This window comes from Tyto alba, unplaced genomic scaffold, assembly GCF_018691265.1.
Source record: "Tyto alba isolate M040663 unplaced genomic scaffold, T.alba_DEE_v4.0 Super-Scaffold_14, whole genome shotgun sequence".
NCBI classification, from domain to species: Eukaryota; Metazoa; Chordata; class Aves; order Strigiformes; family Tytonidae; genus Tyto; species Tyto alba.
Window position 1 is genome coordinate 57543049 of NW_024881276.1, and position 285833 is coordinate 57828881.

The 285833-nt window shown below is 44.2% G+C and overlaps 8 protein-coding genes and 11 gene segments (V, D, J or C); 12 read left to right on the plus strand and 7 right to left on the minus strand.

Annotated features, from left to right (window-relative positions):
• Window positions 1–659: 659 nt before the first annotated feature.
• POLQ (DNA polymerase theta) lies at window positions 660–54219 on the minus strand. The gene is made up of 30 exons (XM_032997548.2): window positions 54019–54219; window positions 51099–51281; window positions 49868–49998; window positions 48288–48444; window positions 44406–44514; window positions 41556–41775; window positions 39490–39634; window positions 39252–39398; window positions 37949–38161; window positions 34601–34743; window positions 32919–33123; window positions 31872–32014; window positions 29300–29493; window positions 28857–28981; window positions 27147–27390; window positions 23209–26339; window positions 22018–22161; window positions 21199–21395; window positions 19491–19731; window positions 18185–18378; window positions 16354–16491; window positions 14798–14972; window positions 14144–14279; window positions 11633–11751; window positions 10794–10978; window positions 10334–10445; window positions 8605–8729; window positions 6969–7122; window positions 5013–5128; window positions 660–1106 (listed from the first exon to the last, which is right to left on the minus strand). The coding sequence occupies exons 1-30, from the start codon at window positions 54167–54169 to the stop codon at window positions 993–995; spliced, it is 7791 nt and encodes a 2596-aa protein (XP_032853439.2). The 5' UTR covers window positions 54170–54219; the 3' UTR covers window positions 660–992.
• A 1504-nt stretch (window positions 54220–55723) lies between these two features.
• On the minus strand, window positions 55724–70571 carry METTL16 (methyltransferase 16, N6-methyladenosine). The gene is made up of 9 exons (XM_042788911.1): window positions 70348–70571; window positions 69987–70186; window positions 67541–67681; window positions 64099–64214; window positions 63187–63329; window positions 59966–60035; window positions 58052–58141; window positions 56997–57170; window positions 55724–56903 (listed from the first exon to the last, which is right to left on the minus strand). The coding sequence occupies exons 1-9, from the start codon at window positions 70473–70475 to the stop codon at window positions 56286–56288; spliced, it is 1680 nt and encodes a 559-aa protein (XP_042644845.1). The 5' UTR covers window positions 70476–70571; the 3' UTR covers window positions 55724–56285.
• Window positions 70572–71944: 1373 nt separating this feature from the next.
• On the minus strand, window positions 71945–91544 carry LOC104355737 (tumor necrosis factor receptor superfamily member 1A). 2 transcript variants are annotated; one of them, XM_032997563.2, is made up of 10 exons: window positions 91254–91544; window positions 79654–79855; window positions 79219–79347; window positions 78767–78910; window positions 77139–77220; window positions 76744–76811; window positions 76408–76530; window positions 76022–76059; window positions 75097–75256; window positions 71945–73513 (listed from the first exon to the last, which is right to left on the minus strand). In XM_032997563.2, exons 2-10 carry the CDS (start codon window positions 79832–79834, stop codon window positions 73212–73214), a joined length of 1227 nt encoding a protein of 408 aa, XP_032853454.1. In that variant the 5' UTR covers window positions 79835–79855; window positions 91254–91544; the 3' UTR covers window positions 71945–73211. The 2 variants fall into 2 exon arrangements, with proteins under 2 accessions (XP_032853454.1, XP_032853453.2); XM_032997562.2 differs by lacking the exon at window positions 91254–91544 and adding an exon at window positions 90303–90523.
• Window positions 91545–92494: 950 nt separating this feature from the next.
• CTC1 (CST telomere replication complex component 1) lies at window positions 92495–114050 on the plus strand. Of its 7 annotated transcripts, none has more exons than XM_042788397.1 (24): window positions 92495–92596; window positions 92673–92824; window positions 95386–95632; window positions 96563–96759; window positions 98430–98574; window positions 98952–99251; window positions 99426–99554; window positions 99889–100115; window positions 101616–101790; window positions 101875–102075; window positions 102296–102422; window positions 102624–102738; window positions 103080–103554; window positions 103895–103984; window positions 104267–104410; window positions 104687–104757; window positions 105537–105646; window positions 105964–106129; window positions 106385–106471; window positions 106554–106713; window positions 107185–107249; window positions 107504–107666; window positions 107808–107934; window positions 113586–114050. In XM_042788397.1, the coding sequence occupies exons 1-24, from the start codon at window positions 92576–92578 to the stop codon at window positions 113702–113704; spliced, it is 3813 nt and encodes a 1270-aa protein (XP_042644331.1). In that variant the 5' UTR covers window positions 92495–92575; the 3' UTR covers window positions 113705–114050. The 7 variants fall into 7 exon arrangements, with proteins under 7 accessions (XP_042644331.1, XP_042644329.1, XP_042644330.1 ...); XM_042788395.1 differs by lacking the exon at window positions 113586–114050 and adding an exon at window positions 108862–109354; XM_042788396.1 differs by lacking the exon at window positions 113586–114050 and adding an exon at window positions 108862–109354 and having other exon boundaries at window positions 103080–103542.
• VTCN1 (V-set domain containing T cell activation inhibitor 1) lies at window positions 111070–122369 on the minus strand. Of its 4 annotated transcripts, none has more exons than XM_032997566.2 (6): window positions 122236–122369; window positions 117479–117543; window positions 115607–115954; window positions 112821–113099; window positions 111989–112151; window positions 111070–111313 (listed from the first exon to the last, which is right to left on the minus strand). In XM_032997566.2, exons 1-5 carry the CDS (start codon window positions 122265–122267, stop codon window positions 112030–112032), a joined length of 846 nt encoding a protein of 281 aa, XP_032853457.1. In that variant the 5' UTR covers window positions 122268–122369; the 3' UTR covers window positions 111070–111313; window positions 111989–112029. The 4 variants fall into 4 exon arrangements, with proteins under 4 accessions (XP_032853457.1, XP_032853458.2, XP_032853456.1 ...); XM_032997567.2 differs by adding an exon at window positions 121416–121581 and having other exon boundaries at window positions 111070–112151; XM_032997565.2 differs by having other exon boundaries at window positions 111070–112151.
• Window positions 122370–165125: 42756 nt separating this feature from the next.
• On the minus strand, window positions 165126–169385 carry LOC104356588 (trypsin I-P1). Its single transcript, XM_042788641.1, has 5 exons — window positions 169321–169385; window positions 168464–168632; window positions 167619–167872; window positions 166085–166221; window positions 165126–165333 (listed from the first exon to the last, which is right to left on the minus strand). The coding sequence occupies exons 1-5, from the start codon at window positions 169358–169360 to the stop codon at window positions 165184–165186; spliced, it is 750 nt and encodes a 249-aa protein (XP_042644575.1). The 5' UTR covers window positions 169361–169385; the 3' UTR covers window positions 165126–165183.
• A 12869-nt stretch (window positions 169386–182254) lies between these two features.
• LOC122152924 lies at window positions 182255–185371 on the plus strand. The segment is given in 3 exon segments: window positions 182255–182292; window positions 184478–184653; window positions 185058–185371. Coding segments are annotated over 3 exon segments (528 nt in total).
• Window positions 185372–186557: 1186 nt separating this feature from the next.
• On the plus strand, window positions 186558–187495 carry LOC122152925. The segment is given in 2 exon segments: window positions 186558–186642; window positions 187194–187495. Coding segments are annotated over 2 exon segments (345 nt in total).
• Window positions 187496–194189: 6694 nt separating this feature from the next.
• LOC116965770 lies at window positions 194190–194950 on the plus strand. The segment is given in 2 exon segments: window positions 194190–194232; window positions 194637–194950. Coding segments are annotated over 2 exon segments (357 nt in total).
• A 5454-nt stretch (window positions 194951–200404) lies between these two features.
• Window positions 200405–201286, plus strand: LOC122152926. The segment is given in 2 exon segments: window positions 200405–200447; window positions 200985–201286. Coding segments are annotated over 2 exon segments (345 nt in total).
• Window positions 201287–207193: 5907 nt separating this feature from the next.
• On the plus strand, window positions 207194–207993 carry LOC122152927. The segment is given in 2 exon segments: window positions 207194–207275; window positions 207680–207993. Coding segments are annotated over 2 exon segments (357 nt in total).
• Window positions 207994–211916: 3923 nt separating this feature from the next.
• LOC122152928 lies at window positions 211917–212825 on the plus strand. The segment is given in 2 exon segments: window positions 211917–211992; window positions 212524–212825. Coding segments are annotated over 2 exon segments (345 nt in total).
• Window positions 212826–217625: 4800 nt separating this feature from the next.
• On the plus strand, window positions 217626–218425 carry LOC122152929. The segment is given in 2 exon segments: window positions 217626–217707; window positions 218112–218425. Coding segments are annotated over 2 exon segments (357 nt in total).
• A 2573-nt stretch (window positions 218426–220998) lies between these two features.
• Window positions 220999–221912, plus strand: LOC122152930. The segment is given in 2 exon segments: window positions 220999–221041; window positions 221611–221912. Coding segments are annotated over 2 exon segments (345 nt in total).
• A 6661-nt stretch (window positions 221913–228573) lies between these two features.
• LOC122152931 lies at window positions 228574–229373 on the plus strand. The segment is given in 2 exon segments: window positions 228574–228655; window positions 229060–229373. Coding segments are annotated over 2 exon segments (357 nt in total).
• Window positions 229374–231834: 2461 nt separating this feature from the next.
• On the plus strand, window positions 231835–266104 carry LOC104369276 (T cell receptor beta constant 2). Its single transcript, XM_042788837.1, has 8 exons — window positions 231835–231923; window positions 232494–232791; window positions 237649–237657; window positions 257836–257873; window positions 261763–262098; window positions 262488–262505; window positions 263555–263661; window positions 265798–266104. Exons 1-8 carry the CDS (start codon window positions 231881–231883, stop codon window positions 265822–265824), a joined length of 876 nt encoding a protein of 291 aa, XP_042644771.1. The 5' UTR covers window positions 231835–231880; the 3' UTR covers window positions 265825–266104.
• On the minus strand, window positions 238288–242539 carry LOC116965769 (trypsin I-P1-like). Its single transcript, XM_042788836.1, has 5 exons — window positions 242475–242539; window positions 241618–241786; window positions 240776–241029; window positions 239247–239383; window positions 238288–238495 (listed from the first exon to the last, which is right to left on the minus strand). Exons 1-5 carry the CDS (start codon window positions 242512–242514, stop codon window positions 238346–238348), a joined length of 750 nt encoding a protein of 249 aa, XP_042644770.1. The 5' UTR covers window positions 242515–242539; the 3' UTR covers window positions 238288–238345.
• Window positions 266105–272207: 6103 nt separating the features above from the next.
• Window positions 272208–281410, plus strand: LOC104369274. The segment is given in 5 exon segments: window positions 272208–272214; window positions 273114–273194; window positions 279884–280213; window positions 281029–281054; window positions 281271–281410. Coding segments are annotated over 5 exon segments (584 nt in total).
• A 3479-nt stretch (window positions 281411–284889) lies between these two features.
• LOC104369273 lies at window positions 284890–285420 on the minus strand. The segment is given in 2 exon segments: window positions 284890–285278; window positions 285372–285420. Coding segments are annotated over 2 exon segments (438 nt in total).
• Between the last annotated feature and the right edge of the window lie 413 nt (window positions 285421–285833).

Below are 285833 nucleotides of genomic sequence, written 5' to 3' on the forward strand. Positions count from 1 at the left end.
AAAACCTTCTGCCTGATCACAGGGATAGAGTCAAAGATGATGAGACAAAGCATGGGGGGAAATATGAGCAGTTTTTAGCAACACTATGAATAGGCAGGGTATGAGGCTTCTCTAGGAGCCAGGTCTCTGGATGAAGAACCACAGGTCACCCACCACTGTTCAGCAACACCTCCCCAACGCACCAGCCCTCAAACACCAGCAAGGCTGTCACTTCAGTTGGCCAGGCTGAGATTTTTCTTTCTTCTTCACAAAAATATGAATTGCCGTTAAGTTTTTAGCCAATAAATTGAATTTCATTTCTTTAAAAACAAATGGTTTCTCTGGTGATTTTGTGTTAACTATAGGAGGGTCCAAACAATATCCTTCTCGAGGCTGGTTTGCAAGGTAGCAGTAGGATGGAGTACAGCAGTCAGTCACCAAAATGCCTTCCCAAAAGTCAGAGGCCAGCCAAGCACCAGCTCCACTCACACTGTGAACGCTGCACAGCTGCTCAGTGAGAAATCCAGCCAGCTGTAAAGCCATTTCAGCACCTGAATATCAGCAGCAGAATTCAGTACAAAATGATCCTACCAGAGGCCTGTAAAATTCAATGTTAAGTGCAAACACAGTGACTTTTTTCTTTTTTGTCCTATACACAATTACACACAAGAACTGCCAAATTATCTTTGTGCCTTGTTTTAATATAATAATCCAGCTCATTTCATATGTAATAAATTCATTAGGCTTTGGGGGTTTTGTTTTAAATTACAAGATCAAGCTTATTTTAACAGAATTCATTTAAATACTGTGCTTTTAGCAATTAACAATCTCACAGTTCTGTAAACAGGCTTCACTGCGCTGTCTGACCTTTGAAGGTTTCGGCTTGGTGAATTCATACCAGCTTCCACCACACATTTCAGAAGGCAGCTTGCAGGCAGACGACCCGGGAGAATGGCGCCACAGGCAGGTCTGCCCCGTCCGCCGCACCGCACACCAGAAAGTTGAACTTCGTATCAGAGCTCCAGGTCCTGCAGGTCTCCCCAGCTGGGTCCAATTTTCACCTTAACATTCAGTTTTACTGAGAGTTTGACAGCGGTTTCCATCTCATGCTTGACAATCTGAGCGACCTGCAAAAAAACCGCTAAACATCAGGTGTTACTTCACGTAACTACAGTGCTGTTTTTCTGTCCATAGGTGGGGTGGTGGACACCTGGAGTCCTCTCCTGCATTTATTTGCACTGATTTACCACCAATGGGAATGCAACCAAACATTTTAATCCCAATTAGGGTTTATGAATGGAGAAACTGTATAAAGCCAGTAACATTTTATGCAGCACAGAGTTGTAACTGGTTCCACACCGTTTAAGACTACTTATAAAAGAGGCAAGATTAAGTTTCCATTCAACACTAGAGTCCTGCAGAGTCTCCTCTTTCACTCAGCTGCACGACTCGAATGTTTCATGGAGTTTTCATGGAATGTTCCATGGAGTCTGTTCTGAAAACTTCAACATACTGAAAGCAAGACACAAAGCAAATACGCCAGACGCAAAGAACGGTGCTCCTCCTCGTTGTGTCGGCACGAGAGGCACTCTGTGAAACACAAACTAGAAACCTCTGGCAAAGCAGAACACGTTCAGTGCAGGTGCTAGAAACACCACCCAGGTTCCCCCTCACTATTTTCTTGAGGCAACGCCAACATTTTCTGTCCTCCAAAAGTATTCCTAACAAAACACTCGTTTCAGTACAAAGTTAGGGGACCAGAAGATATTTTCGCCTGAGATTTTTTGGATTGTAAGAGACTGGATTTTTTTTTTTCCTGACTGTAAATTCCTGCCTTGGATAAAAGGACTCTTCTTCTTACCCCAAGACCCATGCGGAGGCCAGCCTATTCTGGATTTCTTATGTGAATGAATCTTTCAGTCCACACCCATTCCATGAACCTTTCCCTCATCTCAGCTACAGGCTACTGTGTCAACATAGGAACTATTCAAGCTTTCTGACCCTTCCATGCATTTTCATAAGGCCCTCACAGGTATCCACGGGAGAAATTTCTCCACAGTTTTTACTGGGGAATGGAGGAGGGATTTGAGGAGATCAGAGCACAGGAGTTTACAACAGCATTAAGAACTAGGGGGAGATTTGTCTTCCAAAACCCTACACCCTTACATACAACATTTCAAAATGATCTTGATAACCTAGAAAAATGCTTTGAAATAGGATGTAATTCAGCACAGACAAGTACAGAGTAGAAAGAAGCAGGGTAGAGAATTAGGATAGAAATAATCTACTGTTCAAAACCAGAATGAAAAATAACTGCCTAGGCAGGAAAAAAAGGGGGTTATCAGAGATTAAATACTGAACAGGGCTTAAAACAAGGCACACTGTTGTGAGAAAGAAAGCAAATGCAATTCTGGGACACGGAAAATGTTGCTTGTGTGACACACAGATCAGTTTTCCACTCTATTCAAACCACTCCAGCCTTGAATCAGGTTTGGGGCCCGGTATTTCAAAAGCAACATGAACCGTACAGAGGGAGATTCTCTGAGAATGATCATAGGTCCAGCACACACCACCAGCGAGGAACATCAGGTCAGGGCTGCAGCACCTAGAACAAGGGACAGCAGCTACAGGGGAGACAGGAAAACCTGCATGAGGTTCCTGGAGAGGCTGATGGGATGAGACAGGACATGCGCCAACGCCCTGACCTGGGGTGGCTTTGGGCTCTGAATTTCTATTCCTTTATCAAACAGCACTGTTTCCAGGGTCCTCAATGGTCAGCTAAAACATGCTTGGAGGAGTACTGGCCACCTTAAAAACATAAATGCAATGATGTTGGGAACAAGCAAGCAGTTTCAGAATCAAAGGCTAGATGCTTTTAATTTAGTTTATACCCTTATGTTCCTATCTGACTCCTCATTGCCAAGGTGAGCTCAACAGGTAGATCAAGCCTCTTTCTACCATCTTTGGCAATATTATCACTGTCCTGCTGTTGTGATAAGCTCTGAAAGCTCTCCCTACCTTCACTTTGACATCCTGCGCAGACTAGGAAAGCCCTGATGCCCCTGACTTTTCACACTTTAGCACAAGAAAAAACAGTTATTACCCCAGTGTGGTCTTTTAAAAGAGGCAAACTAGCTCACTGATAGACTGGGGATGAAAACAGAAGGATCACTAGCGTTATTTTTCTTACAAGCCATTTGTAAAGATGCTCTGACTGGAACACAAATTCCTAGATATATGGAAAGATATTTTTAGTTTTCTTTTGTGCACTTCAGCAGCTGAAAATAAGCCAGAGCCAGCATCAAGCCTGTGACCAAACTAACTTGTCTGAATAAAAACTGCTGTTGCAGCAGAGCAATAGATGATTTACAGTATAATAAAGCTTTGGTGCCAGCAAGATGAAAAAAACCTCACCAATAGAAAAACCAAGAAATACTCACTTCTTTTTTAGTAAAAGGTATATTGTAGTTCAGAAGGACTACTTAATTCAGGTCCTACCTTGAGTTGGGGCTTAAGAGAGAGAACCCTCAAGAGATCCTTTCCAACCCAGACCTTTCCACTATAGGGTAATTCTAATGGTGCATCTGAAAGAATGGCATGCAATATTATCACACACAAAAAAAAAAAAAAAAAAAATCCTTTCTGTCCCTAATCACAATGAATCAAAGGGGTAAGAAGTACCCTGTTTGCCTCAGCTAGACAGAAATCCTTGAAAAACAAGCAAGTCTGGCACACACGTGGAAAGACAGAGATCAAGAAACACGTCTTATGTACATATGCTGTTTTAAGTAACTGCCCAGAAAAATCTATGGACAGAAATATATCTGAAGGAAGTTAGAAATGCTGATAATAATTTCCCTTGAAGTTGAGGCTGTTAATGAAAAAATATAATACAATAAATAATAAGAAAATCCACTCAGTTGGCCCCAGTTCTTCTGGGGACACTGTGATAACTTGGAGTCATTATCTAACGATGTAGAATGCTATACTCAGGGGACTTCAGTTTTAAAGAGAAAAGAAAATTAGGAGACTTTTCATCTCTAAAACAGCCTGCCTGAAATGAAGCAGCAGATGTCTGAACAGACCTGGCAAAACAAACAGAAGCTTCAGCTGAGATTCAAGAGAAAAATATTAAACCTTTTGTTCTCAATGAAATTAAAAAAAAAAAAAATTATGCTCAGGCCAGCCAGTACTGCTGAAGGCGCTCTCAGAGTAGGAGTTACTGCTTGCCATCAGGAAATGGCCTTTTGTCATTAAAGACGTGCAAGCACAGAACAGAAGTGGGAGAAAGACATCCCAAGCTATGGAAGCGTGCCCTGGGAGCCTTCCCGCATTTGTGCTCAGGACCTGGGAAAACCATGAGCTGCCAGCATACGGCTAAAACACTTGCTACTGAAAGCTGTCACACAGACAGCACTATGCCCAGGCACAGGGGCGCCTACACAGTGGAAGAGCACGCAGAGAGACACATATGCACATGAAAGGTACCTTAAGTCCACACAGCACATTTCCTATGCCTCCCACCCTGCTAACCAGCACTATAACTCTCTTACCAGAAAGACAGGTGGGTAAGCAATGAGGAAACAAGTGTCAAAGGTACAAAATCCTCCTTTCCCTACACAGAGTACAAACCACAGCTGAACAATATGCGCTCTGAGTTAGGCACCAGAAGACAGGAGCGTAAACAGGGAGGCAACAGTACCTCCCCAGAGGAGAAAAAGCCTCCCCCTTACACCTGCCAATAATATTAAGCTACTTCACTCATCAATCTTGCAGAGAAGTTGTACGAACTGCTGCTGAAAGCAGCAAAGCACATGCTGGAAAAATTAACTTCAGCCATGGGGATGGCTTGAGTCTGAAAATAAAGGACTCAAGAACACGAATATAATTTTTCATCCAACTCAGCTTTGTTTTCACAGATCTTTTAGCGCACAGCAAGAGGATTCAGGAAAGAGAAGCGGAGCCCCCAGAAGAAAGGCTTGTTTGAAACATCAGTGCAGTAGATTGCTGAAAAAGTAACTGCATGGCTGTACCTGGATGATATCATCCTCTGCAACTTCATAGAGGAGCTCGTCATGAAGCTGGAGGATAAAGAAAGCTCCGCTGATAGGATGTAACATCCCTCTGTTTCGCGTCCTCGCTAGCCTTCCTACAAAGGTGAAGAGCGGAGCGCGTTAGATACAGTTACGCAAATGCATGTTTCCTGTAATGAAAAAACACACATTCCTAATACTGAGAAAAAGAATATGAGAAACTTTAACATTAAAAAGCCCAGGCCTACAGATAAAACCACAAAACATTACTATTCTATCAATATTTGTACAGCGACTGAGGGAAAAATGTTAATGAAAAGCATTTTAGATATAAACATTTCAGCCCTACATTATAAAGATATGAATCAGAACATAAACAAGAGACAGTTGCGTCTCCTGAACCATCTGTTTTAAAAGTAAATTTTAAATAAAATCATGTCAAGTTTAATCAGAAGTTAGATTACAACATTCTCTCTGGCAACGAATTAGGATTCTGCTTTTCTTCCAAAATCATTTTAATGGCTAGTCTAAAAAGGCAGTAAGCCTCCCCTCAAATGCAGTTATCTGAAACTGTAGGTACAATTCTGGATTAAAAAAAGGAAAAAAAAAAAAAGAGCAGTTTTTAAATAAACAAGTAAGCAGCTGACAAAACCAGGATCTTGGTAGGCCTTGCCTGGCAAAAATAGAACAGAACAGACCATTCCATGGTAAAAGCTTTTTTTTAAAAAATAAGCACAACCTCACATGCACAGACTCTGAAGTTATTTCTTTCGCAGGGTAGCTGACAGGAGGACTCCAGTTCACAACTACAGGCAAGGTTTCACAGCATCATGAGTTCCTCACACAAGCCTCACACCGAAGCAGCAGTGTTGAAGAAGCCACATGATGCTTCTCTAATGGCATAGGCATTTATAACTTGCTGAAAGAGAATACTTTCCAGTTCTTGAAAAAGCTAGCATCAGAGGAGGAAAAACCATCACAAATGCATCTATGTGCATTCCTACGGTTACATTGGCCAAAGGGCAGTAGCTTCTGCTCCTGGAACAGGTGGGAAGTTCTGCCAAGCACATGTCTTCTGCTCACAGCAGAACTCTGAATCCTGTCTCTCCAAAATAAAACTCCCCGACATATTTTTAGAGGTTCAGCAATTAATTATTTAGTTTTCCTTCTCAGCCCTACAAATCAGACTCTTCATATTAAGACAGTTTCATGTTTCAGGTTGAAGCATATGAACTATCAAAGAAATATAGCACTCCATCCCTTAACTTGTCTTTCTAAAAATATGTTACGGATGAACAAAACACTGTCTATATTATGCTAAAAAAAAGTCTTTGTAGCACTCCTCTGGGAATGAGTGTCCCCCCAGCACAGCTTTGCTATCTGCAGCCAGAAGAAATTTATGCTGATAAGTGCTTCATGTAATACTCTTGGGGAGCCTCTGTACATCAAATTCCAGTTAACAAATTCCAGACTTAATTCTAACCAAAAATTGTGGTTTTGGACTAAAAGTCATTACACTCTATCTTTTTCACTGCCTGTGAAGCCAGAGTATTGGCTTAGTTTCTCCTTCTTACATTTGAACAATTCTGTGATGGCATCATGGACCATATCACATCCAAATTCCCACTGCCAACCTTTGCAAGATCTGCTTTAGGCAACTGGGGTTTCTGATCTGATCACACCATTTGCTTTAGTTTGTGTGTTGAGCAGACATTCTCCCTCCTTCCTTGTGACTTTTTTTGTCCATTAAACACAGACGTACCACTGTCAGGAAATAAAATGTCTCCTACCCCTAGCCCAAAGGCCCTAACTTTTTTTTTGTAGGCAGTGTTTTTTTTTTTGTTTGTTTGTTTGCTTGTTTGTTTTGTTTGTTTGTTTGTTTTGGTTTTGTTTTTGTTTTTTACATTAGTAACAATGAAAATTTTGCTCTAGTGTGCAAGGAAGAGGCAAGCATACCAGTCTTATCTCTCTGGAAGGAAGTCTCCAGATGTCCATGGGACTTGATCACAGAGGATAAAGCTTCCAGGCGTCGCTGAATGTTCACAGTGGCTGTTTTGACAATATCTGCAGCAGACCCCTGAACAGTTGTATTCACAGCCTGTCGCTCTGCCTAAACAGAGATAGCTGTTCTCAAAACTCACCCCAAATAATAAATCAAATACAGTATGACACATGTACTTCATTAAAAATAATAAATCCTTGGCCAAATACAGGCATAGTAAAACCTCCAGATAAAAGAGTTTGTTTTATCTGTCCGGAAGAGACATTACAGATTAGCTTCAGACACAAAATTTCCCCAGGTGACTGAGAAAAGCAGGATTTCCACAAATTTAAAATTAATATAAAGGGTAATAAATAACTTGCAAGAGTCACAAGCCACAAGGAGAAGAAGCATATACACATGGTAACAGCTTCATGAGGAACAGAAAAATTTCAGTTAATCCAAGTTCTGCCTATCTTCAAAACCCTCAGGAATGGATAACCGAAGGCAAGAAGCTGGACTTCATGAACTAATAATCTGGTATGTTGCACTGAATCCCAACTGCCAGAGCATTATAGCTGTGCAGAAACACACCAGACCACACTATAACACAATATTTTTTTCCACACAAGCAACCTCTCCACTGATCCCCTCCTCAGACAAGAAAGCTGTATTCAGAGGTTCTTCTCTCTTTGATTAGAGATGAAATGTGTGCAAAAAGTTATGAGGAAGCTGAAAGTGAAGATAATTCATTAATGGTCTTTAATGTGATTTTCAAAAATAAATCAAAGTTGAACAGAATGTGCACCTACAAAGCTTCATGCTGAAGTATCCTTCAGATTAGTCAGTCAAATCATCTCAAAAGTTTTTGGAAAGTCTCCTTGCTTCCCTTTCAACTGCTTGGAGTACAAACTCCCCCACTTCCTCCCTCTTCCACTCTAATCTTTAATTCCACATAACCTGATCGAGCTTCATACTGATAAATATAATGTTTCCACCCCACAGAAATGCACCAACATCTCTCTGGGGAGTCAATTCACTCTCACTGAAATAGAGTCTATTACAGATGTGTCCAAAATGACCTTGAAAAAAAAATAATGCCAGTGCAAAGGCGTATATTAAGTAAATGTTTATCTAACAAGTTAGAGCAATTTTCATTTGAGGGGAAATAAGAAAAGAAACAAATACCCAAAAATATAGGACTTAAATGCCCTTTCTTGTTCAAGTGCTGAAAGCATATAACACAAAGACTGCTGAGTGGGAGCAACTCTGCCTGAAGAGTTAAAGCACATCACTCTCTGGAAGCTTTTTAAAATCATGTCCACTTATTTCAATAAATTACTCACTCCAGTTCCAGCGTGGGAGTTCTGAAGTGAGGTTAGCACAGTGATGACAGCTGTACACCCAGTCACAGAAGACTTATGTCAAGCAGACCATGACAAAAGCTGTGTTATTCAGAGAACAACTGTAGGAACAATGAACTAAGTGAGAAGTGGAAGGTCATGACCAAGATGGCTCACAGACCCTGTAAAACTGCAGATACAGATACGCAAAGAAATCTAATACTTTAAAAATAAAGAAAAAAAAAAAAAGGTACTGCACTCAACATACGTGAGCTTTACTGTAGGGATTTGGATCTTTGATAGCTGGCAAGTATCTCCGTCTTCCCAGGATGGTCTGCACAAACCCATCTCTTCTGCAGTTCCTCACTGTCTCCTTCAAGAATTTCTGAATCCCTGTGAAAGGAAAGAGCAAGTTTTCCCTAATACAGCTGATGTTCCATGCTGACTTCTCACTGGGGTCACTGAAAGCGGTCTGGGACACCCAAGCAACACAAAGGTAATTCTTTAAATTTCCTAGACCCTGTCAGCGGACAAGGGCACACGATCACTCATTCAGCCCATCTGCAGCTCTGCTGGGAAACCTAGTAAGACTTCTGAGGTGGAAGAGAGTGCATAGTGTCAGAATATCTGACTGTGCACAAGTGGATAGGAAGTCCATTCTGCACAGCGCCCAGGCAGAGGATCAGACGTGTATCACTGATAATGGAGAGGTCAGGACCTGGGCCAGTACTGGAAAGACAAGTAGTAGGGAAGGGAGTCAGTTGAAAGCAGAAGTCAGAGGCCTTGATGCCTCTGGCTGCCTGACTTCAGACTGTGTCACTTCAGATTCTAGGATGAAAGAAACTCACCCACCCGGACTTTGCAAGGGAAGGAGTGAATTCACTGAGAGTGTTAAAAAGAAACTTAGGTCAAAGAAAGGTGAGATGGGGAAGAGTTCCCTTCACTGCAAGGTCAGGTAACAACTGCACTGAAGTGGAAAAAGTTAACTTCAGACAGTTTCTTTCCAAGGTTTACAAAATATAAAATGTAAAAGGAGCTATTCAAGATCAAGACTGACAGAATTAGTCCATTCATTAGGTATGTAATTTAGCATGTCAACCTGGCAATACATGTAAGTGAGAATTCCTAACAAGTGATGTTACAATATAAGGTACATTGCAGAGTTTGTATGTATGTACGTGTACCAAGAGGGAGGAAGCAGGAAGTAAATTCTAATGGTCATGAAGGAGAGACTATCCAAAAATTACTGGAGACTAAGCAGACTCTTAAGAGGACTCCATTGCTCAGCATCTGTCTCCTAAAGAAGCAAACCCTGAATCGTCAGAACTTAATTTTCTAGCTTATTTCCAAGTTTTATGATTAGAACTAGCTGCCTCTCATCCCATTTGCCCACCATTCATTTTCTGATTGCAGCTCTACTCTCTCTCTATAGCTTTCCTAAAAATTAACATGCTTCTTAGAAATGCAACAGTGTCCTTGTGTCCTTTTACAAAACATGGAAGAGCTGCTCTGAGCATCTGGAAAAAAAAAATGTAAGGGTTATATGCAAAACAGTTTAAAACTCAATGAAAGCAGGAGATAAGAGCAGAAGAGAGAAATGGTTATATTTTAAAATTATAAGAAGTGTGGTCTAAAGTTGTATTGCATATCCTTTGAAGCTGTGTGTTTTAATAAGGAAAAGAGTGTATCTTATTCATAAAGTTAAAAGCTTTAAAATGAATCCACAGGGCTTATGAATTAAAAACCAACAAAATAATTAATGTAATAAGCAAACAACAAGGTCCTAAAGACTAATAAAACCAGAGTATATAGTAAAACACTATGGAGTATCAAACTGCTGTGTTCATGTACTGGACTTTTTAAAAATGAAAAGCTTTTTCAAGAGAGACAGGAGTAGTAGAGGGCCAAGACAAATTTAGTATTTGGAGACATAGAGAGGAGGGATTAAAAACAACCACTACCACCACCGCCCAGCTCCCAAACAGCCATATCCAAACCTGTGTATCTTGATTTGAAGGATTCAATGTAATTGGCAGCTTCATGTTCATCAATCCCCATCTGCTCGCCTAAAGATTTTGCTCCTATTCCATAGATGATTCCATAGCAAATCTGTCAGAGGACAGTGTGAAGAGTCGCAACCATATGGTGAGCCATGCAGAGAAAGCAGAGCCAAAAGAAAATGTGATTCACGGGAAAACAAGTGTACGGGAACAAGGGCGAGCGTTCAAGAAGAGAGACTACCTCTGTGCCTGAGCCATTCATGCTGCTTTTCTCCATCCTCATCCCCCAAAACCCAGACAGCTCCAACTGAAAGTTACTGAGTGTGGCAGGACATACAAGGCAACTACTGAACAGTCATGGCCGAACCCAAACAGAAAACCATACTATTGTGACTCCCTGATATTTTGAACACTGAACCTTCCTACCCAAAAAGCTGCTGATTATGTTAAAGATTACCTGTTTAGCTTGTTGCCTGGTCCTATCTCCAACAGCTTCAGGATCAATCATTTTCCATTCAGCTGCAATGCTCTTAAAGACATCAGTACCCTCATTCAAGGCTTGAATGAGTCGACAGTCGCAAGACAAATGAGCAAGGATCCTCAGTTCAAGCTGAGAGTAATCAGCGGCCAAGATTAAGCCACCTGAAGTCAAGAAGTTAGCAGAAATTGTGATTTCAGAAATTACTCCAACTACATTCCAACAAACGTTCCAGTAAGAAGGACTGAAGCTGTCCTTGCACCTTCTGATCTGAAAGTTTTACACAGCCATTTCTAACAGACAAATTCTCGCCCAATTCCCCAACGCGCAGGTCTGCTTGCTTTGCATCTAGCCCCTATATCTAGAATCCATCAAAACCACACAGACAAGTATCTGTCCAGGTGAAAAAAAAAAAAAAGAAAAATCTGTCTATGTAAAATCCTAGCACCTGATGGTCAGCACAGAGATCAGACCAGCAGACTTGTACTGAGCCAGGGCAGGGAACATGGTAACTGACATACAAAGAACACCAGATAGAGTGCAATTTGTGTATTAAGAGATGCCTACACTACCTCTTCAAAAAACAGGTATTCTTAAAGAAGAAATGAAGGTACAAACATTTGAATACTTCCCCCCAAAAGAAACTCTCCTTACAGTCTTGTGAATCATTTTGAGGGCATGCTAACTACTGCATTATTTTCCAAGTAGGCTGCTGAGTTAGATATATACTGTCATCAGTTCTTAACTATTCATTAGATCCATGATTTTTTTTTATTAACTATATTCTTAACAATTACAGAGCAGGATCTGGGCATTACCTGGGAAGGGAACAAAAGCATGCCTCATGCTAACAGAAAATGGTATTCCTCTTTCTTCGGACTGGTCTTCAGTCTGAACCTTTAGGCCATTAGGCAAAATACTGGAATGGTTTCTATATCTGTGGAGGCAAAGAATGACTGTTCTTCACCAATTTCTAAAACATTTAAAGATGCATAATCGGTTTTGTCACAAAGAATTAGTGAAAATAAGTGAGACAGTAGCCTCTATTCCACTCTCCTGGACAATTCATGCCTAAACTTGACCATGTGGGAATTGGACAGTGCCAACACATATACCTGAAGGGATTTACTGAATCTGAACAGACTTAGGTATAAATCTTCACAGTACATTCAGGGTTTGACCCAGAAATTGGATAATTCCATTCCAAAACAGGTAAGATGAAAGGCCCCAGATCTGTGATGGGTGCATCCCAGAAAGATAGCAAAGGTGCCCTACAGCAATCCTAAAAATGCAACACCCCATCTTGAGTGCCAAGTCTTCTCTCAGCATCATTCTCATATGCAGAATGCCTACACCAGCCCATACCTAGTAGAGACAGAAGAATTTCCCCCACAACATCATCCTCATGACTGCACACACACAAACACACACGTAAGCCTGTAAAAGCAGAGCAGAAGTTGCAGAAGACATGCTCATAAAACACTGCACATTTCCTCTCTGAAGACTGAGCAAAAAAAATGCCCCGAAGCAACTTGATTTTCTTTTCCAGAAGGCTAGAAGTTTACAGTCACACCCAGGTGCTCAGCAACCCCCTGTCCCATCAGGTCACTTGTAGCTGCAGATGGAATTGTAACCATCAGTGCACCACTGTGACACCATTCATACCACCTACTCCCATCAGCACCTGTCTACCAGTCAAGCCCGTTGGGTTCTTCAGTGGAAGTCAAAGGGCCTTTATAAGTCCTTGACGTTTGGGTCAGGAATCTGAGAAATTTCTTTATCAGAATTAAAAGGTATCTCTGAGATCAAGGCTTGTTTCAGCAAAGCACAGAAAAGACATCATACTCTCCTCCCTTGTACACTCCCTTTTCTTTTTACACCTTGTAATTTCAGGGATGGTAGGGATCAAGGAGATGAAACACAGCATAAAAGTCACAGAAATAAATTTTCAAAATAAATAAAGGTGAGGGACAATGTCTGGAAACTGTAGAGAATCACACTGTACAGCACAGGTTCCCAATTTAGTTGAATCAGTAAGGGATTTCCACCACGCTCATTTGGTCAAAAGCTCCTTACAAACAAGAGGAAGGAGTAATAGTAATTACTAAGATAAAAGACAGTTTGGACCAAAGTCTGCAAGGCCTATCAGACTTAGGCTGCATGACAGTTTCTTTTGGGCTGTCAGTCATTTCTATACCTTTAGGATTGCCCATCTTCCTAACACAGTGGCTGCTTAGCTATGGAATGTAGTCCCAAAAGTCAGCCTGAGAAGCAGACCTCTCTCAAAGTTCTGTAAGCTCTCCGTTCCTTTCATGGACCGCTTCTCAACAGGGAAGACTAAGAACCCAGCCCACTCTCCAACTGCCCTGCAAAGGTGCTGCTGCAAGCCCGAGCACTGCCAGAGCTATTTCTCAGAACGGCATTTCTGCCTCCATAGCCAGGCCTGGTTCTTCTGAAGAGAGATGGACAAGATCCTGCTATTCCTGGGCTCTCTTCCCATGATCTACTTAAGGCACAAGGATGTCAGACACATGGTGGTGGGAAAAGACAGACAGAAGAGCCAAAAACTTCTCAAATTTCTCACATCTTGCTATGGGAAAAAAAGATTTTTAAAGTCACTTAGGTGACATATGGTACAAGAACCTGAGTGGAAAGAGAAACTGAAAGGTCAGAGAACCACCAGCAAGTATGAAGCCCTAAAGCTCACAAACTAGCTGCTAAAAGATCCATCTTGATATTTCACTAGATTTCCATGCAACTGTTTAGGCACTGGTATGTAATGATGTCAAAACAAGGCATTTAGTTAATAGAAATCAGATTTTGAAATCTTTTCCTGCTATCTGGTAGCTTTTGCAGGATCATTATCACAAATGAAATTATTATCATAGAATGAAAAATACATTCACCCGTGTTCCCTTACACAGGAAGCTGCAGAGCATAAAACAAATAAACTTTCTTCTGCTTCTTCCATAATATCCTATCCTCTTTCAGAATAGCTCTTAGAAAGTCAAACCAGATCCTAACTTCAGTTTAGTTACTTTTCATACTGAGGCTTTCCATCCAACAGTTGGGAGCATAATGCTAATCTCACTGTAGGGTTTCATAAAGAATTTCAAAAAACAAGTGGCTACCCAGAGCCACATGCTGTATTATTGGGTCTTTCACGTGTCACTGATTTTTAGGTCTTTATTCTCCCGAAACTGTAAGAGAAACACTGAGTAACAATTCACGCTGACATGACAGCAGCCACAGGTGAAGTCAAGAAATTTGACAACTCAACCACATTAAGATCAGAAGAGTAGGCAGAAGCTTTGCCAAGATCCTCCTACCTGCCCCCAGAAACAGCACAAGAATTAACATTTCCATGGGCTCGGAAGGGTGGGCTTTCTTCAACCACAGTTGGCATTTCAATCTCAAAATCTCTTGGCATGTTCTGGATATTTGGCTCTGAGAATGTTATGCGACCTGAGAAGGAAGACAAGGCAGAACTAAGTAAGGGCCCAAAAGGAGTCTCTCTAACTTGACACAGCTGAACATGTATCTGCATGTTCAAAAAACAAGGGTGGGACAGGACACAACCACTGAGAAAACTGAAGGAAAAATAATTTAGGTTTAATGAGCTTGAGATGGTTTCCCTGCAGCATTTCTGTATCACTAATAAAGAAACTCTCAAATCAAGAACCTGTTCTAGGTTCAGAGATTTACATGCGAGTATGTGTGAGAAATTAATAATACTGCTCAGTGAAGACAGAAGCTATTTTAACACATCTAGACTTTTAGGACAGATTCATGTGAAATAGGTATTTCAGTATTTTCATTTGGTTGAATTTGAGCACAGGCTTCATTTCCTATCTTTTCCCACAGAGAAGCAGTCCTGACCCCCCCGACCCTCCCCCCCACACACACAGAGAAAAAAAAAAAAAAAAAAAAAAAAAAAAAAAAAAAATCAGTAAGAAGCGAGGATTTTGCACGTCTTTCTTTACCTGTAGCTGTGTGAGTCTGTGACACTGGATATATCCTTTCCATTCCCAGTGCAGAATTGAATCTCTTTTCCCTCTGTAATGGAATCACCACTTTAGTAATGGCATTGTTGATCCTCCTCCATTCCAATATCAGCCCTGGCAATGGATGAAGTGTCTTTAATTTCTCCAAAACATCCTTGTGGGAAGAAAAGGGCACAATTATAATTAACTGCCTTTAAGTCTCTATAAATAAAGTTTTTGCAGTTCTGCAGGAAAAAGGGACTCCTTCACCCTCAATGAGCTTCCAGTATCACTGCCTTAAAATTAAATTAGTATCTCCTTCACCTAAAACATGTACACCTGAGCAATCCAAGCACCATGGGACACAGATGCAGTTTTATTACATACAAGAAGGCAATCACTTTCTGTGGACGTTTGCATCCTTACCTCACTACTCTTAGTCTGCACCAACCAATAATCACCTGAAATGATCAAATAAAGCACCACTTGACATGGGTCCCTTACATTGTCTCCTCGCCCAGCATTAATGCTCCTCCTCCATTTTCTTTCATGTTTTTTTTTTCCCAGCTCTCTCCTATGTGTACACTGGGAACACATAAAATGAAGCCTTTAACCATGCTCCTTGAAAGACAAAGCTGATCACTACTAATCAAATCCTTTCAGTTAAATCAGAAATATGAAGGGACTAACAAGAATTTCAAAAGGCAGTGGCATGCAAACATTTCTCAAAATAACATTTTTTTGTATGCAGCAGGCAGCTGCAGCCTCATCCCTCCACATCCACAAAAGTAAGAAATCCTCACTTCTTGCTGCCTGCTCTGCCACCACCATCACAGTCCTTCACTGCTACTTGAGTGTTGGAAATCAATATGTGTCTTCCAAGTGCTGACTACACTGAACAAGGAGAAACTAAGAAAACACCACAGATTAATGAGTCCTGAAAAGAAGGAACATATATATCTGCTAATATCACTTGTTTGGCAAGAGCATCCATTAACCTGCAGCAGTTGGTATTAATGCAGCTCCACAATATTTATCAACTGGAAAGCATGTCAATGGCCTTCACATATATACAAGCTTTTGATATACTAAATTTGATAAGCCATCAGATCAGACACTCCAAAGAGAAATTATCTGAAGCACAAAATACAGATATGATATTACCAGGCAGGGAAAATACTGTATTTAATCACTATGGTATTTAAGTATCTTTCAAGCTGACATTGAAAAATTCTTCTACTATTGGCTTTACAAAATTATTGTGCTATTTTGGTCTTACATGTGGTCTGGGAAATCAAATTCTGCATGATTTAGTTTATAGTCATGTCCTCACTACACTCAGGCTTTAGGAGAGTAGGAGGAGTAAATAACTCTGCTAACAGAGAAGGCAGATTCCAGTTTGAATTTCCAGTGCTAACTGGAGGAGCAAAAGGGCAGTTGAAATTCACTTTCATTTAAGTCAGCATACCTAATTCCAGTGTATTCAAGCAGCAGACATGTGAAGTAAAGAGTCATTTTTATGGTCGCTTTCAGACTAGAACCAGAATTTACTGTACCTTGGTTGTACTGAACTGCTTGCTTAATCTAACCCTCTTTCCTTTAGCAGTTGCTCTTCTGGTGTAACCCAGAGTTTTCTTGTTCCCTTGAACCCTCACATCTCCATTTTGTGGCAACTTGAGCTCCAGGAACAAAACCTAAAAAAGGCCAGCATTGCAAATCAGTTTCTACTCCCAGAAGAAAACAAAAAGCAATTGAGCACTTAAACAGCTTCTTCCAACCAAAGGATAGTAAGAATGCTTCAGGTAATTAAAAAGCTGATTAAAGATCTCTGCTATGAAAGTCATTCCTCCTCATTTTAATTAACTACAAAATGCAATCTAAAAATCTCATTTTCTGAACACTATAAGTTTGAGTTCAGAGGTGTGTTTTTAGAAAAGGTAATTAACTCTATCCAATAAGTGAGGTTACTGCTGACAGTCAACTGTAATAAAACGTGATTTTAAGATGACCGAAAGTGGGAAGAACGTTGATAAAAAAAAGAAGTGTGAGTAGGGAGCAGGTTTCAGAGCAACATGAATGTCATAGGAGGTGGTGATGAATACCTTTCATAGAATAGCCAGAATATTAGTTTTTCTAACAGATTTCCAAGAACTGGAAAATTAAGTATATCATCAGATATTGACAGAGAGAACACTGTTCTGCATTTTTCATTCTATGTTTTCATACAGCAATATACACTGTTTAGCAGCTATTGTGTTTCATTTCACAGCTGGCAGAAGGGAATAAAAGCTTTTCTATCACACATTTATGTAGCACAAAAGTTTTACTAACACAGAATTAGAAGGGTGAAGCTCTACTAACCAATAAAAGATACATGATTCCTATCAATATTTCTACCTAAGAAACAAGCTACTGTAGTTCAGACAGCAGGATTTCAGAAAAAAACTTTTGTTCCTCTTCCATGAAGCAGAATGAAATTGGAGCCAAGCATTATTTCAGGAGCTCCAACTCAGACTCCTGTTACTGAGAAAAACTTCTGTGTTTGCAACAAAGGAAGGATATTTCTGTGGAACTTTTTGGTGATGGTTGATTGTGAATTTTGACTACTTCCATATAAAGTATAGTCCCTCAACAAGAAATTAGTATATATATATATAAAAAAAAAGGGGGGGGGAAAAGCACGCGCAGCAATTGTTATCTATTCCTAGGATTCCATGTAACTTATATTTAAAAATATATAGTGAAGTTCTTCAGGAATAAAAGTATTGCTAGTTTATACAGAAATCTGTTTCTCAGGCTTTAAAAAAAATAAACCAGTTCTATAGAGGTTCTTAAAAAACAGACAGTTGTTGATTCAAAACTAATAAAGCAGTCTTTCCTCCTCTTTCATGCATACAGGGCAACAATGCAACTTGTTCAGTACAACTATTTTTAGACTCAAACTACATGATATCACATCACATCTCATATGCAGAATGCTGAGGTATTGCAACAAAGCTTCTCTAGTCCCACACCATTCATCCAAAATATTCCAAAAGCCATTTAACTGGCAGCTCATCTCATGTGCCATGAGAAGCCAAGGTCCTATGCAAACAACAAGCTTATTTCCAACATGCTTATTTCCATTTCTACCTTCTTTATTTCTGCCTAAATTAGAAGAAATCAGAATGATCAGTAACAAGCAGGAGATGCACAGCACCTTGCAAGCAGCAAGCTCATAATGAGTGTAAAGATAAATCAATTCTGAACAGAGTTCAATTTGCATTTTGTCTTTTCTTCATGCGCAGTCTGCCCAAGGGGATTTTTTTTTTTCTTATGTCTAAGCAAAAGCCTCTTGAGGGTAACTTCTGAGAAAGTTCTTGCCCTCCCACCCTATCCCTCACCTACCTCCGCAGTGTCATCAGGGCTGGTCAAGGAGAAGCTGTGGCCTGCCAGCTGATACGCCTTTGTCTCAATCTCACTCAGTTTAGCTTGCATCACCTGCTTCTGGGTTTCATAAGCTGCTGTGCTAAAACCAATGCCATTCAGCTCCAGCAGAGCCAAGCAATAATGGGTGGGCATCTCCACTTTAGAAAATACATCTGTAGTAAGTACAAATCCCAAGAAAAACTTTTAGAACATCAAAAACAGATCAACTGCAGATCATGTTGATTCATAAAAAAAATATCTGGGCAATCCTCAGTTTTTAAAATCTTGAATGTCCTCAGGCACTGAAATCTTTTAACATAGATCTAGTTTAAATACTTTTAATCTTTCATAGTAAGAAATATTTCATAATGAGAAATACTCCAGAATTTTTTATCACAAAAGAATTAAAGAGAATAACAACTTCTGTAAATTTTTTTTTCTCTGAAATATGCATCTCTGTATATCAACATTTTATAAACCACAGACATCCTTAATGTAAAGCTTTCTAACTTGATACACTTTCATTCCACCACCCACAACTTTTAAAAATGTTCTAAGGTTTAGTTGTCATGATCATAAATGATATAGCAAACTTGCAATAAAAGACTTCAGTGAGACTGCACCCTAATCTTAGGCATTGGATCCAATTTAGGGGAAATGATCATAAAGCCCACCAAGAGTTATGTCCTTTTGGGGGTGGGTTTTTTGCTTGTTTTTAAAGAGAGACAAGCACTCAGCAAATACTAGTGCAAACGTACTGGATCATTCACCATGGGATCACAGAAGTTTCAGGGACACAACACATACATGGCAAACAGTGTAAATGGGCAGGCCAAAGAGAAAGAAATCTCCTTCAGAAAACATCTGAGGATTTCAGAAATTGCTTCTGACAAGGAAATGCAAAAGCTTTTGAAAATGTTAATGAGAAACCACAGACAGACCTGCAAGTGCCCACACAATGACCAGGGTACTCACCTGGGAGGTGAAGATCTGCTTGATTCAGAGACTTAAAATAGACTGTGCTATTGCCTTAACCCATGGAACTGGTGGATATTTGGGATATGAAAATTAGATTTTAATTTAAAATTTAATTTCATTTTTTGACAAAATAGATAGACTTCAAGGGTAAGTTCCCACTTTCCTTTTAACAAATTAATATTTTGCCACAGAATATACTTGGACAAGAACTTCAAATCTGCTCTCTTCTCCACTGATCATTCAGCCTCTGGTAGCACAGCTACCTTTAGTCTCCACCTTTGTCCCCAAGTGGAGGAGCTCTCTTTACCTGTCAGATTTTCCTTCCGTAATTCGTTATGGAGTTGGTTCATGACATTGAAAATAAGCACAGACTCTACTGCTGCTCTGTACCGCCCAGAATGATCTCCGCTGGCACTAAGCCCCAGGCTCTGCACCCCTTGGCCAGTGCCTACCCCTTCCAGTAGAGGCAGCTCGCCGGGGAGAAAGTTAGTCACCATGTTGTGAAGCGTACGTTCCTTAGAGCCAGAATCGAGCAGCCAACACGCAACCTTAAAAAGGGAGATCTCTGTGAGATCCTTTTTCCATTTTAGCCATAAAGCAACATAAACATTTAAGTGGGGGTCAATGCAAGGCTATAATGCAGATTATTTTTCTTGATTTGGCAGGTAGACTGGACAAATTTGTGGAAAAGGTACATGATTTCAGATAAAACCTTCAAGAGGACACGAGTCGCTGAAAAGCTTCATTCTGACTCAAAGTTAAGTCTGCACATTTGAAAACCTTATCCTCTGTCAGCTAACCACTAAATGTTGTCCTCAGGTTTTTTCATTTATTAAAACCTAACACAAAGGGGCTTACATGTGAAAATCAGAATCAAAACATGTTTAATCTGAAAACTGACTTTGTAAGAATCAGAACTTGCTATTGATCTAGAATATTACTCAAGCTGAGCTCTCCTATTTTTTTTGCACATCAGCACTAGTACCAAGAATTCTGCAAGGCAGATTTTATTCTCTGTAAGGTTCATACATCCCACTGTCTTCAAAGCAATTTTGCTTATAGATATATTTCAATTTCTTGTGTCAAAATATGATGAAACACAGGTTTCTGCATTGTCTCTTCCATGCAAGCAGAAAATAAAAACCACATGTATATACACAGGTGGTGGGGGTGTTAATGTGTGTGCATGTGTATATAGTCATTGCATCACTAAAACAAACAGATATCCAGATGACTATTTGATGCATGGAACAGTGCAGGTAAAGGTGCTACTTTTATTGCTCTTTAATTTTATCCTAAAACTATGTATTGGTACAACAACCTAAGTTTGTCCTTGTGCTGAACACCTTCGCTACCTGCAGAGTTTAATACTGCCACGATGCTATTCAGCCCATGTGTGATGCAAGCTTTAGTAATCAACACCTGAAATTTCTACGCATCAAGAGCTTTTCCTAACAAGGACAAGAAAGTGGTTTTACCTCTTTCGAGTGTTTCGTTTGAGCTACAAATGGTACCCAAGCATTTTGAAATTACATATAAAATTTGTTTTGAGAAAATAGTGGTAGTAAGGTGGCCCATACCACATATAGTGGTAAATCTTTTGCTTACAAAGTCTTCTGCTCTCAGAATCAATAATCTGACCAGAAGCACTTCTGCCTTTTTAGTCCCAAGCTTCTTTTAACAACAAGAGTTCAGCCCTGTCCACTGGGACAGGGAAGAGATTTAAACTCATCCTCCCCACCCAAGAAATCAGGCATGAAAGATTATTGTGTTAATGTGTCACTGAACCTGCTCCATTTCTCTTGCAGGCACCACGATCACACATAGCAAAAGAAGTCTCCTCTAAATACTGTTCTAGATTTCCCACTGGAAGAAAATTTCACTAAACCCCACTGACAGGTGTGCATATTCAAATCTAAATAACAGAAGGAATGTTCCAGAAGGTAAACCTGTCTTTCCACTGGTGTGCTTAAACTAGTAGTTTTACCCAAGCTACATTTATTAGTCCTGCAAACCTTTGGGTCTTCAAAACTTCCTTCCAAGGAGATGCCACAAGCCATCACCAGAGTCTTGTAGTGCTGAATGAAGTTATACACGACAAGTGAGCGCTCCAGCCTGGGCTTTTTCTGCAGGTACAGCTGCAGATGATGCAGTCTCTCTGTTACAGATAGGTTTTTGTCCAAAGGTGGCGGTGCCAAACTCATACTGATTTCTAAGGCAGGAGATACAAGCAAAAAAATCATCTTTTTTTACCCACTGCATGGTAAGAATGGCAAAAGAAAAATCCTGATGCAATCACCTCAAGCACAAAAACTACATTTGGACTGTGAACAAATAACAATAAATCTATACTGAAATGATGTATTTTATCAAACCAGACAAGGCTTCCAAAAGTAATATGCTGTATCTGTAATACTAAACAAGGGAGAGCCAGGAATCAAACTCTAGCCACGAGCCCATGTAGCACAGATTGGGTTATATTTAGCATTCAAGAGTCAGATTTGTTCTGGAAAGCAAAAATTGGAAGAGGTTGAAAAACAAGTAAGCTAAAGAAAGCCTGGGAGTAAGCTAACATTTCAGCCATATGCATGCTCAGCGGTCCACTGCTTGAGCCAATTACCTGGCATTATTATATAGCAGCATAGGTGTTATCCACAGCAACATGTTCAAGGGTGTTCAGCACTGAAGATGGCTGAATAATATGGCTAAGTCACACCATCACACAGCTGAGCTGGGTTTGGGACACTCAAAACACTTCCAAGAACCTATGTGCTGAAGCTAGTTTCTTGAAACGCAGTGTCACGTAACACAGCACAGCTCGTCTGTTTGCTTACCCGTCTGGTCTTGTATCTGCTGCAAAGAGATATAGTAGGCATCTTTTCCACCCCAACATACTGCCAGTCCAACTACCAAGATGTCTTCACAGCCTTGGACAGGAAATCCATCATCTTTAACTTGCATCCACTGAGGAGAAGTTACTAAAGGAATAATTTTTAAATAACAATTATGAAATAGCATCCATAAATACAGAAGAGTTTGGATCCCAAAAATGTAAATGTGTACAGTTGAGCTTAAATTTCTTAAAAGTGGGTATATACCTTCATTTTTATCTGTAAGGAGATAAATCCGTTTCTTTGGGGGGGGGGATAAAAAAAAAAAAAAAACACACAACAAAACCCAACCCCACAACGATGTTTAGAATAGCAAAACTTTCTCTTAACAGAAACAACCACCCATATAGCAACCCTGCAAAACTCTGGCCTTCCCTAGCAATGTCTTCAAGAGTTGAGACAGAAATGTATTACCTTCTTGCACTCTGAAAAACATTTCACATTTGTTTTTCCAAAATATATTTTGATAGTTAAGAAATCTTGTTGTTATGGCAGCAAAGACTCTAACAGTGCTTAATCTTGGTATTTTAAAGAAAGAGTATGTTCACAGAGCAGCAGCAGCAAACTGCAGCATATGAATATTTCTGTGGAAAAAAATGAAGCAATATTGCAACAACTCAGAGATTGATTTAAATTTCACACATGCATATATTGAACCAAGTTTACTTTTTGCAAATTCAAAAATATTTAACCTTGGTTCAGAGGCAAGCCTGGAAGTAACACTGCTCAGTGGAGACCCTGAACAATCTGTATAATTTACTGTTAAATATATTATTTAAAATATACTAGAATTTGTTTATGACATGGAAAGATACACACGATAAAGGGATTGCACAACAAAGATCCATTTCAAAATTAGATACACAATGAAACGTTAAGAATATTCAGAGGCTCTCACATACAAACAAGCTGCTAACACTTCATTACTATCACCAAGGACCTACCAATGAAATGCTTGACACCAATTTGCCATCCTCTACTAACACTCACCTCCTCTGCTTTACTAAGCCTGACAATAATCAGTATCAGTAATTTTCCTCCTTTTTTGCAAACCCTTTCCTTCTCCACTCCTGCTTTAGGCCGAAGATGCCACCCTGCTGTTCATTAAATAATGTGCTGGAACATGGAACTGACCTTTTTTGAATTTACCACCAATCGTTGATTCGGGAGACAAAAGACGTTTTGTTCTTTCACATGCCACTGAGATGGAAAATCTGCTTTTCTCCTTCCATTCTGCAACAAAAGTCTGGAAAAGTACTTTGTCGCTTGCTACATCAATAATAGTGAAACCTTCAGCACTTGAGGGAATGAGTGGAAAAACATCCTGAGATAGCTGCAGTGAAAAGCTTTGGTCTATAGTGGTATCATCTTTTATCTCATCCTTCTCAGTTGGGTCGACACTCCCAATATTGACTTGGAGCGTTCCTACCTGCTGCTCTTCATTGCCCTCACTATTCTGCTGTGGCTGAATCAGCTGCCCTTCATTCATGCAGGTGACTTGTCTCTCCCTTGCAGATTTCAGAGAGACGCACACAGAACTCTTTGGAAAAAGCTCTTTGGGGGGTGTTGGAGGAATAAACCCATTATTACTATCTGGTGGATGACAGGATGTTCTATTGCTTCCCTTGAGTGGAAGTGTTATGCAGTCTGCTTTCTGAAGATCAGAGTTTTCCATTTTATTTTCTTTAACCTTGGAAGAGATTTTTAAATCCTGGCAAGTGGGCAAAGGCTCTGGCTGGCAGCAGTCATATTCAAAAACTGGATCTGGATCTTGATTAACAATAGGAGCAACTAACTTTCCTTTCAACCAGTTTACTGAAACTGGTTCAATGCTGGAGGGACTGGGCCATTTGTCTAATACATCCTGCAATCCTGGGCTTATTTCAAACGAGTGGTCAGTCCACACCACTGGATAGGTTTTCTTGTCTAAAGCTTGCTGGCTTCTCTGGAGCTTTTCACCTTGATCTCCTAGTAAATCCTTTGGTCTGAGCCCATTGTTACAAATCCCTGGGTTTCTTAATCCTGACTGACCATGAAATGTAGAAGGAAGATCTTCTAGAAAAGACGGGGAGTTTGCGTGATCTAAAACCTCAGCTACTAGATCAGAGAATGCTAGAGACCCATTGTTATGCTGCACGAGATCCTCATGCTCCTTCTGATTGCCACTGACATAAAATTTATTCTGAACAGGCCTTAGGTTCTGCAGAAGACCATCTGGAGGAAGCAAAGCCTCTTGCTTCTCCACAGGGTCCTTTCTGTCAGCTTCTGTGATGTGAGCAGCTGAAAGGTCACTGACATTACTGAAGCTATCATCAAACAGCAAGCTATCACTCATATTCAGGCTTGTTTCAGGGACAGGGTGGCATTCTACTTGTACAACGTCCTCCCTACCAAAAGGGAAAGTTGCTTTCTCAAGGTCTTTGGACACACTGTCCCCTTTCACTGAATTTTGGGTCTGGTAATCTTGTAGAAAACTGTGTAGCTGGGAGTCAGTCACTGAAAAATCACTTTCTTTAAGCCAAGGTGCAGATTCCATTTTCTTTGCTACGGGCTGTAGATTAAGGCCTCCAGACTCCAAAACTTTATTGCTGCAGTGATGAGCTGTGTTATTTGTTGTGATAAGACTCGATAAGCCCAGTTTCCTATCAGTAGCATTCTCAGTCCATGAAGTGCTTAGTTTCTTGGAGGTTGCCTGATGTGGTATTGCTGTCAGCTTTGAACCTTGTACTCCCTGCTGTCCTGTGATTCCAGCTGCTCCCTCCTGTTTTATTATCATCTCAGTTTGAGTATCCAACTGAAAGCTGTCTTCAAAGTCTCTAGAGTCAGAAAACACATCAGAGGATGGACCATTCTGAGCAGCATCTGCATTGCAAACACCTCTGGATTTTACTAGAGTGTCTTTCAGAAAATCCTTAGGATGACAGATGGCTTTCTGCAGTGCTCCAGTTTGTAACAACATTCCATTGGGCTTTCCACTCCCATTTTTGCCACCATTCTGAATCCGAATACGGCAGGATTTATCCGCATCAGGACAAAAATGCACAGGCTTCTGGATCCTGATGCCACAATGGACATTTTCACTTCCAGGGCAGCTAGCAGTTACATTACCAAGATCTGTGTCTAAAGCCATCTGCCTCTTACAAACCATCGCCTCAGCACAGCTTGCATCTGTTTGCATTTTATTAACTTCACTCTGCTTATCACCAGTATTTTCATTTCTCTGTGTCCCAGCACCACCAGGTATTACTAGACTTCCAACAATATTATGTGTCTCCACACTGATGTGTGGAGTTTCCTGCATTGTAACAGGTGCCTGAAAACATGCTCTCCCCTTAGACATGCCTTCATTAGTGGTGGAAGAATCAGTAAATAATCTTTCCATTTTATCTTTCCTCCCAAGATTAATTTCCCGCATCTGTACAGAATTTGAGACTTTATGAGTTACAGACCCTGTTTCCATAAATTCCTTATTATTTTGGTCTAAAAAAAAATTATCCGTAGAGACAGTAGGGTGAAAAGCATGCAGCTTTTGTATGTCTATGCTGACCATATTCGAATCTTCAATAAGTGACCTCTGCAGTTTTGAAGCAGTATTTTTGTTCCTAGTCCGGTTTAAATGCATGTCTGTACTTTTTACCAATCTAGAGACTGAAGACTTCGTTCTCAATGTTGGTGTTTTCCGTTGTTCAGTAGGGAGTTCTGGAATTGCTCTCCCGGAATCAGTCTTGGTTTTGACCTGAGAAATTCCTTCTATGTTTTCATCACCTCTGCACATATTTGGCCATTTTCTAGTACTGTACACATTATCATTGACTTCCCCTGCTTGAGCCTGTCTCCCGCCTATGACTTCACTCTCAAATCTGAAGTTTTCTGTACTACCACTTAGTCGCCTTTTATATCCCTTTTTAATATTTGGTAAGTTTCCAGTCTGAGAATCAAGGCCATTATGAGGTTGAACTCTGCACACTTTTTTGTTTAACACCCTCGAAGACTCAGAAGACTGCTCTCCATTTGATCTATGCCGTCTGTCTTCCAATTCTGACTCACTGCCAATCACAGAGGATGTATCAGTCTCGATAAAAGACTCCGGGTTCCACTGCACTCCCATCAGTGCCAAATCCTGCTGGAGAAGTACCCTGGCTTCCTCCACAATAAGAGAAGCTGCTTCTCTTTCAGTTAAGCCTTTCATTCCGGCCATCCAGATGCTGCGCACAGTCCGACGCTCTTCCACTGATTCTTCATCTTCATCCACAGCCCTACGAACACTATGGGAAAGGTAACAGATGGATGTAAACATTCATGTAGAAAATAACAAGCAGCACAAGGAGCTGGAACTATTCTGCTCTGATCCCATTCCAGTTAGCTTCACAGCTTCCTAGCTTCACAGAAGCACTATATCCAAAACATAATGTACTTAAAAGGAAATAACTATTTCAGTTTTCCATATGTGAATTGATGTCAATGAAAGATATTATGGGCTGCATACCCCAGAAGCAATCCCAGGTTTCTGTGTCCAAACATGTACCCCAGATGAGTCCCAACTCCCTACTAGGGCAAGATCCAGCTCTGAATCAATCCTCCTCTGGGCACTCTTTTCCAGAGAAAGAAAACTTCAGAGGCATGAACCAGACAGTTGTCATGGCACAGTCCAACAAGTACTTGATCAAAGAAGCTTGTCATTGCACTAACATGAAAATGGCAAGAGAATCTCAAATGATACACAATAATAAACCATCAACTCATTTGATCATATGGTGAAGCTGCCTTTTACAGGTAGCAAAATGTCTTCAGAAAGCATTAACAATTCACTGAGGACTAAACAGTGCATTGAAAAGCAGAATAATAAGAAATGTAGGTCTCAAACTTATGCTGCAAATAAAAGATGCTTCTATTAATTTAAAATTAATCATGGAATTACTGTGATCAGTCATAGAGACCTTCAAGGGATTTCTAAGTAACATTTGGCACCAAGTCCCAAAAGGTTGCCATATTTTATTACAGGTTTCACCCTGTAATCCTTCACCTTGCAAGCAAACTCCTTTACGTGACTTCTGGATTTACTGATTTCTCACCTTTTGAACGGTACTGAATTCTTCAGAGCAGTTGCCACATCATCAGGACTGGCTTTAGCAATATCAGCCACTGTGACAAAGCCAGCGTTGTAAAGTGTCCTGGCACGCTGTGCATTCAGCAGAGACACTCGTACCAAGTCACAAAGCTCCCTATGAACCCCAAAAGTGAGGCGGCTCTGGAACTGAGAGAGCAACAGCTCCATGTTGTGCCAGCCCAGCCGATTACAGAAAACCGTTATCATTCCTGGAACACAGAAGTTACATCAGTGTCTTAACTCCAGCTCCAGTTCTACTAAGCTCAATCCATTTTTCCCCCCCTCATCTCAAATGGCATTCACTTTACATTTCTCACCTTCCCATTACTTACAGAAACTAACTCATGTTTTTTCTAACTGTGACTAGGAGCTGGTCTCGCAGAACTCAACTTAATCTAGAAGCACCTAGTTTATCAGTGTGGTAGAAATTCTGAATGACACTGCTTTTTCCAAGATGCTAATCTTGAAAGTATGAAGTACAGGCATATCTTGTAACAGGTGTCTTATGAACCAAACACACTGAAGAAAAGACAACAGAAAAAGCAGTGATGAGAGACACTAAGAGAAGCCACAGATCTTTGAGGAAAGCCAGCAGTAATGTCCATAAGAGCAGAACTTGGCCTGCAGAACATCAGTTGCTGAGAGCATCATAGGAGGTAGCACAGCCTATGATAAAGGTTACAACTGCATTCCCCAGAACATGGGAGGAAAAGAGCAAGGAAAAGACAGTGTCTTACTCACAGATTGCAGCTACAGAATATGAAAATAACTGAAAGACATGGCATCCCTCACTATTTTTACAGTGACTACAGAATACAACCTTCATCATATCTCTTAACTGTATGTCATGTCAACAGCTTTTTTTACTTCCCAAATTATTTTTGTGAAAATTATTAACACTGGGATAAGGTAATTATGAAACTTCTACAACAAAAATTTATTTATACTACCAGAATTAAACTACTCTGCATCAGTTGGCGTGACCTTTTCATTTTGGGGCTTTGACTCATGATGCAACCCACACGTAGGGTTTTGCAAGTTGAGTGAAAACTGTCTTAAAAATTGAAGACCCACTTATGGAGTAATGGAAGATTTAGGCAGGAAAAAAAAATATCTCAGTCACATGCTGGGCTGTTACTTCTACTCCTACACGGCCCTCTTAAGGAAGTTAAGTTAAAGGTGACAGCTATCTGACCTCTTGTTATCTGGTGATAAATGACCCAGAAACTACTCATTCTGTTTTGAAAACAAAAAACTTGCTCTTTCTGGCCAGTTAACTTTGCCACCAGGAGAAAGCCATACTAAGTCTTAGAGACCCCATGCTTTACCTGTGCTGAAAGATACTTTTTCCTGATAGAGCAAAGCTTTGGAATGGACTTGTACTTATTTCTGTACTTAATACTGAACAGACTATATTCATGCATAGTACTACAGTGATGATTTCCACAGACCTCAGCATGCTACAGCACTGCTTGATTCCACTCAGCTGGCCCCCTTCCCACAGCACTCTCTGTGGTTCTATCTCAGCAACCACAGATTAAACTATAAAGCTGGAAGTGGTTTTACAAGACTGATTGTTGTCAGTACCGCACCTTGGCTAACTTATCCCCATATCTGGAAGGGAAGAAAACAGACTAGCCTAAGACTCCGGAGGTATTTTGCCCAGACAACACACCTGCATAGGTGGCAGCAGATTGCTGCAAGGATTGAAGCTGGCCACGACTACAGCCATATTTCTTGGTCATATCCTTTAAGGGAACCTCACTGATTAAATCCAGAAGGGCAAGACTGGTGAAAAACCTGTAGAAGAAGTACACATGGAAAGAAAAACATCATCCAGGGCACATTAGTGTACATGGCAAAATGCACTGTGATAGTATAGGACAGAATGGTACTATAGCATAGCACACAAAAGAAACAGAGAATGTGGCTTTCGAAAACATCCGCACAAACATCTCGTGCCAGCAGTGTTCTCAATCCAGAGCAGACCAGGTCCAGGTTCTCTGAGCTATCAGCTCACTCAGCAAGTGAGCCAGTTCCTGAAAACAGACACAGAGCCTGTCCACTCCACGTGTTCTAGCCTCTAGTCTTTGCACATTCACACCCGTTTGTGGCTACCTTTTGTGGATGGCCATTTGTCTGTGCTGTTTCTCTGTTTTAGCTATGATTTCGCCCTTTACAGAGCGAGCCAGAAAACCTTCTTCAATCCCCACCAGCTCAGCCACACGTTTCATTGAGGCAGGCAGCTTCTCCCATAAGCAGAAAAACTGGTACCAATCAATTGTGGTCCACTCCTCATACACTGGGGTGACCTAAAGAAAATACAACAGTGCAAAAAACTATTTCAGAGAAGAGAAACAAACAGAACAGAGCTCTGGGTAAACAAAAATACAGCCTAGGGAATGTGGTTAGAGAATCCTACGCACTACTCAGAGGCACTGAGTCATAACCATGTACACTGAAGAAAGTAAAAGCTCTTCTAACCTAGGTTTTTAAATATTTGTACTGATGAGATCTGACTCATATGGGTACTCTAATGATTAAATAATTTGGAATATTTGTCATATTGCTCCCTAAAGCCAAGCCACTAGAAGACTTTTAAGCTGCATTTTTATTCTCCTTTAACAAACAAAACTTTATTCTTTTTTTAACAAAACTGACAGATATCTATCAACCTCTTAAAACCACTAGCAACCACACGGAACACCACCATGGCATCTAGCAGAAATGAACACAGATTTTGCCAAAACTTGCTGAAGCTTTCATTTACCTGAAGAACAATAAATCTCAATTTTTATTAACACTACCAAAGAAAGCCATCCAGAGCATTCACACACTTTTCAACAGAAAACCAATTCTGTTATCATTCAGACAGCACAGAGTCAGTTTCAGTATAAGGAGACAAAATGTCTTCATGTCTGTATTGATACATTTCAAGATTAATTATTTTGAAATAACTAACAGTTGCTGGGGAGCACTGAACATAACATAGAATACCAGATGACTACGCACTTGTAAGTCATCCATGCTCCTTCATCTGCTGAGAAGAACAAGAGTTATTAAGGTGGGGGATTGTATTTTGTTGTTAGTTGGTTTGTTTTTGTTTGTTTTTTTTTTTTTTTTTCTTTAAAGAAAACTCTTTTCCTTGCCTTGCAAATAGTTATTTGTTTTAATCAAGTTTCCTAAAATACAAGGTCTTGGAATTCATTCTCATATTTGTACAAGATTCAAGCCTAAGAGAATTAAAAAGAATTGTAGTAGATAATTTCTCTGTAGCCCATAAGGAATACATGGAAAACAATTCTTTAAAATAAATTAAAAAAAAAAAAAAGCCAACAAAACTAAACAAACCTTCAGCCTTGAAAAGGAACAGATTTGCCAGAAGGTACTTTAGGCTAGCTTAATGGAACAGAATCTCAAGAACATTTTTTCCAACAGTATATTTGATTTAAAATAACATTAGACCAGCTGCTGCAATTAAGTAGTACAGGGTAAAAAAAAAAATGCATTGCCATCACTGTCTCTACCCCAGAACACTAACAAAATTCATCGGTTTTTTTTTTTTTCCCCTCCTCTTTTAGAGATGCAAACAGGGAAGAAATTCACTGGTGCATGACACAAAACAGTCCACTTTGCCTAGTAGAAATAGAACAAAATACAATGTGGTCCTCTGAAACAAATATGGGTACATATAGGACACCAGTTGATCCAAAAAAATCTTATCAGTATCAGCCAATAACTAGGTTAATGAACACAGCAGTCAGAGACAGACACTCTCAATCGCTTGCCTCTCCCAATCCCCTAGCTCAAAAACTCCAGTAACCTCAAGCATAGTCTTCTTGGAGTTAACTTTTTTTTTCAGGAAAGATGCCCAGATTTTGCCATTGATTGATCAGACTAGTAAAGAGAATACACTTTATACTTCAGGAGGTTAAAGATGACTGTCAAACTTGGGACGATGACTGCATGACGGGCCTCTGGCAGCCATGCATCCCATGATGTTGACTGCAACTCCATCTTGTTTCCTCACTAATCTGCAGTTTCCTCTCCAAAGGTCTTAAAAAGCATTGCTTAGCTTTTTAAGTGTATTTGCACATAAAAATTGACAAACCTCAGGACACTTTCCCCTCAAAAGATTTATAATGCTCTTTATTTTAGCCCTGGCAGCAACACCAGACAAGTAAACTAAATCGGAGGTGAACTTCACTGTTATTGAACAGAAGAAAGGCTCACCCATCGGAAGAAAGCCATGTAGTTCTCTGAGGCTTTCTGTAGGCAAAATAGATGCTAAAACCTCAGAAGTTTCCTGACCCTTCAAAAGTAATGTGAGATGCAGCCTGCTGATCCCAAACACACAACAAAACCAATTTGCTTCATCAACTTCAAGTGTCTCAGAAAAGTTACCATTATCCTACACCCCAAACTTACAAAGTTCTGACATCTTTTGACATTGGGAGTGACAACAATGGGTTAGATGGACATGCAGCACATGCCTACACAACAGACACTACGGGCACAGACTAGTTCTGAAGAACATTCAATCTAGAAACTTTTCTTCGTGAAGAATGAGCTAAGTAAGACATAAAGAAACCCCTACATTCACAGAATCCTCAAGAACTCTGCATTGTGCTTTTTTTCCTTTCCTTAGTTTTGACAACACAAAATACAAAACACAGAATGAGGAACCTACCAAATAGACAATATGCAGATCATTCTCCAGAACAAAGCTTTTCATAGCTCGCTGCAGGTCAGCAAAGATTTCCATGGCTTCAGTTGGTGAAAGAGAAGAGGAAAGAGTAGCTGAGCCAAGATGCGTTGGATGATAAACCTTTGCTGTTGTAAAAAACAAAACAAAAATACAAAAAACAACCACACAGAGAAACATTTAAGTGCAAGTTTATATCTCATTTTCAGGTTGCAAAGTATTTTACAGATACCAATTCTACTAACTTTTCCTAACTACTTTTTCAAGAAGAAATAGCATATTTCTCCATTCTGAAGACAGGAAAATTGAAAGAATAAAAGGTTTAGGCTTGTCTAAGTCTACACTAGCCTTTTTCAGAGGCCAGATCACAAGCTTGGATCCCACCACCTACTCAGACTAACAGTTGTAATAGCTATTTGAACAAAAAACACTGGAATCCCATCTGCCATCCTGCCTAGGAATTATCATTTTGAGTATTTCTTTCCTAGGAACATCAAATATCTCCTAGCATCTTTTCTTTAAAAAGAGATACAAATTAACCTGTAATGGGGATTCTTACTATTACCGTAAGAGTCTTATCCTTAGCTACTGTAAGAAAACAGCCAAAATCTGGAAAAAGTGCAACTATGTACACCAAGCAGTTCCAGAAGAAACTTGCACTCTCTTAGAATGTACTGGTTGTTCTTCGGAAAGATAAAAATCACAGTCTACAGTTAATGTGCATAAATCCTGTAGTAAAAGTGTACCTTGTTTGAAGGTATTTTGGAAATTTGTAGACTAGGATACATCAGTCTTTGAGGTGATGTGCAGAGATAGGCCTTCTAAGAACATGTGCATGCAAATAATGTTAGAGCAGGTATAAAGACACCCTCCAGAAAGCTAAAAAGTCTTGATACACACGAATATGTAAAATAAAAACAAAAATGCACAGAAGTCCTCATTATAAAGTTACACTGAACATCCACCCATCTGCAGAAGATTTGCCAATTCAAAACTGCTAACTGCAATCACAGGGAAGAACACAAATGTTACCTTTCGCATCATTGCCGGAGTCCAGAACCTGAATGAATTCGTTGTCCAGCAACCATGTCACACAAGACTCAATAGGTCCAGTCTGCACTTTGTCTTGTGCTTTCTCATCTCCCCATTTGCTTTCTTTCAAGCTGGATGCGAGAAGAGTGCAAGAAGCGTAGGTCTGCACATCATCTGGAGTGTTGGCCACTCCCCCCACTATGATCTGTTGAAGAAAACTACTTGTTCATATTGCCAGAGAAGCAGTAGGATAGAACATCAGATCAGAGGATCAAAGAGACTGATCCATCAGATATCTAAGTTTTAAAGAACCAATATGAGAGGGGAACATGAGGCAAAGCAACTGCCAACCTATAAGGACTTTCCTTGGCAAAAAGTTAGACACCTTAGGTAGAAGGAAGAGGACTAAGCTAAAGGAGAGAATGAATTATAAAATCTTATTTTGATAGCAGACATACACATTGCAGCAATTTAGATTTGAGACTAGCCCTAGGCATTTTGTTTAGCCAACACTGAAATACTTTTAAAAGGTTAGAACACAAACTTCAATTTTCTGAAGATAAAAAGCAAAACAGGAAGGAGGAGTTCTCCCGAGGCTCTTCAGAATACTGAAGTTTTCTCTTAATAATTATGAATGCTATATCCCCATCACTGTTTTCCTGATTGTATTGGTTTGGTTTTTTTCTCTTGGATTTGGTTTTTGTTTTGTTTTTTCACATAACTGCTTCTTCCTTGTGATTCATTTCCATGAGTGTCTCTCCCTTGAGATAGCAAGGTGTTTAACTAAAAACTTTCTTTCATGGTTTCAGTGGATTTACTTCATGTTATACCACCAGACATTTCATGTCAGCACAACCAGAAAGGAACCCCCATCTTTTACACACCTCTTATGCAGAAAAATGTATTTAGAAATTCCATTGATCTGTTAAAAATTAAATATCTATGGAATCACAAACACATTCTAACTACCGCAGCAGCTTTCAAAAGACAGTAGGAATAGTACAGCATATGAACTGTATTTAAAGCATCTATGCTCAGTTCAAGCCCAAAAGCAACTTTGGGAAATGAGATAAGCTCACCTATGTGGAATAACATCCTTTTGGTCCTTTTTACTCCTGTAGGAACCCTACAGAGGAGGGCAGTCTAGAGGGAGCAAATTGGGTACTACACCTGTTCACCAAAAATGTGCTTACCAAAATCTCAATCATTTCTGTGCAAAAGAGGTAAATAAGTTGAAGGGGGGAAAATAAGGGACCCTACAAGTTTCTATAAATGTCAATATGGCCCAATTCAGTTCACAAAGCCTCTGGGATCAATAATTCACAAGTATCTCCCAGTTAAGTCTGTCAGGTCACACATGAAGTTTAAGAATCACACTTATTTCTGCCTGTGGTTTAAGTATATCTAAATGCAAAAGCAAAGTTTAATAACCCTCGTTTGAGTATGCTCACATCCTATTCTGCAGCAAGCAGAGACTGAAACACACCAAACAAAATTCTGAATACTGAAGCAAGCTGGCAGACCCAAGTAATTTTCTTCTGCAGCTGCTTGGGTTGACAAGGGAGTAAACAGAAAAAGAAAGTGCACAGAAATAATCTGATGGTGTCACAAAAGAAACCATTACAAGAGTGCAATTACAAGAGTGCAAGCACAGTTCTAATCCCTCTCCACATGTACTGTACCTCAAGTATTGCTCTTTTCATGCTAGAAGTAACACCTCCCCCTTCTCTTCTAAGCAAACAACTGCAAACAGGCTTGAGAGATCCCTGAAGTAGAGCAAGACCTTTTGACCTTTCTGATGGCTTGCAAACTAAAATGCTCTCACCTACAGGAGAAAAAAAAACAAAACCAAAAACATTAATGACCTTAGGATTGCATCTTAGCACTGTAATAGTTCACCAAGGGCATACTATTGGAATGGAAAACTGTACATATTTTTGAAAAAGCTGAATAAAAAAAAGAGATAAAAACCTTTGCAACCTTGAACAGTGTATATCCATTGCTATGTAAGAAATTCACAGGAGCGTAATACTTAAGAACTAAAAGCAAACTTCAAAGTTACATTAGGCAGGTCAGGGTCTTGCCAAATCAGCTAAGGAGTTGCCATAGCCTCTCTGTGCATCTGCTTTGCTGCTGAAACACTCTCGCTTCTTGTTCTGGAATTGACTGGAGCTGTAGTATACAGTGGCATCATGTTTCTTCTGCACTACATTAATAAACTGAAAATATTCTCAAAAGCAAGAAGAAAACATAAAAGCTGCACAGCACTTTGACAGTTCAGTTTCTGTTAAGTCAACCAGCTTCCACTCCTGAAATGAAATAACACAAAGTAATTCAGAAATCCAAAGTTATTAATCTAAGTAGCTATGCATTCTCTGAACTTTCATATATACAGATAGATAGATAGGCACATACAAAAAATCTTGAGTATCCTGAACAGCTTCCACTGAAAATTCTCTATCAGACATTAAGTTGATAACTACTAAACTAATGAAATTCTAACTACTGAAATTCTGTGGCAGACAAAAAAGGTCCCAAAGCCATGAGGAAAAAATAAAAATAATAGGCCAATTTGTCTAATGAGATAATAGTACAGACACTACTCATGGAAAATGCAGTGGTCACATGAAGATATTTTTCAACAAAGCTATTACCGAGAAACTAGGTCCCTGGGAGACCTAGCTAGTAAGAAGCTTTCCCAGTTGGCACAGGATAAATGAATTATGGGTATGACAAGCTTGCCTTTGACTAAGAAGAGAGCATTACATTTGGATTAGCTGTACAGTAAATTACATGGTAGATTTATGATAACTTGTTAAGATTTAAGTGCACGCAGTCTGGACATCACAGTAATTTTGGTAGTGGGTGTCTTAGTAAAATCCTAGGAATGTTAAGTTATGATAAAACTGTAGCTATAGTAATGCTACAGTAATTAGCAAATCCATAGGTAACGAAAACACAACTGCACTTAATGAACAGAATAAATGCCACAAATGCAGTGTAGGTGAGTAACTGAATACAGCTTAAAGGTGATTACATAAATGAATTACAGGATGAAAGTCATGCTCAGGGGATTTGTCTCTGGGATTTTTTTTTTATCCTGCCAGGTGAAACTTTTGACATCTGTTAACCATGTACTTTTATTAGAGCTGAAAGTACAAAAGATAAACTGCCTATAAGCATCATTTCATGAAAGCAAAGCTTATTTTCATTTTAGCAATAAAGAACATTCTCACATTTCATATTTGGGTTCTGATCTGACCCCTCTGAAAACTCTGACTCTTCAGTGCGATAAATCTAACAGCAGATGGGTATCCACTTGGCTCTACATTATCTGACAGTCATTCAAGACTTGGGAGAAACCCTATCCCAAGATACCATTAAGAACTTAAAGCCAATAACTGCAACCTAGGAAACAGTAACACAAAAATAAATAAAAATACCTAAGATCGGTTACTGAACATTTCAGATGAGAGGAGAAGTCTAGGTTAGCGTCACACTAGACAAACACCAGAAGACTCTGGCTATCTAGGCATAAAACTCTATCAAAAACAAAAAAGGCCCTATTATATTTCTAGGTTTTGTTCAGCAATCTTGAACAGCTTTACCTATTTCACCTTGGGATACGTGACAGTTTTGATGAATGTAAAAATAACCTAATTTAATTTTCTAAAATTATGTTTTTAAATTTCCATCAAATCAGAAAAAAAAAAAATCAAAACCTGAGACAATTCAACACTACAATGTTGGGAGGGGAAAAAGAAATCAACCCAACAGCATTTAGCTTCTGTCTGTCAGCTGAATTTCATATCCACATTTTTTCCTGGAGAAGTTGCTCTCCTCCAGTCTCCCTACTCTGTGAAAGAGTAGCAGCTGGTAATGTAGCTTTATGTTCTTATCTAAAAGGCTCTGTGGAGTGGAAGAAAGATGGTACATTCATGAAGCTCATCAGCATAAAATCAACTGCTTACTGTGCAAAACACAGTCACATCAGAACTGTCAAAAAAGGGTACTAATTATTGTAACTTGGAGGGGGGAAAAAAAAGAAACTTCAAGGAATAATGTAATTTTACACCTGCTAGCTACACTCAAATTACAAAGTCTGGAAATTTTCAAAATACAGCATGCAGCTGCCCTTTTCTTTAACACACAAGGATAGCTCAGAGAGATATAGGTCGCAAAATGCTCTGTTGCTATGCTACTCCAGCAAAAATAGAAAGTTAAATGTAAGAACAGTCTGCTTACATAGGGTTCCAGCAAGCACCAATCAAAGCATCAGTAGGGCAAATCCCACTTCCTCCTTTTGTTGAACTTCTTATTTTCTACTGTGTTTATACTTGTATAATTTTTCCAAGTATCATCCATGAAGGTAAATTTCCATATTAAAATAATAATTATTTTTCAAATAATTATTTTCCAAATTAACAGGCAGTATTATTTTGTTGAACATCGGTGTCTCTGCATGCATGAAGACACCATATCATCTGTGAACTACTGCTCATATTCCCCTGTCTCTCTGTCACATCAGTACTTTCAAGATCCATAAAAGTTATGGTTAAGTTTAGTGGAAGTATAATAAATCCAAATCAGAACTTCTGTTTTCTGAAGTAGTTTGTCAAATTCTGGTTGCAGACTTTAAATGCATCTCTTACATTTCAGGCCTGTCCAATGAGAGTTTACTGTAAATTATCTCACTGCAACTGTAAGTGCTTTAGTAAACTGACCATGGATCACGGAATTAAGGCAAATGAACAACACAGCCTTAGAAGGTGACAAGAATTCAAAGGAGAAAATAGCACATTCCGAAGTAACTGACGTGTAAATACCAAAGTAAGCCTCATGCAGTGAAAAGAATCCCCTGGGAATTACAATTTTTACTCCATTAATACCAAACAAATTCATCTTGATTAACTTAATCATACCGAATACCAAAGGAATTCATCATGATTAGTCATTAATTGCAAAGCACTGCCCTGGATTTAATCAGGTTAGCACTGTTCTTAGAGAATGTTAATAAAGCCTCTGCTTACCCTCTGTATCTACGCCTTTCCTGCCAGCCCTTCCAGCCATCTGCTTGTAAGTGAGGATGTCCAGCAATCTGCCACCAAACATGGGAGTTCGTATAATTACTCTGCGTGCTGGCAAATTCACTCCAGATGAGAGCGTGGAGGTTGCTGCTAGGACTCTAATGAAGCCCTGACGAAAGGCTCCTTCAATGATGTCCCGTTCATCAAAAGTAAGACCTGAGGAGGGATCACTCTTAGCAAACCTAGCAATGGTGAGACTGCATTTAAGAGCTAATAATATTACTGTCAAGCAAGGGGAAGGAAAACCTAACTTAATAACCATTGGCCATTCAGTGTTAGGAACTAGACTAGCAACGCTACCTCAGTTAACTTCTTCTGAACCATAAGTGAAGCAAAATGTCACCAATAATTTTTTATTATTCAACTGACAGTAATAGTTATAAACTAGCTTTTCTAAAGTGCTTGTACACATTGGAGCAAGATGAACAACTACTTACTACATACACACAAGAACTGCAAATAAATAAATAAAAAAATAAATAAAATAAAAAGAAGAAAACTGGATGTAACAAACACAGTAGGGAGATAGGATTTAGTCATTTGTCATCCTGACCCTGGAATCCTCCTTCATTATTTTCATTCTAGATTACAGGTCTAATATGTATCTTTCTAGATTTCCTTGAGGGCTTCAGGCTAATTTAATTCTTGAGAAAGAAATTCACATTCTGTAAGCATTTAGAATTATTCCGCCTACATATTCCATGCCAAAGCTACTGTTCTGTCTTCCACAGTCAGTACTTTCTCTCAGTGGATCAATAGGTGACACACACTATTACCTACTTAAGAAAGAAATAAAAAGATCTAGCCAGAAGTGTTCATGGCACGCGCTCCCTTTATTTTTATTTTCATTGGTTTATTACTTCTACATACTCATCTACTTCAGTATTTTGTAGAGGAAAATAGCTCTAAAATATTCTGGCAGCTTTAGGGACAACTTGAAAATGCTTGGGCTGCAGATCAGCTAATTTTTCAGGCATTTCACAAAAAAAAATTGAGTTGTATTTAAAAAGTTGCTGTTACCCAACACAACAGAGAGAAGATCTATCATAGCAATTAGTGAATTAAAGTCTTCAGCCCCAATAAAAGAATTTCAAGTTTACCTCTGTGAGATTCTCAAAGCATTTTAATTCAGTCATAAGCTATAGAAGGCTCCAAAAAGCAATTGGTAAATTGCTGGTAAATACAGCAAAAAGAACCTGCATGACTTGACCATTACAGAATTCAAGACCAAGATTTTCAGGAATACCTGCATGATGAAATGCCACTCCCCAAGGCAAAGTACGCTGGAGAACAGAGTCCAGGCCTGCAACAGAACGCTTCAGCTGATCCAGAACCTCATCAATCCCTTCTCTGTCCACAACAACTGGAACAACGGTTGAGTTTTTTGCAGAACCTTCAGAGAGAAAATATTTTTATAGTTTCTATTAATTTTCATTAAAGGCATTGTGCCTACTACAGTCTTCTATTAACTACTTTTCTCTTACTCTCAGCCTGTTGCAAACTGTAGAATTCCCTGGCGATGATGTCTGCCAGCTTCTCACACCAGTTCTTGGATGGACAGAAAAGCAGGACTGAATGGCCATCACAAACAGTCTCATAACACAGGCTCACAACATGGTCTTCATCTCCCTGAATTGAGACAAGGTATTTTCAGTGCACTCTCACACTGAATGGGATTTGTAAATGCTGTCATTCCTCTGTGTCACGGTAGGAATCTTCTACTTCAAGTAAAGAGGAGCAAACAAAGAAGATGGAGCACTGTTATCTTAGTTTCCACCTTGCTTTAGGAAGTCCAAGCACTAGTATGACCACATTGTTGAGGACAGCCCTGGACCTACACACGAATAAATTTAAGGTTTTACCTCTTGCTTTCATAAATCTGTTTCAGAATGAAGGCCATACAGTGCAGAAAAAAACGACTGCAACCTCACATCGTGGCTAGCAGCAGTAGGGAAGAACTAGGAAAAGCCCCAAGGGAAAACATCTCTCTGCAGTAACTAAGGAAGACTTATCAACCAGGATGTCTTAACAAAAAGCATGAAATGTAGTAGTCTGAACATCCCCAGTAAGATGCACCCAGCAAGCACTGCTGACCAAAGACTGCAAGTGTGCAGAGCACAGTGGAAGGCTTTTCATGGATATTTATATGGATGTGCATGCAAAATGCTACTGTTTACAGCTTGCCTTTTTAGTTTTAAGGTCCTAAGAGAGCTCCTGCAACTGATCTGTTTTGCTTCGCTAAGACAGATTCTCTTCCAGCAAGCAGGCCAAAGGAGGAAGAGAAAAAAGGTAGGCGTACAGTAAGAAATAAAAAGCACTAAAATGCAAATGAAAATGGGAGCAATGGCAGGAACTGCATATACACATCAAAAGCTCAGTAAGGATTCCACCAAATTCAGCAGAAGTGGTGAGGTCATCAAGTTCCTTTTCCTGGTCCAGTTTGAAACACAAAACAGAAGCCTGAAGGTCCGGTGATAGATTTCAAGCCCAAGAGGATCACCTGGTCTTCTAAAATAAGCCAACTCCCTTAAACTGTTGAGTCATGAGCCTCTTGTAGTTCTTTCTCTCACTTTATTTAGTACCTATTCAAAGCAACTGCTTCAAAAAATATCCAGAAAATGAGATGCAACATCACCTTCTCAGTATGACGACATACAAGCAAGCTTCTAGATATTTTTGTCACCAACATTTCCTTTTGTTTCTACAATCTTTTTTCTTTGCTGTGCCACCATGCTACTGATAACAGAACATTTGCACACAAGGAGAACTGGGTGCTAACATGTTCCAAAATATTGCTGGCATTCTGCCCATATTGTCCAACTACTACATTAGCATCACACAGAGCAGTTGAAAGGACTGGGGAGAGAATTCACCTTTTAAAGACTCCACAGAAAAAGAACCTACAAGTAGGAAGTGCAAATTTCCCATTTCTACCCATTTGGTTCTTCCAAATCATTATAGTACGTTACCCTTAACTTTTCATATCCTTTTCAAGTGCTCAAAAGGACTAAATACTGAAAACAGATTCAGAAGAATCAGGATGGACATCTGCCTTCTAATCACTGACAAAATCAGATGATTTAACAGATTAACATAAGCAGGTTCGATAACAGATTTTAATGCAAATATGTTCCCACAATGATTAAAGCAGATTCCTTGGCCTAACTAGAAAATACTTACTTTCATTTATGAAAGTGAAGTACATTCCAGAACACAAGGTCGGGTGGTAACGGGAGAATCAAATTCTTTACACCTGTCAAGTGCTCAGAAACAAGGTAACTGCAAAGTCAACTTTGTCTTCAAGTCAGATTCAAGAAACTTCAAGAACTTTATGAGTGTAGCTGTGGTTTGTTTTGTTTTTTATTTAAAACAGTAAAAGACAAAAAAACCCCAATTTTGTTCTCAGTTTGAGCATACCATCTATGAAGTAAACAATGAAATCGGGAATGTCATCTATTAAAAAAATATTAAAAACATACCAGTAGTTGTCTTTATAACTTTAGCTGTACAAGAAGTGTTATCCCAAAGCCACTGCTTAGAGTTTTGTTACCTTTAGTTGAAGCTTGGGCTGGAATTCTTGCACTAAATTCATGGAGGAGTCATAAATGTTGCTGCCAATTTTCACCCGCTCCTTGAGGGGCACAGGGCGAAAATCCGTACAGTAGAGCTCTGCATCTAACCATGAAGCTAGGAGTCCCAAGTTAGGAAGGGTAGCACTCATGCCTACTACCTGTATCCCACCAAAACCGGGACTGGTTATCTTCGCCTGTCTGGAAGTGGTTAAAAGAAAGTTAAAGTTAGTGACAACATAGGCTACTGTTCTTGAAAACAGGATTCAGAAAAACCAACTCAAGCTACTTTCTTCCAGAGTCTAAAGTACAGAGGGTTTTTTTTTTCCAATTTCTTGAAAAAGAAACAAGCCATACTCTACTCTTAGCAAACACAAGGTCAGGTTATGCATTGATAACAAGATAATTCAACTTTTTATCATTTTGAACCTAAACTTTAAGCTTGTTTAGGTAAGAACAGTCATAAACTGACTGCATATTTGGAGAAACTGAAAACAAATAAATAAATCAAATGTTTCCATGCCATTAACAAAAAGATGGAAATAAAGGAGTGGTCCAGTCTCCACTGCAGTCTTTCTAAGCTTAAAAGACTTAATTAAAACACTTCCATTTGTTTCCATTTCAGGACAAATAAAACTAGGCTAAGGTCTTCCTAGAGCTGGGAAACAAATCCCTTAGTTCAGCAAAGAAGAAAGCAGCTTCAGTTCCCAAAGTGCAGAACAGCAGCTTCCACTAAAGGCAATGAGAAGTAACAGACTCTTAACAGACCTTAAAACACAAACCATTAATTTAGATACCCAAATATATATCTTAATTCAAGCTTTTACATCGACACTATTGGTTTTTTTTTGTACTCCTAAGCCTAGATTAAAAAACTATTGATTTGCATTGCACTGAGACACAAATCGAGACTTTGGAAAATAAAAGGTCTGACAAATTAATGTGAGCTCAGAAACAGCCTGAACCTGCTTAGAAGATCCTGGTAAACCTGGCAAAGACAAGATAGAGGAAACAAGACTACACAGAAGCTAGCGTAAAAAAAGGCCAGTCGCTGACGAGACAGAAGTTAGGAAGATGTGTAGAGGCAGACTCTCTCTTCTCCATGTTCTTCAAGGATTTGTTAGTACAGCTAACCTAGGTTGCAGATTTCTCCCCCTAAAGCAACTTTTGACCTTCAAGGATTAAAAACATTAGAGCTCCTCAACACACTCTTTCATTGGGGAACAGAAAAATCTGCTGCAGAATTTTGCTCAGATCTGAAAAAGCCTCAAGGGGAAGCAGGAGCACCCATGCTAGCAATGGTCATCAGAGAACATTCTCTTGGTGTGAAGACACAGCCTTATACTTCAGTGGGACATCCAGCTAACCTCCTAAAAAGCTCTTAAAAGCAGTGTTCCTTATGATAGTCAGTCCTGGACAGTGTTTTAAGAATTTGGATGATGGGGCTCCCATTAAATAACAGGGAAAAAAGCACCACAGACTTGGCAAGATATTTGAGAGAAACTGTGGTCTTCAACTCCAGGAACCTCAAGTGGATTCCAAAACAAAAACAGCAGCCACCTCCTTCATGGCAGTAAGTGGTATGGGGAACCACTGTCAACTTGACCATGATAGAGAGATGGAGAATCTGAGCCCTAGCGACAGTGAAAGTTGAAGTACTGTCTTCCCAGGAAAATTCCTTAAGGCATCTGCCCCTTTTTCCTTAACAAATGTGTTCTCCTTCCTGCTTCTTCAATGCAAGGGAGAGAAGCAAAGAGTGGACCTGCACCTGTGCTGCAGCTACACAGTAAGCCAAGGTAAAGGGAGTGGCAAAGCCACTCGTGCTGCTCTGAAGTACACTGGCTTCCAGGACTTATGGGGAGATTATGAGAAAAAAATCAGAGGTGATTAGATCCAAAAGACTGCAGGATCCTGGAAATCAGGAGGGGAAATACTGGTGAAAACATCCAGTGGAGAGCCACTATGGAAATGGCAGTTCCTCCAGAACTAAATAAGTACCCTGTGCTTAGCCCAGCACTGGTATAACTCACAAGACACAAAGCAGCACAGAAAACTGGCAAAATCTGGGGTTTGGTGCCAAGGGAACAGCTGATTTTGACTCTTCTCTCAATAAGGCATCAATAAAGATTAAGAAGATCGATGCCTTTGTCTGTGTTCGGGCACTATGGAGCTGCTGGACAGTCTGGTGCTGGGGATCCAGATAATGAATTCTTAAAAGCCTCTAAAGCTCTTCTTAAACATATAATCTGTTCCCCATTGTCCAATCAGTTGTGCTAAAGGCAAGAAACCATGCAACCACTAGGCTCTCACATGTTATAAGCAAAACCACACATCACCCTGAGCAGTGCTAAGCAGACTACTGGCACATCATCTTACATCTTCTGATCGATTCACCATTGACAAGTTAACAGCATGCCCAGTCTTCCACAGTACCTGAACATTTCAGTAGGATAAATACCCCATTCCATGAAACACTGAAAAATAAAGCAGGGCGAGTCCACTAGCAAAAGCATTACAAGAAATCCAAAGTGTTTAAAAAAGTTTAAATAGGCTAAAAAATAAATGAAAATTTCAGCCTTATTTCTTTTCCTGAGAGAATGAATCCCACGGTGGCTTTCAACACAAATTGAAAACCATGAGGAAAAGTGGCTTTGACTACAACAGCAGGCCCCTGAGAGGTAGTATGATGAGACCTTAATAACCAAAATAGTCTAGGTCATCACTGTCATAAAAACCCTGGAGGTAACCCAAATTTCCAATCACCCTGAGAACAAAATATTTAGAGCCATCCATACTTTAGCATTAAAAGACAAACATCCTGGTCTACCCACCGCTTTGCAACCTTCTCTGTAACATATCTAACTTTGGTCAGAAGCAGTTCCAGTAGATATCCTCGATGAGAGTCTCCCAGCATGTGCAACTCATCCACAACCACCACTCCTGATAAAGAGAAGCACTAGGGTTATATCCAGCAAAACTCCAAACTAAGAACAGATAGCCTTAATCCTTTTGTATTCTACGCGAATTGAAATTTATATTCACATTATATTTATCATATATTTATATTCTAAATCCTGCTGTGCATGCCAATACCACTATGGCTTCCTTCTGTCACTGATTCTTCCAAGTGAGACAAATCATGACCATGTCATAACATTTCACACCCCCCACAACCTCACAGACAGATTTAAAAAAGCTTTTAAAAAAATAAAAATAAATAGGTTGAGTTGTTAGTCTGGCCACCACACAAAACAGTATTACAGCATCGATACTGTAACCTCTCTGCAAGTAAAAGCCCCCAGGCTTCAGAGTATCTGTTAAGGAACATTCCAACACCCAAATGAGCTAGTCAAAGGGTTTGTTGACATCACTGTCCTAGTGAAAAACATCACTCCTTACTAATACAGTAATGTCAGAAAAAAAGCCTAGAGCAGATGTAATTATACTGGCATAGTCTGCTTCCTATTATATCTTTTTTCACTAACCAAACCTGAATGAGCTTTACTAGTTAGCTTTGAAAATTAAAAAATCTTATGAAAATCTTTTTTCTAATGAAAAAAAATCTTATATGACTGCTCTGTGCTCACTTGTAAAAAATGGTAATTCATTGGTCACCAAATACGTATTTATTCAGCTACCAGAAAAAGCTTCTTCCTGCTTCCCCATACAACAGTCTGTCTGAATTCTTCCAGCAGCTGAGACAGAACAGTGTGCTCAGATATCTACCAAAGTAAAATTCGTACAAGTTACCTTTTCAGTCTTTGTGCCCATTTTGCTTCCTGAAATGAAGCGTAGAACACTAGTGGTGCCTAGAGGCCAAAGCACAGGGAATGCCACTGTTTGTTGTACAGGTCACTTGTTCTATACCTCCTGCTGCTACTTACCTATAATACAAACTCAAACTGATGCTAAACCTGTGTACTGTATTGCCCTGGCAGCCTGCGAGCTGCTGAGACCTGAGCCTGTCACGCATGCACAGCGCTCTCCTCTATTCAGGCAGTACTCAGAACACACACACTGGGATAACACAGCAGGGGCAATCAGGCAACCAGTATTTTTCACAAAGCTGTCCTCAACTTAAAATGGAATTGCAGCCAAGGAGGACCAGCATGCAGTGGTACTTTCTACTCCACAACGAGCTCAAGAGTGCAAGCGGGGCCAGAATTTTGTCATACTGTATTGCCACTGAAAATGAGCCTAGCCTCAGTCTCCTATTTCTGTCTGCAAATTAGGTGTGTCCCTAGAAGACGGCTGGAAAAAAACTACTAAAAAGTACCTGAGAGCTGTCATACATGTTTACTGTAGAATAACTGGGCTGTTTTAAGTCCACATCCTGTCTAAAACTAAAAAGTTCTGGATGACAGGCAGGGAGGATTTTTTTTTTTTTTTTTTAATACAAATAAACTATTAACTTTGCAATTTAAAGTTTAAATTAAGAAAAGAAACAAGTTAAGTATCACAACAGCACATTACAAATACATTCCCAGCTGACATGTTGAGAAAGCTGCAGATTCTTCCCTAATCCACTTTGCTAAAAATTTCTCTAGCATCAGTGTCAAGAAGCTGAACAAGAACATGATCTCCTGTGTACCTGGATGTTCAAAACTGACAAGTTATATAATAATTAGCAACACAAAACTGCTTTTAACTGCTTCATACAGCAAAGAAGCCAGGCAAAGGATTTGAATTTCTCAACAAATTCCAAAGGTAATGTGAGCTATCAGCAGGGGGTTGACATCAACAAAAGGAACAGCTCAAGCTTGAGATGGAATCCAGCCAGAATTGCAGTCATCTCGCAATAACTCATCTCAAAAGATAAAACACTCTCATTACGAATGGGTCTAAATTTAGAACTAATTAGAAAACAAGGTACAATCCTGCCGTTTCAGACAAGCTTGCTTTAGGTGACAATTAAACTGGCACTTTCAGCTCATGCCCATGTTTTGCAGCTTTTATGAAAATTTATCTCGAAATAAATATTGGTCAATTTCTTACTTCAAAGATTATTTTTAAACTCAAATTTAATTTAAAACTTCATTTCAAATAAGCATATAAAGAAAAAAAAATTTACTGTTATTTCAGCTACATGGTTAGTCATATCAGGGCACAAGGGAAATGCAGGGTTGCAGCAGAGGTGTTTTCAAATGGTGAAAGAACTACATCATGCTTTAAGGGGGTATCAGTATTGGGGACACATACTCAAATCTTGGAATCACTTGGCTGGTTACATTTATATGACTCTTCTCAGGTATATTCATCTTAGCACAACAAAATGGGATGGAGTTACCAACCAAAGGAATTTGACATATCTCTAGCTTCCGAAAGATGTTATATTAAACAACACGTTTTGGTATCCAGAGTGTGCTTCCAAGGCACCCAACACAACATAAACCTGGGCATCATGACCCCACTCTGCCTTATGCTGGCAGTACAGCTTCTGTGGTGTAGGATCAAACTAAGCCTATTTAAAACAAACAAAAACCCCCTAAACTAAGTAGCCACATATGCAGATCCTAACTGCACGATCACCAGTTCTCATGCAAGGGCAAGGATGAAGATATACATTCAAGAATCAGGCTGGACTGCAGGACCCTCAGTTTGAATGTGCTTAAAATGCTGCGCAACCACAGTCATCCACTCATCCTCCAGCCTACTGGCAGTCTAAAGCATTCGTGGTGAATCTAAAGCATCCAGGTGTGAATCTGTTAGCCCATCTCACATTCTGAAAAAAACTGCAAGGCTTTATTTCCCTTATTCTCTCTTGTGTTTAAAAAACTGCTCTGGTATACAATGCTGCAGAATATTATGACACTAGATGCACATGGAGGAAATCTCAGAGCTGTTTGATACTCATCTAGTTTTCCAATTTTTATATTCTTAAAATAACAACCAGCTATGTTACAGGCCAGAGTGAAGAATGGAGGGATTATTGTATAAAATATAACTGGATATAGCTTTACTGAGCAGGGAAACAGAAAAGAACAAACTTCTGACTGGACTAGCAAAACTTAGCTCTCTCCAAGTGCACACTGGAAACATAGGGCTTCTACAGGTTTTATATCTCCTCCCAAACACTAAATAAATGTTACCATTATGTAGTGGCCATCAGGGCCACAGTGACCCAGAAGTCTATGTTACAAGGACAGAGGGCTTTTGAGTGAACTACAAGAGAGAAATAAATGTCACAGCTCTCCTAGTCACCATGCCTACCCGAAGGAGCTCTATGTATTTATTCCACTTATCAGGACCCAGATGAGCATCAAACACAATTCTTCCTCTCTCTGAAGCTAAGTAAGGATAAACCATGGATGCCACAATCTCTGTCCAAAACAAATGAACATACATACATTCTTGACCTCAAACATATCCCAGGCCTTTAAATCAATTTCATTAATTGAAAGACATTTTCTAGCTATGGGAATCACTGCTTATTGCAGCTAACCACTGTCCACGGATGGTCATCCATGTCAGACAAACAAAACCTACCAGCTTCTACCTACTCACCCCAGCTGCTGAGCTACATAGAATAGTCCTGACTGCCTTCCTAAAGCCAAATCAGAGGTGCTCTGGAGGAAGATAAATTGCTCAATTTTCCTATATGGCATGTCTGACACACACAGACCTGAGCAAATACAAAGTATGCAGTGATTTCACATGTACTCAGAGTATGTAATAAACCTCATCCCTACAACGGTCAAGCCTTAGTATTTTACCCAGTGAGTCCATTTTGTTTTCTTCTATTAGTCTGTTGATTAGACCATTGGCTTTCTCAATGGTGCAGACAGCAACATCCAAGGCAGAGAAACATCCAGCAGGAGACATACTTCCCATGTAGCCTTCAACTCTCACATCCGCCTCCTGAAACAGAGTCTGTTTTCCAAGGATACAGCGTCACGCCATTTGATCAATGCCTGCTGGAGTCACATAAAAGCCTGCATCCTACAACCACAGTTTCTAGTACTCGTAATGCCAACTAATCAGGTTAAAGCCATAGCTCAATCAGTTACTGATACTTTTTTTTTTTCACTGTCATTTTTTATTTTCAAAGCAGAAGCCTCACAGTACACATCATAGGATAAAGTGTAAATAAGTGAGTAAGACATGGGGATTACTGCTTTGTATAAAAACATTTACTATTAAAAAAGTAGAGAACACACCATGCAAGTTTATAATACCAGTGGGTTATGTACAAAGAAGTCTTGCTCCTGAGAAATCCCAGGCAAAAGCCAAATGTGGGACCCCAAACACAAAGATGTCACATCTCCCACCGAAAGTAAAGAAACAACAACTACTTTACTTCCACGGCTGATTACTGCAGTGCCAAAGCTTTGGCACATTATACACTACATTAACAAAAGGTACAAAGGTTTGAACCAGATGGGTAGGATACCATATGATTTCAAGTACGTGCAGCTACAGCCAAATCGTAGGCCAGGAGTAGTACAACACAGCACTGACAGCATTGATAACCCTTGTTTTACAAGATTAAAGCAAAAGCATGTCTCCATTATCAATCACTACAAAGTAGCTTTTGCACTCAGTTTGTAGCGTTTTCTAGCAAATTGCAAGGTTAAGATACCATCTCAGTTGATTAACACCCAAAACATGCTAAAATGTCAGAAAGTATAACAAAAATGCCTGCTGGTTTTGTATTTGCTTTTAGTAATTGCTGTTACTTTGACATATTAACTAATGGAAACAATGTTTGATATGAAAGTCTTTCAAGAAAAAATATTTTTGTTTTTAAAAAGACTGTTCCCACTGTAATTTTGTTTTTAAATAGCCAGGATGAAGAAGCCAAGACATAGCCACATTCTGTCAGAACAAATTTTGAAGGAAGTCAAAGTGAAACTAAAGGCATAAAATTCTGGTGGAACACCCCAAGGAAAGCTAAAATATCCCTTTATCCTTTCAGATAATGTTGACAATTCCCTTTTTAGTTTTTCAGACACAATCTCCAATTAGAAAATTCCTTTAGTGTATTATAAATTCTGTGAATAAATACATGTAACAATGCTTTAAAAGTCAAAGCTGAAATAAAATGCTTCAATCAACTCCTTAAAATTTTTTCAAGATCTCATTTTTGGCTGAAACTTTAATTTTTTTTACCTCCAACTTAGAATGAGAGCAAATTTTAAATTATCTTAAATTATCTTATTGTTTAAACATATCCTTTCTGAAACAACTCTACAATTATTTTTTTTTCCCCTCAAATTCATGCAAAAACTTCTGTTTAAAAAATGTGACCCAACAGCTAAAACCCCTGAATTTAGCCTCCTTGAATGCTACTTACCTGCAGATAACATTTTTTTTCCTTGGCCACAGAGACAAAAGGAAGGATAAGAAGAGCTTTCTTACGAGTCTCTAGGACTCGCTTCAAAATAAGCAATTCTGCAACAAGAGTCTTTCCAGCACTGGTAGGAGCTGGGGAAAAAAAAAAAGTTGGGATTTTAATTAATTTTTAAAGTTAAAAAAAAAAAAAATACAAAACAAGGAACAAGCATCATAAAGCTAGCATACAAAGCAATTACTGGAGAACTTGGGGCAGGACTCTTCAACTGATGCCCCTCTCCCACAGCTACAACCACATTTGCAGTGAACCTCATAAAGGGTCAAGAAGACTACAAAGTATTTCCCTTCTAGCCTCTTCCATCACACTACTAAGGCTTGCGTTCTCATCTCTGTACCTGAAGCAACAGCAGCTCAGAGATAAGCAAGAGGAAAAAACCCAACCAAACAAAAAAATCCTACTACAGTCCCTTGGTTGGACAGGAAGGCTCAGCTACCATCTTACTGACCTATCCCATAAATATATTAACCCCTCCAGCTTGGCAAGCATTGCTGTTTGCCATCTATCATCCACAGAAAACTGTGGAGGAGATGCCACATACCGGGGGACAGTCATTACCTGGCAATCATGCCCAAAGTCTTCTAGAACCAATTAAATAAAATTCAAATCCAAGCCAAAGAAGACCACCCACTCCTCTTCTAAATTCTTCATCCTCCCAGTGCTGCTCTGGGACCTTCTTCCCATGGAGAACAGAACACCCAAGCTGTCATTTCCCACAGATTTCTAGTCCACCAGTCCTACTTCTCCTTCTGCGACCCACCCCCGTACACTAGGTGAAGAGAAACAATTATGGAACTGAAAATAATAGATAGTAAATTACATTTTCAAAAGTATTTATATTTAACATTGCTGTTATCATTCAGTTCCTGGTTGACATAGTCTGCAACAAAAAAAGAGAGAGTCGTCAATAACTGACTCTTCATTATCAGTTTCTAAAGGAACATTAACAGAGAAAATGGGGAAAAAAGTCTCTCACATCTGGAAAGGAGTCCATCAAACCAGGTCTGAGGTACAGGAATGGGACAGACCTTAATGGCATCTCTCCAGAAAAAAAAAAAAAAAGAGGATCTTAGTCTTTTTTATCTGCCAGATTACAAATCTTCAGCACCAATACATTCTTGTAAATGGCAGTGGGAAAGTTAGGGAGGATTAGTTTTGTCAGATGTTTGCATACCTGAGTAAACTAGGTTCTTCCCTTCCAGAACTTGTCCAAGCATTAAGCATTCTGCTTGCCATTCAAACATCTGTACTACTCCCAGACTGTGGTATTTCTCCAGAATTGCTTTGGGGAGACCCCAGTTTGCAAGAAGCAACTTGTCTGCTTGGTCTCCAGGAACATTTACCTGCTGATATTGCCCTTCAGGAGGAGAAAATAAAAAAAAATAAAAAAGTCAAGTATCATCCTTGAATCTGAGGTCACTTAGGTTATACACCTAAAGGTCAAACTTCTCTACAAGCTCCTGTATTATGAAAGAAGGTAACAAGGAACTATCTTCCCTATATTTTTCAATATTTCCTATAGAAGTTTCACCATTCTTCCAATCTCCTGACATAACTTTTTCAATTTTTCCTCCTATAATATTTTCCACATTCAAATAATTTCTTCACCAAACTCTTGCTCTGATGTTTATTTTAAGACAGAGAAGCCATTGCCAAATACATACTCAGAGAGTTTCAGCACTGATTAATATAACGGCATTAAAACGTATTTGCCATTTCATCCTTATCCATAGTTTCCTTTTTAAATTGCTGCTACAGAGATTTCAGTAATCCTCACAGATTACAGAGCTGCCCAATCTTTCTTCCTGCATTATGAGTGAATTAAAAAAAACAACACAAACCAAACAAGCAGCTGAAGCTACTCCGTACAATGTATGTTACTTCAGTTTATCAACACTGATTAGTAGCTTCACCACATTGCCAGTTCCTCTACCCTAATTCCTTGAATCTTATTTCTTGTTTTTATAACCCTAAATAGTTTTGTGCTCCTCCCTCCACTCCTCCTCCTTTTTTCTAATTCGGTAAGAAAACTCAAACTTTTTGTCCCTTTCTTTATCTGAGACAGAAAACAGGTTTCTGATCCACAGTAATGCCTCCCCTATCACCCATGACTATATACTTCCCAGAACAGCATTTTGTATAAGACCTTGTGAAATCAAGGTGAAAAACAAGTAATTGTGTGTACTGATTCTACAGTACCCATTCTTTTACTGGCACATTCAAAAGCTTCTAAAAAAATTCCCACCACTGTTGACAGCATAAGAGCAGGCTAAATGACAAATACTAGCACGCAGAAGCAGCCAGCATTTTTACTCTCAACATATTAAAAATTTCAACTGCCTTCTTGAGGTCAGCCCCAGCCTAGCTGTCACTGGTCCATGATCATTCTTCTCGGCACAAATATATAACAAAGCTGATACAGCTTAGCTCTGAAAGCTTTGTTTCACTTTGTATAATCAAAATACCATACAAATACTAAACAAGAAGTTCAGCATCACGAGAAGAGAACAGCAGTACGTCACGAAGCAGAACAGGCTTCCCAAGAGGAATTTAGAGGAGACCAGATTTGTCTATCCTAAAATGTGACTAATACGGCAGAATTAGGATTCGGAAACATAAAAAGAAAACAAACCTATATGATGGGATCTCAAGCTTCTTTTCTAATGTTAAAACCAATGAACTACATGTAAAAGATGGAATGAGGGAAGGATTATGTGCTTCTGATGTTTGAAGAGTATCTGTAGATTATCACTGAACATGAGTTTGAAAACTTGTACCTTAGGGGTTCTCAAAGATCTATGTACAGAAGTATACCACTGACACTAACCTCTTTTTTACCTACTAGAAAAATACTGAGAAATAGTCAAAATAAGGAAGATACACAGCACCAGGCATTAGATTTCTCTGAAAGAAAACTCTTACAGAACACGGGGCCACTTGGACACAGGAGTGCCGCTTACTGAATCATCTTTGAGCTGTCCTGTGGAAATCTGTGCGTTGCCTTGCCCAGCTCCATTTGCAGAAGCTGACAAAACTGTATCTTTCAGAACGTAAATCACATCAGGGAGAAGATGTAACACAACTGAAGATGAGGTTGAGATGTCAATGTTTTAAAGAGTTACAGAAAAAATACAAAAGAGAATAAGTTACAAGATGTTATATAAACATCTTGATTTTAGATGTTGTATACATCTTGACGCTGCATATATCTTGATTTCTCTGACTATAGAGCACAATAAGATGATAAAATATATTGCATCTTTAAGCATTGCTTTCAGTGGTCCTGGCTGGCAGTAGGACCACTTTATGTGACATCATGCCACATGTTTATATAACATCTTGTAACTTAGTCTCTTCATTGTAGATTTCTTCTCTTGTATATGTAAGCAAGATGTCATACAAAAAAAAACCAACCTGCTACGCTTCTCTACATTTGCAGGTATCAGGGCACCAACCAGGACCACTTAAAGGGATGCCTCTAGATACAATACATTTTATCAGCTTATTGGACTCTTGAATCGATTTAACAACGTAGGTAAACCTCACCTCACATACCAAAGAATACAGACTATACCGATTGTTGTATTATGGTAGCACCTAGAGGCCAAATCAAGAATAAAGTCCACTGTTAAATGACGCGCAGCAGCGACAGGCCCGACTTCCCATGCGTTCACAGAGCATGCATTCGCTCACCTTCCTCAGCTAAACAGTGAACAGGGTAGGAAGATCCTTCGACTCCTATTACGCTGCCACCGTTGTTAACATTAACATAAGCACGTACCTCAGCTGCAGCCGCTGCCCCCGAGGGGGAAAGGAACGGGCCAAGAGCCGGTGCTCCCGCCCCAGGGCGGCCCAGTCGTCCCAAGGGCGAAGGCCCTGGCCCGGCGAAGGCTGAGGGGGTCTCCGACGCCCGCCAGCACCGCCCCGGGCCCGCGCCCCCGCCGCCGGCGGCCTCGGGGGGCAGCAGCGGCGGGAGCAAGAGGCCGCGGCCGCAACCCCAGCGCGTCCCGACCGCCCCCGCCCCGCGCTGTGGGACCGCGGAAAGTGAGGGAAGGGAGGGAGGGAGGGAGGGCCGCGCAACCCTGCGCCAGTACCTGCCGAGCCGGGGCTGCCGCTGCCGCCCAGCGAGCGGTGGAGGCCGGGCGGGGGGCTCAGCACGGCCGCCCTCCCCGGGCCGCCCGAGCTGCCGCTGCGGAGCCGCCGCCGCCGAGACCCCGGCGACGCCGTTAGGGCCGCCGCCGCCATCTTCCCGCCGCGCCATTCAAACCCCCGGCACCGCCCCGGCCGGGGAAAGGGCCGGAGCGGAGCCACCGCCCCGCGCCCGAGCAGGGCCCGCGGCGAGCCGTACCCACGACACCCCGCACCCCCCTGCCCCTTAAAACTCTTCCAGGATTGCTACATCTGCGCTGTGTGATGACGCAAACTTGCTTTATACGCCAATTACGGACTTATTAATTACTGTTCCTTCCCAGGACAGGATTAGCTTTCCAAGTGCCACACTTCACCTCTGTCGAAGCGTTTCTTTTAAATAAAATGCCAAGACAACATCTGGACTTCTTCTTTGATCGGTCATCCAAACCACAGGCCACTGTTTTTTTCTAAAAAATACCCGGCTTTGTTTAAGCAACACTCAGGAGTGTACATCATTCATGTTGCACAGGTGAAAGACAGGTGATTAACGAAGCAACCTAATACAGTCTGCTTCAGCAAAACAAGCATGCCACAAGCACAAAGGCTTACCTTGTAGATCTTCTTCATCCTTGCAGAAAGACGGACTGAAACGATAAACAGGGAACAGCACGAAGGACAAACAGCCTTACTTTCTGCTTTTAATGGCCCAGCTAGCCAAAATAACCTCTTCAGATTCTAAAAGAGTAGGGCTAGTTTCATCTCTTCCCAGTAACATGGATATCAGAAGCAGCACTCCGAAAATTCTGCAATCCCCCAAAAATGCAAATCTTTGCAGAAGCGCTAAGCAGCATGATACACAATGGTTAACAGTGGAGGGGTAAAATCAAGGCTTTTCTAAGTTGCTTTTAATTTCAACTTAAGAAAATATACTAATCTTTCCAGAAATCTTGACAACTAAGGATGAAAATTCACAGTGGTTCCAGTAGAATGAACATAGGCAGTATTTCCTTCTGTCCACCAAGAATGCATCTTTTATTTGGGGTGACACACACACTCCACTCTCTCAGAAAAAACTTTCTCTCCATGTTCTGTAGATCTCTCCAGAGAAACAGATCACAGCTTGGGAGGCTGGCTTCATGCGAAGCAGTGCCAGTGCTCAATCTCAAATGCATACACGCACCCTCTCTGAGGCACCCAGCACCCACGTCCCTCAGCCTCTCTTCTCACAGGAAGAGGTCAGTGGCCCAGAAGCACTGGGAAAACAGCCAGTGGTAAAAAGGACTAAGGAGACAGGTGTGGAAGCAACAGCCTTCTTCCCAGTTACCTGCCTTTGTAACAGCCTAATGCTTCTGCACCCATCTCTGTCCTGCAAAAGGAATTTCTGGCCTATGAAGATGAGCACATGCTCTCATTCCTGTCATTAAAGCAATCTCTTAAGATTAAATGGAAGCAAAATCCTTTAAGAATACTGCTGTCATTTCAGACAATTCTATTTGAATCGTCAGTGTAAGGAATGGTCTATTGGAACAGTCAACATAGCTAAATCCTCTTTAAACCAAGCAGCTCAAAGATCTTATTTTGTTGTCAGAGCAAAGGTTACAAAACCAGACGCTAACAGTAGGCTTTTCTGTGTTTCAAAGCCCAAGCACCAGAAAAGTACAACATGTATTTTTTCTTATGCAATTATTTTAATGAATTGACACTTAGAGGATGTATCCATCTTGCTACTCTGTAGATCAAAGGTTAAATGCATTAAAGGGAAGAGAGGCATACTTAAATCCTTTGTTGAAGACTCCTTGCTGAAGAAAATTCCCACAGGGGACTAACCATTTCCCACATTAGTATTGAAAAAATATTGAATAAAATATTTCAGTAGAGGTTTCTATGTAGTAACAATATATAATTCTGTTGTACCAGAAAAAAGACCAGAATAAACACTGTTGATATTTGAAACACTCACAGCATAGACATGTTTCACTTTAACACGTAGTTTTACAACTGCAATACAAAAATCTATTAGTTCTCCATCACTTTGTGTCCAATGAAGTACATTTCATGTACTCCTTGCAGCTTTGAAAAAGCTATTTAAAATATTAAAGGGCATTTGAATCATTTTACTGATTTGTTTTAAGGGGAAACCCCAGGTTTTGCTAACTGAAAATTTTAATCCCTTCAAAATAGTTTACAAAATTTGAGGACTGACTTACTTTACCAAAGTAGGAAAAAAGGGCTAACTAGCAACCAGTCGAAGAATTTGGTTCCGCAAGTATGTGCACAGCTGGTTCATCAAGTCTCTGTTCTGTCCTTCAACCCAGTGCATTTCTACTAATACATCATTTCCTTCTTTCTTCACATTCATCAAACACTTAAAGAGAAAACATCTACTAGTTTCTTTGGAGCTTTGTTCCTTTTGAACTGTTAGGTTCCTAGCTTCCTCTGAAGGACAAAGTTCCTCCTTTGCATTACTGGAACCTTTGCCAAGTGATGTTTCTGCACGCTTTGCTTCTGTCTCCTCCTCCTTCATGTGCTCACTGTGTTCTTCTTTGGTAGCAGATTCTGCCATTAGCTCATCACCTGCGGTCAAGTGGACATCCTCATCAGGTGCCAGAAGGCTCATTTCAGAGTCTTCAGTCTTGGGGTTTTCACAGTCTGAACTGTTGCTCACGCTCTTCTGGCTGTTTTTTTCCTCTTCCATTGCTTGAAGAGTATCTTCAGAAGCTCGAGGAAGTTCCCGTAATTGCCTTATTCTCTCTCGTTTCTTTCTCCTCAAATGAATCCAGGAGTTTTCAATGGCAGTTACAAACAGACTAACTTCATCCTTTCCGCAGGGAACACGTTTATGCTGAACCTATTGCAGAAAACAGCAGAACTTCATACTATCCTCTCACAGTTATGCTTTCAAGAAGGATGTCGTTTTAACATACAATACCTAATACTGTACCTTCAGATCAGTGAGAATCTTCTCTACCCAGGCTCTAACCACAGCAATAGCTTCCACAGCATCCCAGCCCACAGCTGCAGCTTTGACAGATAACTCTTTCACTGTAGAAGCCAAGACCATAAATGTAATTGGTTTTCGGGGTTTTTCTAATTTTCTTCTTTTGGAGGGAGGTGACTAGAAGAAGGAAGAAAGCAAAAATTACAAAGCTATGCAGTATTAGCGGGATGACTTTTGTATTCAAAAGACATGGGGATTAAGAGTATAATGACTGAACAGTCATTGACATGGCCTGAGTTTCACTTCACTCCAAAGAGTTTTAGATTTAAAGACAGGTAACAGGATCATGCATTTTATGCTAGCCTGATGGACAGGGGAATGTTATCTTCAGATGTTATGCAAAAAGTTTCATTGGTTCCTTCAGACTACTAGCTCTCTGTGAGCTGAGAAAGTGCTCTTGGGAAAAGGTCAAGTGCTAATATCCACATTTTGATCCAAGTTCACTAAAGGTTTACTTGCATGTTCTATAAGGTTGGTTATTGCCTATACCTATTTTACAGTATACATACGTCTGGATCCAAAAAAGCAACTGGCTCACGTTAGTTAAGGTGAAGAAGCTTCACTTACGTTCATGTAGGCAAGTCTGAGCTAGACATCTTCCTATCTATTTGGTAACAGAATCTATATGGTAAATTAAAACCAAGTACTCAGAGGGAAGCTTAGAGTTCCAATCTACCCCCAAAGTTAGCGTATTTGTAATACTACAAAATTGCTATTTGAAGTATATTACAAGAAACCCTTACTTTCACTGAAACCCACAGGAAGCTCCTGCACAGGCTTCTTTTTTCCTCCTAAACATAGGTCATTTAGGAATCACACGCAACAACTGCAATCAGACTGGCAGCCAGTTAAGACATCCCACTGTCCATACAGCCCAGCACATCCAGTGCCCCAGTCCGAAGGAGAACAGTTTGTTTCAGAGCAGTTATAGCTCATTAGGCCCTTCCTCAAGCAAGAGGCACAGATAATCACAAGCAAACTAAAATTAAGCTACTTACAGGTACTTGTACATCATCATAGAAACTCCATGCCAGTGCCCATCTCATGGTGCGTCCTTGACAGAATTCAGTATGAGTAACTTTAGGAACCTATGCAAAGACACAATACAAAGCTTCATTTCATATTAATAAACAACATTGCTGTACTGCACATATTTTCAAATTTTAAAAAAATTACAAAGTTAGCATAGAGTTATTTTCTCATGACAGAAATGGAGATTCTTTCTGACATGGCTCAGGGATGTCAGGGCCACTTGGAGCTGGCCAGTGCCAAGTCTGGGAGCTGTGCCCAGGACTTCCCACCTCTGCCTTGCCATGTCTATGCCCTTTCAGAGCTTCAAGTTCAACAAATACAACATGACCCTCTTTGTGCAGCGATCCAGCACACCTACAGCACACATTTGCATTCTAATACTGTGAAGAGCACATCCTTTCTCTTTGTTCAGAATCTGCTCCTGTTCCACATTTGAAAACTGAACCCATTGCCGTAGCAAAGGAACACAGAACAAAGGCAACAAAGCGCTGGGAAGCCAAGCCAGACTCACCTGTCTGCAGATGGAAGAAATGCACCCAGAAACACTTCTCTCTCTTTGCCCCCAAAAAATCAAGCCTGAACTTACACTGCCTCTAAATATAAAGCTCAGATCCAAGGCTACTCTTAACTAGTCTTTCCACACATGGATGCTGTAAGGCATTTATGTACGGTATGGAGAATGTGCTAAATACTAGCCAGGATAAATATCAACCATCCCACCTCACTCTGAATTATTAGCTCCAGAGTATAAGGCCCAGGTCTGAACAGGAGAGGGAAAAAAAAAAAAAAAAAAAAAAAAAATCTTAGTTTTGAGAAATGCCTTCAAAAAAAGAGACAAAAATGTGTCTCTATCCTAGAACTTTTCCTAGTTTCCTAGGCTTTAGCTTCCTAATTCTATCAAAATTTTCAATAAATACAGCAAACATCAAGAGAGTATGAACGAGAGGACTTTTTGGAACATCTATGCTGCATCCTAGCCTGAACTACAGCAAAGCCTGCACTTGGTTACAGTGAATATATTCCCAGCTCTATTACAACAAAGATTACAAACCTGAACAAAATGAAATTGGTAATTTCAAGAAAAACACAAAAGGAAAACAGCATTTCTATGCAAGGTTCACAAGGATTTCTCTCACTTTAGTAAGACTGAGGTGCAACAGTTTAAGGATAGGGAATAAAGTCAGACACTTGAAATTTGGTGCCTAGCTCAGCATCTGCTTTCAGCATTGAGTTTAAGGATTCCCTATGGCCTGTAGTTCATCTTTCTGGGAATTGATTTCACCACACATTCTCCTTCCTTCACCTCTCCACCATATAGAAGGACAGATCTCACAATCACTTTCTTTGTGTCGAAATTAGAGAAGACTATGCTTCCTCCAGAAAGCCATAAAAAGTCCTTTGTACAGCCTTCTTGCATGAGAATAGTAGCACAAAGTTCAATTTCACTTGGTGCCAGAATTGAACACAAACAAAAAAATGCTGCCATTTAAATGATGTTACTATTTCTTTTATCAAGAAAAATGCTAGATTTCACGTTACCTAAAAGGAAAGAGAGCTAGAATATTTTTTTTTTCCAGCAGCCCTGTTAAGGCTATTTTAAAGCAGAAAACCTGTATGTTCTAGAATGGACAAAGACATGCATCTACATGTAATAAAGACAAAAATCTGGAGATGATTATGTGCTTCTTATCTAATAGCTTTAAATCTACAATAATTAAATCTCAACTGCTTTAAGTGCCTCTTTAACAAGGAATTGTAGTTTCTTCTTGTAAATAAAAACTCGGTAAAATAATTCAATAATAATTACCCAAGTGCATCAGAATATAGTATATATTGCATAGAACATATACAGGATATACATGGACTATATACAAACTCACCCCCTGTATTCGAAGTTCCTCTTTCAATGGTGCTAAACTGCATTTCTTCCCCAACATGCAACTGTACCATCTGCAAACAACATATTAACAAAGAGTTTTACAAATGCAGATCAACCGAAACTGGCAACTACCAGAAAGAAGTACTTAGATCAGAAACCTGCAAGAACAATAGGAGATTTTAAATGAAATGACAAAATAATGACACTCTTAAACAGAGACTAGAAGGCAATACAACATGAATCGGAACAGAAGGCCCAAAGACAGACTGGACAAGGGAATCTTTTCAAGTTTTTAGAGAATACATTAAGTCTATTACTGAAACAGTGCCTACACAACCAATAATCCATTTGAAAGAGTGACTGTGGAAGATGTTACCCTTTACAGTAATTTGTTTCAATTTCTCCACTTTGGAGGATGAATCAGAAAAAAAAAAAAAAAAGGAATATTCAACAAATATCTGTGCCTCAGAAGCAGCCCTACTGACTACCACTTCTGCTCATTCATAATTTGTTATCCACGTTTCCATCACCTAGACTGTATTTCATGAGGAAATTAACAAAGGAAAAAAAAACTAAAGCAATTTATTTTCCCACTTCTGGTGGAGGTTATCCTTCCACCAAGCTCCACATCTTCAGTACCTCCAAACATTACATCTCTGTTCTCCATATAAATTACTATTTGAGCTCTACAACACCCTCTTCCATACTTTTTTGATGTCTGGATTCAAAAAGTTTATTCGTAAATGTAACATACTGAAATACGAAAATTAGAATTCCCAGTTACAAAGGGACAGTTTCCTCAAGACTATGCATCTAAATTGAAGGCAAGCAGTTTAAAATTGCTTACACATACAAATTAAATATACTGTAAACTAAACTAAAAGAAAAAAAAAGTATTAGTGTTATTAAGGGACAATTATTTAAATTGACTTCCTGTATAATGCAATATACAGAATTTCATGAAACAATACTTAAATTAACTCCCCAAATTTCTAGCAAACCTAAACTGCACATCTTTCCCAAAATTATAAAATACTGAACCTGCAACTCCTAGCTGAACTGGAGATGGGGGTAAATACATCAAGATCATCTCCTGGCCCAAGGAAGTGTCTGTCTATGAACAGTTTATTACTCATGCCCGCTGGTAAAGTTGCCAAACCTTATCTCTAACAAAATAGTCAACAGTACTTTAAGTAAACTGTTCTTTATGTAACAGATTCACCAACACAGTTTATTCAAAAACATGAATTGAACCATTCCCACCCCTCAGACATACAAAGCTTATTTTTCCTAAATATGATACACAGTTAGAATGTGGGTATGTTAATTTATCAGGTCAAAAGATACCACTGCCCTAGGAAAGAGGCAGGTGCTGCCAAGAGGAGCAATACAGGAACAACGCATTCCTCATTATTCCACATCACCTTTTCAAGGTAAAGACTTCTTGCTTTGAGAGTAACATCAGTCAGTCCTCTACTACATTTATCACTCCTTTAAACATCGTTAAACAGCAACTCATCAAAAGCAAGTTTCCCCTGGATCTACACACACCATGTGGAACCAGAAACCATGCTGCTATTGCATTTCCAGAAGTCATGACAGATGCATCCTCTGCCCCCACCTTACAGAAACAATGAAGTCCTTAACTGTATACATGTGCTTTCCAGGTCGCAGTATTTTACACAGTACACCACATGCTCATGTGGAAACTACACTGGCAGAATAAAACCACTACATATCTGAAAGCACATGTACAAAGGATAAAAACTTTCAGCTATAGGTGGAAGAACATTCAAAATATATACCATCACTTCTGGTCTGACCTGCCTCCCCTTGCTCATTGTATCACTGACTAAATTCAGAACTGTTTCCGCTTATATTTAGTTTTGAAAAATCGTTCCATTTTAGAAAACAGAAGACCATACACACCTCAAAGCCTGTCTACCATCAAATAGCCTAAAATAACATTCTACCTACAAACTTCAACAGGAACACCAGTCAATTTCCAGTGTCCTTGCTGGCACAAACAAGATAGACATTCTCAAAAGTTTAATTCTTCTGGCTTGTAACCACTTCTGAACATCAAAACCTTTATTTCATCACTCTGACATACTATTTATCCCTTTTTTATATTTTAAAAGATCTGGTGGGTGACAGAAAGGATGGGCATTAAAAAACAAAACAAAACAAAACAAAAAAACAAACAAAAAAAAACACAAAAAAACCCCCACACCACCATGTTTCCAGGTTTGCAAAACTGCAACCTCTGCAAACCTTCTCACTTTTTTTCTTCAAAGCTCTACAAAACAGAAGCACGTCTAACAGAGCCAAATGCAGTTTTGTTTTGTCTTGTTTTTCCAAAAAATGACTATATTCTTCATTATTTCAGCCCCATTATTAGAAAACAAACATTCTGAAGAAAAATGTTGGTATTACATAGGTGAAGATGAGATTCTAATGCAATGCTCTGCCTAGAAGGGTCTAAACAAAACAAAAGCAAAACACATCTTGAACGTACAAAAAGTAGGCTGTATTTCCTTTGCTTAGAGCACTGATGAAGCTGTGGTAGTATACACATAAAATTTTGGCAGTTAAATTCTAGAAGTATACTAAAAAAAGGAATCTTCCACAAGAGCTAGAGGAATAATGTACAGCATTGGAGGAGCGAAAGTCTGATAGTTGGAAAACTGAAGATGTACCATCTGTTTATCTTGTTCAAAAGAAGATCTCACTATGGTTTTTACTGCAGCTTATGTTCACCCAAGATAGCATTCAGTACAACAGTACCCTTTTGCAGGCAAAGCTGCACGTTACCAAAATTCAGCCAGAAAAAGACAGAAACTTTTAGGTAATGAACAGATAACTTGGCAACATCATAGATCTCCCCTGCTCCCAGAAGCCCTTAAGAACCAACGCTGCCTGTCTTTAGCAAGTACACGTGGTAATTTAGCTGCAAACTTCAAATGTCACTCATACAAGCTTTTTTTGCCTTCTGCCTTTATATACATCCAGTGATGAGTTGTAATTGTTTGATGCTCAGGAACAACTAATTTTATGTAAACTGAGACCAATTGCTGATGTGTATGTATCACTAAACAAACCAAATAGATGCCACTGGACCAGAGCTACATTCCTTATTTAAAATACCATTTTCAGATGATTTCCGCCAAAAGAGCACATAAAAGGTGGGATGGGTTTTTTTAAGTGGAACAAAGCACTTACCGTAACCTCTTTTTAAGTTGTAGACTATCATGAATAATTCTTTTGACAAATTCTAGTTCTCCTCCCTCAGCCATGATTTCTGTGATCCCTCCAGTATTTACAGAACTGGGTGGGGGACGCCGTGGATTTCGAGAATTTACTCCCTGGATAAGAAAAGAGTATTTGAGATGAACATTTAATGAAATGTTAGGCTGCTTTGTACGCTGCTTCCTGCCTCAGTCTTTAGTGGGCAGTAAGCATCACCACCTCTAGTTATCCTCCCCCCCTCAGAACCATGGATAACAGACAAAAATACGTTCAAAATAAGCTTAACCGAGTGACTTCCCTACAATCTCAAACCTAGGTAAGTTACTTGCCACACATCAGTATCCTGCTTGTATGAAATACGTGGTTCCAATACATGTAAGACATGCTGGTTACATGCACCTACACAACTACAATCAATAGTGTTTAATTTCAACACTTAAATATTTTTTCTACTGCCCTATATTATGGAGTTAAGTTTCTGACTATATGCAGTGGATATTGCAAGAACTGTTCAGAGCTGTATATTGCCTAAATTACTAAGGAAACAAAAAATACACACCAGCACAATGCCAGAAACTAATTCCTCTATACCACTGTTACGCAATGGGCACTCAATTTCAGATTTACTAGCTTTCTACTTTTCCAACTAATTCTCTAAGACAGTAAGAACTTGTGAAGAAAAATTCTACTGGCCCACTTCAGGAAGGGGAAGAGTTAAGTTTTTCAAAACTCCTTTGGGACTGGGAGGGGAGAAAGACTTAAATGCTATTTTGTAATCATTTGTGATTTTCCACTCAACCTTCACCAAGGGAAGAGGTTAAATTGTTGCTACCTTCCCACTCACTGAACACTGAAGTACACAAAACATTTAGTTTGACAACTTACCTTTGCTTCCAATTGGTTGGCAAAAAAGGGGGGATTGCACATGCAGAAATCATAAACAATCTCAGATTCTTCTTTCAGTGCATCCATTAGAAGAGTCTTCTGTGGTACCTTAACCACTAAGAGAAAAAAGGAATTTGATCAGTAAGAAACTTCATATTTTATCTAGCATGCCATTTATGTTTCAGTGTTTCTTGAAACAATACACTGTATAAAAACTGTACTTTCTAAACAATACTTTCTACAAAAAATTGTAACAAATACCAGCATGCCAATAAAGACTTCAGGTTAAGGATTAGCATATGAACAGCTTGTCTGTTTATACACTACAGGAACTGACTGAGTTATACTGAGTTCTCTGATGCAACTACAACACACTTTAAGCCCTTCCAAACATTAACACAAGTGTCAGTTAATTAAATTACCCCACAAGCTCCTCAGAGATAAAGAAATCCCAGTTTAAACAATCTTTTTTAGGATATGGAATTCTAGAATGGCACTCAAGAAAACGTCCTGTTTGGTCTTCATAGAGCAAAAAATGAAGAAAGAGAAAGACTAAGATAAAGCTATTTTCACTGAAGTTACACAGCACCAAGATTAGCTTTACACCTAATCTTACAATAAAACAGAATTACTCTGTTTACCAACTTATTAGTACCCCCGACAAGGACGAAGGTAAACATCCCACGCAGATTTCTACTGTCTTTTCCCAAAGGCTATATAATTCCCTTGGACACTGCGGTCAAGTCCTGTTACACATCTTTCGAAAAAACACAGTAACTCCAGCCAAAGGAACAGGAATTTCAATATGGATGAAGTCCAGTTAAAGCATGTGTAAAGATTATTACAAGAAGGACTTCTTGCAGACTTTACGAATCCTACAAATCACAAATAATGCACATAGAACAAAGATACTTAGAACAGAAAGAACGGAGGCAGAAGGCACGTCTCTGTTACTGCTACAGTTTAACATCATCCTAAGAATATAAAATTGTTAGGGTACCAGGCAATTACCAAAGTTCAGGTTAAATATAGCAAGAATAACACCTAGAACACCCACAAACTTTAAATCTACAGTTCTGTAAGTCACAAGCATTTCAGAGTACAGAAATTTACAGTCAATAGATAAATTTTAAATCCCATGAGAAGGATAGTTCATTTTAAAAATACATTACCACACTGTTCCCTGTTTTATAACCTTAAATTTATAAATTACACAATTAGCGTTTCTCCTTAAGTTGTTCACATTTAAAATTGCTGACATTAAAGTGTGACACTTTCTTATCTCTAAATATCTGTTCCTCTGCTTCCCTTCTAACATTAAGAAATGGCAGATGAATACAACTAGTAACTACTAATTATGAATTATTAAATGCTAATTACAATTACACATGACAGTCAAAGACAAAAGTTCTTCAGCCAGGCATTACATCAGCTGGATTTTCAGCTTACAGTCTTCCGAGAAATCACTAAGTATCTCCAGAAGCTGCTCAGTGCATACTTTTGGTACTGAGGTGTAACATGGCACTTGCTGTTGCACACAGAGGAGACATTTACTAATACAGATGTTTTGAAATCTCCAGCCCACAGTTATCAGAGTATTTCACTGTCTCTCTTGTTAGCAATACCCTTTTCAATTTTATGAAGGGGGCAAAAAACAAAACAAAACAAAACAAACAGAACATCACAGAACTAGTTTTTATAGTAGAGAATGCAGACAACAAGGCTAAAATGAACAGAACTCTGCAAAAAGATTATAATAATCTGAGCAGTAATACATGTTCTATTGTACATACTTTCTAAAATTACTGTAAAGTTACTCAGAAGTTGGCATCAACGAATACCACATTCCACCTACATATCTAGCTTAATTGATGTAGCTTTAATTGACAGTATGTGATTTATTTGGAAATAAGAAAGCAAATAAAACAAACAGGAAGCAAACAATGTAATAATCACATTGTCAAGCAAGCCTAATTTACCTTGCAAGTAGTTCGAAAACTTCCAAACTGTTGAAAATCACTTAACTTACCTTTACATACAGGGTACTGGTATTTTTATTTTTTTAATTATTCTTTTTTAAACACCAGCAGACAAATTCTGGCCATCATCCCATTCCAGTAAAATAGATACACAACTCTAAACACCATATAATTTTTTTTAGCATTTACAATCAATCCCCAGGTTTATCAGTTTCTGGTTTGCACATATAGGAAAGATTCCCTTTGGAAGACAGTTACTGCAAGCCAAAAAGCACTACAATTAGTAAATTAGATGCAATTAGTAAATCATCACTGCATTACTGCTGCTTTTACTATGACTAAACTATTTTTTTTTTCATTGAAATTAGAATAAAAAAGGCTATATTCCAACATGTTTTCCAAATGAAGCTATTTGGCAAAAATTTCAAGACAGACTCTTAGAACACAACAAAAATCCTGTTTTGTTTTTTTTTTTTTTAAAAAAAAAAAAAGAAGAAAAAAGACATACAGAAAGACTTCTAATCTGACTCCAAAATGCCTTGCTAAACAAGTTACTAGCTGCAGTAGTATACTCCGCTCTAGCAAAACAATTCAGGCCCAGGAGTTAAAAAGTGTCAGGGTGGATCATTCCCAGGCAGCGTCTGGCCACAGGTACCACCAGTGGTAGCCCCTCGCCAGTGGCTCTGCCAGCCAGCAGTCATTTACTCCAGCTTATCACCTTTGGCACTACGGCTTCACATGAAGCACTTTCCTTTGCCAGAGGTTCTTCCAGTATAGTGAAACACCACCGTACCACTAAAAATCCTATGATGGCAGCAGTAACAGGAAACTGTCATTGTTCTCCACATCAAGTTCCGGATCTCAAGACCGACATGGAGAACAGAACAAGACGACAACATCTGGTACTTCCAAAACCCAGCAGAAGTAAAGTTTTTATTTCAGAGCTGAATAATGGACCTGCCTTTTAGTGTACTGAGTTCCCACAGAAAATTTTCCAAGGTCATTCATAGACCAAGTCTGGCATACCACTTACTTCCACAGGCACTGTCAGGACCTCATTCATCAATGAGGATGAAGGACTCTCTCTGTACAAGATATGTATATGCGGCAGCATCACGTAAATTATCTGAGGGGAGTATTCCAGGTCTCCTTGTAGCACAAACAGCATGAACTCTAAGAAATACTTCAGTAACTGACAAAAAAATATGGGCAGAGGAAAACAGCCCAGGGTGAAGTTTAACTTTCAGATTTTTGTAAGGATGTGTAGTTCTCTATCCACACATCCCATTCTAGACAAGCTGTGACTTCCCGGCTTAAGCATACGCAGACCTCAGTAAACATTCTGCTTCAGTAAAAACAACTGAGCATGTATTTGGCAGGAATACAGATTCCAATACATCACTGAACATGGCAAAAATACATTACAACATTTGTATGCTACTACACACCCCATTACATCCTACCTTTTATAAGATCAGACAAGTTATTCTGTTCCACATTCTTCTTGGCATAATTAAAGCACATATCATCCACTTCTGTTGCAAGAAAATACCAGCCATTTAAAGTTGCTCCAAGTAATGGGTATATGCAAGATGCCCCTGTCCCTGTGGAAGTGAAAAGCCGTGAGAATGGCAAAGCAAGTCTTTGCTGTTATATGCAGTGTGGCCGTTAACTATGTACTTTTTACAACAAAAAGAACTAATTTCAAGAAAACATTGATAACTGACCATCTACGACTCAGATTCTTTAGTGAACTTATTGTCTTAATTTAAAATACAGCATTGTCTAAGATGCGCTTTTAACAAAATAAAGGATTTAGTAATCTGGAATAAATTTTCTAGTCAATGATCAAGTTCTTTCTAAACTATTTTTTTTCTATATGACAGTGATTAATTTAAATAGCAAAAGCCAAATGTGTTCTGTTTTTACTAAAAAAAACTATTATATTTTTGTCCTGCATTTTTTTATTATCTACCACAAATAATTTACTTTGATGCATACAGCAACCACCAGAAAAAAATTACATTTCTCTTCCATCAGATTGTTCTTCCCTAATGTCCAAAAAGATCAAAGAAACAGGGGTGCCAATTAACATATACAAAAAGATAGCCAGACAGATAAAAACTTGGTAACAAAGAGAAGTATGTGCTAGCAAAAAATTGTTCCTTCTCATAATTATGGCATATCTAGGTGGTGCAATTACCAATGACAGTCAAATTTAGGATTAAAGTGAATGGATACAAGAAAAAATATTGCACCACCACAAAACTGGACTTCAGAGATCTATCAAGAGTCTACTATTATCCCGACTTCTTGAAACACAAATAACAATGTCTGTCAGTAAGCAAAAGCATGCACTTATTTCCAGCACTCTCATAACATCCCTCTGATGACTTATTCCTTTCCCAGAGTTGGAACATGAAAGCTCACTGCAAACTCAAACTCAGGATTTTTCAATATTTGGAGGAGGACTTAAAGGATCTGTCTCTTCTACTTAGTCACCTACCATGATGAAGTTCATAAAAATTGTTCTCAAAAATCCAACCTGCATTATGCAAATGCACAGAAGCTGGCTAACAAGTCTAAAAGCTATGAAAGGAAAGCAGCTGTGCACGTACCACGTGGTGATAGAAACCTTGGATCCATCACGAATCCAACTAAAAATTCAAGTCAATAAATTTCAGGAATTAAAACAAAAACTCATACACTGAGAAAATATTAATATAAAAACCGGCATGGTAACTGAGATTATGGAACCCAAACTTCAAGGAAGTCAGTAACCTTAGCATTCTAATATCAAGCATTAAAACTTAAGTTAAAAAGGAAATTCCAGCTTCTCTCAATTTCATTGTGAGTTTACTTCAGCACAAAACAATCTTCAAAAACAAGCCTGTGAAATCGTAAGGGAAGATTCTATTGACAAAAATAAGAGGTGAAGTAAATTCAAATGTACCATCACAGATACTTTTTAAAGAATTCATATAGAATTACCAAAAATTTGAAATATAAATTGCATTTTATTATCTGTATGTGAATATAATTCCTTGCTCCTACAGAATTTGCCTTTTTTATTTCTAATGAAAACCAAGTGATGTGCATCAGTGTACATCTTAGAAATTCACAGCTCTACTGAATAACTGTTCATATTAATCCAGATATTGCCCAGTAATCTAGATATTTAAACTGAACAAGCTGCAATGCTCCTAGACACGTGCACTTGAAAGCATCATCTATCTCCGGATGCTGCGTCCAGTTTAAAAAATATTTTGTTTTCAACAACATACCGGAAATCTTTGACCACCTACAAAAAAAAGGCAGCTTTGCTAGTATTTGCCTTGGTTTCTAATGAAGCTTCTTTTACAGTTCAGCTCGTGAAAACAAATCAATCAAAGTTTAACAAAAGACCATTTATCTGTCAAATACACCTGAAACCGCAGAAAAAAAATTATTAAAAGGAACGATACAAAATATTGCTACGTAACGTGTAAACTCTCTCATACAGACATCCAAAAGCGAAATTTATAGATTGTCAATATAGCATAATTCACTAGTTAGAAGACTGACAAGAAATGCCATCTTCTTTTTTTTAATTCCTTTAGAAGGATATTTCTGCCTGTGTTACTAGCAATGCAATTTTTGTATACCACACAAAGCTGCAATCAAGAGAGTTCAAGGCCACAAAAAGCCAAATAACTGCCTGCTATGGCCATTCTTGTGTTTGAGCAGAGAAATCCTACCCACCAAGAAGCCGAATAAAATACCGGTGGACTCAGATTGCCCGTTTCACCACGGCGAACACCGTTCAGATTTTTCTGTTTCTCAAACTTCGCGTTCCTCTACAGGCGCGCAACGAATTTTATCAGCTAGTGACAGGGAACAGCGACCTGAACGTTTTGCCTTTCGAAGTACCTATGTCAATGCCTCGCCTAAGGACTTGCTTGTCTGCATCCTGACGACCGATGAGATCCTCCACCCAGTGGATGTAGTTCAGCCTCAAGGGAACCGTAGGAATAAGCCTTTCCACCGGGATGTCAATCGCCAGCCCGAAATCCTCCTTCAGGAGGGTGCACGTCAGCGCTCTCACCGCCTCAGGGTCCTTGAAATTCAGGCTGAAAGGCACAAGCAGCGATCAGGGGGTGCCAGCGCCCGCTCGGCTCGCCACACCCCGGGGGACGGACACACAGAACAGCGCTCGGGAGGCGGCGGGAGCCGCCCCGCAGCCCCCGGGCCCGGCCCGGCCCGGCCCGGCCCGCCCTCCCGCCGCTCTTACCTCACCCTGCCGGTGAGGGTGGTCTGCACGTGCTGCTGGAACTCGGGGTACTTGGCGGCCAGGTAGGCGAAGTCGGGCGGCTTGTCCTTGTAGCGGTTGCGTGCGTGCATGGACTTGTTGAGGGCCATGGCGGCGGCCCGGGGAGGCGGGGAGAATGGAGGGGAAGCACCGGCGCGGCCTTAGCCACCGGCGGCGCGCGCGCAGCCGCCGCCCCGCTCCCGGCGCGCACCGCGGCCCCCTTGGGGCGTACCAAAGCGCAGCAGGCGGCGGGGGGAGGGTGGGTGCGGCACCCGCCCCGCTCAGACCATCGCCCACCGCGGTGAGAGGGGAGCGACGAAGTGACCAACCTGTTTTATAATCTAAATGCTTTATATACGGACCCTCATTGCTGCACAGTTAGATGCTACGTGAGTAATAAAGGCAAAAAAAAATTTAATTATAGCTCAAAGTTCTGTTTTTCTGGCAGCTGCTCCGTCTGCAGCATGAGGAGCCTCTGCTTTCCTGTTCACTCGAATTACCTGCCCAGGTCACCTTCGTTACCTTGAAGAGATATTTAGCATTCTCTGAAAAGCCTCACAGTCATGGATTTCTATGTAATTAATTTGGTGCATGAAGGCACTGGTGATGGAGCAGCAGACCGTGGCCAACTGCTTGCCTGCTTGTGGCTTACACCTTGCACGGTGAATTTAAAATCCAAGTATTTTAAAGTCATGGATTACACAGTTGAAAAAAAACCAACAACAACAACAACAACAAAAAAAAAAAACAAAACAAAACAAAACAAAAAAAAAAAAACAAAAAAAACAAAAAAACAAAAAAACAAAAAAAAAAAAAAAAAAAAAAACAAAAAAAAACCACAACACACCTGGAAAGGATTTCTGATCATTTCTCCACTTTAAGCAGTTTCATATCTAGAGTAGTTGTTACACTGCTGTGCTTGTTGAACACAAATTCAACAAAAAACAAAGTGTGTGACAGCAAGCTTTGCACTCCATTAAAAAAAAAGAAAAAAACATCAGCCTCAATTAAAATAGCCAGCAGGCATAGCAACACAAAGCCACAAACTGTAAATTAAAAATGACTTAATTTCCTGGCTTTGTCGCTGACTGTTATGAACTTTCAAGTTTTCTCATCTGAGTTGGAACAGTCTTTACTGCCTTAACATGGTGCTTTGGTTCCTCAGACAAAAACATGCTTCTGGAAGACTAGCATTAAAGTATAACCTACTATTGTAATTAAAGATATTTTCCTCTTTAAGGAGACAAATACAAATAAAAATGACTCATTGTATGTTGCTTAAAAATTCACTTTAAATATGCTAGCACCCCCTTTGACTCTTGAATATCTGAGATGACCTGCAACTGGATCTCTGTCCTATCTCCTGCCATCAGCCAGATTCCAGTGACTTGAGGGCAGCTAAACTTTACATACAAAAGTTCATAACATTTGTGTTTTTTTTTTAAAATTTCATGAGACCATCAAGCCACCCACTCTTGCAGCCCACTCGGGCCACTTCTGGAAGTTATTCCCCTTTCTCTGGCCCCACTCAGTCACAGAAGAGAGGTCAATATGGACAAAACCAGAATGGAGGCTGAGGTAAAAATATGATCTTTAATTGGGAGCATTTAGAGTATTTACAATAGAAAGTTTCTCTCTGGTCAAGGGAAAATAGACTAAAAATATTTCCAGGTGTGGATTACCTGCACCTGATGCAGGCTAATGGATTTTTGTGATTTCTGTTTCCCCCAGGGTAATACCCCTGAGAAAGTGATGGCAAGAGCCTGGAATGGCTCTCATACACATGTAGCAATCACAGAATGCAGTCCAGGAAGTAGTGTGAAGTTATTCAACAGTTGCTAAAAAAAAAAATATATATATACACATATACATGTACACATACACAGTCCCATTTGCAGTTAGACTGGATTCAGCAAATCGTTCAGAGATAGACAAGCAGGTAGGCACATCCCTACCAACCTGTGTGCAACGACAGATTTGCAAAGGCGCTCATGCTGCCAGATACATGGGTACCTTCACAGCCAGACGCATCGATTCCTTCCTGCTCTGCACTTAGACAAACACACAGGCAGGTGTTTTGTTAATGCTATCTTACATGGTTTCTAGGTACAGGAAGAAAAAACATGAGAAAAAAGCACCAACCCTCTCATCTGACTCACTGGCTCTGAATCCTTCTTTCTCTTGAATCTGAGGGAAATGGGGGTGTGGAAAGGATAACATCCTCTCGTTTCTCATGGAGCCTCCATTTCTGAATCTGACTCTTTCCACAGCAATAGCTAGTTGGTACCAGAAGAGGGCAATCATCTCCTGCTCCCAAAAATAGGCACATCCTTCCACCATTTCCCTCGAGTCAGATTGAGCAATCAAAAGGCTGCAATGTGAGCCAGTTCAACTGTCCGATCTTGCAGAAAAACAGATCTGCAAAAAGTGATTACTTGACCATCTGAACAACCAGCTTAACCAAGTCACCCTACAAGTTTACCCACCACATGGTGGGTAGAGCACCCATTTCAGCAACAACTTGTCCATAGAGCAGCCGATCTATTAAGTCACTCCGAGCTCCTGTTTTCATCTTGGTTACAGTCCACACACCAGTTCCTGTACGAGGTGCTTTCCCTCCTTGGAAAACGAGTTGTTGCAGAGGTCTGTCTTGGCTTAAAGGTGTTGAACTACAAGGTGGTTGAGAAGCAAACTTCAGCCTTCCTTCAGCACAATCTGCTGCTGTCTCCAACAAACCCAGCTGAAGAGCATTAGAAAGACAGGGAGGTGTGGGAAAAGGAAGACAGGAAAGGGAGTTATGATCCTCTCTTAACAGTAATAGCAAGGGCAACTAAAGCAGAAATAGATTAAAGATGATTGTGGAGGCTGCAAGGCTGAGGAGAGTTCTGGTTTAGCAAAGCCTCTTGAATAGCTTCACTGCAGCCACTCAGCTCCATCTGGTTGAGAACACAGCTGATGTGCTCCACAGTTGCAGCACGGCCCATCTGCAGTTTCCACAGTCTAAGCATTTCGTACTGGGCATCTCGTAAACGCCGATGCTCAATCTCAATTCGCTCTAGATCATAGTCACTCAGACCCAGACGCCTTACAAACTCTTTCCACCGAGACGGCGCTACGTGATCCACCACAGTGTAGAGAATGGCAGGGTCTGTGAAAAAAGAAGAAAGGAAATGTGAGAACCAGGATTCCGCAGTCTCAAGGAGAATGCGAATAATCGAGGGCTGGATGGTGCCTTGGGATCGTGCATTGCCCTGTCCTGTTCAGGTCTTCTACAAGAGTAGGTGCACAGACTCATATGATGTTCAACTTGCTCTTATCCCTCAAAAAGCAATGGGAATGCTTCCATATGCTCTCGAGTAAGGTTATGAGCAGAGCTGACCAAACATGCTTAGGGCCTTGTTGCCACATATTCCTGCAAAAAGAATGCTTTGGGTCATCATCTCAGAGGCATTAAGACTGACAGCATGTCACCACCTATGACAAACCATTTTGCTGGTAGAGAAAAGGGAAAACAGAAAGGCCTTGCATAGATATTTAGCACATACAACCTCACAGGCTCTGGACATGCTTCTGCCTTTGTACTATGTCATGCACAAATGTCGTGGTTTGAGCCCAGAGGGCAATCGAGCACCACACAGCCGCTCACTCACCCCTTCCCCCTCAGGAATGGGAAGAAGAAAATACAACAGCAGGCTCGGGAATCAAGATAAGGACAGGGAGTGATGACTCGCCTGTTATGGTCACAGGCAAGAGAAAGACTCATTAGGGGAAGAAAAAGAACATAAACTTAATTGAAACACTAACAACAACACTTAAACAGAGTAGGACAGTGAAAAGTATAACCACATCTTGAGAACACCTTCCCCCCACCCCTCCCTTCTTCCCCAGCTCAGCTTTGCTTCAGATTTCTCTATCCCCTCCCTCCATGTGGTACAGGGGGGCAGGGAATGGGGGTTACAGTCAGTCTTGTCACTCCTCCCTCCTCAGAGGGAGGACTCCTTACATTCTTCCTCTACTCCAGCATGAGGTCCCTCTCACAGGAGACAGTCCTCCATAAACTTTCTCTGATGCAAGTCCTTCCCATGGGCCACAGCTCTTCCCAAGCTGCTCCAGTGTGGATCCCTCCCACACACTGCAGTCCTCCCATCGCCAAACTACAACAGCAGGGACCACTTCTTCCTATAAAGTCCTGGCCTTCTTCAGGCACAGCCACCTGCTCTAGCATGGGGTCCTCCACAGGCTGCAGGTGGGCCTCTGCTCCACCACAGATCTCCACAGATTGCAGGGGCACAGCCTGCCATCTCGCCACAGGATGCAGAAGGGGGGGGTGTCTCTGCTCCAGCACACCTTCCCCTCCTCCTCCTTTCTTCCACTGACCTTGGTGTTTTCATAGGTGTCTTCCTCACAACTCCAACTCCTCCTCCCAGGTTCCCCTTCTTAAATATCTTATCACAGAGGCAGAGCCACCATCACTAATTGGCTCAGTCCTGGTGCAGAGGCAGGTCTGACTTGGAGGTGGGGGAGCTTCAAGAAGCTTCTCACTGGGGCCACTGCTGTAGCCCCCTCCCCCACTACCAAAAACCTCACCCCACACACAAACCCAGCACAATGAATTACACACACAAGTCATGTACACCAGGTAAGGTCTGTTCAACATCCTCCTAGCTGCATCTGCATAATCAGGTTCTCATTTGCATGGGGAAGGAAGGAAGATGGGGGAGTGTCACTTACTGTCTGGAAGCTGCGTCTTCCTGGCAGGTCTGACACAGTCTGGTAACTCATGTGAACTTTGCAGCAGAGGTGGAGGTGGTGGTGGTGCATTCACTGACAATTCTGTTTCCTTCTGGGACTCAGGAAGAAGGATGGAAATTTCACTTCTTTTTACCTCAACCTAAAAGACACATTTTCTTAGTCCAGAATCACCTGCAACAGCACAATACACCTGTCTCCTGCAAGGAACCACTAGCTTTATATACTAAAATTTATCCAAAATAGGTGGGGAGCAGGTGCTGAGGCTTTAATTCTTCCTATATGCCTTGTTTGAGCAGAAGGCACTAAACACTTCTTTGCAGCAGAACTCAAGGAGTTTAGCATCAAAAAACAGTAGTCTGGAAAAAAAAAATATTTCTTTACAAAATCAAGTAAGGTTGGAACCTGAAATCACCACCATTCTAGAAGCTCCACATGTCACCTTTCCTATCAGCCTTCTCTGTAAGGCTGTAGAAACCCCACCTCAACTACTGCTTGAGCCCTTTTAATTGCAGAACATTGGACCTGAGAGAACACTGTGAAGCAGCACCAAGAGACTTGTGGGGTCAAGATCTGAAGTGAAGTAAAATTAGTTAAATCCTCCAAGCTTGGGGCATATAGAGGGGGAAAAATGGGATTAAGGAGCAGCTATCTGAGAAAAAATGCATTCAGAAAGAAAAAAGCAAAAAGCCAGGAGATTAAAAATCATCCTCTTACAGAGGGGAAGCAAAGTGTTAATGGCTCCACCCTCTACAGGAAAAGGCTTCTGAATTAAACAGCCCTATTACTCAGCGCATTTGAAAATACAAGGCCTAAAAACAGGCCACGGGGAAAAATGTTACTCTGGATCCCAGGCTAACACAACTGAAAGTGGAAGGAAATCTCTCATACCCATCATCTTGCTCACCTCAGATACTGGCTCCTTGGTTGTCTGCGGCAAAGAAACTTTAAAGAAAGAAAAAAGAAAGCAGAAATTATTTTCACTTCCTCTCATCCCAGAGAAAACAAGAAAGCAGCTATTCACTATTCTGCCCTCAAAAAGGTTTTCTAGCAAAATGCACATCTGCCAGCAGTGACCTCACATGCACTTCCAGTCACAGCTATGGTCAGGGACACAGAGTTGCAAGACCTGCACCAATAAACTTATCTATCAAGTTCCCGTGTTCCTCTGGCCTTGCAGCAAAGCAGAGTAACCGGATCCCACTTTTTCCCCTCACACATGTGCACATATACAAGTGTACAGAGAATGATGTCTACCCCAATTAACATCACTGCATATGCTGCTGTACTCACCACAGGAGTAGAAAGACGACTGTATCCCATTTTCTTGGACCAGCTTCACTACTTTATTTACAATGTAGAGAACAGAGATAACTCCAAATATTGCAACAATGATGCCAAGGACAAGGCTCCCATCTGGACAAAAGGAAGAGGGCAAATGAGCGAGTGACTGAGAAAGGAGGAGGTAAGTGCTAGAGGAAGAACAGCAAGTGAAGATGTGAAAATGGTAGTGAGAAAAAGAATAATAGTTTGAGAGAGTGGAGAAAATAACACTCTATGAAAGGCATTAACATAACAAAAGTCCAGACTGAAAAGATTTCACTGTCCCTCAGATCCCCCAGTACTTACTCAGCCCAGATGAAGTCGGTGAGGTAGTCACTGGGCTATGACACTGCAAGCATTCTTCTCCAATGCAGCTGAAAGACCAAATCAGAGAGGTGAGCATGCATGAAACAAAACACTTTTTGCGACATTTGTGACGATCCTAAGTAACAGACAAGTAAAGATGAGCCTGCAAAGCACAGCAATGCAGTGTGGCTGGTGGCTTTGGGTTCGTAGTGGGCTGATGCCTACATGGAGAAGACTGGGGGTGGTCGAGGGGAAGACCCAATTGCCCCAGAAAAACATAATGTTGTAAAGTTATGTCAGGGTGGAGAGAGCCTTCTGAAAAATTTCCTCCCCTATGGGGCTTGTGTCTGTCATCTGTCCTACTCGGTGGAGGAGCACACAGAAAAAAATCTTACCTGTTGCAAGGCTTGCAAACATTACTAAGCGTCAGGAAGAACTGGGGCTTACACCTGCAAATTGTGTCTCTGTTCTTTGAACCTGTAGAGAAGAAGAAGATACTGTTGCAATAATCTGGACCAGGAAGAAAACAAAAGGAGAAAAAAACCCTGACTCTAAGATGGGTGGGAGATTATCTCTCTTTGAGCCTGGAGAACTGCTACTGAAGAGGAAAAGGATTCAATCTGCATTTTAGGAATGGGTCGGGGGAGGATAAAAATAATAAAAAATAAGGGTCCCACTGTCCCAGTAGGTCAACAACCTCCGTCGAGGCCTCAAAATAAACTGAAATTATAGTGCAGCTAAAACTGGTCTAATGGATAATGACAGTTCTAGCACAAAAGAGGGGAAAGTCACTCAAGTTCAAGTGTGACAGGAAGGAGAAATCACATTAGTAAGGCAAAAAAAAGGGAGAAGTGGTCCCTGAGCAGCTGGGACTGGTGAGGAAGTCAGTTCAGGGCAGGGAGAAATCACTTCAAGCCATGGGACATATATCCACTTTTGTGATCTGCCATGTGTGAGTGGAAGGGGTAAGAAATGAAAGAGCCATTGCTTCTAAGTCACAGTATGAAGACTAAAACAGGTGTGGGGAGGAACAGGCAAGAACAGTGATAGAATGACATGAAGTTGCACGAGGGAAGGGAAAAAGGTACTAGAACAAGCAGCATGCATTCTGTGTCAAGGGAGGGACAGGACTAGAACAGTTCTACATCAGCCAAGAGGGAAGGAAATTGCTCAAGGGCAGCGTATAATGACAACCCGTAAGGACAGGTGCAAATGTGGAAACTGTCACAGAGAAAGATGACAAAGCACCGGAGGGAATGCATTAACCAGTGAGACATGCTAGTCAGGGTAAGAGATGGGAAAGGGATCAGGAGAAGCAGAATTTGCAAAGAAGATGGGATAGATTTAGGACAACAAGGTAAGGAGCATTTAAGGGACATGAACAGAATTAGACTACAGCACAAAACAAGGGGCAGCAAGCAACATTTGGTTAAGATCTCTGATTCCTGACTGGAGATGAAGTACTTCTCCCAGACACCTGCACCATCCCCAGGTCACACCCAATGCCACTGGGTACACTTTAGAATCACCTGAGCAACTCTTTACTTCAAAACACTGCACTGTGGTGGTTCAACAACTGAGCGACAAGCAATTCAGCTGAGCACTGGGACCAGCAGTATTTTCAGCCATTGCACTCAAAGTGCTTCCAGCAGTTGATGAAGGAAAGGCAATGAGCATCAGGAGAAATATCCACACAAAGACAAAAAATAATGGTAAGGGGGAAATCTGCTCTAGAACATAAAGACCTTGCTTCAGTACAAGCAATGCAGAGGTACCAAAAATCAAATAGCAAGTATCTCCTCACAACAAGCAAAACCAAGAAACCATTCAAAACCAAGGAAGGTAGCAACTGTGGTAGAAAATAGGAACTGATGCCAAGGCAGGCAAAAAATGGCAGTCTTTCTGCCAAAAGCAAGAGTTGTTCCAAAACTACAATCAGTTCAGGGTAAGGCACTGCAGCATGTCAGAAAGTGAACAGAGGGCTGTTAATGTCTGCCTTAGTACATATCCATGCCATACTCACAGTTGGCAATAATCCCATTGGCACATGAGCTGCAGTTCCTACACTGGAAAAGATCGAACAGGCCAATCTGATATTGATTCTTCCGACAGCCACATACAGTATCTTGCTTTGGGGTGCAGGGGGACTCTACTATCTGCTGGAATTCTGAAGAAAGAAAGGAGAAGTGATTATTTCAACTCCTTCCTTTACCTTCAGCTGAGAGGACTGTTACAACGACAGGGATCGCTATTCCCTAATCTTCCCAGAAAAAGGCCAAAAGGGCCTGAAAACCGTGTCTCAGACTGTAGTAATTTGGTAACCCTTATTCCTGCTGTCCCCAATCTCTTCCATACACTGTCCTTCTGCCCATTCAACTGCTTACTTTTCCAAGCTTCCTTGTTTACCTTTCCATCCCCTCCAGCCCCCTACCTGCCACTAACACACATTTTCCTCAGGTCCTACAGGTAACTCACCTGTACGGCAATGTGTACACTGGAAGCATTTAGACATGGTGTTATCAACAGCTGTGAATGTGCCATTAGCACACGGGAGACAGACAGGTGCCTGGTCGGGCCGATCACAGTCCTTAGCCTTGTAAGTACCTGCAAGAAAATCACTTAACAGAGCTCTGACAGGAAGGCAAACACGTTTTCTTAGGGAGGATGGGAGTCACTGATTCCTTAGAGAAACCCTGGAGTTGATGGTATAAGGACCAAGTATGCTTCCTCTCACCAGTGTGAAGGACACTGACAGACCAAAGAGACAAGGATTAAGAATTTATCTGGGTAGGGATAGGTACCAAGGAAAGACAGCACTGATGTAGCTGTAGGACAGAGACGGTTTGAGCATGCAGGACAGGGAAACGCCTCTAAGGTGAAGGTCACTATTACTGTACTTATTTTCCATACCTGCATGGCACCTCATGCAGCAGTGGGTCTCTCTGGGATGTAGGTATTGTCCTAGTTGACACTGCACCTGCCTCTTTTCTCTCCTCAAAGGGTTAGAGGGGTCTCTTCCATCCAAAGCTACCCGATGGACTTGGAGTGTGTATGGCATTGGAGCAATTCCTATGGATTCCTTTGTCAACATGCAGACAAATGTTAGGATAACCTGGAAACACAGAGGAAGAGAGAGGGAAAGAAAGGAAGAGAAACAAGGTGAGAAAACACCATATTCCTTCACAGTCTGCACAACTGACTTCAGCACTTACAACTAAATCTTATTGTAAGAGTGGGTTCAATTGACTTGACCGATTCTAGAATCAGGGCCCTCCACTCACAAAAATGTGTGGGGAGATTATTTGCAAAAAAACAACTCAAACAAACCTATCATCTGTGTTATTAATACGCCATACAATGGTCTCTAGGACAAACTGACTGTATATAAAGCCACTACTTTTCATGTTGTGCAATTTACAGATGGAATGCCTTGAAAATGCTACATCTTGTAACAAAGTTACTCAAGAGTGCAGAATGTTTTTATTAAGAAAGGCAGTAAGACTGCCCATCTAGAAACAATTCCAGAGAGAATGCATCCAGTACTTGAAGTTCTGCTGCATAAATAAACCAGATGGGAAGTTTGGAATAAAAAAGCAGAGCAGAATCTCACTGCATGCAAAGTACAGAAAAGCTTCCAAAACTCCTGAGCAAGCCAGTACTAGAAACGTGGGAAAGTTAGGTTTTCAACTTCTCCTCCACCAAAAGTACATTCTTCATTTAAAACTGCAGCTGTTAACATTCAGTCTGAACAGCCTGCCACAAAAATGTGCACTTTCTTTGAAGATGACTGTTGTCAAGAATTTTAACAGAAACATTAAGACTGGCATGACTGCAGTACAACTGTAAGAGAGTGTGAGTGTGTGCACACACACGGGAACAAACAGCTGAACAAAGGGTTAAAAGAACGGCCTGCACCAATAATGAAGGATGCCATTCCCTGGACATTGTTTTCAGGACACTATTCCCAGCAGTGAAATTGAGAAATGTGTTTATGTCACAGCCAAAGGTCTGCACTCTGGTAAGAAGTCAGCACAGATGACTCATCTGCAAAAGACCCTGCACTAGCAGGATGGTAACAAGACTTCAGCGTATCACAAACATGACTTTTTTGCCTGTTGGCCCAATAGAAAAACAGACCCTAGGCATGTATTTCAAACATGCCTTCAGACAAGGAAAAAAACATACAATAACGAAAAGGTTCAAAACCAAACAAACAAAAAAATCAGAAAACAACTTGGCCCAAGATTTATGGAGCCTGAAGTCAGGAAGTTTCTATCTCATACCAGCTGATGACATCTGAAGGGTATGATGGACTTGTCCAAAAACAAGTTTGTAGTGCCATGAAGAACGCCAGCAGCATGATGAAGACTTGACAGCCAGTGTCCCTTGTCGCCTGCATTGCATGCAAGTGATCCTGGCCACACTGTCTGGACATACAGGTGTTGGTGCTTCTGAGATGTCACAGAGAGTGTGTGTCAATGTAGCCTATGCACTGGATCACATGAATGCATTCAACTTTTTTTTTTTTTTCAAATAAATGCCACCCCATCCATACAATCTCGCACAGAGTTTTACTACACTAACTTCCCTGCATTGTAATGCTCTCCCCGCTTGCTTTTTTGAAAGTACTGAGATGCCTAGCTGTACAGGCCCAGCTTGAGAGTTCCGTTTCTTTTTGCTTTTTCAGCTAGGAGAGTTATAGCAAATGCAAAGTAAACCAATAAGGGTAAACCACAACGCTGATAACCAATTTTTGTGGTTGCAAGCTTAAGAAAGGATGCGCAAAATGAGATGGCTATGACAGCCCCATGCTGTCCTGTTTCTCTCTCAAAATTAAAGCTTTGGGGGAGAAAGCAAATTAAAACCTCAAGAGGAACAGGACTTTGCAACTCTGACAAAGCAAAAAACCCATTTTTCAGAGTTGTCTGTCATACAAAGACATATTCAGTAGACCAGATGCTAAAATAGTGAACAGGAAAAAAAAGAACCACATTTTTAAATAAGTACTGTTTCAGACTTAATTAGCTGACCACATGATAAATGCGAGCACTCCAACAGCTCAGTAAGAAACACAACTCATTTCAACAGCTGACAGTCTTACAAGATTGATTCCTTGCAAGAAAGCAGATAAAATATGATTCACACAGATGGTCTGACAGCAACAAGTAAAATAAAAAAAAAAAAGATACTGATTCTCTACTTAATGGTTAATCCCCTGACATGTAAATATATACAGCCAGCCCCCAGGTCAGACAAGTCAGCAATAGAAAGAGAGGAAAGCATCGAAGATGAAGCCAAAAACACATAGAAAATTGGTCAAATACCTCTTCAAAAACAAAAGAAAATAGGAAAGGTGTTTTCAGATTAAGTGAAAGCATGTCTGTTAGTGTAATCAAACCAGAATTAACACATTATTATTGATCAAAATCTGAGGAACAGAGAGTCACAGACCACAAGTGACTCACAAACCAATGACCTGGCCTTTCAGAAAAATCATTTATATGACAGGGAAAAAAACACCACCACCATCTTAAGCAGATCCTTGAGCCATTCAGCAGTACACTGATTTATATCAATGACTTCATAAAACACAGTAAATACATGAAATTAGAATAGAAAAGACTATTTCAGTTGGAAGGGACCTACAACAATCATACAGTCTGACCACTTCAGGGCTGACCAAAAGTTAAAGCATGTTATTAAGGGCATTGTCCAAATGCCTCTTAAACACTGACAGCCTTGGGGCATCAACCACCTCTCTAGGAAGCCTGTGCCAGTGTCTCACCACCCTCTTGGTAAAGAAACGCTGCCTAATGCCCAGTCTGAACCATTCCCATGCGTCCTATCGCTGCATCCCAGGGGGAAGAGCTCAGCACCTCCCTCTCCACTTTCCCTCCTCAGGAAGCTGCAGAGAGCAATGAGGTCGCCCCTCAGCCTGCTTCTCTCCAAACTAGACAAGCCCAGAGTCCTCAGCAGCTCCTCACTGGGCATTCCTTCCAGCCCTTCCACCAGCTTAGTTGTCCTCCTCTGGACACATTCGAGGACCTTGACATCCTTCTTAAATTGTGGGGCCCAGAACTGCACCCAGCACTCAAGGTGAGGCCGCACCAGCGCTGAATACAGCAGGATGGTGACCCCTTTTGCCCGGCTGGCCATGCTGTGTTTGGTGCACCCCGGGATGGGGTTTGCCCTCTCAGCTGCCAGAGCACAACTGCTGACCCGCACTGAGCCTGCTGCCGACCAGCACCCCCAGACCCCTCTCTGCAGGGCTGCTCTCCAGACACTCCTCTCCCAGTTTACACTTGTGCATGGCATTACTCTGTCCCAGGAGCAGAATCCAGCATTTGCTCTTGTTAAATTTCATCCCATTCATCAGAGCCCAGTGCTCCAATCTATCTAGATCCCTCTGCAAGGCATCTCATCCCTTGAGAGAGTCAATAGCACCTCCCAGTTTGGTATCACCAGCAAACTTGCTAACGGTGCATTCAACTTCTGCACCCAGATCACTGATAAATACAGTGAACAGGGCTGGCCCTAGAATTGAGTCCTGAGGAACAGCACTGGCGACTGGTCACCAGCCAGATGTGGCCCCGTTTACCAAGCACTAAAGCCTTAAATGATTGGTAACAACTCACTAAGGCAAAGTTTAGGTCTTCTGCTACTGAAATAAGGTGATTTTCCATCATTAGATTTACAACATGCTCTGATTCCACACACCAGAAGAAAGAACAAGTACCTACTAACCAGTGATGCATAGAAAAGTGGACTGCATGTGTTATCCAAGCCGAATGATAATTCGAACCACCAAACCACATCATGCACACCAATGATTCACATTTTTAGTGAGTGGGGACTTCCCAGGGGGGAAAAAAGAGTCGGCAGAAACTCTAGGTTCTACTTCTGAAACTGCTGCAGAAATAAACAAAATATGGCAAATGAAAGTGAGAATGCTGTTTCCTTAAAACATTCTACCCCTCTGTGTGACAGCTATATGTCCCCCACATCCTCCTCACATGTGAGGCAACCCTAGTTCCTTCTCGTATCTCATGCCAGCACCTACTGCCCGGCAGCTACAGTGAAAAAAAAAAAAAAAAAAAACAAAAACAAAACAAAACAACCAGCACCCAAAACACAACACTGCAAAAGCCCAAAAGCTGTTCTGCGCAAAGTTTTGGTAGCTGAGAGAGGAGCTAGGTGCTCCTGCACCATCTTCAACCTCAAATATTCTTGAATTACTGCCACCACTTCACTTTGCTGCTGTTTCTGCCTCACCACAGAGTGTACAGAGAACTGCAAGTGAGGTGACATGTCTACAGTGTCATGCTTTAACCTCAATCAGCAACTAAACACCCCACAGCTGCTCACTTGCTCTTCCCCCCTCCTAGTGGGATGGGTAGGAGAATCAGAAAAAAAAAAAAGTAAAGCTCATGGGTTAAGAGCAGTTTAATAACTAAAATACAATAATAAAAATAATAAATATAATAATGATTTTAATGAAAGGGAATATAACAAAAAGAAAGAGTAATAAAACCCAAGAAAAGACAAGTGATATACAACGCAATTGCTCACGTCCCGCTGACTGATGCCCGAGCACTGATCTGCCCCTCCTAGCCAACTCCCCCCAGTTTAAATACCGGGCATAACATCCTGTGGTATGGAATATCCCTTTGGCTAGTTATGGGTCAGCTCTTCTGGCCATGCCCCCTCCCAGCTTCTTGTGCACCCGCTTGCTGGCAGAGCACGGGAAACTGAAAAATCCTTAACTTAGGATAGGCCCTAATGAACAACAACTAAATCATCGGTGTGTTATCAACATTATTCTCATGCTGCATCCAAAACACAGCACTGTATCAGCTACTAGGAAGAAAATTAACTCCACTCCAGCCGAAGCCAGGACAAAGAGTAAGGCCGAGGAAGAAAGGACCAGCAAAGATAAAAGTGAGGAACGCAGCAATATGCAAGAAAGATGGAGGCGGGAGGTGGAAATAAGAAGGGACATTTGAGAGCAGCCTTCTCAAGCCAAGGAGAGAGGTGGCACAGTATCTGAAACAGAGGGACAGCACAGGGCTACCATATTACCACCTGCCGATGTGCACAAGGCTAGGAAATACCAAGTTTACTCAGCACGGATGTCACAGCTCTGTGCAGAGGTGTAGCCCTACTGCTACCTGCAAGGCTCCCAGCCCTCGGGGAGAAGGGCGGAGGGAACAGGTACAGTGATGCACAGGTATGACAGTATGATGGGAAAGAGAAGATGGAGAGGGTTGTATTGGGAGCAAGACTCCCCTCTCCCAGAAAGCCAGTGGCTGCCTAGAGGTGTCCGGAGTGTACCAAGGCCAGTCACAGAAAGCAAACTGAGTGGGAAGGGGGAGATCAGACAGGTGGGAAGTGACTCCTGCCCCGACACAGCAGCTCCTTGAGACCTCACGCCTGTTCACGTGAACTGACAGGAAGGCAATACTTGCTGGAGCAGATGCTCGGGTATTAGTATTCCAAACAAATCAAATAGTATTGCCTATCATTAAGCTAATGTTTAAAATAGTTACAAATTATTAATTTCCAGAGTTTAAATCTCCTTAATACAAAAGCATAAAGCTGAAAATTTCAGAATAAAACAATTTTATAAATCCAGATGTGCTGCTAAAATCCAGCAGTTAGGAGGCTTACTCCTTTTTTTGTACATACCTAACACATTCCTCATTTAATAAAGTGTCTCCCCACCAACAATTTATTCAACTGCTTCTCTCAAAAAAGACTTCCATTTTGCAAATTACATTTTTAAGCTAAAGAACTACCTGCAAATAAAAGGCATTGCAAGTCATTAGAATTTCTCAAAATTCTTAATAGAAACTTCCCTTTGCTTTTGAGTTCAGCATGACACACACCAATGCACAAGTAACCTACATTATCAATCATCTGTAAGCCTTTTTGATGAGTCATAAAAAATTAGCCAGCTTGGAAGTTCAGAGGAAAACAGAGATCCTGCTCTGAGTAATGAGCTACCAAAGAAATCAGGGTGCGAGATTACCTTTATGTTCCTTGATTGCTTCAGCCATTTTCAAAAGCTCTTCAAGGTTTGGATTTTTTTTAGTTTGCTACACAAAGATGCACGGGAAACCAGAACTTCTGCTTTACACATTGAGAAATGTATATTAAAGCAACATTTACAGGAAGCTCTTCTCATTGCTCACTAAAACTTGGAAAGGTCAAAAGAAGGATACAAGAGCTATTATTGGAGATAATCCTCCATTTTATGAAGACCAGATGGAGGATTTCTAGGCCTTGTCTAGAATCAGGGGATTGGTAATAGCTTTCACACAATAAAGAAATGCCTTAGAAATATTAATTTAAAAGCCAAAAAAACTTATTTATCTATAAATATCATGGACTTCACATCATAAAATGTCTGTATATATACAGCATATAAAGTTAGAAGTTTTTATTTCATATTAACAGAGATAAAGAGTGAAAAAGTCAGTAGGTGATTGTGGGGGACCTCAGCTGGACTGAGGCACTGGAAGGGAACGGCTTCGACCTTGAAAGGATTCCAAACTACCCCTGAGGGAGCGAACAAGAGGAGCTGCAAGATGAACAAGCTTATCGACCGCAGTAAGAGAGCATAACAACTCTGAACCAGTAAGAAGAGACGAGACACATCGGAAGAAATGATAACCCTGTACTTGGAACTAGTTTTAGGTGGATATAGATACTAGAAAGCTTGGGAGCCCGAACTTCTGAACTTTTTATATTATTAGGCTTGCATGATGAGTTTATACATATTAACTACTCCACCCTGGGAAGGGCCAGGGCTCATCACTGTGAGCACGCGATGTATGAACACATACATGAAGGGGCGGGTCGGCAGGCAGTCTGGAAAATCTGCACACCCTGTAGAAAAAGTATAAAGGAACAAAGGAGGAGAAAATAAAGGCTTTTTGTTTGTGGCTTTGTTGTTAACTTGCTGTAACGAAGAATCTCTTGTCTTGACCATAATTTTGTCCACATCGACCGCGACAGGTGATCACAACTGTAAAAAAAAATAATTTTTCCTTAGAGGACACAGTGGTAAACACTGTGACAGAGTCCTGAGTTCACAGACATGCGACACCCCAGTAGTCTGCCTGCCTGTGGTCAGGGCTGAATTCAATCCTGAGCTGATTTTCATCTGGGCACAAGCCCTCAGCCTCTGCCCACACCCATGCTCATCATCTTTGTCACTGACTCACTAAGTGAATTTTTTAAGTTGGGTAATTGTCACATGCTGAGTCCTAGTAATTGGATATACTCCTGTCTGTTTTAATAGAGAATGTAGCAATATTGCTTTGAGATGTGCTTTCTACTGTCAAGTTCCCAAGACCGCAATAGAAAGATCTGTGTTACCAAGGGTTCAAATGAAGCATGCAGTTATCCAGGGATGAGGACAAGATCATGGAAGAGAACACAAGACCTCTGACCCAAATAAAAACAAAGCCCCTTTGTGACGACTAAATAAAATGAGTAAGAAGGCACAAAAGTACAACAATGTAGTACCTCAAATAATACTGTTAATGCAGAAAATTGATTACTTAAAAAGGGAAAAGGCATCCAAATTGACAGTGCTGATTACTTGTGAGAATTTAAATTACCACATAACTGAAATTAGCAAAGACCTGGATATCAGCATGTTCCGTTTTGCTAGAAGTGGACAATCATCAAAAATATAAGTTAGATTAATAACAAATAAAAAGTTGAATAAACCTGGTTAGAGAAAGCAATCAGAAATGCAATCAAATCAAGATCTGAGAAGAAAACAGAGAATGCTGTTATGCCAATAAGGATTGAATCTGGACTGCAGTTCTGGTCCCCAATCCTGAGAATATAAATTAACCCAGATATTATACAAAGGTAACAAGGATGATCAGTGGTACATACTGGCTGCCATAGAGGGAATAATTAAAAATACTGGTCTATAAGTAAAAACTGCACAAGATACTATAGCAGGCCCTGAAGTCACGAATGCCAGGGAGAAAGTGAACCGGGATGGCTGTTCGCCGTGTCTTCCAAGGCAAAAACTAAGAGGCACCACATAAAACAAGCAGGAGACAGGTTCAAAGCAAATACAGGAAGGCACTTCTTTAGTCAACATAAAGCTGCAATGTGGGACTCCCTGCCAGAGTGCTGGGGGTGCAGAAACGTGCCTGGGTTCAAAAAGTGATCATCACACCCACCAGCAGAAGAAAAAACCATTCAAGGGGTCTGAAATATGAAGACACCATTTTGACTCAGATATTCTTACAGTCACAGATCGCTGGAAGTCAGGAAAGTATTTTTATTTTTCACTGTACGCTTGGCCTGTTCTAAAACCCTTGCTAGGCACCTGCTGTTGGCCACTACTGGAACAGGATGGCAGGCCCAACAGTTCTTTCTTACAATGCACTTGGTGTCTTGGTTTTCAATTTTTATGTAACATACCTTAAAACTTCAAAATTGCAGTTCCCCCCCTTTACCTTCAAAAGCAATCAATGCCAGAAGCACCCTTGTGGCTATTTTGTCTTTTTTCTTCATAAAACAGAACTGTCTTTAATAAATGAAACTGCTGCTGCTTTTTTTTTAAAAAAAAAAAAAAAAGAGAGACCCAAAAACACACTGGCCTCAACAAAGACAGCTGCTATTTTTTCCCACTGTGAAAGTTAGGAGTGCACAGGGAAAACACAGAGGACCTGGAAGGTTCTGTAGATTAAGGACACACAAAAAGAGAAAATGCATGGAAACACGCCACAGGAAATTCTGAAGAATCAGAGGAAACATAAAAGAATCAGAAAATTAAAAGCAGGGCATCAAGGAAGAAAGGCCACACAGGCAAATGTAGGAGATATAGAAATTAAATGGAAAATGGAAGGGCATGCAACACAGTGAAAATTTTAACACTGAAAAAACTAATGCGATCTTACGGAAAAGATAAACATTTTCTGTAATGAGTAAGTGGGGTGTTACTGAGAACCTGAAATTACAGGAGGGGGAAAACGTCCTCAAAAAGAAAAAGGCCTGAAGGACACTCTTCCTCCAGCATATTATTTAACTGACTATAATGAATTTGGGGAATCCAATGGTTTTCTGTGCAATTTATTGCCAATAGTATGAACAGTATCATATATAGTATCTCAATTACAGCAAAACATGTGCACCACTATGCTTGTCAGAAATACACTTTTCCAGGTTTGTTAAGTGCTTTGAAATATATATGTAAGTCAGCGGTTTATATATCCTACCTAGGTCCTGAGATGGTAAGTAATCCACAGTTAGAGTCAAGGTGTAGAGTGCTCCTACTTCACAATTCTAGTTGTTGCCAGTACTAGCTGTAACTCTACTACCTGGTATCCAAAAGCTTCCATGAGCAAAAAAAATGAAACTACTGGAAGAAGGTAACTTTGAATAGCATAGTCACAACTTTTTGACAGAAAATTCAGAACAAACTCAACATTACAAGTCCAGAGAAGTCAAGTGCAAGTGTTTTTTACTAGAATGATCAGGTATTTAGAGATAAACAGTTTGACCTTGTAACTTCTATAACAGAATTTTTAACGCATATAACGATGCTAAATGATGTCACACCTACCATCACAGCTTTATCACACACCTGCTGATGCTGGATGGTCATTCACCTCTAGCAGTCGGGTTATTCATAAATCTCTCGGATTTCTTTTACAAGTAACTTTTTTCACCCCCAAAATTACAACGGTCAGCTTAAAAGTCTTGATCTCAAGCAGGCTGAAGATTTACTGGCAATGGTAAACTTGCTTTTAAACAACTCACATGGTTTGGGGCATAGGAACAGCCCCACTAATCCTTGTTTAAATGACCGCAGAGTGGCAAGCCTTGCTTTACCGTCCCCGGCGGTACAACCGCAGGCACCTCCGGCGATCACACGGCAGCGCGGAGCCGGGTGAGCCCCGCCGGCAGCCGGCCCCGGCGCCCGCCCACGGGCGGCGGGAGCCCACCCCGGCAGGCCTCGACCCCTCGAGTTAACGGCCGCGCCGGGGGCTCCAGGAAATCCTCCGCCGTTCCTGTAAACCCAGCTGCTTTTGCCCTGACTCAGGGATAAATCCCGGAAACGGCGCGGGGGAGCCCAGCGGGAGCACCGCCGGCCTCTCGCCTCGGCCCGGCGGCCCCGCAGCGCCGCTGCCCGGTGACACCGCAGGGGCGGCTCGGCTCCCCCAACGCCGGTCACCGGCCACCCCCCCACCGCCCACCTCGCCCCTCCGCAAGACAAAATGCCCCCCAGCCGCGGCCGGAGCTGCCCCCCTCCCACTCCCCGCCCCGGCACGGCGCTGCCGGGAGGGAAGCCGGAGAGCGGGAGCCGAAAGCGGGCTGTCCGCAGACCCGGAGCGATGAGGAGCCCCGCGGAGGCGAGAAGGGGGCGGGGAGGGGGGAAGCAACCGGGGCCCGAAAGCTCCGCGGAGGACACCGCTCTTGCAGCCCCTGGGAAATAAAAAAAAAAAAAAAAAAAAAAACGGAGCCGCCGCCAGCCCGGGGTTCGCTCCCGTCCCGCGGGGAGCGGCGAACCCCCCGCCGTGACTTACCGTCCCCAGCGAGCTGCGGGGCAGCGCCGGGCCGCGCATGGCTCCGCGGCCCGCTACATCCCCGTGGCAGGGTACCCCGCGTCCAGAGGGAGCTGCCCCAGCCCTGCCCAGCCCCGGCTGGAGCCGCGGGGAGCTAAACCGCCCCGTCTCCAACTTCCTGGCAGCGGCGGCGGCAGGAAAGAGGGCGGGAGGAGAGGGAAGGGCGGGAGGGGAGCGAGGGGAGGCGGCGCGGCCCGGCCCGGCCCGGCGCCGCGCCCCGCTCGCCCTCCCCGCCTCCTGCCCTGCCCGCCGGCGCACACCGGCGGCCCGTCTTCTTGAAAAACGGAGATGGGCAAGGTGGAGGAAAAACAACCGATGGTGTACCGCGTGGCGAAAAACTGCCGGGAAACGCAAGGAAGAGGAGCCAGAGTTCACCGTCGTCCTCAAACGCCCCGACGTAGGAGCGTTTCGCCTTTCAGCCGTACTTCTAGGGTTAAATTCATGTGAAACTTAACCATGTAGCTGTAAGGAAATAACTCTGCGTCTTAACTCCCTTGTCAGCACCTAAATAATCTTAAAGATGGGTATTTATCAGCCCAAACTAGCATATTTAGCGGATATATGCCCATCCTGTACTTTTTCATTTAAAACACACATTTTCTTGTACACTCCAACAAATCAGCTGCATTGACAGTGCAAATATAAGTGGAGCACATGGAACATTCTGCATGAACTCTGCTTCATTAAACGTATGCCCATACCGATAGTGTTTAGGAAAAAAAAAAAAAAAAAGTAAGGAATAAGAGGCTAATGGAAAAAAAATAATCAATGGCTAAACGATAATGAAGGGGGAAGACATGGAAAATTACAACTTTACAACTCCCCTTTACTTGTTGCCCGTCAAGACCTTGCCCTCACATTGTTTCGGAACTGCTTCCACTCTTGAGGTAACGAGCTGTGCGTGCTAGTTACCTGGTCTTGGCTCCTTGGCTGCTGGGGGCGGTAGGAGTTGGTCGCTTGTTACGGCAAGAGACAGTCGTCATGAACGGGAGGGGCAGTGAAACAGCTGCAGCGCCTATCTTCCAGCTATTAGTTTGTGACAGGCAAGGCTCCCCCGCTTCCTGCAATTATCTCTGTACTGTAGTCAAAGGTAGTACACTGCGCTACTAAGCCTTGTTTTGGAATATGCCCATTCCACACATATAAGCCCAAAGTACCCTGTACAATTCACTCTACGTGCTGCCTGAATTGCTGCAAAGCCAAATGCCTCCACTTACTCCAGAGTTGCTTGTCTGCTGTATAGAAGCCAGCAATGGCACATGCACGGGGACAAAATAACAAGGGCCATGCAGCCACACAGCTCTCTTCTGTGCTTCAGGCTTGGAATAGCTCTGACTTTCCAGCAGCAGGTTCCAGGAGGGAAGGAAATAGAAGAATAACCTGTTATCATGCTGCACCCATCTCCAGGGATAGAGACATAAAAGATTTACCAAGTTTTTCCTAGTTCATTTCCTTGCCTTGAACCAGAACAATACAAAATTAGCCCCTAAGGGAAAAATCTTCATGCACGGATGAGTACGCTCTGTGGAGCAGGAAATCACATTTTTCAGAGATTGTTCTGACTTATCACATACTGTCATATGAGTGGACGAGGCACACCCTTAGAACTTCACAGAGCTTCAGACTTCCAGAAAAAGAAACACCGTTTCTCTAGAATCACACAGGCGTCAGAGAAATCCCCACAAATCTTCACGTTTGACTCCTCCCGCCGCACATTTGACATTTACATTAATGTCAACCGCATTAGCACACATCCACTTCCCAGCTTTCGCCAGAACCGGCAGGCCCACACCACCTTCCCTCCCCGCCGTCTCCCTGTGACCTGCCAGGCCTCTAGTGCTTCCCGGTGCTCCGTGGCTACGTGCCACCAAAGGGCCCGGGCCCAGCTCGCCACCCTCCTGTCACACAGCCGCTTTCAGCTTGTCTGTCAGCTCGGCCGCTTTACTCCCGGCCTGCAGAGCCCTCCCCGCGAAGGACGGCCTCGATGAGGGAAACGCCTCTCACCGCTGCTCTGAGACTTTTTACCTCAGGGACGGTGCCCGCCCCGGGGCCGACAGGGCCGCGGCCGCCCCCGCGCGCCGCCCGCTGCCGGGAGGCGGGGCAAGCGCCGGGCGGGGGGCAGTGATTGGCCGGAGGAGAGGGCTCGGCGGCGCTCCCGGCGGGCCTTGCGCGGTTTCCCGCCGCCGCGTCGCCACAGCAACGCCGTGAGGCACGCGGCTGGGCCGGGCGCCGCCATGGCGCAGCCCAGCGCGGCGGTGAGTGACCTGGGGGGGGGCTCCGGGCCCTCCCCGCCGCACGGCGCTGAAGCCCCGTTTCTCTGCTTCTCCCTAGGAGCAGCGCTGGCTACAGGCGGCTCGAGACTTCGCCCGCCGAGCGCTCCCTGCCCGCGAGGGGCCTGGCGGGCCGGAGCCGCCGCCGCCGCTGGACGCGGTGCTGCGGTGCCTGCGCAGCGCGGGTGGTGGGGACCTACCGCTCGGCTATAGGTGACGGTGGGGCGGGGAGAAGGGGATGGGAGGCGAGAGGAGGGGCGGAACGGGCTGAGACGGAGCCGGGGGAGTGCGTGCGTGTGTGTATGTATGTACTGGGGTCGTCCCTTTAGGACTGGTGCTTGCGCTTGTCCCTCGCGCATGCGCAGCACGGTGCGGAGGACGGCCCCACGCACACCCGTGAGGGGCCCGGCCGCAGCCACGGGCTGGTGGGGCGGAACCGGCGGGGCCCTCCCGGGAGCTCAGCACGGCGGCTGCAGCAGCAGCAGCAGCAGCTGCAGTAACAGCCGCCGCCAGGCGAGCGCTGCCCGTTCGTGTGCGATGCCCGCCCCGGATGCTGGGTGTGGGAGGGAAGTTGTAGAAGACGGGTGACCGCACGCGTTTTTTTGGCTTCGATGCGCCCCCGATCGCTCCTGCGGTATGATTAAGCACCGTATCCGCTTGTCTGCGGTAGGTAGGGTGTGTAACCAAAGTAGGGCACCTCGCTGAGAACGAGCCGCTGTGGTGCACGGCGCCTTCCCGGCTGGATCCAGCTCGGGAGGCTGGTCCTGGGCACGGTCCCCAGGGCTGTTGGCCGGACGGAGATCTGCCCTCGAGTGTGCACTCTCACAAAGGGGGAATCCAGGATAGCGTGGTCCATCGTTATGTGGTAAAAGGCTTTTGGGTGCTTACTGTCATGAAAAAACAGGCAACTTACTGAGAGAGATCCAGATGGGAAGGTTTGGCTCTGCTAGATCTATTTCTGTCTTGCTTCAGTTTATGGTGGGAGAATGTCTGTTAAAACCCCTGTCACAGTTGGTTTGGGGACAAAGGTCAACTAGAATTTGTTAGGGACTTGCAGCTTTTAATTTTATACTAATAGGTTATAAATGTAGGCCGTAAGGCCTTCATACCATACCAGCTAAACTGATCTCATCAAAGCCAGATTTTTTTGTATAGACTATATTTTATTATGTTTTATATGTATCCAGAGTTTAGTTTATATTCAGGGGAATTAGTAGAGAAGAGTTGAAGGTGGTTGATAACTTGTCTTGTATCAACCACCAGTGGTCTGTTTGCGAGTCTCATACTACCTCCACAGCTAACCATCAAGCACCAGAAAAGGGTCCAGTTAGTTCTCTGTATGTGAATAACCAGGATCCAGTGTACTGCTGTAGTTTTGGCTTCTTTCAAAAAGCAGTGAGAACATGTGATGAGAACATGAGCAGCATTGTGTTCTCCTTGTAGATCATAGATACCGGTATTATTCCTGGTGCTGCTCTGTCTCTCAGGATGGAGCAGTTTGCTTGTGTCCTTTTCAGCTAATCTTTCTCCTGTTCAAATTCCTGCCAAATACACAGTGTAAGTACCTGCATAAATTTATATCTTCTGATTATTTTTTTTATATATATATAAATACTATTTATTGCCAATTCATACCCATCACTTGTCTAGGCTGGTTTCTGTCTTTGAACCTTTGATACTTGACTAATCAAGTGAAACACTTCATACTCTCTGAATTTGATTATGTCCTGCTACTGAGCAAGTGGGTGTTGTGAATAGAGCTGCAGTTTCACAACCTAAAATTGTCAGCAACCTCACTGGAAACAAGTACCAAAATCACTAGCTGGAGACCAGTTTGTATTCGCTCTTTCAGTGTTGATGTTAATATGGACAGAAGACTTTTGTTAATTCCCTAACATAGAGAGCCAGGATGTAAACAACGATGATGAGTGCTGCCATGATCATATAAACACTGAAAAGGCTTAGAATCTACTGTGGATGCTGCCTTGTTCTCCTACATTGGGTACTGTGGTCAGTCTAAGCATGATAGATGCTAAACTGCAGATGGCTTCAGATGTACTTGATTTAACGTTACATCTACTTCTCCCCTCTCTCCTCAAAGCCAGGAGGGTAGGTGGAAAGATTCAGGTCTGGCTTGGCTGTGTTCTTATAAGTGAAGGCCCAGTCTAAGATTGCTGGCTTGCTGCCTCAGCTTTGTATTGTATAAGCTATCCATAGGAGACAATTTGTTCCAAAACAGTCATGGTCTTCACCTAGAAGTTGTTCAACCTTGCTTTTACTACAGTTCAGCAATTTTAGCACCAGATGATGGGATTATCTGTTTTTACCTGTGTTCATTGCTGATATGTAAACTGTGTTGAGCGTTTGTTGGGGTTTTCTCACAGTCTCCCATTCAAGCTAAAAATGTCTGAACTAGTAACTTCTCCCTCTCACCTCCCCCAACATGTACTTGAAAACTTATTCCATTTTATCAACTCTCAATTATTTTAATTTTTTTCCAAATCTTCCACATGCCTGTTCATGTGACCTTAGTAGCAAAGGGTGTCTGTTTTCAGAGAGGATGCTCAAACAGAGCATGTTGACTGAGCTAAGAGAGATCCTTAATAAATGCTAGTGAATGGGTTGGTTCTTGCCACGTGGTATCATCAGACCATACCAATAGCTAAGGCTCTTCTCTGACTTAGCCAGGCTTTGTCCACTGCAATGGTCACTGTAATTCTCAGACTTTGCAGGCTCAGGTTTCTTCTATAGTTTTGCTTTTCTTTTCTTTCCAGTTTCATCTCCATCTCTGACCTACAGCGTCAGCAGTGCATGCCGTGCTGCAGCCACCTGACCTGGAGCACTAATGAATTTAAAGAATGGGCCCATCAAGGACACAGTGCTTTACCCACACAGAGCACTTTGCCAAGGACTTACCTGATCTTGGTTGGCTATTTAATAGATGGAAGGCAAGAGGACAATAAGAAGTTGGTAAACGGTTGCCTATACGTGAAAGACAATACTGGGATAATTCCATGTGAGGTATGTCCTCAGTTGGAGGGGTTCTGTGTTTATTTCCACTTCTGGGGCAGTGTTGCAGACCACCAGGGCCTTCAGATGGTCTGCTGAAGTCTGTAATGAGGGAAATAACACATCTATGTAATAGGCAGGAAAACAGCAAGCTCGGATCCTGGGAAGAGGACAGGATATGTTCAGTTTGTCATTGCTAGGAGAACAAATATTGAAAGCACAGTCCTGGGAAAAAAAAAAAAAACAACAACAACAACAACAAAAAAAAACAGCCTAATGTACAGTTGTGTTAAATTCTCAACAGTACGAAGTGACCTGGGAGACCTGGAAGTCACAGCGCTGCCTTCTATTTGTTGAATTCCAACTGGCGGGGAAGAAATAACTTTCTGGAGAGCTGTACTGGTTGTTCAGTAATGCACTGATGACATAGTTTCAGGAAATAATAGCTTGTGTGACAATTGAATTAAAAGCCTTCTGAAGGTCATTGCGAGGGGAGTCTAGATAAGAGGTAACCCCTGGAGTGGTGATGAAAGAGCACTGAGGCTGGGCTTTCTAAAGAGTTGAAGACAGAAAAAGTTACATTGGTACGAGCTTCTAACTGAAAACATGCGGGAAAAGAAAGCAGGGGAGAATTTTAGAAAAACAGTCTGAAAATAACCAAGTGTTGCAGTGAATTAATTATCACCTTGCTAGGAGGGTGTCACTATAGCCCAGGAAATGCTCGCTGTAGAGCTCAGCAAATTCAGATTTGCATCTGGAAGGACAGGAGTTCTCCATGCAAGGTAGGGGAATGGACAGACTGTCATTTAGTAAAGAAGCCCAGCAGCAGAACAAGCTTGTGATATGAATACAAGGGCAAATTAGCAATGAACATTCTAAGTAATGCTGAGAAAATATACTGTAACTTAACCGAAGCTTTTATCTTGTTATCTTTTGTCTTAGCTCCTGCATTTTGAACTTGAGTGGCTGGAGTCACTGTTCCTCTTCCCGAGTTGGTCATATATACCACAGACAGACCAGACCGCAGCAGGGTATGTGGAAATTCTGGTGGATCCAGTGCCTGTAAATCTCTCAGAGGAAGTACCCAGCAGCATTCCAGTCACCTGCCTGGCGTCAGCAGAGCCACTGCTTGCTTCCAGGTAAACACCCAGCATGCTCAACTCCCTCATAGCACTCTTGCTCTGGTTTGGCAGGTACCATGAAGAGCACTTGGCTTAGAGCCAAATTCTGTTTCTGCCACAGGTAGAAGCAGTAAGGTGAATGGTGGAAGTAATAGTTATACAATAAAGCTACTTTTCATTAATCAGTTGTTTTCCAAGACTTCACTGGAAGTTTTTATTCTGTGTTTTGACAAAATAAGACAAGCTTTAATTATTTCCAGATGTATTTTGATACTACAGAAAGGACACAACAACACAGTGATGATTCATCTTCCACTGAGGCTAAAATTCAGTCTTTCGATTAGCACAACTTTTTTTTTAAGCTACAGTGATCCAAAAGTACTATTGACAGTAATTCTAGATTCTAATGTGATATTAATATATACCACCAGTCAAGTTCTTATCAGATTGCTGAGACGAGGTGCCAGTTAAATGTCAGCTGATAAAGGTAACTGTTGTCTTCAGTGAAAATAATACTTACAGTATGCGAATATGTAGCCAATGGAATTGCAAATCTTACTGAAGTTCATAATTTCAGGTTTTGCTAGGTCATGTTTTGTGTTTCTTCTTCAGTAGAGAATTCTTAATATAATTTAGTAACAGTAAAATGTCACTAGTCAGGCTCCTTTAGTTTCTTTTTAGCTTTGTTTTAATTGTGTTTATCTGCTTGTGAGAAACTTACTTTAAGCTTAAGTGTTTGATTTAGCTCAACAGACCTTTCTAAACAAGAAAACTATTTCCATATTTCAGTGTACGCTCTCAGGCTTTTGACATAAAGCTCCTCTGCTACTTCCTGATATCTGACCAATTTTCCATGTTCCTTCTTTAAAAATGTTACCAGTAAAGTTTTGGTACTAGTGTGTGTGGATATCCTGGTATTTATCTTAAAAAGAGTCATAAAGTTAGGTAATTGTTTATATGTTTTAGAATCAAGAATGGATTTGTTTAGAGTAAGTGGGATGGTTATATTCAAGTCCAATAGGAGTTGAAATGAAAATGACAAATGAAATGACAAACATCTGCTTGTTTAAAATATATATTTTTTTTTATTGTTTGCATTGAAAGTTTGAAATTACAAAGAAAATGACTAAAGAAATGTCACCTCTCTCTCCTCTCATCTGCTTTCAATTTTGCTGCTCTTTTACACTGTGTCAAGTTTGTTAGGAAGACTCATTGTGGCTTCCAGGACTCTTTTGTTTATAGGCTTAGAGCTTCCACAGCATCACATACCACGGATCTGTAAAGCTGAGTTCTGTTTTCTGCTGAAGAATTGCTTGTGACTTTTCCCGTCCCGTCGTCGCACACCCCCCCCCCCCCCGTTTGACCTATAATTAGTTTCTTGTTTGTGGTAAAGCTTTTTATAATCTGGCTGTTGTCATGGCATACATGAATTCGTTCAACACAACCCTGCTGTCTTCAAATATTAAGGTTTTTTAAACTGTCAAAGGGATTTATTATATAAAAGTTAAAGTAAGGATTTTGTAGCCAAATATTGTTTTGAAAACCTCGCGGGGAGATGGTTCATGTTACTGTGTTGGCTCCTTTTTTTCCAGAAAGTGCATGCTGCATATTTGTTTATTTTGCTTATGAGATACTTTCAAGTTCTTCTTTCATCTCTGATTTCCTTTGCCTCCTTGTTTGCCCTCTAGGATTCCATGTAAGAAAAGATCAAAGCTCACTGTGGCAGGTGAATTGGTCAGACTTGGACCTCTCCTTTGTATTCACCAAAAGACATTCTTCTTTCTGTTTCTGAAGTGCTTCACCTCAGCTGTTTGGGTCCCTGTGCTGGTACAGGTAAGTCCTTGGAATTTTGCTCACAAATTCACCGTCTGTATCTGTGTATGTGCTAGCTGATTTGAAACTTGCCTTTGACTTCCTGGTTTTGATTTATTCCTCCTTTTACTAGCAATTTTTTTTTTTTTTTTTTAATTCCATGAAGACTACGATGGTCCTTGTATGTAAGAAGTCTAGTTCTATACCTTGCAGAAATACAGCCTTCCTCCCTCATGCAGTTGCAGTGTCCCTGAACATCTTGCAGATATTACCCTTTTGCTAAGAGTGTGAGGCAGTCCTCTCAAAGGAAGGGTTTTCTGGTTGGGGTTATCGGGGTTGGGGGAGAATATTTTCTGGTGCAGGAGTTGCTGATGTTGCTTTTGGTATCTCTGCTCTAGAAGCCCAACCAGCTGGCATGGCATCGTATTCTCCAGTTGGGTCACAGGTACACAATAACAGCCCTGAGTATGTCCAGCCTCAAATCTGGACAAAGGATACTTGTCACCGATGTTTCTTCCTGCCTTCTGCCCTACTGTGCAGAGCAGGTGAGGGAGCAGCCACTGGACAGTGCTTGGCAAGGAGAATCTACTCAGTCTTCTTCCCCTGAGACTGCTGAGCAGCTCAGTGACTCCTTTGAGCTGGGAGTTGAAGAGGAGAAACCAAAATCAACCAAAGAGTCCAAGATCATCTCATATGTGGTAAGGATTTGTAGGGTTAACCTTCACCCACTCTCGCTGTGGGATTTCAGCTCCTGGCCTGCGAGGAGAATTCATTTTATCGTGGATTTATTTCCTTATTGCTCAGGCCTAGGAGTCTCTTTATGTTCTGGGACTTTCTACACTCCTATAACTTCCTGTTTGCTTTCTATTTAGGGAACTGTCACCAAAATACTCAATGTCCAAGCTGGTCTCTTTTTACTGGATGACAAAGTCTGCTTGTGCCTTGCTTACCAGCAGATGTTGAACTCTGCACGTGGACTCCGACCAGGAGCGTGTCTAGAGGTAAGTTGAGACAAGGCATAACGCTTTCAGTGAAAAAGACTCAGACCCTGGGGATGGCTCATGAGCATGTGGGTGGACAGAAGTCTATGGGAACATTGGAATTATTTCAGCAAGTATCTGGAACAAAACTGGGGATCTTACTGTCTATGTTTGGTCATGAGAATCAAAATTATTATTATATGATTCTTTTCTAAGCAGTGCCAGGTTTCCCAGGCCCTTTGGGTTTATAGACTATCCAATAGAGTGACAATGGATTTAGGATGGTGTGATGGTTTTGGGGAGTGATGGCAGACTAGCTATCTCTTCTCTTAAGTTGTATGTCTGTGTATCTCAGCTCATCGATGTCCACCTCCTGCAGAAGCCTCTGGTATCCTTCCCTTTCATTGTACTTGGTGCTTGCCTGAGTAGCACTGTTGTGCTGAAGAGCTTTTCAAGGCTCAGCACCCCCTACCAGCCACCAGCCACTTCAGGAAATCTCTACCTGCAGCTGCTCTTCCACTACAATCTTGATATGCCACTCTACCTCTGGCTGGTGAGCCTCCTGGAGACATTTGAGGAGAGGTGAGGACAGTTCTTCTGAAGTCAGGCTATGTGTAAATGTACTTTGTAGGTTACCTGGATGTCTTCTAGACTAAGGGTTCACAAAATTACTGTGCTTGGATACTAATAGCAGCAGCAATTGCTTCTGGTTTACTGGCCTTAGTAAGCCATTCATCTAGATTTCGTGTCATGTCCAGTTGCTTGTACCTTGCAGTTGCTCTTATGAGAAAATCCTGTACATTTTTCAAGTGCATTTTGAGCAAGCTCACTGCTCTAGGGAAGCTGCAGCACTCCAGGGCGTGTGCTCACATACCCCTGCCTAGGAAGTTTTGTCCTGAAATACGGAAGCACTGTAGGGATGCCTGCTGGCCAATGTGGTTTGTTTGGCCAGTCAAGGTGGGCACTGAGGCCGGAGCTGGAAACTGCTGCTATAACCAGATCACAACTGATGTAAAGGCTCTTGTGTCCTGGCTGCTCACAGGAGCAGCAGTAGCTGCTTGGTATATCGCTTTGAAATATTCTGAGTATTGCCAGTAGTGTGCACATTTGTTTGAGAGCCTCTGTCTTGGCAGGTATTCCCACACGTGCTTATCTCTGGGTCCTCCAGATGGCTTCCTGCTCTCTGTGGTGGCTGCACGCTGTTCACATGCCAGCTGTGGACCAGTTTCTGGGTTTACTTCTGGGTTCTGTTAGTGAAAATATTTGTGCTTGCTCTGGAATAATTACGGTTGATCACTGTAACTGCTGCCTTGGACTTTAAAAACTAAAATGCATATATTCAATCTCGGGCAGTCAGGTAGCAGATTATAGAATGCTCAGTCTTCCTGTGCTTTACTGGCACTGCGGAATTTTTACCATGCTTTCCAATAAAACAGCTTCAGTTTTGCCCTGGGAATGCTGCTAGATATGTTTCAGTTTTATTAGCTTTTTCACTTTCTTTCAATGTGATTGCTAATTCCTGCTACTGCTTGAAAATTGTTCGAGTGAGTTAGTTGCCGTCTCTTTTTATTTGAGTTCACTTTATGTTATTAAGTCATATTTTGACTTGCAGTGTGATCGCCTCCAGGCAATCAAAAGCAGTGAGCTAAACTTCTGTCCTTGTTTTGTCTCATGATTTTTTGCATCCTGTAAAAAAAAAAAAAAAAAAAAAAAAAAGCCAAGTACACCTAATATGAGTAATCATATAAAGCTTAGCCAAAATGCACAGCCATCCATTTGTGTGGCTTAGAGGGAGACTATTTACAGGTGATGTGGGTTTTTTGTCCACTTGAGTTTTGAGATTTTGCCATTTTGTCCATTTCTGTATATTTTCCTGTTCCTTGTCTGCTTGCCTGACATAAGTCTGCATTGCCTTTAAATGTTCCTTTTTTTCATCACTTCATGTTCTTTTTGTGCTCTCCTTAGTTCTTGTCCTGCACAGCACATTCACACATAACAAGCAGAAAGAATCCCTGACTTACTTGCAAAACTCACCAAAAAGTGAGGACTGTTAATGTTTTTAACTGTTGTAATTTTTTTCAGGTTTTCTTGTTTCTTTGGGTGCCGTCGACTAGCACTTAGTTCTGCGCACCAAAAACCTGGAACTGCTGAGAAGTTCCTTGTCCCTCTTCTGCAAGCTGTGATGCCGTATAAAAAAGAAGCAAGAGATGTTTATAATGAAATCCTGGAAAAAACGCATCAGTGTCCACTGCAAAAGGTGAGTAAATGCTCTGTGAACTGTTTCCTGCTTGTCTGATGGGAAGAAACTCCACTGGTTCATTCTTTCTTTCTTTTTTCTTAGTATCTGACCCTGAATCCCCCATGCCAGGCCCCATCTCTGTCTGTAGCTTGCCGTATGGCAGAACAGAAGAGCTGGGAAGGCTTCAGTCCATCACAGCTGCTCTCCCCGTTGGAGGCACAGCACATGGGCACCCAGGAGCTGAATCGCAGACTGGCCTGGTCCTACTGCACGCTCTCAGCAGGAAGTTTCCAGCCCCGCCTGGTAAGTGCCTTGTTCCCTTTTCTGTATGTTCCTTGGGAGTTCCTGGTTCTTCCCATGCCTTCCAGCACTGTCTGATGCATGCCTGCCCCTTCTGTTAGGGAATGACACTGCTTTTCTCATCTGTGGTGTGTTGAACGCAGGCTGGATTTGGGCTGCTGCCTTGCCTTCAAAGATGGGAAGTGTTTGATACTCTTTGCAGCTTGCTTCCTTGCTGTTCCAGATACTGCTGGGTGTGCTGAGAGTCTCCTCAAGGAGCGGTTCCCTCCAGCTGCAGGACAAGAGCAGCACTCTTCCTTGCGTGATATCCCATAAGGATGGTAGCCCCTTTGCCAATACAGCTCTCGTAGGTATGTCCCACTGAGCTAAATTTGAGAGTGCTGAGCTTTTGCTGTTCTGCCATTCAGCTCCAAAACAAGGAAGAGAAGACTTGGTGTGGAGATGCTGAACTGTCATTGCCTGGCCTCGTGACTTTAAAATGAGGAAACTGAGCTTACTGTTTTTATGTTCTCTTTTTGTTAGCTCAGCTCCTTTCTCTGATGTGTTTGCAGGATCGCTCTTGCAGGTGGAAAATTACCAGCTTGTAGTGGAGAGATTCCTTCAGAGTGATTTTCCTTCCTGGGAGCACCTGGCAAATCTGCAGCATGTGAGGGAGAAAAAAAACAGGTGAGTCCCTTTATTCAGTGTACAAATAAAATCATCACTCTCCAGTTCCACAACTATTTTTGACTATGGTAGAACTGCTTATTAGCATAGTATTTCAGTGCCAAAGCAACTGTCCTTTGCTATTTGCAGAAAAGGAGACCTTTATCAGCAACAAACCCACCATCTCCATTTTGTTCAGTATACACCCAGCCTGGTAGCTACCCCCTACTTCACCCTTTCCTGCTGCTCCTGCTGAGTACCTGCAGGGCACTCACCAGAAGTGCTTTTCCCAGATGACTGCTTGTTTCAGAGAGCCACCTGTCAGGAACAGGGAGTTTCACTGCTACCATTTGTTGTTTCAGTGTCTATGTGCAGTTCTACTTTGAGGATGTTCAGGTTCTCCATGCTGCCAAAGGACAAATCCAGAAAGGCCTTAGGAGTGGAAACAGCTCTTCCTTGAGGATGAAGGATGATGGCAGCTTAACATCTGAGCTGGAAACCCCAAAGGCAAAAATGCTGAAATTGGAGGATCCCAAGCCAGATACTCACAGAGAGGAGAACTGTCAGGGGGGCCAGAGCAGCACTGAAAAGACCAGCTGTGTAGCTCGCCTATTCTTGGTTACCCAGAAAGAGGGTCTTATGTTACGCAATTACCAACTACGCAGAGAAGAAGATGGAGAAGGACGGGAGCTGCAGTGCAGTTTTCAATCCACAGTGCTGTGGCTGGGCAGACCTCGGCTCTGGAGCCACCCCAGAGAAATCGGGAATCTATCAGAGCTGGAGGAGACTGACTGTGATGGAGAAGAGAGCCTGACACAGCAAGAAGTAAGGCAGGAGGTAGCTTTGGGGTGTGGTTTGATAAATCTGGGAGCTGGCTCCTCAGGGAGCCTGTGCGATAATTATCTAGATTCCTAATCAGTGGGAAAGTGATTTTTGTGTTGGATACAGATGTATGTTTATGCAGGCAACTCCCTTGTGCCACTCCAAGGGAGTTCTGTCTCTCTGTCATCTTCCTGTAAATGCATCCACCTTCTCTTACCCTTGATGGTGCTAACCTTACTTCTCAATCAAGACATCCTCTGCTGGGTTTGTTCTCTTCTTGCTGTATTTTTCATTTCCTACCTTTTTCATAACATTTCTTATCACCTTTTCTTTCTCTCCTCCCCTCCCCTGCCAGGTACTACTGCTCTTTATGGGGAAATCTCTACGATGGTTTCCATTTCTGCACCTGGATGGACTGTATCACTTCATTGTGCCCTGCTGCTCGGTAAGAGAGAGGTTGTCTTCCTGTATCTTCTTGGAGTCTTTTGCTGAACTGCGTGTGGAAGTTGGAGTCAGAGGGTGGCTAAGCTCTTTTCAAGGCTTGGAATTCCCATCTGTCTTGTCAAGGAACTTCTGTGGTTGCTTAAAATTCTCAGAGCTCTGAGTTCAGTGGATTTTTTTTTTTTTTCTTTAAACCATTGTCCTTCAGTGGCCCTTTTTTCCTATATAGCTTTCATCTCCTTCCTGTAATAGTCTTTTTTTTCTTGCCTTATCGCTCTTCTCTCAGGACTTGGAAGTGTTTGACAAGCTCTGTTTTCCACCTGTGCCATCAAAGTTCCTGAGCAAGTCATCCTGCCCGCTGTGCCTGCCTGTCCAAGATACCTGGCACCTACAGCACGAGACATGGATCTCCTGTCTGACTGAGCGCCAGGTATGCAGTGCCTTATTGCTCTGGGCTTTCACAGGTGACCTGTAGATCTCTCTGGAACTAGCCAGAAAATTACTGATACTCTTGTTTATGAGACCATTCTGCTTTAAGCTCCATCAGAGCCTGCTCCTGGGCTTCATATTTTTCCTGTCTCAGAATTAGGCTGGGGAGGAAGCATCAGTTGCTTGACATAGCTCTAAGCATGCAGAGCTTGCCTCTACTGCTGGGGGTAGCTATAAACTGCAATCCATCTGAGTCTGTGTCTCCCCCCACTTCTAGCTGGCAGCCAGGTCAGTGCTGACAGGCATGGACCAGAGAATTTCCTCCATTCCAGAAGTACTTAGCAACAGGTATGTTGGTCTGCCCCAAATTACACGTGGCCGTGTCTTAGGGAATGGATCTGTCTTCATCTTTATTGGAGACAGGACTGCATTAAACAGCGATGAGTTATCCACCCTAGGAATATGGTTTGGAAATCTTCCTATGTGCAAGTAGTCCAGACTGCCCTCATGCTGTTTATCAAATCTAAAGGGATTGCAGGTGACAAGACTGCAAAATGGTGCCCAGAAGAAGCTTGAGCTGCTACTGGCGTGGACTAGGTCCCAAAGGTCTCTGCTAAATTCCTGTCAGAAGAAGAAACAGGCACAGCAGGGAAAATGAGGCTGAATGTGTGGTGGCTTTTGATTGTTCTAGTGTAAACAAATACTAGGGCTAGAAGCTTTTCTGCTCAAAGCATGTTTAATATGGGGTGATATGTATGCACATGGAAATCTTCACCAGTGCCTTATGGTAGACTGAAGTTTTTTTCTTTGCTTGGCTTTTTCCTCTAATTAAGAAAAACAGTTAGGAGTTGAGCACATAGGAAGGTTGTAATGCCTCTCCCTTTTTATTCTTCATTGCTGAGCCTGAAGAAGCAGAAAGCAAGTTAAAGGGGCCTCTTGTTACTGGGTGGGATAGGCTGCAGCAAGCGGCTCTCAATCCAGTAGCTCAGGTGCTCAAGGGCAGGTTTCCTTGAAACCGGGCTCAAGTAACAGCACTCCAAGATTGCCACAAAGGACAGGGTGAAGTCAAGCCTTCTTCCACGCCCCTTGTCTTCAGTCTGTACACAAATCCTGGTCTGCTCTCTCAGTTTCACAGGTTCCCTTGTTTCTTTCTCTGGTGAGATAGTGGAGAGGACCTTGTGTGCCTCTCCCAAGAATGAGAAGCCCTCTGTGACTGTTGGCCTTCAAAAGCAGAAAGGTAAGATTGTGACAGCCTGTAAGGTACCAGCAGATTAATTCTTGCTTCTTTCTCTTTCAGAGAGACAGTGCACTTGGCTAATTGTGTGTCTAAGAATAGTGGAAGTATGCCAGGCTGTTGCATCCCATTGCATGTCAGAGGGCTGTACACTGCATGTGTGTTGGAAATGAGAATAGTGTACCTGGAAAATGTGTGAGATGGAACAGTGATAGCCTCATTGTGATGGGAGAGAAAACACCTCTAGCAGGTCCAGCTCAGTGACAGACTATGCTACCTGTGTGTGAGCTCATGGTGTGTGTGGTTCTGTGCCTCCTCAGGGAGTCTGCTAGCCCGAGATCACAGCCTGAAGCTCAGCGTCTCAGTTGCTCCAGACTCGCCCGCTGTGATGGACATTTACATTGCTGCCTCCTATCTGCAGCATCTCCGGGGTTTGCTACCTGGAGCCAAGATCCTCTTCCAGAAATTGGAACGCAAAATCTCAAGGTACCCCTGTCTTCAGAGCCCTGATCTAGGCCACAGCTCTGACCTCTCTCTTACTGTCTTTGAAACTCTCTTAATCTCTCCTCTCGTGGCCTTTCCTCATCCCTTGTCCATACCTTCATGTCACCCAAACCCAATCACTTACTACAAATTATTTTCTAACCACGTTACAGATGACGATCAGTCCAGCCATCCCAAGAAAACTGAACGGTTTGGTTTCTACAAGCTCTTTCTGACATCCACTCTTTTGTATTGCAGATTCCATAATGTTTATTGCACATATATTGCCTCCAGCTGCGTGAGCATCATATCTCTGCCAGCTTCTCACCTACCTTTTCCTTCCAGGTGAGTTCAGGGTCTGTTCCCACCTTCCAGTGTCCCAAGAAAGGTTACCGTTTTCCAAAGTTCTCACGTTCCTTTCTTCTAGTCCTGCAGGAGAAGCCTCATCCCCCTCACTAGTGTTTCTATCCAGCCTGCAACCTCACCTGCAAAACCCGCCCCAGGGACGGATTTTATGCCACTTGTCCTGTGTACAGACTCTGTCCTTGCAATGGGTTTGCTCACTTTGCAACAGCATCTTCAAAGAGGTATTCAAGCTTCCACTGAGAGAATTTGTGAGAAGCCTTGCAGTTTTTCTACTCTGACACATCCTTTGCTACCACGTAGAAAAAATAAGAGTTCCAATCCCAATTCCAAAACCTCTTTTTTCAGTGTTTGAAAAGGACTTGCATGGACCAAAGTGACGAATAATTAGAAGTGTGTATCTGATATCAGGCAGGCTGGCAGCTAAGACTGGGGGTGAAGTGAGGACACCGAAGGGGAGACTCCTACTCTGTTAATGCTCTGCTTTTCCCATGTTCACTGCTGTTGGGGTTCAGCACCTTGCAGCAAGTGATTTTTCTCCCCATACCAACTTCTCTCAAGACACTTATTGGAAATGCACTGAAGTTCTTTAATCCTTTGCATACTTAGTTAGGGGAGGGTTAAAAGAAGTAGTGGCCCTTCCCCTTCTCTCTTGCACCTGCCCATACAGAGCTGTAGCTTTACTCTTCCTTCAGGGGAGGTGTACACGACACAGTCCACCATGTCCATCACACACAGGAGTGAGGCAAGCCAGTGCACGGTAAGCACTGTAGAGATTTGGTATGGGATTTGGTGGGTAGAAGGGAACAAATTACATCGCAAAGGGGAGGGGAAAATCCAGTCAAGGATGGAATGTGGACAGGACAGCAAAGACAGCAGTTTAGAGTAGTCGTGTCTTCCCAGATGTGAACAAACTCCCTCTCTCTTTACTGTTGTCTGGGATGTGACTCCTGTGAGGGAGCAGGCGTGGTCCTGACCTCTCTCTGCATCTTGGTCTGCCTGCTCTCTCCATAGGGTGCTGGTGGAGGATGGAACGGGTGAAGCTTTGGTCCTGTGCAGGAACCAGCATGTGGCAGCAGTGCTGGGCCTGAGCCTTCTCGAGTGGGAAGCTCTGCAGAACTGTGTGCAGAGCAGGGGCAGAGTGTCCGTTCAGCATGGGGAAGCTACTGGCACAGGGGTGAGTGGGTTATTCTGGCAGAGATGGCAGCATGTTGGGCTCGAGCCTCAGCTGGACTGGATTTCCCTTTGCTGTGGGTGTTCCAGGGACTCCCTGCCTCCCTCTACACCTTCACTGGCAACACACCCTTTCCTTCCTCAGTGTGTAGAGGAACCCGAAGATCTCATTGCTTGCTACCTAAGGAGCTTGTGCAGGAGTCCTCTCATCTGTCGTCCTATCCTACTGGATTTCAGCCTAAACAGGAAGCCTTCCAAGATCCTGCAGCCTGGTAAGCAAGCACTGCTGGCTTTTGTAACGCTTAGCGTGGGAAGGAAGGGAGGAGCCATCTCATCAGGCTGGGGAAGAGGAGCTGCCTTCACTGCCCGCAAAGCAAGGTCCGTGGAGGATTTCCATGGAATTGTGAATTCTGTAGTATAGAGGTATCTTAGCAGAACCATGGTTACAAGAATACAGAAATAATACTCTAAAACTCACTGTCTACAACAATGTTATACGTAAATTTTTCTACTTTACAAAGAAGCACAGAGCTGGTTTAGAGCAAGGTTCCCACTCCTTGCATGAGACAGGATTCTGGCCAGCCAGAGTTATTGTGCAGACCTCCCAAATCAAGTGGATTTTGACTTTAGACAGGACAGCAGGTAGAGTCAAGACTAGGCCTGGAAATCCTCACCATGGCCACAGAATTTGAAGTGCTGAAGAGTTTTGAATTCGTGGTTGCTGGTGTCTGAGCTCATGCTACTGCAACCATGCAGCCCCTGTGTTAAGGGAACATTCTCCTTAGCTGCTTGCACTGACACTAGTGCTTGAGTATGAGTCCAGGTGCTGCAGGGGTTGATTTGCTAAGCTCACCAGAACATACCCTGCTATGGAGACATTATCTTTTGGCTAACACTGTAAGGCCAGTTTGCTGATAGCTGATGCCCTGAGCTTTATATCTTCTGTCGCTATGTGAGCAGCACAGAATTCATTGTTTCACAGTGCAGAATGTCTGTTTCCTCCAAGTTGGAGGGAAGCTGGCCAAATGTGTTCATCTGCTTATATCCTGGATTCCTTAATCATGCTGTCCTTGGAGGTTTAGCAGATGCCAAGCAGCTGCTGCAAGGCCTTCCCGCCCCCAGCAGCTTCTACAGCTGTGTGCTGGAACAGAGCAGGAGCCTTGCACTGTGTTGTTACAAGCTGTATCTTTCCTCTTCAGCTCCATTGCAGCTGAGAAATTTTCGCTGTGGTGAGATGGAGTTTGTGTCGCAAGTGGGACCTCGGCTGAGCCTGCTGTGCCTGAATGTGGAGGAAGTGGCACAAGACACCTTAAGATACCTGAACAGTGAGAGGATTAGGAGGATATCTAGTCACTGCCAAGTGGGAGCCACTGTTTAACATCTCTCCCAGTGGGAGAGGAATTATGGAAATACTTACTGGGCTTGGGAGCTTTTTTTGATCTCCTTTCCAGTGGGAGGACAGGCCTGTGAGCACAGGGTGAAGAGTGCAGTCAAGAAGCTGCTGTGACTTGTGGAATTCCTGAATGAATGGGCATTCAAACCATTGCCACCAGCAGTACTGGGCTACATTTTGGAAGAGAGATGTTCAATACTTCCTACGTGATAACGGTTGCTTTGGGCCTAGGGCATACATGTGTGCAATATATGTGGTGTTATCTACTAAATAAAACTATTAAAATACTGTTTAAATAATGCTGTGTCTATTGTAGTATTAGGGTTTACTTCGTATATGGGGAATGAGGTAGAACGTATATCCTTGGTTTACGAGCCAGAGCCAGGCATTTTGCAGATCATTCGCTGTCTTCAAGCAAAACTGTACAATTGCCACAAGGGACAGTCTTCTTAATAGAAATTATTAAAATGGTGTTTTTAAAGCACTTTCTTCCTCCAAGAGGAGAAGGGAAGTTACTGTTTGGAAACTAAATCATGGTACGAATTCATGAGACTATACGGACATTATTCTGGAGCTTAAGCAGTGGCCTGAACGTTACATGGGGCTGGTAACAAGAGGAAGGCAGTGAGCTGTGGTACAAATTCGCAGCATGTTACAGGCTTGCCCGTCTGTTCCTGATCAGGAAGGGGATGATCTCAATGCCACGTGCCAGTAGCCACGGTGGCACAGCAGACTAACCAGTACAACATGTGGGAGGTCACTAGTTGAAGAGATCCCTCTCCCATCTGCTTGCAATGACGACCAAGTGTTCTGCACTTGCTTTTTGGCAAAATAACATCCAGATCCTTCATCTTGTGCTGTAGGTTAGTAAATTACACTCCCCCACCTTATTCCATGTGCAGAGTATTTGAACAGCTACTCTGTTTTGGGTTTTGTTTGTTCAGTGTTTCCCCCTGCCTTTCTGCTTTTGCCCTTAGTTTGAACTTTATATTAAACTTCAGGTGGTGGGTTTACTGAGCGTGTGGATTTTCCCTCTCAAGGCCTGCTGGTTGCTTCTAAGACCAAAGCATAAGTCGTACAAGAACTGACAAATGCTACCGTTGAACAAAGTTCAGAGACTCCATCCTTATGAAGGTTGTCAAAACAGCTGGAAGCAAAGGCCTACACAAGTTTTGCTGTGACAGTCTTTTTTTTGTGTAGGTACTTTCTGTAAAATGGTAACAATTTTGCTAAAGCTTGCCTTCCACCCTCCCCAAAGAAAACAAAAACAAACAAAAAGGCAAGCAAAATCCTCTCAGACTGAGGAAGATGTTGACTCTAAGTGATGTAAATTAAGAGATCAAAATCTGATGTAAAAGTGCAACTGAAAGTAGTTCTGTACTATGAATAACATAATACCAGACAGAAATAGATAGGAAGTGCCAGATAACAGAAAGTTACTTAAAAACAGAAAAGGCAAATTCATCCTTCTAGGTGTAACTGTGTAATAACTGTTTTTATTTCTGAATTTGAACTTTCTAGTAGTATCTTACTAGTCTTTCTCTTTTCCTCATTATGTATGTTATTCTTCTGTCTGCTGCCACACTTACAACTCACCAGTTCCTCTTATTTCACATTATCAATGCAATCATTAGTTCTCTTATAGGCTGTTTGTCAGGTTGAAGACCTAACACTTATTCCAAGCCTGTTGGCTGTTTTCTAATCCATCGGTGTTTTGCCATTCACATCTTTTTCAGAAGGAGAGTTTGACTAGTCTTCTGAGAAGACTGAATAGATTAACTGGCTCTCTTATTTACAGTTTTATTAGTACATTCAGAGAATGACAAAACATGAGATGGACAAAGCAGTCTACTTGGGGGGGAATTAAGATTTTCTTGCTTTTAGTACTCTGAGTTTGAAGGATCAGTTCTCAGATGTATTGCAGGAAACCTTTTTCATGTTTGTCTCTGAGCTCCCATGATCAGAGTTCTGGTAACTGGGTTATCTCTTCAGACAAGAGAACACATCTTGTTCCTGTGATCAGAGTTTTTCCTTTATTTATGCAACACTCCTTATCACATTCCTCAGCCTCTTTCTGAATCCAAACAAAGTATCCTGTTGTTGGCATGGGTAAAAAATGATAATACAAGAGAAATCAGCTGGCTTCGTGTTTGTGCTACAACATGCTCTGGAGCTGGGAGGAGCTCTTAAAGTTCTCAGCCCAAGAGGGAGGAAAGCATGAAGCATGTCCTGCCGTCAGGATAGCTGTAGTAACTGTTCTGTGTGGAAAGAAAGAGATGTCCCTTTAGCTGATTTTCCGTGGCTCTCTACTTCGGCACCAGAACCTACCAGCCAAAGCTGATAAATACTAAAGGCAGTTGTCCTGTGCTTTGAGTGTTTACAGCCCTCTTTATTCCAGGTCTAGGTAGGATTGCTCAGGCTGGCAGCTCCTTCTAGCCCCGTTCAAGGTGTCCATAGTTGGTACTGCACTGTGCAGTGGAGTTGTCTGAACAAAGCAGGTGCAAGCAAGGCTTGTACTAGAGCAGGCCTCATCAGGAGGGAGAGGAAGAAGTCCCCACTGCCTTGCAGCCATGAACTGTAGCCAAGGTTCAGAGGGTATGCAGAGCAGCAAGACATCTGTCTTTCGGATCAGAGAGAAGGTTGAGGAGGGAAGGAAAAGAAAATGAGGGGACAAGTAAGAGATGACAGTTGGTAGTGTAAGAGAAGAATCTCTGAGACTGCAGAAAGCGATGGGAGAAGCCATCAGGGAGCCTGTGGGAGGGATAAGCCATGTGTCTCACCTAAAGCTGGGGAAAGGATGGACATATGGAAAAGATGCTCTCCTATTCTGACAGGATGGAGATAGATCATCTGCTGTAACCAAACTCAGCAAGAGGGGCTATGTATACTTATACTGAGCATATATGCTTATGAGTTTCCCTTCCCAAGCTTACCTCAAGGTCCAGAAGTGTTTCTGATTGTTTTATAGAGGCTTTTATATTGACAGCAGATAGAGGGGAAGCAGAAGCATCCAGTGACAGGCTGGAAGGGAGGAGGACATTGACTCTGCATCCAGGTTCACCAGCTGCAAGTTGGTCCCCCTTGTAATGCTGAAATCTGTAGCAGAAGAATAGTGAGAGGCTACCAGAACGGGGAACACAACAGGGAAGGCAAAATGAGTGTGCTTGTTTATTCCTCCCCATTTTTCTGAATGTTGATAAAGATAGACCCTGCCCCTTGTGCTGGAGACCTACGGCTGTGAAGCCCTCGTTGTAGAAGAGCTGTGACCTTTCTCATGTAGAACAGGAGAAGGTATTCAGGCTATTTGGAAAGTTTGCTTTCCTGTGAATAAGGTGGCCTTTTAAATAAAGGAGGTGGGCTGGAGTCAGAGCGACTGTCATTAGTAACAGCTACAGGGGCCTGTTGCTTTGGCACACAAAAGGGATCTTAGCCAAACTGGCTAAAGAAAGTGTCAAAAGTTGGGGTTTTAAGCTGGAAGGTTTGCTTTTGCTTAGCAACCAAAGGAATACATTCTTTTGAAGTGTGTCCGTCCTTCCTTCCCTTCCTTCCCTTCCTTCCCTTCCTCCCTCCTTCCCTCCCTCCCTTCATCCTAGGGACACAGAGAGGGGCCAGGATTAGCCATGGATTTCAGTCCCTTCCTTGACTGAAACCACTGGCTGACACAGGGGAGGCGGTACTGCAGGAACCCCCTGATGCACACAGGTGCATTGTTTAAACCCTCTTCTCCCCGCGCGCCTGTGGTCTCTGGGTGGTGTTAAACTCTACCTGTCACTTTGATGTTGCCCGTAGCCTTGGCAATGTTGTTTTCAATCACACAGGTGTAGGTGGCATTAGCAGTAACGTTGTGCAGGAAAGAAACCACTTTCAGAGTGACGTTTTCAGCGTTCAGCTCGTAGCTGGTGTTGGCAACGTGGGGCAGGTGCTCCCCAGCGTCGCTGCAGGCGGTCCAGCGCACGGTGGGTCGAGGGAACCAGCGTGGTGCCTCGCACTGCAATGTGTCCCCGCTGCTGCTGTTCTCCACGCCGACCTTGGGGGTGCTGAAGGCTTTGGGAGGGAAAAACAGAGAGAGAGAGCCAGAAAAAGGCAAATGTCTAGGAACCGGGCGTGAAACACTCAACTGCATCTGCCGGTCAGTCCCAGGTATTTGTAGGGTACCTGCTGCTTGGCATCGGAGCCACCACATGTAGGCAGACCAAACACAGGCTCAGACAGAGGTCTTGTACCAGTTGGGGTACAGGGGATCTAAAGACTCCCAGGACAAGAGCTGCTGAGGTCGTGGCACAGCTTTAGTGTCTTTAAGTGATTCTGCTTAACAGTTACGAGCTGTGTCCCGGGCTCATAAACTAAGCCTTTCCCAAGAGCTCTTGGACATCCAGGCTCCCAGAGGAGCCTGGGCTCAGAACCTGGCTGGCCTGTGGCTGCCTGAGTCTGCTGAACACCTGGCTTCCCTGGGCGGGAGCTGCAGGTGGCAGACCTCCACTCACCTCTGCTGAAGGTGGGTGGCTGAAAGGGGGCACCCTCTATTCTCAGCAAGGGGAGGCATGCCGAAAACAAACTGCTGTTATCAGAGGCTGGGGGAAGGGGAAGATGACACCGTCTCCACTGACCGAGAAGGGAGCTTGACCAACACCTACAGCTTCATGATGTGACTCTGACACTAAAGGGGACTGCAGCCAAGGGAAGCTGTGCACGGACCCGCTGGGGCTGAGGGCAGACTAAGGTGTGCCCTGAGCTGCAGGATTTACACCAGCATCCCTGGATTAAACAAAAAGTTTAAAGCCTATTGCGAACTCATCTGTGTTTTAAAGCCAAGGCCATCTCAAATAAAATTTTGTTAGCCTTGGTCTCTGTATATTCATCATGTTTCCCACATGCACATATGTGAAGAGAAACAAAAGGTTCTTAGGAAAGCAGAGCTCACAGATTTTAACAGAAATAAAACCTGATGCAGCATTTCACGTGTTGTCTCTAATGCCTTTCCTGTGTGGATCACTTAAAACATTGAATCAAGCAACACAAAGGCAGCCAGATTCACATGGTTTCAAGGAGGGGTAGGAGACCAAATCCCCGCAAAACTTAAGCACACCCTAGACACGAGCCAAAGCCCTCTGGCCTCGCTGCTGTCTACTGGTAGTCCCAAGCAGCGTTTCCATCCTCGCCATTGCAAGATAAGGGGCCTGTGAGCCCAGCAGCCTTTTTTTCCCCTGATTGGAAAGCGCTTCACATATCAACAGGGCAGAAAACACTCTTTCAAAAAGAAATGGGAGACTGTGAGTTGACACTGGCCTGTGGTGTTGTTCCTGTGACACTACCTTTCTGTCCCAGGACGGGCTCCCTGTAAGTGACATGGGGAAGCGGCTGCATCTCCAAGACAGCTGCCACAAGTGTCTGCACAGAAGCTGGTGCCCACCTCCTGGTGCTTTGGCTCTGGTGGGCCAAAGGAGGAGATTGAACCTGCAGAAGAGCAATCTGCCTCATTCAAGAGCTCTGCTGGTTACTACTGCCCTGCCAGGACTGGCCTGAAGCACAGAGGAGCCTCCCACACTGCCGCTATGGCTGGCCTCACCACAAAAGTGGTCACCCATCTTAAAACTGCATTTCCTTGACTTGGAGAGGTCTGACAGTTTTTCCTCTCCCAACTTGAGCTGTTAGGCTCAAGGGATCAAGGGATGTGCTGGGACTTCAAGAATGCCAGCAGAAACTAGCCAGAGAAATACTACCTCCCTGTGCAGGCTCACCTTATCCCCCTTGTATAGCCGGTGTAACTCACCACAATTCATTAGAAAGACCCAGAGGTGACAGAAACGGGTGAAACACTGCTGTGTTCAGTGGGAGCATATTGCTCTGTGCCAGTGGTGAACATGATGGCCAAGCCCAGAGGGCTCAGAAGAATTGAGCTCCCACAAGTGACAATTCATCTGCGTCCATGCATCTCTTGAGGTTGACCCATAATAAGGTGAACAATCAGCTCTAGCATGTTACACAATACATCACACAATACATCAGATAACTATGATGTGGGCTGTTTGGTGCTTTGCTAGTAATTTTTAAAAAACTGAATACATTAGAAAAACAGAAAAAAATACTACATAGGCTACAATTTTTACTGTGCAGCACTTCTCCTGGCTGGAGATAGCTCTTAATTCTATAGAGAAAAAGCTATCATTTTATAATATGTGTAAATATGGTATAAAATCTGGATCTTTATAAAACCAGTTAGTTACTCCCATTCTTAAGGGTTCTTTGTAGTCAGTTAAGTAGCTGATAGAATACCTGTGGTAAGTAGAAGAAAAAAGACAACTGAGAGTATTAAAATAATAATCTTTTCTGGAACAAGGTTGTGTAAAGAGTGGGTAAGGCCATAAACACCTCTGGAAAAGTAAAGGAAAAAACTACTCCACTCCTCCTCAGGGATTCAGGGCCTGATGGTGGCTGCTGGAAGAGTGGGCGCTGCTCACACAGCCTCTAGCATCAGCGTAACCGCGGGTAGGACGGACCAAGCCCCGTTACCCTGCTTTTTGCAGCAGGATTTTCTTTCTGGTACCCCTCACCTCCCGTCCTGTACCGCACCACTGCTGCTCCGCTCCCTCTGGCCGTGGTGACGGAGCACTGGTAGGTGCCAGCGTCAGAGAGCTGCACATCCCTCAGCTCCAGGGAAGCGTTGCCGCCAATCACCTGGTCTGCAAACACTGCTGTGCGGCCCTGAAACAACGCGTCTTGCTCTTGCAGGTGGTCCTTCCCACCTTTAAACTCATGAACCAGCCCAGCTACTCCTGCCTTGGCCCACCGGATCACTATGCTGCCCATCGGGATGTCGGGCTCGAAAGTGCAGCCCAGGACGCTGCGCTGGCCAATGTTCCCCGGGGACGTCAGCGCTGTCACGCTGATGGAGCGTTTTCCTGCAAGAAGAAAGCAAGGCGGCGTGAGAAAGGCAAGGCGGTGGGCGTGGAGGAAGGCCAGACCGCTCTGCAGCTGTCAGGCACCAACCCCAAGGCTGAACAGGCACCGGCACATCGCAAGATCACCAGCAGTAGCTGCCAGTGCCACTAGCAGAGGTCAACTCCCACAGCTTATATACCAAGATAAGGCACAGGAGCATTTCTTTAGCAGGCAGCATGCTTCAAAAAGTAGCTCCTCTTATTTGTTTGAGAAGAATTTGCACGATGTTTTCTTGCTTCCTTATATGTATCAGGGATTTTTCTCTTTGCAGCTGCCATAAGAGCATGATTTTTGTGTCTTCTCTTAGTCAGGACCTCCCTTTATGCAATCTAAATGTGATCAAAAGGCATAATGCTGGCAGAGAAATAAGAGGTTGCTCTTTCACCCTTACTGGAATCCAAACCATTTTCTTTTATTTGAAAGTCAGTGTTTCCCTTCTGTGGGGACACAGATCGCTTCTCGAGTCAAATCCTAACAAGCAAGCTTGTGAATTTGCATTTCCTGGAGCCAGGTGTTCTTTCCTGTGCAGTCCTTCCTGACGTGTCCTCACTCAGCACACCCCGAGGAGGCTGCATTTTGGCCAACACCAGAGCAACACATTTTTGTCATCTCTGAGGGAGCAGAGGAATGTGACCCATCCTGGGGGTCACATGCTGCCCAACTTCACAGTGAATACCATCGTCTCCTCCCATCTGAGAAAAGGAGCATGGTACGTTCAGAACTTTCTGTTATGTGTAGGTTTAGGGCTCCAAGCCCCAGGAAATTTCAGCTAACACAGCACTACATCTCTAGCAGCACAGGCTGCACTACGCTTATCGACCCCTTGCCTCAGCTGGCCTCCCATGGAGCAGCAGGTGGAGTTGAAAGTTTCAGTTGTTGACACACCAGATAACTAAAATTAAAAAAAAAAAAAAAAAAAAAAAAAAAAAAAAAAACCAAAACACAAAGGCCTTAATTTCTGCTGTGAAAGCATAGGTCGGGAACTTGCATCCCGAGGCAAAATGGAGCTGCCCCACAGCACCAGGGCTCGCACGTGCACAGCCAACGCTGCAGCCTGCGGCCGGCCCACTGACAGGTTTTCACAGAAATTAAGAGCCAACACAGATTTTTCTCACTCAGCTCTGAGTGCCAAGTGCTGGTGTCTTTTAACCCACCCTGAGCACATGTGTGCGTGTGTATAAATCTTTGCATCATTTAAAATCTCCAAGAGCTCACAGTCTCCAAGGAGAGCACAGCTCCTTGTGGTTTAATGCCACGGAGCGATATCTTGTTGAAAAAGGCCCAAACTAAAGCTGCCTCTGCAGTCTTAATTCAGCTGTCTGGCACGTCAGCATTATAAAGTGAGCTTCCGTCAAAGGTTGTAGGTGATGTTTCCATAAAAGATCACACATCAGCCCATGCACAGAATAGAGACACCGAGGTCGCAGCAAGGCAAAAGTACATCACCCTGGTGGTAACATCAAGAAATCTGAGCAGCCACATACCTGAGACACCGAACCCAATGATCAGGGCAATCACCGCGGCCAGGATGATAATGACTGTAGTCTTGCTATTTGGAGAAAAAAGAAAGGACAGCGTTACCATGCAGCCCACGGCCTTTCACACCCTATGCCTACGGTGCATGTCTGCAGAGCCACCAGCAGGAAGGAGGTCGAGGTGGGTGAGCCACAGACCTAAGAGCAAGGTGGACTGGTGGAGTGTATGACCACAGTAGTGACAAGCACTTGGGTGAGCACTCATCAAAGGTTCGGGACCACATGGTGGGAGGACAAGAGACCTAGGCTTTGCCTTTTGGAGGAGGCAGCGGGTTGCAGCAGCAGCTGCTCCTCTCTGCATGCCCTGGTGCATAAGTGAGCACTTGGCGAAGGACTAGCTGCCCAAGGAGGTGAGCAGAGCACTGAGACAGGCCCCTGGCCCCCAGCAGACACCCTGTGCAAGCCGAGGAGCAGGCAGGAGGGGGTTGCAAGCAGGGCCGGGTTAGTGAGCACATTGGAACCCAGTAGATAAGGGGTTGTTGAATCAGAGACCGAGGAGGAGAGGACCACCTGGCAGAGGAGGGGACAGGCAGCATGGCACGGAGCAGCACAGCTCAAGCCTTGCCGAGTGCAACCCACCTCTGGCATCACCCCAGCTTGGACAGACCCATAAACACGGCCGGGCGCAGGCTCTCACCGCAGCCGGCGGAGCTGTCACACACGGTCCTGGGCACATTTTCATGTGGACTGGAGGGTTGCGGTAGTAATCCCAGCTCCCTGCCAGAGCAAGCCCTGAGGCAGCTCCCCACAAAAACCCGCAGGTACATCCCAGGGCAAGCAGCCCACGTGCTCACGCCCAACAGTCTCACAGGCGTGCTGGGCTCAGCCCTGCTCAGGATTGTCAGAGGAGAAGCCCAGAGAGCTGCAGGAGGTCTTCACAGGGGACTTTACCCCATTTGCAAGGCCAGCAGGACACTGGAGGGAGCTGCGCTGCAGGAGGCATGGGCACCAATAGGGCACCAGTGTCCAGGACTGTGAGCCCAGGGCTTGTTGTACACAGAAACTCTTGAGCTGCTGCTTCCCATCTCATATCCAGGCAGGACCAGGCTGCAAGATATCACAGCCCCCCTGCCCACACAAAAAATAGCTGCTCTGCTTCGGCAGCATTTGCCGGCTTGCAGCAAACTCTTTTCCAACATATCGGGCAGCCTCCTGCAGGAGACCCCGTCGGTGTCCATACAACTGCAAAATCCTCCCACTGTTAATGTGTACCTGCCTCAGTTACTTGCACAATTGCGCCTCAGTCATCACGGATGCCACGGTCACAGGGCTGAGATGGAGCTCTGGGAAGTTGCACCGTGTGAACAAGGCCCTCCTGCAGGCAGCAGCAGGGAAGGATGAAAGGGAGGACAGATGTTGTAGAAGACTTGCTTGCCCTTCCCCTGTCTCCCTTCCATCCTCATCCTTAAAGCCAGTGGAAAGTTGTCTGAGGAAGCCCTGTCTGCACATGCTGGTGTGCTCAGGAGAAGGAATCAGAACTGTATTTCACCACCAGTACATATCTGTGTTCACATCCGCACCAAGACCTCCCTGCCTAGAAGCCCTCAGAGCTGGAAGGTGTCCTGTGTTTGGCTTCCTCCCTGTTCTCACCAGCTTTCACTCATGACCAGGGTGGACACCAGTTCTCCACCTTCCCCCTTCCAGTGCCCTGCAGCTGTGGTCACAGCCGACCCTATCAGGGAGGAAAGAGGTGGATATCCTCCAGCCACAGGCACTGGGCAGCTGGGGACCCATCACCAGCCACCACCTTCCCTGGGGTCCTGTGGGATGGGGACTTCATCTGTTTGCTTATATGGATCCCATAGTGTGACAGCTTCCAGCAAAGACTGGTCATGTCCCATGGGGCTCAACCCCAAGTCACTTGGGAGCTCCACCAGTTTCTAGAGCTGATCCCAGATTGAGATAGTTGTGATAAACTCAGCCAAGGTTGCCATGACCAGCCTCAGCTCTCACGCTTGGGAAGCACGAAGCAAGCAGCATCCATGCTGTGCTGTCACACAGGAGCTGTGACTCACCTTCACCCCTCTAAAATCCTCCTTCCCAAGAGCAGACAAGGAAGAAATTGCTGGGAGCCAAGAGATGCTGCCTGCAGGTTACAGTGGATTTCATCAGTAAATGCCGGAGGGGGTATGGCAGGTACAAGCAGACAGGACTCCCTCCTGTGCAGTCCCTGAAAGCTCCAAGTGCCACCACACTTGCCCTCGGTCCTTGAAAGGACCTTCTGCCTGAACACCACCTCTGCCCTAGCACTCTGCTGGGTAAAACCATCCTCAGCTCGCTCACAGACAAACACAAATCAGCACAAACAGGCCAGCAACAATGTTTTTGTCTCCTGCTGGTGCCATCTGCCCCCATGGCTAAAAAGCCTTGCTAGCTTTGCCTCCAGAGAAGCGTTTCCCACCCTTGGTTCAAGGCAGCAGCAGGGCTGGTGGAAAAAACTGCTCATCTGTTACAGAGGGGGTGGCAATTTTGGGTGCATGGCTGTCTTCACCTTTCCAGGGACAAGGGGAATCAGGTCCCTTTGGAGTTTTCTCCATAGAAACTGTGAGAACCAAGAATCACAAGGGCCTTAAAAATATTTGCCTGCAAGCCCCTGTGCATATTGAGTAGTTCTGGAGTGCAGAGCAAACAAGAGGAAGCTGGCAACCCAGCCGCATGCTGACGGCAGCTGTGTTTCGCAACAGTCCAGTCCAGCAGTTCAAGCAAAAAGCAATTTTCTGTGCATCAGCACCCCTCCTATTTCCAGTGTTTCAGAGGCATGGAAGCAGGCGGCCGGGGCTGCACAAGTCAGAGCCCTGACACCATCCTCGGTTCCCGGCACCGCTTCAGCAGCCTGCAGGATGCTGCTCCGTGTACCTTCCCCTTTCTTCCGTGGTCCCGTTCCGGATCAGCCAAATGGAATTTGGCACAAAATTCATTCATTCCCCACCTGAGCGCTGTCGAGCACAGCTCAGGGACAGAGAGGCTCGCAGCCCCACTGTGACAGGTGACAGAGGTTTAATACTCCTGATCTCTAGCTCTGCTCAAAGCTTTCCCTTGGGAATGGTCTTAGAGACGTGAGGATCAAAAAACCTGGAAGATTAAGAGATTGAACGTCCCCTGCCTTCCTTCTTATGCCAAAGCTCACTGTGGAAAAGCATTAGCATGGCAGGGGTAACTCAAAATGAAGTGTTCTCCATTCCAATGAGCTGTTAATGATTGCAGAGCTCATTTTTTTCTGGGCACATAAATTTTATTTTTTTTTTTTAGTGTTCTTTTTTATTTTGTTTTGATTTTTCCTGAAAGAAGTAGAAACCTCTTGCTGCTCCTCTGAAGCTCTCTGGAAAATTCATCCCTCTCTCTAGGCTAAATTGGTATTTCAAGATCAGCCTGAAGAAGCCAATGTCCTTGAAGAATCCTGTTGCTTCCAGGAACCTGCTGCCACCTGGCTGTGCGCAGCCGCCCGGGACAGGCAGAGGTGCTGGCAGAGCCAGAGGATGGCTCTCAGGGCAGCGAGGGGTAGGCATGCATTTTTTCACACCCATCAGTTCATGCGTTTCCCTGACAAAAGCCAGCTGGGCTGCCTCCTGAGAATAACAGAGCTGGTTATTACATGCATTCCAGACGCATGAGGAATACGACGCCCAGTGAATATTTACACTGTGTTACATTTTGTCTACTAGTGATCTCACTTTAGTCTGTGAAAAGATTCAGATAATATTACTGTTTAGTTCTTCCTTGATGCTCCATGTGAGAAAGCTGGAGCATGGCTCATATGTGAGAGGTCTCTTCTGATCACATGTGGACTATCCTTCTCCCCACTGCTGTTCACCTCAGGCAGGACAGATACTCGTAACAGCCAAAACCTTTTTGACAGAATAAATGCAAGCAGGGATGTCTCACCCACCTCACTGGTGCCTCTGCCTCCATCCAGCCTGGAAAAGCCCACACCTGGGATGAAGCTTGTTGGTGGCTCTGTTCAAGCAGTCAGGCATAGATGAGAGCTTGGTCCACATTCATCAAAGGCTGAAGCAAGTTTGCCACTTTACCCATCTTGTGGGGGTTACTTTCAACTAATCAGGAAATAGGGACATAAGGTAGATATTTTTATGGCCTTCCCCACGATACTTATTTTTCTGGCTGTAGTTCACAGGGTTTGGTCAATAGCTTCAGAGGAAACAGGCACATTGAAACAAGAGGCACAAAACAGCTTGCACATCTTCCCAGCTCTTACTCCTGACCCACACAGCAAGTAAATTTGTTGCAAGACAGCTTCGGCCTTTCTCTCCAAAGCACGCTGGTGTGATGGAAATGAGCAACTGTCTGAGGGCCAGCAGAAGGAACAGTGAGCCTTCTTTAAGCCACTGATATCCCAATCTACAACAGCAGGAACACGGAGCCTTTCTCGAGCCATTGGTACCCCAACCTACCACAGCATTCAAACCTGAGGTAGCATATTGTAACCATGCACAGTTTCTAAGACATGCATCTCCCTCCTGGCTACAATCAGTGACCTGGATGTGGATGTCTGACAGCTACACAACCTTACTAATTGTACAAAAGAAGCCGTACCAGTATTTAAGTTGGTTGGATAAGTGCAGTATAGAGTCAAGCTGCAAAGAACTGTTGTACTGAAAGCTCCTGGCATCAGGGTGATACAGCCAAGGAGCCTGGAAAATGCAATTCCCTCCCTCCCCTCTCATAAGCAGATGCAGATAATAGCATACCTCCAGAAGATGACCTGGCCTTGGGATGCCATGGTCACGTCACTTGTGAAGACAACCAGGTGCCTGAAGGTCCCACACTGTTCAGTACAGCCCCTATACTTTGCACGATATATTCTGCTGGGCTGTCCTGCTTAAATAACTGAACCCAGCTAAGGAGTGGTGAGCCCAAGCAGTGAACTCTCAGGAATGAGGAAGCAGTGAGCATCTCAGCCCCCCCCTCAAGGGCAGTCAAAAGCAGGGAGGCCTGCTTAGTCACTGAGGCAACAGGAGAGACAACCTATACCATCCATTAAAGAAACATGTCTGTTTTAAAACAAAAACTAACACAGCTCAGGGTTTGGTAGCCAGCTAATCCTGCAGTCGGACTGCATGTAGTCTCCCATGTAGATCCACAGCTTGCCCATCACAGACAGGTTGTGTTATACCCAGGACTAGCTCAGGTCTCCTTACTAAAGTCACCCATCATGCTGTTGGCACTGGGCAGAGAGGTCCCACCTGTGGGTCCCCTTCCTGGCCTCATTCACAATGTGCATCTTCACCTGCCTCTGTGCTGCACTGAGAGGCTCCTCCAGGCTCAGCAGTGCCATCAGAGCCACACAGGTTTGGCAGTGGCCTCTCCTCTGACTGCTGTTCTCTTCTGCTGGACTCCTCCAGACCAAACGACTTCTCCTCCCCGAGGCCAGCTCCTGCTGCTCTCATATCTGCCATTATGGTGGACATCAGAGCATGTAAAGGAAAAAACTGGCACAGGCTCTGCAAGCCTCTGCCTCTGTGCTGGGTCTCAGTTGAGGCTGGGGCAGGATTAGTAGCTCTTGGGCGTAAAATGTTGAGAAGGGCAGAGAGGTTATGAAAAAGCAGAAAAGGGAAGGCAGCTTGCACCACCGTCTGCAGTTTCCCAAAGGAGAACCTGTGTATCCTGTCATCTATGTCTGGACTGTGTTCCAGGGAGGGTGGGAAAAGGGAAATTTTTGACAGTGCCTAGCCATCTCCAGCAAGTTTGTGTGCTTAGTAGGAGAGAACAGCCTTCCCATGCAGAGCTGAGGATATCCAAAGCAACTGGGAACTGTCTGGCATCCAACAAAAACCAAATTACTTTCTCTGCAACAACCAGAGATTGAAATCAAGACCAATTAATACTGGACAATGATGACCAAATTAGCTGAAAAGGCTGAACAGGGTTCAGGAGGGCTTAGGATGTCCTGAGGGGCACAATAGCCTTCTAACTGTGCATGTGCAAGATTTCAGAAGTGTGCATTTAGTATTTTGGAATACAGTTCAACTCCAAAAGAGCCTGCTCACCTCTACAAGGGGTGAACATAGCCATATGTGGTATACAACACATAACAGGCTTTTCTAGACAGTGGAGAGAGGACTGGAAGGGGCTGTGGCTCTTGTACAGGCACCAAAGTCATCAAACTGTATTGCAAGGCATTCAGCACCCAGAACTCACCCCTTCCAGCCTTCTGAAACAAAAAAGGCCCAAACAATAGGCCTCAAACCAAAGTTGACTTCTGAGTGAATTCCCCGACCAGCAACCAGCATCTTATCAGCAACATGAAGCAACCAGCATCTTATCAGCATGAAATGCAACCCTGGGAACAATCCCTGGGAACTATAAGTACACAACAGGAAGTAACTATAAATCCCAAATGTAAAGAAAAACGGAAACTCCTCAGACATGCCCGGATCCTGGCCAGATCCAGACATGCCTGAGTGAGACATGTCAATCTACCAGCTATCTCCCGTGCATTTTGTATAGGTTTGTTTGTTAAACTGTACAAAAGCCGGGCCCTCTCCCAGCACAGACGCAGACCTCACCTACGAGCGGACGCCCTGCGTGGGACTTCCCAGCTGCCGGGAAAGGCTCTGCGACCCTTCGCTGGGACGGGGCTCCCCAGATGATGCACGGGTCGGGGGGATGGTAAAGTAGGAGGGCAACTGGTGATGGATCTTTCTTAATCACTATAGCCAGCTTTATGTAGTAATGACTAGGTACATTACCTTGCTTATTCTTTCTGCTGCTTCAAATTAAAATAAAATAAGCCTATTTCTTTAGCTTGGTGTCTGTGTCCTTTGTGTTAACCCCGTCAATTGGCAAAACAAATCTGGCGTCACGGACAGGATGAGAACAAAATGTCATTTTTTAAATCTAAACGTAATGAATCAGCTCCATCAGAAATTCCTGGATGGGAAGACTTTCCCTATAGTTCACTGGCTCTTGAGTGGGCTAAGGTCGGAGGACCATGTGAACAGTGGGAAAGTTGGCTAAAAGAAGCTGAACCGCTGGATGTATTAAAATGTATCCAAAAATTATCTATCAAAAAAGGAAAAGAAATTGTGTGTTCAGGAAAGCGGGGATGGGTTTTGTTAACAGCATATCGGAAACAGCACCAACAGAAAGAAAAACTGTTGTTAGAGCGCTCCCACATGGAGCGACAGATGTGTGATTTGCAGAATCAGACTGTAATGTTACATTGTCAAAACAAGTTGCTTGCAGATAAGTTGGATGCTTATCAGACCGTAGCTGAAAGAGCTACAGTAAGAGTTGCACAGTATAAGAAAAGAAGGGGACAAGTAAACCGTAGGAAAGTGCATGCTGTGATTGCAGAAGCAGGGGTACAGTGGGATCCTGACAGATGGGATGGAGATATTTGGGATTCTACAGGTTCTGATGAGGCTGGTTCCTCAGATGAACCTGTGGATGTAAAACCAGTGTGGAGACGGAAAATAGAATTGGATACTAATAGGCAACAAATAAGGAAGGATGTGATTGAGGGTTATACTCAGCATGAAATAAATGATATATTTGAAAGATTTAAGCAGAGACTGGGGGAACCCCTGCTCTCTTGGATGGTGTGTTTGCACGATCAGGGAGCAGCAGGGGTAACCCTAGATCCAGGGGACTCTAGGAAGTTTTTAGTTTTGAGTTCTGACTCCTTTGTGCAAGATGCATTCCGAAATAATCCTCAGGATACAAATTTGTTAACCTTGGCCACCCGGGGATGTACTAATAAATACCCCACGGAGAATGATTGGCCAGGTGGGGAATGTCCCTGGTGTACTTTGCGAGATTGTATACAGTGGATGGAGGAGCAAGGGATGAAATTGGCAGTCGTTATAGGAGACCCTGACAGAATGATGCAAGCTGCTTTGTCTGTCACTCATAGAAACCGATTGATTAAAACTGCCCCACCAGCATATAAAAATGTAATAATGACTCTCTTAATTAATGAGACAGGAAATCCCATTGATGAGATAACTGAAAAAATACAGCAGCTAGGTGATCTTGGAGAATGGGGCCCCTGAGGAAGTGCAGGAAACCGAGATACTCGGGACAGCCCTAAAGGAAATGAGAACAGAGTTTCTCGCAAGGAAATGTTTACAGCTTTATTGAAGGATGGCCTATCTCGTGAAAAGATTGATGGTGTTCCAACTAACGAGCTGTGGCGAATATACAAACAAAGAGGGCTGAATAAACCTAGCAGGAGAGTGCAGAGTTCTGAAACTAAGAATCCAGGGGTAACTCAGCCTACAGCACCTCTTCCTGAGCCTCAACGGGACTTCCCATCTGCAGACGGTGGGCCCTCCACGGGCAGATCAGTTGTTCCGGGGGAAAGGGAGGATTGGGAGCCGTATTCTGATTTATACCCATGGAAGGAGACTAGGGAAATAGTTCAGCGTAGTAAACAGGAATGAAATTATGGCCAAGCTCCAGTACAATGGGCACGGAAGGACCGACGGCCCCATGCGGAGGCCCAAATATTTTGGAAAAACTGGTCCTCACAAACAGTAAAAGCCTTAATTGACACAGGAGCGGAGGCCTCCTTGATATATTGGAATCCAAAGAAATTTAAAGGACAACCTGTAACTATTACAGGTCTGGGAGGGAAACAAATTGAAGCTGTACAAACTCAAATTGAAATGAAAATAGGAAACCTCCCAAAATGACTGTATTCAGTCATGATTGTCCCCATTCCTGAATACATAATAGGAATAGACATTTTGAAGGGACTAACTTTGAATCTCCCAGACGGTCAGTACCAGTTTGGGGTGAAAAATCGTATCAGTATTAGAACAATTTTAGTAGGAAAAGTGAAAATGCCTCCTGTACAGATTCCTGCTGCTACTAAATTAGTGACTATGAAACAATATAGAATTCCAGGAGGGCGTGAGGAGATATCACAGACAAGTAAAGATTTATTAGATGCAGGAGTGTTGAAACCAGTTACCACAGCTTGGAACAATCCGGTATGGCCTGTCAAGAAAAGTGATGGGTCATGGAGAATGACAGTAGATTTTAGGGAATTAAATAAACACACCCCACTGCATACAGCAGCTGTACCAGATACTATTACTTTAATAGAAAAGGTTCAAAAGCATTCAGGGACTTGATAAGCTGTAATAGATTTAGCTAACACCTTTTTCACTATCCCAATTGCAGAGGAGCATTGGGACCAATTTGCCTTCACCTGGCAGGGACGACAGTATACCTTTACCAGATTGCCTCAGGGATGTCTGCATAGTCCAACCATTTGCCACCGGACAGTGGCTGAGCATCTGGATAGATAAAATTGCCTCCTCATATGCAAATACTGCATTATATTGATGATATACTAATTCAGGGAAACAATGAGAAGGAAGTGCAACAAATACTTGAATAGGTGGTGGATCCTATGAGACAGGAAGGTTGGGAAATTAATCCTAACAAGATTCAAGAACCATCCCAAACTGTAAATTTTTTAGGAATTCAATGGCATTGTGGGCATCAGGAAATATTAGCCAAAACTCTCACAATCACTGATATTGCCAGTTTTGAAAGCAATTGTGAAAAGAGGGGATCCCCCTCAAGTCACCACTGTTGGTGGAGATAAAGGGTTTGGATCAACTAATTTCAATAACAGAGCTAAAGTATGGGTCCAAAGTTCAAGCAGACCTCCTGAACCAGCTGAAGTAATAGCCACAGGAAAATACAATACTATTTTAATCATGAAACCTGGACAGGAAAAATGGGAATATGTTCCTACAACTAAATGTTATCTGTGAGAATAACTAGATGTCTTAAGATTCTATCTTTTAGGTCCTGCTAAGATGGATTTGTCTGTGTATCGTCACGGTCCATTTGGGAAAGACTTTTACCCCAGGATGGCCACTCGAAGGTTCCATGAGAGACACCGCTTAGGTGGCAATGGAAAAATGCAACCAAGACAAGACAACAGGATGATTTCCAATGCAAAGCCAATTCTGCCTGTATCATAGCCAATATTACTTTCAGTACTCGGTTTATTGGGGCATTCAGTGAATCTGTGTAAATGGACAATCTTGCTCAAAAGCTTTGATATGTTTGTAGAAATTAGTGCTAAGCATGTTTGTATAGTAATGAATGATAAAAAACTTATAGAAATGTATAATCTAACTACTCCATTTTCAGGATGCCTCAGAAATGTATTCTATCTCATCTGGCACGGACAGATGTATACTTTTTAATCAACGCATGAAGAACAACTAAACATGTACTGGTATCCCCAAAGTTTAGGACTTAATGGAATCAGCTTATCCCTGACTCCGCTGAAAACCATCATGGAACAATCAGAACATTTGCAACGACACCTAGGATGATGAAATAAAACTGTCAGACTCTGTGATACAGACTGTAATCACAAAGAATCAACTAATGTCATTAGCTAGCCAGATGGAGAAGAAGACTTCACACCACTGGTGGGACATCTTTACTGGATATTTATCCTCTGCAACCCAAGTTTTGAATTTTTTAATACATCTTCTTGTAATATGGTTAGTTATCATCATTATTATTACTTTATATAATTGTTATGTATGGTATTGTTTCAAAAAAATAGATCGAACGTATTGGGCTCTTCCAAAAGGGTCGTGATCTTCACTCATAAGTCAGAGGACCGATTGAAACAAAAAAGGCCCAGACAATAGGCCTCAAACCAAAGTTGACTTCTGAGTGAATTCCCTGACCAGCAACCAGCATCTTATCAGCATGAAATGCAACCCTGGGAACAATCCCTGGGAACTATAAGTACACAACAGGAAGTAACTATAAATCCCAGATGTAAAGAAAAACAGAAACTCCTCAGACGTGCCCGGATCCTGGCCAGATCCGGACACACCTGAGTGAGGCATGTCAATCTACCAGCTATCTCCCGTGCATTTTGTTTAGACTTGTTTGTTAAACTGTATAACAGCCGGGCCCTCTCCCAGCACAGACGCAGACCTCACCTACGAGCGGACGCCCTGCGTGGGACTTCCCAGCTGCCGGGAAAGGCTCTGCGACCCTTCGCTGGGACGGGGCTCCCCAGATGATGCACGGGTGGGGGGATGGTAAAGTAGGAGGGCAACTGGTGATGGATCTTTCTTAATCACTATAGCCAGCTTTATGTAGCAATGACTAGGTGCGTTACCTTGCTTATTCTTTCTGCTGTTTTAAACTAAAGTAAAATAAGCCTATTTCTTTAGCTTGGTGTCTGTGTTCTTTGTGTTAACCCCGTCAATTGGCAAAACACCTTCTCATGCCAGGATAAAGTTACATGTCACAACTTGTGTTGAATCTCTTCCCACGTCCCACCACCTTGCACTGATGAGAGCACAGAGCTGAGCCTCCACTAAGCCTAGTCACCTGTTAGGAAACAAAGTAAAATTAGAAAGCAAGTGGTTTCCTGCCAGGCTAGGGAGTTGAACTGGCTCCCCACATTGTCAATGGAGAGTCACAGCCGGTGGGGCAGGACCACATGGCCTGCAGCAAGGACAGAGGAGCCAGGGTGGGACCTTCTGCTTTCAAGAGTGACTAGGCATTGGGGTTACTCAACTGTTCATGTGCTACTTCAGTGTGAGTGCTTGACTCCAAAGCTAATCGCTCTACAGGTAGAGGAACTACCTGAATGCCCTGTGCAAGGTCTGTGGCAGAGGTGTGGACAGGACCTACTGCTAACGCTCAAATCTTGGCTATTACTGAAAGCACATCCTTCATCCTCTGGCAGCTGAAAGAAACTGAGTAGAAATCTTTCACTTGAGAATCACTGTCACTCTTTGGTTGTTGCAATGGTTTAAACTTACACAGTAGACTTCAGATGGTTTGCACTTCCCCTCTGCTTTAGCATGGAATAGCCTTTTTTAATCTGGGAAAAAAAAAAAAAAAAAAGAATTCTGATTTATTTTGTGGTATTTTACTGATTACTAAACCTCTTGTAATTTAACAGAGCATTACTAGAAGCTAATAATAGCTTTAGGCCATAGTGGCCTGGTGGGAAATGCACATTAAGAAATATCCTGTTGCCCTGGGTGACACTTGATTTACAGCTGCCTTTGGTGCAGTGCGCAAATGAGGTGTACCCTTTCAGCACCAGTTAACTCTGGGTCACAGCCACAGCCCACCTCACCTCACAGTCAATGATCGGGTTACTTCCATGTTGGAAAACCAAGTCTATTTCTCAGACACACGCAGCCCCAGTAGGACCAGGGCAAGTCCCATTCTCCAGGGCAACACCACATTAATTTCTGAGCAGCTGTCATGCTGGAGCCTACTCCTCTCTGTATGTTTATATTGAAAAAAAAAAAAAAAACAAAACCAAAAAAACAAACCAAAAACAACCAAACCAAATATTCAGGATATTTTCCAAAGGAATCAAGGATCTCTGACCACACAGTCTGCCCAGTTCTTTTGAATCTGTTAGCAAAATCCAACTAAATGTGGCAGCAGGATCTGGTCCCACATGGTCTGTGAAAGCAGTGAGCACCTGGGGAAGAGAAACATCAGCCGTCTTCGCTGAGGGGAAGGCGACAGCGGGCACTAAGCCTTATCAGTTTTTCTGGGCCCGCCAGCCGGTGCCCCACAGCTGGCCACAGCATGTGCTGCCTCTTGCCTGCATGAGGGAACAGCGGGGGCAAGAAGGACTGAAGGTGAGCCAGGGCCCAAGGGGATATTCAGTGGTCTGGGGCAGGCATGGGCACAAGAACCAGATGGCAGTCACTCTGCCCTTCATGATACAACTTGTTTCCTTCTTTGCAAATAATCCTGTCAGAAGAGTTTTGTTACTTACGGGAAGTTCACGCCTCATTTCAGTGTCACCGGAATGCTGGAGGAGCTATCAGTGAAGGAGGAGGACCAGGAGAAGATGGAATTGTGACAAGTTGACAAGCAGCCAAGTTTCACAGAGTACTCAAGAAAGGTGGAGGCAACCAGCAGGCTGAAAAAGACAAAAGCTATCCTTTGGATTTGGCCCAAAATGTTGGACACCTTTTCAGCCTTGTGATCCCACATCTGTAACGATGATGTCAAGAGGTGCTTGAGAAGCCTTGGAAACAGGAACACTAGTGGTCTGGAGGGAGGAGAGCTTGACAGTGCCTTAGCAGCTCCACCTGTCCTCGGCCTTGCCTGCCCTTGAAGGGAGGCTGGAAGCAGCAGCACTCAGAACAAGCCCTCATCTCTCAAAACAGGGAGCAGGTGAGCCACCCTTGGCTGGAAATACACAAAGTCCTCTACACTGCCTCCGAGCCACTGCCAGGATCTGTCTTGGCACGGCTCTCAGGTGGTCAGCGCAACCTTGGACTCACCTCCTGCCACGGGCAGGCTGAGGAGCCCTGCTGAGCCGGCTCCTGCACTGCTCCTGCAATCTGCTGGGGACAAGCTAGGCACGCATGCGCAGAGCTGCGAGCGCAGACATGTCACCAGACATGTCACCAGTGCGGTTTGCTTCCTCTGAGAAGGGAGAGACACCCCACCATGATACCTCACTCCAGAGGCACCCTCTGTGGAGCCTTACAGGCCGCAGGGCCCCTTCCAGGCCTTCCACAGTTCTTGCTGTGCTTTTCCTTCCGGTTACACTCTGTTTTCCCTAACAAACTAGGGAGTAAGTCCTTTTCTTGCCTACCAAACCCCCTCCTCATGTTCATCCCTATTTTTTTTTTTTTCCCCAAGCTTTGGAGACAGGAAATTTTATCAGGAAGAGCTTTTGTCCTGGGAAAAATATCAATATCTACCAGTGCAGTTCTGTCAGCACTATATGTATGTCTGTCTTGAAAATACATTTGTTATCTCAAGGACCAGCCGATGAGAAATAATTTTGGAGCCCAACAGACCAACTACACCTCCTAATCTACCACCTGCCCAAGGCCGTTTACCAAGAGAGCACTGGAAGCCATTCCAGGGAATGGCTGTTGGAGCCCAATGTGAGACTCCAGCAGATCAATAGGATATATTCATTTGGCAAAACATTCTGAGTAATGAACACTGAGGGCAAAGTCTACTTGCAAATAATGGGAGGACACTCACACCTAACCCCTACAGAGTGATTAAGGTCATTAAATGTCTTTTCTGCACATGATTCTTCAAGCTACACTCATGCACAGCCCCCTTTGACCAAACACGGAGTGGTAGCTGGTCAATACTTTATAATCCCTGTGACTGACTGAGCCCTCAAGTCTAACAAAAATAAAAAAATCAATACAAGGGCCTGACCCTGGCAGGATTAGTACCCCATGCCATTCAAAAACTGTTCTCCCCATGTCAAATGTGGAGCTCAGCCCAAGCTGACAGAAGTTCCCTGAAGGGTTTATACGTTCACTGATGTAATTCTCACAAACAACTTCTCAGAAAATGTCAGCGACAGGGTGTGTAAGGGATGCCTAACACAAAGAGAAAACACATTCCTCTGTCTGAAAGGACTAAGATGTTTTTAGATAGAAATTATGTGCCTAGAAGTTAGTGCCGTCCTTATGTGTTCCCTCTGCAGTACAGCATGGGAGCTTTGAGAAAAAACAACACACATGGCAGCATGGAGGGCAAGGAATAGAAAGACACAGGACGTGAGGCATTTTGTTCTACCCCACATTCTGTACTAAGCACTGACTCCACATAGCAAGGACAAGAATAAGTTACTGTTTGTTACATTAAAGTTTAACTCAAATTAAACTTTCATTTTGAAATTTCAGAGTCAGCAACTTAGAGACTGAAATTGCCTAACTTGGAGATTTAAACTGCCTAACCTTCCGCCATTTGTTTGACAGCCCTTTCTGGATGATTAATGGAAAGCTATAAACACCATTTGCATAAGGATATCTATCTCCCTTGCTGGGAAGAAGAGGTTCCAAAACTAGCTTTGTGAGAGGAGTCAACAACAAATGAGTCTTCTAGGTCTGAGCAAGCAAACAGACAGCACGAGTTTCTACTATTTACAAGCTAGCTATCATCAGCCAGAAAGCAAGAACCAGTCATTACTGTTGACACTGGAGCAGCATTCCTCTCCCCAAGTGACCAACAGTCAGACCTTTGTCCCCAGCTCCTCAGGCAGTTTTAGGAGCCCCTGGCAACACACACCTGACTAGCAAGGTTACCCCCAGGGCAGTAGTATTCCCAGTGTCAATGACACTGAATGTGTTTTGTAAAGGGAGGTATCTAGGGTGCCTGCTTCACCGTGTCAAGCAGCAGGCAGCAATTGTCAGGTTAGCAGTTGCCCTTCCAGGAAAGTACCTCCTCTTCCTCATCACAGATGCTATTTCCCCAACTATGGGTTGGCAGCACCTGTATAAACCCAGGACATACATCCCCCCTTCCCTATTGAACACTGCATGAGCTCTACTTCTAAAAACAGAGCCTTGCCAAGACTGCACAAGCCAAATCCAGGAGTTTTGCTGTATTCCATTTGCTTCTGCTGCTCTTGCCTAATTGTCCCAGTTCAGGATGGACACCTGCAAACTTGCGCCTATGGCTTCTACCAATGCTAAAACTGTCCCCAGATCTTCTCTTGGTGCGCTGGGTGCTCTCCTGGCTCCTGCATTGCCCCCAGCAGCACTATGTCCCACACCACCTCCATGGAGAAGATATAGACTGGATGAGTGACATTCTAAACCCTGTTCCCATCAGCACCATGGTTTTTCCTTGGATTTCCTTGAAATATATTAGTAACTCACCTAGGGAGAGTGTAATGAAACTTCAACTTACTTGGAGAAAACGTGAGTTGCAAACACAACAGCAGCTCCCAGGAGTGTGACTGTGCTATATGCACACATCCAAGGCCGGAATTAAGCTGCATATCTAACAAGGAGGCAGAAGCCATATTCAGGCTGCCAAGCCTTTCCAAGGCATGAACACAAACCCTTTGGAATGTGCCCCAACGAGGAGCTTTGGCCTCTTCAAGAAGGACAGCAGAGACTGTCGATCCTGCAGACTGAGACACATCTTGACCCTTCTTGCGAGGTAACTGCTCAGACTGAGGTTCCTCTTGGAGCCTGACCCCACAGGCCTCGGTTCCTCAAAAGTGTAGGCAGTGGCACAATTCCCAGAATTTGCTCCTGTTCAGGCACAAAACAATTTTGCATACACACTCCCAAGTGGAATATAAGGCACGATTTTATTTTCCGTCACTCCCCTTTCTCAGCTGACACCCATCACGGTGTTGCTTTCTGGCAGTGAGGCTATGCAGTGATCGCAGGGATCCTCGTGGTTCGTGCTCATGCAGCAGCGAGCAGCAGTGCCCTGGGCTTGCAAGAGCTCACCTCCCTGCTCAGAGCACCACTGTCCTGAGCAAACGCCTCTGCGAAGTGTTCACTGGGTGGTCCACCCAAGAACTCTGAACTTTCCTTCACTTGTCCACAGCAGGACCAACGGGATCATCCCGGGTGACCTTTGTGTCCATGGCCACAGCCTTGGTACCCACCTGCAAGTGAAGAGGCACCATCAGCTGAACTGAAAGTGGGCCAGAAAATCCCAGTGTGTCAGAGGATTTGAGAGTTCTTCAGCCTCACAACTTGACTAAGACAGGGAGGCATGTGCTGATGAGAACAGAGATTATTCAAGGCCAAAACTGGCAGGGATCCATAAAGAAAGGAGAACCACTGCGGGGGACCTCCCCATTCTACTTGCTGGGGAAAGCTGAAGATTTCCATCCCCTTGCCTGTTGAGTAATGCAAGACACAGGCCTGTAGAACCCCACACCAGCCACTGCTGGCTATGGCCAGAGCTGGATATAGATCAGGCACAGAAAAGGAGGAGGCTGGTTCTATACTTAAACATGCAAAATACACAATGATGCATGCAGGTCAAGGACAGGGAAGTGGTTGGGAATAAAAAAATAAGGGAGTTGAGCTCATCCTAACTGAGGAGTGAGGCTTCTCCACAGGGCAGCACCGGACATCGTGTGACACAGCCTGGAAGCTCCCAACCTGACAGCACTGGAACAGAACAGACACAACGCTGCTTAGCCTCACTGAGAAGGGCTGAAAGACAGAGCTGCCCTGCCGCATCTCCTGTGGGGTTGGCTCAAGTCTCAGTGCAAGGTAGGAGTTGGGCTGGAGTGTCTACTCACACCTATCTACACTAGGAGGACGAAATGCAGCAAACCTTCCTGACATCAGCAGCACGGGGAAACCTGAGTGCCCACCTGGCATGGCCCTGCCACAGGCACAGCGAGCAGCTTTCTGCCCTCCACTTGAACAGAACGTGTAGCAGTGAAACATGCCTTGGTGCTCATGGAACTTGTTTTTCACCATCAGAGTGAACAGAGAGCCCTGCAGAGGACAAACAAGCAGAGGGGCTGCTGCAGTAGATGCTATCAGATGTGTCTGAATTTTCAAAAAAACAACTGGGTGATCCTGCCAGTCACTGATCAGTCTTAAACTTCTAAGTGGTAGAGGCAATTCTGAACAAAATTTAAAGCAAGTACTGAGAAAAGCAGGTAAAGAAGCAGTGCAAGAGAAACAAGAAATGCTACCTGTACATGTTGCCCTTTCATACAGACACAGACGGCATACAAGCCTGGCTCCTCAGGACTGTAGGAAATATGATAGGTGCCATCACCATTATCACACACTGTTGGATTGACTGCACTATGAACAGAGAGAAGTCCAAAAAGTCAGTGACTAGCAGAAAATTGCTCTACATGTGTGTGGGATCATTTTTGGAGGACAATGGCCATGTCGGAAAAGAGCAGGACTTTGGCTGCATCGCAAAGGGGACACAAAAAGAGGAAGAAGAGCTGAGAGTGCTGCACAGCTGGTGAATGATGACAACATCTTGACCTTCGTCGGCCAGAAGCCTTGAGAGTAGCAAGTGGGAATGTAGAAAAACAAGATAAGGATGCTGAGATCTGCCTGAAGAAAACATGCCAGGCTACAGTTGATTTGAAACATCTGGTCGTTTCTTAAACAGTGGAAAGTTTTCTACCTCGAGCTAAAAGTGTATAGAACATTGTGTTTGTGCTTGTAAGATTTAATTAAGCAATAGGCTTTAGGATACCAGTAACTAACTTGTGGCCAATGAATTGTCGGGTGTATTGTGGACAGGGGGTAATAACCAATCAAATGTTAGTCTTAGGCGTGTGGAGAGTGTGTGAAGAATGCATGTAACCAATTAAGCCTTCTGTTTACGTGGGGTCAGTTGCTAGGAATTTTTATAAACGCACTTGTATCGGCAATAAACGGATTTCGATTTCTGACTCTTATAGGGTTGCTGGAGTCCGTGATTCTCCTCACACGTGAACCACTATTTGGCCTAGATTTGTGGTCGTCTCCTCATCCTCAGCCTTGTTCAGCATCTGTGGGTCTCAAGCTAGCCTAACAAGATGCATGAGCAATGCTCAAGTACTGAGTAGCTTTCACACACACCTGCTACTGGGAACTGCAATAACTACCACGGTACACTAAGCAATCCGACATCTCTCTGCTTGCTTTGCCTGGGAACACACAGACACCAGCCAGAGCCAGTCCAAGTGCTGTGAGGCTCACAACGAGAACTTTGCACAAAAGCACAAGCACGTACGATCATTGCTGTACAGCAGTCTCTCCTCCAAACTACCAGTTTACCCTAAGCAATCCGTGCCTATCTGCTTGCTTTGCCTGGGAACACACAGACACTAGCCAGAGCCAGTACAAGCCCTATTGGGCTCACAGCAAGAACTTCTCAGAGAAAGAACAAGCACATACAATCGTTGCTGTAGAGCAATCTTCCCTCCAAACTACCACGGTACATTAAGCAATCCGCGTCTCTCTTCATGCTTTGCCTGGGAACACACAGACACCAGCCAGAGCCAGTACAAGCGCTGTGAAGCTCACGGTGAGAACTTCTTAAAGAATGGTCAAACACATATGATGGTTCCTGCACAGGAGTCTCCCCTCCAAACTACCATGGTACTACAAGCAATCTGCCTCTCTCTGCTTGCTTTGCCTCGGAACACAGACACTAACCAGAGCCAGTACAAGCAGTCACGCTCACAGCGAGAACTCCTCACACAAAGCACAAGCACGTACGATCGTTGCTGTACAGCAGTGAGGAGATTGATGACACGGACTCTGATATTAAGATCGAAGACCCTTTATTATTCAGAAGGCTGCGTTTTTATCCCCCTACAAAGCTGTCAATCCCCCCAGCATAAGTGCTTATTGGTTAACATACATTACTCACACACCTATTCTAACATTTGATTGGCTAGCTTAACTACCCATGTCTTCTTTTTCCTTTGTCACAATAACATTTTTTCTCCAGGCATTCTTCCAAAGTCCTCTGTTGTTCACTGATAACATTCTTATTTTTCTGTTATTCCAAAACCTTATTTTTCTGTTGTTACCTTATTTTTCTGTTTTTCAAGGTCTGTTGTTACCATATTTTTCTGTTATTCAGAAACCCTATTTTTCTGTTATTCACAAACCTTCAAGGTCTGTTGAGACTTTAATCTTCTGTTATTCAAAGCCCTTATTTTTCTGTTATTTAAAAGCCTTCAAGAGCATCATGGCCTTCGTTGATGTAAAATGTCTCTACAATTCCCCTTTTTTTGTTTTCAACAACCAAGGCATGCGGTTGTTGATATTGTCGTCGAATCATCCCTTGAATACACTGCAAAAAACAAGGTAACAACATAACAACAATCAAAATCACCAATAAAACCTTTCCTCCCCCGAGAATTACTTCTTGTAACCATCCCGTGATCCCTCATCCAGATAACAACTCTCTTAACCCTTCTGGGTCCTTTTTACTCTTCAAATCTTTGGTCAAATCTTTTAATTGTCTTAAGTGTTTGTGAATGGACTCTGAATGATCTGACAAATTCATACAACACATTCCTTCAAAAACCTCACATCCATGCTCTTGAGCTAACAATAAAAAATCTATGGCTGCTCTATTCTGAAGCGTTGCATGCCTTACTGAATTTACATCTACCGCTAATTCTGACATTAAAGCTGAGGTTAAATTCGTTTGCTTCGCCACCCAACATGACAACTTATCTATGTTATCTAAAGCTTTACCTATACCTACATTTGGAGCAAACAAAGCTACTAATACTCTTACTGCTTTTACCCAGTTAATCACCTTTGAATTACAACCTTGCTAATATCCTAAATCTCCTTTTTGCCTTTGTTTTGTTTGTTTTAATAACTGCGTCATGGATGGGGCTAACATAGTTAATCTCCCTGACATAGATGGTCCTCCTGTTGGTTTGGCTGGGACTCCAGGCCATGCTTTATCGCCACAAATCAAAAATATTCCTGTTGGTAGCATCCTTGGTTTGTCAATTAACTTTGATTCAACTATTTTAATTTGTCTTCCACACCACCAAGATGTGTTCTGATATATAGGATTATGTGGGTCTACAACTTGCATGTCTGAATCGTCCAGCCATGCCTTAACTCTTTCTGTCCCAATCCTTGTACTGAGAAATCGAGTCATTAACCCCAATGATTCCGCTGTGACTTGGCCTCTTTCTCTCTTAATAAATGTCACACAATTATTGTTTCCTCCTGTTGCAAGAATGTTTAATTCTTCAGGGTCTGGCCCCATGCGATTTACTGCCTGAATGATCTTTTGAATGTAGCTAGCATTTTGCACATTATTTAAGACTCTAACGTCATTCACATACTCCCAAAAATCTTTAAAGTCCTTCACTGCCCTCCCAATAAGACATGTTCTGAATGGATCTCTGGGTGTGGCTAATGACAGACACAATGAGTCTTGCCCTGTTAAGTTTGCAAAAGACACCCATAAGTTTTTTCTTGTTTGGATGGTCCATGGTCCTGCTGTTGTCGTCACGATGATTGCTGCTCCAAATATGAGCCATCCGACGAAGGTTCCTTTTCTACTGTCGGTTTCACCCATTTTACCGGGATCCACGTAGGTCCACTATCTGTAATGACACAAGCATAACCTCTTCCCCATGTTACAATTGAAACAGTCCTTCCCATACTCCTTCCTTGTTTTTCACTGACACCTTAATTTGTTCTTTATATGTTGACATTCCTGTTGACATAGCTTGCATCTGTTTCACAATGGGAGGAATAGTGTCTTCCCCTGCTAATCGTAAAAAGTTCATGACATATTGTACTTTCATTAATCTGTTTACTGGTGTCTCTCCAGATTCCCCCTGCTTTTGTTTTTGAAAATAATGTTTTAATGTTTGATGTGTACGTTCTATAATTGCCTGGCCTGTCGGAGATTGTGGAATGCCAGTCATATGTTGTATTACCCATTTGCTAAAAAATTGTTCTGTCGATTGTGAAACATATGCTGGGCTATTATCTGTTTTTATCTTTCGGGGGATGCCTAACGTCGCAAAAGCATGTCTAAAATGATTCTGTACATGCTGAGATGTTTCACCACTCAGTGCTGTCATACAGACCACCACTGAATATGTATCAATGGATACACACACATATTTTGATTTCCCAAATTCTGGGATATGTGTCACATCTGTTTGCCACAATTGTAGTGACTGCAATCCTCTTGGATTAACTGCTACTGTTGGTCCTTTTGTTATTTGCTGACAGTCTGGGCATGCTTGTATGATTGCCTTTGCTTATGAAATTGGTAAATTAAATTGTCTTTTTAAAAATTCCGCTGACTGATGGAAAAATTCATGTGATATGCGAGCTTGTCGCCATGTGTCAGATACAGGTAGCATAAAGGCTGGTTGTGTAAGTTCGTCTGCCCTTGCATTTCCTTCAGCACAAAATCCTGGCAGGTTGGTATGATTACGGTGATGACACACATAATATTCATGGTCTTGTTGCTGTAGTAACAACCATAATTCCTTCATTTGAGTAAATAACAATTCATGATTAATTGTTTTAAAATGATCTTTCCAAGCACTGCACCACTCCAGCTACATAGGCAGAGTCTGTGATAATATTAACTGGCTCTTTCATCCATTTCTTAAATACTTCAATTTACTGCTCGCAATTCTACAATTTGTGGAGAGGCCTGTAAAATCACCCCATGTGACTTCCACTGTCCATTCTCAAGACATGTCAGGGCTGCCTTCCCAGTTTTTCCACTACCATCTATAAAAACTGTCAGCCCACTTACTGGGGTGGTACTACACTTAGGCTTCTGTTCCAAACACCGTAGCTCCATAAAAGTAATTAGCTGATGACTTGGATGATGCACCTTTATCTGTCCACTAAAAGCTGCTAAAGTGATCTGCAAAAACTGACTATTCTGTAAACACCATTGCAAATATTGCTCTGTCATAGGAATGATAATAGTTTCAGGTTCTTTTCCACATAATTCCACAATTCGGTTCCTACCCTTCATAATTAACTGTGCAAACATTTCTGGTCTGATTGCAATTGTTTTTTGAGGCTGGTGAGATAAAAATTGCCATTCCAAAATTTTTAATTTTTCTGTTTCTGGCTCTTTATCTACCCATTGCATTACCATTCCTATGGGTTGAAAATCATTATTAATGATTAATAATTCTATAGGATGTCCATACACAATACGATGTGCTTGTCTCTGGATTAAAATTTGGTCTATCTTTTGCAAGGCCTATTCTGCTTCTTTTGTTAATAATCTGGGCGCTGTCAATTCTGTATTTCCTTTTAGCAATTCAAACAATGGTTGTAAGGTCTGATTATCAATATCTATGAATTCCTTACCCAATTAATGTTTCCTAACAATATTTGCACATCGTTAAGGGTTTGAACATTCACCCTTATTGACACCTTTTGAGGTTCAACAGTGTGGTCTAATATTTTCCAACCCAAATATTTCCATGGTGCAGCGCTTTGCACTTTTTCAGGTGCAATTTGTAATTGACAATCTTTCAACATGCTACACAATTCCTGTTTAATTTGGTCAGTGTTATCTTTCCCTGCTATTAGTATATCATCCATATAATGATACACTAATAGTTGTGGATATTTTTCTCTAAATGGTCTCAATGCTATATCCACATAGATTTGACACACTGTTGGTGAATTTTTCATTCCTTGAGGCAAGACCACCCATTGATACTGTTGCACTGGTCCTTGTCTATTTGTTGTAGGCACTGAGAATGCAAACCTAACACTATCATCAGAACAGATTGGTATGGTAAAGAAGCAGTCCTTTAGATCAATGTCTAAAAATTCTACCCCTCAGATATCATAGTTGGTGATGGTAATCCTGATTGCAAAGGTCCCATATCTTCTATGACTTCATTGATTTGTCGTAAATCATGTAACAATCTCAATTTTCCTGACTTTTTCTGTATTACAAAACCAGATGTGTTCCAAGGACTGAATATGTTGTTATTGAGGGTCTGTAAGCTTACCCGTACCGGCATAATGATCCATGCTAATTCCTAGCAAGGGATCCCCCTGCTGGCATCCCAAATTCTCTACTGCTTTTACTTCACAGTGTTCTATAAATTTGTCTCTCCACAGTAGCTTTTGTGTCGGCGTTAAGATTAGTGATGCCAATTGCTGACAATCATACATAGTGACTAATTGACCACACAACACATTTTCCAATAACGTTTGTGAGAATGGAGACTGTAATCTGAAGCGGAAGTCACGGACACAACATACACGATCAATGTGATCAAGTTAATGCCACTTTATTAAAGGATACACAGCAATTTATACACTAGCACAAAGCACACGCGTTATGTTTTGGTTGCTAATAGGTTAAAGCTGCTTGTTCATGCACCTTCTGCCTTCTTATGATTGGTCTCGGTGTGGTGTCCACGCGCCTTGCTCTGCCATACCTACATTCCGTTTCTACATCTTGTTATCTTGTTTTTTGCATTCCAACCTCCTTACCTCTTTGCAACATGGGCAGTTTCTCAAAACCCCAACTTCCTTATCTGTTTCGACCTTGCATATGTCCTTCACAACAGCTGCAGTTGTTAGGCCCCTTGGTCTGGATCGCTCACAACATGCCTATTTTCCTCCAGCCACTCCACAAATCCCCCTTTCTGTTTTTGAGCGATCCAGACCCCATTTTGTATTTGTGCTAAGAATATTGCACTGACAGCCTTCTGCAGGGCCCTTTGCAGGAGACTGATGAGACACGGCAACATTAACAGCACAACTGCTACAATGAAGAAAACCACCCCTACGGTTTTGATCACTGAGATTAATCATCCCAACAGTCCCCATCTTTTAAATATTTTTGTCAACCAATCCAGGTCATCACTTTCTGTCAAACGTTTAACTCCATCCTTTAACTGTTGAATGCTTTTAAAAATGGAGTCCGAATGATCAGATAGATTCATACAACACATCCCTTCAAACTCATCACAACCATGTCCTTGTGCTAAAAGAAAAAATCAATAGCAGCTCTATTCTGCAATGTAGCATGTCTAACGCTATCCACATCAGTTAAAAGACCACTTAAAGCTAAAGAAGTGGCATTAGTTTGCTTACTAAGCCAACATCCTAGTTTATTAGAAGTAGTTCAAGCATTTGCAACACCAACTCCTGGTGCCAACATGGAGGCTGCTATAATTTCACCTGGATTCCAAAATTCAATGTTATCTTTACAAGAACTACTAAACTGATGAACAGTCCTTCAGACTCGCTTATGCTTTCGAGTCATATTCAGAATCATCGACACGTTTGGTGTCAATAACGTGAGGCGTCCGAGGCTACACGGACCTCCATTCAATTTGGATGGAATGCCTCCCCAGGCACAATCTCCGCAGATTGAAAACACACCAGGAGGTAGCGCAAGAGGAAAAACAGAGGATTGTGAAACATTATGTGCGATATATTTACACCATGCAGTAGCATTGCGATAAATGACACTAGTTGCATTAACATTTTGGCCTTGGCGAGCAGTATTGTTATAAGAGTAATTAAAAAATACACAAGCATAATCCCTTCCTCAGGTTAATAACTCATTAGTTTTCTGCATCATCCTTCCTGAATTCCCTTTTCCAGGGCTGCACCCATTGACTCGGAACCCATCTGATGCCGGTATCTGTAACAGCACAAACATATCCTCGACCGGTCATTTTTAGTTTCCACAGGTCCTTTCCATTCCCCTGTAGTGGCATCTTTGTATTGAAAAAACATTGTTTCCACACTGGTTTATACCAGATTTCAGACCTAAACTATGTATGACTACTGGTGGTTCATTCCTATCACTTGTGAGTCGTAAGTAATTTAACGCATATACCACTTTTGCAAGTCGCTCTGCAGTAGCCAAGACCTCTCCCCCTTTCTGGTTTTGCAAAAGTGCTTTCAAGGTTTGGTGTGCTCTCTCCACTATGGCTTGCCCCGTGGGGGAATGTGGTATACCTGTAATGTGATGTATACCCCAGAGTTGGCAAAAATGAGTAAATTTTTTAGAGATATAGGCTGGACCATGATCAGTTTTAATTTGCGCAGGCACTCCCAGTGCCATAATTGCAGCATGGATGTGTTTAATTACATGTCGCGCTGTTTCTCCAGTTTGTGCTGTTGCCCAGAGTGCAAGAGAAAAGGTATCAATTGAGACATGCACATATTTAAGCCTGCCAAATTCTGGGATATGCGTTACATCCATCTTCCAAAGTTGTAGAGGCCAGAGTCCTCGAGGGTTCACCCCCAAACCCAGGCCGATCCCTACCTTTTGGCAGTCAGGACAGGATTGCACAATTCCTCTAGCATCAGCTACAGGAATGTGAAATTGCTTAGCCAACACTTTTGCTGACTGGTGGAAAAACTCATGTGTAACCTGGCTTGCTCAAAGGTTTTCACGACAGGGCCTGTCCAGGCTGGAGCGACAAGTTGATCAGCCCGAGCGTTTCCCAACGCAAGACCTCCACATTGTTGATGACTGCGAATATTCTTCCTGACATTGGTTCAAAAGTGTCAGCAATTGTAACAACAGAGTACGTAATACAGGATTTCATACAGGTCTCACCATGCTATGTTCCAAACGTTGCACTGTACCTACAACATACAATGAATCTGATACTACATTACCAGGTTCTTGATACCAGTGTTGAAATGCCCAGATGACAGCTCGGAGTTCTAAAGTTTGTAAGGAGTCTCCAGATACCCTGGGGACTATCTTGTGTTCCCAGGCCTCCCCTGCTTCCCATGTGACTGCAGCTCTCCGAGGTTTGCGTCCAGCATCAGTGAAGACAGTTCTCCCTTTCACTGGAACCTTTGATCGCATAGGTATATTTTCAAAGTGTTGATGGGATAGTAATGATAATAGCTTGTCCAAAGGATAACTGTTGGTGATAGTTCCCATGAAATCAGTAACTGCTATTTGAAACTCTGTTGAAGCAGTTAATAGCCAGTCCAAATATAACTGAGATACAGGTACATATATGATTGCAGGTTTGAGGCCTGAGATGTCTAAAATTCGCCGTCTCCCTTTAATGATAAGCTGTGAAAACAGTTCAGGGCATTTAAAAACTGTTTTTCTGGGCTGGAAGGGGAGAAATATCCATTCTAAAATCTGTAAGTTTGTTTTTTTCTCACTCAACTGGATAATAAGCCCTAGTGGGTGTTCACGCCCACCCCCAGAGTTAACTAGAATAAGGGAAAGGGCCTTATCATCCAGTCGCCTGTGAGCATAAGACGTTACTATTTTATTGGTGATCACTTGTAATGCCTGTTGCTGATCCTCATCCAATTGACGGCGCTCCTGAGCTTGTACAGACGTTCCCAGGAGCAGCATCAAAGGCTTCAGATCATTGTTCGTAATTCCACAGATATTACGAACCCACTGAATGTCACCCATTAATTTTTGCACATCAGACAGTGCTTCTATTGCTGTGTTAATTTTTACTTTCTCTTGACAATCAGGGTTGGCAAACAGACCCGACCCCAGCAACATCTGGGACTGTACCCCATATAAGGGATCTCCTTGCTGACGGGGTGTAGCCGCTGCAGCTTCACAGGCCGCTTGCCAACATTGAAAAAATTGTAATTGCTGAGATGCTGTTAACAACGTCTGTGTAATCATGCACACGTCATACGGAGTCAGTGAGTTTGCTGTAAAGATATGCTGAATCACAGAATTAGTATACGGCAACTTCAAACCATACTGGGTAACTGCTAATTTTGCTTCCTTTATTATTTTCCAGTCTAAGGCCTCCCATGCATTGCCCTGTGGAGTCGCTGCCACCGGGAATGCCATTGGCCCAAGGTGATTAAATTGCCCCTCAATTATTGCATCCCGAATGACTCCCCGCCATCCATGTGCTGGATTGCTATTACCACCCGCGCCTCCCACTGCCCCCCGCTGTGGCGGCAGCCCAATCACTAGTGTTTCTCCCTGACCACCACCCCCCCAACACTGCCTTGTAAAAAGAGATTAGTAGGAAGAGGAGGAGGTGGCGGCGCCGTAGGAACAGGCTGAGCCGGTTCCTGCATTTTCAGTTCAAGCTGTGTCAATTTTTTCGTTAATTCTCTCAGCTGTGGGTCTCCCAAGCCATGACGGTGTTCTTCATGCAGCGATCGGGGTGACGGCGGCGAAGACTGGGGTAGAGGTGGATCGATTCGTTCTGGCAACTGGTTCCCTGGGCTTGGTATCAGGGACTCGGGTGGTGGTGAATTCACCGGGGGCTTTGAGGGGGTGGGGGGTGAAGGATCTGCCGCAGATGCCTGCTCCCGGTCCTTCCTTCTAGACGAAGGTGACAGCACTGGCCCTGCTTTTGGAAATATAGACCCTGCAAACATCGTCAATGTGGCGGATTCTTTAGAACTTTCTGCCTCCGCTGACAGGGCAGCAAAAGCGGAGGTGGTGGCCTGCCATTCCGCTTTCATGTCTTTCAGAGTTTCTAGTATCAGCCTCCACAATGTGGAGAATTTCACACTCTCTTTGGAACCTGAGCTAATGTCCTCCCACAGTGCCGCACCAATCTTGTCCCAAGTCACCAGCTCGGAAGCCGCGGTCACTGAGGGGATTAATCCATGCTGCCGATCCCATGACAGCAACTTCCTCAGGCTTCCCTCATCGTAAGATAATCTTCTCTTAGAGAGTATATGTTGGAGGAGCTTAACCACTGCCGCTTCTTCTTTGCTTAGCGTGGACCCCATCTCCTCCCCAGCCGCTTGCCTGATCAGGGCGAGATTCCAACGATTGTGCTAGCGTCTTCCAGGCACCGGGGCAGTGCCTGCTACGGCTGGCTTCTGCACACTCTGTGTCATCTCTTCTGCTCCAGCAAGCATCGACGAGAGGGTCCATGTTCGGGCGCCACTTGACGCGGAAGTCACGGACACAACATGCACGATCAATGTGATCAAGTTAATGCCACTTTATTAAAGGATACACAGCAATTTATACACTAGCACAAAGCACACGCGTTATGTTTTGGTTGCTAATAGGTTAAAGCTGCTTGTTCACGCGCCTTCTACCTTCTTATGATTGGTCTCGGTGTGGTGTCCACGCACCTTGCTCTGCCATACCTACATTCCGTTTCTACATCTTGTTGACTTGTTTTTTACATTCCAACCTCCTTACCTCTTTGCAACATGGGCAGTTTCTCAAAACCCCAACTTCCTTATCTCTTCCGACCTTGCATATGTCCTTCACAACAGCTGCAGTTGTTAGGCTCCTTGGTCTGGATCGATCATAATATGCCCATTTTCCTCCAGCCACTCCGCAGTAATCCATTCTGCACAACAGCCTTCCTTAGTTCCTTCACTAATTGCCAGTCAAAAGCTTGAAACTGAGGCGGCTGGTCTGGTCTGAGAATAACTGGAAATGCCAAGTCTATCTTCTCGCCATCCTTTAACCCACCCATTCTTATTTTTGTCCACCTTTCCCTAATAGACTCTCTCCTCCGGCCTCTTGTCTTTCTAGCCCCTTGCATGTATTCCGCTTCACTGCTCCTGTCATCATTCATTTTTCGCAAAGAACACCTGATACCCTTTTTCGACCTTAGTGACTTGTTACTTTGTTGTGAAACCACACTCTCACAGTCAGATTCTTTATCCGACCGCGAGTCCTTATGGCCGTCACCGCTATGATCGGCCTGCGTGCCTGCTGTTACGAGGCTGTCTGCGGTCGTCTCTGCAGGCAGATCGTTATAGACGATCCCTGGCAAGCGTTCTTCAGGCGGCGTCAAAAAGAGTTTTCTGAGGGGCGCTGGCTACTTGTTTCTCTGCACACAAATCTTTTAAGGTCTCATAAATCAAGCGCCAAGTTGTTAATACATGATTTGCATTCGAATCACCCTTTGAAACATGATCAAAAAGTAACGCTCCTGCTTCTTTCCAAGTTACAATATCAAAAGCACACGGTGATTCCACAGGTACTCCCTTACTTTTGAGCCAGGCTAGTAACAGCTCTAAAGTTCGTTCTTCATATTTAATTCCTCTTTTCTTTAAAAATATGCTTTAACTATTTAAAAACTGCTCTCTCGTCAGCTGACACATTCGCTCCCATTGCGTTTCTTGGCTCCTCACCTGCTCCTGGTAATGGCAAAGGTGATGATATGACCCCGGGGTCTTTGTCCGCTCGGTCCAGCCGGCAAGACGATCGCTTAGCCAAAACGTCTCCCCTGGATGCTGCTACTCTGGAGCACGCTTTGTCCGATCCCTTAGTCCGTCCTGGGTCCTGGGTAGCGTCCTGGACGTTGGGGTCACCACTTGAGGAGATTGATGACATGGACTCCGATGTTAAGATCGAAGACCCTTCATTATTCAGAAGGCTGCGTTTTTATCCCCCTACAAAGCTGTCAATCCCCCCAACATAAGTGCTTATTGGTTAACATATATTACTCACACACCTATTCTAACATTTGATTTGCTACCTTAACTACACGTCTTTTTTTTTTTTTTCTTTTGTCAGAATAACTTTTTTGCTCTGGGCGTTCTTCCAAAGTCCTCTGTTGTTCACTGATAACATTCTTATTTTTCTGTTATTCCAAAACCTTATTTTTCTGTTATTCTAAGATCTTATTTTTCTGTTATTCACAAACCTTCAAGGTCTGTTGTGACCTTATTCTTCTGTCATTCAAAGCCCTTATTTTTCTGTTATTCAAAAGCCTTCAAGAGCATCATGGCCTTCGTTGATGTAAAATGTCTCCACGCAGCAGTCTCCCCTCCAAACTAAGACGGTACACTAAGCAATCCGCATCTCTCTGCTTGCTTTGCCTGGGAACACACAGACATTAGCCAGCACCAGAACAAGTGCTGTAAGGCTCACAGTGAGAACTTCATGCAAGCAAGCGCGATCCTTCTACTCTGCGCCTGGAAGAACCATCTGACGAGAAAAAGGGAGGATGGGTGAAAGAATGTATCCTGCACCGTAGTAACTGTGTAACCGGGTGTCCTTGCGGGAGCCAGGAAAATGGGAAGGAATGTATTCAGGACTGTAATAGCTGTGTAGCAGGGTGCCCTTGTGGAAGCCTCAAAAAGGAGAAAGATCTGTCACCACCTTTAAAGCCACCCCAGAGACATCATCTACCACCCACCCCACCTGCCCCAAAATCAAGGGAGATGATTTCGAAACAGATAATGTCCATATATCCACCTCTCCCGGATAGCGATGAGGACGACTGGGGGGAATTCTGATAGTTTCATGGGGGGGAGACAACGACTGGTGCTGGGGTGGGATCTGAGGGAGAGATGGCACAGCGTCTCTGCTGGGGCTCTGCAAGAAGGACAAGTATTGCCACCTCTGGCTTGACCTGTTACTGTGGTCCCAAATGGTCCAAATCACTGGACGCCTTTTCACTGGGATATAATTAAGGAACTAAGAAAATCGGTTGTGCAAAATGGGTTGCAAGCGCCTTATATGCAGTCATTGTTGGATAATGTGTTTACTGGGTATATTTTGACACCGTGGGATTGCAGGCAGTTGGTAGATACGGTTCTTACGCCCGTGCAAAAGCTTCCGTGGCAGGACAGATGGTATAAACAGTGTGAAGTGGCAATGATACAAAACCTTGAATGCCAAGGGGGGGATCCTTTAAGACCAATCTCAGTGGAACAAATGACAGGGCAGGGACAGCTCGTTAACATTCAATTGCAAGCACGGCTCCCAGAACAAGCATTGAGGGAAACAGCTAGAATGGCCCTGAACACATTGCATACAGTTCCCCAGGGGGGGGCGAAATACAGCCATCATATACACAGATTCAGCAGGGCAAAGAGGAGCCATATATGACATTTATTGATAGGTTGCGAGAAGGACTGGATAAAGCTTTTATCAATGATGAAGCGAAAAATGCCATATTAATGAATTTGGCCGTGGAAAATGCCAACGGGCCTTGCAAGCGCATCCTGTTGGCATTACCAAAAGAGATGACTTTAGTACAGATGGTTGAGGCATGTAATCGAGTGGGTACGCAAGAACACACCGCAGATCTCCTGGCCAATGCTTTTGCAGCTGCCGTTAAACCACTAGTGAGAGAGCCACAAACCAAAAAGTTGTTTGTTTGTTTGTTTGTTTTTTTTGTGGCAAACTGGGCCATTTTAAATCACAATGTAAAAAGAAAAGCTTGGAGGGAATACCCAAGATAATTTATCATAAATGCCAGTGTCAAACGCCAGGGATGATTTGTTAGAAATGTCAAAAGCCAGGGCATCGCGCTGCGGAGTGCTGATCTGATCTAAATTTCATCAAAATGGAGCACTGCTGGGAAATTACCGGCAGAGCGCGCCACCGTCCCGCGCATCGACACAAAATGGGAAGGAGCAATCAGGGTGCCTGGGTCACCTCCGCTCCAGCTCCAGCACCGCAGGGAGTGCCGGAGTGGACGTGGAAACAGAATTAATCACCTTATGGGCCACAGGTGTGCAACGCCTTCCAACGACGGTGTATGGACCGTCGGGGAACGGCCTGAGTGCCTTGTTACTAGAAAGATCTTCAGCTACCTAAAAGGGGTTGTTTGTGTTGCCCAGGGTCATTGATGCGGATTATATGGGGCAAATTAAGGTCATGGTCTGGACACCTTCCCCTCCTGTCAATATACCGGCAGGAAGCCATATGGCACAGCTGGTTCCATTTCGAGCACAAGCTCCCCATGTGCTGAATGCCAAAAGGGGGGATGGAAGCTTTGGTTCTACTGGGGAACCAGAAGTATATTTTTCACTGGATATCAGCAAAAAGAAGCCCACCATGAAGATTAAGTTAATCAATCATTGTGGGGGTTGTGTGAAATCCTGCATATGAGAACTGTTAGTTGACACAGAGGCAGATACAACAATTTTAAGTAAAGAGGCTTGGCCTAAAGAATGGCCTTTGGTGAATCCACTACATGGGCTTATGGGAGTAGGAGGAATTTCTACCACTCAACAGAGTGCTGTAACGCTGATTTATGAAAATCAAGAAGGAACAACATGTTCTGTAACACTGTATGTAGTGGCCATAACTATCAGCCTGTTGGGATGGGATGTATTGAGTCAAACGAATGTATGTATCTAGAGCAATCCTCAGGGTTTTTAGTAGTGGCCATTGGAGAGCGACCGATACTCAAATTGAAGTGGAAAACAGACACTCCAGTATGGGTTGATCAATGGCTGCTAGCAATACATAAGGTCGCAAAATTACAAGAATTAGTAGCAGAGCAGGTAAAAAAGGGACACATTCGGCCTACCACAAGTCCCTGGAACACTCCTGTGTTCGTGATTCCAAAAAAGAGTGGCAAGTGGCACTTGCTACATGATCTGAGAAAGGTCAATGAGGCCATGGAGGACATGGGGGCACTGCAACCTGGGCTACCGTCCCCTAGCATGGTACCACGAAATTGGGATATTTTAGTAATTGACCTTAAGGATTGCTTCTTTACAATACCCTTGCATGAACAGGATGCAGAAAGATTTGCTTTTTCTGTTCCTAATGTGAACAAGGCTGAGCCGATGAAACGATATCATTGGGTGGTGTTACCTCAGGGGATGAAAAATTCTCCAACTACGTGTGAAATTTATGTGGCTTGGGCATTAGAACCTGTTTGGAGAAAATGGCCACAGTATGTCATCTATCATTATATAGATGATATACTGATTGCAGGAAAATCAATCCCAAAACAGCAAGTGATACAAGAATTGAGTGAGACTTTAAAAGTGGGGGGTTTACAGATTGCCCCGAAAAAGTACAAGAGACTGAGCCTTGGGAATACCTGGGGTGGGAAATAACAAAGACCTCAGCTAAGCCACAGAAATTACAGTTGTGCATGGATATTAAAACTTTGAATGATGTACAAAAACTAGTAGGGGATATTAATTGGATAAGAAATATTTGTGGCATAATCAATGCAGAAATGGGGCCGTTGATAAAACTCTTGAAGGGAACAGGAGACATTAATTCACCGCGATGTCTAGACACCGAGGCCAAAAAGGCAGTATCTGCCATAACTCAAAAAATTGCTGACACATATGGGGACAGAAAAGACGACACCAGAGGCATAATTTTGACCGTTATTAATCACAAGGAACATCCATGTGCCATGCTGATGCAGTGGGTAGAAATCAAGGACCCTTTGCGCATCTTGGAGTGGGTGTTTTTATTGTCCCAACCCAAAAAGACAATCCTGCCAAAGATGGAAGGATTTGTGAATCTGATCATTAAGGGCAGGGAGAGAATTATAGAAATAGCAGGAACAGAGCCAGAAAGTATTCTGATTCTGATACAGCAGGACTATTTGGAATGGGCAATTCGCAATTCGGTACCAATGCAAACATCATTAATGGGCTTATCTCTCAAAACTCTTAGATCCTGTGAGTCGAGGGTGGCTGACCTGTATACAGGCAGTAGCTGCCATGGCAATTTTGGTAAAGTAGAAAATTAACATTTGGAGGTACTGTCATTGTGCATACTCCACACTCAGTGAGGAACGTGTTGAGTCAGAAAGCTGGAAGGTGGTTAACAGACTCAAGGATGTTGAAATACGAAGCAATACTGATGGATCAGATAGATCTCACATTAGTAACAAATAGAAACATTAATCCCTCACAGTTTCTATATGGCGAGGATATTCAGGAACCAGATCATGACTGCTTGGATTTTATAAATTATCAAACAAAAATAAGAGAAGATTTGTTGGATAGGCCTTTGCCCTGTGGGGAAAAACTATTTATTGATGGGTCCTCTCGATGCCTAGAAGGGGAAAGAATATAGGGTTATGCAATTATCGAGGGGCAGAAGATGGAAGTGCTAGAAAAAGGGAAGTTACCTGCTGGGTGGTCAGCGCAAGTCTGTGAACTCTATGCCCTGAAACAGGCATTGATATATTTGAGAGATAAGGAAGGGACAGTGTACACAGACTCAAAGTATGCATTTGGAGTGGTCCACACATTTGGAAAAATATGGGAAGGAAGACGGCTTATAAATACAAAAGGGAAGGAGCTAGTACATGAGCAGCTGATCAGAGAAGTTTTAGAAGCCCTGAAGCTCCCTGCGGAAATTACAATTGTGCATGTGAAAGGACATCAGAGGGGAGCATCAATGGAAATAAGGGGGAATAATTTAGCAGATCAAGTAGCCAGAGAAGCAGTGACAGAGTCATCAGCAGGAGTTTTAATGGTAGTAACACTGGGGGATTATGAGAATTTAGCCCCGAATTTCACAGAACAAGAGGAGAAGGATATACTTAAAATAGCGGGTAAAAAAAATCCAGAGGGAAAATGGACTTTAACAGATGGAAGGCAGATGTTAAACAAAACATTATCATGAGAAATTCTGTCATTAATGCATCAGAAAACACATTGGGGAACGCAAGAACTTTGTGATCATTTTCTTAGACAATGTGGGTGTATAGGAATACACACAGTGGCTAAACAACTAGTTGATCGCTGTCTGATTTGTCAAAAAGTGAACAAAAAGGTAATGAGAGGAAAGGTGGCTGGGGGATGGGAGCTACCCATACGGCCTTTCCAGAGCCTCCAGGTAGACTTCACAGAGCTACCGCAAATACAAAGGTGGAAGTATTTGATGGTATTAGTGGATCACTTAACTCATTGGGTAGAAGCAATCCCCACACCAAGGGCAACGGTGAGCAGGGTATCCAAGCTGTTATTGGAAAACATTATCCCCAGATATGGATTAATAGAAAGAATAGACTCAGACAGAGGAACACATTTCACCTTAAAAATTATACGACAACTATCTGAAGCCTTAGGGATCGAATGGGCATGGCACACCCCATGGCATCCTCAGAGTTCTGGAAGAGTAGAAAGAATGAATCAAACTTTAAAACAAACCTTGACTAAGTTAATGATTGAGACTCAAATGTCTTGGATTAAATGCCTGCCGTTGACCTTATTAAGGATCCATACTCAGCCACAAGAGGACCTGGGAATTTCTCCCTATGAAATGATGTTTGGATTACCATGTATGAGTAGTGACTGGGATACTGTCACCCCTGAAGTAGGAGATCAGTATGTAAGAAAGTATGTAATAACAATAGCTAACACTTTAACGAAACTAAGAAAGAAAGGGCTTCTGCCTCAGACAACACCATTGGATTTTAATTTCCACAATGTAAAACCAGGTGATTGGGTATTGGTAAAAGTGTGGAAAGATCAATCATTAACTCCCGATTGGGAAGGTCCATTTCAGGTGCTGCTGACCACCGAGACAGCGATCCGAAGAAAAGAAAAGGGGTGGACTCATGCCTCCCGAGTAAAAGGACCAGTGGAAAAGCCTCGGGAGTGGACTGTGGTACCATCAACTGATCAACTACGAGTCACCCTCAAAAGGACTAAGTAAATTCATCAGGGGAGGATTGAATGACTCTTAACCAGTGGTCTGGACTGGGTTCAGAGGTGACACTGTGAAAATTTACTTATTCGCTGTATGGGGATTGGATTAGATTGGGAGTTGCTAGAAAATTCAACCTAGTAGGGTAATATCTTGTCTTGAATGCATACACGAATTTCATGAAGCCTGGGTTTTGCGTGAGTGTGAAACGGGTAATCAGAGGTGGTATTTCTCACAGATGGAGAAAATTGTGTTATAACTGTAATAGGGACTGTGAGTATAGGGAAGGGTCATAAATTGTAACCTTGATTTATGGCAAAAAGAGGTTAGTTCCCAGAATTTGGGATGTCCTTGAGAGTCAGTGGAAGGACACTGACAGAAAAGGCCAAAAAGGGTTAGTTTGGAAACAAAGGAAGTGGCTACAAAGAAGCTGCACTCAACTAATTTAAAAAAAAAAACACACAGGGGTTCGTCACATTTCAAAACAGAGGAGGGCAAGACCGGGTTAACCTCTAGGCTCGCCACCAGGAAGACCTTTATCTCAGCTGTGGGCTGCAACTCCATAGGCATGAGAGGTGGGAGTATATGTTATACCAGACCTCGGCTAATCATCCTGATATGGTCCACTTTAATAGCAGCAAATCCGTGCAACAACTGCTTTAAACACCAGCGTTACCATGGCCATGACTATGGGACTGTATTTACTGTACAGGTGCATGTCAATGGCAGGTGTTATAACCAAAGCCAAATGGAAACATGTTACAGTCCTGATAACCATTATTGGGTAACAAAAAATTTAGGCTCAAAACCTGGATTGTTATGTCTAACATCAGAGTGGCTTTGCTTTTCCAAAGACAGAAGGGTGGATGGAGATATTTTTAGTGGGAAGAAGAGAATCCAAGTAAAAGATGTGACAGAAATAAAACAGCCAGTACTAAAACTGCCGAAAAGACCTATAACAGAACTTTATGATGCCTCAATAAGAGACCTAGAGGATGAGCTGAGATTCCCCACTCTGGGACAAAATTTGTTTGTAAACCTAGCCACAGAAATAGCCAAAGAGTTGAATGTACCTAATTATTGGGTTTGTGAGGGGCCCCTAACCACAGAAGAGTGGCCATGGAAAGGGACTAGCCTGAGTCCCTTTGATATAGCCCAGTGTAACCATTTATACAATAAAAGGGAGCCCCTTTGGCTCCAGAGGGCATGCCATTGTGCCCAGCACTGTATTCTTTGCTCTACTGACTTTGTCCCCAGTAAAACCTTTTTTATATATATACATGGGCTTGTTTCTCACACTTGGAACACACAGACACCAGCCAGAGCCAGTCCAAGCGCTGTGAGGCTCACGGTGAGAACTTTGCACAGAAAGCACAAGCACATACGATCGTTGCTGTACAGCAGTCTCTCCTCCAAACTCTCATGGTACACTAAGCAATCCGCGTCTAGCTGCTTCCTTTGCCTGGGAAGACACAGACACTAGCCAGAGCCAGTACAAGCACTAGACAGAGCATACATAGAGTGATTTTGGCTGAGTGTTTAACATCTACTGTTTAACATGGCGTGTTTATTGTCTAGTGTTCAACCTCAAATGTTTTTGGCTGATTGTTTAATGTCAAGTGCCTAACGATGACTTTTTAATGTCAAGTGTTTAACGTTGAGTATTTTTGGCTGAGTGTTTAAAGTTGAGTATTTTCAGTTGAGTGTTTAACGTTGAGTGTTCTTGGTTGAGTGTTTGATTTCTAATGTTTAACGTTGAAGGTTTTCAGGCGAGTGTTTTTCTGCTCAGTGTTGAACCTCGAGTGTTTAATCGCGAGTGTTGTTGGAGTACTGCTTAATGTCGAGTGTTTTACCTCTAATGTTTTCAGACTAGTGTTTAACGGTGACTGTTTAACGTCGAGTGTTTTCAGATGAGTGTTAAACGTAGAGTGTTAAACATCTAGTATTTAATGCCGAGTGTCTAACATCGATTGTATAACATCGAGTGTTTAACGTCGAGTATTTAACCTCCAGTGATTCCAGATGAGTGTTTAACGAGTGTTTAACCTTATGATGTTTTTGGCTGAGTGTTTAACATTGAGTGTTTAACATTGATTTTTTAACACCTAGTGTTTAACGTCTTGTGTTTAGTGATGAGTGTTTTTGGCCGAATGTTTAACATCGAGTGTTTTCGGCTGCGTGTTTAACGATGAGCTTTTAACGTTGAGTGTTTTTGTACAAGTGTTTAACTTAGAGTGTTATGCATCATTTCTTTAAAGTTGAGTGATTAACGTCGAGTTTTTAATGTTGAGTGTTTCACATCAATTGCTTTCGGACAGTTGTTTAATGTTGAGTGCTTTCGGACGAGTGCTAAACGTTGAATGTTTAATGACGATTGTTTAACGTCAAATGTTTCTGTGCAAAGGTCTTGCAGTGTGTCTTACAGCACTTTTCCTCACTCTGGCTAGTGTGTGTGTTCCCAAGCAAAGCAAGCACAGAGCCGCAGATTGCTTGGTACGCTGTAGTAGCTTAGCAGGGAGAGTGCTGCACAGCGAACAAGATCTGTGCTAGCCCTTTTTGTGCCATGTTCTCACAGTGTGCATTTCAGCAATTGTGCCGGCTCTGGTTAGTGTGTGTGTTCCCAGGCAAAGCAAGCACAAAGCCGTGGTTTGCTTAGTGCACCGAAGTATTTCAGAAGGGAGAGTGCTGCACAGCAGGCGGCTTCTGTTCTAGCCCTTGCTACGCCGATGTTCTCCATTTGTTTCTTCCAGCACTTGTTCTGGCTGTGGCTGGTGATTGTTTTCCTTGGCAAAGCAAGGAAAGAGCCACAGTTTGGTTAGTGCACAGAAGTAGGTGCTATGGGAGCGTGCTGCCCAACAAGCAGTCTCTGTGCTAGCCCTTTCTGTGCAATATTCTCCCATTGTCTTTCAGAGTTCATCTCTGACTGCTGCCTGTTTTATCTGTCAAAGCAAGCACAGAGACGTGATTTGATTACTGCACTGAATTAGTTGTGAAAGGAGAGTGCTGCCCATTAACCAGATGCTGTGCTAGCACCTTCTGTGCGATGTTCTCCAGTTGTCTTCCAGTGCTTGTGGTGGCTCTGGCTGGTGCATGTTTTCGCAGGGAAAGCCAGCACCGAGATGCAGTTTGGTTTCTGCCCTGAATTAGTTGCAAAATGAGAGTGCTGCCCAGCAAGTGGCTTTTGTGCTAGCCCTTTCCATGCCAATGTTCACACATTTTGTCTTTCAATGCTTGTGCTGGCTCTGGCTAGTCCTTGTTTTCCAAGGCAAAGCAAGGAAAGAGCCACAGTTTGGTTAGTGCACTGAAGTAGTTGCAAAGGGAGTGCTGCCCAGCAACTGACTGCTGTGCTATCCCATTCTGTTTGATGTTGTCCCAAAGTGCCTTTCAGTGTTTATGCCGGCTCTGCCTGGTGCGTGTTTTCCCAGGCAAAGCAAGGAAAGGCTCGTGGCTTGTTTAGTGCATTAGTTCAAAAGGGAGCATGCTGCCCAGCAACCGGCTTCTGTGCTAGCCCTTTCTGTGTGATGTTCTCACCCTGCCCCTTTCAGTGCTTGTGCTGGCTCGGGCTAGTGTGTATTTTCCCAGGCAAAGCAAGCGCAGAGCTGATACTTGTTTACTGCACTGAAGTAGTTGCAAAGGGAGAGTGCTGCCCAGCGCCGGCTGCTGTGCTAGCCCTTTCTGTGCTGATGTTCTCCCACTGTGTCTTTCAGTGTTTGTGCTGGCTCTGCCTGGTGCGTTTTTTTCCCAGGCAAAGCAAGGAAAGAGCTGCAGTTTGGTTACTGCAGTAGTTGCAAAAGGAAAGTGGTGCCCAGCAACCGGCTTCTATGCTAGACCCTTCTGTGGGATATTCTCCCAATGTACCTTTCAGTGCTTGTGCTGGCTCTGGCTAGTGCATATTTTCCCAGACAAAGCAAAGAAAAAGCCTCAGTTTGGTTAGTGTATTAAAGCAGTTGCAAAGGGAGAGTGCTGCCCAGCAGCTGGCTTCTGTTCTAGCCCTTTCTCTTTGATGTTCTCACAATGTGCCCTTCAGAGCTTGTGCTGGCTCTGGGTGTTGCGTGTTTTCCCAGGCAAAGCAAGGAAAGGCCCGTGGTTTATTTAGTGTATTAGTTAGACAGGGAGCGTGCTGCCCAGCGAGCGGCCTCTGTGCTAGCCCTTTCTGTGTGATGTTCTCTCGATGTACCCTTCAGAGCTTTTGCTGTCTCTGGCTAGTGTGTCTGTTTTCACGCAAAGCAAGCAGAGATCCGTAGTTTGGTTACTGCACAAAGTAGTGCAGAGGGAGAGTGCTGCCAAGCAACTGGCTTCTGTGCTAGCCCTTTCCATGTGATGTTCTCATGTTATGCCAGTCAGTGCTTGTGCTAGCTCTGGCGAACATGTTTGTTCACAGGGAAAGCCAACTCAGAGCTCCAGTTCGGCTATGGCCCTGATAAGTTGCAAATTGATATTGATGCCAAGCATCTAAAGCAGCCATCCATGGCTGAGCAGATGCCTGTATTACTGCTATTATTGATGTTATATTTGGGACAGAAGCTCTTAAATGTGGCATGTTTCTATTCAATCTCAGATAATCAATTTTTAGCCACCACCACCCATCTGGCTTGCAGACTGTCCAAACTGGAGAATTATAAGGAAAGTGTGTATAACTTTAAATCTCTTCTTTCTCAAGATTATTATTTATGTCTGAAATATCCCATTTAGCAGCTGTTTGCAATGGATATTGAGAGATATGGATTACTTTAGGTTGTGGTAATAATGGTGCAACCTACAAAATTCTTATGTAAGTTACCCTTCTCCACCCATCTCCAAGATTCCACACTCTGCCAACCAGTAAGGACCACTTTTTACCTGCCAAGACATCAAACCCCAATTTATTTCCTTTATAAGGGCTTAAGGTCCCCTCCACAGCTGTAATCCTCTTTTTCCCTATAACCAAAACTGTGTTTGCACTATGGGACATTTTCCATTGCCCCCATCACACCTATTTATAGTCTTCCTTTATGGTTTAAGTCCTAACTCAGTAGCTTGTTGTCCATTTAAAACACTGATTTGGGTAGCTGTATCAATTAAAATTTCCAAACTTATCTGTCTGGAGGCACAAGGATATGTATATAAGGCTCCATGTTAAGGGACCATAAGAATTCACCATGTGGAATGGGTGGCCCAACCTCTACACTGCAGCTTTTAGTTTTTTAACTATCTCGGTTCCCCTCTGGATGTCACAAAAGAGTTAATTTTCCCTTCCTCAGGGAGTATAATTACCAGCATTTCCCCCTGCTTTGGGTTTTCTCCTGCAGCAATTTCACCAGCTTCCAAATGTAACATTGTTCTGGGTGCCCACAATGCCAACCTTTTCCTCCACAGATCATTACTTCCCGAATCATAACGTCAACTTGACCTATCCCAGTGCAGTTCCGGCTTGTTACAGAAACGCTGCTTGGGGTGGAGCTGCTGACTAACTTGCTAAACCTTCCAATTTCCATCCACACCACCACCCAGGTCAGTCCATCCAATCTCACACCCCCAAGCAACCAGATTTTTTTCGGTCTCATTTTGCTTTTTCTTAAGAGCTTTTAAAGTGTCTAATAATAATCGCCATGTAGTTAAAAGTCTTAATGCGTCCTTGTCACCCCATGTTGCACAGTCTCTTAACTTTTCTCCTGTTTTTTCCCATATGGTTACACTGAACGCAGTTTCAGTGGATGCTGGCACTCCATTACATTTTCTCCATATCAGCATCCTCTCTATCATTAATTTGTTCATTTTCAGTCCCTGAGTTTTCAATATTGCTTTCCATATGTTCAGCACACTAGCCTCCTCCTTCATGAGTGTCATGCCCATGTTCCCAGTGGCTCACCTGGTATGTTAGGTGTCAAGTATAGGTCTGCAGACTTAACAGCTCCACCGCTGCTCTCAGCTTCACCGGCCTCTGTCTCCTCTGCACATCCAGCAGTCAGTCTTTTCTCAGTGTTCCATTCATCAGTCAGGGTCACCAATTGTCGCGATCAAGACGGACAAAACTACTGTTGAGACGGACAAAACTACAAGACAGATTCTTCTTTAAAGCAAGTTAACATTGAAGTCCAAAGCAAGTTAACATTGAAGTCCAAAGCAAAAAGCCTCAAAAAGCCTTTATTGCTCTCCTCCTTTGTTCCTTTATACTTTTTCTACAGGGTGTAGAGACTTTCTAGACTGCCTACTGACACGCCCTTTCATGTATGTGTTCATACACTGTATGTTCATGTAAATGAACCCTGGGCTCTTGCTAGGGCGGAGAAGTTAATATGTGTAAGCTCATCACGCAAGCGTAGTAAGATGAAAAGTACAAAAGTTCAGGCTCCCAAGCTTTCTAGTATCTCTATCCACCTAAAATTAGTTCCAAGTACAGGGTTATCAGTTCTTCCAATGTGTCTCTTTTCTTACTGGTTCAGAGTTGTTATGCTCTCTTACTGCGGTCGATAAGCTTGCTCATCTTGCAGCTCCTCTTGTTCGCTCCCTCAGGGGTAGTTTGGAATCCTTTCAAGGTTGAAGCCATTCCTTCCCAGGGCCTCAGTCCAGCTGAGGTCCCCCACAGTTGGCTATATACCACTACACAGAAAAGCAATTTAAATCACACACTTAATTCCCAGGTAATCACTTGGTATAGCCCAGGGCATAAATCTTACCAAAAGGTATCCCTGTTTTTGGGGGGGGGAAAGGAGCACAAACCCATTGATCTGTCCCTCCAATTTGGTGTCAGATTATCATCCATCTGAGTTAGATAAACACTACCCCAAGTTTGTATCTAAGTGTGCACGTGTGAGTGGGTGGGACTGGGGTTTCTTGTGTGATGATGATACAGCACATTCCTCAGCGCAAAGTGTGTGCAGTTGTTGTGGGAAAAGAGGAAGAATAGAAGATAATGTTTGAAGAGTTGTGCAAAACATTCCTTGAGAAAATCAGAAGAGCAGGAGATAGATCTGTATAGTTGTGTCAAATATCCCTTGAGAAAAGTGGAAGAACAGGACCGTGTGGCCTGCACCTCCTTTCGCATTCCTCCTTGGTGCCATGGCAACACAAATCACCGGATATTCACCTCATCCTGTGTTTGGGGCACCAGGTGTTAAGGAAATGTGTGTTGTACAGTTTTTTCACTGTTTTGCATTTCCTACACTTCACATGCCTGTGAACAAACATGTTCGCCAGACCCAGTAAAACATCCAAACTCACCATGTGTGAACACAAAGCAGAAGTTGATAGAATGGGATGCTGTTTCTTGGCATCACCATCCCTTTGCTGCTTGCTCAATACCATAGGCAAATTGGGGGTATGACCTTACCTGTGAACAAGCATGCCTACTACACTCAGCAACAACATCTAAACACACCATGTGCAAATGCCACACAGAAAGTGATGGAACAGAATGCTGTTGCTTGACAACACCATCCCTTTGCAGCCCATTCAGAGCCCTAGACAAACCAGTCCTCTGCTCTTGCTTTGTCCTTGAAGGAGTACACACACCAGTCCTGGCAACACAAGATAAATGCACCATGTGCGAACGCCAGACAGAAGGTGATAGGACGCAATTCTGTTGCTCGGCATCACCATCCTTTTGCAGTCAGTTCAGAGCGCTGACCAAACTGGAGTTCGACACTTGCTTAGCTCCCGAACAAGCACACTCACCAGATCCAGCAATAACATCTAAACACACCATCTGGACATCACACAAAATTTGACAGAAGGGAATGGTGTCCAGCCCGACCCTGGCACCCCCAACCCCGCTTGGTGGCAGGGCCTCCATCACCGCTGTTTCACTTCTGTGATCTTAGCTCCATCCCCATTACCCCTACCTCCTGGTGGCACTTCTGTCACCAAGGGGCCCGCCACATGGCCTCCCTGCCACCCTCAGTGCCGCTGGCCACTCCCCTTGGTAGCACAACTGGGAACATAGTGCCCCTGCTGTGGCCACCACACTGCTCTGGAGCATCCGCCCCATTCCACTGGTGGTGCTGCCATCACTGTGGGGTCCTCCCCCTGGCTGCCGTGCCACCCCATCACCCTGGCATGCAAACCGTGGTGTCACTGCCATCGCCACAGAGCCACCCTGTGGCTCTTGTGCTGCCTCTGGTGCTCCTGCCTCTGGTCCCTGGTGATGCTGTCAGCACCATGAGGGTCCCCTGTGGCCACCGCACCATCTGTGGCACCTCGGCCATCTTCCTGTGGAGGCAGATTCGTCACTGCAGGACCCGCTCCTTGGCAGCCTCCTCGCACCCAGCACACCCATCCCCACTCTGTGGCAGCAACTCCATCACCATGGGTCCCGCTCTGTGGTCGCAGCCCCACCCCCAGTGCCCCGGGCCCCCTCTGTTGTTAGTGGTCGCAATAGCGAAAGAACTTTTCTACACCAAGCAGATAAGCAGGCACTTCTTTATTCCAGCACTGGGGAACACGGGGGATAGCTCCACCAAAGACGTGTTCACCAACAGGTACAAAGCACAACATATTTATACACTTTTTCAGCAGAGTCATGGTTACATAAGATCAACAAAATTCATAAAGTTTAGTTTGACCTTTAATAATGATTGGCTTTCAGTTACCTCACCTTACCTCTATTCCTATTCTACAGGAATCATTGGTCATCTTTACTGATTGATTTGAATAGAATGAGGGGAGGGTAATGATTAGCATATTCATGCTATTTCCTGGAAATCATTACCATATGCAAATGTCTCTAATGCATGCGTGGTTATGTTGGACGGGGGTCCTCTGGTGGTCGTCGATAGTCTTCCTCCCTGTGTCCGCTGGTTGAACTCCATCCCTGCGCACTGCTCATTTCATCTTTGGCTAATGCCCATTTCTTCTTTGGCCGATCTTCCCAACCAAAACCAGTTTCTTCTGGTACCTATTGTTTCAAATCAAGATCCATAACCAGTACCCACTGGTTTGATTCAGAGTCCATAACGATTCTTATAGTGTTCAAGGCACACACCATACTAGCTACCTAATCCTAAGGGCCTTAGTGTGCTTTATATTCTCATAGCTGCTATAACTCCATTTTAATATCAAAGTAATACTCTAAACTAAAATTAAAATAATATTCTAGGATTCAAGCTGTTTTATTAAGGTAACTGCAACACTAGCACCTGAACAACACTCTTTCTCAGAACACATGCACATGATTGGAGGAAAGCCCACCCTTTTCCTCACCTCGCATATAAATGAGCACAAAAGGATCTGCCCCCTCTTGCCTCTCATGTAAATGAGCCAGCATATTTAAAGAACAGAGAACTGTATCACTTTGTGCACCCACTACCTTTGCTGATAGATCAGGAACTGGATCAGAGATGTCACTGGAACCCAGAAAGGTGAGCCGGATCTCTCCTCTACTTCTATTATTCTATCTTTCTCTCTCTTTCATATGCTATGGGCTGTTCAGCCTGTTATAGAACAACAGAGTTTAACATCTACTAGTGAAAATGGTTTACAGAGTTTAATGAGGTTTAAATAGCTTCTGCCATTAATAAATTTTTTACTCAATTATCTGGCATTATGTCACCTTAAATTAGCCCAAGGGTATCTTGAGCATCTGAGTGGGTGGTCTAGGATAGCCCCTCCAGCAATAATTAGCTGACCTATTAAGAGATAAGTCCAGCTGCCCCCAGCCCCACTGATCTTTGGGGACTGGCTAAAATGCAAAGGAATTCTTCTCTTACCCAATTAATTCATCACCTTGAATGAAACACCTTCCTGACTTCCTTCCACAGTCTCCAGATGCAGTCGTCAAAGAGGGAGGAGCTGTGACTCTCAGCTGTTTCCAGTTGGGAACCACATGCCCATACAATCTGTGGTATAAGCAGGCTCAAGGAAAGGATACCATACCACAGCTGGTAATGTTTTCAGTGGAAGGGGAGAAGGCAGGGCTTGAAGATGAATTTCAGAATCGCTTCAAGAGCTGTGGGAGTATGGGCTATTGCTTGTCCTTTTCAATAGATTTTTTGCCTCAGTGAATGACTCTGGCATGTATTACTGTACTAAAATACACATTGATTCAGATGTTGAGGAAGCTGAGTGTGATCTCTCTGTACAGAAAGTGATCTGATGGCTGGGGACATTCTGCCTCTGCTCTCTCTTAGTATGGTCAGCTGGCCATTGCCCACAGAATTGAGGCCAGGGGTCCCTGCAGAGTCGGTTTGGGACTTTCAACTGCTCCCAGATAAGAATGTTGTCTCCTGGTGAAAACAGGCTGAAGGGAAGGATGCCAGGCTACAGCTCATGGCTTTTTCTGGAAAAGGGGCAGATGCTGCAAAGGAATTCAGCAAATGCTTCCAGAGCAATGGGACACAAAGCCACAGTCTGATTCTATTTGTATAGTGTGCTTATCTGAATGACCTGGGCACTTATTACTCTCCCAGGTAGTGTCTCAGTGGCAAAGCATTTGAGAGAGCTGGGCACAAACTGCTGTGGAGGCAAATGGCACTTGCTTCTTCTTCTTCTCTCCCCTTGTTGCAGTTACCTTAATAAAACAGCTTGAATCCTAGAATATTATTTTAATTTTAGTTTAGAGTATTACTTTGATATTAAAATGGAGTTATAGCAGCTATGAGAATATAAAGCACACTAAGGCCCTTAGGATTAGGTAGCTAGTATGGTGTGTGCCTTGAACACTATAAGAATCGTTATGGACTCTGAATCAAACCAGTGGGTACTGGTTATGGATCTTGATTTGAAACAATAGGTACCAGAAGAAACTGGTTTTGGTTGGGAAGATTGGCCAAAGAAGAAATGGGCATTAGCCAAAGATGAAATGAGCGTGCGCAGGGATGGAGTTCAACCAGCGGACACAGGGAGGAAGACTATTGAACGACCACCAGAGGACCCCCAGTCCAACATAACCACGCATGCATTAGAGACATTTGCATATGGTAATGATTTCCAGGAAATAGCATGAATATGCTAATCACTACCCTCCCCTCATTCTATTCAAATCAATCAGTAAAGATGACCAATGATTCCTGTAGAATAGGAATAGAGGTAAGGTGAGGTAACTGAAAGCCAATCATTATTAAAGGTCAAACTAAACTTTATGAATTTTGTTGATCTTATGTAACCATGACTCTGCTGAAAAAGTGTATAAATATGTTGTGCTTTGTACCTGTTGGTGAACACTGTCTTTGGTGGAGCTATCCCCCGTGTTCCCCAGTGCTGGAATAAAGAAGTGCCTGCTTATCTGCTTGGTGTAGAAAAGTTCTATTCATGATTGCGACCGCTAACACCCCCACTCCTTTCCTCCAGTGTCAGATTTCTTTTAAATTTTTCCCCATTTCACCTATTTTCTGCTTTTTCTATCCTTTTATTTTACTTAAATTCTCTACTGCTCTTTTCTTCTTTAGGAGACAGCTACACAGCCCATTGGCCACTTTGGCAGCTTTTCCAGGTACTTTCAATTCCAATGCCAGTTGGGGTTAGGAAGAGTTAGAAACAGAACCCGGGAACATATGTACTTTGACTCTTCCAGGAAAACTAAGCAAACCCAGCATAACGAGTAAACTGAGCAAGAAGGTATGGACAGCAGCCTCAGTGGCTCTGGTACATGAAGAGAACAAGCCCTAGCAAGAGGTGATTCCACTCCCCAAGTAGAGCTTTCCAGGAGGTTCCAGCAGGGAATGTTCAGTCATATTGCTGGGGGTGGGAATGGGGGCGATAGGAAGCATTTGTGTGGCTGACTGCTGTTCTCTACGTTAGGAGTATGCTGCCTCTGTGATTCAGCACACTCTCTCAGCTGTTTTAGGCAGTTTTGTAGCACCAGAGTGTGTGCTGATAAACAGAAAAGATGTTCTGTTCCAGAAATGGCTGCATGTAACCGGTTGAAAGACTCCTGAAGACAAATCTGCAAAATGTTCCAAGGTCCTGCTAGTTGAGAAGCACTACAGGTATTAAATATTTTCCCCAGAGTGGCATTCCCTCCCCCTGTTCTTCATATCATAGCCTATGGAAGTACCCAGAGAAACGTTGCACAAAGGAGTGCCTGAAAGTCTTTATTTTTTGATAATTTCTTTATGTCCGATCCCAAACCAGAAGAAAATGAGGAAGAGAAAAAGCAAGTTGCCTAGGATGAGAGTGTCTCAGTTGGAAGACATAGTTGCTTTGATCCAGGAGACATAATTACAAACCTTAGTGTAAACCCCAGGATAGCCTTTCTGTGCACATCCAATACCCCAGGAAACGATGCCCTGGAGCTGCCCATTGCAGACTACTGGACCGCCAGAATCCCCCTGTGCACAGAAATAATATGAATATTCAGCAAATGGTGTCAGCGTAAGTGATGAGGCAGCAATCCCAGAAATCACTGACATTTGAGGGAGCTCCCTCCATTGGGCTTTCTCTACACAGAAGTTCTACAGAGGTCATTTCTGATGGCCGCTCTGCAGCTGATGCTACTGCGCCTTACTTTAGCTCCAAGGGCACAACAGATAAGGATGGGTAAGCTGCCCATTTTTGAGGGCTGCAGTCCTCAGCAGGCGCTTAGGATATGTGCATCTTAAACGTTATTCTGCCAGATACTTCCATGGCACTAGGTACATGTAAAATGCAGAGCAATTGTCAAGTGTGTTCATTTTCCAGACTTCCTGAATCTTGGTATAACAACTACTTAATTTTTGATGAGTCCAAGCCTAACTTTTGCGTCCTAAGCTCTAAAGCCACCATGATCACTACTGACTCTCTGGTGCATCACTCCTCCATTTTCAATAGCCTAAGGTGCAGGAGGCGGCACAGCCTGCTTGTGGAGATTTAGGGCAGAGGTATTAGCTACCTCAAAAAAGGGTCGATGACTAACTGAGGGGGAAAAACCCTAGCCTCACTCAGTAATCAACTTTCACCCTAAGTCTCCACTGTTGTTCAAAAAACCCCCATCATTCAGACATGCCAGTGCAGTGAGTAGAGCAGATTCTCCGATATAATAACCTCTTCTACTGGCAAAAGGCAGGAGAGAAACATGTGGGAAAGGAGAGGCAGATGTTTTACCTGGCAGGAGTCTTTCCCTCCCTCCATGAATCCTACACACATCATGTTCTTGGTGATTTGCCCAGGGTAGGCTTTGGTGCACTCGCTTGAGGAGAGTACAGGAGCCTTCAGGCACTGCAAAGTATCAGGATACGCATCTACAAGAAAATAGGGAAAGATGATTGGTGGCATCTCTGAGTTCACATCAGAGCCCAGAGAAGATCTTCCTTATCAGAAAAGTAATCACCGAACATCCTGTTTTCGCAGTCATCATTTTTCCTCTGAACAGTAATCGCAGCATGGATTCCTTTTGTTTAGATGGAACAGATTCTACCCTGTGGGCCCACCAGTTCTACACTTACAGCCACGTTAATTTTTCTGATACCTAGAAAACCATCAACTGGCAAGTGCGGAGCTAAGAGCTACTCTTGTAGCACATATGCTGGAGGAGACCTGGGCCTTGGGAAAACCTCATCCTCACCTCTGGAGCAGATTCAGTTGTCATCAGTGGATTAGACACCAGTCACCGTTCACACCTCTGACTGTCAGTGTAGGAGAATGGAGCTCTCTTGTAGTAATATTAGATCCACAATTACAGATTTTCATCTTGTTCTCAGAGAACTGACAGCTCTGTTGACAGTGTTTAAATTGCTAGTGCTTGGCACGGCACAGCTGATAGCGCCAGGCCACAGAATTTATGGCAGTGTGAACATGCTGGTGAATGGCACATAGGATGACTTAAGTGATTCCATGTTCCTAACACAGAAGGAGAGCAAGGATCTTGTAAAGGCTTGCCTTTAAAGCCGTTAAATGGCTTCTGTCCAACACAGACTGGTCACTCAAAGGCCTGTCCCACAGCACTTCCCTGTACTGTTTGGTGTTAACTGCGAGGTCTTAGCGTGTCTCCTGGACCCTTGTCTTGGTTTGGGCTGAAATAGAGTTAATATTCCTTTTCAGGGACTAGATGAGTGCTGTGTTTTGGATTTAGCTTTGGGTTTGGTATGAGAAGAATGCTGATAGCACACTGATGTTTTCAGCTGCTACCGAGACTTCAAGGACTCCCCGACTCCCCATGTCCTGCCCGTGCGCAAGGGCACAGGGAGCAGGGAGGGAGCACGGCCAGAGCACCTGACCCAAACTGGCCAGTGAAATATTCCATATCATGGAATGTCATGCTCACTGTATAGAGGAGGGGTGGTTGGGAAGGAGCTCTCTCGCTTCTGGGATTGCGATTGTGGGATCTTGGTATCTCGGGGTCGCTGGCCGGGAACGGTCTGGGTATTGGTCAGCGGGTGGTGAGCAATTACGCTGTACATTGCCTGTTTATATTTTTCTTTTTGTTTTTCCCCTATCATCGTCATTGTTCTCGTTTTATTGCCATTATTAAACTGTTCTTATCCTCAGCCTGCGAATCTCCCTTCACCTCTCTAATTCCCTCCCCCATTCCCAGGTGGGGAGGGGGAAAGGAGGGTGACCAGCTGCGGGGGTTGGTTGCCTGATCAGGCCCAAACCACAACCACCCTCATGATGCCACACATTCCCACAGAGTACTCACTGGCATTGCTGAGTGTGTTGCCCCAGCCAGAGATTAAGCACATGGTGCCCGTGGCCACACATCTGGTAGGCAGGGGAACTGTTTGGACAGCTCGGTTGAGCTGGGCTGGTTTGGCAAGCTTGATGAGCATAATGTCATTGTCCAGTGTTGCAGAGCTGTAGCCAGGGTGACGGATGACTTTAGCTGAATTAATCAACTGCTGTGTCGATTCTGTGTGTGCCAGGTTATGCTTCCCAAGCTGCACTTGGATGCGACTGGAAAAGAGAAGGAATGACATAAACTTTACTGCTGCTGAGAAGTCACGAGGAAGCTCCCTGTCACCATGTGGATTCACTCGCTTCAACGTCATCTATCGTAGCAGCTGTTTTCATGCAGGTTACCAGTTCTTGTCCCGCACTAAGTCCTGGGCATCCACACTGAGGTCTTACCCACTCCCAGGACAGGTGGTGAATTTCTGCAGGTTTATTTTGTTGAGCTGGGATGGGTTGGATACATAACAGTGTTTCATTCTGGAAAAAGGCAAACTGCTATCACCCTGACCTCATTTCTCTTCCTGTTCTCCAGTGACTAAGTTTTAGCAAGATTAACTCGCAGCCCATGACTTGTTGCTAGATTATCCCATTGTCATTTCAGAAAGTGCTCTGCATTCACAGGCACATTTGCAGAAGCGGGAAACCCCTTATGATGCCTCAGCCCAGCTTCCTGAATGAGCCACCTATTCCTTGGTGGTTTCCTGTCAGAACGGAGTCATTTACATATTTGGATCTCACAGCACAGAATTCTTGCTAGAAGTGAACTGTAAGAAAGAAGAACGTTATGGAAGAATATATTTTTTTTGCACTCACGACTTGTAGCAGTGGGCAGCTGACAGAACCCACTGGCTGTTGATGAGGGAACCTCCACAGAAGTGGTACCCAGAATTCAGGGACACCTGATAGGGGACAGAATTTGCTGCACAGGTGTAGCCTCCCACAATCTTGTCGTCGTCATCGTCAGCGCTGCTGGGGAAGGCAACTGGGAGATAAGAAGTGGCATATGTTAACACCCAGCATAAGGAATCTTTCACCCCTGTGACTGACTGAAGCATCTCACTCGTAAGCTCTACTTCTATAAAATGTCACGGTAGCAGTGGTGGGCAAGTCTCATGGACATTCATTTGCTGCTCCCTAAAATTGATCAGATTTAGGTCGGTGTCTCACCTATCTGCATTGGCTGCTAGTTTGAGAGTGAACACAAGAACATAGAAAAGTTCTTGTTGGAGCGGACCAAAGGTGTTTCTGTCCCAGGATGTTGTCTGCAGTAGTGGTCAATAGTGGACTGAGTGTAAGTACAAAACAAATCTGCAGTTATATAGCACTCGCCCATAGTCCAAAACTTTACATCAGCTTTAGGTCTTCCTGAGCCAGAGGTGTTATTTTCACACTTCATAGTCCTTAAGAGAGAGACAGTCTTCTCTGAAGCTATGGACACGTTTCAGTATTCTTTGGTCAAGAACCCCTGTGAAGGCATTCATTCCCCATTTTGTGACACAAGCAATTACGAACAGACTGCAGTTGAGAGACATGACATTGCAGTGCTCTGCCTTAAGAGTTTTGCAGGTTGAAACTGGACTGAACTTTCCCACCATAGACTACCTCGCAAATTTGCTCAGAAAATGAGCTTCCTTATAAATTGCAAAAAGATAAGTAAAAAATATACTCACCAGCCACACCAACAAAGGTGACAAACAGTATGTATTTCATGATCTTGACACAACCTCAAGCCCAGACTGGTGGACTGGAAGCAGCTGCTGCTAGAAATACGTTTTCTGAAACTGGTCTTATCTCTAGTCCAAGGTTTTCTCCAGACAAAAAGTACACAGTGGAAAATTTGAAGATTCAAATGCGGGCATTAACAGGCGCTGGTAGAAAGTACAAATAACGTATCAGTTAATCATAAGCCTTTCCTAAGATAGGGCGCTGTTTGAAATTATTTCAGAGGACACACTTCAATTTGAAAATACATTTGTGCTTAGGAAGATGTGTAGTTGTTTGCCTGTCTCATATACACAGCAGCTGTTGAGAGCAACACTCAAACCCCTTTGAGATCCTTCTGTGCTGACGGTGTCATTCTCAAAAATGCCTATTTTTACCAGAAGCTGAATATTGTAGATAATGGACTGTAAGATACTATGTATTTCTTTTTTTTGGGGGGAAAAAAAACAAACAAAACTAAAACCAACAAACACCCCAAAAACCCAAACCAACAAAAAACAACCAACCAAACCAAAACCAGAACCGAAACCAAAACCTCTCAGTGTTGTTAAGTTTATTTTAGCAGCTTCCTCTTCTTGAGCACCGTGTGTGTGAGTTTACCATAGAGAACACTGTTTTTCCAAATAAAATTATTCAAAAGTTGCAGCGTGTGAAGGCATGGACACAAGCTTAGATCAAAGCTGAATCATTTATTAATAGAACAATAAAGCTAATACAGATCTCTGGGGCAGTGTGGGGCTAGTGTTGGTAATTTTCCACTTCTCTTTTCTCTCTCTTCAGATGGTATTTTCTTATCCTGCAGCTGCAGGGATGCACATAGCTATGTCCAACCAGCACTCGGATTGGGTGTCTTGTTTGCTGTGCAGCTACTCCTTGTCTCTATTTCCCACAAAAAGTAATTTCAATGAGTGAGTACAAAAACACTCTGTGCCTCCTCTCCCACCTCCCAAGTCAAATTGTTCAAATGTGGCAATCCTCACCATATCTCTTTGAAAACATTTCTCTCATCCAATCCATATGATAATATGTACCTAAGCACCTAAGCATGTTTCTTATTTAGCTTTGGAGTGTTCATTTTGCCAACGAATAATTTCAGTATGTGCTGGTTTTGGCTTGTGGTAGAATTATTTTTTTTCATAGTAGCTAGTACGGGATTATGTTTTGGATTTGTGTTGGAAACAGCGTTGTTAACTCCGGAATGTTTTAGTTATTGCTGAGCAGTGCTTACACAGAGTCAAGTGTGTAAGCTTGACTTCTGCTTCTCATACTGCCCTGCCAGCAAGTAGGCTGAGGGTGCACAACTAGTTGTGAAGAGACACAGCCAGGACAGCTGACCTCAACTGACCAAAGGGATATTCCATACCATACGACATCATGCTCAGCAATGGACTCGGGAGAAGGTTGGCTGGGGGGCTGCTCCTCAGGGACTAGCTGAGCTTCGGTTGATTGGTGGTGAGCAATTGTTTTCATTTGCATCACTTGTCTTTCTGTGGTTTTATCTCTTTCTTTGTTATTTTCCATTTAATTACAAATTATTATTATCATTATCATTACCATTATTTATTTCAATTATTACGTTTTTCCTATCTTGGGGAGGGGAGTGAGGGAGCAGAATGATGTGTTCTTTGCATTCAGCTTGAAACTGGAATGCCTCCTCCCGCCCCTCCTTCCTTTCTTTAAGACAGTGAATCCCTACATGAAATGTAAATACCCTCTTCTGCTCAATGCTGCTGAATATTCTGTAGACCCAATGTAAAGGTTTTTTAGGGGTCTTTCAAAAAACACACTTCAGGGATATATCTCCAGCTGTAAACAAGTCTCTCATTTAATGCAATGATGCTGCAGCAGAATACTGATGGCTCCAGGCACACGGGAAGGAGGAGGATTGGTGAACGGAGGGAAGGTGTGCTAGATATTATCAATAGACAAGCAATGACAGCTTGCATTTCTAGAAATCCATGTTCCTACTTCAAGTATTTCAGTCAGCTGTATCGTCATTGGACTCAGATAAAGTAAATACATTTGTCCTGGCTGATGCAAGATCCTGGGAAAGGGAAACCTGGCGAGGCCATGGGAGATAAACCTTCCCAGGGGCATGAAGTGGAGGAGTTTCTGAGGCTAGTCCTTGTACACCTCACAGAGCTCATTGGTAGAGGGGCCATTGATTCTCTCTTGCCAAGTCTTTCCTGCCTGGGAGCAGCTGGTACATTCTCCAAACTTCTGCTCTTCCAGCTCTCCACACCTGAGCAAACCTTCTGTCACAGCCTCTTTCCTTGTGCTCTGCCTGCATTTCTCTTTCCCCAGTGGCACAGCATTCTGCTTTTCTTCTGTTTCCACCCATGTCAGAGAGTTGCACTCAGTCTCCTGAGACAGAGGAGGTAGGACATGCCTGGAGTGTGTAAAATTATGAGTGGCCTGGTGAGACTGAGGAAGGAGGGATTTCCTGCTGTCTTTTCCTGTACAAGAATTAGGGGCTAGCAAGCAAAGCTAGGAGGGTTGGGAGGTTCAAAACAAGTGAAGGACAGCTCCTCCTCTTTTAGGAAATCTGTGAACCTTTGCATAGCTTTTTGTGGATGAGGAGACATACTTGTGGAATAAAAAGCCATTGAGGGTTATGAGGTTGAAACACACCCCACCTGGCCTTCCTTGTCCCCAGGAACCACCTGGTGTCAGACAGTTCCCTGCTGCTATATCCCTGTAAGAAATCAGAGAGAAGCGTAGAACCCTCTGGACTCTCACACACCTGCCAGTGTGTCTCCCATGATCCAGAGAAGGATAGTCAGGGCTGCCAAAGACTGCAAGAAAGTTTGGTGAGTTTCCCAAACTCATCACTTCATTTGCTGGAGCATGGAGGGGGTCTTTGGAGCAACTCAGCCCCTTTTGAGCAGGATGGGCGAGGTCAGGCCAGGGCTGACCTGAGAGTGCTGCTGTGTTCAGGCTGAGATGGGAAGTGAGGGTGGGGCTTAAATCATGGGAACATTTGCCCCAATGGTTCCTAGTTCTGGAAGGTGCTTCCTTGGGGTAGTAAAATACCTAGCTTTCCTAGGCAACATTAAGATTCCTCACAGCATCTCTTTACAGATTACTCCTCTTGTGTTCAGTGACTAGGATCTCTCAGAAAGGATCCCCGGGTAGAGATCCCCTCTGCCTTCCTTCCCCTACACCTGGTTCCTGTATTTCTTGGATAACTCTAAATCTGATCCAGAGGGCAACTGACTGTGCTGCACATTTTCTTCTCCAGCCTTTGAGCAAAATTTTCCTGGGTCCTGGAAATTCTCCAGTTGCCTCGATCAATATTTTTTCCCTGCCCTCCCCTTCTTCCTTGTCCAAAGCACAGAACCCAGGCATCTAGAGAGGAGCATGGCCAAGGGAGGCTGTGGAGCCTAAGGTACAGCATCCAGTTTTGGTGGAGAAGGGACTGGGAAACCAGGAGAGGGAAGGGGAGAGGGAAGGAGAGATGGAGAGGCTTTGGGATGGTTGAAGTCACTCTCTAGGGAGAGTGGAGGTAGCTGAGGCAAGTTGTTGTACCCCCGAGTGTCCAAGAAGAGCCAGGATCAACTCAAGAGTCACCAGAGCTGAGTTGTTCTGAGTGATGGAGCAAGGGGCAAATCAGATGCCAGGGGATAAGGTTGAAAAAAAATACAAGCACACTCGCTCCAAGGCTGGGACCTGCCAAAGGTCCTTCCCAGGTGCACCTCTGACTGCCCAGCTCTTCCCCAGTTTCAGAAGTGGGGTTCCCCACCCACTCCGAAGTGTGATGGAGATGTCTGAAACTAAACAGAGGAACAGGTGGTCTCCAATATTCACAGAAATCTGGGCATCTCCACGGCCATTTTAGTAATAGAAAGATGTGTTATTGCTCTATATGAAAAATCACGGGGTTTTTATTAGAGCACTCTGTTGGAAATGGCATAGTCATTCCAACATTCTGCATTCCCAGGTAATATATCCCTGGATCCCATGATCCCAAGATTCACCTGTTCCTGGGTCCTCTCCTCATGAGGGCTATGTCTCAGGTCCAGTGTCCCTAGGGTCCCCAGACCTCAAATGTCATGTCTTTCAGGTTTCCAGTTCCCTACTCCTATGTCTTCAGCCCCCTTCCATCAGAAGCTCATGATTCTGCACAGAATAGCTTCTCCAGGGGATTTTCTGTTTTTGTTTTTGTTTTCCAAAGAGGTATGGAGAAGTCAGCTGTGTTCTCCAATAATTTTCTGGAGCATTCCCATTTAAGCTTTGCAACAAGCAGGTTGGCATTTTGGAGCTGACGATGCAGCTATCCTGCATTCTTCCCCACTGCTTGGGCACCCCTGGGCTTTGTTCTGTTTGTAGGGACACTCTGATCCTGGCTAATATTAAGCCAAGCAGAAACTCCATTTCAGCTTACGCTACTGTTGTAGAAAATTCCAGATCCTCTGATGTGGCCATCAAAGCTACTGACTGTCTGCTGGGGAAAGAGTATATGATTGGGGGAGGGTAACTAAAATCCCCAGAAAGCACATAACCAGATGTGGGAGATCTGCAATTCCTTAATCCCAGGAATGCCAATGCACTGGATAGACCTATCCCATGCCCAGTGTTTCCCTAGGGTACAGAGGATCTTGACCATTCCCCAGAAAGCCTCAGTCTCCCCATAAGCTTCTGCCCTGATACCAGAGACTCTTCAAATAGTTTTTTGATCTCTTTTGACATGTTTTCTGCTGATCTTCCTCATTGCTGTTGTGAGAAGTAACAGAAGAATTTTGCTTTCACTAAAAGTAATTAAACAATTACTTCTATTGAGTTAGGCTACAGCTGTTATTAAATTAACGTTGCTAAAATTATAACAGTTAAGCAAGCCTTTTTTGACCACAAATTAGGCATATGGTTGGACATTGTGGGGAATTGGGCAAAGGATGGGGGGGTGGTCTGTGGTTAGGTGTCATGTAAAGGGGAACTTGGATGGGAGGGGCTGGGGAGGAATGGAAGCTGGCAGAAAAGAGTTAAGTGAAGAACTCTGATGAAGAGGAACTTGGACTTCGCCCCCTGCCCCCAACCCCCCGCCAAGGGCAGTGGAAAGGTTCTGAGAGAGACAGCCTTGGAGAAACAAAGAAAAAGGAGCGGCGCAGGTGTAAAGAGGAGAAAACCCGCCATTTTCGCTCAACTAATGAAATCTCCTGGTTGCTCTATAAAAAGAAGCCTCTGTTGGGGCAGGGTGTGCACCATTGCATCCAGCGCTGTATTCTTTGCTCCACTGACTTTGTCCCCAATAAAACATTTTTTTGATATATGTGAGCTTGTTTCTTCACACTGTGGACCTATGACATCTGCCTCCACCTGTGGAAGTCCCATTCAGTGGTCCCATTTTAGCCCTATACCCTCCCCTTCTTGAAAATTGTTGCTGCCCATGTTTCTGAGGATTTTTTTTTTCACCTTGAGCCAAAGGTATTGGAGGTCATGTCCACACAGAGGCCACTGCTACTCACCCCATTGCCACTGAAGTTGTCATCACCTTTGCTGTTGTTATTGATGCTGCTAGCATTCTGAAAGAAGTTTGGCTGACCCTTTGGCTGCGTCTTCCTGAAAACCCAAACCCCACCACTTAGACATCTGTGTGAGACAGACACCTTTGCCTCCAGTCTAAACCTCACGTTCCCTCTTCTTAACTACTCCTAGGCACCATGGTACCTAGGGAAAAGCTCATCTTAGCTGAGGAGCTGCCATGATGCATCCCAGCACCAGGAGACAAACAGTCAGAAATGTAACACCGATTTGTCCCTCCATTGCTCTTTCCTCAGACAGGAGTACCTGTGCCCTTCAGGTTGGAGCTCTGCAGGGTGCTGAGCCTGAGGCTGGATTTGTAAGGAATAGCCAGATCCTGTCACCTCAGCCCTGCCTGAGCCAAGCCCTGATATATTCCCACCAGGTTTCTTGGTACCACCAGTCTCTGCCATGGCTTATCACTTATCACTCTGTCTACTGCTCCCTCTCTTGCCTCAACTTTGTTTTCCTTTTGTCCACATTCTTCAGTTTCTCAGGGATGCCAGATTTTGGCTCTGAGGCTTTAAGGTCATGCCAATGAATTGCCACAGTCCCCAGTCAGTAGCCCATAAGTGAGGCTCTTCCTGTTGTTCTGCTATGGGTCCTTCAGGGGAGGATTTCTCTCTGTGCCCTAGTGGGTTTTCCACTGTTCCAACTTGTGCACATGGGGAAACTGGGACCGGAGTAGGATCTTCCTAAAGTGCAGTGTGTAGGGCCCCAGTTGTTTATCATGATTGGGCCCCTGCCAGGCATGGACAGAGCTGCTGCAACCCCAGACAAGGCATGAACCACTCTCCATGAGAACATGAAGGGCTTTCTGTTCCACGGGAATGACTGCCTTGTCCCAGAGCTGAACTGAAGTCCCACAGACAGTGAGGCATGGGTCCAAGGCAAGTGTGAGGGCACTGACTCTTATGCTGTTCTGTCTCCTAAGCCTCAGATTCTTTCACTCCTCTTGGAGCTGTAAGAACTGAGTTATCTAGGTCCCTAAACTCATGTAGAGGGGGAACCCACGGATTCTGCCACTGCCCTTGAGATCAGTAGTGAGTGATTAGAGACAGACAAAAAATCACGCTACTGGGAGGACACTAAGAACCTTGGCTTTATTGTGAGGATTAATAATTTTTTTATTCCTTTTGTGCTTCCCTGTTTCCCAGTGGAGGCAGTCCACTGCCCTGATTCTCAGTGGAGGGGCCATGGCTGAGCCAGAGTCACTGAGGGGGTGAGGTGTAGTGGTCAAATGGGGAGCTGCAGTGAAGTCTTGGAAACAAGTTCCTCTTCACAGTGCAGCCTGCAGTCCCCATGGTGCCTCTCACAGCAGAATCAGCAGAATCAACAGCTTGTCAGCCTCCTCCAGGCTCCATGCAGGTGAAAGAGAGACACTGGTGACCTCCCAAGGAGGGAAGAAGAGAAGAGGGAGCTGGGATAGGACTGGGAGCCAGGATGCCTGTGTTCTCTCCTCAGTGCCAGGTAGCTAGTAGGAAAGGACTAGGAGGCCAGATGCCCACAGGGCCATGACTTGATCTGCTAGGCAACAACCCATGAGCCCACAGGATGGGTCACAGACTTGATCATGTTCACACTGTTATTCACAAGCATTTCCATGTTCCCTTATCACACTGGGAAGATGTACCCTCTCACCAGAGCAGGAGGAGGAGGAGGGGGAGGAGGAAGAGGAGGAAGAATAGGAAGAGGAGGAAGAGGAAGAGGAGACACGGGGCCAAGAGTCTCCCCTCCATGGCTAGCTTTGAGCAGGGCTGATGGGAACCAGAACTTTGGCCAGATGGCTGCACTGGGGCCCTCCTCTCCATTCACAGGGAACAGCCTAATTTTGAGCGAGGCCTTTGCCCAATGTGCTAGACACTTCACGTGGGCCCAGCAGGCACTGTATATGTAAGCCATAAGGTTTGTGCCTCTCTGTGTGCACGTGTTTGCACAAGGTCGGTATGTGCAACCATGGCATTGTGTGGCTGTGTCTATGCTTGTGAGAAATGGTGTGTCTATAATGGTGTGTGATCACAGTGGGGTCAGGGAGTGTACAGGGAGTGTGCCTCAAGGCTTTTTGTGGGTGTACACATGGAATCAGTGTGTATGAAACTGTGTGACTACACAAGAGTATATGTGTGTATATGCCATGATGTGTAACCAACAGAGTGCATGTGCAGTGATGTGTGTGCATACACATCCACGTGTGACTGTGTGTCCATTTGTCCATGTTCCCCGCAACCCCAAATATGACTTCTGTGAAACTGTTTTACAGATGTTCCGGTGGAGTGGTCTCCAAAACGGGGTGCATGCATCCCTGAGGGTGTGCAAATGATCCACTAAGATTTGGGAAGAAAACTTTAGAACTCCAGTATTACATGCATATCATTATCAATACATATACTGGGGGTGTGTGCTCAAAATCATTTTACCGATAGGGGTACACAATCAGAAATGTTTGAAAACCACTCTTCCCCACTTTCACTGTTGACACTCTCAACTGCATTTGCCATTTTCCACTTCTCAACTTACACAAATGTGCACCATGTGCTTTCCACCATGACATGGCTGTTGCAAAGGTGCCATGGAATTGAAGGTGCCAGTGAGAAGGCTGCAGAGATTTAATTTGTGATGTTCTTTGGCAGCTTCTGATCTTCTGTTCTCTTCCTCACTCAGGGTGGTAAAAATGAAGCCTCATGTTTCAGAGCAGCACAGAAATAAATCAGAAGGATATTTCAGGAGTTACAGTCAAGTCTTCTGAAGTTCCAAAGTCTTCTGGCTCTTTCTAATTCCTCTGTAGCTCATTGGCTGCTGCTACAGTTTAAGAAAATGGATTCTGACCTGGTGCTGTGAAAGTCAATCCTCTTTCTCTCATTTTATTTTTTTTCCTGGGGATGCTGTTGATGACAAGATTGTGGGAGGCTACGATTGCCCAGAGCATTCGGTTGCTTACCAGTGTCCTTTGAAAGTTGGCTATAACTTCTGTGACAGTCCACTCACCAACAGCCTGTGGGTCCTGTCAGCTGCTCACTAGAAATCATAAGTATGGATTGAGCTGTGTATCTGGATTCTAGTAAAATCTTGCAAAGCCAACAGATCTGGAATGAGGTGTCCAGTCAGAGAGTCCAAGGTTGCAATGCATGTTGTATCCTCTGTTCTCCATCTCATTGTATTACATGGTTTTTCCAATATTCGTGCACTCTTGGCATCCTTTTATGTGCATCCTAATATGCCTTTCTGTGCCCATTTGCATGTCCCTGTGGCTTGCCATTATTATTTGGTTCTTTTTCATCCCTCCAGACTTTCTCCATGGATCTTTCTTGTCCTGAATTTAGAGCATACATCTAAAGAGAGAGCAGAGATCAAGGATCATGCTCCTCTGCAATAAGAAATGTAATCTTCCTTCCCTAAGCATTGATCTATGTGAGAAATGCTCATTTTCCAATGATCAATGGCTCATACAGGATGTGTTGTGAAGCACTTTTTATTATGTTCTTGCAAGACAAGGCGCCCCACCAAGTGAAAGTGCCTAACAGCCATGGTGCAATGGTTTACATCCCTTTCTCCCTCTCCTGATTCCTCACTGGATGAGTACTACAGGGGGTACAGACTTCCCGAACCGCCTACCAACATGCCTCTTCATGTAGGTGTTCATACGTCGCATGTTCATGGAAATGGACCTTGGCTCTCTCCAGGGCGGAGAAGTTAATATGCATGAGCTCATCACGCAAGCATATTAAGATGAAAAGTTCAAAAGTTCAGGTTCCCCAAGCCTTTTGGTATCTCCATCCACCTAAAACTATATCCAAGTACTGGGTCATCACATGTGACAAAAAGACCTTTTATCATCTAGCTGTAGGCTGGGGACTTAAGCGGTTCTGAATCACCCTCATTATTCTTATCAGGCTTTTCATGTGAAAACAATGTTCTTTCCCTTAAAATTTCCCCCTGTTTTTTATTTATACCTTTGTTGCTTTTTGCATATTCTCAGAGTATTGCTCCATGAGTATTTTCTAGTGTTGACAACATGATTTCGCATCTTTTCTCTGATGACAGGTCATCCCTTGTGTCCTTCTCTTCCTGTTCTTCTACTAACAGCATCTTATCAAGGTAAGGGGGGTGGTCCCAGAGACATCTGTTATGACAAGGCAGTTTCAATAAAGTGTCGGACCAATCCTAGGGTGCAAGGGATTATGCAGCATCCCACTGCTGTTAGGACACCTGCTCCTACAATCACAGAAGTGAGGATAGACATGGCCATTCCCTTCCATTTCCCAAACTAGGAATCCAACCACCCAGTCAGTGTTGCAGAAACTCCCAAAGCACTTACCAATAAAAAAAAAAAAAAAAAAAAAAAAAAAAATTTATACACGATTAATCAACATTCCGCAAGCCTACAAACAACAGGTCCAAATGCCCATGAGAGGAGAACAAACTATCACCACACAATCTTCTGGGTTTTAAGAACAACCCAAAACACCAACCAGGGGTTTAACAACAACCCAAAATGCTCAATCACTCACCTAATAAAAGGTGAGGACTCTCAACCTCAAGGAACATCTCAGGGCAGCGTCCCAACCCGTAGGAACCCGGAGGAGTCTCCTTGGGCAGTGTCCCAACACAAGGGGAGAGCCCTTACCTGCAGCACACTGCTCCGGGTGGGACAAGCTCAAAATGGCTCCCCCCCAGGGACTCCATTGATACCCGAGCCGAATCTGACCTGTGGGAAATACCAGCCCCTGTTGGCCAAAGACCCCAACTACTGTAAAGCCCTGAGAACAAGGGCACAGGAAAGGTTCAACAGCCAGGGAGCCACAATTTCACTGGGCGGGTGCACCTGCCACAGTCAGTGAACTGTCTATTCTTGAATTCTCTGCTAGTTCATCCGCCAAGGTAGTAAGTCTCTGTAATGCCTTAGTGATAGTCCCATCAGGGGCTGTGGTATTAATTTATGTTCAGGTTAAAGGACTGATAAAAGGAATAAATAGCCAGCACCAGATGGGCCTAGGCAAAAACTGAGGAAAAAATAAGGTGGGTGGGGGTGAGGTTAGCATGACCATTGACTCAATTGAAAAGGGGGTTGGTGCACCCTATTCCCCCCCAATGCATGTGCAGAAACCATGTTTCACCTTTTCCTTGTCTCTCATGGAAATGAGTTTGTGAAATACCTGCCTCTTTTGGTCTAGAATGCTAATCAGCTGATAAACTTAAAAGGCAACAGAAAATTTTGCTATGTGTGCACCTGTGGAGACATTTTACATCAATGAAGGCCATGATGCTCTTCAAGGCTTTTGAATAACAGAAAAAATTAGGGCTTTGAATAACAGAAAAATAAGATAACAACAGACCTTCAAGGTTTGTGAATAACAGAAAAACAGCATTTCTGAATAACAGAAAAATAAGGTAACAACAGACCTTGAGGGTTTTGGAATAACAGAAAAATTAGGTTTATGAATAACAGAAAAATAAGAATGATATCAGTGAACAACAGAGGACTTTGGAAGAATGCCTGCAGAAAAAATGTTATTGTGACAAAGGAAAAAAAAAGACATGGGTAGTTAAGGTAGCCAATCAAATGTTAGAATAGGTGTGTGAGTAATGTATGTTAACCAATAAGCACTTATGTTGGGGGGATTGACAACTTTGTAGGGGGATAAAAACCCAGCTTTCTGAATAATAAAGGGTCTTCGATCTTAACATCGGAGTCCATGTCGTCAATCTCCTCAAGCACCCACTCCGCAAGATTTCTGGATCTGAGACAACCCTGAAACCTGGATGGTGAACCGGACTCTTTTCCTCTCTCTCCTCCTCTCCTTTTCTTTTCTTTCATTTATTTTCTTTCTTCTAGATTTATCAATAAGAGACCCCATTGCTTACTATCCTTTTCCAAGTTTAAGTTTTTTCTATTGGAAGCAAAACATTTTAACCGGTTGTTTGCTGTCATTTCACCTGTATTTAACCCAAGGGGATCACAGAACCTTTATGTCTCCCTGGGCTCTCAGTCCAGGTCATAAAAATTGGTGTGTGTATAATGGTGTACGATCACAGCGGGAGGTGGGGAGTATACAGGGAGTGTGCTCAAGGCTGTTTGTGTGTGTACACATGGAACGATTGTGTAAGAAACTGTGTGACTACACAGGAGTGTATGTGTGTGCATTTCATGGTGTGTAAGCAACAGAGTGCATGTGCAGTGATGTGTGTGCATACACATCCACGTGTGAGTGTGTGCCCATTTGTCCATGTTCCCACCACTCCCAAACATGATTTCCCTGAAACTGTTTTCCTCTTGTTGGCCTGCTGTATCAGGAACAACTGACAACAGGTCCAGTGCCTGGGATTGAGATGCATTTATACAGAAACCATGAACCCTGGAGAATTCAGGTAACAGACAGTTTAAAAATAGGGGAGAGAATCATCATCACTGGGAATAGCCTTACTAGGGGCAGGATGGAGGAGGTTCTTCCTGGTGCTGGATGGCCAAATACAATGTCCAGGGTAGGGGCTGGGGGATGTGTCATTCCTGGCACTCTCTGGTGCATGATGCCAACCCTACAGGCCAAGGGGTGCAGGTGGGACTGAGTAACTGAGTGCTGGAGTCCTCTTCCCTTCTATGGGGAGATTCCAGAATTTAGTGAAGCAGAAATGAGGGAATGGGGGAGCAGGCCAGGCGACCAAGCTGTACTGGAGGGATTAAAGTCATATGTGTGAGGAACTAAAAGTCTTTCTTTTGTGATAATTGTGCCTGTCTTATAATTGAAGAAGGTGTTTTGCTGACATACAGGGATGTTTCCTGGGGCAGACTCCCCTGATGTAGATATCACCCTGGTCCTGCATCTGTCATGCCAAGGACAATAGTAATTAAGAGCCAGGAATGAAATCTCTCCACATGAAAGCTGAGAACAGGATCCGGGCATCTGGCTTCTCAGTACTTCCTTCCCTGTCTGTACCGCTGTGGTTATCTCCTCCGTGCCCAGAGCCAGATGGAATCCTGATGTTGGAGCTGCTGTTCTTTTATGCCCAGCCCCATACTTCTTTCCTGAAGGAGGGGCAATGTACCTGATGCGAGGTGGAGTGCAGTGCAACAACCGTCCCACTTAATGTGCTGGGAGGTTTATTTGTCCCATAAATATACCCCAGGAAGGAGAATGCACGGTTGGGCCAGTGCAGTTAAGATTTTTGACCACGAGGTAGCACCAGTAGCTGCTGAAAGAGCAAGACCCAGCCACTCTGAGTTCATGTCACAACTCCCCTCACATCCCCAATCCACACCTAGCTCCTCCTAAGTGTGAGGAGGGGCTTCCAGTCCCGGCTCAGCAGGCATCCAGCACCTCACTGAGATGCAGCACCCCACGGACATGCTCCAAAAGCTGAGCCCTAGGCATGCTGCACAACCACCAGAAGTTGTCCCGGGATCCCAAGTGAGCCAAGGGATGGCCCTGGTGACCAGGACAAGGCCATCCCAGAGAAGTTTCAGAAGGGATTGTTGATAACTCCGTTATTTCCCAGTGTCTGGTTTGGCCCACCCACTGCATCCCCTGCTGCTTGCCACAAGACAAGGTTGTCCTCACGTGCTTACTCTTCTTTATCTCAAGTGCTGCTGAATAGCAAAACAGTGTAAAAGTCCCCAGAGGAAGCTGATGCTCAGGTATATTTTCACAGACCAAGGGCAGATGCTGAGAAATCCTTCAAGAGGTGTGAGGCATAGGTCTGGTCAGGGGTCTTCCACCTCATGCTGTAATTGTGGGGAGAAGGAGATGCCATCTGGCACACAAGTGACCTGTGCAACACCAGTCTCCACTTGTTGATTCAGCATCTCCTACTGAGCACCTGCGCACAGTTTTCCTCATGCCGTTCACTGAACTTTCTTCCCTAGAGAAACACTGAGCTGGGTGACAGCCCACTAGACTTCTCCTTCCTGGCACCGTGAGGCAGACGTATCACAGCAAACCTAGCCCATTTCCACTTGTTTCTCCTTCCCCGTAACCAGGGTGCCCTCCAGGCACAGGGTCTGACAGTTCTTACGAGGAGGAAAAGATGCTGCCAGCAGGGCTCAGCATGGTGAAGACCTCTGTCATTTGTTGCCTGGATTCTTTCAGCCTTGCCACACGCCTAGCTGTGCATCCCTCCCTGTGCTAATCGGGTTCTCCAGCTAGCCTGTGCTGAGTTGGCCCCATTCAGGTGAGGCCATGTGGATGTCCTTCTGAGCAGAAGCACCTGAGGGCACTGTGGAGAGGCTGCCAGTGGCCTGAATCTGTTGAGCCTCTGAGCAAAGCAGCAGAGAGGTGTCACTGGTAGAGCATGAATGAAAAAATTACACAGTACAGCTGCTTTCAAGACACTAGTGGTCTCTCTGGCTGCTTCCCAGTGGCAGACCTTCCCCCTCCCCCCTGCCCCCCACCCCTCTGGAGGACAGACTCAGTCCTGCCAGAAAAGAAACCCACCTTGGACAGGTTGATTCACAGGGCAGAAGGGGCAATTACACAGATGGGCTCAGTTGCTGAGCTCTCTTTGGCTTTCCAAGACAAAGTGTGCTCCTGAAGCAGAGCTGCCAGAAGCCCTTGCCCCAGAGGCAACACCAGGATGAGACACCCAGGGCTCCCCATCTAGGCCACAGAGAGAAATCATCTCTGGATGAACTTGGGTTACTGCCTGTCGGCAAGTGAGGGGCCACCCTGGCCCCAGTCTCTAGCACCTCTTCTCCCTCATGCCTCCTGCTTTGGACCACGCTCAGTTCTTGCTTGTTTCCCATGTCAGCACATTGACTGGGCTCTTCACGGGGATTTGCCTTCCTCTTCCACCCCTCTCACCAGCTTTGCTGGGCCAGGGCTGGAGGGAGCCCCGCACACACACACACACACACACACAATGCATATCTAAGCACACATGTGCAAAAACACACGTGTGCACAGACACACCACACACACACACACACACTCTGACCACTGATATACCTCCCCATCCCCATCACAGTGATCACTGCACCAGCCTGGAGCACTGGGATGAAAGGTCTTAAGGGCAGATGAGACCTCCACCCCACTCTTTCCTTTGTGCTGTTCAGGAACATTCCCAGCTGTACTGCAGAGGAAGAGAAACTAACCACAGCGGGACTCACAGTTCCCTGCAGGAGAGCAGCTGGAAGCTGCAGGCACTCTTTAGCTCTTCAGAGAAAGGGATGAGGGAAGAGCTTCACTGCAAAGCCCATGAGAGCCCTTGGCAGGAAGAATGCTGGGGCTGTTGTGGTGCCTTTCTTGGTCCTGCTCTCAGTGACTTGAATTGCTTTGTTCACAGTACTACGTAGAGAAAAAGAGCTCTCACACAGCCGGGGGGTGGGGTGGGGTGGGGGGTGGCGGGAAGTGAACAGGCCATGGCATGGGACACACATACAAGGGACCTATGTGTGACCTTCATACTTCATTCTTCCCACTCTCAAGGACTTCAGGAGGAGAAAGGGAACTCCTAGCATTCCTCTCACTTGTACACACTTGGACTCCCATACAACCTCAGCATAGTTCTGTCCATTTAACATACTTCTCCCCTCCCCAGCCCCTCCCTGCTTCTCTGCAGGGTTCATATGTTCCTGTGATTTTCTGTGTCATCCCCCAGTGTTACCAGCCAGCCAATCCTTTTTCACATTTCACGTCCTGTCCAACCCTCATCCTCACCGAGTGCTTCCTCTTCACATATCTCTGGCCAGCTACAAAAAGCAGTTCCTGAAAGGACAGGGCCTTTTTCCCCATTGGTTCCCTACTGGTTCTTTGTGGCCATGCTGGCCCCTATGGGTAAGTGAACTCGACCCCTGAGCACCTATATCAATTCCTCTGCTGCTGTCCCAGCTGTGTAACCCAGTTGCTGGTAGTGCTCCATTCCCCAAAGCTTCCTCTGCTAAGGATGGGCAATGAATGAGGTGGGCAGGAATCCCTCAATCTCCTGCATTGGCTGTCTATTTTTTCTTCTGTGCACAACCTCCAAATGGTCCCTTTTTTGGACACAAAGTGCCCAGGAATGTTTCTTGCCTATTGGTGAGCAACTGGAAACTCACCTGCTGTTCCGAAGAGCTGTCCCATCCATTCCACTGCTCCCTAACCTGTCCTGTTCCTTCTCACCCCCTTCTCTACCAACCCATGGTGCCTAGTTCACGCTTTTCCATTTTTTGTTCCTCAACGCTCCTCCTTTTCCATTCCAGCGTTGGCTCTGGAACAGTCCCCAGACACAGTGATACGACAAGGCCAGTCCATGAATCTGAGCTGTTCCAAGAAGAAATCCTCCAGCACAGCTATGTACTGGTACAAACTGCCTTTGGGGAAGGACTCCGGGCTGAGGCTAGTGTCTTATGCAATACAAGGTGGTGAAGTAACCATTGAGGAGGATCTCCGAAACCATATTAAGAGCAGTGAGATACAAGGCGACGGGATGACCCTCTTCATAGAGCATGCCTTTCTCAATGACTCTGGCATGTACTATTGTGCTGAGAGTGAAACACAGTGGCTAGGCTGCTGAGGGAGCTGAGCGCAAACCTTCCCCTGCACAAAAGGGACTTGCTTTCCTCCTCCTTGGTGTTGCACAAGGCAGGATGATCCCCTTCCATCTATTACCTCCTCTGCTTCCTAGCCTTCCCTTCCTCCTCTTCTCAGACTCAGTGAGCTTATTTGTCTTGCTTTCTTTCCTTGCCACCCCACTCATCCTTGTCTCCCTCTTCATTTAACTCTCATGTACGTTATGTTCACTTCCGTCAACCCTTCTTCCCCCTTTCTCTCCCCACCTTCTTTCTGTCTCTCTTCAATCTGCGCTCCACAGACTTCCTCTCATTTAACTCCAGCCAACCCTGTTAATCATTCTCAGTGCCAAACGGAAAGCACGTTCATGTGAGAGGTTCTTGGTGCACCTTTAGATAAAGGCAGGGCCAGGCAGGTGGCATAATGGCCTGTAGCAAGTGGGAGCTGTCCACGTGCTCCTCCCTTGCGATGTCCTGTCTGAGGTTATCCGATGTTCAAGGGATATGTGCGGCACAGTGCGGGCCTGGATGACACATTGCACATGCAGCGTACCACAGCGCAGGCCTGCGCCTGCTCAGGTTAATTGCTGTGTGGATCACTAACTTCTCCGGGTCAGGATGACTACTTCCCACCCCTAGATGCACATACAGTTCACCTTTCCCAAATACACATGAATTACAGATTACGTTAGCAAGCTGTGCAACTAACAGAAAGTTTCCTGACAGATGAGCTTGTTATCTTGTCCTGGGTTGAGTGAATGGTGGAGGTTTTTTTGGTGGCAGGGGAGGGGTCTATCGCGGCGGCCCCCTGTGAGAAGCTTCTCGAAGCTCCTCCAGCTCCACGTCAGCTCCACTTCTGTTTGGGAAATTGAGCCAATCGGCTGCACCTCTGCGATAACGTATTTAAGAAGGGACGTGGTGACGGGCAGTGGGACACACAGCCGTGTCATGATCCTGTGATAACACTTGTCTCCCACCTGCACATACACACAGATACTCACTCTCGGCAGGAAGTCAGCGGAGCAGCATACATGCACCTCATGCCTGCATGCAGGTGTCATTCTCCATCGTTCCCAGCCAGCCAACCACCTTCTCACATTTCAGGCTCGTCTCTCACTGACGTGCCCACCCACGCAGAGACACGTCTCTTCCTCTCTCAGCCTCTCTCTTCACACCTCCCTGTGCCGGTGTTGACAACAGGGGCAGGCTGCTGGAAGGAGGTGACCTTTCCCCATGGTTCTCCACTGGTTCCTTGTGGCCATTCTGTGCCCTGTGGGTGAGTGAGTTTCCCTTCTGCTTGAACAGCTGCACTGAAGCTGCTGCTGCAGACATAACTGTGTGCCCAGTTGCTGGCAGTGCCCCATTCCCCAAGGCTTCCAGGGGGAGGATGGGCAATGAAAAAGGTGATCTTTTCCTCTCTCAGCTCAAAAACCTCTACACATCTACAAATTTGTTTATTCTGTCCCATTTTTATGCTTCAACTGAGAGTACTGAAGTCATTTTCATAACAAATTTTCTATTATGTTTCAGGCTGTTATGCTGGGTTTTTTTGTTTTGTTTGTTCTTTTTTGTTTGTTTGTTTGTTTTGTTTTGTTTGTTTGTTTGCTTGCTTTTGTGTGTTTTTTTGGTTGGTTGCTTTTGGGGTTTTTTTTTGTTTGTTTGTTTGGTTTTTTTCTGTCCTGGGTACCTCTCTCAGACAAATGGTACACTGTCTCATAACTTGCTGACATCCTTATGCCACCCCATCCCCTGTCATACTTCAAGGATGTGTTTTCATTTCCCCTTCAACATGTTTCATTCCTCACATCTCTTTCCTTTTCTTTCCAGGCCACGCTCTTCAGCAGTCACCAGACACAGTTGTCCGAGTGGGAGACTCTGTTACTCTGAAATGTTCCCTTAAGGGGAGTGTATTCTCAACCATCTCCTGGTACAAGTTGCTCATGGGGAAGGATACCGGTCTGCAGCTGGTTGTATACTCTGTGGAAGGAGGCATGGCAGAGATTGAGCAGGAATTCAGAAACCGCTTCAAGAGTAATGGGACTAAGGGCGGTCACTTATCTGTGGAGATAGATCATGCCCTACTCAATGACTCAGGGACATATTTCTGTGCTGAGCAAGATGCACAGTGACTCAAAAGCTGGAGCAGCATAGCACAAACCTTTCAATGCAAACAGGGATCTGCCCCAGCAGGCACAGAGCCCTGTATTTGACTGTACCTCATTTTCTCCTCTTGCCCTCCAACTCTGTCTACTTAAGGAAAGTGGTGGTATCATCTCTCTGTCTTCTGCCTGGTCTCTAATATCGTTCTTATTCTTTCCCATCTCTGACTTACCTTTTGACCCTTCTTTTTTCTGATTAATCACTGCCTTGCCTCATTTCTCTGCCATCCACAGAGTGCCTCTCACTTTCCTCCTCTATTCTCTTTTTTTCTGTCCCCTTCCCCTTTCTTCTCTGTCCTCTCTCACACCTGCCCCCCTATTTCCTATATTCTCTTCCATTTCTTTTGCCTTTCAGCCTGTTTCACTAACTCATAGGTAAGCAGCCTTGTTCACACAGCCCTTTCCTTCTCCACCACCTGGGAAGCCAAGGCCAGCCTGGAGTTGAATCTGGCAAGGGACCCCAGAGGGAGCACTCCTGTGTGTGCTCATGTGTCTCTAAGATTCAAGGGTCTCCCGGCTTGCTCACACCGTGGTTTCTGAGAGTACGGGTGCCTTGCTGGTAACCTGGGGCTCAACACGCAGCTGAGTGCCAGCAGTGTTGAGTTCCAGCACACCGGCAGGACCGTGCCACTGAGCACTTCTGTGTGCACACTGGTCCCTTGGCCCCACCAGTCTCCAGGCAATGGGCGTGCTGCTCTGTACCGGGCTCCCTGAGTCATCCCACTACCCTGTGACCTGAACACTCTGATGTATGTGATGTAGCCCAAGTCTTGATGGCACCTGGGGATGAAGCACTGTCCTGCAGGTGAGGAGCCCCAAGACACAGGGTGCTGTGTGGCAATAATCCACCATCCCTTTGGCTCTGGCAGACAGACTGGAGTTGTCAGGGCCAGGAGGGGGATCATTCTGTCACCCTGCTCCACCTGGGGGAGCGGTGGACTGGAACCACCCTGTGTCCCCAGGACAGGGGAGATGTCTATCAGGGATCTTGTAGACGGTGGATGCTGGAACACAGGACAAGTGGGAAGAGGTTGAGGGCTCTGAGTTTGTCTGGCCTGAAGCTGAGTAGGCAGAGGAGCCTTAGTTACAGCCTCTCATTCCCTGGAGGGAATTTGAGGGTGGGTTAGAGACAGACTTTTCTTGGAGGTGCCCAGGAAAGGACTGAAAGGTGATGGGCACAGGATGGGATGGGGAAATTCTGGTGAAGCAAAGGGACAAATATTTTGCCAGAGGAGTGCAGCAGTGCTGGGACAGGGCCTGGTACTTGGAGTGGTTTGCATCTGGGAAAGCTTTCTAAACTGCCCTGGTCCAGGCCCTGAGAGACCTGCTCCAATTCTAGAGCTAACCCTTCCCTGAGTGGAGGGCAGCCTTGGATACCACCACCACCCCACGTACCTCTGTGAGCCTTTGGTGTATTTCCCAGTGCAGTACGGCTTTGAAGAAGAATGGGGGAATGTTGGGATGAGAGGATCTTTGTGGTAGACTGCTGGTTGTCCATTGAAGTCCTGTCAAGAAAGACAAATGTGTTTTAATCCTGTCTGGCGACAGGAAGAAGAGGATAGAAAGTGACTCTCTGTAGACAGAAGATCCCCTCTGTCCCTTTTCTCCTAAACAGACCATTACATGGTGTCATGGTTTGAACCTGGTTGGCAGCCAAACACCACGCAGCTGCTCACCGACTCTCCCCCACCTGGGAATGGGGGGAGGGAATCGGAGGGGTAAAGGGAGACTCACAGGTTGAGATGAAAACAGTTTAATAATGGGAATAAAATCAGTGACAATAACAGAAAGTGTCAACTGGCAATGAACAGTGCAATTGCTCACCACCCGCTGACTGTTACCCAGCCCGTTCCCAGCTAGCAATCCTGAAATACCAATATCCCGCAAACACAGTCCCGGAAGCGAGAGACAACCCCTTCCCAGCCACCTATATAGTGAGCATGACGTTACAGGATATAGAACATTTCATTGGCCAATTTGGGCCCGGTGCTCTGGCCGTGCTCCCTCCCTGCTTCTTGTGCAGCTGCGCACAGGCAGGACATGGGGAGTTGGAGAGTCCTGGAAATCTCAGCAACAATTGGAAAGCTCAGTGTGCTATCACCACTCTTCTCATACCAAACCCCATACTGAATCCAAAATACAGCACTATTCTAGCTACCAGAAAGACACAACTCTATTCCAGCCCAAACCAGGACGCATGGTTAAGGTGAACTCCTTTGCTGAAACCAGTTCTGGGATTCTTAAAAAGCCCCTGTGATTTCAAAGAGATTCTAGCGAGGTCCCATCACACAGGATTGCAGTCTTAGATCAGGGCTCCAGGATTTGTCCAATATGAGTGTTCCCTATCCTTGATTTATGTCCAGTGCTCCTTACTCCATCACACAGAAAAGCTTATCTCCCTTTCAGCTATTGGGGCTGCACTCCACACTACCTGGACCTCTCTGGACCAGACCAACATAGCCTGGATGCCCCTGCCCCAACTTCCCTTTGTCCCTTGGTCAAGATGGGATGGATGCCCTCTCTGTGCCCCTTGGGGCATGAGGTGGAACCAAGGCCTGGGGTCTCTCTCACGTGCCACTTATGTCCTGGCCATTGAAAGCACTGGTGACCGTAATCCTGCCATTGAACCTGCCCTTACCCTGGGATGACAAATGGATGTCACCCTTGGAGCGATGTGAAGCAGGGGCCAGTCTAGACCCCTGCCCAGGGCAAATGTTCAGCTATCGGCCAAAACCTCTCCCCACACAGGTCTAGCCTGGGAACTCACTGCTTTTCACTCCTGTCACCAGGTATAGGGCACAGATGGCTTCCCCAGAGAAGAAGACTGCATAATCCACTAGGGGATTAATCACATAATGCCTATGGGAAGTATTCCCATCATTTTGGGGGGATTAATCCTATTATCCCAATTAAAATAATTCTGTAATGCCATTGAGGAGTAATACCATAACGCTCCTCAAGTCAATCCCATAAACTCAGTGAGGATTAATCCTGTAATCCCAAATGGAAAAAAATCTGAAATCCTATTTGGGATGGTTCCCAAACTACACATGGGCATTTAGCACGTAATTGCAGTGTGACTAAACTCATAACTGGAATTCTGTTTATCTCACAATCCCAGTGGGAAATGATCCCATAATCCCTGCCAAGAAAGAAACCAGAAATAATCCTGAGACAGAGACCATTCACATTTTTCCCTGAGGAAGAATCACAGGGCTGCAAATGAGGCGGTCAGGATGACTTAACTTTTTGGTGAATTTTTGCATAGCAGATATAAGGGGTGAATTTTTCTGCACATGGCCCCAGTGGCAACACAAGACTGACTCTCGGGGAACCCAGGCAGCCAGACTCCCAGCCCCACAGCCCTGACCAGATGGACAACTTGTTGCCTTGCATCTCATCTAAGAGATTCCCCGTGGGCTCCGAAAAGGGCTAGCCAAGAGCACTGAAGCGTCCTAGGGGTTTTGAAGCAGAATAGGTACACTTGACCCTTCCCATCATCCTCTTCCCAAATCCGGACACCTAGAGCATAAACTTTTTATTTTGCTTTCTTGGCTATTACTAGAGTCTGGAAACACCAGTTAGGACTTTACTGTGTTTCAAGATCCCCCTACCCTAGCTTGAGTCCTCAGCTTTGGGCCCAGCCCGGAGAAGAGAGGAGAGCGAGGTCCTCCAGCAAACCTGTCTCTCCACTTCCCTGGTTGTAGACTCCCCTGTTGTAGATATCACCCTGGTCCTGCATCGGTCATGCCAAGGACAATAGTAATTAAGAGCCAGGAATGAATGAAAGCTGAGAACAGGATCCGGGCATCTGGCTTCTCAGTACTTCCTTCCCTGTCTGTACCGCTGTGGTTATCTCCTCCGTGCCCACAGCCAGATGGAATCCTGATGTTGGAGCTGCTGTTCTATTTATGCCCAGCCCCATACTTCTTTCCTGAAGGAGGGGCAATGTACCTGATGCGAGGTGGAGTGCAGTGCAACAACCTTCCCACTTAATGCGCTGGGAGGTTTATTTGTCCCATAAATATACCCCAGGAAGGAGAATGCACGGTTGGGCCAGAGCAGTTAAGATTTTTGACCACGAGGTAGCACCAGTAGCTGCTGAAAGAGCAAGACCCTGCCACTCTGAGTTCATGTCACAACTCCCCTCACATCCCCAATCTACACCTAGCTCCTCCTAAGTGTGAGGAGGGGCTTCCAGTCCCGGCTCAGCAGGCATCCAGCACCTCACTGAGATGCAGCACCCCACGGACGTGCTCCAAAAGCTGAGCCCTAGGCATGCTGCACAACCACCAGAAGTTGTCCCGGGATCCCAAGTGAGCCAAGGGATGGCCCTGGTGACCAGGACAAGGCCATCCCAGAGAAGTTTCAGAAGGGATTGTTGATAATTCCGTTATTTCCCAGTGTCTGGTTTGGCCCACCTACTGCATCCCCTGCTGCTTGCCACAAGACAAGGTTGTCCTCACATGCTTACTCTTCTTTATCTCAAGTGCTGCTGAATAGCAAAACAGAGTAAAAGTCCCCAGAGGAAGCTGATGCTCAGGTATATTTTCACAGACCAAGGGCAGATGCTGAGAAATCCTTCAAGAGGTGTGAGGCATAGGTCTGGTCAGGGGTCTTCCACCTCATGCTGTAATTGTGGGGAGAGGGAGATGCCATCTGGCACACAAGTGACCTGTGCAACACCAGTCTCCACTTGTTGATTCAGCATCTCCTACTGAGCACCTGCGCACAGTTTTCCTCATGCCGTTCACTGAACTTTCTTCCCTAGAGAAACACTGAGCTGGGTGACAGCCCACTAGACTTCTCCTTCCTGGCACCGTGAGGCAGACGTATCACCAGCAAACCTAGCCCATTTCCACTTGTTTCTCCTTCCCCGTAACCAGGGTGCCCTCCAGGCACAGGGTCTGACAGTTCTTACGAGGAGGAAAAGATGCTGCCAGCAGGGCTCAGCATGGTGAAGACCTCTGTCATTTGTTGCCTGGGTTCCTTTCAGCCTTGCCACACGCCTAGCTGTGCATCCCTCCCTGTGCTAATCGGATTCTCCAGCTAGCCTGTGCTGAGTTGGCCCCATTCAGGCGAGGCCATGTGGATGTCCTTCTGAACAGAAGCACCTGAGGGCACTGTGGAGAGGCTGCCAGTGGCCTGAATCTGTTGAGCCTCTGAGCAAAGCAGCAGAGAGGTGTCACTGGTAGAGCATGAATGAAAAAATTACACAGTACAGCTGCTTTCAAGACACTAGTGGTCTCTCTGGCTGCTTCCCAGTGGCAGACCTTCCCCCTCCCCCCTGCCCCCCACCCCTCTGGAGGACAGACTCAGTCCTGCCAGAAAAGAAACCCACCTTGGACAGGTTGATTCACAGGGCAGAAGGGGCAATTACACAGATGGTCTCAGTTGCTGAGCTCTCTTTGGCTTTCCCAGACAAAGTGTGCTCCTGAAGCAGAGCTGCCAGAAGCCCTTGCCCCAGAGGTAACACCAGAATGAGACACCCAGGGCTCCCCATCTAGGCCACAGAGAGAAATCATCTCTGGATGAACTTGCGTTACTGCCTGTCGGCAAGTGAGGGGCCACCCTGGCCCCAGTCTCTAGCACCTTTTCTCCCTCATGCCTCCTGCTTTGGACCACGCTCAGTTCTTGCTTGTTTCCCATGTCAGCACATTGACTGGGCTCTTCACGGGGATTTGCCTTCCTCTTCCACCCCTCTCACCAGCTTTGCTGGGCCAGGGCTGGAGGGAGCCCCGCACACACACACACACACACAATGCATATCTAAGCACACATGTGCAAAAACACACGTGTGCACAGACACACCACACACACAGAGAGACAGACACACCACACACACACACTGACCACTCATATACCTCCCCATCCCCATCACAGTGATCACTGCACCAGCCTGGAGCACTGGGATGAAAGGTCTTAAGGGTAAGGGCAGTCTGGGGCAGATGAGACCTCCACCCCACTCTTTCCTTTGTGCTGTTCAGGAACATTCCCAGCTGTACTGCAGAGGAAGAGAAACTAACCACAGCGGGACTCACAGTTCCCTGCAGGAGAGCAGCTGGAAGCTGCAGGCACTCTTTAGCTCTTCAGAGAAAGGGATGAGGGAAGAGCTTCACTGCAAAGCCCATGAGAGCCCTTGGCAGGAAGAATGCTGGGGCTGTTGTGGTGCCTTTCTTGGTCCTGCTCTCAGTGACTTGAATTGCTTTGTTCACAGTACTACGTAGAGAAAAAGAGCTCTCACACAGCCGGGGGTGGGGTGGGGTGGGGGGTGGCGGGAAGTGAACAGGCCATGGCATGGGACACACATACAAGGGACCCATGTGTGTCCTTGATACTTCATTCCTCCCACTCTCAAGGACTTCAGGAGGAGAAAGGGAACTCCTAGCATTCCTCTCACTTGTACACACTTGGACTCCCGTGCAACCTCAGCATAGTTCTGTCCATTTAACATACTTCTCCCCTCCCCAGCCCCTCCCTGCTTCTCTGCAGGGTTCATATGTTCCTGTGATTTTCTGTGTCATCCCCCAGTGTTACCAGCCAGCCAATCCTTTTTCACATTTCACGTCCTGTCCAACCCTCATCCTCACCGAGTGCTTCCTCTTCACATATCTCTGGCCAGATACAAAAAGCAGTTCCTGAAAGGACAGGGGCTTTTTCCCCCATGGTTCCCTACTGGTTCTTTGTGGCCATGCTGGCCCCTATGGGTAAGTGAACTCGACCCCTGAGCACCTATATCAATTCCTCTGCTGCTGTCCCAGCTGTGTAACCCAGTTGCTGGTAGTGCTCCATTCCCCAAAGCTTCCTCTGCTAAGGATGGGCAATGAATGAGGTGGGCAGGAATCCCTCAATCTCCTGCATTGGCTGTCTATTTTTTCATCTGTGCACAACCTCCAAATGGTCCCTTTTTTGGACACAAAGTGCCCAGGAATGTTTCTTGCCTATTGGAGAGCAACTGGAAACTCACCTGCTGTTCCGAAGAGCTGTCCCATCCATTCCACTGCTCCCTAACCTGTCCTGTTCCTTCTCACCCCCTTCTCTACCAACCCATGGTGCCTAGTTCACGCTTTTCCATTTTTTGTTCCTCAACGCTCCTCCTTTTCCCTTCCAGCGTTGGCTCTGGAACAGTCCCCAGACACAGTGATACGACAAGGCCAGTCTGTGAATCTGAGCTGTTCCAAGAAGAAATCCTCCAACATAGTTATGTACTGGTACAAACTGCCTTTGGGGAAGGACTCCGGGCTGAGGCTAGTGTCTTCTGCAATACAAGGTGCTGAAGTAACCATTGAGGAGGATCTCCGAAACCATATTAAGAGCAGTGAGATACAAGGCGACAGGATGACCCTCTTCATAGAGCATGCCTTTCTCAATGACTCTGGCATGTACTATTGTGCTGAGAGTGAAACACAGTGGCTAGACTGCTGAGGGAGCTGAGCGCAAACCTTCCCCTGCACAAAAGGGACTTGCTTTCCTCCTCCTTGGTGTTGCACAAGGCAGGATGATCCCCTTCCATCTATTACCTCCTCTGCTTCCTAGCCTTCCCTTCCTCCTCTTCTCAGACTCAGCGAGCTTATTTGTCTTGCTTTCTTTCCTTGCCACCCCACTCATCCTTGTCTCCCTCTTCATTTAACTCTCATGTACGTTATGTTCACTTCCGTCAACCCTTCTTCCCCCTTTCTCTCCCCACCCTCTTTCTGTCTCTCTTCAATCTGCGCTCCACAGACTTCCTCTCATTTAACTCCAGCCAACCCTGTTAATCATTCTCAGTGCCAAACGGAAAGCACGTTCATGTGAGAGGTTCTTGGTGCACCTTTAGATAAAGGCAGGGCCAGGCAGGTGGCATAATGGCCTGTAGCAAGTGGGAGCTGTCCACATGCTCCTCCCTTGCGATGTCCTGTCTGAGGTTATCCGATGTTCAAGGGATATGTGCGGCACAGTGCGGGCCTGGATGACACATTGCACATGCAGCGTACCACAGCACAGGCCTGCTGCCTGCTCAGGTTAATTGCTGTGTGGATCACTAACTTCTCCGGGTCAGGATGACTACTTCCCACCCCTAGATGCACATACAGTTCACCTTTCCCAAATACACATGAATTACAGATTACGTTAGCAAGCTGTGCAACTAACAGAAAGTTTCCTGACAGATGAGCTTGTTATCTTGTCCTGGGTTGAGTGAATGGTGGAGGTTTTTTTGGTGGCAGGGGAGGGGTCTATCGCGGCGGCCCCCTGTGAGAAGCTTCTCGAAGCTCCTCCAGCTCCAAGTCAGCTCCACTTCTGTTTGGGAAATTGAGCCAATCGGCTGTGCTTCTGCGATAACGTATTTAAGAAGGGACGTGGTGACAGGCAGTGGGACTGGTGAGGAGGAGTTACTGCAGCTGCGTGAACACCAAGGTCAGTGGAGGAACGGAGGAAGAAAGGAGGGGGGAGGTGTGCCGGAGCAGAGACCCGCCTGTATCCTGTCGTGAGACGGCAGGGCGGCCCCCTCCGCCACCCATGGAGATCTATGGTGGAGCAGACATTGATTTATGGCCTGTGGCTCCTATTCGAAATAATCAAGGTGCTGTGCCCGAAGAAGGCCGGGGTCTCATGGGAAAAGGCAGCCCCGCTGCTCTAATTCAGTGCTGGGAGGATTGCAGCTCGCGGGGGAGTCCCACGCCGGAGCAGCTCAGGAAGGGCTGCAGCCGTGGGAGGGAATCCAGTCAGAGGAAGTTAGTGACCCATGATGGAGCAGTGTGGGGAACGCTGCGGCGTAAGGGAGGAATTCATGTTGGAGAAAGTTTGTGGAGGACTGTCTCCTGTGAGAGGGGGGCCACGATGGAGCAGGAGGAACAAGTTCTGGACACTCCCCTCACCGAAGATGAAGGAAGTGTCAGCACTGACTGCAGCCCCCATTCCCTGCCCCTGCGCCACTGGGGGAGGAGGTAGAGATATCGGGAGCAGAGCTGAGCCCGGGAAGAAGGGAGGGGTGGGGGGAAGGTGTTCTCAAGATGTGGCAATGCTTCTCACTGTCCTACTCCGTTATGTGTTGTTAGTGTCTGTAATAAATGTATGTTCTTTTTTTTCTTCCCCTAACGAGTCTGCCTCTTGCTCGTGACCATAAAGGGGAGTTTTTCCCCATCCCAGTCCTATCTCGAACCCCAAGCCTGGCTCTCTGTCCCTTCTCATTGCCGGAGGGGAAGGGAGAGAGAGCTGCTGCATTGTGGTTGGCTGCCAACCAGGCCTAAACCACGACATATCTCTGTCGTAACCTACACCAGTGTGCGGCACAGGCCAGCACGGGGCACTCCAGCAGGCTCGTACACTTCAGCTTCTCATGCTAACGTACATGCTTCTCAAGCCCTCAAGCCCAACAGAGCAGGCATGGCCTGTTGGAGATCACTAGCTCCTCAAATACTGTCCGTTCAGCAAGGCTCCCAGTGCACTGCCCTGCCACCTACACAGCCCAGGGAACCCCTTGGCAAATGGAGACCCTTCCCATCAAGCACAGCCTCCTCTCAGCTGGACAGCTGGACAGGGTGTTGTGGGGATGTGGAGTAATTCTCTGTTGACACAGACTGTGTCAGTGTACACAAACTGCAAGCCTCAGTTCCTGCCTGCAGTGATTTCCCACAGCCTTGTGTTGGTGAACAAGCCTGTGCTCTGTGTAGAGAGATAGCATTTTCTCCCTCTCTGTCCATCCTCATCCTGCTTCTTCTTTGCAGAATGCTACAAAAAGAAGACTATCAGCTCTTATTTGGCATGGAGAAGGTAATTCTGTACCACCATATCCCATGGTGAATACGCTTCTCAGAAATCGCTCAGTGGTGCCGTTTCCCATGAGGCAGTCTCAGTGCAGAGCCAAAGGGAACCTCTTCTCTCCTTGAGCTCTCCCTTTGGAGGGAAGAGAAGAGCAGTTACACAAGTCCTCTGTCATGCTGCAACAGACACCAGAATGAAAGGTCAGCAGCCTTCCCCATACCTGGGCAACATGACGAATAGCACTGGGATAGCCAGAGGAGGTTACCTATGGCAGATTTCAGGGTTGGGATTCTGTGAGTACGAAAGTATCTAGAGAGGAGACTCAGGATGAGAGGCACAGACAGAAACAGTCATTCCTGAGGTCTGTTTCTCTTCTCTTCTCTTCTCTTCTCTTCTCTTCTCTTCTCTTCTCTTCTCTTCTCTTCTCTTCTCTTCTCTTCTCTTCTCTTCTCTTCTCTTCTCTTCTCTTCTCTTCTCTTCTCTTCTCTTCTCTTCTCTTCTCTTCTCTTCTCTTCTCTTCTCTTCTCTTCTCTTCTCTTCTCTTCTCTTCTCTTCTCTTCTCTTCTCTTCTCTTCTCTTCTCTTCTCTTCTCTTCTCTTCTCTTCTCTTCTCTTCTCTTCTCTTCTCTTCTCTTCTCTTCTCTTCTCTTCTCTTCTCTTCTCTTCTCTTCTCTTCTCTTCTCTTCTCTTCTCTTCTCTTCTCTTCTCTTCTCTTCTCTTCTCTTCTCTTCTCTTCTCTTCTCTTCTCTTCTCTTCTCTTCTCTTCTCTTCTCTTCTCTTCTCTTCTCTTCTCTTCTCTTCTCTTCTCTTCTCTTCTCTTCTCTTCTCTTCTCTTCTCTTCTCTTCTCTTCTCTTCTCTTCTCTTCTCTTCTCTTCTCTTCTCTTCTCTTCTCTTCTCTTCTCTTCTCTTCTCTTCTCTTCTCTTCTCTTCTCTTCTCTTCTCTTCTCTTCTCTTCTCTTCTCTTCTCTTCTCTTCTCTTCTCTTCTCTTCTCTTCTCTTCTCTTCTCTTCTCTTCTCTTCTCTTCTCTTCTCTTCTCTTCTCTTCTCTTCTCTTCTCTTCTCTTCTCTTCTCTTCTCTTCTCTTCTCTTCTCTTCTCTTCTCTTCTCTTCTCTTCTCTTCTCTTCTCTTCTCTTCTCTTCTCTTCTCTTCTCTTCTCTTCTCTTCTCTTCTCTTCTCTTCTCTTCTCTTCTCTTCTCTTCTCTCTTCTCTTCTCTTCTCTTCTCTTCTCTTCTCTTCTCTTCTCTTCTCTTCTCTTCTCTTCTCTTCTCTTCTCTTCTCTTCTCTTCTCTTCTCTTCTCTTCTCTTCTCTTCTCTTCTCTTCTCTTCTCTTCTCTTCTCTTCTCTTCTCTTCTCTTCTCTTCTCTTCTCTTCTCTTCTCTTCTCTTCTCTTCTCTTCTCTTCTCTTCTCTTCTCTTCTCTTCTCTTCTCTTCTCTTCTCTTCTCTTCTCTTCTCTTCTCTTCTCTTCTCTTCTCTTCTCTTCTCTTCTCTTCTCTTCTCTTCTCTTCTCTTCTCTTCTCTTCTCTTCTCTTCTCTTCTCTTCTCTTCTCTTCTCTTCTCTTCTCTTCTCTTCTCTTCTCTTCTCTTCTCTTCTCTTCTCTTCTCTTCTCTTCTCTTCTCTTCTCTTCTCTTCTCTTCTCTTCTCTTCTCTTCTCTTCTCTTCTCTTCTCTTCTCTTCTCTTCTCTTCTCTCTTCTCTTCTCTTCTCTTCTCTTCTCTTCTCTTCTCTTCTCTTCTCTTCTCTTCTCTTCTCTTCTCTTCTCTTCTCTTCTCTTCTCTTCTCTTCTCTTCTCTTCTCTTCTCTTCTCTTCTCTTCTCTTCTCTTCTCTTCTCTTCTCTTCTCTTCTCTTCTCTTCTCTTCTCTTCTCTTCTCTTCTCTTCTCTTCTCTTCTCTTCTCTTCTCTTCTCTTCTCTTCTCTTCTCTTCTCTTCTCTTCTCTTCTCTTCTCTTCTCTTCTCTTCTCTTCTCTTCTCTTCTCTTCTCTTCTCTTCTCTTCTCTTCTCTTCTCTTCTCTTCTCTTCTCTTCTCTTCTCTTCTCTTCTCTTCTCTTCTCTTCTCTTCTCTTCTCTTCTCTTCTCTTCTCTTCTCTTCTCTTCTCTTCTCTTCTCTTCTCTTCTCTTCTCTTCTCTTCTCTTCTCTTCTCTTCTCTTCTCTTCTCTTCTCTTCTCTTCTCTTCTCTTCTCTTCTCTTCTCTTCTCTTCTCTTCTCTTCTCTTCTCTTCTCTTCTCTTCTCTTCTCTTCTCTTCTCTTCTCTTCTCTTCTCTTCTCTTCTCTTCTCTTCTCTTCTCTTCTCTTCTCTTCTCTTCTCTTCTCTTCTCTTCTCTTCTCTTCTCTTCTCTTCTCTTCTCTTCTCTTCTCTTCTCTTCTCTTCTCTTCTCTTCTCTTCTCTTCTCTTCTCTTCTCTTCTCTTCTCTTCTCTTCTCTTCTCTTCTCTTCTCTTCTCTTCTCTTCTCTTCTCTTCTCTTCTCTTCTCTTCTCTTCTCTTCTCTTCTCTTCTCTTCTCTTCTCTTCTCTTCTCTTCTCTTCTCTTCTCTTCTCTTCTCTTCTCTTCTCTTCTCTTCTCTTCTCTTCTCTTCTCTTCTCTTCTCTTCTCTTCTCTTCTCTTCTCTTCTCTTCTCTTCTCTTCTCTTCTCTTCTCTTCTCTTCTCTTCTCTTCTCTTCTCTTCTCTTCTCTTCTCTTCTCTTCTCTTCTCTTCTCTTCTCTTCTCTTCTCTTCTCTTCTCTTCTCTTCTCTTCTCTTCTCTTCTCTTCTCTTCTCTTCTCTTCTCTTCTCTTCTCTTCTCTTCTCTTCATTTGGTGCCTCTTCGTGTATCCCTGTGCCATGCACGAACTCAGGCTGCCACACAGCCCTGTCATGATCCTGTGATAACACTTGTCTCCCACCTGCACATACACACAGATACTCACTCTCGGCAGGAAGTCAGCGGAGCAGCATACATGCACCTCATGCCTGCATGCAGGTGTCATTCTCCACCGTTCCCAGACAGCCAACCACCTTCTCACATTTCAGGCTTGTCTCTCACTGACGTGCCCACCCACGCAGAGACACGTCTCTTCCTCTCTCAGCCTCTCCTCTTCACACCTCTCTGTGCCGGTGCTGACAACAGGGGCAGGCTGCTGGAAGGGGGTGACCTTTCCCCATGGTTCTCCACTGGTTCCTTGTGGCCATTTTGTGCCCTGTGGGTGAGTGAGTTTCCCTTCTGCTTGAACAGCTGCACTGAAGCTGCTGCTGCAGACATAACTGTGTGCCCAGTTGCTGGCAGTGCCCCATTCCCCAAAGCTTCCAGGGGGAGGATGGGCAATGAAAAAGGTGATCTTTTCCTCTCTCAGCTCATAAACCTCTACACATCGGCAGATTTGTTTATTCTGTCCCATTTTAATGCTTCAACTGAGTGTACTGAATTCATTTTCATAACAAAGTTTCTATTATGTTTCAGGCTGTTATGTTGTGCTTTTTGGTTGTTTTGTTTTGTTTTGTTTTCTTCGTTTGTTTTTGTGTGGTTTTTTTGGTTGGTTGGTTTGTTTTTTTTTTTTTTTTTTTTTTTTGTTTCGTTGGTTGTTTTTTTTCTGTCCTGGGTGCCTCTCTCAGACAAATGGTACAGTGTCTCATGGCTTGCTGACATCCTTATGCCACCCCATCCCGTTTCATACTTCAAGGATGTGTTTTCATTTCCCCTTCAACATGTTTCATTCCTCACATCTCTTTCCTTTTCTTTCCAGGCCACGCTCTTCAGCAGTCACCAGACACAGTTGTCCGAGTGGGAGACTCTGTGACTCTGAAATGTTCCCTTAAGGGGAGTGTATTCTCAGCCATCTCCTGGTACAAGTTGCTCATGGGGAAGGATACCGGTCTGCAGCTGGTTGTATACTCTTTGGAAGGAGGCATGGCAGAGATTGAGCAGGAATTCAGAAACCGCTTCAAGAGTAATGGGACTAAGGGCGGTCACTTATCTGTGGAGATAGATCATGCCCTACTCAATGACTCAGGGACATATTTCTGTGCTGAGCAAGATGCACAGTGACTCAAAAGCTGGAGCAGCATAGCACAAACCTTTCAATGCAAACAGGGATGTGCCCCAGCAGGCACAGAGCCCTGTATTTGACAGTACCTCATTTTCTCCTCTTGCCCTCCAACTCTGTCTACTTAAGGAAAGTGGTGGTATCATCTCTCTGTCTTCTGCCTGGTCTCTGATATCGTTCTTATTCTTTCCCATCTCTGACTTACCTTTTGACCCTTCTTTTTTTCTGATTACTCACTGCCTTGCCTCATTTCTCTGCCATCCACAGAGTGCCTCTCACTTTCCTCCTCTATTCTCTTTTTTTCTGTCCCCTTCCCCTTTCTTCTCTGTCCTCTCTCACACCTGCCCCCCTATTTCCTATATCCTCTTCCATTTCTTTTGCCTTTCAGCCTGTTTCACTAACTCATAGGTAAGCAGCCTTGTTCACACAGCCCTTTCCTTCTCCACCACCTGGGAAGCCAAGGCCAGCCTGGAGTTGAATCTGGCAAGGGACCCCAGAGGGAGCACTCCTGTGTGTGCTCATGTGTCTCTAAGATTCAAGGGTCTCCCGGCTTGCTCACACCGTGGTTTCTGAGAGTACGGGTGCCTTGCTGGTAACCTGGGGCTCAACACGCAGCTGAGTGCCAGCAGTGTTGAGTTCCAGCACACCGGCAGGACCGTGCCACTGAGCACTTCTGTGTGCACACTGGTCCCTTGGCCCCACCAGTCTCCAGGCAATGGGCGTGCTGCTCTGTACCGGGCTCCCTGAGTCATCCCACTACCCTGTGACCTGAACACTCTGATGTATGTGATGTAGCCCAAGTCTTGATGGCACCTGGGGATGAAGCACTGTCCTGCAGGTGAGGAGCCCCAAGACACAGGGTGCTGTGTGGCAATAATCCACCATCCCTTTGGCTCTGGCAGACAGACTGGAGTTGTCAGGGCCAGGAGGGGGATCATTCTGTCACCCTGCTCCACCTGGGGGAGCGGTGGACTGGAACCACCCTGTGTCCCCAGGACAGGGGAGATGTCTATCAAGGGTCTTGTAGATGGTGGACGCTGGAACGCAAGACAAGTGGGAAGAGGTTGAGGGCTCTGAGTTTGTCAGGCCTGAAGCTGAGTAGGCAGAGGAGCCTTAGTTACAGCCTCTCATTCCCTGGAGGGATTTGAGGGTGGGTTAGAGACAGACTTTTCTTGGAGGTGCCCAGGAAAGGACTGAAAGGTGATGGGCACAGGATGGGATGGGGAAATTCTGGTGAAGCAGAGGGACAAATATTTTGCCAGAGGAGTGCATCAGGGCTGGGACAGGGCCTGGTACTTGGAGTGGTTTGCATCTGGGAAAGCTTTCTAAACTGCCCTGGTCCAGGCCCTGAGAGACCTGCTCCAATTCTAGAGCTAACCCTTCCCTGAGTGGAGGGCAGCCTTGGATACCACCACCACCCCACGTACCTCTGTGAGCCTTTGGTGTATTTCCCAGTGCAGTGAGGCTTTGAAGAAGAATGGGGGAATGTTGGGATGAGAGGATCTTTGTGGTAGACTGCTGGTTGTCCGTTGAAGTCCTGTCAAGAAAGACAAATGTGTTTTAATCCTGTCTGGCGACAGGAAGAAGAGGATAGAAAGTGACTCTCTGTAGACAGAAGATGCCCTCTGTCCCTTTTCTCCTAAACAGACCATTACATGGTGTCATGGTTTGAACCTGGTTGGCAGCCAAACACCACGCAGCTGCTCACCGACTCTCCCCCACCTGGGAATGGGGGAGGGAATCGGAGGGGTAAAGGGAGACTCACAGGTTGAGATGAAAACAGTTTAATAATGGGAATAAAATCAGTGACAATAACAGAAAGTGTCAACTGGCAATGAACAGTGCAATTGCTCACCACCCGCTGACTGTTACCCAGCCCGTTCCCAGCTAGCAATCCTGAAATACCAATATCCCGCAATCACAGTCCCGGAAGCGAGAGACAACCCCTTCCCAGCCACCTATATAGTGAGCATGACGTTACAGGATATAGAACATTTCATTGGCCAATTTGGGCCCGGTGCTCTGGCCGTGCTCCCTCCCTGCTTCTTGTGCAGCTGCGCACAGGCAGGACATGGGGAGTTGGAGAGTCACCCTTGGAGCAGTGTGAAGCAGGGGCCATTCTAGACCCCTGCCCAGAACAAATGTTCAGCTATCGGCCAAAACCTCTCCCCACACAGGTCTAGCCTGGGAACTCACTGCTCTTCACTCCTGTCACCAGGTATAGGTCACAGATGGCTTCCCCAGAGAAGAAGACTGCATAATCCACTAGGGGATTAATCACATAATGCCTATGGGAAGTATTCCCATCATTTTGGGGGGATTAATCCTATTATCCCAATTAAAATAATTCTGTAATGCCATTGAGGAGTAATACCATAACGCTCCTCATGTCAATCCCATAAACTCAGTGAGGATTAATCCTGTAATCCCAAATGGAAAAAAATCTGAAATCCTGTTTGGGATGGTTCCCAAACTACACATGGGCATTTAGCACGCAATTGCAGTGTGACTAAACCCATAACTGGAATTCTGTTTATCTCACAATCCCAGTGGGAAATAATCCCATAATCCCTGCCAAGAGAGAAACCAGAAATAATCCTGAGACAGAGACCATTCACATTTTTCCCTGAGGAAGAATCACAGGGCTGCAAATGAGGCGGTCAGGATGACTTAACTTTTTGGTGAATTTTTGCATAGCAGATATAAGGGGTGAATTTTTCTGCACATGGCCCCAGTGGCAACACAAGACTGACTCTCGGGGAACCCAGGCAGCCAGACTCCCAGCCCCACAGCCCTGACCAGATGGACAACTTGTTGCCTTGCATCTCATCTAAGAGATTCCCCGTGGGCTCCGAAAAGGGCTAGCCAAGAGCACTGAAGCGTCCTAGGGGTTTTGAAGCAGAATAGGTACACTTGACCCTTCCCATCATCCTCTTCCCAAATCCGGACACCTAGAGCATAAACTTTTTATTTTGCTTTCTTGGCTATTTCTGGAGTCTGGAAACACCAGTTAGGACTTTACTGTGTTTCAAGACCCCCCTACCCTAGCTTGAGTCCTCAGCTTTGGTCTCTGCCTGGAGAAGAGAGGAGAGCGAGGTCCTCCAGGAAACCTGTCTCTCCACTTCCCTGGTTGTAGACTCCCCTGTTGTAGATATCACCCTGGTCCTGCATCGGTCATGCCAAGGACAATAGTAATCAAGAACCAGGAATGAATGAAAGCTGAGAACAGGATCCGGGCATCTGGCTTCTCAGTACTTCCTTCCCTGTCTGTACCGCTGTGGTTATCTCCTCCGTGCCCACAGCCAGATGGAATCCTGATGTTGGAGCTGCTGTTCTATTTATGCCCAGCCCCATACTTCTTTCCTGAAGGAGGGGCAATGTACCTGATGCGAGGTGGAGTGCAGTGCAACAACCTTCCCACTTAATGCGCTGGGAGGTTTATTTGTCCCATAAATATACCCCAGGAAGGAGAATGCACGGTTGGGCCAGAGCAGTTAAGATTTTTGACCACGAGGTAGCACCAGTAGCTGCTGAAAGAGCAAGACCCAGCCACTCTGAGTTCATGTCACAACTCCCCTTACATCCCCAATCCACACCTAGCTCCTCCTAAGTGTGAGGAGGGGCTTCCAGTCCCGGCTCAGCAGGCATCCAGCACCTCACTGAGATGCAGCACCCCACGGACATGCTCCAAAAGCTGAGCCCTAGGCATGCTGCACAACCACCAGAAGTTGTCCCGGGATCCCAAGTGAGCCAAGGGATGGCCCTGGTGACCAGGACAAGGCCATCCCAGAGAAGTTTCAGAAGGGATTGTTGATAACTCCGTTATTTCCCAGTGTCTGGTTTGGCCCACCCACTGCATCCCCTGCTGCTTGCCACAAGACAAGGTTGTCCTCACGTGCTTACTCTTCTTTATCTCAAGTGCTGCTGAATAGCAAAACAGTGTAAAAGTCCCCAGAGGAAGCTGATGCTCAGGTATATTTTCACAGACCAAGGGCAGATGCTGAGAAATCCTTCAAGAGGTGTGAGGCATAGGTCTGGTCAGGGGTCCTCCACCTCATGCTGTAATTGTGGGGAGAGGGAGATGCCATCTGGCACACAAGTGACCTGTGCAACACCAGTCTCCACTTGTTGATTCAGCATCTCCTACTGAGCACCTGCGCACAGTTTTCCTCATGCCGTTCACTGAACTTTCTTCCCTAGAGAAACACTGAGCTGGGTGACAGCCCACTAGCCTTCTCCTTCCTGGCATCGTGAGGCAGACGTATCACCAGCAAACCTAGCCCATTTCTACTTGTTTCTCCTTCCCCATAACCAGGGTGCCCTCCAGGCACAGGGTCTGACAGTTCTTACGAGGAGGAAAAGATGCTGCCAGCAGGGCTCAGCATAGTGAAGACCTCTGTCATCTGTTGCCTGGGTTCCTTTCAGCCTTGCCACACGCCTAGCTGTGCATCTCTCCCTGTGCTAATCGGGTTCTCCAGCTAGCCTGTGCTGAGTTGGCCCCATTCAGGCGAGGCCATGTGGATGTCCTTCTGAGCAGAAGCACCTGAGGGCACTGTGGAGAGGCTGCCAGTGGCCTGAATCTGTTGAGCCTCTGAGCAAAGCAGCAGAGAGGTGTCCCTGGTAGAGTATGAATGAAAAAATTACACAGTACAGCTGCTTTCAAGACCATAGAGGTCTCTCTGGCTGCATCCCAGTGGCAGACCTCCCCCCTCCCCCCTGGCCCCCACCCCTCTGGAGGACAGGCTCAGTCCTGCCAGAAAAGAAACCCACCTTGGACAGGTTGATTCACAGGGCAGAAGGGGCAATTACACAGATGGTCTCAGTTGCTGAGCTCTCTTTGGCTTTCCCAGACAAAGTGCACTCCTGAAGCAGAGCTGCCAGAAGCCCTTGCCCCAGAGGCAACACCAGGATGAGACACCCAGGGCTCCCCATCTAGGCCACAGAGAGAAATCATCTCTGGATGAACTTGCGTTACTGCCTGTCGGCAAGTGAGGGGCCACCCTGGCCCAAATCTCTAGCACCTCTTCTCCCTCATGCCTCCTGCTTTGGGCCACGCTCAATTCTTGCTTGCTTCACGTCAGCACATTGACAGTCCCTGGGCTCTTCACACAGACACACTACACACACACACACACACACACACACACTCACCACTCATATACCTCCCATCCCCATCACAGTGATCACTGCACCAGCCTGGAGCACTGGGATGAAAGGTCTAAAGGGTAAGGGCAGTGTGGGGCAGATGAGACCTCCACCCCACTCTTTCCTTTGTGCTGTTCAGGAACATTCCCAGCTGTACTGCAGAGGAAGAGAAACTAACCACAGTGGGACTCACAGTTCCCTGCAGGAGAGCAGCTGGAAGCTGCAGGCACTCTTTAGCTCTTCAGAGAAAGGGATGAGGGAAGAGCTTCACTGCAAAGCCCATGAGAGCCCTTGGCAGGAAGAATTCTGGGGCTGTTGTGGTGCCTTTCTTGGTCCTGCTCTCAGTGACTTGAATTGCTTTGTTCACAGTACTACATAGAGAAAAAGAGCTCTCACACAGCCGGGGATGGGGTGGGAGGTGGTGGGAAGTGAACAGGCCATGGCATGGGACACACATACAAGGGACCTATGTGTGACCTTCATATTTCATTCCTCCCACTCTCAAGGACTTCAGGAGGAGAAAGGGAGAATTCCTCTGACTTGTACACACTTGGACTCCCGTGCAACCTCAGCATAGTTCTGTCCATTTAACATACTTCTCCCCTCCCCAGCCCCTTCCTGCTTCTCTGCAGGTTTCATATGTTCCTGTGATTTTCTGTGTCATCCCCCAGTGTTACCAGCCAGCCAATCCTTTTTCACATTTCACGTCCTGTCCAACCCTCATCCTCACCGAGTTCTTCCTCTTCACATATCTCTGGCCAGCTACAAAAAGCAGTTCCTGAAAGGACAGGGGCTTTTCCCCCATGGTTCCCTACTGGTTCTTTGTGGCCATGCTGGCCCCTATGGGTAAGTGAACTCGACCCCTGAGCACCTATATCAATTCCTCTGCTGCTGTCCCAGCTGTGTAACCCAGTTGCTGGTAGTGCTCCATTCCCCAAAGCTTCCTCTGCTAAGGATGGGCAATGAATGAGGTGGGCAGGAATCCCTCAATCTCCTGCATTGGCTGTCTATTTTTTCATCTGTGCACAACCTCCAAATGGTCCCTTTTTTGGACACAAAGTGCCCAGGAATGTTTCTTGCCTATTGGAGAGCAACTGGAAACTCACCTGCTGTTCCGAAGAGCTGTCCCATCCATTCCACTGCTCCCTAACCTGTCCTGTTCCTTCTCACCCTCTTCTCTAACAACCCGTGGTGCCTAGTTCACGCTTTTCCATTTTTTGTTCCTCAACGCTCCTCCTTTTCCCTTCCAGCGTTGGCTCTGGAACAGTCCCCAGACACAGTGATACGACAAGGCCAGTCCACGAATCTGAGCTGTTCCAAGAAGAAATCCTCCAGCACAGCTATGTACTGGTACAAACTGCCTTTGGGGAAGGACTCCGGGCTGAGGCTAGTGTCTTCTGCAATAGAAGGTGTTGAAGTAACCATTGAGGAGGATCTCCGAAACCATATTAAGAGCAGTGAGATACAAGGCGACGGGATGACCCTCTTCATAGAGCATGCCTTTCTCAATGACTCTGGCATGTACTATTGTGCTGAGAGTGAAACACAGTGGCTAGGCTGCTGAGGGAGCTGAGCGCAAACCTTCCCCTGCACAAAAGGGACTTGCTTTCCTCCTCCTTGGTGTTGCACAAGGCAGGATGATCCCCTTCCATCTATTACCTCCTCTGCTTCCTAGCCTTCTCTTCCTCCTCTTCTCAGACTCAGCGAGTTTATTTGTCTTGCTTTCTCTCCTTGCCACCCCACTCATCCTTGTCTCCCTCTTCATTTAACTCTCATGTACGTTATGTTCACTTCCGTCAACCCTTCTTCCCCCTTTCTCTCCCCACCTTCTTTCTGTCTCTCTTCAATCTGCGCTCCACAGACTTCCTCTCATTTAACTCCAGCCAACCCTGTTAATCATTCTCAGCGCCAAACAGAAAGCACGTTCATGTGAGAGGTTCTTGGTGCACCTTTAGATAAAGGCAGGGCCAGGCAGGTGGCATAATGGCCTGTAGCAAGTGGGAGCTGTCCACATGCTCCTCCCTTGCGATGTCCTGTCTGAGGTTATCTGATGTTCAAGGGATATGTGCGGCACAGTGCGGGCCTGGATGACACATTGCACATGCAGCGTACCACAGCACAGGCCTGCGCCTGCTCAGGTTAATTGCTGTGTGGATCACTAACTTCTCCGTGTCAGGATGACTACCTCCCTCCCCTAGATGCACATACAGTTCACCTTTCCCAAATACACATGAATTACAGATTACGTTAGCAAGCTGTGCAACTAACAGAAAGTTTCCTGACAGATGAGCTTGTTATCTTGTCCTGGGTTGAGTGAATGGTGGAGGTTTTTTTGGTGGCAGGGGAGGGGTCTATCGGGGCGGCCCCCTGTGAGAAGCTTCTCGAAGCTCCTCCAGCTCCAAGTCAGCTCCACTTCTGTTTGGGAAATTGAGCCAATCGGCTGTGCTTCTGCGATAACGTATTTAAGAAGGGACGTGGTGACGGGCAGTGGGACTGGTGAGGAGGAGTTACTGCAGCTGCATGAACACCAAGGTCAGTGGAGGAACGGAGGAAGAAAGGAGGGGGGAGGTGTGCCGGAGCAGAGACCCGCCTGTATCCTGTGGGGAGACGGCAGGGCGGCCCCCCCCCCCCCGCCACCCATGAAGATCTACGGTGGAGCAGACATTGATTTATGGCCTGTGGCTCCTGCTCGAAATAATCAAGGTGCTGTGCCCAAAGAAGGCCGGGGTCTCATGGGAAAAGGCAGCCCCGCTGCTCTAATTCAGTGCTGGTAGGATTGCAGCACGCGGTGGCGTCCCACGCCGGAGCAGCTCGGGAAGGGCTGCAGGTGTGGGAGGGAATCCAGTCAGAGGAAGTTAGTGACCCATGATGGAGCAGTGTGGGGAATGCTGCGGCCCATGGGAGGAATTCATGTTGGAGAAAGTTTGTGGAGGACTGTCTCCTGTGAGAGGGGGACCACGATGGAGTAGGGGGAACGAGTTCTGGACAATCCCCTCACCGAAGATGAAAAAAGTGTCAGCGCTGACTGCACCCCCATTCCCTGCCCCTGTGCCACTGGGGGAGGAGGTAGAGATATCGGGAGCAGAGCTGAGCCCGGGAAGAAGGGAGGGGTGGGGGGAAGGTGTTCTCAAGATGTGGCAATGCTTCTCACTGTCCTACTCTGTTATGTGTTGTTAGTGTTTGTAATAAATGTATGTTCTTTTTTTTCTTCCCCTAACGAGTCTGCCTCTTGCTCGTGACCATAAAGGGGAGTTTTTCCCCATCCCAGTCCTATCTCGAACCCCAAGCCTGGCTCTCTGTCCCTTCTCATTGCCGGAGGGGAAGGGAGAGAGAGCTGCTGCATTGTGGTTGGCTGCCAACCAGGCCTAAACCACGACATATCTCTGTCGTAACCTACACCAGTGTGCGGCACAGGCCAGCACGGGGCACTCCAGCAGGCTCGTACACTTCAGCTTCTCATGCTAACGTACATGCTTCTCAAGCCCTCAAGCCCAACAGAGCAGGCATGGCCTGTTGGAGATCACTAGCTCCTCAAATACTGTCCGTTCAGCAAGGCTCCCAGTGCACTGCCCTGCCACCTACACAGCCCAGGGAACCCCTTGGCAAATGGAGACCCTTCCCATCAAGCACAGCCTCCTCTCAGCTGGACAGCTGGACAGGGTGTTGTGGGGATGTGGAGTAATTCTCTGTTGACACAGACTGTGTCAGTGTACACAAACTGCAAGCCTCAGTTCCTGCCTGCAGTGATTTCCCACAGCCTTGTGTTGGTGAACAAGCCTGTGCTCTGTGTAGAGAGATAGCATTTTCTCCCTCTCTGTCCATCCTCATCCTGCTTCTTCTTTGCAGAATGCTACAAAAAGAAGACTATCAGCTCTTATTTGGCATGGAGAAGGTAATTCTGTACCACCATATCCCATGGTGAATACGCTTCTCAGAAATCGCTCAGTGGTGCCGTTTCCCAAGAGGCAGTCCCAGTGCAGAGCCAAAGGGAACCTCTTCTCTCCTTGAGCTCTCCCTTTGGAGGGAGAGAAGAGCAGTTACACAAGTCCTCTGTCATGCTGCAACAGACACCAGAATGACAGGTCAGCAGCCTTCCCCATACCTGGGCAACATGACGAATAGCACTGGGATAACCAGAGGAGGTTACCTATGGCTGATTTCAGGGTTGGGATTCTGTGAGTACGACAGCGTCTAGAGAGGAGACGCAGATGAGAGGCACAGACAGAAACAGTTATTCCTGAGGTCATGTCTTCTCTTCTCTTCTCTTCTCTTCTCTTCTCTTCTCTTCTCTTCTCTTCTCTTCTCTTCTCTTCTCTTCTCTTCTCTTCTCTTCTCTTCTCTTCTCTTCTCTTCTCTTCTCTTCTCTTCTCTTCTCTTCTCTTCTCTTCTCTTCTCTTCTCTTCTCTTCTCTTCTCTTCTCTTCTCTTCTCTTCTCTTCTCTTCTCTTCTCTTCTCTTCTCTTCTCTTCTCTTCTCTTCTCTTCTCTTCTCTTCTCTTCTCTTCTCTTCTCTTCTCTTCTCTTCTCTTCTCTTCTCTTCTCTTCTCTTCTCTTCTCTTCTCTTCTCTTCTCTTCTCTTCTCTTCTCTTCTCTTCTCTTCTCTTCTCTTCTCTTCTCTTCTCTTCTCTTCTCTTCTCTTCTCTTCTCTTCTCTTCTCTTCTCTTCTCTTCTCTTCTCTTCTCTTCTCTTCTCTTCTCTTCTCTTCTCTTCTCTTCTCTTCTCTTCTCTTCTCTTCTCTTCTCTTCTCTTCTCTTCTCTTCTCTTCTCTTCTCTTCTCTTCTCTTCTCTTCTCTTCTCTTCTCTTCTCTTCTCTTCTCTTCTCTTCTCTTCTCTTCTCTTCTCTTCTCTTCTCTTCTCTTCTCTTCTCTTCTCTTCTCTTCTCTTCTCTTCTCTTCTCTTCTCTTCTCTTCTCTTCTCTTCTCTTCTCTTCTCTTCTCTTCTCTTCTCTTCTCTTCTCTTCTCTTCTCTTCTCTTCTCTTCTCTTCTCTTCTCTTCTCTTCTCTTCTCTTCTCTTCTCTTCTCTTCTCTTCTCTTCTCTTCTCTTCTCTTCTCTTCTCTTCTCTTCTCTTCTCTTCTCTTCTCTTCTCTTCTCTTCTCTTCTCTTCTCTTCTCTTCTCTTCTCTTCTCTTCTCTTCTCTTCTCTTCTCTTCTCTTCTCTTCTCTTCTCTTCTCTTCTCATTTGGTGCCTCTTCATGTATCCCTGTGCCATGCACGCACCCAGGCAGCCACACAGCTCTGTCATGATCCTGTGATAACACTTGTCTCCCACCTGCGCATACACACAGATACTTTCGGCATGAAGTCAGCGGAGCAGCATACACACACCTCATGCCTGCATGCAGGTGTCATTCTCCACCGTTCCCAGACAGCCAACCACCTTCTCACATTTCAGGCTCGTCTCTCACTGACGTGCCCACCCACGAAGAGACACGTCTCTTCCTCTCTCAGCCTCTCCTCTTCACACATCCCTGTGCCGGTGCTGACAACAGGGGCAGGCTGCTGGAAGGAGGTGACCTTTCTCCATGGTTCTCCACTGGTTCCTTTTGGCCATTCTGTGCCCTGTGGGTGAGTGAGTTTCCCTTCTGCTTGAACAGCTGCACTGAAGCTGCTGCTGCAGACATAACTGTGTGCCCAGTTGCTGGCAGTGCCCCATTCCCCAAGGCTTCCAGGGGGAGGATGGGCAATGAAAAGGGTGATCTTTTCCTCTTTCAGCTCTTAAAATTCTACACATCTACAAATTTGTTTATTCTGTTCCATTTTAATGCTTCAACTCAGATTACTGAAGTCATTTTCATAACAAATTTTCTATTATGTTTCAGGCTGTTATGTTGGCGATTTTGTTAGTTTTGTTTTGTTTTTTTTTTCTTTTTTTTGGTTTTGTGTGGGTTTTTTTGGGGGTTGGTTGTTTTTTTTCGTTTGGTTGGTTGGTTGGTTGTTTTTTTTTTGTCCTGAGTGCCTCTCTCAGACAAATGGTACACTGTCTCATAGCTTGCTGACATCCTTATGCCACCCCATCCCGTGTCATACTTCAAGGATGTGTTTTCATTTCCCCTTCAACATGTTTCATTCCTCACATCTCTTTCCCTTTCTTTCCAGGCCATGCTCTTCAGCAGTCACCAGACACAGTTGTCCGAGTGGGAGATTCTGTGACTCTGAAATGTTCCCAAAAGGGGAGAGTATTCTCAGCCATGTACTGGTACAAGTTGCTCATGGGGAAGGATACCGGTCTGCAGCTGGTTGTATACTCTTTGGAAGGAGGCATGGCAGAGATTGAGCAGGAATTCAGAAACCGCTTCAAGAGTAATGGGACTAAGGGCGGTCACTTATCTGTGGAGATAGATCATGCCCTACTCAATGACTCAGGGACATATTTCTGTGCTGAGCAAGATCCACAGTGACTCAAAAGCTGGAGCAGCATAGCACAAACCTTTCAATGCAAACAGGGATCTGCCCCAGCAGGCACAGAGCCCTGTATTTGACTGTACCTCATTTTCTCCTCTTGCCCTCCAACTCTGTCTACTTAAGGAAAGTGGTGGCATCATCTCTCTGTCTTCTGCCTGGTCTCTAATATCGTTCTTATTCTTTCCCATCTCTGATTTACCTTTTGACCCTTCTTTTTTTCTGATTACTCACTGCCTTGCCTCATTTCTCTGCCATCCACAGAGTGCCTCTCACTTTCCTCCTCTATTCTCTTTTTTTCTGTCCCCTTCCCCTTTCTTCTCTGTCCTCTCTCACACCTGCCCCCCTATTTCCTATATCCTCTTCCATTTCTTTTGCCTTTCAGCCTGTTTCACTAACTCATAGGTAAGCAGCCTTGTTCACACAGCCCTTTCCTTCTCCACCACCTGGGAAGCCAAGGCCAGCCTGGAGTTGAATCTGGCAAGGGACCCCAGAGGGAGCACTCCTGTGTGTGCTCATGTGTCTCTAAGATTCAAGGGTCTCCCGGCTTGCTCACACCGTAGTTTCTGAGAGTACGGGTGACTTGCTGGTAACCTGGGGCTCAACACGCAGCTGAGTGCCAGCAGTGTTGAGTTCCAGCACACCGGCAGGACCGTGCCACTGAGCACTTCTGTGTGCACACTGGTCCCTTGGCCCCACCAGTCTCCAGGCAATGGGCGTGCTGCTCTGTACCGGGCTCCCTGAGTCATCCCACTACCCTGTGACCTGAACACTCTGATGTATGTGATGTAGCCCAAGTCTTGATGGCACCTGGGGATGAAGCACTGTCCTGCAGGTGAGGAGCCCCAAGACACAGGGTGCTGTGTGGCAATAATCCACCATCCCTTTGGCTCTGGCAGACAGACTGGAGTTGTCAGGGCCAGGAGGGGGATCATTCTGTCACCCTGCTCCACCTGGGGGAGCGGTGGACTGGAACCACCCTGTGTCCCCAGGACAGGGGAGATGTCTATCAGGGGTCTTGTAGATGGTGGACGCTGGAATGCGAGACAAGTGGGAAGAGGTTGAGGGCTCTGAGTTTGTCTGGCCTGAAGCTGAGCAGGTAGGGGAGCCTTAGATACAGCCTCTCATTCCCTGGAGGAATTTGAGGGTGGGTTAGAGACAGACTTTTCTTGGAGGTGCCCAGGAAAGGACTGAAAGGTGATGGACACAGGATGGGATGGGGAAATTCTGGTGAAGCAGAGGGACAAATATTTTGCCAGAGGAGTGCAGCAGTGCTGGGACAGGGCCTGGTACTTGGAGTGGTTTGCATCTGGGAAAGCTTTCTAAACTGCCCTGGTCCAGGCCCTGAGAGACCTGCTCCAATTCTAGAGCTAACCCTTCCCTGAGTGGAGGGCAGCCTTGGATACCACCACCACCCCACGTACCTCTGTGAGCCTTTGGTGTATTTCCCAGTGCAGTGAGGCTTTGAAGAAGAATGGGGGAATGTTGGGATGAGAGGATCTTTGTGGTAGACTGCTGGTTGTCCATTGAAGTCCTGTCAAGAAAGACAAATGTGTTTTAATCCTGTCTGGCGACAGGAAGAAGAGGATAGAAAGTGACTCTCTGTAGACAGAAGATGCCCTCTGTCCCTTTTCTCCTAAACAGACCATTACATGGTGTCATGGTTTGAACCTGGTTGGCAGCCAAACACCACGCAGCTGCTCACCGACTCTCCCCCACCTGGGAATGGGGGAGGGAATCGGAGGGGTAAAGGGAGACTCACAGGTTGAGATGAAAACAGTTTAATAATGGGAATAAAATCAGTGACAATAACAGAAAGTGTCAACTGGCAATGAACAGTGCAATTGCTCACCACCCGCTGACTGTTACCCAGCCCGTTCCCAGCTAGCAATCCTGAAATACCAATATCCCGCAATCACAGTCCCGGAAGCGAGAGACAACCCCTTCCCAGCCACCTATATAGTGAGCATGACGTTACAGGATATAGAACATTTCATTGGCCAATTTGGGCCCGGCGCTCTGGCCGTGCTCCCTCCCTGCTTCTTGTGCAGCTGCGCACAGGCAGGACATGGGGAGTTGGAGAGTCCTGGAAATCTCAGCAACAATTGGAAACCTCAGTGTGCTATCACCACTCTTCTCATACCAAACCCCATACTGAATCCAAAATACAGCACTATTCTAGCTACCAGAAAGACACAACTCTATTCCAGCCCAAACCAGGACGCATGGTTAAGGTGAACTCCTTTGCTGAAACCAGTTCTGGGATTCTTAAAAAGCCCCTGTGATTTCAAAGAGATTCTAGCGAGGTCCCATCACACAGGATTGCAGTCTTAGATCAGGGCTCCAGGATTTGTCCAATATGAGTGTCCTCCAGCCTTGACTTATGTCCAGTGCTCCTTACTCCATCACACAGAAAAGCTTATCTCCCTTTCAGCTATTGTGGCTGCACTCCACACTACCTGGACCACTCTGGACCAGACCAACCTAGCCTGGATGCCCCTGCCGCAACTTCCCTTTGTCCCTTGTTCAAGATGGGATGGATGCCCTCTCTGTGCCCCTTGGGGCATGAGGTGGAACCAAGGCCTGGGGTCTCTCTCACGTGCCACTTATGTCCTGGCCATTGAAAGCACTGGTGACCGTAATCCTGCCATTGAACCTGCCCTTACCCTGGGATGACAAATGGATGTCACCTTTGGAGCAGTGTGAAGCAGAGGCCAGTCTAGACCCCTGCCCAGCGTAAATGTTCAGCTATCGGCCAAAACCTCTCCCCACACAGGTCTAGCCTGGGAACTCACTGCTCTTCACTCCTGTCACCAGGTATAGGGCACAGATGGCTTCCCCGGAGAAGAAGAGTGCATAATCCACTAGGGGATTAATCTCATAATGCCTATGGGAAGTATTCCCATCATTTTGGGGGGATTAATCCTATTATCCCTATTAAAATAATTCTGTAATGCCATTGAGCAGTAATACCATAAGACTCCTCAAATCAAGGCAGACGTATCACCAGCAAACCTAGCCCATTTCCACTTGTTTCTCCTTCCCCATAACCAGGGTGCCCTCCAGGCACAGGGTCTGACAGTTCTTACGAGGAGGAAAAGATGCTGCCAGCAGGGCTCAGCATAGTGAAGACCTCTGTCATCTGTTGCCTGGGTTCCTTTCAGCCTTGCCACACGCCTAGCTGTGCATCTCTCCCTGTGCTAATCGGGTTCTCCAGCTAGCCTGTGCTGAGTTGGCCCCATTCAGGCGAGGCCATGTGGATGTCCTTCTGAACAGAAGCACCTGAGGGCACTGTGGAGAGGCTGCCAGTGGCCTGAATCTGTTGAGCCTCTGAGCAAAGCAGCAGAGAGGTGTCACTGGTAGAGCATGAATGAAAAAATTACACAGTACAGCTGCTTTCCCAGACCATAGTGGTCTCTCTGGCTGCTTCCCAGTGGCAGACCTTCCCCCTCCCCCCTGGCCCCCACCCCTCTGGAGGACAGACTCAGTCCTGCCAGAAAAGAAACCCACCTTGGACAGGTTGATTCACAGGGCAGAAGGGGCAATTACACAGATGGTCTCAGTTGCTGAGCTCTCTTTGGCTTTCCCAGACAAAGTGTGCTCCTGAAGCAGAGCTGCCAGAAGCCCTTGCCCCAGAGGAAACGCCAGGTTGAAACACCCAGGGCTCCCCATCTAGGCCACAGAGAGAAATCATCTCTGGATGAACTTGGGTTACTGCCTGTCGGCAAGTGAGGGGCTACCCTGGCCCCAGTCTCTAGCACCTCTTCTCCCTCATGCCTCCTGCTTTGGGCCACGCTCAGTTCTTGCTTGTTTCCCATGTCAGCACATTGACTGGGCTCTTCACGGGGATTTGCCTTCCTCTTCCACCCCTCTCACCAGCTTTTCTGGGCCAGGGCTGGAGGGAGCCCCGCACACACGCACACACACACACACACACACACACACACACTGCATATCTATGCACACATGTGCAAAAACACACATGTGCACAGACACACCACACACACACAGACACAGACACACCACACACACACTCTGACCACTGATATACCTCCCCATCCCCATCACAGTGATCACTGCACCAGCCTGGAGCACTGGGATGAAAGGTCTTAAGGGTAAGGGCAGTCTGGGGCAGATGAGACCTCCACCCCACTCTATCCTTTGTGCTGTTCAGGAACATTCCCAGCTGTACTGCAGAGGAAGAGAAACTAACCACAGCGGGACTCACAGTTCCCTGCAGGAGAGCAGCTGGAAGCAGCAGGCACTCTTTAGCTCTTCAGAGAAAGGGATGAGGGAAGAGCTTCACTGCAAAGCCCATGAGAGCCCTTGGCAGGAAGAATGCTGGGGCTGTTGTGGTGCCTTTCTTGGTCCTGCACTCAGTGACTTTAATTGCTTTGTTCACAGTACTACGTAGAGAAAAAGAGCTCTCACACAGCCGGGGATGGGGTGGGAGGTGGTGGGAAGTGAACAGGCCATGGCATGGGACACACATACAAGGGACCTATGTGTGACCTTCATATTTCATTCCTCCCACTCTCAAGGACTTCAGGAGGAGAAAGGGAGAATTCCTCTGACTTGTACACACTTGGACTCCCGTGCAACCTCAGCATAGTTCTGTCCATTTAACATACTTCTCCCCTCCCCAGCCCCTTCCTGCTTCTCTGCAGGTTTCATATGTTCCTGTGATTTTCTGTGTCATCCCCCAGTGTTACCAGCCAGCCAATCCTTTTTCACATTTCACGTCCTGTCCAACCCTCATCCTCACTGAGTGCTTCCTCTTCACACATCTCTGGCCAGCTACAAAAAGCAGTTCCTGAAAGGACAGGGGCTTTTCCCCCATGGTTCCCTACTGGTTCTTTGTGGCCATGCTGGCCCCTATGGGTAAGTGAACTCGACCCCTGAGCACCTATATCAATTCCTCTGCTGCTGTCCCAGCTGTGTAACCCAGTTGCTGGTAGTGCTCCATTCCCCAAAGCTTCCTCTGCTAAGGATGGGCAATGAATGAGGTGGGCAGGAATCCCTCAATCTCCTGCATTGGCTGTCTATTTTTTCATCTGTGCACAACCCCCAAATGGTCCCTTTTTTGGACACAAAGTGCCCAGGAATGTTTCTTGCCTATTGGAGAGCAACTGGAAACTCACCTGCTGTTCCGAAGAGCTGTCCCATCCATTCCACTGCTCCCTAACCTGTCCTGTTCCTTCTCACCCCCTTCTCTACCAACCCATGGTGCCTAGTTCATGCTTTTCCAGTTTTTGTTCCTCAACGCTCCTCCTTTTCCATTCCAGCGTTGGCTCTGGAACAGTCCCCAGACACAGTGATACGACAAGGCCAGTCTGTGAATCTGAGCTGTTCCAAGAAGAAATCCTCCAACAGAGCTATGTACTGGTACAAACTGCCTTTGGGGAAGGACTCCAGGCTGAGGCTAGTGTCTTCTGCAATAGAAGGTGTTGAAGTAACCATTGAGGAGGATCTCCGAAACCATATTAAGAGCAGTGAGATACAAGGCGACGGGATGACCCTCTTCATAGAGCATGCCTTTCTCAATGACTCTGGCATGTACTATTGTGCTGAGAGTGAAACACAGTGGCTAGGCTGCTGAGGGAGCTGAGCGCAAACCTTCCCCTGCACAAAAGGGACTTGCTTTCCTCCTCCTTGGTGTTGCACAAGGCAGGATGATCCCCTTCCATCTATTACCTCCTCTGCTTCCTAGCCTTCTCTTCCTCCTCTTCTCAGACTCAGCGAGTTTATTTGTCTTGCTTTCTCTCCTTGCCACCCCACTCATCCTTGTCTCCCTCTTCATTTAACTCTCATGTACGTTATGTTCACTTCCGTCAACCCTTCTTCCCCCTTTCTCTCCCCACCTTCTTTCTGTCTCTCTTCAATCTGCGCTCCACAGACTTCCTCTCATTTAACTCCAGCCAACCCTGTTAATCATTCTCAGTGCCAAACGGAAAGCACGTTCATGTGAGAGGTTCTTGGTGCACCTTTAGATAAAGGCAGGGCCAGGCAGGTGGCATAATGGCCTGTAGCAAGTGGGAGCTGTCCACATGCTCCTCCCTTGCGATGTCCTGTCTGAGGTTATCCGATGTTCAAGGGATATGTGCGGCACAGTGCGGGCCTGGATGACACATTGCACATGCAGCGTACCACAGCGCAGGCCTGCGCCTGCTCAGGTTAATTGCTGTGTGGATCACTAACTTCTCCGTGTCAGGATGACTACCTCCCTCCCCTAGATGCACATACAGTTCACCTTTCCCAAATACACATGAATTACAGATTACGTTAGCAAGCTGTGCAACTAACAGAAAGTTTCCTGACAGATGAGAGTGTTATCTCTGTCGTAACCTACACCAGTGTGCAGCACAGGCCAGCACGGGGCACTCCAGCAGGCTCGTACACTTCAGCTTCTCATGCTTACGTACATGCTTCTCAAGCCCTCAAGCCCAACAGAGCAGGCATGGCCTGTTGGAGATCACTAGCTCCTCAAATACTGTGCATTCTGCAAGGCTCCCAGTGCACTGCCCTGCCACCTACACAGCCCAGGGAACCCCTTGGCAAATGGAGACCCTTCCCATCAAGCACAGCCTCCTCTCAGTTGGACAGCTGGACAGGGTGTTGTGGGGATGTGGAGTAATTCTCTGTTGACACAGACTGTGTCAGTGTACACAAACTGCAAGCCTCAGTTCCTGCCTGCAGTGATTTCCCACAGCCTTGTGTTGGTGAACAAGCCTGTGCTCTGTGTAGAGAGATAGCATTTTCTCCCTCTCTGTCCATCCTCATCCTGCTTCTTCTTTGCAGAATGCTACAAAAAGAAGACTATCAGCTCTTATTTGGCATGGAGAAGGTAATTCTTTACCACCATATCCCATGGTGAATACCCTTCTCAGAAATCACTCAGTGGTGCCGTTTCCCAAGAGGCAGTCCCAGTGCAGAGCCAAAGGGAACCTCTTCTCTCCTTGAGCTCTCCCTTTGGAGGGAGAGAAGAGCAGTTACACAAGTCCTCTGTCATGCTGCAACAGACACCAGAATGACAGGTCAGCAGCCTTCCCCATACCTGGGCAACATGACGAATAGCACTGGGATAACCAGAGGAGGTTACCTATGGCTGATTTCAGGGTTGGGATTCTGTGAGTACGACAGCGTCTAGAGAGGAGACGCAGATGAGAGGCACAGACAGAAACAGTTATTCCTGAGGTCATGTCTCTTCTCTTCTCTTCTCTTCTCTTCTCTTCTCTTCTCTTCTCTTCTCTTCTCTTCTCTTCTCTTCTCTTCTCTTCTCTTCTCTTCTCTTCTCTTCTCTTCTCTTCTCTTCTCTTCTCTTCTCTTCTCTTCTCTTCTCTTCTCTTCTCTTCTCTTCTCTTCTCTTCTCTTCTCTTCTCTTCTCTTCTCTTCTCTTCTCTTCTCTTCTCTTCTCTTCTCTTCTCTTCTCTTCTCTTCTCTTCTCTTCTCTTCTCTTCTCTTCTCTTCTCTTCTCTTCTCTTCTCTTCTCTTCTCTTCTCTTCTCTTCTCTTCTCTTCTCTTCTCTTCTCTTCTCTTCTCTTCTCTTCTCTTCTCTTCTCTTCTCTTCTCTTCTCTTCTCTTCTCTTCTCTTCTCTTCTCTTCTCTTCTCTTCTCTTCTCTTCTCTTCTCTTCTCTTCTCTTCTCTTCTCTTCTCTTCTCTTCTCTTCTCTTCTCTTCTCTTCTCTTCTCTTCTCTTCTCTTCTCTTCTCTTCTCTTCTCTTCTCTTCTCTTCTCTTCTCTTCTCTTCTCTTCTCTTCTCTTCTCTTCTCTTCTCTTCTCTTCTCTTCTCTTCTCTTCTCTTCTCTTCTCTTCTCTTCTTCTCTATTTGGTGTCTCTTCGTGTTTCCCTGTGCCATACACGCACTCAGGCTGCCACACAGCCCTGTCATGATCCTGTGATAACACTTGTCTCCCACCTGCGCATACACACAGATACTCACACTCGGCAGGAAGTCAGCAGAGCAGCATACAGGCACCTCATGCCTGCATGCAGGTGTCATTCTCCACCGTTCCCAGACAGCCAACCACCTTCTCACATTTCAGGCTCGTCTCTCACTGACGTGCCCACCCACGCAGAGACACGTCTCTTCCTCTCTCAGCCTCTCCTCTTCACACCTCTCTGCGCCTTTGCTGACAACAGGGGCAGGCTGCTGGAAGGAGGTGACCTTTCCCCATGGTTCTCCACTGGTTCCTTTTGGCCATTCTGTGCCCTGTGGGTGAGTGAGTTTCCCTTCTGCTTGAACAGCTGCACTGAAGCTGCTGCTGCAGACATAACTGTTTGCCCAGTTGCTGGCAGTGCCCCATTCCCCAAAGCTTCCAGGGGGAGGATGGGCAATGAAAAGGGTGATATTTTCCTCTCTCAGCTCAAAAACCTCTACACATCTACAAATTTATTTATTCTGTCCCATTTTAATGCTTCAACTGAGTGTACTGAAGTCATTTTCACAACAAATTTTCTATTATGTTTCAGGCTGTTATGCTGGGGTTTTTTTGTTTTGTTTGTTCTTCTTGGGTTTTTTTGTTTGTTTTGTTTTGTTATTTTTGTTTTGTTTGTTTGTTTGCTTGCTTTTGTTTGTTTTTTTGGTTGGTTGCTTTTGGGGTTATTTTGTTTGTTTGTTTGGTTGGTTTTTTTCTGTCCTGGGTACCTCTCTCAGACAAATGGTACACTGTCTTATAGCTTGCTGACATCCTTATGCCACCCCATCCCGTGTCATACTTCAAGGATGTGTTTTCATTTCCCCTTCAACATGTTTCATTCCTCACATCTCTTTCCTTTTCTTTCCAGGCCACGCTCTTCAGCAGTCACCAGACACAGTTGTCCGAGTGGGAGACTCTGTGACTCTGAAATGTTCCCTTAAGGGGAGTGTATTCTCAACCATCTCCTGGTACAAGTTGCTCATGGGGAAGGATACCGGTCTGCAGCTGGTTGTATACTCTGTGGAAGGAGGCATGGCAGAGATTGAGCAGGAATTCAGAAACCGCTTCAAGAGTAATGGGACTAAGGGCGGTCACTTATCTGTGGAGATAGATCATGCCCTACTCAATGACTCAGGGACATATTTCTGTGCTGAGCAAGATGCACAGTGACTCAAAAGCTGGAGCAGCATAGCACAAACCTTTCAATGCAAACAGGGATCTGCCCCAGCAGGCACAGAGCCCTGTATTTGACTGTACCTCATTTTCTCCTCTTGCCCTCCAACTCTGTCTACTTAAGGAAAGTGGTGGTATCATCTCTCTGTCTTCTGCCTGGTCTCTAATATCGTTCTTATTCTTTCCCATCTCTGACTTACCTTTTGACCCTTCTTTTTTCTGATTAATCACTGCCTTGCCTCATTTCTCTGCCATCCACAGAGTGCCTCTCACTTTCCTCCTCTATTCTCTTTTTTTCTGTACCCTTCCCCTTTCTTCTCTGTCCTCTCTCACACCTGCCCCCCTATTTCCTATATCCTCTTCCATTTCTTTTCCCTTTCAGCCTGTTTCCCTAACTCATAGGTAAGCAGCCTTGTTCACACAGCCCTTTCCTTCTCCACCACCTGGGAAGCCAAGGCCAGCCTGGAGTTGAATCTGGCAAGGGACCCCAGAGGGAGCACTCCTGTGTGTGCTCATGTGTCTCTAAGATTCAAGGGTCTCCCGGCTTGCTCACACCGTAGTTTCTGAGAGTACGGGTGACTTGCTGGTAACCTGGGGCTCAACACGCTGCTGAGTGCCAGCAGTGTTGAGTTCCAGCACACCGGCAGGACCGTGCCACTGAGCACTTCTGTGTGCACACTGGTCCCTTGGCCCCACCAGTCTCCAGGCAATGGGCGTGCTGCTCTGTACCGGGCTCCCTGAGTCATCCCACTACCCTGTGACCTGAACACTCTGATGTATGTGATGTAGCCCAAGTCTTGATGGCACCTGGGGATGAAGCACTGTCCTGCAGGTGAGGAGCCCCAAGACACAGGGTGCTGTGTGGCAATAATCCACCATCCCTTTGGCTCTGGCAGACAGACTGGAGTTGTCAGGGCCAGGAGGGGGATCATTCTGTCACCCTGCTCCACCTGGGGGAGTGGTGGACTGGAACCACCCTGTGTCCCCAGGACAGGGGAGATGTCTATCAGGGGTCTTGTAGATGGTGGACGCTGGAACGCAAGACAAGTGGGAAGAGGTTGAGGGCTCTGAGTTTGTCTGGCCTGAAGCTGAGTAGGCAAGGGAGCCTTAGTTACAGCCTCTCATTCCCTGGAGGAATTTGAGGGTGGGTTAGAGACAGACTTTTCTTGGAGGTGCCCAGGAAAGGACTGAAAGGTGATGGGCACAGGATGGGATGGGGAAAGTCTGGTGAAGCAGAGGGACAAATATTTTGCCAGAGGAGTGCAGCAGTGCTGGGACAGGGCCTGGTACTTGGAGTGGTTTGCATCTGGGAAAGCTTTCTAAACTGCCCTGGTCCAGGCCCTGAGAGACCTGCTCCAATTCTAGAGCTAACCCTTCCCTGAGTGGAGGGCAGCCTTGGATACCACCACCACCCCACGTACCTCTGTGAGCCTTTGGTGTATTTCCCAGTGCAGTGAGGCTTTGAAGAAGAATGGGGGAATGTTGGGATGAGAGGATCTTTGTGGTAGACTGCTGGTTGTCCGCTGAAGTCCTGTCAAGAAAGACAAAGGTGTTTTAATCCTGTCTGGCGACAGGAAGAAGAGGATAGAAAGTGACTCTCTGTAGACAGAAGATGCCCTCTGTCCCTTTTCTCCTAAACAGACCATTACATGGTGTCATGGTTTGAACCTGGTTGGCAGCCAAACACCACGCAGCTGCTCACCGACTCTCCCCCACCTGGGAATGGGGGGAGGGAATCGGAGGGGTAAAGGGAGACTCACAGGTTGAGATGAAAACAGTTTAATAATGGGAATAAAATCAGTGACAATAACAGAAAGTGTCAACTGGCAATGAACAGTGCAATTGCTCACCACCCGCTGACTGTTACCCAGCCCGTTCCCAGCTAGCAATCCTGAAATACCAATATCCCGCAAACACAGTCCCGGAAGCGAGAGACAACCCCTTCCCAGCCACCTATATAGTGAGCATGACGTTACAGGATATAGAACATTTCATTGGCCAATTTGGGCCCGGTGCTCTGGCCGTGCTCCCTCCCTGCTTCTTGTGCAGCTGCGCACAGGCAGGACATGGGGAGTTGGAGAGTCCTGGAAATCTCAGCAACAATTGGAAACCTCAGTGTGCTATCACCACTCTTCTCATACCAAACCCCATACTGAATCCAAAATACAGCACTATTCTAGCTACCAGAAAGACACAACTCTATTCCAGCCCAAACCAGGACGCATGGTTAAGGTGAACTCCTTTGCTGAAACTAGTTCTGGGATTCTTAAAAAACCCCTGTGATTTCAAAGAGATTCTAGCGAGGTCCCATCACACAGGATTGCATTCTTAGATCAGGGCTCCAGGATTTGTCCAATATGAGTGTTCCCAATCCTTGACTTATGTCCTGTGCTCCTTCCTCCATCACACAGAAAAGCTTATCTCCCTTTCAGCTATTGGGGCTGCACTCCACACTACCTGGACCTCTCTGGACCAGACCAACCTAGCCTGGATGCCCCCGCCGCAACTTCCCTTTGTTCCTTGGTGAGGATGGTATGGATGCCCTCTCTGTGCCCCTTGGGGCATGAGGTGGAACCAAGGCCTGGGGTCTCTCTCATGTGCCACTTATGTCCTGGCCATTGAAAGCACTGGTGACCATAATCCTGCCATTGAACCTGCCCTTACCCTGGGATGACAAATGGATGTCACCCTTGGAGCAGTGTGAAGCAGGGGCCAGCCTAGACCCCTGCCCAGGAGAAATGTTCAGCTGTCGGCCAAAACCTCTCCCCACACAGGTCTAGCCTGGGCACTCACTGCTCTTCATTCCTGTCACCAGGTATAGGTCACAGATGGCTTCCCCAGGGAAGAAGAGTGCATAATCCACTAGGGGATTAATCTCATAATGCCTATGGGAAGTATTCCCATCATTTTGGGGGGATTAATCCTATTATCCCAATTAAAATAATTCTGTAATGCCATTGAGGAGTAATACCATAATGCTCCTCAAGTCAATCCCATAAACTCAGTGAGGATTAATCCTGTAATCCCAGATGGAAAAAAATCTGAAATCCTATTTGGGATGGTTCCCAAACTACACATGGGCATTTAGCACGTAATTGCAGTGTGACTAAACCCATAACTGGAATTCTGTTTATCTCAAAATCCCAGTGGGAAATAATCCCATAATCCCTGCCAAGAGAGAAACCAGAAATAATCCTGAGACAGAGACCATTCACATTTTTCCCTGAGGAAGAATCACAGGGCTGCAAATGAGGCGGTCAGGATGACTTAACTTTTTGGTGAATTTTTGCATAGCAGATATAAGGGGTGAATTTTTCTGCACATGGCCCCAGTGGCAACACAAGACTGACTCTCGGGGAACCCAGGCAGCCAGACTCCCAGCCCCACAGCCCTGACCAGATGGACAACTTGTTGCCTTGCATCTCATCTAAGAGATTCCCCGTGGGCTCCGAAAAAGGGCTAGCCAAGAGCACTGAAGCATCCTAGGGGTTTTGAAGCAGAAAAGGTACACTTGACCCTTCCCATCATCCTCTTCCCAAATCCGGACACCTAGAGCATAAACTTTTTATTTTGCTTTCTTGGCTATTTCTGGAGTCTGGAAACACCAGTTAGGACTTTACTGTGTTTCAAGACCCCCCTACCCTAGCTTGAGTCCTCAGCTTTGGGCCCAGCCCGGAGAAGAGAGGGGAGCGAGGTCCTCCAGGAAACCTGTCTCTCCACTTCCCTGGTTGTAGACTCCCCTGTTGTAGATATCACCCTGGTCCTGCATCGGTCATGCCAAGGACAATAGTAATCAAGAACCAGGAATGAATGAAAGCTGAGAACAGGATCCGGGCATCTGGCTTCTCAGTACTTCCTTCCCTGTCTGTACCGCTGTGGTTATCTCCTCCGTGCCCAGAGCCAGATGGAATCCTGATGTTGGAGCTGCTGTTCTATTTATGCCCAGCCCCATACTTCTTTCCTGAAGGAGGGGCAATGTACCTGATGTGAGGTGGAGTGCAGTGCAACAACCTTCCCACTTAATGCGCTGGGAGGTTTATTTGTCCCATAAATATACCCCAGGAAGGAGAATGCACGGTTGGGCCAGAGCAGTTAAGATTTTTGACCACGAGGTAGCACCAGTAGCTACTGAAAGAGCAAGACCCAGCCACTCTGAGTTCATGTCACAACTCCCCTCACATCCCCAATCCACACCTAGCTCCTCCTAAGTGTGAGGAGGGGCTTCCAGTCCCGGCTCAGCAGGCATCCAGCACCTCACTGAGATGCAGCACCCCACGGACATGCTCCAAAAGCTGAGCCCTAGGCATGCTGCACAACCACCAGAAGTTGTCCCGGGATCCCAAGTGAGCCAAGGGATGGCCCTGATGACCAGGACAAGGCCATCCCAGAGAAGTTTCAGAAGGGATTGTTGATAATTCCGTTATTTCCCAGTGTCTGGTTTGGCCCACCCACTGCATCCCCTGCTGCTTGCCACAAGACAAGGTTGTCCTCACATGCTTACTCTTCTTTATCTCAAGTGCTGCTGAATAGCAAAACAGAGTAAAAGACCCCAGAGGAAGCTGATGCTCAGGTATATTTTCACAGACCAAGGGCAGATGCTGAGAAATCCTTCAAGAGGTGTGAGGCATAGGTCTGGTCAGGGGTCCTTCACCTCATGCTGTAATTGTGGGGAGAGGGAGATGCCGTCTGGCACACAAGTGACCTGTGCAACACCAGTCTCCACTTCTTGATTCAGCATCTCCTATTGAGCACCTGCGCACAGTTTTCCTCATGCCGTTCACTGAACTTTCTTCCCTAGAGAAACACTGAGCTGGGTGACAGCCCACTAGCCTTCTCCTTCCTGGCATCGTGAGGCAGACGTATCACCAGCAAACCTAGCCCATTTCCACTTGTTTCTCCTTCCCCGTAAACAGGGTGCCCTCCAGGAACAGGGTCTGACAGTTCTTACGAGGAGGAAAAGATGCTGCCAGCAGGGCTCAGCATGGTGAAGACCTCTGTCATTTGTTGCCTGGGTTCCTTTCAGCCTTGCCACACGCCTAGCTGTGCATCCCTCCCTGTGCTAATCGGGTTCTCCAGCAGCCTGTGCTGAGTTGGCCCCTTTCAGGCGAGGCTATGTGGATGTCCTTCTGAGCAGAAGCACCTGAGGGCACTGTGGAGAGGCTGCCAGTGGCCTGAATCTGTTGAGCCTCTGAGCAAAGCAGCAGAGAGGTGTCACTGGTAGAGCATGAATGAAAAAATTACACAGTACAGCTGCTTTCAAGACCATAGAGGTCTCTCTGGCTGCATCCCAGTGGCAGACCTCCCCCCTCCCCCCTGCCCCCCACCCCTCTGGAGGACAGGCTCAGTCCTGCCAGAAAAGAAACTCACCTTGGACAGGTTGATTCACAGGGCAGAAGGGGCAATTACACAGATGGGCTCAGTTGCTGAGCTCTCTTTGGCTTTCCCAGACAAAGTGTGCTCCTGAAGCAGAGCTGCCAGAAGCCCTTGCCCCAGAGGAAACGCCAGGTTGAAACACCCAGGGCTCCCCATCTAGGCCACAGAGAGAAATCATCTCTGGATGAACTTGGGTTACTGCCTGTCGGCAAGTGAGGGGCTACCCTGGCCCCAGTCTCTAGCACCTCTTCTCCCTCATGCCTCCTGCTTTGGGCCACGCTCAGTTCTTGCTTGTTTCCCATGTCAGCACATTGACTGGGCTCTTCACGGGGATTTGCCTTCCTCTTCCACCCCTCTCACCAGCTTTTCTGGGCCAGGGCTGGAGGGAGCCCCGCACACACGCACACACACACACACACACACACACACACACACTGCATATCTATGCACACATGTGCAAAAACACACATGTGCACAGACACACCACACACACACAGACACAGACACACCACACACACACTCTGACCACTGATATACCTCCCCATCCCCATCACAGTGATCACTGCACCAGCCTGGAGCACTGGGATGAAAGGTCTTAAGGGTAAGGGCAGTCTGGGGCAGATGAGACCTCCACCCCACTCTATCCTTTGTGCTGTTCAGGAACATTCCCAGCTGTACTGCAGAGGAAGAGAAACTAACCACAGCGGGACTCACAGTTCCCTGCAGGAGAGCAGCTGGAAGCAGCAGGCACTCTTTAGCTCTTCAGAGAAAGGGATGAGGGAAGAGCTTCACTGCAAAGCCCATGAGAGCCCTTGGCAGGAAGAATGCTGGGGCTGTTGTGGTGCCTTTCTTGGTCCTGCACTCAGTGACTTTAATTGCTTTGTTCACAGTACTACGTAGAGAAAAAGAGCTCTCACACAGCCGGGGATGGGGTGGGAGGTGGTGGGAAGTGAACAGGCCATGGCATGGGACACACATACAAGGGACCTATGTGTGACCTTCATATTTCATTCCTCCCACTCTCAAGGACTTCAGGAGGAGAAAGGGAGAATTCCTCTGACTTGTACACACTTGGACTCCCGTGCAACCTCAGCATAGTTCTGTCCATTTAACATACTTCTCCCCTCCCCAGCCCCTTCCTGCTTCTCTGCAGGTTTCATATGTTCCTGTGATTTTCTGTGTCATCCCCCAGTGTTACCAGCCAGCCAATCCTTTTTCACATTTCACGTCCTGTCCAACCCTCATCCTCACTGAGTGCTTCCTCTTCACACATCTCTGGCCAGCTACAAAAAGCAGTTCCTGAAAGGACAGGGGCTTTTCCCCCATGGTTCCCTACTGGTTCTTTGTGGCCATGCTGGCCCCTATGGGTAAGTGAACTCGACCCCTGAGCACCTATATCAATTCCTCTGCTGCTGTCCCAGCTGTGTAACCCAGTTGCTGGTAGTGCTCCATTCCCCAAAGCTTCCTCTGCTAAGGATGGGCAATGAATGAGGTGGGCAGGAATCCCTCAATCTCCTGCATTGGCTGTCTATTTTTTCATCTGTGCACAACCCCCAAATGGTCCCTTTTTTGGACACAAAGTGCCCAGGAATGTTTCTTGCCTATTGGAGAGCAACTGGAAACTCACCTGCTGTTCCGAAGAGCTGTCCCATCCATTCCACTGCTCCCTAACCTGTCCTGTTCCTTCTCACCCCCTTCTCTACCAACCCATGGTGCCTAGTTCATGCTTTTCCAGTTTTTGTTCCTCAACGCTCCTCCTTTTCCATTCCAGCGTTGGCTCTGGAACAGTCCCCAGACACAGTGATACGACAAGGCCAGTCTGTGAATCTGAGCTGTTCCAAGAAGAAATCCTCCAACAGAGCTATGTACTGGTACAAACTGCCTTTGGGGAAGGACTCCAGGCTGAGGCTAGTGTCTTCTGCAATAGAAGGTGTTGAAGTAACCATTGAGGAGGATCTCCGAAACCATATTAAGAGCAGTGAGATACAAGGCGACGGGATGACCCTCTTCATAGAGCATGCCTTTCTCAATGACTCTGGCATGTACTATTGTGCTGAGAGTGAAACACAGTGGCTAGGCTGCTGAGGGAGCTGAGCGCAAACCTTCCCCTGCACAAAAGGGACTTGCTTTCCTCCTCCTTGGTGTTGCACAAGGCAGGATGATCCCCTTCCATCTATTACCTCCTCTGCTTCCTAGCCTTCTCTTCCTCCTCTTCTCAGACTCAGCGAGTTTATTTGTCTTGCTTTCTCTCCTTGCCACCCCACTCATCCTTGTCTCCCTCTTCATTTAACTCTCATGTACGTTATGTTCACTTCCGTCAACCCTTCTTCCCCCTTTCTCTCCCCACCTTCTTTCTGTCTCTCTTCAATCTGCGCTCCACAGACTTCCTCTCATTTAACTCCAGCCAACCCTGTTAATCATTCTCAGTGCCAAACGGAAAGCACGTTCATGTGAGAGGTTCTTGGTGCACCTTTAGATAAAGGCAGGGCCAGGCAGGTGGCATAATGGCCTGTAGCAAGTGGGAGCTGTCCACATGCTCCTCCCTTGCGATGTCCTGTCTGAGGTTATCCGATGTTCAAGGGATATGTGCGGCACAGTGCGGGCCTGGATGACACATTGCACATGCAGCGTACCACAGCGCAGGCCTGCGCCTGCTCAGGTTAATTGCTGTGTGGATCACTAACTTCTCCGTGTCAGGATGACTACCTCCCTCCCCTAGATGCACATACAGTTCACCTTTCCCAAATACACATGAATTACAGATTACGTTAGCAAGCTGTGCAACTAACAGAAAGTTTCCTGACAGATGAGAGTGTTATCTCTGTCGTAACCTACACCAGTGTGCAGCACAGGCCAGCACGGGGCACTCCAGCAGGCTCGTACACTTCAGCTTCTCATGCTTACGTACATGCTTCTCAAGCCCTCAAGCCCAACAGAGCAGGCATGGCCTGTTGGAGATCACTAGCTCCTCAAATACTGTGCATTCTGCAAGGCTCCCAGTGCACTGCCCTGCCACCTACACAGCCCAGGGAACCCCTTGGCAAATGGAGACCCTTCCCATCAAGCACAGCCTCCTCTCAGTTGGACAGCTGGACAGGGTGTTGTGGGGATGTGGAGTAATTCTCTGTTGACACAGACTGTGTCAGTGTACACAAACTGCAAGCCTCAGTTCCTGCCTGCAGTGATTTCCCACAGCCTTGTGTTGGTGAACAAGCCTGTGCTCTGTGTAGAGAGATAGCATTTTCTCCCTCTCTGTCCATCCTCATCCTGCTTCTTCTTTGCAGAATGCTACAAAAAGAAGACTATCAGCTCTTATTTGGCATGGAGAAGGTAATTCTTTACCACCATATCCCATGGTGAATACCCTTCTCAGAAATCACTCAGTGGTGCCGTTTCCCAAGAGGCAGTCCCAGTGCAGAGCCAAAGGGAACCTCTTCTCTCCTTGAGCTCTCCCTTTGGAGGGAGAGAAGAGCAGTTACACAAGTCCTCTGTCATGCTGCAACAGACACCAGAATGACAGGTCAGCAGCCTTCCCCATACCTGGGCAACATGACGAATAGCACTGGGATAACCAGAGGAGGTTACCTATGGCTGATTTCAGGGTTGGGATTCTGTGAGTACGACAGCGTCTAGAGAGGAGACGCAGATGAGAGGCACAGACAGAAACAGTTATTCCTGAGGTCATGTCTCTTCTCTTCTCTTCTCTTCTCTTCTCTTCTCTTCTCTTCTCTTCTCTTCTCTTCTCTTCTCTTCTCTTCTCTTCTCTTCTCTTCTCTTCTCTTCTCTTCTCTTCTCTTCTCTTCTCTTCTCTTCTCTTCTCTTCTCTTCTCTTCTCTTCTCTTCTCTTCTCTTCTCTTCTCTTCTCTTCTCTTCTCTTCTCTTCTCTTCTCTTCTCTTCTCTTCTCTTCTCTTCTCTTCTCTTCTCTTCTCTTCTCTTCTCTTCTCTTCTCTTCTCTTCTCTTCTCTTCTCTTCTCTTCTCTTCTCTTCTCTTCTCTTCTCTTCTCTTCTCTTCTCTTCTCTTCTCTTCTCTTCTCTTCTCTTCTCTTCTCTTCTCTTCTCTTCTCTTCTCTTCTCTTCTCTTCTCTTCTCTTCTCTTCTCTTCTCTTCTCTTCTCTTCTCTTCTCTTCTCTTCTCTTCTCTTCTCTTCTCTTCTCTTCTCTTCTCTTCTCTTCTCTTCTCTTCTCTTCTCTTCTCTTCTCTTCTCTTCTCTTCTCTTCTCTTCTCTTCTCTTCTCTTCTCTTCATTTCGTGCCTCTTCGTGTATCCCTGTGCCATGCACGCACTCAGGCTGCCACACAGCCCTGTCATGATCCTGTGATAACACTTGTCTCCCACCTGCACATACACACAGATACTCACTCTCGGCAGGAAGTCAGCGGAGCAGCATACATGCACCTCATGCCTGCATGCAGGTGTCATTCTCCACCGTTCCCAGACAGCCAACCACCTTCTCACATTTCAGGCTCGTCTCTCACTGACGTGCCCACCCACGCAGAGACACGTCTCTTCCTCTCTCAGCCTCTCCTCTTCACACCTCTCTGTGCCGATGCTGACAACAGGGGCAGGCTGCTGGAAGGAGGTGACCTTTCCCCATGGTTCTCCACTGGTTCCTTGTGGCCATTCTGTGCCCTGTGGGTGAGTGAGTTTCCCTTCTGCTTGAACAGCTGCACTGAAGCTGCTGCTGCAGACATAACTGTGTGCCCAGTTGCTGGCAGTGCCCCATTCCCCAAGGCTTCCAGGGGGAGGATGGGCAATGAAAAAGGGTGATCTTTTCCTGTCTCAGCTCATAAACCTCTACACATCTACAAATTTATTTATTCTGTCCCATTTTAATGCTTCAACTGAGTGTACTGAAGTCATTTTCACAACAAATTTTCTATTATGTTTCAGGCTGTTATGCTGGGGTTTTTTTGTTTTGTTTGTTCTTCTTGGGTTTTTTGTTTGTTTTGTTTTGTTATTTTTTGTTTTGTTTGTTTGTTTGCTTGCTTTTGTTTGTTTTTTTGGTTGGTTGCTTTTGGGGTTATTTTGTTTGTTTGGTTGGTTGGTTTTTTTCTGTCCTGGGTACCTCTCTCAGACAAATTGTACACTGTCTCATAGCTTGCTGACATCCTTATGCCACCCCATCCCGTGTCATACTTCAAGGATGTGTTTTCATTTCCCCTTCAACATCTTTCATTCCTCACATGTCTTTCCTTTTCTTTCCAGGCCACGCTCTTCAGCAGTCACCAGACACAGTTGTCCGAGTGGGAGACTCTGTGACTCTGAACTGTTCCCAAAAGGGGAGTGTATTCTCAACCATCTCCTGGTACAAGTTGCTCACGGGGAAGGATACCGGTCTGCAGCTGGTTGTATACTCTGTGGAAGGAGGCATGGCAGAGATTGAGCAGGAATTCAGAAAACGCTTCAAGAGTAATGGGACTAAGGGCGGTCACTTATCTGTGGAGATAGATCATGCCCTACTCAATGACTCAGGGACATATTTCTGTGCTGAGCAAGATCCACAGTGACTCAAAAGCTGGAGCAGCATAGCACAAACCTTTCAATGCAAACAGGGATGTGCACCAGCAGGCACAGAGCCCTGTATTTGACTGTACCTCATTTTCTCCTCTTGCCCTCCAACTCTGTCTACTTAAGGAAAGTGGTGGTATCATCTCTCTGTCTTCTGCCTGGTCTCTAATATCGTTCTTATTCTTTCCCATCTCTGACTTACCTTTTGACCCTTCTTTTTTTCTGATTACTCACTGCCTTACCTCATTTCTCTGCCATCCACAGAGTGCCTCTCACTTTCCCCCTCTATTCTCTTTTTTTCTGTCCCCTTCCCCTTTCTTCTCTGTCCTCTCTCACACCTGCCCCCCTATTTCCTATAACCTCTTCCATTTCTTTTGCCTTTCAGCCTGTTTCACTAACTCATAGGTAAGCAGCGTTGCTCACACAGCCCTTTCCTTCTCCACCACCTGGGAAGCCAAGGCCAGCCTGGAGTTGAATCTGGCAAGGGACCCCAGAGGGAGCACTCCTGTGTGTGCTCATGTGTGTCTAAGATTCAAGGGTCTCCTGGCTTGCTCACACCGTGGTTTGTGAGAGTACGGGTGCCTTGCTGGTAACCTGGGGCTCAACACGCTGCTGAGTGCCAGGAGTTTTGAGTTCCAGCACACTGGCAGGACCAGTGCCACTGAGCACTTCTGTGTGCACACTGGTCCCTTGGCCCCACCAGTCTCCAGGCAATGGGCGTGCTGCTCTGTACCGGGGTCCCTGAGTCATCCCACTACCCTGTGACCTGAACACTCTGATGTATGTGATGTAGCCCAAGTCTTGATGGCACCTGGGGATGAAGCACTGTCCTGCAGGTGAGGAGCCCCAAGACACAGGGTGCTGTGTGGCAATAATCCACCATCCCTTTGGCTCTGGCAGACAGACTGGAGTTGTCAGGGCCAGGAGGGGGATCATTCTGTCACCCTGCTCCACCTGGGGGAGCAGTGGACTGGAACCACCCTGTGTCCCCAGGACAGGGGAGATGTCTATCAGGGATCTTGTAGATGGTGGACGCTGGAACGCGAGACAAGTGGGAAGAGGTTGAGGGCTCTGAGTTTGTCTGGCCTGAAGCTGAGTAGGCAGGGGAGCCTTAGTTACAGCCTCTCATTCCCTGGAGGGATTTGAGGGTGGGTTAGAGACAGACTTTTCTTGGAGGTGCCCAGGAAAGGACTGAAAGGTGATGAGCACAGGATGGGATGGGGAAATTCTGGTGAAGCAAAGGGACAAATATTTTGCCAGAGGAGTGCAGCAGTGCTGGGACTGGGCCTGGTACCTGGAGTGGTTTGCATCTGGGAAAGCTTTCTAAACTGCCCTGGTCCGGGCCCTGAGAGAACTGCTCCAATTCTAGAGCTAACCCTTCCCTGAGTGGAGGGCAGCCTTGGATACCACCACCACTCCACGTACCTCTGTGAGCCTTTGGTGTATTTCCCAGTGCAGTACAGCTTTGAAGAAGAATGGGGGAATGTTGGGATGAGAGGATCTTTGTGGTAGACTGCTGGTTGTCCATTGAAGTCCTGTCAAGAAAGACAAATGTGTTTTAATCCTGTCTGGTGACAGGAAGAAGAGGATAGAAAGTGACTCTCTGTAGACAGAAGATGCCCTCTGTCCCTTTTCTCCTAAACAGACCATTACATGGTGTCATGGTTTGAACCTGGTTGGCAGCCAAACACCACGCAGCTGCTCACCGACTCTCCCCCACCTGGGAATGGGGGAGGGAATCGGAGGGGTAAAGGGAGACTCACAGGTTGAGATGAAAACAGTTTAATAATGGGAATAAAATCAGTGACAATAACAGAAAGTGTAAACTGGCAATGAACAGTGCAATTGCTCACCACCCGCTGACTGTTACCCAGCCCGTTCCCAGCTAGCAATCCTGAAATACCAATATCCCGCAATCACAGTCCCGGAAGCGAGAGACAACCCCTTCCCAGCCACCTATATAGTGAGCATGACGTTACAGGATATAGAACATTTCATTGGCCAATTTGGGCCCGGCGCTCTGGCCGTGCTCCCTCCCTGCTTCTTGTGCAGCTGCACACAGGCAGGACATGGGGAGTTGGAGAGTCCTGGAAATCTCAGCAACAATTGGAAACCTCAGTGTGCTATCACCACTCTTCTCATACCAAACCCCATACTGAATCCAAAATACAGCACTATTCTAGCTACCAGAAAGACACAACTCTATTCCAGCCCAAACCAGGACGCATGGTTAAGGTGAACTCCTTTGCTGAAACTAGTTCTGGGATTCTTAAAAAACCCCTGTGATTTCAAAGAGATTCTAGCGAGGTCCCATCACACAGGATTGCATTCTTAGATCAGGGCTCCAGGATTTGTCCAATATGAGTGTTCCCAATCCTTGACTTTTGTCCTGTGCTCCTTCCTCCATCACACAGAAAAGCTTATCTCCCTTTCAGCTATTGGGGCTGCACTCCACACTACCTGGACCTCTCTGGACCAGACCAACCTAGCCTGGATGCCCCTGCCCCAACTTCCCTTTGTCCCTTGGTCAAGATGGGATGGATGGCCTCTCTGTGCCCCTTGGGGCAGGAGGTGGAACCAAGGCCTGGGGTCTCTCTCACGTGCCACTTATGTCCTGGCCATTGAAAGCACTGGTGACCGTAATCCTGCCATTGAACCTGCCCTTACCCTGGGATGACAAATGGATGTCACCCTTGGAGCAGTGTGAAGCAGGGGCCAGCCTAGACCCCTGCCCAGGAGAAATGTTCAGCTGTCGGCCAAAACCTCTCCCCACACAGGTCTAGCCTGGGAACTCACTGCTCTTCACTCCTGTCACCAGGTACAGGGCACAGATGGCTTCCCCAGAGAAGAAGAGTGCATAATCCACTAGGGGATTAATCACAAAATGCCTATGGGAAGTATTCCCATCATTTTGGGGGGATTAATCCTATTATCCCAATTAAAATAATTCTGTAATGTCATTGAGGAGTAATACCATAACGCTCCTCAAGTCAATCCCATAAACTCAGTGAGGATTAATCCTGTAATCCCAAATGGAAAAAAATCTGAAATCCTATTTGGGATGGTTCCCAAACTACACATGGGCATTTAGCACGTAATTGCAGTGTGACTAAACTCATAACTGGAATTCTGTTTATCTCACAATCCCAGTGGGAAATAATCCCATAATCCCTGCCAAGAGAGAAACCAGAAATAATCCTGAGACAGAGACCATTCACATTTTTCCCTGAGGAAGAATCACAGGGCTGCAAATGAGGCGGTCAGGATGACTTAACTTTTTGGTGAATTTTTGCATAGCAGATATAAGGGGTGAATTTTTCTGCACATGGCCCCAGTGGCAACACAAGACTGACTCTCGGGGAACCCAGGCAGCCAGACTCCCAGCCCCACAGCCCTGACCAGATGGACAACTTGTTGCCTTGCATCTCATCTAAGAGATTCCCCGTGGGCTCCGAAAAGGGCTAGCCAAGAGCACTGAAGCATCCTAGGGGTTTTGAAGCAGAAAAGGTACACTTGACCCTTCCCATCATCCTCTTCCCAAATCCGGACACCTAGAGCATAAACTTTTTATTTTGCTTTCTTGGCTATTTCTGGAGTCTGGAAACACCAGTTAGGACTTTACTGTGTTTCAAGATCCCCCTACCCTAGCTTGAGTCCTCAGCTTTGGGCCCAGCCCGGAGAAGAGAGGAGAGCGAGGTCCTCCAGGAAACCTGTCTCTCCACTTCCCTGGTCCTTCTGTATCTATGGTCTGTACCGCCCCACAACCCCATTATTCTTTTCACATTCCCGAGAAAATGAGGCTCATCCCAGCTCCCTCCTCCAAACCACCCCCACCGTCCTCACTGTCCTGGTATGTGTGTGTTTTCACATGGGTTTGGTGGAGAAGCCTTAGCTCAACTTCATGACCCTATCCAGAGATCTCATACTGGTGGTGTTGCAGTTACCTTAATAAAATAGCTTGAATCCTATAATATTATTTTAATTTTAGTTTAGATTATTACTTTGATATTAAAATGGAGTTATAGCAGCTATGAGAATATAAAGCACACTAAGGCCCTTAGGAATAGGTAGCTAGTATGGTATGTGCCTTGAACACTATAAGAATCATTATGGACTCTGAATCAAACCAGTGGATACTGGTTATGGATCTTGATTTGAAACAATAAGTACCAGAAGAAACTGGTTTTGGTTGGGAAGATCGGCCAAAGAAGAAATGGGCATCAGCCAAAGATGAAATGAGCGTGCGCAGGGATGGAGTTCAACCAGCGGACACAGGGAGGAAGACTATCAACGATCACCAGAGGACCCCCGTCCAACATAACCACGCATGCGTTAGAGACATTTGCATATGATAATGATTTCCAGGAAATAGCATGAATATGCTAATCATTACCCTCCCCCCATTCTATTTAAATCGATCGGTAAAGATGACCACTGATTTCTGTAGAATAGGAATAGAGGTAAGGTGAGGTAACTGAACGCCAATCATTATTAAGGTTAAATTAAACTTTATGAATTTTGTTGATCTTACGTGAACGTGACTCTGCTGAAAAAGTGTATAAATATGTTGTGCTTTGTACCTGTTGGTGAACATGTCTTTGGTGGAGCTATCCCCCGTGTTCCCCGGCGCTGGAATAAAGAAGTGCCTGCTTATCTGCTTTGTGTAGAAAAGTTCTATTCATGACTGCTACTGCTAACACCCCCACTCCTTTCCTCCAGTGTCAGATTTCTTTTAAATTTCTCCCCATTTCACCTATTTTCTGCTTTTTCTATCCTTTTATTTTACTTAAATTCTCTACTGCTCTTTTCTTCTTTAGGAGACAGCTACACAGCCCATTGGCCACTTTGGCAGCTTTTCCAGGTACTTTCAATTCCAGTGCCAGTTGGGGTTAGGAAGAGTTAGAAACAGAACCCGGGAACATATGTACTTTGACTCTTCCAGGAAAACTAAGCAAACCCAGCATAACGAGTAAACTGAGCAAGAAGGTATGGACAGCAGCCTCAGTGGCTCTGGTACATGAAGAGAACAAGCCCTAGCAAGAGGTGATTCCACTCCCCAAGTAGAGCTTTCCAGGAGGTTCTATCAGGGAATGTTCAGTCATATTGCTGGGGGTGGGAATGGGGGCGATAGGAAGCATTTGTGTGGCTGACTGCTGTTCTCTACGTTAGGAGTATGCTGCCTCTATGATTCAGCACACTCTCTCAGCTGTTTTAGGCAGTTTTGTAGCACCAGAGTGTGTGCTGATAAACAGAAAAGATGTTCTGTTCCAGAAATGGCTGCATGTAACCGGTTGAAAGACTCCTGAAGACAAATCTGCAAAATGTTCCAAGGTCCTGCTAGTTGAGAAGCACTACAGGTATTAAATATTTTCCCCAGAGTGGCATTCCCTCCCCCTGTTCTTCATATCATAGCCTATGGAAGTACCCAGAGAAACGTTGCACAAAGGAGTGCCTGAAAGTCTTTATTTTTTGATAATTTCTTTATGTCCGATCCCAAACCAGAAGAAAATGAGGAAGAGAAAAAGCAAGTTGCCTAGGATGAGAGTGTCTCAGTTGGAAGACATAGTTGCTTTGATCCAGGAGACATAATTACAAACCTTAGTGTAAACCCCAGGATAGCCTTTCTGTGCACATCCAATACCCCAGGAAACGATGCCCTGGAGCTGCCCATTGCAGACTACTGGACCGCCAGAATCCCCCTGTGCACAGAAATAATATGAATATTCAGCAAATGGTGTCAGCGTAAGTGATGAGGCAGCAATCCCAGAAATCACTGACATTTGAGGGAGCTCCCTCCATTGGGCTTTCTCTACACAGAAGTTCTACAGAGGTCATTTCTGATGGCCGCTCTGCAGCTGATGCTACTGCGCCTTACTTTAGCTCCAAGGGCACCACAGATAAGGATGGGTAAGCTGCCCATTTTTGAGGGCTGCAGTCCTCAGCAGGCGCTTAGGATATGTGCATCTTAAACGTTATTCTGCCAGATACTTCCATGGCACTAGGTACATGTAAAATGCAGAGCAATTGTCAAGTGTGTTCATTTTCCAGACTTCCTGAATCTTGGTATAACAGCTGCTTAATTTTTGATGAGTCCAAGCCTAACTTTTGCGTCCTAAGCTCTAAAGCCACCATGATCACTACTGACTCTCTGGTGCATCACTCCTCCATTTTCAATAGCCTAAGGTGCAGGAGGCGGCACAGCCTGCTTGTGGAGATTTAGGGCAGAGGTATTAGCTACCTCAAAAAAGGGTCGATGACTAACTGAGGGGGAAAAACCCTAGCCTCACTCAGTAACCAACTTTCACCCTAAGTCTCCACTGTCGTTCAAAAAACCCCCAACATTCAGACATGCCAGTGCAGTGAGTGGAGCAGATTCTCTGCTACGATAACCTCTTCCACTGGCAAAAGGCAGGAGAGAAACATGTGGGAAAGGAGAGGCAGATGTATTACCTGGCAGGAGTCTTTCCCTCCCTCCATGAATCCTACACACATCATGTTCTTGGTGATTTGCCCAGGATAGGCTTTGGTGCACTCGCTTGAGGAGAGTACAGGAGCCTTCAGGCACTGCAAAGTATCAGGATACGCATCTACAAGAAAATAGGGAAAGATGGTTGGTGGCATCTCTGAGTTCACATCAGAGCCCAGAGAAGATCTTCCTTATCAGAAAAGTAATCACCGAACATCCTGTTTTCGCAGTCATCATTTTTCCTCTGAACAGTAATCGCAGCATGGATTCCTTTTGTTTAGATGGAACAGATTCTACCTGTGGGCCCACCGTTCTACACTTACAGCCACGTTAATTTTTCTGATACCTAGAAAACCATCAACTGGCAAGTGCGGAGCTAAGAGCTACTCTTGTAGCACATACGCTAGAGGAGACCTGGGCCTTGGGAAAACCTCATCCTCACCTCTGGAGCAGATTCAGTTGTCATCAGTGGATTAGACACCAGTCACCGTTCACACCTCTGACTGTCAGTGTAGGAGAATGGAGCTCTCTTGTAGTAATATTAGATCCACAATTACAGATTTTCATCTTGTTCTCGGAGAACTGACAGCTCTGTTGACAGTGTTTAAATTGCTAGTGCTTGGCACGGCACAGCTGATAGCGCCAGGCCACAGAATTTATGGCAGTGTGAACATGCTGGTGAATGGCACATGGATGACTTAAGTGATTCCATGTTCCTAACACTGAAGGAGAGCAAGGACCTTGTAAAGGCTTGCCTTTAAAGCCGTTAAATGGCTTCTGTCCAACACAGACTGGTCACTCAAAGGCATGTCCCACAGCACTTCCCTGTACTGTTTGGTGTTAACTGCGAGGTCTTAGCGTGTCTCCTGGACCCTTGTCTTGGTTTGGGCTGAAATAGAGTTAATATTCCTTTTCAGGGACTAGATGAGTGCTGTGTTTTGGATTTAGCTTTGGGTTTGGTATGAGAAGAATGCTGATAGCACACTGATGTTTTCAGCTGCAACCAAGACTTCAAGGACTCCCCGACTCCCCATGTCCTGCCCATGCTCAAGGGAACAGGGAGCAGGGAGGGAGCACGGCCACAGCACCTGACCCTAACTGGCCCATGAAATATTCCATATCATGGAACGTCATGCTCACTGTATAGAGGAGGGGTGGTTGGGAAGGAGCTCTCTCGCTTCTGGGATTGCGATTGTGGGATCTTGGTATCTCGGGGTCACTGGCCGGGAACGGTCTGGGTATTGGTCAGCGGGTGGTGAGCAATTACGCTGTACCTTGCCTGTTTATATTTTTCTTTTTGTTTTTCCCCTATCATCGTCATTGTTCTCGTTTTATTGCCATTATTAAACTGTTCTTATCTCAGCCTGCGAATCTCCCTTCACCCCTCTAATTCCCTCCCCCATTCCCAGGTGGGGAGGGGGAAAGGAGGGTGACCAGCTGCGGGGGTTGGTTGCCGATCAGGCCCAAACCACAACCACCCTCACGATGCCACACATTCCCACAGAGTACTCACTGGCATTGCTGAGTGTGTTGCCCCAGCCAGAGATTAAGCACATGGTGCCCGTGGCCACACATCTGGTAGGCAGGGGAACTGTTTGGACAGCTCGGTTGAGCTGGGCTGGTTTGGCAAGCTTGATGAGCATAATGTCATTGTCCAGTGTTGCAGAGCTGTAGCCAGGGTGACGGATGACTTTAGCTGAATTAATCAACTGCTGTGTCGATTCTGTGTGTGCCAGGTTATGCTTCCCAAGCTGCACTTGGATGCGACTGGAAAAGAGAAGGAATGACATAAACTTTACTGCTGCTGAGAAGTCACGAGGAAGCTCCCTGTCACCATGTGGTTCACTCGCTTCAACGTCTCTATCATAGCAGCTGTTTTCACGCAGGTTACCGTTCTTGTCCCGCACTAAGTCCTGGGCATCCACACTGAGGTCTTACCCACTCCCAGGACAGGTGGTGAATTTCTGCAGGTTTATTTTGTTGAGCTGGGATGGGTTGGATACATAACAGTGTTTCATTCTGGAAAAAGGCAAACTGCTATCACCCTGACCTCATTTCTCTTCCTGTTCTCCAGTGACTAAGTTTTAGCAAGATTAACTCGCAGCCCATGACTTGTTGCTAGATTATCCCATTGTCATTTCAGAAAGTGCTCTGCATTCACAGGCACATTTGCAGAAGCGGGAAACCCCTTATGATGCCTCAGCCCAGCTTCCTGAATGAGCCACCTATTCCTTTGTTGTTTCCTGTCAGAATGGAGTCATTTACATATTTGGATCTCACAGCACAGAATTCTTGCTAGAAGTGAACTGTAAGAAAGAAGAACGTTATGGAAGAATACATTTTTTTTGCACTCACGACTTGTAGCAGTGGGCAGCTGACAGAACCCACTGGCTGTTGATGAGGGAACCTCCACAGAAGTGGTACCCAGAATTCAGGGACACCTGATAGGGGACAGAATTTGCTGCACAGGTGTAGCCTCCCACGATCTTGTCGTCGTCATCGTCAGCGCTGCTGGGGAAGGCAACTGGGAGATAAGAAGTGGCATATGTTAACACCCGGCATAAGGAATCTTTCACCCCTGTGACTGACTGAAGCATCTCACTCGTAAGCTCTACTTCTATAAAATGTCACGGTAGCAGTGGTGGGCAAGTCTCATGGACATTCATTTGCTGCTCCCTAAAATTGATCAGATTTAGGTTGGTGTCTCACCTATCTGCATTGGCTGCTAGTTTGAGAGTGAACACAAGAACATAGAAAAGTTCTTGTTGGAGCGGACCAAAGGTGTTTCTGTCCCAGGATGTTGTCTGCAGTAGTGGTCAATAGTGGACTGAGTGTAAGTACAAAACAAATCTGCAGTTATATAGCACTCGCCCATAGTCCAAAACTTTACATCAGCTTTAGGTCTTCCTGAGCCAGAGGTGTTATTTTCACACTTCATAGTCCTTAAGAGAGAGACAGTCTTCTCTGAAGCTATGGACACGTTTCAGTATTCTTTGGTCAAGAACCCCTGTGAAGGCATTCATTCCCCATTTTGTGACACAAGCAATTACGAACAGACTGCAGTTGAGAGACATGACATTGCAGTGCTCTGCCTTAAGAGTTTTGCAGGTTGAAACTGGACTGAACTTTCCCACCATAGACTACCTCGCAAATTTGCTCAGAAAATGAGCGTCCTTATAAATTGCAAAAAGATAAGTAAAAAATATACTCACCAGCCACACCAACAAAGGTGACAAACAGTATGTATTTCATGATCTTGACACAACCTCAAGCCCAGACTGGTGGACTGGAAGCAGCTGCTGCTAGAAATACGTTTTCTGAAATGGTCTTATCTCTAGTCCAAGGTTTTCTCCAGACAAAAAGTACACAGTGGAAAATTTGAAGATTCAAATGCGGGCATTAACAGGCGCTGGTAGAAAGTACAAATAACGTATCAGTTAATCATAAGCCTTTCCTAAGATAGGGCGCTGTTTGAAATTATTTCAGAGGACACACTTCAATTTGAAAATACATTTGTGCTTAGGAAGATGTGTAGTTGTTTGCCTGTCTCATATACACAGCAGCTGTTGAGAGCAACACTCAAACCCCTTTGAGATCCTTCTGTGCTGACGGTGTCATTCTCAAAAATGCCTATTTTTACCAGAAGCTGAATATTGTAGATAATGGACTGTAAGATACTATGTATTTCTTTTTTGGAGGGAAAAAAAAACAAATAAAACTAAAACCAACCAACCCCCAAAAAACCCAAACCAACAAAAAACAACCAACCAAAACAAAACCAGAACCGAAACCAAAACCTCTCAGTGTTGTTAAGTTTATTTTAGCAGCTTCCTCTTCTTGAGCACCGTGTGTGTGAGTTTACCATAGAGAACACTGTTTTTCCAAATAAAATTATTCAAATGTTGCAGCGTGTGAAGGCATGGACTCAAGCTTAGATCAAAGCTGAATCGTTTATTAATAGAACAATAAAGCTAATACAGATCTATGGGGCAGTGTGGGTCAATGTTGGTCTTTTTTCACTTCTCTTTTCTCTCTCTTCAGATGGTATTTTCTTATCCTGCAGCTGCAGGGATGCACATAGCTATGTCCAATCAGCACTTGGATTGTGTGTCTTGTTTGCTGTGCAGCTACTCCTTGTCTCTTGTTTCCCACATCTCCCCCATTTTTATTTATTTACCGAAGCATAAGCACAATTTGCAATTGTACATTCATAGCTTTGTCTATGATTTGGCTAAATACAACATGAACTATTCCAATAAAGTAAAGAAAGCAAATGATTAGCAATAGCATCATAATCAATACAAGAACTCCAAACAACAAAGAAAAATTCTCTTAAGCCACAGACCCAAACCCCCCCACCAAACCCAGTCAGAGAAGGGGTTCCAGTTATTAGCCTTAAGCTGTTGGGCAAGGCCTTGTAAATCTTGACTACTTTTGTGAACTGACTCTGAATGGTCGGATAAATTCATGCAACACATTCCCCCAAAGCCTTTACATCCGTGGAATAGGGTGAAGCTCCGGAACACCTACAATACATTGATGACATCATTGTTTGGGGGAATACAGTAGAAGAAGTTTTTCAGAAGGGAGAAAAAGTAGTTAAAATTATTTTGAGAGCTGGTTTTGCCATAAAACAGGGTAAAGTCAAGGGCCCTGCACAGGAGATTCAGTTTTTAGGAATAAAATGGCAAGATGGACATCGTCAGATTCCAATGGATGTGATTAATAAAATAACAGCTATGTCCCCACCAACTAGCAGAAAGGAAACACAATATTTCTTAGACATTGTGGGTTTCTGGAGAATTCATATTCCAAATTACAGTCTGATCGTAAGCCCTCTTTATCAAGTGACCCGAAAGAAAAATGACTTTTTATGGGGCTGTCCTGGGTTTGAGTGAGTGGTGGGATTTTTTGGTAGGAGGGGAGAGGGCTATAGGGGCGGCCCCATGTGAGAAGCTTCTTGAACCTCCCCCAGCTCCAAGTCAGCTCCACCTCTGCTTGAAAACTGAGCCAGTCAGATGCGCCTCTGCAATAATTTATTTAAGAAGGGACGTGGTGACATTCAGTGGGACTGGTGAGGAGGAGTTGCTTCCGCTGCGTGAACACCAAGGTCAGTGGAAGAATGGAGGAAGAAAGGAGGGGGGAGGTGTGCTGGAGAAGAGACCCCCCTGTATCCTGTGGTGAGACGGCAGGGCGGCCCCCCCCCGACACCCATGGAGATCTACGGTGGAGCAGACATTGATTTATGGCCTGTGTTTTTTGCCTGGATGATCCAGGTGCTGTGCCCAAAGAAGGCTGGGGTCTTGTGGGAAAAGGCAGCCCCGCTGCTGTAATTCAGCGCTGGGAGGATTGCAGCACGTGGGGGAGTCCCACGCCGGAGCAGCTCGGGAAGGGGTGCAGCCGTGGGAAGGAATCCAGTCGGAGAAAGTTGGTGTCCCACACTGGAGCAGTGTGGGGAACATTGCGGCCCATGGGAGGGACTCACGATGGAAAAAGTTTGTGGAGGACTGTCTGCTGTGAGAGGGGGACCACGATGGAGCAGAGGGAACAAGTTCCAGAAGCTTCGCCCACTGAAGATGGAAGAACCAGCAGCACTGACTGCACCCCCTAGTCCCTGCCCCTGCGCCACTGGGGGAGGAGGTAGAGATATCGGGAGCAGAGCTGAGCCCGGGAAGAAGAGAGGGGTGGGGGGAAGGTGTTCTCAAGATGTGACAATGCTTCTCACTGTCCTACTCTGTTATGTGTTGTTAGTGTCTGTAATAAATATATGTTCTTTTTTTCTTCCCCTAACAAGTCTGCCTTTTGCCCATGAACATAAAGGGTGATTTTTTTCCCCATCCCAGTCCTATCTCGAACCCCAAACCTGGCTCTCTGTCTCTTCTTATTGCTGGAAGAGAAGGGAGAGAGAGCGGCTGTGTGGTGGTTGCTGCCAACCAGGCCCAAACCACGACAGGTGGTGATATCTCCCTCTCTCTTTCTCCTCCTCCACCCCCTTCCTTTCCTTTTAATCTCTTTCTTCTTATAAAAAGTTTTAATAGAAGCCACACCACTTACAACTTCCAAGTTGAGGTTGCTTCTACCTTAAGTAAAACTTCTAAGTGATCATTTGGTGTTGTTTCACCTTAATTTAGCCTGAGGGAATTTTGAAACAGCTACAACCCCCTAGTCAGACCAGTCTGGCTTATAACATGGTGGTAGATCAAACAGTGATCAGAGACCACAGGCACAGAGCAATCAGGCCATGGGCAACAGCTGTGACAAATGATCATCAGCTTTCCCCTTCACATCTCAAGACCATCTCAGGTAGGTGGACTGGGTTTACCGGGATCTATCAGGTAACACAGACTAGCTGCTAGGGAAGAAAAACAATAACAAGCAGGTGGGGAAAAGGCCTATGACCTCATAGCAATGTAAAGCATGGAAGAAGATTGGTTAAGAAAGGAAGGATGGGGAATGGAAGGGTGGGCAGGGACTTATGTTTATGTTGCTGCTATTCTAATTTTTGTTAAGTTCTCTTTTTGGGAAGAAGAAAGTTAAGAATTCTTTCAGCATGCCTGAACTCAGGAACTAGGGAGAGGTCCTGGAGGGCAGTGGGTCAGAGGCACTGGGGGGGAATAATGAAGTAAGAAGAGACCGTGGTACTTGGCATAAGGGTGGGAAACTCATGAGAACAGTGGTGGTCCCACATGAAGCCAAAAGTGGATATACAGGGATATACAGCCTCAGCCTTTAAGGTGGGAAACAGACTGTGTCCCAGGAATCTTCAGAAATGGCCAGACCAGAAAGGAAAGGAAGGGTCCTGCAAGGACATAGGAGATGGGGGAGATCAGGTTTTAAAGTATTTATTTAATCCACCTCATGCACATGATCTAGAGAGAGCAGCCAGAAAAACCTCTCCTGAAGGGTCTGTGCACCCCAAACCTGTGTAAACTAGGACACTACTGGGTGATTTTAGCATCTTCAAACCTAGAAATTCCCTCTGATGTAAGAATACAGGATGGACAGTTTGTGAAAGAAAAGGGAGGCCAAAGAAAGACTGGAAGAATGTAAAGGTGGTGAGGTAGAAGGTCAGGTGGTCTGAAAAAGCTGGAGAAGGAGTTTAGAGGTGGCAGCCAGTGAGGATGGCACAGTGAAATAGAATAGATGAGGAAGAGGAACTTGCACCAGGCAAGCAGACACAGCTGGATTAGAAATTAAATTAGAATGGACTGGTTGAGGATGAGAGGTGTGAAAGGAGCAGCACAGGTCTGACTGGGCAAGGGATTTGGAATGACCAGCCTGAGGAGGAAGGATTTCTCTAAGAATTGTCTGCAAACAAGTGGCCCTAGAGAAACTTTCTTTACCAGTGTAGGCTACTGAAAGGAACTGGCCTGAGATGCCTTAAATCTGCTAAGACTAAAGACCCATCTGATGGTAATGGCTTTAAGTACTAAGTCTATATGTAGCTCTGAAAATGGGCTGCCAGTGCCTTCCTTGTGTTGCAAGAGTCATTTTTCTCTATCGTTCAGGACTGGAAAGCCAATTTTTGCTTGATCCTCCGTTTCATTACATTAGTTTCAAAATCCAGCACAAACCTCTGCTAAGCACGTTCTTATTGTTTCCAACTTTTGTTAAACACTTTTCAGTAGGAAGCCTTTCCTTTTTCCTTTGGTTCTCTTCCACACAGGCAGTGCACCTCTGCTTTTTCCTCAATGTCACATCTCTTCTACAGTCTCTTTTTTCCCTCAAGAATGAGATCTCAGTGCTTTCCCTGAGGCTTACTGTTAGGCTGGGCTGAATCTGCTAGTCTGCCACAGCTCCATGCCGCTTGGCCCAGCAGGTAGCAAGGCTGAGAATGCATTCCCAGTAGACACACATGCATAAAACACATATATACATGTGTACACAGATCAGTGCAGAGAGATGCACCCAACACTCACACAAATAGAAACAGTACCACACAAACAGGAACAGCACCAATGGCCTCATCTTGTGTATATCTCTAGCTGAACTGGATGAGGGTTCAATAGCAGGAAATATATGTATAAATATGTACAGTGTGCATCCTTTCCATACCTGTGCTTAGACATCAAGTCTGCCCAGTAGCTGCCCCTGAATCCCAGTCACCTCATTGTCCAGGTCCTGGACCTATGAGCCCTCAAGTCCTAGAGCCCCCCTCCAATTGCTGGTATGCACCCACACTCCACTCCCCTCTCCAATAGGTGCCTGCTACTCCCCTGGTCCCTCCGGTTGCTACCTCAGGCTGGCCTTCCCATTAAAGATACACCCCACCCCAGAACCCAGGTCACATCACTTCCTTGCCAGCTAGTCTGGTTTCATTCTCACTAGTGATCCCACACACTCACACACCCTCCCTTGCCCCATCTGCTGGCATGATGAATACACAGCCACGCTTGCCTGTGGCCCTGCTTCAGTTTCTGGTGCTTAAGTTCATTCACTCTGGTTTCTCTGGTTGCTGGTACCTGTGGTCTGGTTCCAGTTCCCAGCACTTAGACCTCCATACACAAAACACATGCACACATCATAGACACTCCCTCCCTCCGAGAAATACTTAGAAATGGAATTTAATAAGACATAGATATACTGAGCTAAGCAGGTACAAGGCATAGGCAGACAAGAATACTCACCAGCAGCCTGTTTACCTATAACTGGCCCCTTTTATAACTTTATTCCTTTATTTTCCTACATCTATTCTTTCCCAAATCCATTAGTTCAGGTCCTGATTGGGGGAAGCTTGACTACACCTTGATTTATATTGTTACTTTTTGTTTGTTTGTTTGTTTCCCCTTGTTTCTTCTTTAATCTGAAGAGAAAGTAAACTGAAAGAATTCGATGTTTTGAACTGTCAATCCAGCTACTCTTCAGAAGGCAGCAACATGTTAGGTAATTCCTGAGAGACACACTAGAGGTCCTGAGTTACATCTTCCAGATACTTCTTTCAGAGAATGCGCACTCATTTTTTGTTTCCTGAGACAGAAAAGTTACTCAGAATAAAAATCTTCATCCTGGATTGACTAGTAAATTCTGATGCATGTGACTAGAGAATTATGTGCAGCCCAGCTGCACTGAAATTTTTTTTTCCTTCTCCCAGAGTTCTTACACAGCATAATCCTAGAACTAATTTCCACAGTCTCCATAGTCTGTTTCATATCCCATCAAGTCTCCGAAATAGTTTCTTCCACCAGGACTTTAAGTCTGATTACCAACGGAGGAAAAGGTTTCTAAAAGGTTCAGTGTGACAGACAATAATCAGACTAAAAATCCTGTAGTGTCTCCATGCAAAAGACATGTAGGACATTCATCAAAGCAGCAGTGTCCCATGGAACTGTCTCAACATGGCCCAGGAGTGTCTCAAGGTGTTCCATCCTAGCAGTAAGGTGAAAGAGCAAAATGTCAATAAATTCTGATGGAGAACAAGTAAAATCAAGATAAGACTTCTATGAAAGATAAAAAAGAATAATAAGTTGAGGGGAGTAAATGCTAAAAATATGCATCAAAGATAATTTATGTCAAAACCATAAAAGAATATAAAGGCATATTAAATTTGGTGAAACTTATTTGTTAACTGCTGTATTGACATTGAAAATAGCACAAAAGTTCAAAGAAAAATGTAAAAGATATGGAAGGTAATTAAAAAAAAATATTCTGTATTGTCTACAATTCCTCAACAAGTGAAACTGAAACTGTAATAGCATGTAGCACAGGGCTCAACCTCACTGGAGCATGGGTAAGGAATAATTTCTCCTGAGAAAATCTTCAGTGGCAAGAATTGACAGAAACTGAACAAGAGCCATGGTCAAAACTCTAGTTCTCATATGCTAAGCATCCATGTCACTGAAGATCATACAAAACTTTTATACCATCATATAGAATATACAGTCTTTCTTGTCTGGGAAGAAGCTATAGTTTCTCAGGTAATTTCTCTTAACTAATTAATCACAGTTTTTGAATTCAGAAAAAATGACTGCCAGAGGTGCCTTGATTTTTGTAATTAGGAAGTAAATTGGAGCTCCTAGGATGATTGTTTCCCTGACTGGAAAACTGAAGAAATTAAGATGTGATTAAACATGATTTTTGTCTCTTGATTTATCATCTTTGCTTCTGCCTAACATAAGTGCTGAGTTCTGAAGTATCATCTTTACGGTACATGTCTCCAGAATGAAGCAATACATGTTTACATTTACTGGAATAAACCCTTCTGGAAAGATGGACCAAATTATATCCATAGGTGTAAATGAGTCAAAAAATAATTTATGAGACCAATAGTCCCAGGTTCATGCCTGGCAAATCCAATACTCAGACATGTACAATGATGGAATGACAGGCAGTACAACATTCAATCAGCAACTTAATGGTCTGCAAGCAGTCTCACATTTTGACGGGAGCGCATAACACTGCCTGTCTTCTGGAAAACTTACAGACACATGAATACTTAGATTTGCTTTTAATGGCTCACCAAAGAGAGTATCGAAGGTGGTCCATCCCTTGTCTCTTCTCTGCCTGACCTTGATAGAAAGATCAGAACAATGGGAGGGGCATCAGTCTCTCTCTAGCCTCTTCTCTCCTAACTCACAGTGAGCAGTAACTTGCTGCTCTGGGACACCTGGCAGGCCATGCTGACTGTTTTGCTTGCTCTTTTACCTGGTGAGGGACAACAGATCCATCTGCAGCACAGCTCTCATCCAGGCCATGCAGGGCTAGTGTGAGGTGACCATCATCTGTACTTCTCCTCACTTTCTCTCTCACTCATGCAGGTGCTGGGCTTGGATATCTCATCACACAATGGCCAGAAGAAATCCTTAAGAGAGCTGGAGAGACTGTGGACATCTCCTGCTACCAGAATTATACCACACTTGCCTATATGTTCTGGTACCAGCAGCCTCCAAGAAATGGTCTGAAGTTAGTAGCCAGTACTACTACATGGATGCAGAACTCTTATGAAGATGGTTACAGTGAGGCTAAGTTTGAGATAAACAGAGACAATAATGATCTCTCTGTTATGACAATCAAGAATGTGACATCCAAGGATGAAGCCACGTATTTCTGTGCTGTGACTGATCACACGGTACAGGTAGGGGGTTGAGCACTAAGATAAAATCCCCACCTTGCCTGTGTGAGAGATTGAGTCTCTGAAAAATGTGAGTGAGACAGATTGGAGAGGATCAGAGGAAGACCAGACAAAAGACAAGGAAGACGTGGAGGAATAGAGAGAGGACTTTTTGGAGGGAAGAGGGACAGACAAAACAGTGCAGCAGCATCTAGCTTCAGAGACAAAAAACCTTCAGAAATACAAGCCCATAGATCAGCATTAAGAATTGAGGGACTGCTGATGTGGTTAGTGAAAGGCAGCAGATACTTCTTAATACTGGTGCTCCAGAAGCACAGCTATGTTCTGGGCCATGAGTTACTCATGGATCCCACCATAGCACCAAGAGTACAAAGCAGAAAAAGAATTCAAGGTTCTTCCATGCACTGATGATCCACCCAAAGACAGAGGAGCCCAATGAGTCTGGTGTGGGAGGAGAGTCTAGGTTCTGATTATGGACATGGGAGGATGGCATCAGTACAGGTGGGAGGAAACATATCCAGGGGACCAGGCATATCTGCCATTGTGGAAAGGGCAGCCCCTTGGAAGCTTTACAAGTAGCAGTGTGTCCTGCTGTACTTTTATTCACCTGCCCCACACACTGCTTAGTTGCAGGAACCCCCTCTTCCTTGACACAGAAATGCACACAGTTCTGAGCTGGACCAAGACATCTCTTCATGGCAAAACCTCATAGGCAGAGAAAGGAAACCACAAAAAGCTGTTGTCACCTGGTGCTCCCCTTGTGAATTGGTCTTCTGTGATTGGCCTGGGAAAAGTGAGGGCAGGGTATTAGGATTCCCCCACTTGCCATGGTTTGTCTGTTCTGTATTTATCACATAACCTAGGACTTAACTTTTCTTCAAAGAAAGAGAAACAGCACATAAAAGAGCAAAAGGTATCTTTAAGAAAGTATGGCTATACACTTGTGTACTTTGGGCTTCTGTTTTCAAGTCATCTTTGACAGTCTGCATAGCATTGAGCACAGACTGATTGTCTTGCATGTTCCTATGGAAGACATAGCATAAGAAACACGTAACTATCACAGGTAGCAAATGTACTATGCTGCTCACTGATGTGGCAAAGCTGGATATGCTTCCAAAGAGCGCTCATCTGCTCCTCAGAACACAGGACCATGATCTATCCACTGTTCATATCAGGCTACAGACATACAGCAGGGAAGCACTGGGAAAGCATCATTTCTCGTATAGCAAAGACACACTGAGTTCTTTATTCTCTCAGCCTCTGATCTTCTTATATAGAGATCATCTTTACATAGGTACCAAACACATTCACTCTGTTGCTCTCTGGAACTATTACTGGTGATCCAAATGCCCTGTGAAAGTTTTAGGAAAAGCAGTTCATGCTGGAATCATTAAGGAATATAAACACTATGGTGGTAACTTTGGGAGTGACTTTCAGGTGATTTTTTTTTTTTTTATATTTTTCTTTTATTCTCTTTTAATAAATTATCAGTTGCTGAAAAATCAAAATGTTCCAGTCCTAGCTCAGACCTCTTACATAAACACTGAAAAACAGCTTTGTCAGCTCTGGGAACATAACAGAGGAAGGATCCCCTTCTATTTCTCAGCTCTAGCATTTCTAGTTTACAGTGGCAAACAATTTTAAGGCCCTGTAAAAACAAAGTTATCAGTAGTCTTCAAGGTTCAGCAGACTAATGAGCTGGCTATCAAATGGTCACAACTGTGCAATTTCTAGGTATTAGTAGAAAACCACAGAGATCTCTAGTGGTCATTGCCATCTTGAAGTTCTGCAGTCACAGTTCCCTATTCCAGCTCTGAGGCACAATTTTCTCCTATGCAGTACTTCTTTTGCCAGTTTGAAGTAGCATTGCACAAAAAGAAGCTAATCTAATAAATTTCTCATGAAACACATACTCTCCTTGTCATACTCCCTGTCCTCATATTTATTCTCCTTTTTCTCCTGCTGTAGAAAGTGGCAGGGGAGCTGTAGCTATAGAAACCATAGGCAAAGCTACTTGTTGTAGATGCTCAGCAGTTACATCTCAGGGACATGTGTGTAAACAGCTGTATATTTGTAATGAACAGCAGTTTGTCAAAAATAGCCGACCTGCAGTCTATATGTTTTACTGGCCACTCAGAAGTTAAGTTGGTGAAAGGAGAGAATGTGTAAAGACACATGTCTATTCAGATAATTATGCTATACTGTGTGATGTGGTCATCCTGCAACTACTTGGAGGGTTTCACAGCATCATATAACTACAGAATGGTTGAGGTTGGAAGGAGCCTCTGAAGGTCCTCTTGTCCAAACCCCTGGTCTAGCAGGGCCACCTAGAGCCAGTGGCCCAGAACTGTGCATAGACGTTTTTTTAGTATCCCTAAGCATGGAGACTCCACAACTTCCCTTGGCAACCTATTCAGTGCTCAGTCACGCTCACAGTAAAAAAGTGTTTTCTTGTATGTAGAAAGAGTCCTCCTGTGTTTCAGTTTGTGCCTATTGCCTCTGGTTCTGTCACTGGGCAGCGCTGAAAACAGTCTGTCTCCATCTTCTTTGCACCCTCCCTTCAGGTACTTATATACATTAAACAGATCACTCCCGAGCCTTCTCTCTCTAGGCTAAACAGTCCGAGGTCTCTCAGCCTCTCCTCCTATGTGAGGTGCTCCACTGCCTTAATCATCTTTGTGATTCTTTGTTAAACGTTTTCTAGTACGTCCATGTCTCTCGTAGTGAAGAGCCCAGAATTAGACACAGTACTCCAGGTGTGGCCTTAACAGTGCTGAATAAAGGGGAAGAATCACCTCCCTCAACCTGATGGCAATACTTTGTCTAATACAGCCCCGGATACCATTCGTTTTCTTTGCAGTAAGGGCACATTGCTGGCTCATATTCAACTTGCTGTCCATGAGGATCCCCAGTTCCTTTTCTGCCAAGCTGCTTTCCAGCTGAGTCTCCCTCACCATATACTGGTTCACGGGGTTATTCCTCCTCAGGTGCAGGACTTTGCATTTCTCCTTGTTGAACTTCATGATGCTATTGTTGGCCCATTTCTCCAGCTTGTTGAGGTCTCTCTGGATGGCAGCATGACCCTGTGATGCACCAGCCACTCCTCCCAGTTTGGTGTCTGCAAAGTTGCTGAGGCTACACTCTGCCCCATCATCAAGATCATTAATGAAGACATTAAACAGAAGATTTTTTTCCACCACAGCTGCTGCTTCTCAAGCTTCCTGTGAAACAAGAGCTGACTCAGAACAGAAATAAAAGGACAGATAACCTTGTGTTAATCATCCAACACAGGTATTGGGTTGGGAGCAGATGATGAACATTTGAGAAACAATATTGTTCTTTATTGGAACAACTTGAGTGCAAATCAGTGGGATCTAGCAAGAAGCTTGAGTAGACAAATACTAGAAGAGAGGGAAAACAAAGGGAAGGAAATAAATGAAATATATATAGGTAGGATGGTATAGCATCACTGCATGCATAGGGATGCATATTGGGTCTGGCTGGGATGAAGTTAGTTTTCCTCATAGCAGTCCTCATAGTGCTGTGCTTTGTAGCTAGAAAGGTGTTGATAACACACCAGTGTTATCTGAGCAGTGCTCACAGAGCATCAAGGCAGTGTCTCAAAACCCACTCCCAACCCCTGCTCCAAAGGCTGGGGGTGGGCAAGAGTTTGGGAGGGGACGTAGCCAGAACAACAGACCCGATCTGACCAAAGGGATACTCCATACCATATAATGCCATCCTCAGCAATAAAGAGCTAAGAGGAAGGAGGAGGAATGGGGACATTTGTTATTAAGGTCTTCATCTTCCTGAGCAACCGCTACATGTACTGAGGCTCTACTTCCTAGGCTGAACATCACCTGCTCATAGGAAGTAGAGAATAAATCTTCTGGTTTTCCTTTGCTTTTGCACATGGCTTTTGCTTTTTCTTTATTAAATTGCGTTTATCTCAACCAATGAGTTCTTTTTCGTCTTATTTTCTCCTCTCCCATCCTGCTGAGGAGGGAGAATTATAGAGGGGCTTGGTGGGCACCTTGGCAGCCAGTCAAGGTCAACCCACCACAGAATGTGATTTTACACATCCTCTGCTTCCATCACCTTATCTTTTCAGTACACAGATATGCCCTGAAAAGGGGCCATTCCTTAATTTCAAGGGTTCATGGTCACAAGTACTGAATATTTATGAAGAAAACTTCCTAGTGTCCCTAAAACAAATCTATAAAGCTCAAGGCACCTCTCCAGTTCTGCCTCCTGCTTTGTAGCTGCTGCTTCTGTAAACTCTAAAGAAGAATCCTGGGCTAGTGTAAGTGATATGATCACTACTTTTCAAATGTGACATTTCCCCACTAAAATGACACCATTATTAGAAAATATGGCCCTAGCTGTCTCTTACTTGCATATTCTCACCTTTCCTTCATGTCTGAAGTTTTACACATCTTGGCCCATGATGCCTCCCATGAGTGACATGGAAATAAAAATCAAGGAACTCTTTTCTCTCTTCTCTTCTTCTCACTCATGTGAATTCATGGTCTACATGGCCTTTCCTTTTGACGGGTTACAGATGAATCAAGTGGGACAAGACTGGTCTCTACTGGCATGTCTTGGAAACTGCCTTATTAATATGCCCAGAGGTGATATTAGCACCACATAGAAACACTGCTTCAAAATTAACACAGAAGTGATTCGCTTGTTCTGAAATGAAAGACACCATATGGGACAGAGTCAGTGACAGTAAGGACACTAATGGAGCTGTAGACTGGAGAAAGAGACGGAATAATCTTAAATGAATTTTATTAGAATGGTTTTAGACCCTGAATAAACAGTGCTCTGATCAGAGCTAGGCTAAAACCAAGGCAGGCAAGTAATATCTCATTATTAATGTTATTATTTAGGCAGAGCTAAACAAATAAAATGCTAAATGTATACTTTAAAAGATTTCAGCCTAAACAAAGACGAATGTCTGCAATCATTCCCATCATTAGTGATTTAAGCACACAGTTTTGCTGTTGTAGGAGAGAGGATACTGTAGGGGCACCTGAGTACACCTGTCAAATATCTCTGTAGTCCTCCTGTAGTCCTATGTCTTGGTTCTAAATGATTCAGCTGGGTCTATGTTTCTCATTCCCTTCCCTGGGACACTAACAGCTGTTCCCAACTGAATAGGCTGTATCAAAAATAACCGGTTCTTCTGTGATATCTGAAAACAAGAGAAAATCATTCATGATTTGCCTAGTAGAATTACCTTGATTCAAAGGATTGTGTCTGTGTTTACAGCCTATTTTTTTATATCAAGACAGACTGAAGTGAAACCATTAAAGAGCAATATGAACAATATATTTACTCCAGATACTTGGTTGTGTTGCTGACTATGTCTTGAGCTTTTATGTGACTAGGCCAGGGTGGGCTGCGTATGCCCCAAACCTAAATGGGTTTGCTCACATGCATGTCTTTCCCTGTATTGTCTCAGTATGTGCTGATACACACAGTCTCACTGGCACAGTGACTGTGTATCTTTCCTTCTTGGGAGTTATGTCATAGCTGGACAAACCTATGGGGGTAAAAAATACAGTTTTGTGTCTCCATTTAGTTATGTGTTCGGAAGGGAGACTGTCACTGGCTGTCCCCACTCCCATTAGACAGTCTCCAAAATGAAGACACATCGCTCTTAGTCTTAGATGAAGCCTTTTCACAGTCAGGGTCACAGGCACCTGGAAGAAGCCTGTACTCCTGCCTCCTATGACAGAGCAGTCAGAGGAATACAAACATAAGAGCACAGCATCCTACTTCCCTCCCTTTCAGAACAACTGTGACAAGTCCAGCACAGATCAAAGAGGATATTCACAATCAAGCCAGGCTACAAACAGAAACACAAGTCTGCAGTAAGCAAATCACTCTCAGTGCAAACCAGTTACTATGGGCTTGAGGTCTGTTTATCATACTGGGGCAGAAGAAAAAAAGAGTGGGAAGGAAAGCAGCATGAACACTGTCTTGAAGTTATCAAATGACAAATAACAGCATTTAAAACCAGCTAGTAAAATAAAAACAAACAAACAAATAAACAAACAACTAAATTTTTTGTCTGTAGAAAAAAAATCAGGATTATAAATTCAGGGATAATGGATACACTAAGAGGTAATCAGACTATCACACAGAAACAGTAATGGCAGAGAAAGGATGTGGTCTGTGGTTCCCATGGTAATCTTTCATGGGACTAGGTGACAAAAAAGGGAGGGTGGAGCCATGGGTGGGATTGTTTTTGTACGAGGTTGTATCGTTGTGGGGACAGGTGATCCACAGTGATACATTCCCCAGGAGGCCTTTACAAAAACCCATATGTGCGTAAGCCTTGTGGGAAAGTGTGTTAAGACAGCTACAGAGAATCCTGCAGCACGGTGGGCCTGTCCTGTTTTGCTTTTTCTTGACAGGCGTAGTATGCTAGGTCTTACTTTCATCATCCGAGAACCGAGCCTGCCCTCTCTGGAAAACAAGCCAGGAGATGCTGAGACACTGAAATAATTTTCAGCAAACCAGATTGACTGCAGATACACCTAAAACCTATCAGAGTATGTGAAGCAGAGAATTAGTATTTTTTTCTGATCTATAATGTTTACAATGGACCACAAAATAATTCTTTAATAATGTGATAAAAGTGTTAGAAAAGGAATTCTGACATGTAGCAGGTATCTCTCAGAGGCACTATATAAAAAATGTTGGGGTTTTCTCGCTTAAATGAGTCTCCAGTGTCCACTGACTGACTCATGCCTGCGAGCACAAAGGTTTTTCTACAATCCTTCTCTGTTGCAGTTCTTCCTAATGGATATCAAGAATTTGTCTGAGACCAGCCTACTGATTCTTCTGGACTCTCCTTGTGTGCATTACTTTTAACCTATCAGAAAACTGACTGGGATCCTGAAAAACTATTCAAGATGGCTGGCCTGCCATTGAAGAGAAAACAAATGGATTTGTTTTAGTTCAGTGCCACAAAGGCAACCCACCTATATGAAAAGGCATGTGACTATGACAACCACAAAGCAAATATTATTTGATTATTAACTCCACAAGTTACAAAAAGGAAGGCTTCAAAATCCTTAGAGTACAAGACTGACAGTAAGGAAACTCTACTTGTAGAGGAATTATATTTCTAGACAATGACAGCCCACTCTGGGTACATCTTCATGGTTTCTCAATCTGCAAAATGAGAATAGCAGGTAATATCAATGAGATAACATGGAGATTAGAGAAAGGTTGTAAACTAACTTGAGGTGAAATGTAGACAATAAAAATCAGTATCAAGAGACGCTGGGAAATGCTGTTATAAATTCTACAGATTATACAATGACATTTCAAGCTGGTTTTCTGCCAAAGCTCTTCAGGTAGAGATTGACAGATTTTTGAGATTCCAGATACAGTAAACATTGCTTAATCTTCTGTTTACTGAATTCAACTGCAGTGTATCCCTTTTCTTAGCTTATGATACAACACTTTGTCACTGTGGCCACAAATAGCATGATTTTCGGCGATGGCACAAAACTTACAGTAATGGGTAAGAAATTTCTGTTTTCTTTTCTAAATCACTTCAAATCCCAGGTATTATCTTTAGAGAAGTTCACTTCAACCTTATTCTGTCTTTCATTAAACTGGTGTTTTCCTAATGTGCTAGTAACCAAGTCTACTTTGGATAATAGACTAAGTTTAGTATTCTATGTAAGGACACACATTTGACTTTGGAGAACAGAATGAATGTATTTTCAGTGGATAAAAAGTTGTCCATAGAAATAATTAGGATAAGGAATGGGTTAAAAATAGTTGCATATCATAAGTATATTGTCTTAATAAATCAGCATCTGCAAAACCCACTATTCCCCAAAAGTATGACTCTTCTCTATACTGCTAGTTTTCTTGGGACTACAGGTAATTAAGGACAAGTCAATGAAAGGCTGTCTGGAAAGAACTGAGTTACAGTTATACTTTGGACAGGTCTAGAAAACAAAATCAAGATTCTACAAACTTAAATTACTCCGTTATCTATCTCAGATAACTGAGAAAGATGAATAAGTGCACTAACATTATTAGTTGACAAAATAGAAGCCACAAATCAATACTCAACTTTGTCATAAGCAATACTAACAGCCTCTGCAGCTGTTTACTTCCTTGTTGTTGTAGAAAACAACTCTCCACAGCACAGCAAGTTTGTTTCAACAAAATAGGCTTGTCAGGATGAAGGTGAAAAGATCATTTAGGACAATGATCTCTCGATTTCAGAGTAGATGCTCAGACGGCCACTGAAAACCACAGAAACAGAATATGTGGTTCAGTTAAATTAAAAGTAGCTCTCAGGGAATGTTTCTCTGGGCCACATTTCTGAATTTGGGGTCTCTCTCCTCCAAATTCAAGGGAAAACAAGGTTGCTTCTAAGACTCTCATAAATGATGGTGATCTCTTATTCTCATTGTGTTGCTCCTGGAGTCAGAAGAATTGATAACTCAGGCTTTCATACTACACATTTCCACTGCAGAATGAAATGATTATGAGTGATAAAATCACATCTCCATAGGAAAAAATCAGTGATCAGCATGTTTTTTGAACTTCAGTGTGGTGCCTGAACCGACGAAAATCAATACACTGATCCCTCATTGTCCATAGTGAATCATGCAGATAACTTTTATAATCATAGCTAAGAGAGCAGAGAGAATAAAAGCAGAGACTTTCTTCTAGGGAAGGAGAAAAGGAGGGATGGTTAGGAACTGCTACAGTGGGGAGAGTGGACTACGGTCCTGTGTTATATATTACAACATATAAGTAAAGTAAGTAAAATAAATTAAAAAAAAAATATTTTACAAGAGAGGAATATTCATGATGTTGAAATGAAATGAGGAAATTAAGGAAATTAGGCTGTTTAGTTGAAAATAAGCAAAGAAAATTATTCTGTCTGCATATGGGAGATTATTTTCTAATAGTACACCTAGATAAATAGATAAATGTCCTCTAAAGAAATAATGAAAGCTGCAGCAAACAATTCACATAAGCCTGAAGAAAAAGGGCTCTGGAAGAGGTATTTCTGAGATTGATCTCACCTGGCTAGACACACAGATGTGGTGTTTCCTTACAGACCTTTATTTTTTTTTTTAGGGGACAATAAATTAATGTATTGTGTGTTTCTTCTTTTGCTAGTACCACGAGGGGAGAGTTAGTCCGCATGTTTGGCTCAGAGGACTAAGAGTAGAGGAGAGGTTTTCCAGCAGCTGCAAAACAGTGTGAATAATGAAAGACTGTACTTTGGCAGTGGAACAAAACTCACAGTCCTACTAAGACAGAAGTCAGATCTTTGTGATACACGTGATACTGGTTTAAGGGGCAAGAGTATTCTTAATTAATAGCAGAATAATGATTTTTTTTTCATACACCCATGATGACAGAATTAATGTTTATTGGTTGGTTATTAAAATGAAATGTGCTAATATGGAAGTGTAGGATTTGCACGCATGAATTTTGAGATCCTTGTGTCTGTTGCTTTTCTCTTCCCTTACTGGGAACTTCATGAAGGGAGAAAGGAAGAAATAATTCTGTTTCATCCCATTCCCCAAGAAAACATGTTGGGAACAAACATTATAGAGGTTGGGAAATTCTTTGGTCTGCAAGTTTTTGCAGTTCATCTATGTAACAGTCAAAAGCAACATTTCAGAGGTGAAGTCTGGCTTCCTGTGTCTGTTGAGTCAGGCAGGGAAACCAAGCATTGTGCCAGTGTCTACTATGAACACTGTGGAAGACCAGAACAGAATGGGCTGTTGACAACACTTTTTTCTGATTGCCTCTGTTCTTGCTTGTATAAGTATCCTTATTCCATTTCAAGCATGCTTATTCTCTGGCTTTGTCTTTCCAGTAGTTTTATCATTCTTTCTGTCTGCCTTTTTCACCTGCATGCCTCTTTGTCTTTTTTTGCTTTAGTCTGTTAAAGGTCTCTCATTTTTCTTTACTGTCTTCCCTATCTGTTTACATGCCTTCACTTATTAGCCATTTAGGCTATAAGCCAATTAATTTGTGTCAGAAAAAATGTTAGGACAGGAAGAAAATTCATAAAGCCAAGTACTAGAACAGATCAGTGAAAGTGATCAACCTCTCCTCATATCCACTGGAAGGAAAGCAGAGCAGTGCCAAACCTTCTAGGGCATTGTCTCTATTACTATCTAGTTACCTCTTCTGAAGTCTGTACAAGCTTGCACTTTTTCACAAAAGCACCCAAGTCATCTTTGTAGACTAAGCACCGACAATCATGAGTAAGCCTAATAGTTGAAAGAAAACACTAAGGCTTAGGGGTCAAGATCTATGCAAGATAGAAGTTTCTGCCAATTCTGAACATTCTCTCCACTCTAGAAAGGAGGGAGTGATCAGGAAGAATATCTACAATTTACAGTGCCTTCACACTGAAAAAAAGTAAGTTTTCTCTTTGGCTCCGTAGTTTTCTCTGCATTTCTGTTTCCATGTGCATTCTGCAGACCTGGATACAACGATCGGTGAGCTTACCATGCTAGATGAATAAAAAAGGCACTCTAATAAAGTATATGGGGGAAAAAAAAAAAAAAAAAAAAAAGTCGCTTTTTAGGATCTGTGCCTAGCTTCTGAGTAACATCTCATTGTTGCCTTGTATATACTTCTGACTATAGAAGTCTATTTGGTTTAGTCTTGTATGTAGGCATTAAGCCCTTTAGGGCAGGGGACAACTTGTGAGTGTAGAGAATCTTGTATCATTTTGGGAAGATGTGTAGCCTAGGATGAGGGTTTCTCATACCCAGGATAACCTAAATATTAAATAACATAAAGAGACATTTCATAGTCTTAGAAGAGGATCAGAAGTTAAGAGCTAAAGCAAAACTTGTCCGAGGCAGACTCAGGTTACCTGCCTAAAGTGTTCTTCACTTCAGACACAGAGAAAGATTAGCTCTTTCCGCTCAAGTCACCTCTCAAATGGGGAGGTTCATGTAAGGTATTACACGGCAGTATAATTCTGAAAACTGCAATAAACATCATGTCTTAGTACATCTCAAGGAATGTGAAGATGTTTGCGCCTTATAACACAGACTATTATCTATTAGTACAATATTACAAACACAGGCTCTATAGCACTACTGGGTAGTTTTCTGCCTACCTGTTTGCTCAGCTTCTTTTCAGCTTTCCTATTCTTCTGACAGAGGCAATACCACAAATTCAAACATTCATGCACTTCTGTAGCCACATCTTTTATGCTTCTGTGTAATGGGTAAAGACTTCCAGTTTCCTGGTGTCTACCTATCTAATAGATATAAATCATCTAGTAGAAATTCGTTAAAAGACCAGATATATCAGCAGTCACACAGCACAAATACAGTACAATTTTAAGGGGTTTCTGATTGAAGATAGTAATGGGAGATTCTGGTCAATACTGCTTTCTGTTTTAGGGAAGAATGATGAAATCATACCTCCAGTTGTGGCCATCTTTTCCCCATCGAAACAAGAGATCCAACAGAAGAGCAAGGCCACATTGGTATGCCTGGCCTCTGGTTTCTACCCTGACCACCTGAATCTGGTCTGGAAGGTGAATGGTGCTAAAAGGACAGAAGGCGTGGGGACAGATGAGTTTTCCACACAGAATGGGAGTACTTATTCATTGACCAGCCGCCTGAGGATCTCAGCCCAGGAATGGTTCAACCCTTTAAATCGTTTCGAGTGTGTGGCCAATTTTTTTAAGAATGGAACACTGGAATCGATACACAAATTAATCTATGGTGATGCTGGTGAGTAAAAAATGTGTATCACCATGCTGTACAAACTAGAAATCACAAATCAAAAGGGTGTGGGCTATGATGTGAAACACATCTATGTCCAGCTTCTATACAGGGTGTTGTTATGGCAAAAATATATATGTAAATATGTAGGTATTTGTATATGTCTCTTCATATTCCTGGGCCTCTGTATCCACATTATCATTATACAGCTATAGTTTTTGAAAGGTTTCTTCAGATTTTCACTGAGAAATTTCTGTATTATAGTTAAATGAATAGTATAAAAAATATGTAGTATAGTAAAATGAATCAGGTGGTATATTGTAAATTGAAACATCTAAAATTTGTGTTCTATTTACATTGAAGAGAAACATGACTTTCAGTTCATTTTTCTCTTTCAGGTTGTGCACTCACGGAAGGTACGTGTGTCTTCTCACAGACAAATATCTGTAGGTATTTTGCTTCCAGTTTTACTGATGCTAAGTACAAGCCGTGTGATATTTCCACTACAAGAATAACTTGTACTTCTTCATCTAAGTGATTTGTATGTTAGAGTAAAAAAAAAAAAGAAGAACTTTAGAAGGGTTGTACGTGCATGCTGTATGTAGTTGTGTTTTGATTTTATTAGGTCTTCTTTATGATTCCCTTTTGCAATAACAGAAGAAATTGTGAAGCCTTCCTATAGAGTGTAATTTGCTCTTTTTATCATCTCTTCCAGTCCTTAACACTGCCTTCTGTTGGGAATCTGCTTGTTCAGCCATGAAATTAAAAATTAATACTTAGCCAAGTGATTATGACATCAAGATTCGGAATCTGGAATTCTGAATATTTCTTACCATCAAGTTCAGAATATTTCTCATTACAAGTCACATTCTCCTCCAAACTGTGAGGATATCAATATTAAAAATTATGTTTCTTTCCTCTATGTATACATATTTATACTCTTACCAACTTCTTTAATGCTTCAGGAATCTTAGGGCTGAACCAAGATCAGACTGGTGTCAATACTACTGCAATTCCTTTAAGAGTGAAAAATCTGCAAGAATAAAAATTCTAGATACCATATTATTCTGTGCTATGTAATACCTCCCTAATATATCAGCAGCACTCAGAAGGCCACTGACAATAACAGGTGAAAAAAATTTGTATCTTGTGATTCAGTTTAATTTGAGTTCCTAGGAGGGATTCACATGAACAGCCTAGTTTTTCAGTAGGTGTAGCAACACAATGGTTAAACATTCCCAATCAGGACATACTTTCTTAGCATAAAGTCAATTGCTGTCTTTCCTAGACTCGCTTTCTCTTTCCATTCTTTGAATCACAGTGTTCTTTCCCATGCCTTTCTATCTTGTGTCAACAGAGCCATTCATTTAGCTCTAGTTCCTTTGTGTTGCTTAGCTAATGCTACATTAGATCTAGTCTCTTCTGATGATGATAATTCAATACACAAATGCTGTTTGATTTGCAGAGTCCTACTTGCACTATGGAAATTCTCTGAAGCTCACTTACCTCATTCTCTGCAGCAAAGCCTTGCTCTATGCAGTTTTGGTGAGCAGTCTGGTGTGGACAGCCAAGGTAGGCAAGCGTGCCACTAAAAGGTTGAGCTTACTCACTAGTACAAGGATCAGTGGATACAGACTGGATCTGCTCTCAGTTGTGGGGTAGTTCTCCATGTATTCTGCCAGGATTTTTGCAGGGTGGTTTGAAAAATCATGTGATGAGTTTTCTATTATTGTTTTTCCAGTACTCAAATAAAACCAATGCTATCTAGAAGAGAAACTCCTTCTCAAAATACTATTTAAACACATGGAAAAAAGATGAAAATGAAGGACAACTCCAGAAAGTAAAGAAGGGAAATATCATATTTATGATACCTTTCTGTAAGCATGGAAAAGGGACTCATGCCTGCAGTGAAATAATAAGCACGGGTTTTGAGGAGATACGTGGGATAAATCTGAACAAAGACTTACAAAGATTTACAAAGAACAATGGGATAAATCTGAACAAATGAGAGAGACTTAACTAACTACCAGGAAATAATTTTTATCAGTAAGTTTCTCATATGGCTGAAAGATATTCCCAGTGAGAGTAGTGGAAGCTTCAGGACTTGTTCCTTTAAAAGCAGGACTGGGAGATGTTGAGGGTGAGTATGAACACAATCTCAATAATGTCTTTGTGTCCTTTTCCAAGGGTACTAGATGGAATAGGCTTGTGCTTTACTGGATCACAGTCATAAAAACACAGAATAGTTTGGGTCGGAAGGGACCTTTAAAGATCATCTAGTCCAACACCCCTACCATGAATAGGGACATTTTCCACTAGATCAAGTTGCTGAAATGCCCTTCCAACTCAACTTTGAATACTTCCAATGATGGGACATCCACAGCTTCTCTGAGCAACCTGTTCCAGTGTCTTACTGCCCACATCATAACAGATTTCTTCCTTATATCTAATCTAAAGCTACCCTGTATCAGTTTGAAATTGTTGCCCCTAGTCCTGTCACTGCAGACCTTGGTAAAAAGTCTCTATCTTTTTCATAAGCCTCCTTGTATAATGAAAGGCTGCAAGAATGTCTCCCTGGAGTCTTTTCTTCTTCAAGCTAAACAACCCCAACTCTCTCAGCCTTTCTTCATGGGAGAGGTGTTCCAGCCCTCTGATCGTTTTTATGGCCCTCTTCTGAACCCGGTCAAACATGCCCATGTCTTCCTTGTGCTGGGGGCCCCCAGAACTGGATGCGGGGCTCCAGGGGGGGGTCATGTGAGAGCAGAGGGGCAGAATCACCTCCCTCAACCCGCTGGCCACACTTCTTTTAATGAAGCCCAGGACACAGCTGCCTGTCTGGACTGCAAGTGCACATGTCCAACTGACATACAATTTTTCATCCACCAGCATCCCCAAGTCCTTCTCCACAGGGCTGCTCTCTAACCATTCATCCCCCCAGTCTGTACCGATCCTGGTGATTGCCTGGACCCCCAGGTGAAGGACTTTGCACTTGGCCTTGTTGAACTTCATGATGTTCACATGGGCCCATTTCTCAGGCATTTCTGGGTCCCTCTGGATGGCATCCCTTCCCTCAAGCGTATCAGCTGCCCTACTCAGAGTGGTGCCACCTGCAAACTTGATGACAGTGCATTCAGTCCCCCCATCAGTGACACACTGGTAATTAAATTATCACACTGATATTAAATGGTGTCAGTCCCAGTCCAGACCCTTGAGGACACTACTTGTTACTGGTTTCTACCTGGACATCGAGCCATTGATTGTAACTCTTCAGATGTGGACATCCATCCAATAACTTGTAACAGTCCATCCATTAAACACATATCTCTCCACCTTAGCAGCAAGAATGTTGTGGTGGGCTGTATCAAAGGCCTTACAGAAGTCCAGATAGATGACATCTTTAGCTCTTCCCTTGTCCACTGACGCAGTCACTAATGTAGACGGCCACCAGATTAGTCATCTAACACACTAAATTGTGTGCCGAGATTGTAGTTCAGTATGTAACTAAATAATTTGTATGGGTCAAGATACTTCCGTGGTACAAAAAAGGGACAGAGCAAGGAGATAAAACATGGTAATTTCTGTTAATGTTCTCAGGAGACACAACAGTTGAGACACTGATAAATATGGTCTATTATTTCTTAGATTATTGTATTTGTTCCTTTTGCTTATTTTTTTTTTATTTGTTCGTTCTGTTTTGTTTTCAATTAGGCTGGTGGCAAGTTGTATAGAGAATAAATGAAGAGTCCTCTTCATCACATCAACAAGAACACAGCAAATTATAGCAAAGGATCTGTGCTTCTGTCTAAGAATGACTGAATGTTATTTCCTGGTGAATCTCTGTACCCCTCCTGTTCTTTCCACATTGTTGTAATCAATGTTGGTTTTTCACCATATTTCCATATCACATCATATTGTATTGTATCATATCTTTAAAACTCACACCTTCTTAATGCTCACGGGTTGAGAACCCAGGTCCTTGAATTAGGAATAAAATTTTAGTTTCTTTTCCATTCAAGAAGCATGAGTTGTTGTTTTTTCATTTGGTCTTTTGTAGCAATAACGTCCTACTACACCCTTTCCAGTGATGTGTAGTATCATAAGGAACTCACATTAAAGAATTTTCACTAAGAATAATTTATCTGTTATGAGAACAGTAGAAAGCTTATTCAGTACTTACAGTGTGTACCAACAACTGGAGTGGGGCTGCAGGTTTCAGAGGCTTCCACATTCCAGTACCAGCAGCTGGGGGAGAGAGTATTCAGTGCCAGCTAGCAAGCAGACTGTATGTCTAAGGCCAGTTTCTGGGAGATCCATAGAGTGTAAGTGTGGGTCCCTGTGTGCATGTGGGGTATATGATGTAACTAGAGGATTGGGGAATCTGGGGCCAGTTGATGGGTACACTGAGTGTCTAAGTCCAGCTCCTGTGGTCCAGCATGTGTGCGTGGAGGAGTGAATGAGTGTTTGTACCTGTGAGTGAGTGGGTCTGTACCAGTAAGTGGAGTGGGGCTGCAGGCCTCAGGGGCTCATACATGCAGGTCTCTTAGTGCCATCTGTGTTTGCATGAGTGTTTCTGTCTGTATTGATTTGTGTGGCTGCTGCATGTGTATATACATTTGTATTGTGCATGTGTTTCTATGACATTTGGGAATACACACTCAGCGTTGTTAGTGGAAAAACCAAGGAAACATAAGGAAAAGGAGCTGCAGCATCTTTGACACTATTGGGCTATTGGATTCAGAAACCCCAAATAAAATAGTTAGAACTTACAATTCACTTCTAGCCATCTTAGAGTATTTAGGGCATTAACCAACCCATGCCTACTGCACAGCACTATTTAGATGGACAGTGGCACAGCTTGTCAGCATTAGCAAAAATCAACTTCCTACGTTTCATCCCAACCTTGTCAATATTTGTGCCACAGCAGTTCATAATCTGAAAAGATGGGTCCAATCTTAGGCTAAATGAAGAAAAGAAAAATGGAGGTGGAGGGCAGAAAACATGATCCTGTGGTTTTACAGTCATAAATTTACTGGGTGCAGAGGAAGGAAAAAACCTAAGTCTTTTTTGGCATTGTCTGCAATATCATGCATGTTGCCAGATGGAAAGTATGGAAGCATCTACACACCAGCATAGCTCCCCCATTTCTTTATTATGAAATGTAATTCCCACTGCTGTTACAGAAGGGCCTCACTGCTGCCTTTCTCATCATAGAAGCCAAGTACTAAACAAGCCATGAAGACCAAGTTGCTCTTTTGCTCATAGTACAGAATCTAAAATATAGGTAAATGAAGTTTACACACTTATTTGGACAAAAAAAAAAAAAAAAAATATGTATATATTTCAGAGTGAGAATAAAAGAAAATAACAAATACATTTTTTAACTCCTACACAAAAAGAAACACTGGCAGGACATGTGTGAGCAGCATTACGTCTATGGTGTACTCCTGTTTAACATGCATATGGGTCTTTAGAATATTCTTCTGTACTTTTGCCTACACCCACCCTGATATGTGATTGGAGTGATGCTAGTGTTTTTATATTGCTAGAGGATAGACACACTGTTCTACTGCATCCAACACTGGATAAGGATGTAAGATGACGGTATCATGTGAGAGATGCAGGAAGGCTGTGAAAATTAAAGTTTGACTATTATCAAAATGTAACCCTTGGAAGAAGACTGAAAGTAACAGGCCAGAGCTATTGATGAACAGAGTTCAAAAAGCAAGGGAAGTACTACTCACATCTCCACAGGTCAAGAGTCTTGTCCATTCCCATCTTGTGATGTCTCTATAGTGACAATAAGGTTGTCCAGACTGATGAACCTGGCCCAGAAGGAATTGTTCCACTCCCTAGGGCATGTCACAAACATTCCTAAGAAGAAGAATAAACATGTGTAGAGAGCAGCCAATCTTTGCCTATACCATATGTTAATTGCTTAGAATAACCTGTACATAATTTAGGTCAGTCTTTGCAGTGTCAAAGATGACCCATCAACTCCAGATTAGAGAACAGCTACAGGTGGTATGAAAATGCATTTTTCCTTTATTGTCTCCACCCAATGGAGCCTTACAAAAGAATAAACTGGGTAAATACCTCCTTTTCTTGGAAAAGATAAACCATGAGAAGACCTCAGTCTGCCAGCAGCTGGCATCAACAAGCCAAGGCCAAACTTCCAAAACCAGTTTGGAAACTAATTTCAGAGCTACCATTTTCATGAGCTCATGTATCTGTAAAGAGGCCAGAAGGGGCCATTAAATTATCGTCTTGATATCTTTCATATTGCACACCAAAAATGTATAAGTTTAATTTTACTTTTCACTAAGATAATAAAGAAAGTAATGCTGACTTCAAGAAGTGAAGAAAACACATCCTTTCTTGATAATTTGTTTCAGTAGTTGAGTACCTTCACTCCTGAGTATTTCAGACTTATTTCCATCAGGAGATATTTGATAGAATCATAGAATCATTTAGGTTGGAAAAGACCTTTAAGATTATCGAGTCCAACTGTAAATTTAACACTGCCAAGTTCACCACAAAGCCATGTCCCTAAGTGCCACACCTACCTGTCCTTTAACCACCTCCAGGAATGGTGACTCAACCACTTCCCTGGGCAGCCTGTTCCAATGTTTGATAACCCTTTTGGTGAAGAAATCTTTCCAAATTTTTAATTTAAACCTCCCCCAATGCAACTTGAGGCCATTTCATCCTGTTCTATTGCTTGCTACCAGGGAGGAGAAACTGACATCCACCTCTCTACAACTTCCTTTTGGGTAGTTGTAGAGAGCAATAAGGTCTCTCCTCAGCCTCCTTTTCTCCAGACTAAACAACCCCAGTTCCCTCAGCTACTCTTCATACAACTTGTTCTCTAGACACTCCACCAGCTTCATTGATCTTCTTTGGACATGCTCCAGCACCCCAATAAGGCTTCAGTACATCACTGATTTCAGCTCCCAGACATTAGTTCATGTTATGCTCTTCCCAGTTAGATTATTGTCCTCTTGCACATGAAAAAAAAAAAAATCTCCCTTGTTTTACACTGTAATGCTTGATTTTGCATCCAAGGCTTGCACAAATCATTCCTGTTAAAGATCATTCTTGAAGCTCATACTGAATCACTTCTCCAGCATGGCTGATAAATCTTCTCCGCTCCCTGCTGAAACCCCTCATCATTCTCTATGTTTGGCTTCTACTACTTTCTCCTGGAAACTACTGTGAAGAGAGACTGTATGAATATGTCTAGGCATTATTAGTTATGTATATACTGCTGAGAAACACGACAAGAAGTAGCAAGGGCCAGTGGGGAAGGCAAACCAGGAACTGAGGGTAACCACAGCTCAGGCAGTGCAATCACTAACCAGGGCATAGTCCTACAGCACCTGAACAAAGCAAGCAGAGTAGGGTGCAGGGTTTAACCAACAGTCCCAAGCAAGGCAAGCAGTGAACCAGGTCCAGGATATATTCAGGAAGTGCAATCAGGAGCAAAAGAAGATTGAGCTGGACTGTGATCCAGAGACAGGATTGAAAAGGAGGCTAAAATGCAGCCTTTCACAGAAACACAGAATATTTGAGGTTGGAAGAGACCTCTGGAGGTTATCTTGTCCACCCACTGAGTTCAAGCAGGGCCACCCAGAGCCAGTTGCCCAGGGCCTGGGCGGCTTTTAATTATCTCCAAGGATGGAGACTCCACAAGCTCTCTGGATGATGTGCTCCAGTCCTTAGTCACCCTCAGAGTAATAAAGTGTTTCCCTGTGTTTAGAAGAAACTTCCTGCATTTCAGTGTGTGCCTGCTGCCTCTGGTCCTGTCACTGGACACCACTGAAAAGAGCCTGTCTCTGTCCTCTTTGCATACTTCCTTCAAGTATTTGTGCACATTCACAAGATCCCTGGAAGCCTTTTCTTCTCCAGGTTGAACAATCCCAGCTCTCCTAGTCTCTCCTCGTATGAGACATGTTCCAGTCCCTTAATCATATTTGTGGATCTTTTCTGGATACTCTCCAGTATGTCCATGTCTCTCTTTTACTGGGGAGCCCAGACACAGGACGCCAGGTGTGGCCTTACCAGAGCTGAGCAGAGGGAAAGGATCACCTCTCTCAACCAGTTGTCAACATTCCTCCTAATGCAGACCAGGATACCATTAGTTTTCTTTGCCACAAGGGCACATTGCTGTTGCATGGAGTCATGGTTCAGAGTCTATCCAAGATACAGGACCAAAGACATGACTGGAGACAAGCAACGATGTGCATATGAGGGGATCCATCAAGAAAAAAGCTACCTACCACATAGGTACCAGGTCCATTCAGGAGGCAGGATCAGAGAGAGAGCTGGATACAGGTACACCTACAACATAGACTAGGGAATAATTGAAGGCCCAGGTCTAAGGTTAAATGGAGATCCTGGGCCCATGGGCAGAGGGTGGAGGTGACAGATGAAGGTGGTTGGGGACATTAATGCCTACAGGCACGCTCAGGCCCTAACAGAAAGTACTACAGAGTGAAGCCTGCCTGAAAGTACCACTCAGATGGAACGAGACTTTGACGACACCTGTCCTGTTCTCACTCATTAAGTGATTCCAAGATTCACTGAGAAACAAAGGCACATATCACTATTATTCGGGAGGCCTAGCTGAGAGTTCTGGATTACATTCATCAAAACTTAAAAACTTTCTATCCTTGTTACATACACAGTGGGAGGCTACAAGGTGACTGTCACCCAGGTAACAAATGCTAATTGGCTTCATATATGGAGAAAGTCAAAGCGGCCAACCTGGTGTGTCATGACTAGCAAGGCCAACATTGACTTCTGCCAATCATCTAAGTTAGAGAAATATTTGAGACAAGAGCTCCTCTAGACAAACACATTAACTAATGTCCAATACTGTAGAAGACTGAGTCTGAGGTCCACATTAATATCCAGGTGACCATCCTGGACTTAGGTTGGAGTGAGCGTCTTGTTCACCTGAGTTCAAGATGCTGGCTATAGCTGCACTGGGGAGGTTTGATTGATGTGTTTGCTGTACAATTTGTGTGTATGTGCACATGCCAGAAATCTTAGAATAGGAATTGCTACCTTCTCACTATGCCCATCTGATTTAGTAAATATATTTTAGATTCCATGTCACTGAGCGGTGTTTTCTTCCCGTGACTACCTCACCCCTAAACCACCCCATGACAACCCTGAACTCCCCCTTGTTAGTGTACCTGTGCTATTTAGCTTCCTACTAGTATTTAGCATCTGTATGATGTGCTCATACCCATATCAGTGTCTCTGTAGTTTTCAGCCTATCACAACCATCTCCCCTTCCTGTTTCTCATCAGATATAAATACAAGATTGGCTTAGTGAAAGGTAGTGGGTCACAGGAGACAAATAATACAGTAAAAATCTGCATACAGAGGTACAGGAGTCCTTCTATCTTTCCAGATGTCTCTGCAATAGAGACATGAAACACAGACAAGACCTAGTTTTTTAAATTCACTGTATATAAGCACAGACTCTTGCATTTTCAAAAGTTTGTCCTCAACCACTGGTGGTAGAGCTGAAGGAAGCACTGGTTTTGTATGAAGCCCAACCACTGTGGGAAGACTGGTGACACAGTGATGCGTTTCTTTGGGAGACCTTTACTCCTCCGAGAAGGGATAAACTCTGAAGCTTACTCTGAGATTATACTCCTGAGGAGTATGCTCAGCAGAGCAGGTGGACAAAACATAGAGAATCCTCTTCTCCTGATACCCAGAAATCATCCACATAGAAAAGTCTTTTTGTCCTGTAACAAAATCCTGACAGCACTCCTGTTTGTCTTCGCATGGGAGGTTTTCTAGTCTAGACTTCATGGCAGACCGTGTGTGTAGAAATACATTTTGCTCAGTCCATCACCATTCTATATATATTTCCACCATTACCAGACAGTCTCAAGCAGATCATCCGATCATCCTCTAAACAGCCATCAGCAGTTTTATGGTCATTAATGAGCAGCCACATGCCAACCATATTGCCTCTCCCACATGTGGGCTTGGAAGATTCTGCCTGCTTGAGGGATAAGAAGAAATGAGTACAATATCTTCACAAGAAAAAAATAGTAATTTCAACCTGTTTATAAACAGTGTTACAAACAGAAAGCACTATGTCAGGTAAGTGACTTATAGGTAGGAGGATACAAGGAGTTCTACTGTATCTACCCTCCCACACCCGTATTATCCTTTTGACAACATACCCAAAAGGATACTCCTTAGGATGTTGTCCAGACTATTTTCCAATTTCCTGTGAAACAGCATTTACACCGCTTCCTTTTGGGAAGTGGCTTCTGTGACCTACTTGTTAGCACTATCAGCATTCCTGCAATGTCTCCTGTGAGCATCACTCCTTGGAATTGTCTCCTAGGATGACACACCTCCTTCCTCGATTTTTCACATGGGATATTCATACTGCTGCCCCCCATTTTTATTACAGGGAGGGTTATATTTTGAGGTAGTCTCTGTAGTACTGTGATACATATTCAGCACTTTGTTCCTGAGACCCATGTAATGGTACTAGGTAAGGAAAAGAAGCTTACACTTTTAACAAATACATGACAGTGGAATTTTTTTTTTTTTTTCAAGACAAAAAGAAATCTTTTGTATGAAAAGTGAGCAAAAAGGAAGTCAGGGGAAATAGGTGCTGAATAGATGCATTTCAGAAACTCAATTCTTCTCTAGCACAGCTTCCTGGTGGCAGAAAGGGGAGAGCTTCACTGTTTCTGCTTTTATTTACAGAAGGTGTCTCAGATTGAATTTTGAGACTAAGACTGAGAACAGTCTTAGTCTGTGAGACACAGATAGAGATGGAAAAATCTACTTCCTAGATAGGCTGGATGCACTACGTATAGTACCTCTTGGAGCAATATACCATCTATTTCAGCATATTATTCTGAAAAAGCACTGTATTTTCTAACATGAATAAGAGCATAAGGGTCCTCTCTGTTTGAGATGTCATGAAAAGTAGCATATAGCATGATATCATACAGGTTTTATGTGCAGTTGAGGTTTTCTAGTGGCAGAAAATTCTGGTCCTTCAAAATATTGTGCAAACTCATCACTGCACTTTGGACAAGGTACCCAGCTGACAGTGCTTGGTAAGTTTACTTAGGTATTTTTATTTCTTACTGTATCATATTAATTCGTTACAGAATAAAATGCTGACACAACCAATAAAACGTGCTAAAGGGTTGATTTAGGAAACAGGGTTAAAATGTTTTATTACCTTGGCAGAAGGCACCTTAGAGTAATTGTTAAATCCATCTCTGCTGATGTAAAGCAGGAAAAGTCTCTATTACTAAGAACACTTATAAATTTAATGTTTATCTGGAGTTAGTGTGAGATCAGAAAATTAGGACAAAACTATAAAGGATTTTTAAATTTTACTGTGATCCCTGAACTTAAAAGCATTGGAGATTAAAGAGTAGTTTAGAAAAGTAACCACTACATGCTTTCTTTAGTCTTACAGTTTTTGTTTGACATTCACTCTTCATATTGTATTAGTTTATAAGAACCTTTCAGTATGACCAACACAACTATTCTAACATTTTTGCATTCCTATTTAAAATAAGTACAGCAAAATCAGGAAGGTGCAAGGCTTTAGGACTTAATCCACTATATTTGCCCGTGTGACTGGTCAGAAGAGGAGCTCTCTTCCAATTCTGGTTTCTGTCATCTAAGCAAATCCTCACACACCTGCTAATAAAAAAAAAAAAAAAAAAAAAAAAAAAAAAAAGGCTGATTTCTAGCCAGAATAGATGCAGAATTCAAGAGTGGTAGAGAAGGGAACCGAACACTAGCCAGATGAGAAGTGACACCCTTTCAGGAAAGGCATGGTAGCTGCTTTTTCTCTCACTGTGTTCTTACTTGAGATTAGCTTGGTGACAGCACCAGGCTCATTATGGTAAAGAAGAAAAATACAGTGAATAGATTAAAGGTCACCTGTCAGTTAATACATTTGTTTGAAGAGGATCTGATGATAGATTTGAGGGGAACCTGGAATATCTTTTTTAATGTCATTATCAGAAAAAAAAAAAAAAAAAAAGTCTTAGTGCTATGGGACAGATGGGTATAATTCCATATAATGGAGTATTTTATCCTGGTCTGTGCTTGCGAATTCTTTAATCTCCTCAAAACACTTCAGAACAGAAGGAAATATCATATTGAACAAAGATTTATTTGGTGTTCTGATTACAACTATTACTTATGTACTCTCATGGCTGCTTCAAACAAAGAACTGTTTTCTGAGAGACTGCTTTTTACAAAAATGCCTTGATGGGTGTCAAATTCACAAGGTGTGAACAAAAAGAGCACTTTTTTATATCCTCAACTGAATAATTTAATGTCCCTCTAACTCATGTAGTCTTGGCATCTGTTTCCCCACTAAGGGAGGAAATCTGAGTTGATTTCTCCTTTACACAAACTAACTCAGACAACGCAGTGTAACAATCTTAGCCATTTGGGCTTCTATCTGCAAGATTTTAACAATTTTAGCAGTAATTTTTAGCTATGCTTACACAGAACCACTGCAGTTTGGAGGAGGGACCAAGATAACTGTTACAATTAAGAAAATGTTTACAAAGTATGCTTGAAATAAAATAAAGGAAACCTAGAAAGGATTTTGTTTTACAATTACTTCTTTTTATACCTACATTTTCTATTTTAGTCAAGTCATGTTTAAGTTAATGTGTGTATCAGTCTTACAGCAGCAATTGTTATTTTCATAAATAATTTTTGCCACATTTGCCCTGATCATTGTAAAAGACCATCTAGGTCACTCTTGCTTTTGTAAGATTCAAAGAAATAGACAAAGATACAGAAGAAGGGAAAAAAACCCAAAGAGACACAGACAGAGTATTAGTGGGGAACGCCTAGAAGAAAGAAGGTGATGTTTTGATTCTTGAAGTAAAACTCGTGAGCTGGAAATCATCTGCAGATCAAGGCAATAACACTCTATTCAGGAACTGAAAGATAAATTAAGGGACAAATTAGAACTCCAATTATGTATTTTATGAGGAGGAGAAGGACTGATGGCAAGGGACTGCTGTCTGAAAATGCAAGCGAAGGATTAATATACTTAAGAAATAACATTTGGAACAAAAGGATATAATCTGAAGTGAAGGTGAAATAGGGGACAATTACCTGTTGGCACAAGTCAGGCCCCCAGGGTCCTGAGAACAGAAAATAAAACAGTTCCCCACTCCTATCAATTAGTGAACTTCTGTGTCAAAAATTTCCTAGATCACAGGAGGTGAGGAGGGGAGAGAGGGAAGAGAGTTGATGGATGGTTCTTTGTCCTCAACCCTTCAGAACCTTAGCACTGTCACAGCAGATATGTACTGTTTTCTTACTGTTTCCCCCTCAGCCTCAGGCAACAAACCTCAGTGGTTACACTGAGTGATAAGTAGAGGCTGACAGAAAAACGGAGTGCCTATGTCAATTCTCTTTCACCCTCCTTGACAAACATTTTTGTAAGCACACGCCAGAGGTACTGACCTTTTTGTGGGAGCCAGCTTTTGCATATCTGAAGCAACATCTCCCAAGAAACATGTACAATAGGAATTCTTTCTGGTGGCTATGATAAAACTTTACCTTGAAAAGGACATCTACTTTTGGGTTCCTCATTACTTGAAGCAAGTAGAACATTAATTATGGGAGAAGAGAAAACAAATTTTGTGGGTTAAGCATCTGATCATTGTATGAATTATAGGAAGGAGGGTGCATGAGTAAGCAATTGGCGATTAAGTGATTCAAAATTCTGCAGAATTAAGGGGTGAGGGAAAATGTCAGGCTGCATGATCACACTTCAGTCAGCTGGACTGTGAAATGGTAGAATATATGATAAGTGGCCTAAAAATAGAAAAATTGTTGTCTGAGACACCTGACAGTCAGGGTTTTGCTAAATCCCATGCCTAAAAGTAGTATTTATATGTTCATGGGAAAGAGGATGCTTAACATCAAAACAGATTAAATAAAAATATTTTTTTTGTTAAGCTTGAAAGAAAGGGAAATAAAGAGAGTGAAGAACTGCAAGAGAAGGATGAACAGGATCTTTCCTGTGATCCTGGTGTTTCAATGCTGTAGACACTGCCTAACTGAAGTAGCATACTGAATCTCCATGGCTAGTACAGCTCTTTCGGGGGTGGAGAATCTTTCAGGAGTGGCTTTTCTGGGTATGTGAGATTAGGAAATAGAAATTTTGTGCCAAAAAAAAAAAGAGAAAGAGAGAAAAAGTGCCTCAGACAATTTTTATATGAAGGTGAGCAGTAATACTCTTTTGAACAAGGAACATGGCTTACTGTTCTGGGTAAGAAAAAAAAAGTGCAGTGGAAGGGTTTGAGTCAGCAGAACTTCTCTAAGAAGGTTAAGGCTGATGTTTCAGGAAAGAAGGTCAAGGAAGAGGAAGACAGTAGGGACTGTGAAGAAGAGGACAAACTAACCAGTTGAATTACTGTTATTAAATTTGCCCTGTGAATAGGATACTTTGGTGTTAATTTGTCAGATTAATAAAACTGTGGGGAAAGCTAGCAAACAAGTAAGTGTAATGGAATAAACCGAAGGGGGTGAGAAGGATGAGTCAAGACCAAACAGTAAGATACCTCCAGTCAGATAAGTGTATTCTGGAAGAATATACTACCTCTACAATGCAGAACTCCCAGAGACTCTACTCTGTTTGCTGAGTCTACTGGTTCTGTTCTACCAGAAATGAACTGTGTGACTGAGCAAGTCTTTTCCCCAGAACAAAACTGCCTACAGAATGTACAAAATGCCTACAAAATCATTATGATTCCCTCTATTCCTACAGTCTATCTCCCACTGTCATATCCAAATGGAATGTGTGTCCATGAAAAAGGAAAAGGCAGAAGTAGGTCTGGGAAGGCTGTACAGATATTCAGAAGGAACTGGCAAAAGATGTGGAAGCTGGAGGGGAAGAAAACAAGAGGGGGTCCAAATGAATGACACTGGATCTTACAATATAGATCATGATTCCTAAAACTTGTGAGGCTATTGATGTCAGACTACAGAACCAGACAGTATAGTGCTTTACTAATGACAGAGAAATGAGGGACTGTTTTTATGCTGCAATTCAAATCAATATTAGAAAACAGTGTAGACTATTTAATAACCAAGTACTACTTAGATAGACTGATATACCTTCTTTTCAGCACACCTTTGGCTATTATTCTGAAAAAAAAAAAAAAAAGATATTTTAATGTTTAAGGTGTTTATCACTGGACAGCAGCCCAGGACACGTATGAGTAGTTTTGATATTACACTGTGAGTCTGTGCTCTGCCAATATCCAATATTTCAGAGAAGCAACAAAAATAACAGTTCTGGACAAGTGGAAATCATGAGAAGAGTGTTTTAGGCTGTGCAAGGGGCAAGATTCTGGGAGTGTGATAAGGGTAAACACAGAGGGGGGTGTTTGGATTCAGATGATGCGTTCTTTCATGAAGGTGCCTCATTATTCATGCTCTGTAAAGTTAGGGTAGACTAGAGCACATCAGAATGGAATATAAAAATAATTCTAGCTCTGTCTGGAACACATTAAGATGAATATAATCTATAAGGACATTTGGTGGAAATGGCTGCATTTATTAAGTTTATAAAAAAAATCCTGATCAATCCTGTTCTCACATGTAGACTTTCAGAAAGGTTATGGTGAAGTTTGGTCAAAATGAATTAGGGAGAAACTTGGGAACAGGTGTTTTGGAGCAAACAAACAACATTTTGAAGGAGTGGCTAAACAGTTCTATGTAAGAAAAAAATATGGCAAATACCATTCTCTTAAGATTTTTGGAATTTTTGATGAGACCTAAATCAGTAGAGTCTGGTGATACTGGAATCCTCTAACAGAGAGAAAAGAGCCAGGCAACACAGCATGCTTAAAAACAGGTAAGCAGATGGCCATTGTGGTGCCGAAGTGCAGTTGTGCATGAGTGAATAAACCTACTGTGGTATGGCTATGGTGAAAATTAACATATTGCTGCAGAAAACCAGTTTGCAGTTCTAGATAGTGTGTCAGCATTTCCTAATTGACAGCATTTATGCTTTGAAAAGGTAGGATCCAGATATCATTTTAAGGGAAATAGAAATGACCTGCAAGCCCAGCTACAGAAAAATTGGTAAAATGACATTTTTCTCGTTAGGTGCAGGCAAACTAGTGCTGACCCTGAACACTGGATCCAGAAAGTGAAAATAGAAAACCAAATGTTAAAATGCTAGTTTCATTGAAATGGGTGATAAATCTTCCAGTAATTTCATTAGAGTCAAAATTCCACTTTCTGTTTTTAGTTTCAGTCTGGTTACTTATGCACTATTTAGAGCCATTAAAGTTATTTTTATCATGACATATCTAAGCTGTCTACCATTCTGTCTGGATATTCAGATTTCAGATGTATACACTGGATTCCTATCAGACTGGTAGGGAAGGAGAAAGAGCAGAGGAGATGGTCAAATGAGTCTGAAAAAGAAAATCAGGAAAAACTATACAAGCTAATATGGGAGAAAATTCTGTAAAGTCATCCAATGACAGTGCAAGAAAAGATAAATGGGAAGAATCTGAATTAAAGAGGGTATATCACAGAACATCCCTGTAGCACGGGAAATATTCATACATAATGCACATACATAACCACAAAACTCAATAATTCATATTTTCAAACACAGACAAACAGACTTTTGGCAAGAGGAATTTAACCCTGGGTTTTTTTCTGATCTCAATTCTTTTCTGCATTGCCATGAATTTATGCAAGGAAAAAAAAAGGAGGTAGTTTTAATATACATGATGGAGCTGACAAGTGCTGTGAAATACACAACTGAAGTACCATTTTCTTCTTTCCATACTCTAACAAACTTGTATTTTCTGTCCTTTTTGGCTCCAAGAGAAGACAGCATGGAACTAGTGCACTTATTTTACAGCAGAGTGGAAATGGTATTAGTAGTGCAGAGTCAAGCCTTCACAATTTCAATCCTTGTTTTCTTCAACAGGTGTGTGGGGTGTGGGTTTGACTACTCTGTTATGTTTTTGTGCTCTGTATATGAACAACATTTTGTGACAGGAACTAAGCTTACTGAATTAGCCAAGAAAACATAGCCTACTACTTCTTTGCTAAATAACAACACATTCACTTTTTTATTCTTTTGGGTAACTGTGTAGGTTAAAGATTTTGTAGGTAATATGTTTCAGGGGTGGTCAAATTGTTTGCCTGGTTATTTTTATTTTTAAAACTGTAGGATTGAGCTGAAATAAGCTAAGAATTTTCAGAAATATCTTTACTTAGGACCTGATGAGATGGACATACACAGAAAGAGATGAAGACAATAGCGGATGAATGCAGAAGATCAGTTTTTCCCCTGCTCATTGTATGGCTTAACACAACAAACCAGAGAACTATATTATTTTTTTCAATTAGTACCTTAGTTTCAGTAAGCTTGGCTATTTGGTCAGTACTCAGAGAAAAAGTTTTGTACTTGCTCTGTACCTTTATATTTTAAATCCCAGAGTCACATTCTGTTCACAAACCTACTAATTTTGACTTAAATGTCATGTATAGCATGGTATATTTAGTACAGACTATGATGGAAAGACAAATAAAATTTAATGTAAATACAATTTTCTTTTAGACTGAAGATCATGATCCTGCATTCTCAGCACTATAGGTCACACTGAATTTTTAATTCAGCATCCAGTCTCCAACACACATATTTCTACAAAAATACACATGATCTGATATTTAGATATATGAGGGTGAAGGCTTTGGTCCGTGTTGCTTTCAGTTTCAGGGAACAACAATGAAATCATACCTCCAGCTGTGGCCATTTTTTCCCCATCAAAGCAAAGAAGAGCAAGGCCACATTGGTATGGCTGGCCTCTGGTTTCTACCCTGACCACCTGAATCTGGTCTGGAAGGTGAATGGTGCTAAAAGGACAGAAGGCGTGGGGACAGATGAGTTTTCCACGTGGAATGGGAGTACCTACTCATTGACCAGCCATCCTTCGGCCTCATTCCAGGAATGGTTCAACACTTTGAATCATTTTGAGTGTGTTGCCAATTTTTTTAAGAATGGAACACTGGAATCAGTACACAAATTAATTTACAGTGATGCTGGTGAGTAAAAATTATACATTGGTTTAGGGGTCATTCTCGGAGGCTCCTATATTTAGAGTAAGCAATCATTACTGAAGGCATGTTTCTTGCCAGTATACTACACTTAACTCAGATCTGTCAGTCCCCAGGAAATTGAGACCAAGCGCAAGAATCCAACCCTGTTCTCTGAACTTGATTAAAGCCATGTAATTCTCATTCCCACACCCACCCTCTATTGTACAAGTGATTGTACAAACAGAGCACTTTAAAAGTGGTGCTGATACATATCTCGGCTCAAATAATATCTCCTATTTATTTTCTTCTGTTTTTTTGACTGCAGTATCTTCAAAGGTAAGTTAAACCATTAATGGTTTTCCTTCTTGACAGTGAGTTTGTTTGCGCCTGTGTATGCAAAGAAACATGTCTTGTGTGTCTCAATCCGTCCTGTGTTTGCCTTTACTGGCAGGCACAGCTATTCATCTCTGTATGCATAGGTGCAGGATTGTACATGTATGGACACAAGCATTCATATTCTTGTTGAATACGCATTCATGTATGTGAGCATCCGATTCTATCTACACTCATGAAATCTTCCATGAGACTGGCTGATAGAACTCAACGTTTCAGCATAAAATTGCCACTTAGAGCAGCAGACCTACACCTAGCATAAAGGTGCATGTTGATATTCTAGCAAGCAGTTAGAACACTTTGCTAAGTCACTGACCCCACATTCTACAGTACGTTATCTCCTTACATATACTGCAGAATTAGTATAAATTATATTCCCATGAGAAGGACTCCAAATCCGGTTTCATTTGATGACCCCAATTTATTCTTCAGACCAATTCCAAATCAGTCATACCAATGTGAATGTGAGAAGTCTAGTATTAGTTAATATGATATTTCTGCTAAGTGCAGACAAGTTATAATTTGTGCAAATGAGCACTGAACAAGCTCTCCTAATCAGTAGAATGAAAAAAAAAAAAAAAAAAAAAAGTCCTTGTCTAGTAAAGTTTTCTAAAGAAATGTTTTCTTTCTCTGTTGTTTTTTATTTATTGCTTTTTCCTTTACTTTTCTGAAAGCTATCAGAAGTGCTACAGCTGGGAAGTTCATGTACATTATGATCATTTTCAAGAGCGTTTTGTATGGGATGTTTGTGATGGGGCTGATGCATAGGGCCAAGGAGAAAAACACAGTCCTACTCAGTACACATTTGTCTTAATTAATTTTAACTGTATAGGAGACCACTTCAGGCAAAATGATGTCTTAAAACTGATATTTATATAAATCCACTTCTCTAAAATTATATTCTGTTTCTCATTATTTTCAAGAGAACAAGCTAGTGAGAATGAAGGGGAGGGCTTTAGACAAAAAGAGGGAAAGAACTCCAGGGAGATATTGTACAAGACAATGAATGAAGTATTATCAAGATGTGTGGTCTCTTTAAAGAAAGGAGTAAAAAGGAAAATCAGGAAGAATAAGAAAATAATAAAAATAAGAATGATCAAGAAAATTAAAGGAGAAGAAAGAAAAAAAGGATGCAACTCAGAAAAAGAGAAGAGAATCTAATCCAGGGGGAGGAGGAAGGGGAACCAGAGTGTAGTTCTTTAAAGCTGTGTCTTTGTGGGCACCATTTCTGCACAGCATAAACCGTAAACCCAAGGGATTAATAATCCTGGAGAGTGTTTCTGGAGATCTTTCAGCCACTTTGCATCCCATTACGCTATTACCTTATGGCACAAGTTAAAAAACTGGTAACTCAGAGGTAGTTCCCTCAGGAATAAGTGGAGAAGAGAGTCATACCTTTTATGTATAGATGTATCCTAAATAGAGGTAGGAATAATGCAGGCCAAGATAGGGGAGTGCTTGTGGAATTTTGGAAGCAGAACATCTAGGAATGCAATAGCAAGGCAGAAGGAGTAGGAGGCCCTGAAGGGAACTTCTGTCTAGCATAGCCAGGGTCTTCAAAGGAAGAGGGAACTGTCTCTGGAGGACTCAGCATAAAACAGTACCTCAGAATCAGAGCAGATGACATGCCAAAATGTGCTTGAAAATATGTCTTTAAGGGAACAGCAGTTGAATTTTAGCAAAACAGGATGTGGTTTCACATTTACTCAAAAAGACGTTTTGATAATGCATCAGTCTCTCTTACCACAACAGCACCCTCGCCTCTCAGGATGAGGCACAGGGTGCAGCAAGCTTTTCACCATATTACAGTTGGACAGAAATAGTGACACATACGGGCCTTATGAAAGCTGGTGGGTTTTTTATCTCACGTTATCACACAATCTTCTTGTTACAGAAGTCTGCAGGTAGGTTTTGTGTGTGCAGCTGCTGTTTCTGATGTACCACACACAAAAAAACAAAAGGCTTGTGGGTGTTGGGGGAGCTGCTGATCTGCCTTTACAAATTAAAACAGAACAAAACAAAATAACATATGCTTTTTCTTGGTATCTCAAAACAGCAAAGCAAGTTGTTAAAAATCTTATAGAAAAATTTTTATGGGAGGGGACTTCTGGAGGTCTCTCAACCCAAACTGTTGTTCAAAACAAGACTAGTTCCAAAGCTAGATCATGTTGATCCAGGTGATTTCTGAATATCTTCAAGGACAGAGAATTCACAAGCTCTCTGAGAAATCTTTTCCAGTGCCTTCAGGAGGAAGCACTTTTTCATTATGCCTAATCAGTTTATCTTGCTGCAGCTTTTTTCCACTGGCTTCCACTGTGCCCCTCTAAGACTCCAATTCTGTTTAGGCAGTTGGGGTCATGCAATTAGCCATCCTTTAGCCTTCCCCTTTCCAAGGTGAATAAAATCAGATCCCTCAGCCTCTCCTTTTAGGTTTCTGCTCCAGTCCCTTGATCATCTTAGTGACCCTCTACTGAACTTTCTAAAATTTATTGATATCTCTGTTGCACTGGGGCAGGGTAGGGGTGTGTAGGGACAATAGAGGTAGTATTCCAAATAAAGACACAAAAGTGCTTCAACATGCTAACTGATTTTTTGCTAATGGAACCAAAAATGTAATTAGCCTTCATTGCTGAAAGGGCTTGCTGCTTGTTCATAGTTAATTACTTTACTACAAAGCTGCTCCCTAGCCAGTCAACTGATATTTAAAGGACTCAGGAAAAGGTTTTTTCAACTTTTCCCTATGGAGTATACCTGTAATCCAATAACTCCTTTCCCAAGGAGGAAATAATGCACAGTAATCACAAATTGGAAGTTTCCCTTGAAGATCAGTATGCTTACCCTGCATATGTAGTACTATAGATACTCTTCTACCCTAGAGCATTTAGAAAATAAATTGTCATAATTTTAATTAGGATAAGAATAATCTCATAATGTGGATGCTGTGTCTAATTATGGAATGTTCCCAATCTACATCCTTTCTTTAAACCTTTCCCAAACCCTCTGACTGAAAACACATTATTATTATTCTTTATTTCAGGACTAGCAAATTAAGCAGGTAACTTTTACACATCAGAAGGACTTTGTTTAGTGCTTTCTTGCTTTAGGACAATTTAGGACAATTTGTTATATTATCATCATGGAAGGCTTACACCAAAGAGTATCTCATGCTATGACTAATCCCACTGCATCAGTGACACTATCTGGAAGAATGGTTGTGCTGGAAAGACTGGTAGGTCTTTTTGTGTGAGACACAAGACTCTTCGTGCCAAGCCTGAACTATTCCACCAGGGAGAGATTATACACTAAATAAAATTATGTTCACATCCTGCTTGTTCATCCCTCTACATTTTTGTATTCAAAATATGGATGCTTTCTGAGGAAGTGTTCATATTAGGGCTTAGATCAAAGTCAGAAAGAACTACAAGACTTTGAATGAGGAACATCACAAAGTTGCCTGGGGTAAAAAAAAAAAATAAAACAAAAAACACCTCAGAACTGATCCATAGAGGGAAGGAATAAACCAGATTAATATAGATTGCATTGCTGCTTAGCAAACTGTGAGAGAGGTATGACTCATAAAGAAATAGATGTGACACACATAGTGGCATGTGCTTCACTATGTAGCCAGAAGTAAATTGTATAGTCGGAGCAATTTCTGAATAAATGGAAATCTACATGTTATTCTTCTTGTATGTGAATTCATTCTAAGATGCGTACTACTTTTTATTATGTCACTTTCCTCTTTATATCCTCCATACACATTTAACTGTGTCTATCCACTTGCAGACCATAGTAATGGCTGCTCTTTTGTAATTTTAATACAATCTGTGGTATATTAGTTCTGTTTAACTTCTGTTCTTACAGCACTTTTTGTCCAGACCCCTTCTCATTACTACTGACAATCTTAGCTTTACAGATTTCTTATGATTAAGGTAACCTTTCCAAGCACAGTGAAAAGCATGGTGGCTTTTACTGGTTGATAATGTTCAGAGGGGAATGAGAGCTCACATACACCTCACTATCTCTAGAGTATTTCAGACTTAGACATATGTATGTTTCAAGTAACAGTTTTGTGACAGGTAAAAAAATGGCTTTGGGGAAAATAATTTGTGGCTGTGTAGATTGCAGTTTCAATTTCCTTTATTTTATGTCTGCATTTAGTTAACAATCTTTATTGATTGTTCTGACTAGAGGGCTGATCAGGAAAGAGGAGTTCAGCAATTACCTGCACTTCAAAGACCTATTCTGCCTCTCTTTTTCCAACTCCTCCAAAACATCTGGTTTGTGAACAGGCTATTGGCTGACACACCCTTTTCTTGTGCTGAGATCGGCTGCCATCAGAGGAAAGGGGTTGGAAAGAAGTTTGTGTAAAGAAAGCGAGTGACTTTGAAGTGTTGTGTCCAAACTGCTGGCACAGAAATAGACAGCTGAATGGTTCATCTTCACAGATAAAATATTCAAATAGAAGTCTGCGAGGTTTAACCGGTTAGCTTTGTATCCAGTGTAAGTGCTAACCTCTTCTTGCTGATTTGCACCAATGGAGTAATAGAGCATTTGTAGCTCCTTCCCTGGCTGCTGCAGATACCAGTACATCGAATTGTGATTATCATTCTGACTGCATGTCAGAGTAGCTTTCTCATCTTCTTTCAGCACAAGGCTTGAGGTTTGGGTGATTTTAGCTCCTGTAAGACAAAGCAAAATAAAATCACAGTAAAACAAGTAAACTGCATTCTCCCAGCAGCAGAGCCAGCATCATAGCTCTACTGATTCCTTACCTGCTCCAAAGAAGTACATGGCCACACACCAAGCTGTCAACATCCTCATTTCTGCCTCAGTAGTCAGTGAGCATGCCCCTAAAACAGGCTGCTATATAGGTCTGTTTCACAGGTTTCTCTTAAACCAATAGCAGAGCTCTCTGTAACAGCTAAATCTATGATGAGAAACAAGCTCTTTTTTGCAAGAAGTTTCACACAAACACTTTGTTTGAAGTGTATCGGTTGAAAACACAAAGTTTCAAACTGACTCAGATGGAATTTTTTCTCATTCTATTAGACAGGATATTGTCATATAGGACAACTGCCTTTTTATTTACCCTTGTATGTTTTATTTTACCTTTTGATATTTCGTTTCCAGAATAAAACAGAAAATGTTTAGTGTAACAAAGTGTGTTTGTTTGTTTGTTTTTTTTATTGGTGACTGCAGAGAACTTCATTATTTTTTCATCCTTCTCCACCTGT

Bases quoted from the DNA above. Each gene is read 5' to 3' on its own strand.
- METTL16 (XM_042788911.1), bottom strand. From the start codon at position 70,475: ATGGCCCTCAACAAGTCCATGCACGCACGCAACCGCTACAAGGACAAG. The intron at 70,187-70,347 runs GTAAGAGCGGCG...TGTGCCTTTCAG, and splicing joins ACCCTCACCGGCAGGGTGAG to CCTGAATTTCAAGGACCCTG. The intron at 64,215-67,540 runs GTAGGATGTAAT...TTTTTCTCTTAG, and splicing joins CTTGTCTGATCTTATAAAAG to TGGTTAAGGTACCACAGAAG.
- LOC104356588 (XM_042788641.1), bottom strand. From the start codon at position 169,360: ATGAAATACATACTGTTTGTCACCTTTGTTGGTGTGGCTG. The intron at 167,873-168,463 runs GTGAGTGCAAAA...TCTCTTTTCCAG, and splicing joins GCTGCCCACTGCTACAAGTC to TCGCATCCAAGTGCAGCTTG. The intron at 166,222-167,618 runs GTGAGTACTCTG...ATTTTCTTGTAG, and splicing joins CAACACACTCAGCAATGCCA to ATGCGTATCCTGATACTTTG.
- VTCN1 (XM_032997568.2), bottom strand. From the start codon at position 122,267: ATGGCATCCCAAGGCCAGGTCATCTTCTGGAG. The intron at 117,544-122,235 runs GTATGCTATTAT...TTCTCCAAATAG, and splicing joins GGCCAGGTCATCTTCTGGAG to CAAGACTACAGTCATTATCA. The intron at 113,100-115,606 runs GTGAGGGGTACC...TCCCTCCCAAAG, and splicing joins GGTGCGGTACAGGACGGGAG to CCTTCAGCACCCCCAAGGTC.
- POLQ (XM_032997548.2), bottom strand. From the start codon at position 54,169: ATGGCGGCGGCGGCCCTAACGGCGTCGCCGGGGTCTCGGCGGCGGCGG. The intron at 34,744-37,948 runs GTAAGCAGAGGC...TTTCTCCTGTAG, and splicing joins GAAAGGCGTAGATACAGAGG to GTGAGAGCATTTTAGTTTGC. The intron at 27,391-28,856 runs GTGTGTTGTCTG...TCTGTGTTCCAG, and splicing joins ATCTGCTGCCACCTATGCAG to GAATGATAACGGTTTTCTGT.
- LOC116965769 (XM_042788836.1), bottom strand. From the start codon at position 242,514: ATGAAATACATACTGTTTGTCACCTTTGTTGGTGTGGCTG. The intron at 241,787-242,474 runs GTGAGTATATTT...CTTATCTCCCAG, and splicing joins CACCTTTGTTGGTGTGGCTG to TTGCCTTCCCCAGCAGCGCT. The intron at 241,030-241,617 runs GTGAGTGCAAAA...TCTCTTTTCCAG, and splicing joins GCTGCCCACTGCTACAAGTC to TCGCATCCAAGTGCAGCTTG.
- CTC1 (XM_042788395.1), top strand. From the start codon at position 92,576: ATGGCGCAGCCCAGCGCGGCG. The intron at 99,252-99,425 runs GTAAGGATTTGT...CTTTCTATTTAG, and splicing joins CCAAGATCATCTCATATGTG to GGAACTGTCACCAAAATACT. The intron at 102,739-103,079 runs GTGAGTCCCTTT...TTGTTGTTTCAG, and splicing joins GTGAGGGAGAAAAAAAACAG to TGTCTATGTGCAGTTCTACT.
- LOC104369276 (XM_042788837.1), top strand. From the start codon at position 231,881: ATGGTTCTCCACTGGTTCCTTGTGGCCATTCTGTGCCCTGTGG. The intron at 231,924-232,493 runs GTGAGTGAGTTT...TTTTCTTTCCAG, and splicing joins GGCCATTCTGTGCCCTGTGG to GCCACGCTCTTCAGCAGTCA. The intron at 257,874-261,762 runs GTAAGAAATTTC...TTTCTGTTTTAG, and splicing joins CACAAAACTTACAGTAATGG to GGAAGAATGATGAAATCATA.
- LOC104355737 (XM_032997562.2), bottom strand. From the start codon at position 90,341: ATGCGCGGCCCGGCGCTGCCCCGCAGCTCGCTGGGGACG. The intron at 76,060-76,407 runs GTGAGTACAGCA...CTTTCTTTAAAG, and splicing joins GTCGTCTTTCTACTCCTGTG to TTTCTTTGCCGCAGACAACC. The intron at 73,514-75,096 runs GTAAGTGACACT...CTTTTTTCACAG, and splicing joins GAAGACGCAGCTTCCAGACA to ACCCTGCCATTCTCTACACT.